Source organism: Phascolarctos cinereus, unplaced genomic scaffold (assembly GCF_003287225.1).
Source record: "Phascolarctos cinereus isolate Bilbo 61053 unplaced genomic scaffold, phaCin_HiC Scaffold_4;HRSCAF=312, whole genome shotgun sequence".
NCBI lineage: Eukaryota > Metazoa > Chordata > Mammalia > Diprotodontia > Phascolarctidae > Phascolarctos > Phascolarctos cinereus.
The window spans coordinates 268,784,698-269,003,038 of record NW_027555847.1 but is presented as its reverse complement, the minus strand read 5'-3'; the positions used below and the strand labels follow the sequence as shown (position 1 = coordinate 269,003,038).

General features: G+C 38.9%; 2 protein-coding genes and 1 pseudogene across 2 annotated transcripts; 2 read left to right on the top strand and 1 right to left on the bottom strand.

Annotated features, from left to right (window-relative positions):
• Positions 1-53,653: 53,653 nt before the first annotated feature.
• On the top strand, positions 53,654-201,289 carry TMEFF1 (transmembrane protein with EGF like and two follistatin like domains 1). Its single transcript, XM_021004617.2, has 10 exons — positions 53,654-54,631; positions 94,351-94,460; positions 118,160-118,289; positions 128,367-128,393; positions 149,122-149,218; positions 157,019-157,167; positions 168,802-168,867; positions 175,027-175,150; positions 182,934-183,092; positions 200,177-201,289. The coding sequence occupies exons 1-10, from the start codon at positions 54,361-54,363 to the stop codon at positions 200,259-200,261; spliced, it is 1,218 nt and encodes a 405-aa protein (XP_020860276.1). The 5' UTR covers positions 53,654-54,360; the 3' UTR covers positions 200,262-201,289.
• Positions 78,137-78,897, bottom strand: LOC110220513 (casein kinase II subunit beta-like; annotated as a pseudogene).
• An 83-nt stretch (positions 201,290-201,372) lies between the features above and the next one.
• On the top strand, positions 201,373-218,131 carry LOC110220570 (caveolae-associated protein 4). Its single transcript, XM_021004618.2, is given in 3 exon segments — positions 201,373-201,988; positions 201,991-202,292; positions 212,779-218,131. Coding segments are annotated over 3 exon segments (1,125 nt in total). The 5' UTR covers positions 201,373-201,885; the 3' UTR covers positions 213,499-218,131.
• The last annotated feature ends 210 nt before the right edge of the window (positions 218,132-218,341 follow it).

The following is a 218,341-nucleotide window of genomic DNA, read 5'->3' as shown; positions in this document are numbered from 1 at the left end:
CTGTCCGCAGAAGCCTGTACAAGGATGGTGGCCAGGAAATGAACCCTGCCTGCAAGGATAGGAGGTGACATTTTGGCAGAGGGATTTGGTATTCCCTGGAACACAGTGAGTAATCCCTGGATATACCCTTCCCAGGCCAGAAGGGAAATTCTATTCTGTACTGGTGCAGTCAAACTAGAATCATACAAACCTACATCTGGGATGTGGGATCTAGGGTCAGAGATTTAGAGGTGTAAGGGACCTGAAAGGACAGCTTATCCAACCTCATTTTCTAGGTGAAAAACATGCGATGGGGAGATCCTGTGATTTAGCTTTAGAGGTCACACAGGTATTAAATGATCCCAAGACTCAAACTACTTTACGCTTCTCCTCGCCTTCCCCCCACTCCAAATCTCTCTTCCTGATTAATACTCCATCATCACACTACAGGACTTTGGAGTTTTTCTAGTGGCCACCAATTTCCTGAATGGTCTTCTCCCCAAGACTGTTTTAGGGTTGTAATGAAACAGTAAATTTTTATTAAAAAGAAATCAGTCCCTGTATAAAAATATGCTTGCTCCATTGACAGTCCCTGGAGAGGCCCCTGTCTGTGGCCACTATTGCAAAGTTATCTAGGGCTTGACTTAGATTTATAGTTTACCACTCAAGGGGCTGGTTGAACTTCCACCAGAGAATTTCCCCTGTGCTTTAGGTCTGTTAATCTATAGTGGTTTGGGGGTGCCTGCCTACCTGGACTACAAGGCCACTAAGAGGCAGTAGAGGCATAGGAACTAGTTTCTGTTGAGTTCAAAATAGCATCTTGGATTTCCAAACCCTTGCTTTGAACATAAATATAACTTTATTAAGGAAATAGAGGTTAACTTTCTTTTAAATGTAATCAGATTTCCAACTTGGTGCATTTTGCATACATCTACGTGTGTGAAAAGACAATCTATCTGCATGAGGCACGATGTAGTGCCACAGCTGCTCAGGGAAGGAGAGAAGCTTGTGGCTTAAGAGATTCTTCAGGATAGATGCAGAGAGAGAGAGGAAAACAATTTTGTAAGCTGCGGACAAGTTGGGGGAACTGACTCCAATATGTCCTTGATTTCTAGCTTGCCTCTTAACTCAGAGAAAACTTCTCCTTGGGTGACATTAAGGCCTTCTTTTTTGGTTGGAGCTGAGGCCTTGTCTTGGCTCCCATCTAAAGAGCTTAATCACATGTGTATCTTTTTTCAGTATATTCTAATTTGTATGATTTCTGTGATTTCTGTTTTCTTGGATAAATGGGTTCGCTTGTCATTCCTCTATTTGTAGCAGTCGTTTATGGAACCAGCATTTGGTGGGAAGGGGCCAAGGTGAAGGATGTCAACTTAGAGCTTTCATCCTTATGAGTGACCAGGGGAGTGGCTTTTATTCCAAACCTGTTGTACCCATAGACCAGCAATATTTGGGGATGGGAGGGTGTGGGGAGAGTTCACTATCCCTCTTGGAGGTATGTTCCTTCTAGTCTCCTCAAGGTAGAAATCACAGCCTCCCTTGGGGACTGGTGGGCCACATTTCAGAGATATCAATTCATGCTACCCATGAGCTATACATCTATACATTTAGACAACCCATGTGGACATATATATCTTACATGGCCACAGCTGTCAAGCATTTAAAAAAGTTTGGTTTTTCTATCTTCATTTCTTAATATACCTTCTCCCTGCCCAGTGAGGTTTTCTTTATTAAAAAGATTTAGGGGCAGCTAGGTGGTGCAGTGGATAAAGCATCGGCCCTGGAGTCAGGAGGACCTGAGTTCAAATCCAGCCTCAGACACATAACACTAGCTGTGTGACTCCAGGCAAGTCCTTAACCCCAATTGCCTCACTTAAAAAAAAAAGATTTAAAAAGAAAGGGAAAAAAATGATCATGAGGCATGATCAATCCAACTCTGTCATTGTTCTTGGATGAGATGTGTCATTCTATTTCCCTGTGGTTCCATTCACCTTCCCTGTAACCTTCCGAATCAAAGTGTTCCTTCCTAGCCATTACTCCTTTTTGTTGTTTTGCCCATTAGGATGTAAAGGCAAAGGCAGGGGCCACGCCCCTGTAATCCCACCTACTGGGGAGGCCGAGAATGGACCAGATGGCTTTATAATCAAACATCTGAAGAGCATTTAATCCCTATACTGCATACATAGTTTACAAAGATAGAGAAGCAAATGTTAGAAATAGGCTTGACACCAAAAAGTTAGTATCAAGAAAATTTATTAAAGAAAGTCCAGAGGATTTAGACGTTTCTGGCCAGAAGCGGGCTTCACCCCTCTTCAGGAGGGGTGGGCCCTGAGTGCAAGGGCAAGTGTGCTTTTATGCAGTTGAATTTGGTATGAAACCTCCCAGGCCAGGATTGGTCCAACCCTTCCCAGGTTACACCTTTCCTTACATGTTTCCCCTTGATATGCTCAAGTATGTTCCCCCTCCCTTGGTTATACGTCCCATGACTTGTTAATGAGGCTCTAATTTTATGCGGGGTGTGTTAGATGATAGCAATGAAGTTCATTAAGCAGGCACACTAACATTTTTCAGGTGTCCTCAGGTTGACCCTAACTGGTCTGAGCTGGCTCGACCCCTATCTTGATTTTGGGGTCTTCTTGGAACAATCCACTTACTTCCTATTGGTCAAGCCCAGCCCACCTACAGTGTACCACCTCCTGGGACCTTTGTTCTTTAAATCTGTGCATTATTCTACCTGTGGAAACTTAAGCCCTTCTAATTCTAACACAAGGATTCTGTGGATCCACAAAACAGTAGAATACTTGTTTTCTAAAGCCCCTCCAACCTAAAAACTACAAAAACCAGAAAAAGGACCCTCAGAGCATAACTAAAGTTGAACCCACAAGATAAGGACAACCACACAAGGTGAAAGCTTCATGAAATAACATTAGAGGACTGAAATACCACGCACAGAATTTCAGTGAGAAAGGTTCTCAGAGGCTTATCTACTCTAACTTGAACAAGAATTCCTAATACAACATGCCCAAGTAGTTTGAAGACCTCCGATAAGGGAGCAATAAGGGAGCGCCTAGCCCATTCCACTTTTGGATGAACGTAATTGTTAGGAAAATTTCCTTAGATCAAACCTAATTCCAATTCTTTGCAACTGTCACCCATGGCTCCTAGTTTTGGCCTTTGAGGCAAATATTTCAATTCAATTCAACAAATAATTAGAATGCTGTTTGCCAGGCACTGTAGATACAAGGTCAAGTAGTCCCAGCTCTCAGGCCACATCTTAGTAAGTTCAAATTTGGCTTCAGAAACTTACTAGTTATGTGATCCTGGCCAAGTCACTTCACCCTGTTTGCCTCAGTTTCCTCCTCTGTAAAATGAACTGGAGAAGGAAATGGCAAACCCCTCCAGTATCTTTGTCAAGAAAACCCTGATTGGAATCACAAAGAGTCAGACAACTGAACAACAACAAAAATGAGCTAAGCCCCAGGGATACAAACAAGAAAAGACAATCCCTACCCTCAAGGAGCTTACAATCAATCCTACAGATTTAAATAACAGAAAAACATCAGTACAAATGATGCAGTTTAGGGGTTCAGGAGTCCTGGGGCCCCACAATCACAATAAGCAGGTCCTGTCCTAAAGAATTCGACACAAGCCTTCTTTCAGCCAAAGACAAGGTTTATTAGCACATCCATCATATTGGGCAGACTGTTAAGGAGTCTGAACATTAGTAAATTACTGGCTAGATTATAAGAATCTGACCAGTGTCTAGATTTTAAGAATCTAAGCATCTTAATGGAGACAAGATGGACCTTATATACAGAGTGGATCTGAATGGGAGTGGCCAGTAAGTTGGGGTGAACAGAACTCCTGGCACCTAGACAGTGGAGCCTAGATAGGACCAAGGGGTAGGAAGTGGCCTGAGGCCACAGGGAGGTAAAACAATGGAGGGGAGATTGGGTGTAGCTACAGTGAAAGGCCAGTTGAGGGGATTATAGCCTCAGGTGAAGGCCAGAGATTTGGCCACGTGGGAAAGTCCAGGGTTTTTCCTTTCTGGGGCCCAGATCTCAACCCCATCGCTTAAACAGCCCAACCATCAAAAAAGGAAAAGTTTGCAAAATTATACTAATGGTACTCGTGAGGCAACACTCACCAAAATAATTAATTAATTAATTAACTGTACATTTACAGCCCATTTAAAAACAAACAAATTTCTCTAGGATCTCACGGTCTGGTTTCTCAAAAATCAAAAATCTGGAGCAGAGAATCTCTAGTGAACCTGCAAAAGCAAACCGTTCCTCAAGGGCATCTTCATGTTAAAACTGAGCATGCCCAGAGAAGGCCAGGTTACATATATTTTATATTTACTTATTATGTACATATTGTTTTGATAGTGCTATTTGAACTCAGGAAGATCTGAGTTCAAATCCAGCACCAGGCACTTAACTATGTGACTCTGGGCAAGTCACTTAACCTCTGCCTGTTTCCTCGACTGTAAAATGGGGATGATAGCAGTACCTACCTCACAAGGTTATTGCAAGGATCAAATGAGAACACATTTGAGCATCCTGCCTGGCACATAGTAGACTTAATAAGTGCTTTTGCCCTCCTCTCCTGCCCTCTGTTCTTTTTTGTACTTAGATGGTGTGGACCCCTCCCCAAACTGGTTTGAACCCCCAAGACCTGAGAAAGGCCTAAAACCTGGATTGGCCAATCAGGAAAGGCACTTTGGCCCATTCTGAGCTTAGCTCCTTCCTGTGTCAGCAGCTACAAGGCCAGATGAAGCTGACCAGGAGCATTCTGTTTATGACCACCAAGGACAACATGCCTTGACCCAAACACTATCTTGAACAATGAGACTTTTCTTATCTTGGTATTCTATAGACATGTGTTATGTCATGTCATGTCATGTTATTTTGTGTCATGTCATGTCATGTTATGTTATGTCATGGATAGAAAAAGCACAGACATCCTGGATCTATAATTTCAATGACACTTTGACATTTTCCTATCTTGTTGTATTTACAATCTATCCAATTAAGAAATTCCATTCTCTAAGTCAAATTTATAAGAATACAAGTCATTTTCCCAATTGATAAATGGTCAAAGGATATAAACAGGCATTCTCAGATGAAGAAATTAAAGCCATCTATAGTCATATGAAAAAATGCTCTAAATCGTTATTGATTAGACAAATGCAAATCAAAACAACTCTGAGGTACCACATCACACCTATCAGATTGGCCAAGATGACAAAACAGGAAAATGATAAATATTGGACAAGATGTGGGAAAATTGGAACACTAATGCATTGTTGGTGGAGTTATGAAATGATCCAACCATTTTGGAGAGCAATTTGGAACTATGCCCAAAGGGCTATAAAAATGTGCGTACCCTTTGACCCAGCAATAGCACTTCTAGGGCTATATCCCAAAGAGATCATACAAATGGGAAAAGGACCCACATGTACAAAAATATTTGTAGCAGCTTTTTTTGTGGTGGCAAAGAAATGGAAATTGAGAGGATGCCCATCAATTGGGGAATGGCTGAGCAAGTTGTGGTATGTGAATGTAATGGAATGCTATTGTGCTATAAGAAATGATGAACAGGCTGACTTCAGAAAAACCTGGAAAGACTTGTATGGTCTAATGATGAGTGAAGTGAGCAGAACCAGGAGAACGTTGTATACAGTAACAGCCACATTGTGCAATGACTAACTTTTGATAGACTTAGCTCTTCTCAGCAATGCAAGGATCTGAGACATCTCCAAAGGCCTCGTAATGGAAAATGCTATCCACATCCAAAGAAAGAACTATGGAAGTTGAATTGCTATTTTTTTTCCTCTTCTATTGAGTTTTGTTTCCTCTTTCTGGTGGTTACTTCTATTGGTTCTAATTTTTACTTACAACATCGCTAATGTGAAAATATGTTTAATAGGAATGTATATGTATAGCCTATATCAGATTGTGTGCCGTCTTGGGGAGGGTGGTGGGGAAGAAGGGGGAGAAAAATTTTAAACTCAAAAGCATATAGAAGTGATTGTTGATAAATCAAAATAAATTAATAAAAAAAGAAATTCCATTTTCATATTATGGTTAATACATATGGAGACTATAGTTTTGACTGACATAGACATCCTGAGGCAGGAAGGGAGGGAGGGGTGAGAGGGAATTGCTCTGAAGATGTAAGGTCCCTTTGTCTGTCCATCCTTGAATTCACTATCTACAATGAACTCCCATGTGTATCTCTATATGCATGTTCCACAAGCTTTGAGAGAAATAAACATATACATACAGCCTAATTTTGTTGTCTTTCTAAGAATGAACTCAGTAATGGTTGACAACAGACTTAAACTGTTTTCCTTTTGTGAAAGCCAAATGTCCTACAACTGTGAGGTTTGTGCCTCAAATCTATAAGTAGTTTATATTCTTTGCTCCTTTTCTAACTGAGCCTACTTTTCTTCTTATTCTGGTATGTGAGTTTGTAATTCCATTTAGATTGCCCTGGCAGTGGCAAGGATTCATGGGGGACTGTCGGGTGGCTTAAAGGACCCAGAGGAAATTGCTTGGACTTTGGGGGATTGCCTATGTTAGAGGGACCCCAAGAGAATTTTAGTCTGCCCTGTGTAGAAAGAGACACTTTTAATCATCGGAAGAGTTTCCACCAAGGACAGTTTTCTTATTTGAGAAAGGAACAACGCCGCATTGACCTAGGTCTCAAATCTCTGTGGGGAGATATCATGTGACCTGGAAAGCTCAGTGTGCACCAGGTTTCTATTCCAGACAGAAGCCAATTTTCTTTGTCTTTGCTCTTTTTCTTGTAGATTGAGAAAAGTTCTAAAAGGCTAATGAAGCTAAGCAAGCAGAGATATTTGGCAAACTTTGTAAAATGCTTGTATTTTGTTGGCTTTTTTGGGGAACTTTGTGAAATGATCCTCATACTGTGAATCTACAAAACTTTGTATTTAGAGAGAATTGTGGTTTTTCATCCATAGTATTATGGGAGAAATATCTCTTCTCTGATTTCACATAGTGGGTAACTGCTGCCAAATACATATTTACCACAACACAAATTAGGGAGGTAAAAGTCCTAGGTTTTATTATTATGTTCAAGCATAAGTTCAGGCCTCAGAGAAAATCTGAACAATTTTGAGGATTGTGACCAGGCTTTTTATCAGCAAAGTTATGTTAAGAATAACAGAGAAATAATTCATTTACATATTGTAGTCTCATACATTCCTCTTGGGCCATAAAAGTTAATGAGAAGATAGATCCATAATTGCATACTTCCTTCAGTGTCATAAAAGTTGAACAAATTTAGTTAAGAGTCATAATCTCATACACCCCGTAAAGAAACAAACCTCATTAAGCAAACTCCATAGGTAAAGTAAGTCAGGTTACAGATTAAGCTACATTTAGAGGATTCATAATAGGCTGATTGAAGAGAAAGATTTACGTGTCTCTAAGGAGTGACAGACAACTGGGATTCTTTCTCTGGCTTCTAAGGAATATCCAAGTAAATGTTTACATCTCATTTGTTCAGGTGAGGTTAATATTAAGACAGATTTTGAGTTAACCGAAGATTGCAGGATGAATATTTCTGAGTCCCACATAAAGCAAAAAATTCCCCTAACAGTATACGTAGGATTGTATAATAATATAACTTTGGCTGTTGGGAGACATTACTGTGTGGCACTGAGGAAGCAAGTGAAAGGACATTGCTTATGCCTTCTCAGAGACCAGAGAGAACTCTTCTGAATTTGGGACTAGGACTGTGGAAAAAAGCCCCATGATAGCAAGTTTCAAACAGAAGTGTGTAACCTGGGATTCTGAGCATGCCCACTTCCTGTACCATGGAGACAAGCGGAGGGGCCTAGGCAACATGTCCTGTTTTCCTGGCATGGAACCTGCTGCATCCCCTACCTACACATGGATAGGGATAGCCTCCTTCAATAGGCTGCCTGTGGCTTTTAAAATGGCAAGACTGAGCCATTGCCCTCTTGTTCAGGTAGCTCTTCTGCTACCTTTTCCCGGCTGTGTTCTTTTCCATGACTCCTCTTTGCACCCAGTGTGGATGCCATGAATTGAACCAATGAGAAGGGAAGATGTGCTTTTCCTTGCACCCTGTCTTTTCCCCTGGCTCTGAGAAATGAATCTAGTGGTGTTTCTTTCTGTTGTGTTATTTATCCCAGTTTCAGGTCTTGGATCCTCACTGACAAGGGGGTTCAAATCGTGGTGACCTTGGAACAGGTGGGAAGGGACAGCCAGTCAGCCATGAAAGGAAGCCCTGAGGAGTCAGAGTGCCTAGAAGGTGGACCTAATCCCCTTCCCCTCTCCAGATACTGTGGGTGGCCCAGGAGAGAAAGGGGATTATGCCTCCCGCTGTTGGGGTGGTAAATATGTATAATTATGATTATACCTTAGGAAGTCAATATGCCTTTGTAACAGCTCCTGTGTGTGTGTGTGACATATATACTGAGTAATTTCAACATTGGGGGAGCACTAACAACTGGAAACATCATGAAAGACCTTACTTTGAGGTAAACTTGGAATCCAGGCAGCTGAGGATTCCAAAAGGGGAAGGCTGTTTTAGGAACCAGGAACTGCCTATGCAAAGACACGGAATTGAGGATGCATTGTGGCTCCCACTTGGTATCCCCACATATAACCCATTTTGAGTGCAGGCAGCATATGCTACCTCACAGGCTTGTGCTGTAAGGCCAAACTGTGGAGGTCCTTGCCTGATTCCACCCCATTTACCTTGCAAGAGGAAGCAGTCAATGATTCTGCCCAATTAGAACAGTAGAATAGGAGGCTGTGGATCAAAGGCAAGAATGCAGAGCCAGCTGGAGGAGAAAGAGCGACTGGTTTCACCTCCACAGAAGAACATGTCCCTCCCAGGTTAAGTTTATCACCTCTAATCTCATCACTGAACTGCTGACTCCAGCCTTGACAGCTACCTTCCTCATCCTCTCCCTTCTGGTTGGAGGCTAAAGGACCAAACTCCTCCCAATGCTTTCCTTTATAGAAGGTAGAAAGTGGACTTTTCAATTCACTCCACTGTGGCTTCAACTCCATTGAACAAGATGCCCCCAAGTACTAGCTGGATACCCCTGGTCTCTCCCCTCTCCCCCCTTTCCTGCCTCATTTTGTGTGTGGTCTCCCCACATTTGATTGTATGCTCCTTGAGGGCAGGGACTATCTTTTTATTAACTGTAACCCCAGCACTTAGTATAGTATCTGGCACATGGTAAGCATTTAATAAATGTTTTTTGGACATTGGACTAGAAGCCCAGCTTTGGTCAGTCCCACTCCCTGAGTTTACTCTGGGCAAAAGCTTGCTGGCCCTGAGCCTCTTCCCCTGTTTCTCTTCTCTCCTCCTCACCTCACCTCCTCTCTCCCCAAATCTGGGGAGTCTGGGCAATGGTGAAAAGGGGTGGGTCCAAAGAGTGAGGAGGGAAACCAGAGACAAGTTCCTGGGAGTGAGACAAAGTCTGAAAGATCAAAAGACCAAAAGAGAAAAGCTATATGGAAACCTAGCTCTAAAGGGCATAAACCAGAGGAACTCATAATGACAGAAAAATTTAGAATTCAAAGAAAAAGTGTCACTGATGAAGGAAAATGAGCCAAAATTCCTTGATGAAAAAGAATTATGTATAAATCATGAAAGAAGCAAGAAACTACACAATAGTTCAAAGGAGGAAAAAAAAGTTTTAAAAGAAGATTTTAGGAATGAAATTGAAATTCAAGATCTTAACAGTTATAAAGAAGAAAAACAACAAGATAGAAAAAAATAGAAAGCATGATGGAGAATCTATCTAAAGAAATAGTCTCTGAAAGAGAGTGACAGATCTGGATAACAAAAGCAGAAGAAAATTTGGCAGAAGAGAAGCAACAGGCTTCAACTCTTAAAAGAACAGAAATTCTTTTTTTAAATGCATTTTTATTGATATCTTTCATTTTTATATCACAAAATTTCTCTCATTATTTCTTCCCTTCCCATATAATAAAAAAGAAACAGAGGAAGAAGGGGAAAATGTCAAGACCAATCCATCAAAAAAGCCTAAAAATATATGCAATGTTTCATCTCCATAGATCTCCCACTTCTACAATGGAGTAGGCTGAGGGAGTCTTCTCCTATCTCTTCTTTGAAGCCATACTTGTTCTTTGTAATTTTGTCAAGTCTCTTTTTATTGTTTTGTTGGTATTATTTCCTGTATAGTTTTCTCATGTCTTCTGACTTCACTCTCTATTAGTTCATGTATAACTTTCCATGATTCTCTTCATTCACTGTAGTCATTGTTTCTTACAGCACAGTAATGTTCCATTACATTCATGAACCACCATTTGTTTAGCCATTTTTTTGTTCTTTTTTTCTTTTCTTTTCTTTTCTCTTCTTTTCTCTTCTTTTCTTTTCTTTTCTTTTCTTTTCTTTTCTTTTCTTTTCTCTTCTTTTCTTTTCTTTTCTTTTCTTTTCTCTTCTTTTCTTTTCTTTTCTTTTCTCTTCTTTTCTTTTCTTTTCTTTTCTTTTCTTTTCTTTTCTTTTCTTTTCTTTTCTTTTGTTTTCTTTGGCTAGGCAATGGGGTTAAGTGACTTGTCCAGGGTCACACAACTAGTAAGTGTTATGTGTCTGAGGCCACATTTGAACTCAGTTCCTCCTGAATCTAGGGCTGGTGCTCTATCCATTGCACCACCTACCTGCCCCTGTTTAGCTATTTCTTCATCAATAGGCATCTATTTTGTTACTAGTTCTTTGCTACTACAAAAATACTGCTCTAAATATTTTGGTTTATATGGGAACTTTCTTCTTATTTAATAACCAACTTTGGGGACTAAACCTAATAATAGACTTTGTAGAACAAAGAGAATAGGCATTTTAGGAACTTTGTTTGCATAATTCCAAAATGCTTTGAAAAAAGATTGTATTGATTCACAGCTTCACTGGCAAACTAGTAGTGTGCCTATCTTTTCACAGTCCTTCCAACATTGACTATTCTCACCTTTTTCATCTTTGCCCAATTTACTGGTTATGAGGTGAAACCTTAGGAGTGTTTTGATCTGCATTTCTTTTATTGTTAATGATTTGAAGCATTCTTTCATATAGTTGTTAATAGTTTGCAATTTTTTTTTTGAGAACTCACATCCTTTGACCACTTATCTACTGGGGAATGGCTTTTGGTTATATGTGTGTGTGTGTGTGTGTGTGTGTGTGTGTGTGTGTGTGTGTGTGTATACATGTATGTGTAGCTGATGTGCGTATGGTCTCTATATGTCTTGGATACTAAACCCTTATCCCACTTGACCAGTTCTCTTCTTATCCTCAATGTATTATTTTGATGTAGAAGCTTTTCTGTTTTATATTATCAAAGTTATTTGTTTTATCTTTCGTAATTGCCTATAGTCCTTGTTTGGTTAAGAATGTATCTATCTAATGCTATGAGAAGTATATGATCAGTTTCTGATCTTTAACATTATGATCATGTATCCATTTTGAATTTATGGTGGGATATGATATAAGATATTGATCTAAGCCTAATTTCTACCAGACTACTAACCAGTTTTCCCAGTAGTTTTTATTCAAATTGGAGATTCTTTTCTAAGTAATTTATGTTTTGAGGTTGATTGAATCCTGAGTAATTTAATTCCATTGTTTCTCATTCTCTCTTATCTAGTTGGTTCCATTGACCTACTTCTCTAATTTTTAACCGTTACCAATTAGTTTTGATAGCTGTTGCTCTATAATATAGGTTGAAGTCTAGGCAAATCATTAGATTTAAGTGCAACTAGGCAACTCTTTAAGACTATAAAGTTAAAGAGAAGGTGTTGACCAATGTAAGTATTGGAAGCTTGATATATATGACCACTAAAATCATAGGTCAAGTCCTTGTCCTTGTCCTTATCCATGAATGTTTGGTAGAATTCACTTGGAAATGCATCTACTCCTTTTTTTTTTCCCCCAAAAACCTTTGGGAGTTGCTTTCTGGTCTGTCCATTTTCTTGTTTTGATAACCTGTATATTTTACATATTCATACTTGTATATATGTCTCAACTCTTTCTGTGAGATAAACATGATTCAGATTTCTAAACCATGGAGGAAAAAAACTGAGAAAGATATCTATAGGCTAATATCAATAATTAATATTTATGCAAAAAATTAAAATACTAGCAAAGAAATTGCAACATCTTTAAAAATCAAACAAGAAATGAGAGATCATAAAAGACAAAGAGTTTTGATTATATAAAATTCAAAAGCTTTTTTCACAAATAAAATCAATATGAGATGAAAAACTGTTATGTGGTGGAAAAAATCTTCTCATCAAATTATTCCCAATAAAAGTCTGAATTTTAAGAGGTACAGGTAATCCTAAACTGAGTCATTTCCCAATAGATAAATAGTCAAGACATATGAATGTGCATATTTCAGAGAGAAAGGGCAAAAGATCAACAACCACACGAAAAAAACCAAGAGAAATGAAAATTAAAACAAGGTTTGGCTCCAAACCAGAGAAGGGGTAAAGATGACAAAAAACAAAACAAAATAATAAATGCTAGGGGGACTTCGAGAAGATGGACACATCAATATATTGTTGTCAGAGCTGTGAATTAATCTAACCATTACAGAAAACAATTTTAAATTGTGACAGAAAAGTCACTAACCTTGACTCTGTGATTCCAATGCTGAGTGTGTACCCCAGAAAGGTCAAAGCCAAAGTCAAAGATCAAAACCAAGGTGTTTGCTTCCCGCCATATACAGGGCACATACCAAAAGGTCATATGTATCTTCAGGTTACTTTTGTGGTAGCAAAGACAACCGGGGAGGGGGGGGAAGGTCTTATTAATTAGGAAATTACTGAACAAATTTTGCTATATGAATGTAATGAAATATTTTTGAACTGTAAGAAATGTTAAAAATGAGACATTCATGGGAAGATTTGTGAATGATTACAGAGCAATAAAAACAGAATCAAGAGAACAGTATACACAATGACCACACTAATGTAAATGACAACAGCGTGCAGAATTCAGTTGAAATGAAATGACCGATCCTGGCTCCCAATGACAAATGATTATTCACACTTCCCTCCTGTTGGAGTCGATAGGTGGTGGACAATAATTGCGCCATGTGGCATACACTGATATGTGTCTTTACTTAACTTTTTCTTTGTTATACAAAGGAGAATTCTATTGGGCCATATGCATGGTGGTATTATTGTGAAATGACAATGGGTGCATCAATAAAACCTTTTAAAATATGGTGTTTCAGTTATATTTCATTCAAATCTTCGGGGGGGGGGAGAGTGAGAAAAGGACCTGGACAGATGAATCATGCAGTGTACAGTGCTATAAAATGGGATCTGTCTATCTTATGGGGTTTCTCAGACAGCAGAAGAAGCATGTCTACACTTGAGCATTCAAAAAAAAAAAGCAACTGAAATAATTAGAGAAGCTTGAGGAAGGAGGCAGGGCAAACCCACAAGGTCAGATAAGAATAATTTGTTTCAGTCTAACATTAATGTCCTTCACGTTGGCAAGAAGCCCTCTTCATCTCATTTTCCCTGTCAATTGGGTGTATACTTTGAGTCGTTTTCCCAGGAGCAATGATGAATTTCCCTGGTCTGTCCATATTCTTTCACCCAGTACTTCATCTTGACCATATAACAAACATTTCTGAGATTCCTAAATGGATTTGGGAGCTCAGTCTGTGGCTGTGATAGGTTGGGGGTATGTAGGAAGATCACAGGTACATATGGTGATCTATACAACTAGCCTGACCTCTTTGGTTTTCTTGCTTTTCCAATATTTGGGGTGGAGGTAAGGGCAAAGGTCTGAAGCAAATAGCAACTGACATAATTTCTAAAACTTTCGTTCTGAATCGTGAACATTAACACACACACACACCCACTCATAGCTGACACACTTTTCCTAGGGACTGCCAATGGCTAAAGCAAAGTGGAGCCTTTTTTGTGTTTTTTAATGTAGTCTTCCTGGAAAAGTTCCCCTCTCCTTTATTCTTTCTGCTCTTTGTATTCTGACTCACCCTTCTGAACATTACTTCCAGTTTCTGAATGTTTCTTTTCTTTCTTCCTTAGCTGATCACATCCAAGAGGCTCATAGTGTACTGTGTGTTTATATTCCTAGCAGCTTTCACAAGCACTTGTGCTAATTCCCATTATCCCTTGCTGCAGTCTATTTGGCTAATTGGTCATTATCCCAAATCACACAGTTTCATTGGCATAATGAATTTATCCTTTTCTTTCTTCTGACACTACTGCAGTGCATAGCACACAGTAGGCATTTCATATATGTTTGTTGAATTGAATGGGATAATCCTGTCCATTTCTGTTAAAGCATAAATAAACACAGATGATTTGACATTGATTAGCTGAAGAGTAACTAGGATGATGAAGGGCCCTTAGATCTTGGCATATGGAAGAAAGGAAATAATAAGTAACATTTATCTAGGACTTACTATGTGCCAAGCAGTGTGCTAAGTGCTTTACAATTATCTCATTTGAGACAGATGCTATTATGATCCCCCTTTTTCATCTAAGGAAACTGAGGCAGACTGACATTAAAGAACTTTCCCAGGGTCATAAAGGGTTGAGGGCCGATCTTAAGAGTCTGATAAGGGTTTAAGATCCAAGGCACAGTTTGACCTCTGCTCAGGCTTTCACCCCAAAGGGCTCAAGGATTAAGTGGTATGGCTCCCCAAATTCCTTCCTGATAAAGAGGTCTCTGAGACATCCCTTCTCTCTCTTTGAACCTTAGGTTTACATATTTACTCCTCTATGCAGGTGGCGCCTAGGCACCTGGGAAAACCTTGGAATCTACAGCCCAATCTAGGAACCCTGATAAGGAGGAAATTCATGATTGCTACATCCTCAGCAGATGCTCTGGGGAGTATCTCACAGGGAGGACTCTTTGAAGTTAGGCTAGATCTTCCCTATATATTCTGTGCCCTCAGATGAATAAACTGAGTCAGTAATTCTACTCCGCCTGGCCCATGTCATAAGTTATTTCACGCCTCTCCGTTCGGTGTATAATCTGGTTGCGGGCAACAATAAAGCTGGTAAATGTCTGAGGTTAGATTTGAACTCAGGTCTTACTGACTCCAGGCCCAGCACTCTAACCACTAGACCACCAACCTGCCTCTTGGCAATGGGACTTAGTGGACTATCTCCCTCAGTTTGGAGAGAGGGAAAGAAGTCTGTCACTCTCCCATACCTATGGTGGTGAGCTGGCTGCTCCCTGGATGGTGATCTACCTGCAGAGGGAAAGGAATTTTGTATTCATGTAGCAAAGATGGAGTGGGCATGGACACCTTGTCCCCACCACCACCAAGTTGTACTCTGTATTCCTGTTACTTGAAGGGGATTGGCTGTGGAAAAGAGGATTCTCCAAACCTCTTCTGCTAAAGACAAAAGAAACACCTTTGTATGTGAGGTACTTTGAGCATTGGAGTGGTAGTTGTAGCACACTGGGGTCTTTTAGTCTAGGGCTGTTGACTTGTGCTGCTTCAGAAACCTCACAAGTCATACACTGGAAATAATGGAAATTATGGTCAGGGCTGGCCTAGGACCACCTAGCTGACCTATAGTGGCTGAACTGACCTCTCTAGTTTCCTATCCCTAAAGAAGGATACCTCAACATAGGCGCAGGGCATGATAAACCTATACAAAATTACCCTTTCTGCTCTTTCTCAGTTTGGGAGTTAATAGTAATGACCACATCTTATATTCTGGTACTAGGGAACTTATTTCAATATTTTAATGAATCTGTGATCTTACTTATATAGGCACTACCTCCAACAATGCAGCTCAGCACCCATCCATGCCCCTTTCTTCAATTTAGCTTGTATCCATGCCTTCCCACGAGTTCTCCACAGGAAGTCTACCAGTCATGTTAGGGGCCTTCCTCTAGGCTTCTTTACGTTATTACATAGTGCAGAATTCAAGAGCTGTTCATCAGTCATATTTCATTTTAACCCCAGGAATCATCTGTCTTCTGGTCCTCCATATCTCTGCTGATTTTTACGTCACTTCTCTTGTTTGATTCTCGGTCGATAATGAGTTGCAGCTTCCACACACCCACCATGTGCCTCTCCACTATCCTTTGGAAGATTTTCAACTTTAATTCTTTGGAGACTATGACTTTCTATGACTCACAGCAATAGAGCAGCTCTGGGAAAACATTGTTGTTAAAAAGATGAGCCTTTTGATGGGGAGAAAATTGGGAACTCAAATCTTAGGGAAGTGATTGTTGAAAACTAAAAATAAATAAATTTATTATTTAAAAAAAAAGGATGAGCCTTTGTTTCAGGGAGAAGCTTGGGGTCTTTAAAAAAAACATTGCAGTTTTCCAAAGGTAATTTAGCCCATTCTTTTTCTTTTGTTCAATTCAAGTCCATTGTCTGTGTCATTGTCACTGTTATTGTCCATTTACATCTGTTTAAGATGGCAGACTATTGGATCAACTCAATGAGTTATCCATTCAACTGAATATCCTAGGTAAGGGTAAGAATATTAATAATTGCTTTTGCCAATTGTACTTAATGCACCTCACAAACCTTACATGCATCTGCTGTTTACACAGACAACAAAAGAGCTTGGCTATTGGTAGTAGCCAATGCCATTGCTACCATCCTCACCTTTGAGAGGACTGGGAGTTGATAACCAGTTAGGGATTGTTATGGTGCGGACTTTTCTGATGGAGCCCATTAAGAAGAAGTGATTATCGCTGTGAAGGCTGGTTTAATTTCTAGGTAGGTTTCTGAATGAAGTCATCGGGTTAGGAACAATCTAGGGGCTATGATGTAGATTTGGAGGGGAGGTACTATCTCATTCAGATTTGTGCCAAAAGATGATTTTTCTACATATCCATCAGAAGCTATAAGAGGAGCTAATATCATTTTAAGTCTCATATTTGTTGCTATTTTTCCTTTATATATCACTTAAAAAATTTTTTATATATCACTTTCATTTTCAAATATAGATACCCTCCTTTACCCATCCAGAGAGCCAGCCTTTGCAACAAAGATTTTAAAGGAAAGGAAAAAAAAGTACATCTTCAAAACCAACCAACACATCAACTGTGTCTGGTAGTATATTCAATAGGTCATACCCATAGTCCCTCATCTCTGCAAAAAGGGAAGGGAGTTGCATTTTTTCCCACTCTTCTCTGGAACCAAACTTGGCCATTGTAATTATACAGCATAAGATTTCAATTTTCTTTTCCATTTCTGTTGTTATAGTCATTGTGTATATTGTTTCCTGGTGGTGCTTTCTTTACTCTGCATTCTTTCCTATGTCTTCATGCTTCTCTGAATTATTCATATTTATCATTTCTTGTGGCACAGCAATATTCCATCATTCATGTACTATGCATATAAATTGTACTTTATAAAGCCATTCCCCAATTGATGAGCGTCTACTTAATTTCCAATTTCTGCTGTCACAAAATGTGCTGCCATGAATATTTGGGTGTATATGTGACCTTCCTGTCTGTCTTTGACTTTCTCGGGGTCTCTATGCCTAGCACAGTGGAATCTCTGGGTCTCAAAGACTATGGATATTTAGTTACCTTATTTTTTTTTAGCATTGTTCCAAATTATCCTGCTTTTTTTTGGTCTGAATCTGTGATTTCCTTGATGTAGGTAACTCCTGGTGAGAGGATTCCCCCTACTAATTTTTAGTCTTAAAGAGATGCTTGAAACACTGACGGCTTAAGTGACCTGCCCAGCGTCTCACAGCCAGTATGTGTCAGAAATAGGACTTAAAAATGGGTCTTTTTGACCCTGAGGCCAGCTCCATACATTGCTATACTGCCTTGCAGCTAATATAGTTTGAAAAGCCAGTCAATTTTCATTTTCAGTGTTTTAAGGGGGGCAAAGCATATATACTGTGTCTGAAAAAAAAGAATTTTTGTTGTTTGCTCAAACAAAAACTTCTCCAATGATATTGTAGTCATCACTTGTTAGTCAACAAACATTTGTTAAACACAAACTATGTGCCAGGTAACGTGCTAAGCACTGGAGATACAAAGATGGGTAAGTGACAGTCCCTGCTCTCAAGGAGCTTACAGTCTAATTTGGACAATGTGCAAACAACTATGTATGAACAAGGTATATATGTACAGGATGTATGGGAAGTAATCAGCAGAGGGAAGATGTTAGCATTAAAGGGCATTAGGAAAGGCTTCCTCTAGGGGGTGGGATTTAGCTGGGACTTGGAAGAAGTTTGGGAACTTAAGAGGCAGAGATGAAGAAGGAGAGTATTTCCACTGGGGGGACAGCCAATGAAAATGTGCAGAGCCTGAAAGTGGAGTGTCTTGTGCAAGGAACAGAAAGGAGACTAGTGTCACTGGATTGCAGAGTACGTGGAGAAGGGGTATAAGGTGTAAGAAGACTGGAAAGGTAGAAGGGGCAGATTATGAAGGGCTTTAAATGCCAAGCAAAGGATTTTGTATTTGATCTTCAAGATAATTGGGAGCCACTGGAGTATATTAAGTGTGTATTGGAGGAGGGTGATCTGGTCAGACCAGCACCCTCTGAAATGTGATTAAAAGCCTACAACCCACAGCAATATGGCATTTTTAAAAATGATAGCAATAAACACCTGCCAAGAGAAAGATGTGCTTGCTTTTGTATCATATCATAATTGGTTAGATCCTAAGGAAGACAAGGACATCCACAACCTGAGTTCCTCATGGTCACAAAGACTTCTAGCTTTATTTGAGCATCCAGTTTTTTCAACATACCCTCTCCTACAGAGTGTTCACCACAAAATCTCACAACCCAAAGAAAAAGTTCAGTCCGTAGAGTATTTTCTAGGGGTAAGGCAAAACATCCTCAATAAACATAGAGCATGGTGATGAGGAAGATGCCGAAGAGATCTTTGGACTCTCTTGAAAGCAAATAAGAGCTTCATTGTCCGATCATCCAAGTCTTGAACATGTTGAAGTGATATATATTTCTCAGCTGAAGGAAATGTTTGCTCAGAATTCTGTCAAGTATTCTGGGTCTGGGGAGAAAAGAGCTGGTAGAGAGAGGGAATAGATGACTCAAGGAGAATGAGGAAAATCAAAAGTCACATGAGAAGATGCAAGAGAATCATGAGTTAGATAGCAATCACTGCTGGAGCTGCAGGGTCATTGATTACATCCTTCTGGAGTGTGACCACATGATCACCTACACAGTAGATGAGTACATGAATGAATGAATGAATGAATGAATGAATGAGTGAATGAGTGAATATACCATCTCCTGGCAATATGTGATCTGAACTGTGCACGTTTGAATCATAGATGGTCCCCTAACCTTCTAAGCAAACTTGACCCTTCAGTTCTATTTCATGCATTTCAAATAAGCAAAAAGGACCTGAAACCATTCATCAAAGGCAGGATTTAAAAAAAAAGTTCTCCATGAATTGTAGACAGAAAAATTCATTTTGCTCGGTTTGATATGAAAATACTTATGGAAATGGTGATATGAAACTGTCCTTGGAAAATCTTGAAGTTGGGAGCAGGGATAGTAGAAGATTCCCATGTCCTTCCCAGTGATGAAAGCCTCTTTCGTTTTTTTTTCCACATAGAAGAGTCTAAAATGTTAAAGAAGTCAAAACTGTTTACTCAGTAATCAGCCTATTACTCTCTTAAGAATATTCCTGCTGCTTCCTGTCATTGGCAGTGCATCATTTTTAACTTAGCTACTCAGATGTTTTATACCTGCTGTCTCCTTCAAATGAAATCAGTGACTGTAAGTAAATATCATTGTATATTCTAAGCAGGGGTCACAGAATAAATATTGACTCTCTTAGTCAAATATATTCAAAATGTTACTAATTGATTAATGTAAGAATCTACATTGTCACTCTTTGAGTGTTTAATTTCAATATAAATAGGGGCAGCTAAGTGAAACAGTGGGTAGAGCACCAGCCCTGGAATCAGGAGGACCTGAGTTCAAAGCTGAACTCAGACACTTACTAGCTGTGTGACCCAGGGCAAGTCACTTAACTTTGATTGCTTCACTCAAAATAAACAAATAAATATATTCCATGTAAATAGAAACAGAGTCTTTTAGAGCGGAGAGTTGGGAAGGCCAGGGTTCAAGTCCTTCCTCTGTCATATCCTGCCTATATGACCCTAAGCACGTCACTCAACCATTACGAAGTGTTCCAGGCAACTTTCTTTTTTAAAAAAATTAATTTATTTTGAATTATCAACAATCACTTCCATAAGCTTTTGAGTTTAAAATTTTTCTTGCTCTCCTTTCCTACCTCCCTCCCCAAGATGGCGTGCAATCTGATATAGGTTATACATATACATTCCTATTAAACATATTTTCACATTAGTGATGTTGTAAGTAAGAATTAGAACCAATAGGAGGAACCATCCAGGCAACTTTCTAAGACCATAAGTTAGTTGTAAGACAGTCAACAATTTTCATTTGCAGAGGGAGTTTCCTCACCAGATATTCCCTGTATCAATGGTGTCAAACTCAAATAGAAATGGGGACCACCAAACCTTACCCAAGGATCCTTGTGGGCTGTGTATTGACGTCGTTGTTGGTGTTCAGTCATTTTCAGTTGTGTCTGACTCTATGTTACCCTATTTGGGTTTTTCTTGGCAGAGATACTAGAGTGGCTTGCCATTTCCTTCTCCAGCTCATTTTACAGATGAGGAAACTGAGGCAAACAGGGTTAAGTGACTTGGCCAGGGTCACATAGCTAGTAAGTGTCTGAGGCTTTGAACTCAAGTCTTCCTGACTTCAGGTGGGAAGCTCTACCCAATGCACTGCCTAGCTGTCCCTCATGTTGACTTATGAAACTACATTAACATTTGTTGTTCAGATGTTTCAGTTGTGTCTAAATCTTTATGATCCCTTTTGGAGTTTTCTTGGCTAAGACACCGGAATGGTTTGCCATTTTCTTCTCCGGCTCACTTACAGATAAGGAAACTGGGGCAAACAGGGGTAAATGACTTGCCCAAGGTCATACAACTAGTAAACGTCTGAGGCCAGATTTGAACTCAGTAACATCCTGACTCCAGGCCCCACCCTCTATCCACTGCGCCACCTAACTGCCCCTACATTAATTATCTATGTTTTATTTATTTCTTTTCTTTATTTATTAAATTTTAAAATTTATTTTCTTAAATAAACTTACTTATTTTCTTTTATTTATTTCTTAAATATTTCCCAATTATATTTTAATCTGGTTTGGGCTTCCTTTGGGAATATTATGGACTAGGCTACTTCTTTTCCTCAAAAAGTATTGGTACTGCGCTTGTAATTCAATTGTCTTGGGCTGTTAACTTCCTTGTCACATGAGGTAAAAAAGCAATGAGGGACTCCAGCTGTTCTCTGAGGCTTTGGACTAATAGACCAGGAGCATGACCAGCGCTGCATGACCAACAGCAGGATGATAAATCCAATATAACCTTGATGAATATCCTTCCCCCCGATTTCAGTGTCCTTCCTCTGATACAGCTAAGTAAATGTCCTTTTGGTATCTGTGAGATAGATTGCCAAGAATCTCATTTTGTTCCAGTCTCAGAGCTGTACCACCAGACCAATCTAGTCATCTCTGGCCTTTGATAGCCTGTTACATAATTTTGCACTCTCGTATGGTGAAGGTATGTTTTGGTTTTTGTTTATTTATCATTCTCTCTGTGCTATCCTGTGAACTCATTTCAAGTTGAAGAATACGCTAGATGGTGCAGTGGCTAGAACTCTGGCCCTGGAGTCAGGAAGATCTGAATTCACACTGGTTGGCTGTATGTGTGTATTGTGCGTGTGTGTATGTGTGTAAGTAATGTTACTGAGGATTGACCACTGAGCCAAGAGAAGCTGTCCACTCAGACTTAAAAGGAGGAAACCCTCACTTTCTTTAACTCTCTTAAGAATCAGGCAACATCCCCTTCCCAACAGCAGCTAGGAAGATCACATAAATACGGCAGCAAGAACATATGCTCGTCTACCCAAGCCTGGACTAGGACCTCAAATCCTTGGCTACCTCTTTCACTTTGGTTTTGATGGGGTGTTTGGGTGCTTATGCTTGGGTGCTTGTGCTTTGACCCCAATTTCTCCCTAGCCTCAGAGACACTATCCCTGACAGTTTCTCCCCAGCCCTAGGACCCTGTGCCTAGCAATTACTCATGAGTGGGCCCCAGCAAGACCCTTATCTCTCTCCGTGGTGCAATTCCAAACAGCACCTGAAGGATTTATTAGTTTGAACTGGCTTTGCACTGGATCATAAAGACATTTTTACCCACTGGACTACCACCCTACCTCTTTATCTACATCCTGGACTCCTCATTAACTGTATTCTAGATTTAAGACATATGTATACTCCCTACATCTATCATGTCAAACAAGACATTGATTGGTGGCAGACTGGACAACTCTCAGTCACCCCTGAACTCTAGTTGACTTAGTGACATAGCAGGCCTAAAACCATACCTCCTTCGTGTGGCCCTCCTTGTGGGCTTTTCCCCAGTGAACTCTGAGTAAAATGCCTGCACAGTAGACACAACAAGTGCCTGTTTCTTTAAGAACTGACCACTCCTTAACCACTCCCTAATCCCGCCCTGAATCACCTAGTTAGCATATTTGACACAGGTCTTATCATATTTTATACTATATAAACTTTAGCTATACTCTTTTAAGATTGCAGATTCCTTAAGAATCCTTGCCCTTGAAAAGCGTAACAATAAACTTTTTGCAACTTGGCTTAAGATTGCTTGAGTTTGTGAATCTATTCCAGAGGACCCATTTTGTACTTTGGTTTTTTTGAGGGGTCCCAACCTCTCAAAACCTCAGTTTCTCTCCCTAAAGACAAATAACTGAGCTGTAGTCCTAGGATAGTTGTTCCTAGCCTTTGTGGCTACTTTGTGAGTTGGAAAAGTTGGTAGCTCCTGGGACCAGCTGCTATTGGCCAGTATAAGGTGATGTCTAACAATTTTTTGGACGGAATTTTGCCAGTGCCAGAAGGGTGGTGCAAATGAAAGGATTAAGAAAACCAAAGCCATACCCTGGTTTCCTGAGAGACCTGAATTTGGGATTTGTTCAGACAGATCTCGTCAGAGGGAAAAGTGAAAGAACTGTTCAACATTTGCACAAAGTGTTTTGTGTTTAATTACCAACATTCTGGGTCACTATAATAGGAGTGATGGATTACTGTTTGATATATTAAGTATCTGTCAATGTGTACTTACAAGTCTGTTGTATTTTTAAAATTTCTTTTGTGGTAGAGAAAATAAGTAACTCTCCTATACCCTATTTACTTTGTGCATTGATTATCTTTCTAGAAGCTTCCTCTGCTAATACCTTTTGGGAAGGCCCTAGACCTAAGCTTTAAGATAATTTCCCTGGAACTCTAGGCTGGGAGCATAATGAGTCTGTGAGGGCAAAAAAAAGTCTCATTCTTTCTCTTCAGGACCAGGTTCCCCCAGGACCAAAACCAGGGCAGATGAATTCACAGCAGGAACCCCCTTGCAGAGGAGCATCCCTTGGACTTTGGTTGAGCCATGGAAAACAACCCAACAATTTTATTACTGTTATTTGACTTACCTTCTAAGCCAGAAGATGTTTGTGAAATACTTGCATTCTTATCTTGATTGAAGGGGTATCATTATGAAGAGACAGAATTTTATCATCCAACCTATTGGGCTTTCTTCTTAAAGAAATCTCAATTAAAACATCATTTCCCCCTTATAACCATGACAGAGTTTTGCTTGGCAAAGATTATTTCATTCATAATATTGTTTGGATTCTGTGATAACATTTGTGACATGTTGCCAAATTATCAAGGGACCCCTTAATATCTCTTCTTGTTGTTCAGTCATTTCAATCATGTCCAACTCTCCCTGATCCTACTGGGATTTTCTTGGCAAAGGTACTGGAGTGGTTTGCCTTTTCCTTCTCCAGCTCATTTTACAGATGAGGAAACTGAGGCAAACATGGTTAAATGACTTGCCCAGGGTCATTCAGCTAATGTCTGAGGCCAAATTTGAACTCATGAAAGTGAGTCTTCCTAATTCTAAGTCTAGGATACTCTATATACTGCATCACCTAGCTGCCTCTTTAATATCTCTATCCCAACTCTTTTTTAATTAAATTTTTTTTTCTTGCTTTTTGGTGAGGCAGTCAAGGTTAAGTGACTTGCCCAGGGTCACACAGCTAGTAACTGTCAGGTGTCTGAGGCCGAATTTCAACCCATGTCCTCCTGAATCTAGGGCTGGTGCTCTATCCACTGTGCCACCTAGTTGCCCTTAAAACTTCATTTTCTAATTACTGTCAGTTTCACACCCCCTGCAATGTTGTTTTTCTTTTTTTTTCAATTTCTTAACTATATTAACATTCCCTATTTCCCATGACATTGGTGATAAAGGAGATAATTTTTGTACCACCAGTTCTTGCAATAATGAATGAATGAAAGAGCTTTTATTACTTGTTTACCTTGTGCCAGGAACTGTGCTAAAGTGTTGGGAATACAAATAAAAAAATAAAAGATGGTTCCTGCCCTCAGGGACTTATATCCTAAAGAAACACAACACTTGCAGGGTGATAGTGGCCAGGGAGGGTGTTGTGGTCAGAGAAATCACAGAGATTATAAATTGGGTCATAGGGCAATTGACTGAAAATAACTTCTGCAGGGCAAGGGCAGCAGCATGCGGTAGTGAAGAGGGCATTGGAACTGAAGTCAGAAGACTAAGTTTTGCATCCCCAGCTCTTCACCAACTTAGTGATTTTGAGCAAGTTATTTAACCTCACTGATGAGCATAATACTTGCTTTAATTAATTAATTAATTAAATTAAGTAATTGCTTAATTAATTTAATTACTTAAAATCAAAGAAAGAATCTTTGTTGACAGCAACGTTTTCCAAAAGTTATTCTTCTTAAGTGACACTGTAGTAATTGCATTGACTGACATCATTCCAGTGGGCTTCTTAATGAATTTTTTAATCATTCAAGGAAGATAATACTAACAATATTTAACATTTATATATCACTTACTATACGCTAAGCACTTACAATTATTATTTCATTTGATCGTCACAACAACCAGGAGAGATGGATGCTGTTATTATCCCCATCTTACAGATGGGGAAACAGGGGCAAAGTGACTTATCCAGGGTCACAAGCTAGCATCTGAGGTTATATTTGAACTCAGATCTTCCTGACTCTAGATCCAGCACTCTATCCACTGTGCTACCTGGTTCATTCATTTTTCAGTTCTGTCTGACTCTTTGTGACTCCATTTGGGGTTTTCTTGGCAAAGACACTGGAGTGGTTTGCCTTTTCCTTCTCCAGCTCATTTTACAGATGAGGAAACTGAGGCAAACAGGGTTAAGTGACTTGCCCAGGGTCATTCAGCTAGTAAGTGTCCGAGGCCATATTTAAACTCAGAAGATGAATCTTCCTGACTCCAGGCCTGGCACTCTATCCACTGCACCACCTAGGCGCCCAAATATCCGCATAGGAAAAGCACGTATTGTTTGGATTTTGACATGTTAGCTCAATGGGCAGTCCATGGACTTTATTTTTTTTTATAATTAATTTATTTATTTTTAGTTTTCAACATTCACTTCCATAAGATTTTGAGTTTAAAATTTTCCTCCTCTCCTACTCCTCTTCCCCTCCCCCCCCAAGATGGCCTGCAATCTGATATAGGCTCTACTTATACATTCATATTAAGCATATTTTTCCATTAGTCATGATGTAAAGAACAATTAGAACTAATGGGAGGAACCATGAGAATGAAGCAATACAACAAAACAACAAAGAAAAAGAAGAGCAAATAATATGCTCCCATCTGCATTCAGACTCCATAATTCTTTCTCTGGATGTGGATAGCAATTTCTATTGTGAGTCTTTTGGAGATGTCCTAGATCCTCGAATTGCTGAGAAGAGCCAAGTCTATCCAAGTCAGTCATTGCACAGTGTGGCTGTTACTGTGTACAGTGTTCTCCTGGTTCTGCTCATTTCATTCTGCATCAGTTCATGTAAGTCTTGCCAGGTTTTTTTGAAGTCTGCCTGCTCATCATTTTTTATAGCGCAATAGTATTCCATTACATTCATATACTGCAACTTGTTCAGCCATTCCCCAATTGATGGGCATCCCCTCAATAAAAAGAGCTGTTATAAATATTTTTGTACATGTGGGTCCTTTTCCCAGTTTTATGATTTCTTTGAGATACAGACCTAGAAATGGTATTGCTGGATCAAAGGGTATGTACAATTTTATAGTACTTTGGGCACAGTTCTAAATTGCTCTCCAGAATGGTTGGATCATTTCATAACTCCACCAACAATGCATTAGTGTTCCCATTTTCCCACATCTACTCCAACATTTATCATTGTCCTGTTTTGTCATGTTAGTCAATCTGATAGGTGTGTTGTGGTACCTCAGAGTTGTTTTGATTTGCATTTCTCTTATCAATAGTGATTTAGAACATTTTTTTTATATGACTATAGATAGCTTTAGTTTCTTCCTCTGAAAACTGCCTGTTCATATCTTCTGAGCATTTATCAATTGGGGAACGGCTTGTATTCTTATAAATTTGACTCAGTTCTCTATATATTTTAGAAATTTGGCCCTTATCAGAGACACTAGTCATAAAAATTCTTTCCCAGTTTTCTGCTTCCCTCCTAATCTTGGATGCATTGGATTTGTTTGTTCAAAAACCTTTCAATTTAGAGGCAACTAGGTGGTGCAGCGGATAGAGCACCAGCTCAGAAGAACCTGAGTTCAAATCCAGCCTCAGACACTTGAAACTTACTAGCTGTGTGACCCTGGGCAAGTCACTTAACCCCAGTTGCCTCCCCTCCTCCCCCTACAACTTTTCAATTTAATATAACCAAAATTATCCATTTTGTATTTCATAATCTTCTCTATCTCTTGTTTGGTCATAAATGTTTCCCTTCTCCATAGATCTGAAAGATAAACTATTCCTTGCTCTTCTAGTTTGCTTATAGTATCAGTCTTTATATCTAAATCCTGTATCTATTTTGACTTTTTCTTGGTATAGGGTGTAAGATGTTTTTGCCAGTTTCCGCCACATATTTTTTCTAATTTTCCCAGCAGTTTTTGTTAAAGTTATTTATTATCACGAAACTGGAGTCTTTGGATTTATCAAATAGTAGATTAGTATAGTCATTGACTACTGTGTAATCCCTGGACTTTATTAGCACCTCGGGAAAAGCACTTGTCCAGGAATTGTATAGGAGGAGAATGGGCTGGCTTGATCAAGAGCTCCTTGAGGTGAGGAGACACAAAGGGTCTGAGATCTCCTGATGGGAAGGAAGTACCTACACTGATTAAATCTTGGGACCATCACAGTTTAACTGTGAGGATCATGGTGTGATACTTTAGCTGCCAGGGATCTGTTGGACCCTAGAAGTGACTGGATAGATTTTGTCCCAGAATCCACCGGTTTGGTGATGTTTTTTTGAACTTGAAATTAAGACTTGGAAAGGTCAGAAGAGATTCCACCTTGTGCACCATGCCTGTGAAAAGTAGTGGGCAGGGTCAAGTACGTGTGTCTGATCTGGATTCTTGCTCCCCTGGCCTGCTTCTTTCAAGACTGTGGCAGGGCTTCCTGCTGTTGTAAGAAGGTGGCAATCAGAACTGATGGAAGGGAAGGAGATTATTGAAAGCCAATTGGCGTGTTGGTGAAATGCAACAACTGGGGCTGTCTGGGCGCCGGGCTTCTTCTTGCTGTCTGATAAGGGGGTTAACTCAAATCTCCTAATTCTGGGTGGAACCATGGGATGCTCACTACTTGCCCTATTCTGCTTCCACTCTATTCTGGGAGGTAGGAGCTCAGCTGAGAGAGAAGCACCTCTTTACCTAGGCTGCTAGTCAAAAAGCATCCATCAACAACATATGGTGATTTAAGGCTTGCAAGGTATTTTACATATTCTTTGATCCTCCCAACAACCCAAATTGGTAGGTGCTATTATTATCCCCATTTTACAGATGCAGAGACTGAGGCAAAGAGAGGTTAAGTCAATTGCCCAGGGTTACACAGCTCTCCAGGGGCAGGATTTGCCTCAGATCTTCCTGATTTCAGCTCAAACCCTTTATTCACTGTGCCTAGTAACTACTTGTAGTTTATTTCCTGATGGAATCCTTTTCATTCTTATGTATGTACTGTTGAGGTTGCGACATTATTTCTCTTACACTTAGAGCTGAGGTGCAGGGGATGAGGACAGGTAGGTGGCACAGTGGATAGAGTACCTGGCCCAGAGTCAGGAAGAATCATCTTTCTGAGTTCAAATCTGTCCTCAGACACTTACTAGCTGTGTGATGCTAGGCGAGTCACTTAACCCTGTTTTCCTCAATTTCTTCATCTGTAAAATGAGCTGGAGGAGAAAATGGTAAACCACTCCAGTATCTTTTCCAAGAAAACCCCAAATGGGATCACAAAGAGTCAGACGCGACTGAACAACCCTAAGCAGGGGGAGGGGTAGGAAAGAATTCTATTTAGATTTTCTCATAGCCAGAGAGGGTGTCACAATCATAGCCCCTAGGCTAACCTTACTGGTGAGAATAAGCCTCAGCCCTGGAGAAGCTGGGGAATTCTGGGACATTGGAACAGTTTTCCAGCATTGCCTCAAGTAATGTTGTTTCAGTCTGAACTAATTTGTCTGTAGTTTACCATAGCTGTGACTGATCAGTCAATCAATTATCAAGCACTTGAGATTTGCCAGGCTCTGTGTAAAACCTTGGGTCTTCAAAGAAAGGTAAAAGACAGTCCTTGTTCTTCAGGAGCTCATAGTGTAATGGTAGAGACAACATGTCAACAACTATGTACACTAAAGAAATATACAGGATAAATTGGAAATAATCAACAGAGGGAAGGCACTGGAATTAAGGGGGATTGGGAAAGGCTTCCTGCAGGAGGTGGGATTTTCGCTGGGACTTGAAGGAAGGCTGGGGTAGAGATGAAGAAGGAGCTGAGAATTTTCCCATCACCTGCAGGTGTCTAGCTCAGCTCTCTCTACGTAATTTTCAGCAGCTCTTTTGCTGTTGCAACAATCCCCAAACTTTATGTTGGCTCTTTTTTTTTCATGTTATAAGAGGGGAATTGGGCTGTAAGTGGGAATTCTTGATAATGCTATACACCCCATTCCCCTCCCCTCAACTAACCAACACATTTTACTTTCAATAGCATTACAGATTTAGAACTAGGAGGTACAAAATTATTGTTGTTTTTGTTATGACATCTATGTTCTGAGATTTGCCCTTCTGTAAAACTTTTAGCTTCTGCTAATTATTCCTTGGCCTCCAGATGGCACTGCTTCCTCTAATTATTTTTGCCTTATTTTTGCTTTATGTACTTAAATCTTAGAAGTTTGTCTTTCCTAAGGCTTGGGTGTTTGTTTGTTTTTTTCACTTGTGTCCTTATTTGATAATTTAGTACCACTCTCTGCTTCTCTGTGACTCCTGCTTCACTCAGGTTGAGGGTAGAATGTTTTAGGTAATCAATTTCAATTCTTTTGCATTTGTGGTGCTCCATGTTTTGGAGGTATATAGCATCACAGGAAGAATATTGGCATTTAAAAGATGGGTTTTTGTGGCAATGAGTAGTTTAGGATTCTTGAATTTCCCAAATGCAATCTGGTCTGATTTTCTCCTCCTATTTAATTTTGGGCACAACATCTGTCCAAATGTGAACTAATTAAATGGACTGCCTATCCAGCTGCATGCATGCCATAATCTGGGAAGTCTGCATTTTTAATCTCTTTTAAAAATTCATTTTATTTATCCAGCAAATTTCTATGGTTTTAATCAGGAAGTTTTGTAGTATTCTGTGGTTCAAAGCTGTTAGTTTAATGCTACTTGGGAATAATAGGAGCATTTGAAGAACCTTTCCATCAGTAGGGAATCTGGAGTCAGGAAGACTTGATTTCAAATCCAGTCTCAGACCCTTACTAGCTGTGTGACTCTGGGCAAGTCACTTAACCTTTGTTGACCTCAGTTTCCTCAACTGTACAATGGAGATGATAATAATTGCAGCTACCTCCCAGGGTTGTTGTGAGGATCAAATGGGATAATATCTATAAAGCGCTTAGCACAGTGCCTAACACATAGCAGACCCTCCTTTCTCCTTCCTCCATTCCTTCCCTCTCTTCCATCTATCCTTCCTTCCTTTTTTCCTTCCTTCCTTCTTCCCTTTCTTCCTTTCTTCCTTCTTTCCTTTTGTATCCTCCATTGAACATTGCAGGCAACACTAGGTTACCTCACCTGATGTCATTCATCAAAGGATTGAAATGAACAAAGCAATCTCCATGGTTGCATATGTCACAGAGTCATATAATTTTAGTAGATATGTGAGAGACATCTTCTTTGTAAGGAGAATATTAAGGGCTCCATTTTGTTCTACTGAGTGAAATGGACCCATTAGGATCATATATTCTCTATACTTCTCCATCCTGTGACTACAAATATGTCATCTGCTGTAGAACCACAGGATCTAGGTCTAGAAGGGATGTTGGGGGACATCAAGTCCATTTTTATAGATGAGAAAAGTAAGGCCTAGAGGGTCACAAATGCCTTGCCTAAGACCACACAGGTAGTAAGTGGCAGAACTGGGGTCCAAATCCAGGTCATCTAACCCCAAATCCAGGCCCCTTTCCAATGCTCCAAGCTGCCTAGCTAAAATTATCAGTGAAAGCCTGCCAATTCCCCTCTTGGGTTTTATGCCATGTACACATAGACCATGCTCATCAAGGTTTTCAAGAGCTGACAACATAGGCTGGTGGAGTTATTCTAGGAGATGCCTGCTGGGTATCAGCTTAAGTAACCCCTTCCTCTTGGTATTAAATTTACATTTGAAAATATTCTAGGAAGCTCACAGAATGGTTCAAACTGCAAAATGTATAGCTAGCCTTGACAATGACAACTGCATTTAGGTAGTCAGGCTTGGTTCCTGGGGAAGTAATGCAGACCTCTAAAAGACCCCTGCAGGAAACCCCCAAAGGTTCCCCAGGCTTGGTAAAAATAACTTTGCCCAAACTACTCTGATGGGGTCTTGATTACTTTCAGTGGTGTGCTGGTAAATGTTTGACAACTGCCTTCCAGTGAGATAAAAATATGCACTCGCTACACACTTTTAAGTCGAATGTACATTATTAACATTTTCTCCATTGGTTTTTAAAGTCTAGAGACGATCAACAAAATAATAAATCAAGCCTTGATTTTTAAGCTTTGCAAATTTCCAAATGTAAATGCTCACGCTGAATATTTAACAATTAGTTCTTGGGAGCTGGTTCAAGCTGGCTCCAGCACCTCCTCTGGGTAAGGATCCTTGTTGTAATGATGTATTCTTGCAGAAATCAGCTTTCTCATTAGCAAGAAAAAGTCATGTGTCTGCCTTGTTATTTCAGTATTCCGGAAAGAGCCCAGCAAAAGGCTTATGAGCCAATAGTTTTGCATTGTCCTCTTGCCTCCCACTTTTTAGAGTAAAACTACCATCTGTGACCTTTTTTATTCTTTTGGAATCTTCTTGCACTTTGAAATATCCAAAAAACTGATCCTTGACTACTTTCCAAATTGTTTGTTCCACTATGGCTTAATTTCAACAAATACTTTTTCTTCCTGGATAGTCTCTCCTTCCTGGGCTTTTGCGGCACTGCTCTCTTACCTGTCTTCTTTGCTGGCTCATCATCCATATCCTGCACAGGTATGGGTGTAGCTCAGGTCTCAGGTCCTCTTCTCTTACCTCGTTTGTGCTTGACATCTCTTGGTGATGTCATCAGCTGCCATTCAATGATCATCTCTACACAGATGACTCCAAATTAACATATCCAGTTTCCACCTTATGTACTCTAGTCCTACAATACCAACTACCTCCTAGACATCTCTATCTGTATATCCTGTATACCTCTCAAACTCAAGCTGACCAAAGCAGAACTCATTTTTTCCCTTAAGTCTATCCTTCTTTCTAACTTCTCTATTTCTGTTAAGGGAGCTATGATCCTTCCAGGTACCCAGATTTGTAATCTTTTTGTTATTCTCTACTCTTTACACTTTCTCACCTACCTGTCCAATTGGTAGCCAAATCCTGTCAATTAAACTTCCTCCTTATCACTTACATCCATTCCCTTCACTCAATTCAAATTTGTTGTTGTTCAGTCATTTTTCAGTCAAATGTGACCCCATTTGGAGTTTTCTTGGTAAAGACACTGGAGTGGTTTGCCATTTTCTTCTCCAGCTCATTTTATGGATAAGGAAACTGAGGCAAACAGGGTAAAGTGACTTGCCAGGGTCACACAGCTAGTAAGTGTCTGAGTCCAGATTTGAACTCAGGAAGAGGAGTCTTCCTGACTCCTGGCCTGGCACTCTATCCCCTGTGCCAGCTAGCTATGCCCCTCTCTACTCAAATAGCTCCTATCTTATTTTAGGCCCTCATTACATGGTGTCTGGGCCATTGTAATAGCATTCTAATTGTACTCACTGCTTCCAAATCTCTCCTCTCTAAAGTCTATCCTCCATTCAGCTACCAAACTGGTGTTCTTTTTTTCTAGTTATCACTTTGATTTATTTATTTAGTATTTTATTTTTCCCTAATTACATGTACAAACAATTTTAACATTTATTTTTAATTCCAAATTCTCTCCCTCCCTCCCCACCCCCATCATTGAGAAGGCAAGTAATTTAATACAAGTTATACATGTGTAGTCATGCAAAACATATTTCCATTAGTCATGTTGTAAAAGAAAACATAGACCAAAAAACCAAAAGAAAACACAACACCCCCAAACCCAAGAAAAATAATGTTTAAAAAAGTATGCTTCAATCAGCATTCAGATCTTTCTCTGGAGATGGATAGCATTTTTCATCTTAAGTCCTTAGGAGTTGTCTTGGATCACTGTATTGCTGAGAATAGCTAAATCATTCACAGTTGATCATCTTACAATATTGCTGTTACTGTGTACAATGTTTTCCCGGGTCAGCTCATTTCACTTTGCATCAGTTCACGTAAGTCTTTCCAGGTTTTTCTGAGAGCATCCTACTCATCATTTTTTATAGCACAATAGTTTTCTGTCACAATCATCTACCACAGCTTGTTCAGCCATTCCCCAATTGATGGGCATCCCCTCAATTTCTAATTCTTTGCCACCAGAAAAGAGGTGCTATAAATCTTTTTGTACCTGTAGGTCCTTTTCCTTTTTGCCAAACTGATATGCTTAAAACAAAGGACTTAACAAGTCTCTCTGTTGCTGCAGAAACTTTAGCGACTCCACATTTGAAACAAAGTCTTCTTTTCTGTTATTTGAAGCCCTCTATAATCTCTTACCAGTCTTTCCAGATTGATCTCAAATTACTTCTCCTATCCTTCCACCACTTTCTTTACCATATAGTCTACTCTCCATCTCCATTTCCTGGAATCCTTGGTTTCCCTCAAAAATCAGCTCAAATCCCTTCCCATCTCTGGCTCTTCTTTAAGGCTGACCTCAAGTCTAATCTCCTACAGGAAGCTTTTCTTTGTCTCCATAGGGTTTTTTTTTTAATTTTATTTTTCCCCCAATTACATGTAAAAATAATTTTTAACATTTTGTTTTTTTCTTAAGTTTTGATTTACAAGTTCTATCCTTCCCTCCCCCCTCTCTCCTTTCCCTGAGACAATAAGCAATCTGATGTAGGTTATTACTTGTGCAATCATGTAAGACATTTCCATGTTAGTCATTTTGTGGAAGAAAACATGAACCAAAAAAAAAAAAGAAAGAAGGAAAGAAAGTGAAAAATAATATGCTTTGTATGTCTGTAGTATGTTCTGTATTCAGACACCCTCAGTTCTTTCTCTGGAGGTGGATAACATTTTTCATCATGAGACTTTTGAGATTGTCTTGGATCACTGTAGCTAAGTCATTCACAGTATTCACAATATTGCTATTACTATGTACAGTGTTCTCTTGGTTCTGCTCATTTCGCTCTATACCAGCTCATGTAAGTCTTTTCAGTTTTTTCTGAAATCATTCTCCATATGTATTAGTGTTGTCCCAGCCTACCCTGGAATTACTTTGTCTACATATTACACTGATTGATGCATACTTGCGGTATCTCCACAGTAGTATAAAAGCTTCTAGAAGACAGAAACCATTCCATTTATCTTTGCCTATCTTATACCTAGCACAGTGCCTGGCACATAGTGGAAGTTTATTACATTCTTGTTATATTGAATTAAATGACTCAGAATGTACATTCTAATGGAAAGCTTGGTCTTTAAGCAGTAAAGATCACATGCATTTAATTTCAGTGAACACATAAGTGATCAGGTTCCAGAACGAAGTACAGTGCCTCAGTAAATGCTTAATAAGTGTTTGTTGAAATGAAACATTGAAAATTCTGCTTGTGGCATAAACCCCCTTCCTTCAGTTGTGAACAAAATGCCTGAAAACAAATTATAAAAATGGTGTAGAGTAATAGGAAAGGTACTGAACTGGAAAAAAGACCAAGGTTGTATAATGCCTCTTTTGCTTTATGATATTGAGCAATGTTGTTGTTTTTTTTTTTACATTAAGGCAAAATATACTTTCCCATAACTTCTACCCATGGTTCCTACTTCTGTCCTCTGAGGCCAGTTAGAATAAGACTACTCCCTCTTCCATATAACAACAGACATTGCCTCACCCTAAATTTTTTCTTTTCTAATCTCTTCAACTGTTCCCCAGATGACTTGGTTTTCAGTACACTCACCATCCTGGTCACCCTGCCCCACATAAGCTGCAGATCATCAAATTTACTCCTTAACTATGGCACCCAGAAGTGGACATAATAGCCCAGATACGGTTCTACCAGCTTTTGCACCAATGTTTCTGGGCATTATATTTATGTCAATTCAGCCTAAGTTTGCATTAGTGTTTCTGGCTGCCACACTACATTGTCTCCATCATGTGTTAACTAAGGATCATTACTGTTAAAATGACCAATGGAATTTAATTCTGTCAGACAAATTCCATTTATTTTCATTGAAGAATCCCAAATGATAACGGTGTCCTCAGATTTCAATCTCTTCTTTGACTCATCAAGATGAAATGTTTTGTCTGGAAGGAGATTTCCCTGAGAGGATGCCTTGAATAAACGTGCATGGGCACTGCTTACTCTTCTAATCTTCACAGGGTCCACTGAAGGCTTAGGAAAGGAAATAGAAGCTTCATCTTCTTTAGACAGGGATGCAAGAACTTTAGGTTTAAGCTCTAGTGGACTGAGACAAGTACCAGAAACTCCACAGAAACTCCTAGGTCCTTTTTGCTTGAACTGCTGATTCTATTTATCGTCCAGTCCACATCTTTCTACTCATACCACCTCATTCCATTAAGATCAAAGTGATAAGAGATGCAATTGAGTAGTAACAGAAAGATCAATCCATTTTTGTCAAATCCAACCATTACTACTCAATTCTGAGCTACCAGTCATATAGGGGCAAATGATACTGATGAAGAAATTTAGAAAGAATTGTTAGAGATTAAGAAATTCTGGACAAGAGAAAAAGGGCACAATGGGAGTGGAAAGTTGTCTATCACATCAGATCTCTTAGATGTGTTGGTTAGTACTGATGAACTGTTTTCATCCCCTTGATTTTTATTGTTTGTCATAAGGGATAGCTCTCGGGGAGAGGGAAGGGTGAGGTTATGTTGGGAAATGTAGGTGATATAAAAACAAAATACATTAATAAAATTAATTAGTTTTTTTAAAGATGTTCTGGGCAAGAAACTAAACACCTTAAGGAAGCAAGTAGTGTTTTCATCACTGTTATTGGTTGAAGGCAGGGGTAACAGAAGAGAAAAGGGGATTAAGAGAGTGAACAGATGGTTAAGAAGATGCTGTCTGAGAATGGGATTTGGTTTTTGCACTGATTTAAATTATAGAAATGATGGGCTTGTGGCCAGGAATAGTAAAAAAAAAATATGGTTGCTTGCAGTCCTGTGGATCTGTTCAAAAGAGCTTGAAATTGAAAAGGGGCGGGGGAAGGAGAAAATTGCCCACATAGATCTGCCAGACCAGATCCCACAGAGAGTAGCAGGTGCAATGTGGGAAGGATAATAGAAGAGCAATAATGTACAGGAGACAGATTGGATGCACAACTGTGTGAAGTATGAACAATAAACAAGGCGAACTAGACATCCTAATGCAAGGAGGCAAACTCAACCTCATAGGTATCATTCAGACAATGAGATAATAATAAAAGTAATAATAATACGTAACATTTATATAGTACCTTAAAGTTGGCAAAGCACTTTACAGATGCTATTCAATCTTATCCTCACAAAAACCCTGTAAGGTAGGTGCTATTATTATCCCTATTATACAGATGAGGAAACTGAAGCAGAAAGCACTTCAGTGACTTGCCTAGGGTCACACAGCTAGTAAGTGTCTGAGTTCATATTTGAACTTCGGTCTTCCTGATTCAAAGTCAAAATGATCTATGCACTGTGCTATCTAGCTATCCCTATTAATTAATAATATATATTAATGGTATGGAAGGGATGGAGAACTTTGGCTATTTGAATATCTCCTGGATAAAGCAAGGGAGCTAACATTCTTTAATTTCTTTCAGGGCTTTTTGGACTTTCAGTCTAAGTATGCCCATCTTCTTTCTAAAATTGTTCAAGGCTTCAGTATTTTTCTTTTTAATTACCTGCTTTATTAGATATAATTTATGAACTTTGCATCAAATGAAGATTTTTCAATGATGTGAGTCTTTAATTTTTCCCTCTTCAGATTTTGGTAGTTCCTTAACTGAATTCCTCATTTCCCTTAATCTAGGTTTAGGAATATAGTAATTTTTATAATTGTCCTACATTGGTAAACTATACATTGTTGTGCGACTCTAAAGTCAGGGTCTTATTGACAAAAAACAACATGAATCCTTTTCCTGTTATTTCTAATTTTGTTATTAGATTATTTCTGTTCTGGTCAGAAACTCTAAGGGTCCTCCCCATCTGGACTGATTCTTTTACGAAGACAAACTAGGCTATCTTTTGCTTCAATTCTTACCTAACCTTTAATTGCTGAATGACCATTGCCTCAGACAAAGTGAGACCTGGGAAAGACCTTAGCTTAAAAAGGCCAAGGCCTCCCACTGCATCCAGGGCCATTACCAATCATTGTGACTTCTCTCTTGCCACGGGACTCCGATGACTCAGGAGGAAAGAGTGAGGCTGACAACTTTGCACAGCCCTGCCTCACTTAAATCTGATTCACTTGCAAGTCAAGACATCACCCTCCTGACGTCATTGGTCCTCTTTGAGAACAAAGGATGAAGAACAATTAGTTTGTACTGGTGCATAATTAAAATACTCTAGTCTTCATTTCATTTTACATGCATTTCAATGGTCAGAGTTTGTGCTTTTTAGCGGTCAGGGTCGTATTTTCAACAGTTAGGGTATGACTTTTTCTGAGTTTTTTTTTTCAGGCACACCTTGCCATCTCATGGTACAAGAACATGAAAAGGCATCACTAATTCCACAATCTTCCATATCAAACTGATCATCATAAGGGTTTTGAGTAGGGCCAGCATGAACCCCTATGCTGACTCATCTATTTCAACCCTTTGTTTAGTCGACTCTTAAGAGGAATTGGTTGCTGTCCTTCATTCTTGTAGAGGACCAAAATGACATCATTATACTGGGGTCAAGGTACAGTGTGTCTGACTGTAGCTGATCAGTCCAATGCAAGCTTGGAAGTCTCTATCACAGGTCAAGCACAAATAGTCCATATGAACATTTGGAGTGGAGATGTCTCTGAATTTGTTCATCTCACATCTCTCTTGAGCTGCTTCAATTCTGCTTCTTTCAAAGAGCACAGCACCTTCTTTGATGTGGGCACGCCAGGCTGAGTGGTATTGTGCCAGTGTCTCCCATGTCTCATAATCGATTCCAACATCACATTGATTGTGGTGTTAGCAAATGCCGTCAGTGGTGTGACCACAGGCACATTTACTAGAGAACCTGTTATGCCTTCTTGGCTACCGTAGTGGTCTTCATTGCACGTGACCTTGGCTGGTTTCCCCTTGCTTTTCCATTGTCCTCCCCCTCATCGCACATAATCAAAGGATCATAGATCTAGAACTTAGAGTGATCTTAGAGGCCATTGAGTACAACTCCCTCATTTTACAGATGATGAAATAAACTGAGGCACAGAGAGGCTAAGTGACATGGATAATCGGTTGGACTTTGAGGGAGTTATTACTGTTGTGATTTCCTGGATGACCATGGCCAAACCATTTTATCTCTCTATATCTCAGTTTCCTCATGTGTAAAAAAAAAATGCTCTCTAAGGCCTTTTCCAAGCTCCTAAATCCTACCACCTCTGTGAAGTGAAATAAGTGCTGAGATTAATTAGATGAGGATTGAAAGATTTCTCTCCATTTTATCTTCCTCATGATTTTTGTCTATACTAGAAGCTGTTGTTCCTCAGTCCTTCTTTGTCATACTTTCCTGTGCCTTGCCTATGTTCTACTTCATTCTCTATTTCCTCTTTTTTTTTTTTGCGAGGCAATGGGTGTTAAGTGACTTGTCAAGTGTCTAGTCTGAAACCAGATTTGAACTTAGGTCCTCCTGATTCCAGGGCCAGTGCTCTATCCATTGCACCACCTAGCTGCCCTCCCCCCCTTTTTTTTTTTAATTTCCTCTTAATGGTTTTGTCAGTTCTGATGCCTAATGGACTGGGTATACTACAAAGGGGGAAGCTGAGTGTAGGAATCCAATGAACATATTCACACTTTCTGACCAGAAAATATCTTTCACTACCTCCACTACCACCACCACCACCACCGTTAATAACCCTTAAAGGCCAATACCCTAAAATGTGTCTAGGATTAGTTAGCAGCTAAGAATGTGCCATTAAAAAAAATAAGATCTTGAGTTGGAATGCCTTAAGTCTAGAAAAGATGAAAACTCCTTGAATACTGATGATCTCTATGGTAGGGCTGGTTTCAACATCCACTAAGAAAGAATATTTTAGAGCTTGCCTCCAAAACATTCGCTGTGGCAAGGAAGCAGTTTCTAGGAGCTACAGAGGAAGGAGCAGCAAAAGGATCTAAAATCCTTGAGGAGAAGGGGCCTGCCATTCCCATCAGGACCAACAGTGATCAGCTGCTGGTAACATGTAGATAAGCTCAAGAGCACCAAGATTAGAGACCCGTGGACCAACCACACTGCTTCCAGTCTGGTCCTGAAAGTCATTGTGGAAGGCAACAACCTATCTGGAGAAGGGACCTGGAATTCTTACCATCACCAACAGCAACTCTCAACCAACTATCACTGATAGGGCAGGCAAGCTATCCTAGCTGAAGTAGCAAGGCACTCTATGGGAGGAAACAGTGAGTCAAACCACTTCAACCACTACCTCTACCTCTACTCAGCCCAGGACCCTGAACTCAAGAATCCCAGGAACAGCAGTGTCTTCTATATCAATGGTCCTGCTTCCAGCTTGTCCTTTGAAGTCATCATTGAGGGGAGCAGCCATTGTGGAGGAGTCTTCCATCTCTGCCACCACCACCATTCATATCCAACCAGTTGCCACCAATGGGCAAGTAAGCCTGAAAGCTGTGGGAACGGCAGCACAGCCCCAAACACATCAACTCTGCATCTATCTTGGCCGCTGTAGTCATGATCTAAAGAAAGAAGCAATCCATCTGGAAATGCAATCTGGCAATGGCCTCTGCAGGTGCAACGGCTTCCAGCTCCTCAGCAGCCATACTTCCTGAAGACAAAATAAAATGATTGCCACCAAAGTCCTTGGCACCACCAAATGGTATCAGAAAGCAATATGATTTTTATTCATGGGAATACTGTAAAAGACAATGCACTACTAGTGTTTGCTTTGCTGCATTACCCTAAGGACCATGGCATCTTTCCATCTGACTTGCAGCTAAATCCTGGCTGTATTATCTTTCTCTATTGGAATGGGAGCTCCAAGAAAGCAGGAACTGTTTTGATTTTCTATTTGTATCTCAGGGCTTAACATAGCGTTTTTGCATACAACAAGTGCTTAATACATATATTTTTACATTAATTCATCCATCCATTCAAAAGGTATTGGCAGAGGGAGCCATCTGGGTCCAGGGATAGGCAATGGGGATCAGAACGAGGCATCTTGGGAGGATGTGAGCATTGAAGCTGGGTCAAGGACGCTACTAGCTCAGAAGCTCTTACTGACAAGGCCAAAGGGTTCCCTCACATCATCCTACTACAGAGCATAGAAAAGTGCTGATCTCAGCTCCTTGAGGCTTCCTCTCTGCTGATAGGGCATCATAATAGATATTGTACATCTCTTCCCCCAAGGGGTAGCTAGGTGGTAACAGTGAATAGAGTACAATGGCCTGGGGTCAGGAAAACTCATCTTCCTGAGTTCAAATCTAGCCTCAGATACTAGCTATGTGCTCTTGGCCAAGTCACTTAACCCTGCTTGCCTCAGTTTCCTCTTCTGTAAAATAAGCTGGAGAAGGAGATAGCAAACCACTCCAAAATCTTTGCCAAGAAAACCCCAAAATGGGGGCAGCTAGGTGGCAAAGTGGTAGAGCTCCAGCCTTGGAGTCAGGAGGACCTGAGTTCAAATTCGGTCTCAGGCCAGACATGACACTTACTAGCTGTGTGACCCTGGGCAAGTCACTTAACCCCTATTGCCTCACTAAAAAGCAAAAAAAAAAAAAAGCAGAAAAAAAAAGAAAACCCCAAAAGGGGTCATGAAGAGTCGGACTGAAAAATGACCAAACTAAAACAAACATATCTTTCCCCTCCTCCCATCCCCAAGCAGCAAGAAATCTAATCCTCAAACCTACGTTTTAAAAGGAATTTAGTTGAACAAAGGGGTTGGTTATGTATTTACAGGGGTGGGGAGACAGAGATCTGGAGACTTTGGGCCCTATTCTCTGAGACCTCTAGTCACTACAAGGCTGGGGTTGGGTGGTAGTAGGGAAGTGGAGGAAGTGGGTGGGGTAATCTGACCTAAGAAGGCACTCCAGTCAGGTTATAGGCTGGTGGAGCAGGGGGCTGGGAGGAAATCCATTTGGCAGCTTCCTTCTTTGATTAATTCTAACCATGCACTGTGTTTGGTCTTTTCTGAATAGCTGAAGGAGTGCCAGGCTCATCATCACCATCCTCGTTGGTCAGTGCTGGGGCTCAAGGATGCCTGAGGCAGAATTCATTCTACGATTCCACGATATTTCCGCCTGTCAGACCCTGGTGAAGGGTCCTTTAAATCCCAGGAGCTATTGCCAGGGACTTGCTATTTCAAAAACAGATGGATTAAGTGCAGACCTTGTCAAAGCAATTTGCCAAATTGCCTGGAGCCATCATCTCCCATTCTAAATCTAGCACACCAGCTTTCTGATCTCTCTATTTTGGATTCCACTAATGGACTGGCTGCCTCATTCTAACTTCTATTTTTCAGTTTGAATCAACTCAGCTACTCACTTTCCTTAGCTCTCCCTTTCTTGGCATTAGTCTTCCTGGTGTCTCTCATGATGTCTCCTTTTATTCTTCTACATCAGTGGTGTCAAGCTCAAATAGAAAAAGGGGCCACTTATTTGTGTATAAGGATGGTTGCTGGCAACATATTCACTTAGTTTTAAAATGTAAAGTTTTCTTTGTTTTATTGTATTTTTATTTTGTTAAATGTTTCCCAGTTGCACTTTAATCCAGTTCCTGGTTGCCCATCGGACAACTCTGTTCTATATTACGTCCTTGCTATCTTCTAGATTTATTGTAACTATCCCTGAAGTTTTTTCTTCACCAAGTGGGCTGATTTTAGTACTCCTAAAATGGTACCTGGTTTTGAACATCCTTATTACCAGCCTCTTGTATGTCCCAGGTTCTTGGCTGCCCTCTAGTGACCATTTGTAAAATACCACCCCAGAGGAGGCCCAGAGAGAAGACAGATAGACCATGAGAGCCCATGGTATTCCGGGCCCCTTTGCATAAGCTCTCCTACATTTCCTGGTTCTCCAGAATTCTGTCTGGCAAAATGGATGTTCAGAGATAAACATTCAACAAGATCTTTAACTTTGAACTGATGAAAAGAAAAATCAAAATTGACTTAGATCTTCTGTGTGACCTTAGACCGTAGGTTCTTAACTATTTTAGTGTCATGGACCCCTTTGGTAGTCTGGTAAAAACCTACGGACCTCTTTTCAGAATATATTTTAAAGTGCACAAGATAAAATATGTAGGATTATAAAGGAAACCAATTGTATTGAAAGGGTAGCTAGGTGGAGCAGTGCATAGAATGCCCCTGACAAGTCACTTAATCCTGTTTGCCTCAGTTTTTTCCTCTGTAAAATAAGCTGGAGAAGAGAATGGCAAACCACTCCAGCACCTTTGCCAAGAAAACCCCAAATGGGGTTATAAAGAGTAGGATACGACTGAAAAACGACTCAAGGATAACAAATTATATTTAAATACAATTATCAAAATATTTTTAAAAAATTTACAGACTCTCTAAAATCTAACCAGAGATCCCAACAGGTTCTATGGACCCTAGGTTAAGATCCTTACTTTCAACTAAGCCTTGGTTTTCATTTCTATACATTGAAGCTATAAATAGTATATTCCTATATAAGAAAGTAGCATAAGCACCTCACTTTTCTAAACCCTGGAATTCTTCCAGACATAGGATTCATCTGCATCTAGGAATTTTATGAAATGTGTTTAAATTCTTCTTTGAGCAGACAAAACAGATTAACATTACAGGTCCTACAGGACATGCTCACACTTTTCACAAGACATCAATGACACGGAGGTGACTAGGGATTTTGAAAAGCTATGTCAATAGAGTACAAGCTCTTTCAGTTTATACCATGTTGGAAAGGGTTCTGAGTATGGTTTTAGCAACAAAGTTGCTTGTAAGAAACAAATGAGATAAGAGGTGCCTTGAAAATCTTAAAGTACTACATAACTGTGAATGTAAACACAGTCTCAAAAGTACATTGGTATTGAACTCTCTCCTTACTGGTAGAGATCAATGCCCAAGGCCTGCTTGAGAGGCTGAGCAGAGTTGATGAGAGCAGGAGAGAAGAGAGCTCTTCAGTCATTCTGAGTCTCTTTAGGCACTGCAGGGCATTGATCTCCACTAATAAGGAGAGAGGCCCATACCAATGGAAATGGCACTGGGGTCACACTTGCTATTATTATTGTTTTTTAAAATAGATTTTCAGTGATATCTTTTGTCTCTACATCACCTAGATATCTCTCTCTATTCACTCCTGCCTCCTTACCCTGAGTCATCTCTGACATTAAAAGATTTTTCTTAAAAGGAGAAAAAGAGAAAATAAAGCAAAACCAATTAACACATCAAAAATCTGCTATCATTTTGATTATTCCACACTCACATACAGCCCTCCCCCACTTCTGCAAAGGGTTTGGGGGAGCTATCTTCTCATATATCCTCTGTAGGACTTGGCTTGTTCTTTGCCACATTCATTTTAGATTGTTGTGGGGTTGTTCTTTTCATGTACATTGTTGTTGTCATGATACCTATTGTTTCCTTGGTTCTGCTTACTTCATGTTACATCAATTTATCTAAGTCTTTCCCTGCTTCTCTACATTCATCATATTCTGAAGATGTACCTAGCTAAGTTGGCAAAATTTCATCATCAATAGGCTGGATACATAGCATTGGCAGCCCATACAACACAAAAAAAGACAAAGATAGTCCTTAGTTCCATCAGGCCCCCTTTCTGCTTCTACAGTGATGGTAGCAGAATGGTGAAAAAGCAGCCAGAATGTGCTAAGAATCACAGTTTTTGGCCATTTCTCAACTTTAATTTTTGCTGTTGTTCAGTTCTTCGAGTCACGTCCAACTCTTCCTGACCCCATTTGGGATTTTCTTGGCAAACGTGGTGCAGTGGTTTGCCATCTCCCTCTCCAGCTCATTTTACAGAAAAGGAACTGAGGCGAGCAGGGTTAAGTGATCTGCTCAAGGTCACTCAGCTACTAAGTGTCTGAGGCCAGATTTGAACTCAGGAAGATGAGTCTTCCTGACCAGATCTGGCACTCCATCCACCTCACTGCCCTGACTTTAATTAGACTGTTGCTATTCTAAACATGAGATCTTTGTCCGGTGACTAATGAGTGGACTTATTGCAGGAGGAGCTGAATCACATAATTATTGACAAGTTAGCAATGAATGAGAGATGACTGGTCACATGATGAAGGTGAGGCATGACAGGTGGGCAGCCAGTGTTCACAGGTGCCCTCATGATGCCAAGAGAAAGTGAGGAAGGTTTCTAACATGTTGAGTGAATTTTGTGTTGTGGCAAGCTTATAGAAAGACAGGGATAAGAACTGCATAGGACAAGTAGGAATAGATAGGTTATGATAATAATGACAGTGATAATACAAATAATAACAGCTAACATTTATATAGCACCCACTGCATGCCAAGCACTCCACTAAGTGCTTTGCAAATATCTCATTTGATCCTCACAATAACCCTGGGAAGTAGGTCCTATTATCTCCATTTTATAATTGAGGACACTGAGGCAGATAGAAGTTAAGTCACTTGCCTAGGTTCATACAGCAAGAGGCTGGATTTGAACTCAGCTTTTTTTTTTCTTTTTGGTAAGGCAATCAGGGTTAAGTGACTTGCCCAGGGTCACACAGCTAATAAATGTCAAGCATCTGAGGCTGGATTTAAACTCAGGTCCTCCTGACTCCAAGGTCAGAGATTCTATCCACTGCCCCACCTAGCTGCCCCTGAACTCAGCTCTTCTTGACTGTACGTGGGGAACTCTGTACTACCCAGCTGCCTCTATGATCTCTCTGTTTGTTGGTGGCAGCTGCCAAATGTCTGGTTCTTGGTAGTGTGTTTGACACCTCTGTTATACATTATGTCCCTGTTATTTTTTAGATTAATTCTAACTGCACCTGGACTTTTTCTTTCACCAAGTGGGCTAACTCTAGGACTTCTAAAACGTTCCTTGGCTCTGAACATCCTATTGCCTGCTTCCTGACTGTCCCAGGCTGTGGATTGCCTTGTAGTGGCTATTTGTAAAATACCACCCCAAAGAAGGCCCTAAAAGAAGAGGGATGTGTGAATATTGTTTTATCATTTTAAACTAGTCCTACCAATTGAATGGATGTAAAGTGCTGTTTTAGGATTCTTCTAATTTGCATCTCTGATTATGAGAGAGTTTGAACAGTTTTTCTTCCTTCAAGAATTGACTTCATGTCCTTTGGTCAATTGGGAAACTCATAAATTTCTATCAATTCCTTAAAGATTTTGGATGTTAGATTTTAATCAGAAATGTATATGGCAGAGATTTTCCCCAGGCTTTCTTTCCTTTTTGTTCTGGATGCATTGTTTTTCTTGTACAAAGGCAATTTATTTTTGTATGACCAAATCTATCATATAATTTATAATTTCTTCCATGTCAGGGAATCACCAAATTTTCTAGCTGGAATGAACATTACTGGCCATCTAGTTCAATCCATAAACAAAAGGAATGTCCACCATAACATTCCAGACAGCTTCATGAAGCAGCCCATCCCACTTTTGGATGCTTCTAATAGGGATGAAGTTTTTCCTGAGGCCAAGTCTAAATTTGCCTCTTTGTAACTCCCACCCATTGCTTTTGGTTTTGCCTTAAGATGCCAAACAAAACAAAGCTAATTTCTCTTCCACATGTTAGTATTTCAAATACTTGAAGGCAGCTATCACATCCTTCTCCAGTCTTATCTTCTCCGGGCTAAACATCTCTAAGTTCCTCCAAAGATCCTCAGATGACATTAACTCCAACTTTGTTGCCCTCCTCTGGACATTCTCTGTATTATTAATGCCCTTCCAGAACTATGGTGCTCAGATACAGTCTGAACAGGGTAGAACACAAAGAGACTTTGTTCCCCCTTACTCCAGGAAGCTATGCCTCTCACTGAATCCAAAGACCACTGTGACTTTTTTTTTCTTGGTTGCTACATAACACCACTAACACTTGCAGCCCACTAAAACTCCAAGCTACTTTTTTTTAAAAAATACGAACTTCTGTCTAATTATGCCTCCTTCATACTATATTTGTGAGGTTGATATGTTGAATCTGAGGATAAGAATAATTTTACCTTTATTGAATTCATCGTATTAGGTTCAGCCAAAGTTTAATTAAGATCTTTTTGGGATTTTGACTCCATCATCCTTTGGGTTAAGATCTCTCCCATTTGAAAGCTGTAATGAGCATGTCATCTCTACATTTGCTCAAGGCACTGATAATAATATTAAACAGCACAGGGCCGAGCATATTAGAGACACCCTGCCAAGTTGAATTGAACCATTAATACCTTGAGTCTTTTATTATCTTAGTTTGGCCATTCAACCAGTTTTAAAGCCATATAATTGCATTACCATTTAGTCTGAAACTCGCCATCATTTCCACTAGAATAGGATAAGATACTTAAATGCTTTACTAAAAATCTGGGTCAGTCAGGGGATCATAGACCCACAACTGGAAGGGACTTCAGAAGTCATCTAGCTCAACCTCTTATTTTTTAAGTTAAACTTTTTCTTTTTTCTTTTTTTTTTTAACTTTTTCTTTTTTCCCAATTAACAAAAATCTGGTTTTTTTCTTGCTCCCATTACCGCTCCTCCATTGATAAAGAAAAAAAGAAAAACAAAACTCTTATAACAAATATGCATAGTAAAGCAAAACTAATTCCTAAATTGGTCATATCCAAAAGATATGTCTCAGTCTGCACCATGAATTCATTATCTTTCTGTCACTGGAGCAAGTAGTATATTTTATGATAAGCCCTCTGGAACTATAGTTGATCATTGCATTGATCAGAGTTATTAAGTCTTTCAAAGTTGTTCTTTTTTACAATCTTATCATTGTGGTACAAGTTGTTCTGGCTCTGCTCACTTCATTCTGCATCAGTTCATACAAGTCTTCCCAGGTTTCTCTGAAACTCATAATTTGTTATATCATGATAGTATTCCATCACATTCATATATCATACTTTGTTTAGTCATTCCCCAGTTGATAGGCATCCCCTTAATTTCCAGTTCTTTGCCACCACAAAAAGATGTTATAAATATTTTTATGCATATGGGTCTTTTTCCTCTTTTTTTGATCCCTTTGGGGTGGGGTGGGGGGAACTTGTGGCCTTGAGGCCACATGGGGCCTCAAAACCCCAGATTGCCCACCCCTACTGGGTAGTGGCATCACTAGATCAAAGGGTCTGCATGTTTTAATGATTTTGGGGGCATAATTTCAAATTGCTTTAAAGAATGCCTGGACTAATTTATGGTTCCACCAACACAGCATTAATGTACCTCTTTCCCCACAGTCCCTCTAACATTTGTCATTTTTCTTTCTTTTCAACCTTGCCAGTCTGATGGGTATAAGGTAGAACTTTAAAACTATTTTAATTTTTCTCTATTTATAATTTTAAATATTTTTATATAACTATTAATAGCCTCAATTTTTACCTTTGAAAACTGTCTGTACACAGCCTTTAACTGTTTATCAATTGGCTTTTATTCTTATAAATTTGAACCCATTCCTTAAATAGCTTGGAAATAAGACCTTTATAAGAGAAATATACTGCAAAGATTCCCCCCCCTTTGTTATTTGTTTCCTTTTTAGTTTTAGCTGTATTGGTTTTGTTTGTGAAAAATTTTATTAATTTATGTAATGTACAAGGTCAATTTTATTTTCTGTGAGCCTCTTCATCTTTTATTTGGTTATGAACTCTTCCTTTATCCTTAGATCTGAAGGATAATTTTTTTCCCTTGCTTCTCTAACTTGTTTATTATGTCCCCCTTTCTATCTAAGCCATGTAATAATTTGGAGCTTATCCTTTTTTTTTTTTAAGGCAACTGGGGTTAAGTGACTTGCCCAGGGTCACACAGCTAGTGTCAAGTGTTTGGTCTGGGGTCACATTTGAACTCAAGTCCTCCTGACTTCAGGGCCAGTGCGGCTTGGAACTTATCTTGATAGATGGTGTGAGGTATTGATCTATACCTGTTTTTTAGCAGACTGCTTTCTAATTTTCCCAGTAGTTTCTGTTGAATAGTGAGGCTTTGCTCTAGTAATTTGAGTCTTTGAATTTGTCAAACATTGTTAATTTGCTTCTGTATGTTGTGTGCCTAATTATCTGTCCCATGTTGGATCTCTATTTCTTAACTAGTACCGAATTAGTTCGATGATTGTTTTTTAGCATCATTTGAGATTAGGTGTAATTCCTTCCATCTTTTGGAACTCACTGAGACCTGGCTCCCTCCTGATGACAAAGGATTCCTTTCCAGTACAGATGCATTTTTGCTGGCACCTCTAGTCATGGTGAGGGAGTTAGAATACTCCTTGCTCCAGTCAGGACCCTGTTACTAGGTTAAATGACTGGTTCCAGCCATAGGAAAATGACCTCACCAGTATATAACAACAGACATTCCTTCAATCAATACTTTCAATTCAATATACACTATGTACCTACTGTGTGCAAAGCACTGCATTTTTGGACTGTAATCAGATTGTGCTTCCATGCTATTAGCCTCCTGCTTGGATAAGCAATATGATTTTATCCCCTTCAGCTTTTGCAACTCATGCCCCCAGCCATCTGTCAGAGGAACTGGTAGCCACACAGAATGATTTTTCTAAAAGCAGAATCTGCTCACATTCTCTCTGGAAACATTTGCTTTCAAGTTGTCAAAATGCCTCTTCATGTAGCATAACCAGAGTCCATGATATTCTATCTGGTATGCCATCACAGATTCAGGGGAGAAGCTAAGGAGAAGACACAATAGGAGGTCTAGATTTTTTTTGAATCAGGTTTGGTGCCCGAGAATTCAGACTAGAAAAGAATGCATGGGCAGAAACAGTGTGTATACAGCCAGGCATCAGTGTGTGGAGACAGAGAATGGGTGGGAGGATGCGGAGTTTAGGTATAAGGACAGAATGAGTAGGAAAGTATAGAAGCTGAATGTACAATTGGGGGTTGGTTACATCCAGGACTCAAGCTGGTCATGAAGATAATAAGGAACAGAGTCCAGATTGGAAAGCCAGGAGCACTGTCTGAGGGTTCAGTACAGGCCAGCAACACCAGCAGAAACAAGGTATCGCTAGCGCTTCCAGGTCATGTCCTGTCTACTCTCCATACTGATTTTTGGACACCCTTCTTGAGGCTAATAAGGTATGGTGATGTGTGCTGGCCCTAGAGGGACGTAGGGTTTCACAAATGGTCGCAATTGATTGTAGCACAGGGGGATAGGGTCTTTTGGGAGTCCTTGTCATCCTAATAGAGGACTTGGAACCAAGAAATAGATTCAATCTCAGTTGTGACAAGCTCTGTATTGACAACTAGTTTACCAAGATGGTCCCATTCACTTGGGATGGAGGGGTCCTGATGAGTGAATGGCATCCCAATATTAACTTTTTTTTTTTTTGGCCAAGTGGGCCTGGTTTCCTCTAAAAGGCAAGTAAAATTGTGTTGGTATGGATGAGTGAGGTGTTGGTCTTATTTCTAGGGGCCAGGCTTTCAAACCATGACATTGGAAGCTTAAAGTTGACAATTCCACAAATTGTAAAACAATAACAAACATTTATTAAATATGTATTGTGTGCCAAGTACTGTGCAAGGCAACAGCGGAAAGAAACAAAATTCAGAATACAATTTTTCCCCTTAAGGACCTTAGTTTAGTAGGCAGATAAGACTCATATACAAGTAACTAGAGAGTTATAAAATTACATGCTCTATGAAATTTGAGGTGTAAGATTATTATTGAATGTAGGATCAGAGTAGTCTTAGAAGAGATGAAACTTGAGTCGGGCTTTAAAGGGTAAGTAAATAGGTAGAGAAAGAAGGTGTTTGGGGCATGAGCAGAGCCAGGCAGATGTGTGCAAGTTGAAGGCAGAGAGATGTCCAGTTTGGTTGGACATCTGGTCAGTCCTGTTTGGTGCACTCAGGAGAGTAACAGGAAATAATACTGGAAAACTAGGGTGGTACTTGATTGTGGAGGGCCTTAAATGCTAAGCAAAGAAGTTTGAATTGCAATTTGGCCCTCCTAATACAGGTAGGCAGTCCAGTAGATGGAGTTCCAGGTCTGGAGTCAAGAAGATTCATCTTCTTGAGTTCAAATCTGGCTTTAGACACTTACTAGCTGTGTGAACTGGATAAGTCACTTCACCCTATTTACCTCAGTTTCCTCATCTATAAAATGAACTGTAGAGGGAAATGGCAAACCATTCCAGTATCTTTGCCAAGAAAACCTCAAATGGGATCACAAAGAGTTGTACATGACTGAAAACAAATGGACAACAACACTGTTCTTACACATGACAGTTCCACTCTCACCTTCCTGTATTTGCAGAAACTGTTCCCTATGCCTGGGAATCACTCCCCCTTCATCTCAGCCTCTTAGCTTACCTAGTTTCTAGCTCAAGTGCCACCTTCACACACTGGAAATACCTGTTCCCCTATGACCTCTTTCTCTGATTGGATGGATAGCTCTTCCCAGAACTTCCATTTAAGAAGGGCAGCCAGGTTTCACTCCAGGTTTCCTCTACTATTTTCCCTTTCTTTTATCTCCCGCCTCCCACTTTTCAGCTTCCTTTTATGCGGTATCTTCCTCCATTAGAATGTAAGTTTCTTGAGGACAAGGACTATCTTTCTCTCTACTTTGATTTGTATTTCCAGTGCTGGCACATAGTAAGCACTTAATAAATGGTTGTTGTTTTTCACTTCTTCAGGAGGCTTTCCTAAACACCCTCCCCCCCCCCCACACTATTGCTGGTACCACCAAATTTCCCCGAGGGTAAGGATTATTTAATTATTATCTTTGTATCTCTAACATCCAGCACAGTGCCCACCACATAGAACGTGCTTACTAAATCTTTATTGATCTTGGAGGCAGTAAAAGACCACTGAAGATTTTTGAGTAGAAGAGTGATATAACTAGATCTATATATAAGAAAAAATTGTTCTGACAGAAGTATAAAAAATGATTTAGATAGGAAAGAGAATGAACATGTATGGATGCTATTACAATAGTCCAGCCATGTGGAATGAGGTCCTGAATTAGGATGTTGACAGTGCAACTGAAAAGAAGTGGACAGACACAAAATATATTGTAGAGATAGAACTAATAGGGCCTAGTAACTGATTAAATATGAGAGAAGATGGAGAGCTAAGAGTCAAAGATAATTCCAAGGTTATGAATTGAGTTGTGATGTAACAGTACAGTCAGAAAAGAAACAATTTGAGGGTAAGGAGAGTGAGACTGGTTTTGAAGATATAAAGCTAGAGATGCCCGTGGGGTATCCAGTTGTAGATGTCCTATTGGTAATTGGATATGTTGAACTGGAGCTCAGAAGAGAGGTCAGATTGAAGATACACATTATGGAAATCATGTGTAGAGAAGTAGTAGTTGAAGAAGAAATAAGAAGGGCTGGATGTGATGGTACATCCCTACAATCCCAGCTACCACAACGGCAGAAACTGGTGGATCTCTGGAGCTCAGAAGTTCTGAGTTGATCCAGCACATAAATTAAATTTAGAAAGAATATGGTGAACTTCTGAGAGGACCACCAGGCTGTCTAATGGAGAGGCAAACTAGTCAAGGTCATAAACAGAAACAAAAGGGGGAGGAAATGAGTTTGCCAAGAGTAAGTGAGGAAAGAGGGTAGAAAGAGAAAAGAGGATGAACCCTTGGGAAAAAACCCATCTTAAATGGTTAGGAAGAGAATGATTCACCAGCAGAGTTAGAAAAGCAATTATTCAGATAGGAGAGTTAAGAGAGAGTAGTATCTTTGAAACCATGTAAGTAAATGTTATACAGTACTTGGATGTGGTAAATAGTGGGGAAAGTTGCAGAAAACTCAAGGAGGATGAGGCTGAGGATGAAAAAAATTTAGTTTTAACATTTAGAATGCCATTGGTGTCCTTGGGGGGGGGGAGGTGTTTTCTATAAGGAACAGTAGCCCAGTTGTAAGGGGTTGAAGAGACAGTGATAGTAAGAAAGTAGAAGAATCACATATAGATAACTTGACAATGTACTTTGCTAAGGAGTTTAGTAGGGAAAGGGAGGTCAGTGACCTTGTTAGACAACTTATGCAGTATTGTACACAGATCTGGGAACCACATTTTAGAAAGGATATTGACAAAGTAAATCCCTTATAAATGATGAAGTTTGGTGAGAGGCTTGGAACACAGGACATTGAAGTAACTGACAATGTTAGTCTGGAGGAGAAAAAATAAGGATGTACTTGATGGTCATCTTCAAATATATATATATATATATACATACATACATACATATAAATCTGTAATATATATACATATACACACATTTTATATGGAAGAGGGATTAGACATTCTTTTTAAGCAGAACTGCGATCAGTAGATGGAAACTACAGGTAGCAGATTTTGGCTTTGTATAACTCTAACCCCAGCTTCAACAGCCCCTCTCACAGAAAGTATGGATACTGTTACCATATCTTTGGGAGGGAATATAACCTTTTACAATACCAATTTAATTGGTATCTTTGAGGAGTCTATGAGGATGTTGAGAATTTGTGGTTCTAGAAAATGTCTAGACTAGACTGTCAGAGCTAGAGAGAAATTGAGTGAAGTAAAGAGAAAGGACAAAGAGGACTTTCCAAAGAGATTGATTTTAACTCTTATCTTGAGAAGAAACCTAACGAATTGCATTACTGAGAGACTATCCTAAAAGAACTGAATAGTGGAGCCGTGTATCCAGAATTGTAAAGTCAGTAGTAACAGAGTCTCTGACTGTGATCTTACAGCTGAAACACTAAATAATTACCCATGCCTTCGTTTTATTGTTTGTCAAACTACTAATAAATTGTATAGCTAGTCACCTTGATGTTTCTTTATACCTAGGAGGCTGGAGGTTTGCTTGTGAAGAGATGAGCAAAAGCTTATGGGAAAAGTGGTTTCTCTGGTGTATTAAATAACTTAAATTTAATAAACTGGAATGAGGGTCCAGAGTTAATTGATTAATTAGAGAGATGTTGCAAGTTTAATAATTTATGAAGAAATATTAGACAATACCCTGTATTGTCTTCAGAATTCAGAATGAGAATGAATAGGGTAAGGAATCACATAGCAGGCTGAGGGGTGGGACTTTAGCTTGACTGTCAATCAACATCTACCTTAGTCCATATCTGAGAGGAATGGACCCTAAACCCTGTTACATCTTCCTATCATACCTTCTAAATTGATACATAAGAGGAAAAAAAATCTCTGCTTCCTAATAATTAGAGCTATCCTAAAGTGGAATGGGCCGCCTAAGGAGGTACTAGTGGTGGTGATAGAATCTCAAAGAGCAGGCTGGGTAGTAGTTAAATTAGATAATCTCTAAGGTCCCTTCCAGCTCAGATTCTATGATTCTGTGAACGTCTCAACGACAGAAACTTCTCCAGTCAACTTGGAAGCTAGAAGAGTTTTCTGGTGAAGACCTAGTCATAGCTAAAGAGTTTTTAAAAAATAATTTCCGCCATTATTCCGGTGCCGTTAGTGAGAATAGTGCAGCAATTAAAAAAGAAAATGGGAAATGTAAATCTACAATGAACTGTGATACTACTCAGTCTGCATCTCAGTCCTGGAAATCTGGCCAAATCTCTCACTCTCCACTAGTGCCACCGGCACCATAAAACTGTGTAAAAGAGTAGAGTATTAGGGCACCCGCTGTCTCATTTTAAAGCTTCTCTCGTCTGGGTGGTCCATTTAGCCGGATTGCCTCCACACATCCCACGGTCCACGCCTTGGGAAGAACAATAGCATCTCTGAAGTCGCTGTTCCGATGGTGGGATAGAGAAGACTCCGTACCCTGCTTATTAGGTTGGGGCGGCTTTAGGGGTCGCTGATACCCTCCTCCCAGAGCGCTAAGGTCCCAATCACGTGCCTCCTCCCTCCCCCTTTTCCGTCGCTGCCTTTGTGGCTTGTCTGTAGCTAAAGCGGCGGTGGACACAAAGGGGAGACACAGAGAGAGAGAGAGGGGTGGAGAGGAGAGAAGAGGAGAGGAACTGGTCCCCCCTCCGCCTCCCCGAACCCCCCTTCCCTCATTCCCTGTCCCTTATCCTCGAGCATACACACATACACACACACACTCCCTTGCACGCGCGCACACACACATACACACACACACACATACACACATACACGCGCGCATCCACCGAGCGGAGGCCTGGCGGCTCGTGGCTGGCAGTGCTGAGCCAAGGGTTGGGGGCGCGGCTGCTGCTGCGGGGCTCCCGTTGTACTACAGACTCTCGAACACCCAGGAGGGGATGCTGAAGCGCTGCCCCGGGGAGGAGCGGACAGGACGGGCGCGGCTGCTCGGCGGTGGAGGCAGCGGCCGCTCCTCCGGGGTGTGATTGATGCTGTGGGCCTGCAGCTCCCTGTGCTTAACGCCGTCCTCCTCGGGCAGTTAGTTATGGGGGCCGCGGGGGCCGCCAGCGCCGCGGGGACCACGCTCCGGCTGCCCGCGGCTCCCCCGCTCGCTTTCTGCTACACGTCGGTTTTTCTGCTTTTCGCTTTCTCTGTGCCTGGGAGCAGAGCGTCCAACCAGCTCCCGGGCGGCGGCGGCGGCGGCGGGGCAGGAGCGGGCGCTGGAGCAGCAGCCGGAGGAGGAGGGGGCGCAACCGGAGGAGGAGGAGGAGGAGACTGCCCTGGCACGGGCAAAGGGAAGAGCATCAACTGCTCAGGTAAGCCGCTCAGCCCGAGCACAGACACGACCCACCTCCCTGTCGTCTGTCCTCCAGCCAGCCCTCCCCGTCGCGGTCCCTCCGCCTGCGCCCACGCTTCCACTTCGTGGCGCGTGGATTCATTCCCCTGGGGCCGCTGCTGAGAGCACTTGAGGACCCCCCCCAACACCTCCCCTTGTCCCGATCGGTCCCGTGTGTACAAGCCTGTGTGTGTTTGTGGGTGAGAGGGTGTTTGTGTGTGTGTGTGTGTGTGTGTGCGCGCGTGGTGTGTGTTGGGTTGGAGAGAGGAGAGCAGAGTAGAGTGCGGAGGGGTAGGGGCCTGGGAAGTAGGGAGTTACCTATCCTCTCTCCCCAGGTCCCCACCCCCAGCTGCTGGAAACAAAGAGATTGCTGGGGTTGTAAGTGAGGATACATGAGGACTTCCACTCTGTAAAAGCTCCCTCCTCCTGACAAAAGGGGTCAGAAAGCAGGAGGAAAGCAGGCCCTAGGACAGAGCATCGAGGGGCATCGAGGCCACATTTCCCCCCCCCCTCCATTTCTATATTCAGAGGGGCCTGGGCAGCTTCAGCAGGTGCATGCCAATGACCTCTGGATCACTAAACCGCACCCTTTCTCCATCACTGCTAATTTAGCCTTCTCTCCATCCTCCACTTTCATGCTTCTCCCCTGGAGGGGGAAGCTGCCAGCGGAATCCTCGTGACTCTCAGCCATTATAACATGTATAAAAACGTAATTCCGTTGCTTCTAGTTGCTGTGAAGATATAGGTATTTGTTTGTATGTGGGGTTTTTTTTTGCTATTTTATTTGCCATAATGAAGATAATTTTATTTGAGCTACCCTGTGACAGCTAGACACCTCATGAAATCTTTTTAGGCAAATGAGATGTCTCTTTAACCCCCCCCCCATTTTTATGTTAGTTTTGAAGCTTGTTTTTTGGTTTTTGCTTTTTTTTGGTTGGAGAAATATTTCTTAAGTAATTCTAAGTAAGCAGTGGCACACCCCATCACAAGTGATTCTAACCATCTCCATAACTTTTATGTTATTTTTGTCAACGTATCCCTATCCCTATAGAAGTGTGTATAGCTTAATGCTTTTAGCGAGTGGTTATCATATGCATACTCTTCTTCAAAATAAACACAATAGTAGATTATGTTTATTAATAAACTCATATATTAGAGTTGAGAATGTTGTGAATGCTGCTGTGATTTTCTCAGTTGTAAAATAAGGGAGACTGAAATTTATTAATCTGTATAGTACCTTTCAACTCTCAAATTCTATTATTTAATAAATATATCAGGTTATGAGCAGAATACATTAATCAGCATAATATAACCTATATATATGTATATATATATGTATATATATATATATGTAAGCAGTATATCTAAAGCTGATCAAATAAAAGTTGCTTTTAGAACTGAACAACTCTATGGCTGGAAACAAGGGCTTGGATGAAAAAGAATTTTATAGGTCACTTTTTGACTTTTGTGTTTAAGATTAAGGCCTGGCATCAGTTTGTGTGAAAAAGATCTGGGAGTCTTAGTTGACCACAGACTAATATAAGCCTAAGAGTATGATGTGTGTGGCTGCCTTTAAAAAAAGTATAACTTTAGTTTGCAATAATTGATGATTAGCATCAAGGACATAAGAAGTAATAGTCTTATTATACTGCGTATTGCTCAGGTCACATCGGGAGTGTCAAGTTTAACTCTCAGTGTCACACATCTAATTGATTAACTAGAGTGTGGCCAGAGGATAGCCATCATAATGCACAAGGATTATGTGAAGAGCAACTGAAGGGACCGTTTAGCCTGGAAAAAGGAAGTTGAAGGGAGGCATGACGGTTCCCTTCAAATATTTGAAGGACTGTCATGTAGAATAAGAATAGACTTGTTCCAGAGGGCAGAAACAATGGATGAAACTACAAGGAGAGCACTTTTCTAAGAAAGCATTTCCTGAGAACCCAACAGTGGATTAGTCTGCCTCGTGAAACAGTAATGAAGTGACTTCCTACACTTAAAACAGATGACTTATCAGTATTTCTGGTCCTTTGATCCAACTCTTCATCTTCCAGTAAGTTTCCCACATCTACTTGTTGGCCTTGATCCCAGTGTTTAACTACTTAAGACTTCAGAGTTCCTTGTTCCTCTGACCTTTTGCTATTCTTGACCTAAGAATCTTCAAACATAGCTAACTCCCATTATCCAGTTTCTTGCTCTTGCTCCAAGACTGCTGCATATTGGTGGGGAAAATAGTGAAATCAAGTTGAATTAATGCTAAATTTCTGTAATGTAATAGCAGATTGGTCTAGCTTCCAATTTCACTGAAATGAATAAAGTCATCTGACATGAGTTCCCTTAATTTCTTTTCTCCATTGTTCAAAACTCCTTGGCATTGTTACCTAACTTTATCTTCTTCTTGCTTTTTGGTGAAGCAGTCAGGATTAAATGACTTGCCCAGGCTCACACAGCTAGTAAGTGTCAAGTGTCTGAGGGCAGATTTGAGCTCAGGTCCTCCTGACTCCAATGCTGGAGCTCTATCCACTGTGCCACCTAGCTGCCCCTTCTTTTCTTTTATCATAGAAGAAGAAGTATTCTTATTCTTCACTAACATGAGTCTGTCTTTGCTCTTATTAGCTCTTGCCTCTTCCAGGACCTTTCTCCAGAAATGATTTTCCTCATACACATTCTCATCCCATCTTTCACAGTTTCAGTTTCTCCCTTGTCACTGCCTCTCCCCTCTGAGTACAAATATTCCCCCAATTCCTCAGTATTAAACAAGCCTTCTCTTAACTGTATCATCCCACATAGTAACCACTACATCTCTTTTCCTTCATAGCAAAACTTTTTTAAAAAGTTGTGCATATTCAATGCCTATACTTCTTCACAACCCATCCTTATGTCAATACCCCTGTTTACTCTACTGAAATGTACCTCTTAAAACTCACCAGGGGAAGCTAGGTGGCACAGGGGATAGAGCAGTGGCCCTGAAGTCAGGAGGACCTGAGTTCAAATGCGGCCTCAGACACATAACACTCACTAGCTGTATGACTCTGGGCAAGTCACTTAACCCAGTTGCCTCACTAAAAAAACAAACAGACTCACCAGTTGTTTCCTAGTCATTTTCAGTCCTCATCTTCCTTGATATTAGAGATTTTCCCCTTCTTATCTCTTCCTCTTCCAGTGAATCCTTGATACCAGTTCCAGAATCTCCCTTATGTACAAATCTGTTCATGCCACTTTTCTGTTAAAAAAAAACCATCCTTGGTTCTTATCAACTGAATAAAGTTCATAATTCTTTGCTTGGCATTCAAAACCTGCTGTAAGTAGGTTTCACAGGTACCTCTCAGTACCTGTGAAGGCCTGGTTTTTATTATTCTTGTCCTGTATTTTTTGCTGTGGTATGGACTAGTAATGAAAAACTCAAATAGAAATAGATCTCTGTTGGCTGCATATTGACTTTGTTCAGTTGTTTTCACTCATGTCCAATTCTTTATGACCCCATCTGGGATTTCCTTGGCAAAGGTATTGGAGTGGTTTCCTTCTCCAGCTCATTTTACAGATGAGGAAACTGAGTCAAACAGGGTTAAGTAATTTGTCCAGGATCACACAGCTGGTAAGTGTCTAAGGCCAGATTTGAGCCCAGGTCTTCCTACCTAAAGACCCCTTACTCTATCCACTGTGCCACTAGCTGCCCTATGTGTTGGGGATACAAAGAAAAAAGTTGAAACAGTCCTTGCCCTCAAGGAGCTTACATTCTAATGGGACAGACAACATGTTGATAAAGAGGTACATGTAATATAGATACAGAGTAGGTGGATTATGGCATTTGAAGGGAAGGCATTTGTAGCTGGAGGGAACCAAGAAAGGTCCACATCAAATGTCAAGTAATCAATTCTTTAAGCCCCCCTATTGATTACTCTGCCTTCCAGTTATTCAGTCTCGTGGCCTTAAATGCAGGTGACATGCCTACAATACTTCTTTCTAATCTTTTCCCCCAATTCTAGTCATTCCTACTCTTATTATCTTGTTCACGTGTGACCATATATTCCAGTATCCTCACTGGAACTCTTACTATATTGTCAACAAACTGCCCTAATCCTTGAACTTCTTAAGCAATATTCCTTCTACCTCTTTGCTTTAATAAGAGCCCAACTTTCCTTCAGTACAATCTTCTCCATTGGCAGCCTCTCTTTACCAACCTCCCCCCTCAAACCCCACCAGACTTCTTTTATTAGAGTGTAAGCTCCTGGAGGCCAGGGAGTGTTTCACTTTTTCTTTGTATCCTAAGTGTCTAGTGCACATAGTAAGTTCTTAATATGCTGTCTTGCTTCTGGGACTCACAGAGTTAGGAAGAAGGATGGATAAAACTTCTTTTCACCCACTGCTCCTTCCAGACTATTCTTCTGCTACCATTCCCCAATGACCCCTCTATTTTTGAGGCCTTTGCAGTGTATACTAGCCTCACCCCTCGTCCATCTTCAATTCTGTTGTCACAAGGGTGATCAGGGGAACCCCTGGTTTGCTGGATAGGGGCACTTCCCACAGAGTTGGACATGAATTCTGGCCTCTTGTTGAGAGGCAGGTGTCTTATTGAGATGGCACACGCAACTCCTGATTGGTCCTTAGAGGGAGGAGAGTTGCAATGAAGATGATTAATCACCATTTCAGAGAGATAGACTCTTTTTGAGGAACATCTCCCATCTATAGCCTTTAACTAAAGCTGTAGAAAAGGCTCCAACCCTCTCTTTTTGGACCCATCCTCAAAGGGACTTTTCCCTAGCATCTTCTGTCTCTTATGCTTCCATAAGAGAAGGAGGAGGGGAGGGGAAGGGAGAGAAAGGAAATTTCAGCTCCATGGGAAGTGTACTGGCCCAATGAATCAGGTATTCCCTTCATTATCCCTGCTGTTATCTACCAACCTCCAGATCATCCCCTCTACTTTTTCAATGACCCTAGTGACTGACATGGTTTCCCTCTCAACTTTATACTCTGTTACCATTCAGAATTCATGTTGCCAGCCACTTGGTGTTGTGAAAACGTGATTCCTCCACTTTGTGCCCTTTAACAAGCTTCTCTATCTCCCTTCAGCCACACACTAGACCATGATATCTCTTGGAATCACAATACCTCCACTACGTGGAACTGTAAGATCTTGCTATCTGAGCACAGTCCCTGTTCTTCTTTCACTCACACTAAACCCACTCCTTACCTTTACCATGAATGAACTCCTTACCCATGCAGTCTTGATCTCATAGTTTGTCACTTTGTTTTATTAACTAACTACTGTACTCGAATCCATTGGTCCATTGATTTAGGAATAGTTTGTTTACCACTATTTGGTTTCTCTTTTCCTGTTCAAGAGGCCTTGAGTACCATGGGAAAAAGTCAAAAAGCCAAACTCATCTCAATTGCTGCAAATTCATGGTATGAAACCTTAGCTGCACCCTCTCAGCTGCTTGATAGTCCTAATCTATTCTTGTGGATTCTTTATTTCACTCTTACATGACAGCATGGTCTAATAGAAAGATGGCTGAATCTGGAGTCCAAGGACCTAGGTTTAAATTAGAGGTGTGCTGGAGCGCACTCCCTATCCTTCTTTTACAACCATTTTCATTGTGAGCATTTGCACCTCAGAAATCTCAATTGCTACAAATCAGGGCTTGGTTTTTTGTTTTGTTGATTGCCTAGACTTAACACTGTGTTAACTAGCCTTAAGACTGTGTTAATAATGCAGATTAAACTAGGGAGTGTGTGTGTGTGTGTGTGTGTGTGCGCGCACACACGCGCGTGCATTCCTCTCCAGCCCCACCCCCACTCCAACCCCAGCCTCTGTTGTTAAATATTTACCAGCACACCACTGTATTGCTCTATAAACACTGCTTGAGTTCAGCAGGAGTGCAATAGAAAGCTCAGGGAATGAAGGCATAACTAGGCTGGAAGCTTAGTGACTGTAGACTTATAATATTAATAATAATAGTAATAATAACTGCAATTTGTATAGTGCTTTAAGGTTTGCAAAGTGCTTTGCATCCATTGTCTCATCTGTACCTCACAACACCTCTGGTTTAAGTCTTGAAAAGGTCATGTGACCTTGGGTAAATCTAGGAATCTCTTATTTTCTCACCTGGAAAATAATAGGGTTGGACTAGATGACTCTAAATCTACCTCATGATATCCTTAGTGACTGTTCCAGGCTTTTTCTTCTCCTCACTACCAGCCATACTTTTGTTCCCATACTTAGAACAAATGATCTAGCCTCCTACTTCCGTTAACTCCTTATATCCTCCTCCATTTCTCAAAAATTTTCAACATCATCATTCACTCACTGCCTCTGCTCTCGATCCCATTCTCGGGAGCAAGTTAGGTTGGCATAGTGGCTACATCGCTGGGACTGGAGCCAGGAAGACTGGAATTCAAATCCAGCCTCAGACATTTACTGCGTGATCCTCAGCAAGTCACTTAACCCTGTTTGCCTCAGTTTCCCAATCTGTAAAATGAGCTGGAGAGGGAAGTGGCAAACACTTCAGTATCTTTGCCAAGAAAACCTCAGATGGGGTCACGAAGAGTCGCACATGTTGAACAACAACAAAAAGTAATTAATAAATCCTTCTTTCCTTCCTTCCCCTTCTCCCTTCCTCCCTTCCTCCCTTCCTTTCCCTTCCTTCCTTCCTTCCTTCCTTCCTTCCTTCCTTCCTTCCTTCCTTCCTTCCTTCCTTCCTTTCTTCCCCTTTCCCTCCCTCCTTCCTTCTATTCCCTCCTTTCTTTCTCCCTTCCTTCCTTTTCTTTTTCCTTCCTTTCTTCCTTCCCTCCCTCCCTGCCAGCACATCTTCCCTGATCCCCACCGCTCTATCGCTGCCCAATTAGTAACAACTTTCCCCCCCAACTTAACTTACATTCCCTATTGTTTTGTAACTATCTATTGCAATTATCATATAATGTTATGTGTCATATTTATATATATTAATATCTTATACCCCTGCTAGATAGATTGCAATCTAAATGTTGTACCTGACACTGATCACAGCACCCTACTTGGGGTAGACACTTAATTAACATTTTTTTGTTTTATATTGAGGCAAGAAAACCCAGTGCTTATTTAGCTTGATAGGATACATGTGCAGAGGTCACAAGCAAGAGCAAGAATAGTAGAAAAGAAGGCAGAACATTAGGTTGGGGATGGATTGAAGGCCTTGAATGCCATTCTAAGTAGTTTGAATTCTGCTAGGTAGTTGGGGAGCCTCTGTGTATAATAAATTGTTTTGAAATTTTTCTTATAAGGGTCAAGGTTTTCTGTTTGTTTTGACTAGACTGGTGATTTCCTGGGTGAATGGGAATTATTCCACCAGTACAGATTGGCACCTTTGTTGGGAAGAAGAGAGATACCTAGGATACTGAGGAGTTAAATGACTTGCCCAGGGTCACATAGCCAGTGTGTATCAGAGGTCAAATTTGAACCCAAGTCTTCCTGACTTCAAAACCAGCTCACCATCTTTAGTAAGTGTCAAGCTGACACTTGATTCTGCCTTTCCCCTCTTTTGAAAAATTTGACATTTACTCATCTCCATGTATCTGGTGCTCTTCTTAGCCATGATTTCTCTCTTTTTTTTAAAATAAGGAATTTAACTTAAAACAATAATGAAAGTAATCAAATTTATTTATAACGAAACTTTCAAAAATGACATATATAAATGTCTAGAGATCAAAGGTAAACTCTTTTAGGGCAGAATATATTAATTTTTCACTTATTTCTCTAATGCTGAGCATAGTACTTTGAACTTAGTGGGCACTTATTAAACGTTTATCAATTTTAATCCAATAATAACACCCTATAAATTACTCTCTTCTTCTGTATTCCTTTCCATTGTCTTTGTCCATTCACCCTATTTTGGAGACATTTTGAGACATATGCACACATACATATTTGGAGACATATACATACATGCAAACATATATACATATATGTACACACATATACATACAAACATATGTTCCTTCTATATAGAAAGTGTGTGCATAGTAGATAGAGCTGTATGTAGAGTAAAAATAAGCTGAATTCAAGCCCCACATCTGACATCTATTTGACAGCTAGATAGCACAGTATATAGAGTGCTGAGCTTGGAGTCAGGAAGACCTGAGTTCAAATCAGCTCGTGGCCATGGGCAAATCATCTGTCTGCCTTGGTTTCCTCAACTGTAAAATGGAGATAATAATACCTACCTCCCAGTGTTGTTGTGAAGATCAAGTAAGATACTATTTGTTAAACATTTAGCGGAGGGCCTGGCACAGAGCAGGCACTGTGATACATTCTAGCTATAATTAGTACTATTATTATAGCTGTCTGGCATTGGGCAAGTCATTTAAATCTCTCAGTGCTTCTAGGGAATTCTCTAAGACTTTAAGTTACAAAACAGTTGCTGTAGATCAGCAGGAATTTCCTCACTGGGAATTCCCTAGATCAATGAAATCACAGGTTTGGTCCTGTATAGCTATAGTCTCCATTCAAATTTTATCTTATCATGGTACAAAGGGAACTTGGGGCTTGTGTAGGTCCTACCAACCTGTAAATATTTCAAGAACAGGTCCTGTGCTGGACTCTGGATTTTGTTTGAGGACTAGCATGGCTAAGTTTGAAAAGGTTCACCACTTCATGGTTGGCCTCGCTGTGGTAAGTTTTTGGCCCTAGCCATTCGTTATCCATTCGTTCATTTAACATGCTTTTAAGTACATATTATATACAAGGAGCTATACAAGTTACTAGGAATATGAAGGAAAAAAATGAAACAATATCTGCCCCCAAGAATTTACATTGTCTTAGAGGAAAACAATAGGTGCACAAATACATAGATACAAATATATATGAATATAGTAGGATTTTAGAGTTGACACTGGTTCCTTCTGGAAGGCAGTAGCTTTTAAATGTGGGGGAGGTGTCTCCCCCAAGCATATGAAGACTTCCCGTGGTGGAATGGGGAGATAAGAACAATTTGTTCCAGCGACACAAAGAAGGCAGCGGAAGCAGGTGCTGTGGAGCAATTAGAAATGGAAGACACCAAGGTGTCACTGCATCCTAAGCAATCTCTAGTCATCCTGACTTTTGTCCTGCCACAGGACTTCAGTGACTGTGGAACAGAGTGAGGCCAACGACTTTGTGTAGCTCTGCCTCACCCAAGTCCAATTCACACACGTCAAGACATCACCCCTGATGTCATTGGTCCTCTTCAAAAATGAAGGACAAACAACAGCCTTTAAATATGTCACTGTCCTCAAAAAGTCTTCACTAAGCCCTACCATCCCCTTAAATTATTGCACTAAATCTTTCCCTTCCTGTCTTAGCCACACTCCTTGGAAAAACTGTCTATACTTGCTGCCTTTTCTTCTTTTCCTTTCACCTACTCTTCAGCCCTTTGCAATGTGGCTCCTGAATTCATCACTGAGTGGGATCTGCTCTCTGTAAAGTTACCAGTGATCCCTCAGTTGCCAAATTTTAAAGTCATTTCTCAGTCTTCATCCTTGTCAATCTGTCTGCTGCATGTGACACTATTGACCACCCTCTTCTAAATATTCTCTCCTTTTGGGGGCTTTTGTGATACACCTCTTTCTTGGTTCTCCTACCTGGCTGACTGTTCCTTCTGAGTTTCCTTTGCTATGTCATCAACCATACAGTAGCTCCTAACTGTGGATGTTCCCTAAGGCTCTGTCCTCAGTCCTCTTTTCTTCCTTCCCTACACTGTCAGTATTTTATCAGTTCCCATGGGTTTAATTATCATTTCCTTGCAGACATCTCCCAGATCTACATCTCCCAGTCTCTCTCTTGAGTTTTTATGTCACACCACCAATTGGCCATTTCAAACTGGATGTCATGGAGACATGTCAAACTCAACATGTCTAAAATAGAATCTTTATTTTCTAAAGTCACCCTTCTTCCAAACTTTCCTGGTTTTGTTGAAGGCATCAATTTTCTAATCTCCCAGGTCCTTAACTCTAGTGTCATCTTCAACTCCTCGTTCTCCCTTATACCACATATGAAATCAGCTGCCAGATCTTTCCGTTTCTATCTCTGCAACATCTCTTGCATCTGACCCCTTCTTTTTAACTCACATGGTCATCATCTTCACTCAGGTCCTCATCAACTCCTACATGGTATCATCCTCCTACATTGTAAATGTCAATGGTTCCTTATTGCCCTTAGTATCAAATATAAACTCCTCTGTTGTGCTTTTAAAGTCCTTGACAACCTTGTTCCAACCTATCTTTCCTGCCTCATTATACATGCCCTCCACTTGTAATCTCTAATCTGGCCAAACTGGAATTAGTAATGTTTCTTACACAAAACACTGTATCTCTGTGCCTCTTCATTGACCATCACCCATGCCTGGAATTCACTCACTCTTCATAGAATCTCACCTTCCTTTAAGATACAATTTAAGCACCACTTTTATCACAAAGCCTTTTCAGAATCTCTCCAGTTGTTATTGTCCTTCCTTCCTAATACTTTTATTTATTTTGCATTCATCTTGTAGGCATGCCTTAGGACTTTTGTATATGTGTCCCTTAGAGTACTGGGTCTGAAGTCAAGAAGAATACTCTTCCTGAGTTCAGATCTGGCTTCAGACACTTATTAGCTATGTGACCCTGGCCAAGTCACTTTACCCTGTTTACCTCAATTACTCATCTGCAAAATGAACTGGAGAAGGACATGGCAAACCACTCCAGTATCTTTGCCAAGAAAACCCCAAATGGGGTCACAAAGAGTCAGACGTGATTGAATAATAACAATAACATATAAACCCCAGTGCTTAGTACAGCACCTGGCACTTAGCTAATGCTTTTTGATTGATTAACTGATTTATACATTCCATGTGTAATTTACATGAAAATTGAGTGGATTAGGGGCAGCTAGGTGGCACAGTGGATAGAGCAGCAGCCCTGGTTTCAGGAGGACCTGAGTTTAAATCTGGCCGCAGACACATAACACTTACTAGCTGTGTGACCCTGGGCAAGTCGTTTAACCCCATTGCTTCCCCCCGCCCCTCGAAAAAGAAAGAAAAAAAAGAAAATTGAGTGGATTGGATGATGCACTACATTAATGTTACATACACAATGCTAAGCATGTGATAGTCTAAGTGTCTAAAATATATGCAGAACATAATAAATATGTGTAAACATTACAACAGCACATGAAAGGAGAAAAAACAATGACACTAACAATAATAGCGATTAACATTTTAACAATACATGTGTATACATACATATTGATATACAAAGCCACATTAGATGTAATTTATTAGGAAGTATATTTGGCTGCATTGATAAGCATTTTTCCTTTTTCTCCTGCAGTATTATCCTGGTCAGAGGCTGAATGGTTCTAGTTCTTTTGTGACCTACTAGACTTTCTTCAGGTATAACTGAACTTAGTAGAGACTGGGTATCATTATCTTACATAATTATTTCACATTATTCCATATAAGTATTGCTTATTGATTGTAATTTCCTTTTTAAATTGTATTATGATATTCCACTACTTCAGTATTCTATAGTTTATTAAGATATCTTTGTTGGATAGGGAGGTATTTTTAAAAAATTATAAATAATATTATATTTTTGAACAGAAAGTTCTTTTCTACTATTGCTAATATTCTTATGGTATATTTCCCACAATGGGTTATTGGCTTAAGAACATGATTAAAAAAAAAAACTCCTCTGGTATACTGCTAGATTGCTTTCCCAAATGATTGTATCACCTGTTTCTCCATAAGCCAGTTAGCATTAATTTTTATTTATGTTTGCCAATATGGTGGGTATAACACCGCAGAGTTTTTTGATTTGCAGTTCTTTGATTGTTAGGAAGTTTGAATATTTTTTCAAGTAATTGCTGTTATTTTTAATACCTTCCCTCTGCTGATTATCTCCAGTTTATCCTGTATATAATTTGTTTGTACATAATTATTTGCATATTGCCTCTGCCATTAGATTGTAAACTTCTCAAAAGCAGGGACTGTCTTTTGTCTTTCTATACTGAACACTGAGCACAGTGCCTGGCATGTAGTAGGCATTTAATATATGTTTATTGGGACAGGTAGGTGGCCCAGTGGATAGAGCACCAGCCTTGGAGTCATGATGGCCTGAGTTCAGATATGGCCTCAGACATGTAACACTCACTAGCTGTGTGACTCTGGGCAAGTCACTTAACCCCAATTACCTTACTAAAAAAAAATATGTTTATTAACTGATTGTAAGTTTTATGCCCTCCTTTGAAAATTGTTCATTTTCTTTAATCTTTTAGGGACTGGGTATCCATGATTTCTCAAAGATTAATGATAGTGTTACCCAGATCATAGCTATAAATTTTTCACCCCTTGAATCCTGAGATGTAATTCAGCTGGTCCTGGAGATTTGCATTAATTGAAATTCTTTTAATATTTCTTTACTAACTTTTTTCTTTTTTCCCTCAATCTCTTCTACCTTTTCAATCCTGATCCTTTTTGACCTATCTGGAATATTTGACAGTGTTGACACTCTCCTACTGCATATTCTTCCCTCCTTGGCTTTTTCTGATACTGCCTTTTCCTACTTCTCTCCATACCTGTCTGATCATACCTTCTTAGTTTCCTTTGATGATTCATCATTTTTACCATTGTGACTTATAGAAAGTATGAGAGACGTTGTTTCTGGGTAACTAATCGTGTTAGCAATAATTAATAAAAGGGGTCAATGATACTCTTGAATGTCAAAGACCCCTCATGGAACCCACTCAACACTTATATGTCCTTGGAAGAGTGGGTGTGCCTGAGGTTGGGAATCAACTCTGATTAGTTGACAAGTAATGAGAGAATGAATGTTATAATGAGAGATGGACCTATTCTAATGAGAAGCTGGAGGACTCTGTGATTATGTCACTCATGGACAAAGAGAGACTATCTCAGGCCAGAGCACCCTCCATTCAGGCAATCTACCCTGCCTGAGTGGAACACAATGGGACAGAATTCACCTTAGATTAAATTCTTTGTAAGGTTCTCTAGTTGGTTGAGACAACAACTGCCATTCAGGCTTTGAAAGGCATGTACCCTGGGGACTTGGACAATCTCATCCCTCAACAATGTCCTTCAGATGCTGATTAGGCCTAGTAGAGAATGAGGATCTAGGAAGGGAAAAAAAAACTGGATCTCCCTAATAATTGGTTATTTAATAATCATTTCTCTCACCATGCCTACTAACCATGGGAATCACCCAAGGCTCTGTCCTGTGCCCTCTTATCTTTTCTGTCCACACTCTCTGACTTGGTGACCTTATCAGCTCCCAGGGTTCAATTATCATCTTTATGCATATGATTCCCGATCAATATATACAGCTGAGCCTCAGTACTATTTCATAAATGGATTGTTGGATATTTCATAAACATTTTGTACTTAGCATGTCCCAAAAATGGAACTCATGAACTTTTCCCCAAAACTAATCTGAAATAAAAATAAAAAGTAATCATGTTATTGTTGAAGGTGCCATCATCCTTCCACTTACACAGTTTACAACTTTGGAGTTATCATTGACTTCTTACTTTTCCTCTGTCCACATAGTTAGTCAGTCATAAAATTTCATTATTTCTACCTCCAGAACATCTCCCAGATAATCTCTTTTTCTTCATTTACACTGTCACCATCCTGGTTCAGGACCTTATCACTTCTTTTCTGCATTAATAAGAATTAGCTTTCTATTTGGACTACCCACTTCAAGCCTCTCTGTGGTCCAATCTATCCTCCACGGGTGATGTCTTGACTTGCGTGTGAATTGGTTTTAAGTGAAGCAAAGTTGCACAGTGTCATCAGCCTCACTCCCTCACTCTATCTGAGTCATTGAAATCCAGTGGCAAGATAAAAGTCAAGATGACTAGTGATGGCCCAGGATGCAGTGGATGACCTTGGCATCTTTGATGTTTGATCATGCTCTGATCATTCCCCAGTGCCTGCTTCAGCTGCCTTCGTATCTGTTGGAACAAATTGTTCTTATGTGCCCATTCCACTGAGAGATGTCTTCACATGCTTGGGGATAGATATCCCCCTAACTCACTGATGGGTTTGGGGCTTGTCAGTTACCTCTCAACCTGGTTTAGTGTGCCTGTGATGGTTTACTGGGCTGTGGCTGCTGCACATGCTACAGCCTCTTAGAGCCACAGGTGAGAGTTGAGTGCCAGGTGGTCACCAAACATGGATGAGCAGCCCTGAAAAGGCCTCAGCAAACTCTAATACTAGAGGCGTTGGTCCCCCCTGTACACCTCATATTCAGGTAGCACTTTAATCCTAGTACAATCTCTGTCAACACTGCTTTATAGTCTTTTTGAATATATTATGTGCATCTGTGTGTGTGTGTATGTATATATATATGTGTATATATATATATATATATACTATATATGTGTATATATGTGTGTATGTATGTGTATATATATATGTGTGTGCACATGTATATGTATATGTTGTCTTCCCCACTAGAATGTAAACTTCTTCAGGGCAGGAGCTATTTCACTTTTGTCTTTCTCTAACACTTAGCACTGAGCCTTGGCATAGTGAGCTTAAGATAAATGTTTCTTGATTGATTGAGATTCAAGGTCCTCTTAACAATGTTTATTCTACTCTTTCAGTGTAGGAGACTATTGTTTTTGATGTAGAAGACAGAAACAAATTAAGAATAGAGTTGTTCTGCATTCTTTCTGCTGTAAACAATATTACACTGTCATCCTCAAGCAGTAAGACTGTTCTTTCTTTTTCATTTTCTTGTTCTAAACATAGTTGAGAAAACTCTGCTATTGCCACTAGCAGTTTTTGCAAAGCTTTGAATTTTTTTAGACTTTAACCTACCTCCCATCATTTTCATAGGTTTCTGCAACTCTTTGACATTTGTCTTTGGTTATATGCTTATTCTGTTATCTATATGTTCTTTTAAAATTTGAACTGTGCAGGCTGCATGTTGGGGTGATGCTATAGGAGACATACATAAAAAGATTGTTAATAATTCAAGGGAACATAAAATAGATGTTAAGGGAGTTATGTGCACACAGTGCTACTGGAGTTCAAAGGAAGGGGAGAGCATTGTGAGATAGAACAATCGGAAAGTTCTCATGGAGAGGAAATAGAACTGGAGATGGGCTTTGTAGTGGGAGAAGAGAAGAGAGAAAAGGAGAGGAGAGGAAAGGAGAGGGGAAGGAAGGGAAGTGGAGGAGGGGAGGGGAGAGGGAGAGGGAAGGAAAGGGAGGGAGAGGAGATTCCAAGCAAGAGAAAAATGAATGCAGAGTCTGGAATACAGATGTTATGTTCAGGGAACAATGAGTAGATCTAGTTTACTTGTCTGGTAGAGGATTAACATAGGGGAGTGATGACAGTTGAGGAGGTTTGGGGGACAGGTAATGGAGGGCCTTGGAGGTCAGGGTAAGGACTTGTACATTATCCTTTAGGCAGTGGGAAGACAGAATATTTTTTAGTGAGACAATAGTATGATCAGAGCTTTATCTGAAGAGGGTTCATAGGGAAGTGGTATGTATAAAATGATTTGGAAGATTGAGAGACCAGGAGCAGAGAGACCAGTTAGGTGATTATTATAATAGCCTAGACCAGGGGTGGGGAACCTGTGGCCTTAAGGCCACATGTGGCCCTTTAGGTCCTCAAGTGTAGTCCTTTGACTGAATCGAGACTTCACAGTACAAATCCCCTTCTGAGGCTGGATTTGATCTCAGTCTTCCTGACTCCAGGCCCAGCACTCTATCCACTGTGCTACCTAGCTGCCCCTACATAACTACTCATATGTACGCACACACATACATATATGTATACACACACACACACACACACACAAATACGTACATAGTGGATGGGTGGTATTGTGTTAGTGTGAGTGGAAAAGAGACATTGAGTCAAGAGACATTTTAAGAGTCTAAACTGGCTCTTATCAGCCGTATGACCTTGAACCAAGCTACTTTAAGTTCTGGGTTTCAGTTTCTTTATATGTAAAATGAGAGGGGGTGGGGAGGCTAATGATCTTGAAGGGCTCTTTGGCTTTAGCAATTCTCAAAATGTAGTAGATGATTAAAGGGCCAAGTCATACATGACTGCAAGATGGCCCAGCTGGGAAACTGAAGCGATAGTGGTATCTGAGGTAGAAAAGGGGCAAGCAGAGTAAATGGCTGGGAGCTAAAAATGACCATAACTCTGCCAGGTCATTTGTTGATTTGTAAGTTTTGGCCAGTTTCAGTCTTCGAAAAAGTGAATCTCTCCTTTGACTTTTGAGCCTGGTCACCAATTCCATGGTGTAGTAGAAAGCTGGCTGAACATGAAGTCATGGGACCTAAGTTCAGATCCTGACTGTCACCTACAATCTGTGTAACCTTAATCAATCAGCAGTCATTCAATAAGTGCCTGCTACATGCCACTCACTATGCTAGGTATCGTGGATACAAAGACAAAAATGAAGCAGTCCCTACCCTCAAAGAACTTAATTTTAAAAGGGGAGACAGTGTGTGTGTGTATGTGTGTGTGTGTATACACATATATATGTGTATATAGATATAGAGATCTATATCTCTGTTTCTATATATGAATATACAAAACAAAATTGTGTTGTAAAAATATAGGAAAATGGAAACATCTTTTACATCTGTGGATGGTGGGGGGGGGACATTTTGTAATTAGACGAAGGATAACCTCTCAGAATCTCAGTTTCCTCATCCATAAAAAGTTAAGGGGCTGGACAAGATGACATCTAAGGGCTCTTACAGCCCAAGATCTAGGATCTCATAATCTTTTCTTTGGGCAGTTCCTGTTTAGCAAGATTATTGCTTTCAGAAAAAAAAGAGTGTTCATTAATGGTAATACTACTGATTTCTTTTTTTTTAAATTTTTATTCATGTTGGACTTAAATACAAAAAGACAAAAAGGAGAACATTTCCATGTACATGGCACAATGTAAAAAGGGGATTCAGTGGAAAGCCATGGATTTCCATTTCAGTGTTTACCTTTAAAAGAAAAGCTATGTAATAAATACTACACATCATTTTCAAAGCTACCCTGCTTTTCTGTGCTTCCTTCTCAGTTGTCTTTTGTTCTCTGCTGTGCACTTTTAATTTTTTTTCTCCCTCCCTCCCTACCCCACTCTAGAGAAGGCTACTGTTAGACACAAACATGTATATATATGTGTATATGTATATGTATATATGTGTGTATATATGTACATATATACATGAAACCATACTATACATACTACTGTTTATCAATTCTTTCTCTCTATGATAGCATCTTCCTTCATAGGTCCTTTATAGTTGATTTGAGTATTTAGAATACTCAAAATGACTTAGTTGTTCAAAGTTGTTCTTAGAACAGTATTGCTTGTTACTGTATACAGTGTTCTCTTAGGAATACTCCTGATTTCCATAGCCTTGTCTGCATAGACATCAAAATCTTTCCATATCTATGTTATTGCTTCAAGTGATTTTTCCTTGTATATGTCTTGCTTGTGTCTAGTTGTACATGTGTTGTTTCTTCCATTAGACTGGGAGCTCCTTGACAGCAGAGAAACTCCTTTTTTTTTCCTTTCTGTAATCCCAGATCTTAGCACAATGCCTGGCACATAGTAGGTGCTTAATAAATGTTTGTTGACATTTCTGGGAATCCAGAGAAAGTTCTTTGCACGGATCTTTCTTTATGATAACTTCTGTTGTGTGTCTGGTGAGGAATTCCTCCCATTCATACCTATGAGCAATGTCTTTCATTTAAATATTTTATCCATTTGGGATTTATTATGGTACAGTTATCCTTTCCACACTGCAACTTTCCCCATCGTGGATTTGATATATTGCAGGTCAGCTTAAGAAATGAAATGGGAATTTTGTGGTAGCCATAGAGGACATGTGAAGGCCAGCAGACAAAACAGAGAGCCTGTGACCAAATACTTAGACCAAATTCTACAGTAAGGTACTGTAAACATCCCATGAAAGAAAAAGAAAAAAATTCACACTTCTTCACTGGTACAAAGGAAGGGCCAAAACTTTTTCCGTGTATTTTCCAGATAACAGAGTTGCTGTACCTCTAACCATGTGACATGGAAGGGATAACTGTATTATATGTAAAATGAAGCTCTAAAAGTTTTTTCCCTAGTTTTCCCAGTAATTCTTACCTAATAAGCAGTTCCTTTCCTTATAGTTTCTCTTTTTGATATCAAAAACTTTTCTGTCAAGCACATGTGTTTCTAGATCTTTCTTACCCAGACTATTCCACCGATTTACTTTTCAATATTTCTTCCAGTGCCAGATAGTTGTAATAATCACCCTCTTCACTCTTTTCTTGCTGCTTTCCTATGGATTCGTATCTTATATAGCTTCAAAAACCTTGAATTTGCCCCCATTTTGCCTACCAGCCACAGTGCTCTGTATTTCTGTCCATTCACAGCTGAGTTCCTTGATTATGAAGCTCTTTTCAGCTGTCTGCTTCCAGCATTCTACCTCTCTTTTCAGTCATCTTTAGGTAAGGTTCAATTATCCCTGATTATATGGACTCTGTGTAGAACAATGATTAATTTGTAAATTTTATTTATTTTATTCTGAACTTAAGAAATAAAATAGGCATTTTTATAACATAGTAGAATAGAAAAAAAGATGATTGTACATGAAACTGCAATTCTATTATATACAACTTTCTATTCTTTTTAAATATATAATAAAGTTATCATGTAAATTTATTTTTTCCCCCTTTTTTTCTTCCCTCCCTTCCTTCTTGCCCCACTCTGGAGATGGCTACCATTAGACACAAATATGTGTGTGTGTGTGTGTGTGTGTATGTATATATATATATATATATGTATGTATATATATGTGTATATATATATGTATGTATATATATATATACACACACCATTTTATACATACTTCCATTTATCAGTTCTTTCTCTGGATGCAGATAGCATCTTCCTTGATATATTCTTTGTAGTTAATTTGGGTATTAATAATAGTCAAAATGATTTAGTCACTCAAAGCTGCTGTTAAAACAGTATTGTTGTTACTACATATAATATTCTTTTGGTTCTGCTCATTTCATTCTTCATTGTTTTGTGCAAGTCTATCCATGTTTTTCTAAGATCATTGAGCTCATCATTTCTTATAGCACAATAGTATTCCATCACAATCATATACCACAACTTATTCAGCCATTCCCTAGTTGACAGGCATCCCCACAATTTCCAGTTCTTTGCCACTACAAAGAGAGCTGCTATAAATATTTTAGAACATGTAGGTTCTTTTCCTTTTTCCCAAATCATCTTCTTAAGTAAGGGTCCACAAATGTCCAAAGGGGCCTTTGGATAGATTTCGGGTGAATAGATTTCTGTGAACTTGGGTGGGAAAAAATACATCTTTATTTCAATATAATTGGTTTCCTTTGTAATATTTTGTATTCTATTTTATGCATTTAAAAACATTCTGAGGAGTCTATAGGCTTCAGCGGACCATCAAGGGGTCTACAACACAAAAAGGGTTAAGAACCTCTGATGTAGGCTCATTGAATATTTCCACGTAGTCAGTGTTACATCTTGACTTCTCTGTGACATTTGGTGCCTTCTCTTCCTTATTAATGTCTCTGCGCCTATCTTCAATTCAGTTAAATTAAATAAGTATTATTAAGTTTCCAATATGAGCAAAGTCAGTTCAGCGGATAGAGGTGTATGTAGTCTGGGAGTCAGAAGGACTGGGGTTCAGCCTGCTAGCCGGGTGACCACAGGCAAGACACTGAACATTCAGTGTGCCAGCTAATTCTCTAAGACCATTCGTTTGCTGAAAAGTTGGCATCAGTGAAAGGAGTTTCCTCATTATAATTCCTACACAAGTGGAATCACACCCTACCCACCCACCCCCTTCAGATTGTGCCAGACACTGTACGAGGTGTTGGAGAAATAAAGACAAAACTGAAAAAATAGTCCCTACCTTCAGACAGCCTATACGCTACTGGAGGGTTACAACATGCAAACAGAAAAATAAATACAGGATAATTTGAAAAGGCAGAAAGTGCGAACAACTAGGGTGATCAGGAAAGATTTCTCTATTTGTAGAGTGTGTGAAGGGAAATAATGTGAAAGAAATTTGGAAAGATAAGCTTGAGATAGGTTGTGATGAGTTTTATTCTGGAACTAATAGGGAGCTTCCTGTCAGGGCCAGGGGGACTATGGGTTTGGAATATTGTTAAATACTGTTGGATATGGGTGATGTGTTGATTGGTTTTTCTGAACTTTTTTTTACTTCCTTTTTTATTTATTCTTTGGTGCAAAGGATAGCTTTCTGGGCATAGGAGGATAAGGATAGATTCAGAAATGAAGGTGATGTAAAAATAAATGCTATCAAAATTAAAAAAAAATACTAGTGCTATATTCCTAAGGAAGATAATATTTGGGTAGAGAAACAATGAAATGAAAGATACATTTTTAAAAACCTTAAGGTTGGAAAAGCAAACTAGAGCCAGATTTTGAAGGGCTTTATTATAGGGGTAATAGGGAGCCACTGAAAATTTTTGAGCAGAATAATGATATGGTGAGATCTACACTTTGGAAAGAGAATTTTAGCAGCTATGTGGAGGATGGATTAAAGAGGGGATAGACTAGAAACTAGGAGACTTATTATAAGGCTATTGCAATAGTCCAGATGAGAGATGATGTGAGTTTGAATAGGGTGGCCTTCTCTCCACTTACATGGCCACCGCCTGAAATCTAACCTTATCATTTCTTATTCTAAAGCGCAGGTATGACTAGGTTACTCACGTGTCAAAAGGTCTTCATTAATCTTTCCATTGTCCCCTTTTTCTCCAATATATTTTATTTGCTGATCCTAGAATTACTTTTGGCTGTATCTATTTGAAGATAGGACTCTATATTGGCTTCCCAATGTTGTCACATATGTTTCAGTGGAGTTAAGTTGCTAACTTCAGGCTATAAACTATTCAAGGTAAGGACCGTTTCTTTTTAGCTTGAATGTTCCGCAGTGCCCAGTCTGCTCTTTCATGCAGTAATATTTTATACTCACCCACTCCAGCTTCCTATTGGCAGTGATGGCTGTGGCGGCCTTGGGGTCTAGCCAGAGGTCAACATCATTTTGGCATAAATGGTCTTTGTGCTTGAGTGGATTGGAGGTAGGGAGAGTAAGCTCAGAAGGCTACCCTCTGTTTTGGTTATGAGCCAGGACGTGCCATAGCTCTCCCACACATATTATGCAACACTTTTAGAGAACTCCCTAGTGAAAGCCACACAATCTCTTATACTACAAGTAACTTATGTTCAACTTTCCACAACCAGGTGTTATCTTAGTGATTTTTGACACACTGAGTTCTGGGTCAGGAAGGGACTTCCCCTCCCTGGATTCTCAGTTGGACAGTGGCCACATCAATTTCTCTTTCTGTTGGTTGCTGTGCTGAGGGCATGATGTCAGCTGTCCTCTAGTATCCTGTTCACAGTAAACATTGATATAATATTTTGCTTATATACCATTTGTGTAGATGGGAAATGTTGGATTTCTCTTGGTCCAAAAATAATCAATGAGCTGGCATTTCATTGGCTCAGACATTGTTCCTGAACCACAGATTGCTGATCACCTTTCAGTATTGCTGGGGAGAAGCCAGCTCCAGCTGGGAGGAAGGAAGTAAACAACTGGAGGCAGGAGAACCCAACATCATTTGAAAGAAATAGCACTAAACAATCTCCACAGGCAGGGCCAGAATTACACAGAATGTTGCCAGAGAACTAAAGGGAGATCTCTGAGGAAAGGATGCAAACTGCTCTTTTTGAAAGAGGAAAATGCAGTTCCATTCCAACTAAGCCCATATTCTCAACACAATAATTCTTAATAAGCATGTCTGCACCACAGGCTTATGCTAAAAACACACGCAGTTATATATAGGCACAGCAATATATGTTCCCTTTCTTTTTTTCCCTCTACTACAGATACTCACATATAGATAGAACACATGGACATGCAGAGACTTACAAATAAGTATACTGATTTACATAGCCAAGACTAAACCAATACATACACAAGAGAAATGAATACACAGATATAAAAATTACCAGAAAATTAATGATACAAATATATACACTTGGATAGAAATATATGTGTTCAGAAGAAAAAGAGGATTCATGAATGAGTTGATGGGAGAGTAGATGGATGGATAAGGAAGTGGTAGAAGGTAAGGACTGAATGAGAAAGTAGATTGATAGATGATAGAAATAATGTCTGGAAAGGAGGAAGATCAAGAGCCTTCCCTGATCCTCATATTGGTAAAGACTATCCCCCTCAGACTTCACATGGCACTTTGTTTCTTAACTACCCAATTTACTATACAATGAAATGTGTATTGTAGTCATTTCTGTTGGCCATCTTCCCCTACCAGATTGTAAGCTCCATGAGGATGGGAACTATGTTTTATCAAAACTATATATCTTTCCCTGCACCTAGCGTAGTGCTCTGCACATAAGCGAATGTCTTATATGTTGTATTGTCAACTAAAGTCCATTTTATGGGCTCTCCACTTGATTATTCATTACCACAGGAAAGAATAGTATGATAATACAAAATGGTGGATTCTCTTATTCATTATACCAGTGTCCAGTTCCTTGAAAAAAAAAAGAGAGAGAGAGAGAAAGAAGCAGATTATTTAGAGACCCTCTTGGAGAACAGCAAGGTCAGTTAGTTGGTGATGGTTTCATGTTTCTTCTTTCTGGATGCTCATTCTTGGCAATCCTTTTTTTTAGTTCCCTATCTTATACCAGCATGTAATAATGAGATTATTGGGAAGAAAAACATAATCTTAATTAAACGAGTAAGATGATCTGGCTGAATACTTAGCAGAAAATATGATCTTCTTTAATGTCTCCTACCTTTTCTAGGTTGATGCAGTCTTCAAAGAGAGTTGGAAAAATGCAATGGAAATCGCTCTCTCCCCCTCTTCCCTTACTATTCTTCATTCTTCTAGTTGTCTAATAGTTTTTATTAGGCCACTGCAATGGACAGGTAAATAAGGTCAGGGCAAAAGGTGGCAGCAATGGAAGGAAAATTCTGGAATTAAAAAAGTGCTGCAAACATCACTAGAAATGTGGTTATGATTTTTAATTGTGTATCTCCATCCATCCTACCATTTAGCCCCCAATCCTTCTTTCCAAAGAAGAGGAGGTTGTTGGGAGAAGAGGTGTACATTCAACACTAGGCGTCTATGTTTGATGCATTCTGCTTCCATTCACTACTGTCCTTTGCCCAGTCCCCAAAGGTATGTTCTTACTTTTTTCCCTCACATTCTACCATTCATGATCTACAGATGGAGTTTATTTTGCCTATAATTAATCCCTCTCTCTTAATCCTTCTATCCCTGTCCCTACCTCATTCCTTGATAAGTTTATTGTATTTCTTTTTTCCGCTTATCCTCCACTTTATTTCATACTCCTACCGTACCATAACAACAGTGACTTTTCTTAATTTAAACCAAGAACTATTGTGGATTCAGGAAGTGTGTATGCATTTGTGGGGGTATTGGTGCCACAGCATGAGGTGTTGAGGGAGAAGGAAGAAATAAGTCAAGAGGATTATCTTAACAGGGCTTTTGAAGTTATTGGCTATATAAAAGTTCAGTTGATATGCTATAGGGTGGACCTTGAAGCCATAAAACACAGACGTAAATCAGTTGGTAGACTGCTTGGGCCTGTACTCAGTATATACCATGAAGAGTGTGTGGGGAAAGATAGTGCCAAAGTAAGGACCATTTGTGTGATCATGCTTAGATGATCTGAATTAATAAAAATCCATACTTGGGGCAGAACAGCTTCAATATGGCATGATTTGGTATGTCTGACAGTTCAATGGATAGTGGAGGCTGTTTTCATAATATGCACAAGGGCAGTAGTCAAAGTCTTCCTACTGGTATTTTTCCAACATCTGGGCAGTGCCATGGTTGGTGAAGATAGAGTGGGCATGAATCAGTCCATATAGTATCTTGGCTGCTTGATCAATCAGGTCGCTGGTTAGAATGTCTTCCAGCTGTTCTCAGATTCCAAATCAGAGATCACATCTAGTGCCTGTTTATATTGGGACTTCTGTTCACTGAGCCCTGTGCAGTCGAACTTGCAAACCTAGGTCGATAAAATGAATTTAAATGTAGTTTTTCCTTGAATTGAAAAAACCATTTGTCCAGTGCTTTTTCTTTTTTAATCCTTGCTAGAGTAGTTGTGAGACCACTGGACTGTTCTACTCCCACTCACCGCCATCTTGAGGAGAGTTGCGTCTTTAAATGTATTTCTTGTGAAGTACAGATTATGTTTTATTTTCTTATCCGTTCTCTCATTGTCTTTTCTTTTTTTGGTGGGGTGGGGATATTATTCACTTCATTCACATTTAAAGTTATGATTGTTAGGCTTGTGTTTTTGTCCATTAAAAAAATTCCCTCGCTCTTTGACAAGTTATCTTTGGCATTATGTCCCTTATATTAGTTTAGAGGCACACCAGTCACTCAAAGAAGGTGGTCTGCGAATGCACAAGCTTCCCCAAGACTCATGAAATTTCTGTCTCACATCACAGGCACATACCTGCACTCCCATGGGAGTGCTTTTAGTAGAATACTTTCCTCCTGCTTAGGTTGTAGCCCCAAGACCCCTTCCAGTTCCCTAAACAGCCCCACCTCTTTCCCTCCCTCCCTTGCTGTTAGTATCACCGTCCCTTCATTGTTCACCCAAGGACCTGGTTGGAATACATTATCTGTTCTTTTTATTCCCTATCTCACTTTCCTTAATTTATACAAAGTTCCATTCTGTAACTCCATCCTCAAAGATACATCAATTCACCGGTAGGGAAGTCAGGTGGTTTAATCTATGGTCCTTGGGGTCAGCAATCGCACCTTTGATTTTTCTAATTCTTTAAGTTTTGCTCCAATCTTTATGTCTTTGTATAGTTGATAATCACTTTTTTTTAAACCTCTATAGGTTAATCTTTCTGGTTTTTTAAAGCAACCTCTAAACATGTGATCCTTGATGTCTTTATTTTTTCTCTGATAGTTTCACTTATTTACCTTTGCAAATTGAATATTCTAGTTACATCTTTTTCTTTTCTGCAGAAATGCCTGCAAATGCCTCTGTTTTGTTGAATGCCTTTTTTTCACTGATGATTTGGCTCAGACTTTCAGGATATAACATTTCAGTTTGTACCTCAGTGTTCTGTGCTTTTCAGAATATATGGTTTCTTTTTTTTTTTATTTCTTGTGCTGTTGAATAATCTTCTGTTACTCAAATTTCCTGTCCTTCATATTTGAAAATTTTCCTCCTGGCTATTTGTAAAATTTCTTTTCATTGAAATTGTTAAATTTAATCATTATGTATTTGGAATTTGAAATATTTTTCTGAGGCAGCTAAGTGGCGCAGTGAATAGAGCTCTGAGAACCTTGGAGTCAGGAGGACCTGAGTTCAAATTCAGCCTCAGACACTTAACACTTACTAGCTGTGTGATCCTGGGCAAGTCACTTAACCCCTATTGCCTCACCAAAAAAGCAAAACTTTTGAGCTAAGCTATACTTTTCTTGTATTATTTTCTCTTTAATATTTTTAGGTTTTGTTTTTATCATGCTTTTCTTGATCTTTTGGGAGTCCTGTGAGCCTTAAGGCGTATCTGTACATCACGTCTTCAAGGTCAACCACTTTGGCATGTGTAGGATTTATATATTCTTTTAATGTTATTTTGCTTCATTTTTGCCAGTTTTCCCCCTTCAATATTGGTGTTCCAGATTTGTTAAGCTCTCTTTCACTTCTTTAGAAAGTTATTCACCATGGATTCACTTTTTTTTTTCCTAATCTGCTAATCATATTTTAAAATTCTGTGTCAAGAGCTCTAATTTTTTAAAATCTAGGTTCACTTCCAGTTTCTTCTTTTTTGGGTTACATATCTCTTTTTTACCACTCTACTGTTCCATGTTCTCTGGGAAGTCCATGGGATTCTGACTTTCATCAATCATTGATTTACTTTCCTTCCTAAAGGAAAATGTGAAAGACTAGTTTCCGCTGTGTTATATATCTACATTGCTTTTACATCTCAACGAATGATTTCATTTCAATTGTTTTTCAGTCACATCCATCTCTTTGTGACCCCATTTGGGTTATTATTTTTTTTTTTTTGCAAAAATACCGCAGTGGTTCGCCATTTCCTTCTCCAGATCATTTTACAGATGAGGAAACTGAGGCAGAGTTAAGTGACTTGCCCAGGGTCACACAGCTAGAAAGTGTCTGAGGCCAGATTTGAGCTCAGGATGATTAGTTTTCCTGATTCCAGACCTGGCGCACCATCCACTGTGTCACCTAGCTGCCCTGTGTGGAGTGATATATAAGGTTATTGTCTATAACCTCCTAATATGGTTCCAGAGCACATTCTCATAGGAGAAAAGAGAAAATGATTCTTTGTTAGACTTGTCTATCTAGTGACCCTCCTCATAGCTGCCAAAGTAATTTTCCTAAAGTACAGGTCTGATCATGTCACTCCGCAATTCAATTAGCTCCAGTCACTCCCTAGTACCTCTAGAGTCAAATACCAGCTCATCTGCTTGGCATTTAAAGGTCTTTACAACCTGGATTCAGTCTACCTTTCCAGTCTTATTATCCTTTCCTTCATTTTGTACACTCATTGATCCAGCCAAACTGGCCTTTTTCTGGTTCTCACACATGATGCTCCATTGCTCATCTCTGCATTATTGCATAGGTTGTCCTTGATGCCAGGAATACGCTCATCCCTCACCTCTTCCTCTGAGAATCTCTAGTTTCTATCAGACTTCAGCTCAAGCACCACTTCCTACCTGAGTACTTTCCTGAACCCCCTGGCTGCTAGTGCTTGCCCCATCCCACCCCCTAAATTGGTTTTGACTAGGACTGTGATTTCATGATATGGGGAGCGTCTGGTGAGGGAAGTCCTTTTTTTTTTCCAATTTCATGCAGTGAAAATTATTTATTTTGTAATTACCTCTATCCTTTACTTTGTTTTTTTTTATTAATTAATTTATTTTTATTTGTCAACAATGACTTCCATATGCTTTTGAATTTAAAATTTTTCTCCCCCTTCCTCCCCCACCACCCTCTCTAAGATGGTGCACAATCTGATATAAGCTATACATATACATTCCTATTGAATATATTTTCACATTAGTGATGTTGTAAGTAAGAATTAGAACCAATAGGAGGAACCACCAGAAAGAGGAAACAGAACTCAACAGAAGAGGAAAAAAATAGCAAATAGTATGCTTTGATCTGCATTCAAATTCCATAGTTCTTTTTTTGGATGTGGGTATCATTTTCCATCACGAGGTCTTTGGAGATGGCTTAGATCCTTGTATTGCTGGGAAGGGTTAAGTTTATCAATATTAGTCATCTTATTGTACACAATGTTCTCTTGGCTCTGCTCACTTCACTCAGCATCAGTCCATACAAGTCTTTCCAGGTTTTTCTGAAGTCAGCCTCTTCATCTTTTCTTATAGCACAATAGTATTCCATTACATTCATATACCACAACTTGTTCAGCCATTCCCCAATGGATGGGCATCCTCTCAATGGGAAGTCCTTTTACTGAGGCAGACCAGCACCCACTCTCCAACTTAGTCTTGGAGAATTGCCCGGGGGCAAGAGGTTAAGGGACTGGCAGCAGATCACTCAGCTAGTATGGGTCAGTTTGGAGACGTGGACCAGGTCTTCCTTACTTGATGTCAACCTAGGCACAATTCCATGGTGCTTTTTCCATTCTTCCCTAAATTACCTTGTATTTATTTTGTAGCCTTCAATCCATTAGTCAGTGAAAGTTTCTAGGGACATTCAGGGTTCCCAAAATTCTCAAGGCAACTGAAGGGATTTTAACTAGAGGTCAAGGGAAAAGTGATATCTTGAATTTAGCATTGAGAAGTGTGGGAGCTGGAGAAAATCATAGATGGGGAGAATTCATCTTGTTGAATCATGTGGAAGGGCAGTACCATTTTGGGGTATTGGAGGAGCATGCCTTGGCATGGGACATCATTTCTTCACAACTCTAAAGCCCCTAAGTGCTGGGGGACTCTTGCAAATTTCTGCTGTAGATGATGGTGATAGGAAGCTGAGGGGCATTTCAATGCCTGCCCCCACCCCCACCCCCACCCCCAACCCTGGTCATGATCTTGATGGTAATGCTGAGTGAGACCATGGTAAGCTTGTAGGAGCTTTTGCTTTCTTCTTTCCCTCCCTCACCCCACCCTCCCAATATCTGCTTAGCTGAAAAGCAGGGCTTAGCTGAAGTCTCATATCCCTGCCAGACTACCTAAGTAGTCTTTTCTGGGTCCTCTTGTCCAGTATGGTGACAAAGAGTAAAGGAGGAAAAGCTTATTCAGTCTCTCCCAGGCTACCAGCAAATGCATCTATTACTCACGTTTTTGTTTCCCTGACTTTCAATTTCAGTGATTTTCCAATATTGTTTATATATCTCACACATAGTATGTATCATACACACATATGGTATATTGTATATATTGTAATTATTGTTGGAGATAGATGTATGTGTGTATACATACATATAATGTATGTATACACACATATATACATATGTACAATGTAATAATATACATATATTATACACGCACACACAGAAGCATATAAAGTTGGCAGAGGCCAAAATCTTGACTGATGTGATTTAATTATAATGGCTTGAGCTGAAGGTGAACTTGGAAAGAGAATTTTCCTTTGAAGCGGGGGTTCTTAATCAGGGAGCAGTGACTTTTTTTAAAAAAATGCATTTTTGTGACTTTATTTCAGTGTATTTGGTTTCCTTTGTAATCATATGTATTTTATTTTATGGATCAAAAGAGAAAGGGTCCATAGGCTTCAAGAGACAATCCAAGTGCTTGTGACACACAAAAAAGGTTAAGAACCTCTGTTTTAAAGGGGTGGGAGGCTCTGCAGCCAGGTCCTGATTAGCGCTAATAAGGAATCCCCTAAGTGGTTACACGTATTTGAATTCCCACTGTTCAAAGTTAGGGCTGCTAGGTGGTGCAGTGGATGGAGTGCTGGACATGGAGTCAGGAAGACTTATCTTTCTGAGTTCAAATCCAGCCTCAGACACATACCAGCTGTGTGATCCTGGGAAAGTTACTTCACCCTGTTTGCCTCAGTTTCTTCATTTGTGAAAATGAGTTGGAGAAGGAAATAGCAAACTACTTCAGTATCTTTTCCAAGAAAACCCCAAATAGGGGCAGTTAGGTGGTGCATTGGATAGAGCTCCAGCCCTAGAGTCAAGAGGACCTGACTTCAAATCAGGACTCAGACACTTGACATTTACTAGATCTCTGACCCTGGGCAAGTCACTTAACCCCATTGCCTCGCAAAAACAAACAAACAAAAGAAAACCTCAAATGGGGTCACTAGAAGTTGGACATGACTGAAAAGAATGACTAATACTATATTCAAAGTTATAATTATGTAAAATGTGGAAATTGGTTCCAGCCCAATGAACATATGCTGTGCAAATTCAAATATATCCAACCACCTGAGGGGATTCATAATTCACACTAATTAGGACCTAGCTGTATTCTTTTTTTATCATGGACTAAGGAGGAATTAGGACTAGGAGGCTCTTGGATTCCCATAAGAGAGAAAGAAAGCATGCAAACAACAATCTAGTTCTAGACTAGTGAAATAAACCACAGAAGTAAATATTATTATTATTATTATTATTATTATTATTATTATTATTATTATATTACCTGAGAGGCATCATAACATAATGGATAGAGAGCCAGCCTTCTGGCACCTAGTGGCTCTATCCTGGGAGTTCCTTATACCGATAAAATCACTGGTCCTCTTCCTTCCTGGAACCGCAGCAGAACACAAACAGAAGAAGGAAGCTCTTATCTCCATGTGTGGAGGCTCATATCTTGCATGGTAGATCTTTAAAAGTTACCAAGAGAATGTAGTTAAATCCTACAATTTATATTTCAAAAAAGTATTGGTAGCACACATATAATTATAATATAATAATATATTGTAATTTTATCATATAATATAATAATCTCACAAGTATGCTAAGAGGCATATTTATATATATGTATACATATGTGTGTGTGTGTGTGTGTATATATATATATACACACACACACACACACACACACACACACACACACACACACACACACACACACACATATAATGTAACTAATGGTTAGAGAGCCACCCTAAGTTCTAATCTCACATCTGACATATAGTAGGTGTGACTCTGGACAAGTCACCTAACATCTCAGTGTCAGAGCAGGTGCTGATCTGCATTAATAGAGACAGTTTCCTTGTTGGGAGTTCCTTATATCTGTGAGGACACAGTAAAGTCCAGTTCTCCTTCTGTCCTCTCCCCACTACCCCCCACCGGAAAAAAAATAGGCTAGAGTACTTTAGCTGTGAACAGAAATAAAAGGATTTCATATGATCATATGCAGTAAAAGAAGAATCTTGCCTAGGTTTTAATTTATTTTCTATTGAAGGCAATCCTATAATATTGCATTGTGAGATTTTTTTCTCTTAGGAAGATACTTATTTATAAATTTCAATTAATTAGATTTTACTTTATGCAATGATTGCAAATTATTTGTAGGCAGTATGGGCTTACTTCTTTGAATTGTGTGGGTTTTAAGTTTGTAATCTCAGATTTTCTTACCTTACTTATCCTTACAATATGCCTGTTAGGTACAAAAGGAAAAGTATTATATATGATATATGCCAATTTTATAGATGGAGACATAGGAGTTAAATAATTGGGCCAAGTTTTCAGAGTAAGTGAAAGGTAGCGCCAGTGTTTAAGCCCAATTTTCTTAATGGCCACTCTAGCATTCTGTCTCTGTTAACCCATATTGACTTTTTTGCTCATTCAGTTATTTTTTGAAAATTCAAACTATCAAAAGTTTTCTTTTTTTGTATGTGTGAGATAATGTTAAAAAAGGGTAAAAAGGAGAATTTGGAGCAAATGGATAAATGCATCTATTGTTCTTGGTCAGTTATTTTTCAGTTATGTCCTACTCTTGGTGACCCCATTTGGGATTTTCTGGGCAAAGATACTGGAGTGGTTTGCCATCTCCTCCAGCTCATTTTGTAGTTAAGGAAACTGAGGCAAACATGGTCAAATGACTTGCCTAGGGTCACACAGCTAGTTATCTGAGGCTGGATTTCAACTCAGGAAGATGAGTACTTAGAAGTAAAACGAGTCATGTAGTACAAAATACATTTTTACTATTCCATGAGGCTTTGGAAGTTCTAATCTGCATGGTGATAAGTTCTGTTCCAGTATATATGGATGCATTCATATGGACTGTTTGTGCCAGACCTGTGGTAGAGCCTTCTGAGCTCATATTGGCCTGATCAGCCACAGTCAGACACACTGTACCTTGATCTCAACATAATGATGTTATTTTGGTCCCCTTGAAGAACAAAGGACAACAGCAAATATGGATGCATACTATATGCTGGGTACTGCTAGAAACAAGTAGGGATACAAAAGCAGCATGGCCCCATGCTCTTCAAAATTCCAAATTCAAAAGTTTAGATAGTGTGTTCAGTAACTTTGTAGATGGCAGAGTTGGCATGTTGGAGGACAGAATCAGGATCCAGAAAGAGCTTCCTGATCTAGAATGATGGGCTGGCTCTAAAGAGATGAGATTTTCTGGACATAAAAGTAAAGTCCTACATTTGAAGTAAAAAATCCACTTCACAAGTTGAAGGAACAATGGAGAGAGAACAATTTTGTTTGAAAAAGTTCAGTTCAAGCTCAATAGTAGTGTGACATGGCAGTCATCTTTGGCTGAGATAGTCTGATTTTAGGCTGCATTTAGAAAAATGGTGTTCATAATGAGGTGGGTGATGACCCCATTGTACTCTTTCTTGATCACACAATACCTGGAGTATCATGTTTATTTGTTTAGAGCACCACATTTTTCATCACTATATTAAGCTGGAGAGTGAACAAAGGAGGGTTACCAGGATCTTTGTGGGCCTCAAGACCATGCCCTGTGAGGAGCTGTTAAAGAAATTAGATATGTTTAACCTTCAGAAGAGAAGACTTAGGGGGAGTATTATAGGAATGGGTGTTGTATTTTGTCAAAAGCCTTTTCTGCATCTATTGAGATAAACGTATGGCTTCTGTTAGTTTTATTGTTGATATGATCAATTATGCTGATAGTTTTCCTAATATTGAACCAGAGGGGGAATATTATAGCATGTTTTCAGCCAACCTATCACATAACATCATGAATGAAAGATATCTGTTAGTGTCATTTCCTCCTTTCATCTGTAGGTAGTTCAATGAAGGCAGGAACTGCCTCTTACCTAAATTTTGTATCTTTCTGGTATTGAATACAATGCTTTGTTTGCTTAAATACAGGGCTGCAATGAGGCTATCTTGCATTGACTTTCCCTGTGTGCTTTCGTAGGGGCAGAGACCTTCTCACCAACTAGTTACCTGGTTAGTCCCCAGTGGAGAACTGGATGGAAGAGAAGCCAGCCATGCTGCTCTTGACTCTTTTCTTCTTGCTTGTACTGGCAGACTGTGGCATCTTCTAGAACTGCCCTTTCCATACATTGTGATGTTTTAAGCATTTTATCAGTATGTCTGTAGCCATGCACTAAAACATGGATGGTCGTTCGGATCGGTGCCAGTTCTACTTGCTTGCAGTCAGAGTTGTTGCTGTTGTTCGTCCTTCATTCTTGCTGAGGACCATTGGCATCATCGGGGTGATGTATTGACTTGCCTGTGAATTGAATTTAAGCGAGACAGAGCTGCACAAAGTCATCAACTTCACTCTCGAAGTTAGAGCATCCCCTCAAGTTATCATTCTCTATTTCCCCCCCTTTTCTCAACCAAATTCCTAGAACAGAAATTCTTAACCTTTTTTGCATGTCATGGACCCCTGTGGCAGCTTGGTGAAGACTATAAATCTCTTCTTGGAATAATGTTTTTAACATCATTTAATTAATTTAGATAAATGTTTTTAAATGTTTTGAAAGTTTTAAACTAAAAGACATACATGTACAGGGGAATACAAGATAAACAGAAGGTAAATACAAAGTAGCTGGTGAGGTAGTACTAGCAGCTGGGGGGTTAGGAAAGGCATCATTTGGAAGGTAGTGCTTGCACTGTGTTTTGAAGGAAGTTTGAGATTCCCTGAGGCTGTGAGGAAGGAGGCATCCCAGACCTGGGGGCTGGCCAAAACAAAGACATGTATATATGAGATGCAGTGCCACTGGGTAAGAAACAGAAAGAAGGCCAGTTTAGCTGGATCATAGAGTATAGGAAGGGAAGCAATGGAGAGTGAGACCAGAGAGGTGGGTGGGGGTCAGATTGAGAAGGGTTTTTAAAGCCAAACAGAGGAGTTTCCATTTATCCTAGAGATAACAGAGAACCATTGGCCTTTACCAACTAGGGAAATGACATAGTTAGATTTACTTTTAAGAAAAATCCGTTTGGAAGCCGTGATGAAGATGGATTAGAGTGAGGAGAGGTTTGAGGTGGGGAAACCAAGCAGAAGCCCATTACACTAGTTTGGGAAAGAAGTCATGAAGACCTGAATTAATTAGTCGTGTTTATGTGAGTAGAAGGAAGAGGCCAAATGTGAGAGATGTAGAATAAGGGTAGAATAGGATTTGGCGACGAATTGCCTACGTGGGGTAAGGGAGAACGAAGAGTGAAGGGTAACATTAAAGTTATGAACCTAGGGGACTAGAAGAAAGGTGGTGTCTTCTATAGAAATAGGAGTGGGTTGTAGGGAGGGGATTTGACAGGTGGCCAGGTGGTGTGGGGGATGGAGTGGTATACTTAGAATTAGGAACATCCTACTTAGATTCCTATCTCAGATGTTTATACACTGTGTCACCTTAGGGAAGTCTCTTCATATCTCTTTCTCAAACTCAATTTCTTCCTGTGTAAAATTGAAATAATAATAGCAACTACTTCACCGGGTTGTTGTGAGGTCAAATGAGCTAACATGTGTAAAACACTTTCTAAATCTTAACGTACTATGTAAGTGCTATTATTATTATTTTCATTATTATTACTATTATTTTGCAAACTTCTGATTTATTCTCTCATGGTTACTGCTGCTATGCCATTTCCCCCAGGACCTGAGGCCCTGCTGATTACGCTTAATCATCAGGAGACATTCCGCAGTTCTTTTTTGGTTTTTTGTTAAATTAAGTTTTTATTTTTTTTGTTACATTTTAAGTTTTGAACTGTCTCCCTCCCTTCCCAGAGAAGGCCACCATTTCTCTCTCTTCTCTCTGTCTCTGTCTCTGTCTCTCTCTCTCTCTTGCTCTCTCACACACACATACAGCAAAAACATACTATATGCATACTTGTATTTATCAGTTCTTTCTCTGGAGGTGAATAGCATCTTTCTTCATAGGTCCTTTGTAGTTGATTTGAGTATTTGTAATACTCAAAATAACTTAGTCATTCACAATTGGTCGTTCCCATTCGACATCTATAGACTATTCCTCACAATTTAGCTGTCAGTCATATATTATGTATTGTTCGTTAATTGTTTCATGCTTGTCTTGCCAACTACAAGCTGCTTAAAGGGAGGGACTAGGACTTTTTCTGTATGCCCTATATCCCTCACACATGATCATCAGTAAATGCTCATTTGTTCACAACAGTACCTGTACATATAGAGAAAAAGACATTTATCATCCAGATAGGCATTATCCAAAACCTCTAATAACAGATAAAATTTGTGACAGCTTAGAAGAGATTTCAAAAGTCAAGGTAATCTACACCACCACATTGCACCTTCATGACAATTACAGACATCTTCACTTATTTTTGCCCAGATAGTTGGAGTGCTAGAATGTCACATAAACCTTTAAGGCAGACAGCTGTTATTTGGAAATGCTGTAAATTTTGTTCCCCAAGTTAAGCTGCTATCATTTTCATGGCGCATTAACTTGGCTAATGAAGAACTTATGTTTGACTTTCAGCTTATTTTAGCTCCCTCGGTCCACCTTGGGTAGGTTGGTCAGAAATACTTATTTTTCCCTTGAGGCTAAATGTGTAACTTTGAAAGTAACTGGGAACCATTCAGTGTATGTTCCTGCTAATCGGAGTATAGTTATCCCTTCTACACTACGGGCATTAGGAGCCCAGGACCACCACGATCTGGAAAACCTGCATGAAATTTTTTGGCTCTCCTTTCATACTAGAGAAGAAGTCTGAATTATTATGGTATTAAAAGATAGACTATATTGATGTTATATAATACTATATGTATATTTTATGCATTTTTGAGTTTCTAAACTTTTTCTGTGTCATCTGCTGGCCTTCTCATGTTGTCTGTGGCTTCCACAAAACTCCCCCCAAAATTCCCATTTAATTTCTTATGCCAACCCGTGTTATATGAAAACTTCAGTGGTGAAAATCACAATGTGGAAGGGGTAACTGTATATATAGACAGGGAAAAGGAGTGAGTGCAGGACTGTGTATGGGCAGAACCACAGAGAATAGATGAGAAGAGTTGGCAGTTAGGTGGTACAGTGGATTAGAGCACTGGGCCTGAAGTCAGGAAGACTCAAATCCAGAAGTTCAAATCTGGTCTAGACACTTTCTAGCTGAGTGATCTTGGGCAAGTCACTTAACCCTGTTTGCCTCAGTTTCCTCACCTGTAAAATGAGCTAGAGAAGGAAATGGTAAACCATTGCAGTATCTTTGCCAGGGCAATGTCAAATACGGTCATGGACAGTCAGATACATGACTGAAAAACAACTAAAAAAAAGTCAGTGAAGAAAGAGTGGTTTGTGGAGAACAAGGAGGTCCGACAGTGTACACTGTCCTTACATCTTAAGGGAATAGAAGAGAAAAGAGGAAAGAGAAAAAAGGAAGACTGTCAGTGGTGTCAAAGGCAGAAGCAAAAACCTCAATCATGAGAGGTACTAAACCAGGAGAAGAGGAAAGATGCAGTGTTTGTTTTCACTTGTTCTGTAGTATTTACTTGTGTCTTTTTTTGTTTGTTCTTCAGTAGTCTCTCACATTATAAAGAATACAGGGACTTTGACTCCAGCTTCCTCTATGACTCAGTCTTATTTACCCCAGTGTTTAGTACAGAGTACACACAACAGTCAGTGTTGTTTGCTGACTGGTCAGTTTCAAAATACCAGCTCCCTGGATTTACTCCTGGCAAGTCTCCAGGTGAAATACTTGGCTGCTTCTTCCTGGGAGTGTGAATGCAGATGATTGACTCCTTATGATACTCTGGAGCAATGAGGTGGCACAGTGGCTAGAATGTTGGGCCTGGAGTCAGGAAGTATGAGTTCAAAACCTGCTTCAGGCATTTACTAGAGCTGTGTGATCCTGGGCAAGTCACCTACATTCTTTCAGGTTCAAGTTCTTCATCCATAAAATCAGAGTTTTAGTCCCTACTTCACAGGCTTGTAGAAGAATCAGATGAATAACATATATAAAGTGCTTCGAAAACCTTAAAACTCTATATAAATGCTAGCTACTACTATTATTATCTTCCTAACACGGTAAGAGCAGATGTAAGTGTAGGAGGAAACAAAATGTAATCAGAACAGATGGAACAGAGTGGAATAGTGTTCTAGCTGACTCAGGAGTAAGAAACAGATGAGAAGGGCTAGTACTCTTTGGAGAAATTGGCACCTTGTTTCTTTTTTTAACTATCAAAGTCTAATAATAGAATTTTAGACACTGAAAGCACCTAAGAGACTATCTAGTAGTCTAATCCCTTCATTTTCTTTTTTAATTAAATTTTTTCAATTAACAAATATTTTCAAAATTTTCCACCCCATTTCCAATTCCATGTAACAAATACGCATAACAAATCAAAACAAATTCTTGCCTGTGCCACGTGCACATTGAATCCATCATATCTTTGATAGGAGGTGAATATCACGGATCATCCACCATCTGTCTTCTAGAATCATGCTTGGTAATTGCAATGATTAGAGTTTTGAAGTCTTTCAAAGTTGTTTGACTTTACAGTGTTACTGTTTTGTTTTGTTTTTTAGGCAATTGGGGGTAAGTGACTTGCCCAGGGTCACACAGCTAGTAAGTGTCAAGTGTTTGGTCTGAGACTGGATTTGAACTTAGGTACTCCTGACTTCAGGGTTGGTGCTCTATCCCCCGCGTCACCCAGCTGCCCCTTTACAATGTTACTGTTAATACATAAATTGATTTCTTGGTTCTGTTCACTCTGTACTGTATCAGCTCATGTGAGTCTTTGCAAATTTCTCAGAAATTGTCCCTTTTTTTTTTTATCATTTCTTAAGGCACAGTAGTATTCCATTACATTCATACACCATAATTTGTCCAGCAATTCCCCAATTGATGGGCACCCTTTTACTTTCCTGTTCTTTGACACTACAAAAAGAACTGTTACAAATATTTTTGTGCATATGGATTCTTTTTCCCTTTCTTGGATCTTTTTTGAATATAGAATCACTGTGTTAAAAGGGTATACACAGTTTAATGACTTATTTGGGTACCTTCATTTTCCAGATGTGGAAACTAAAACCCAGAGGGCATGGGTGATTTACCCAAGGTCAAGCACAGTCTACAGCACGTCACCTTTCTTGTTGTAGTTTGGATATTTGCAGCCACTTCACTACTTCTACTTTCCAATTACTGATTTCCTGTGAGAATAAGACTAAAGAGATTTTTAATTTTTAATTTCATCCCATAAAGTTGACAGTCTTGTTGAGTCTCAACCAGTCCAATTATTGTCATCTTCATAATGGTGTTTATTTCCTAGATGAAGTTTTACCTAAATGTCACTAAGACATTTAGTGGAAAGAGAGGAAGATTGATCAGCAGACTGTCTAATAGGATGCTCGAATTTTGATGGATTTTCTTCCCCTTGTTAGGTTTGAATTACATGAATCAACTTAAAAATTTACCTTCAAGTCATAACTGGGTTATGACTTGAAGGTTTTCCTTCGCTCTTCCCTTTCATCCTCTACATCCAAGTAGTTGTCAAGTCTTGGCAATTCTATCTCTGTAACATTTTTCACATAGTCTTAATTTCTGTACTTGTCACCTCTCTCCTGGATGGAGAGAATCCTAACTGGATTCCATTCTCTTCCCTCTTCTATGCATCCTCCATGTTGATGTCAAAACAGTCTTCCTAAGGTACAGATCTGATCATGTCACTCTCCTGCTCAAAAAATTTGAGTGGCTTCCAATTGTCTCTAGGATGAAACACAGATGTCTAAGCCTGGATTTTAAAACCCTCAGTAATTTGTCTCCAGCCTACTTTCCAGACATATTTCATATGAACCCCCTTTGCACACTGTACATTCCAGACAAACTGGCTGTTACTTAAACTTGACATTCCATCTTATCTATGGACCTTTGTGTAGACTCTTACCCCTAGGCTTTGAGTGGGCTCCCTCCTCTTGTGAACTTCTTAGAATCTTTAACTTCCTTCGAAGTGCAGCTCAGGTAACACCATTTATACAAAATTTTTCTGGATACCTCTAAGTATTAGTACTCTTTCCACCCTCAAATTACCTTATATCTATTTAGAAGATAACTGTATGTCTGTCCCCACAATAAAACATAATCTTGATGAAACAGGGACTTTTTTGTTTTTGTTTTCCCCAGTGCCTAACATGGTGTTTTTCACATAGTAGGTGCCTAATAAAACATAATAGGACTGAGTCCAAATTCAGGAGGCCTGGTAACTTAGTACTACTAACAATAATAGCTATGTGACCCTGGACAAATAATTTGACCTTTCTGAGCCCAAGTTTCATCATCTATAATTTACAAGCATTAAAGTAGATATTCTCTAAGGTTCTGGTTCTTTGATTCTATAAGTATGTCATCTCACCAAGCTACCATGAGAATTCTTAGCACATCTTTAGGAGAATCACTTAAGCTCCCAGCCCTCAGTTTCCTTATCTGTAAAATGAGAGAGTTGGATAAGATGGACTCTGAGTTCCCTTCCAGCTCTACATTATTATCCTATGAACTTAAAGGTCCCTTCTGGCTCTGAAATTTTATGAGTTAACTTCCTCACTGACAGAATCAATTATTCATTTTCTAATCAAATCTAAAGCACAGGGTAAAAATAGCAGGAAAAAAATCTTCAAAAATGTTGGCAGCTCAAAGTGCGAAAGCTCTAGAGATTTTTGTAATTTGGATCACAGGGTTTAGAATTGAAATAGAATTGTGTTAAGCAGCATAGTAGTGGCAATGGCTTGCTGGACCTCAAGAAGTTAGGAAGACTGCGTTCACATCCTACCTCTGAAACTTAGTAGCTTTGTGACTGTAGGCTAGTCACTGGGAATATTCCCACCCATAGAGCTTATCCTAAGGAATTGTGAAGTTCAAATGAAATAATGTATGTCAAGCATTTTTTAAACTTTAAAGTTCCTCATAAATAGCTGTTATTAAATCATAAGGTTTTGAACTTTGGCCTGATTAAGGCTATTTTGGTAATTTTTTTCTTGATTGTGAAATATTCTTTTGTGGGGACATTTGCAAATTATAAATTCTATAGAAGGCTTTGATTTGACACTCATTTTTTATTATGTTGTCTTTTCCCACTTTATAGGCATGAATGTGATCACAACATATTTCAGGACTGTTCATTTATAAAAGCCCTTTTAGACACAAATCTAAGAGGCAAAATCAAATAAGTTAATCAGTGTATGTAAAATGTTATTTTTTCCCCTCTGTTTCAGAATTAAATGTGAGGGAGTCTGATGTAAGAGTTTGTGATGAATCGACTTGTAAATATGGAGGACTCTGTAAAGAAGATGGAGAAGGCTTGAAATGTGCATGTCAATTTCAGGTGAGAGTATTAACCCTTTCACTTCTTCATTTATTTGTTATTTGCTATTTTTAGTCACTTAGCATTAAATTATAGATTTATTATAATGATTATATTATTTATTATAATATTATTGTTATAATGTTAATATTATTAAATTATGTAGAGTCTTGTTGAGATCTTTGTGCAATTTCAATCTCTTCTTCCTCTCAATAGTGTTTAGCACATGAGCAGTGATTTTGGCAAGTGCTTACTATGAACACTGCAATTCAGGGTGTCCAAAAGTCCCATGAAATGGTGATTCTTATTGCCTTTTGGATGAACAATAAAACCTCGCTCTGCTAGTTTATTTGTCTTTCCAAGGAAGGCCCATCGGCCCTCTTTCCATATACCTGCAACTTTCTTCTCCTCTTGTGTAGTTTCTCATTTATTCTCTCATTTGTAATAAGGATAGAGTTGAAAGGCTCGACACCTTTTTGACTCCACCTGGGAAATTGGGCATGTAGGTGACTCATTCTTCCTTTCATACCAGTTGCCCTACCTCTAGGTACAGAGCTGTTGTGAGAATAAAATAAACAATATATGTGAAATTGCTTTAAAAAAAGAAGAAAAAATTTCTATTAATACAAGCTGTCATCATCATCATCATCATCACCATTATTATCATCATTGTCTCGTTCTCGTTTTGTATGGGGTTCAGCTAGAAATGGTCCTAGGACAAGTTGCTCTTCAGCCATTGTTCATTTATGTTTAATGAGCTGCTGTATAGGGGGATAAAATAACTCTTTTTCTGTGGTAGAATCAAATTATTACGATGTAAACTTATCCTCTGGAGCCTGTCTAAAAGCATTTTCAATTTAGAACAGCAGAGATGATACTGCTGAAGAAATGACTGGGAGTCCTTTGCTAACTACAAGCAAGGCTGAGGACTATTGCGTTTATAGATAATGTGGGAGAAACTTGCTGCAGAAGCTCCAGGAATGTCTTTCAAAATGATTGAGCAAAGCCAAGCTTTTTATGATCTTAAGGAAGTAGAATCAAAGGATGGGATGAACAGGTTCAAATGGTGGGAAACAGATTACAGGGAAGGAGTATAGCTCAAGGCTGGCAAACTATGGCCAAATTTGGCCCACTGCCTGTTTTTTCTATGACCTACAAGCTAAGAATGGTTATATATTGTAAAATAGTTGTATTTCCATACGGTTTAAAAGTGATTGTATTTAAAAATATAAAAACCATTCTTAGTTCTCAGGCTGTGCAAAAACAAGTGGGGGGCCAGACTTGGCCTGTGGTCTCTAGTTTGCTGACACTTAGCTATAGATTGGGGGCAGGGCAAAGGAATAAGCATTTATATAGCACCTCCTATATGCCAGGCACTGTGCTACGTGCTTTTACAAATGATTCTTACAACAAAACTACAAGGTAAGTGCTGTTATTATCCCCCTTTTACAGCTGAGGAAACTGAGGCAAACAGAGGCTGAGTAACTTGCTCAGGGTTATGCAGCTAGTAAATGTCTGAGGCCAAATTTGAGTTTGGGTCATCCTGATTATAGACCCAGTGCTCTAACCATTGAGCTTCCCCATTTATTAGTTAAAATTAGTGAATCTATGTCATTGTTCATTGAATTAAAGAAATAAGATAAGAGGCTGTTTAGAGAACTGGCCTCAGGACCAGAAAGGTTTGAGTTCAAGTTCTGCTCCTGACACATACTGGCTATGTGATCTTGGGTAGGTCATTTAAACCTTTGGGTGCTCTAGGCGACAGTATTAGCAGGTGCAATATTAACAGATAATCATCTATTAATGGATCATCAAAATTCCAGCTTTTCATTCTCTGCCTAGAGTGGAGATTTTCTCAGAGACTTCCAGGGCTGCATTGCTTCCCTGCATCCCTTTCCATTCATGCTGATTCTAGAAGTACAACAAAAAAGCAGGCCTAGAATCTAGTGGTCTGGTCAGCCTGAACTCCTGAAACAGTAGACTGTCCAAGGCATCTAGGTGGTACAGTACATAGAGCATTGGACCTGGAGTCAGGAAGCCCTGAGTTCAAAGCCGGTCCCAGACACTTACTAGCTGTGTGACCCTGGGCAAGTCACTTAACCTCTGTTTGCCTCAGTTTCCTCATCTATAAAATGAGGATAACAACTAGCACCCACTTCCCAGTGTTGTGGTGAGGATCAAATGAAATATTTGTAAAGTGCTTAACACAGATCTTGGCAACATAATAGTTTTCTAATGAATTCTTGTTTCTTTTCTTCTTCCTCCCTCCCTCCCCTTCCTCCTTCCTCTCTTTCTTCCATCTTTCCTTCTCTCTCCTTCCTTTCTCCTTCCTTCCTTCCTTCCTTCCTTCCTTCCTTCCTTCCTTCCTTCCTTCCTTCCTTCCTTCCTTCCTTCCTCTTCCTTCCTTCCTTCTTTCCTTCCTTCCTTCCTTCCTTCCATCCATCTTGTGCTTCAATAATACAGAAGTCAAGAGGGAGGATGCCAGGAACATCCTTATAGTCAGTGAACACAGGGCAGCTAACACTTTCGGCCAAAGAAAAATGTTTCCGTTGCAGAGATCAAGAACCCTGAGGCAGATATTGTTCCAAGGGGCTGAGACGAAGGGCTGGCATCTGGAGGAAGGCCAGAGAACAGCAACAATAGCCTAGTACAAGGCCAGCAATAAGACTCTGAATCTACTTAGTGCTAATGAGAACCAACCCTAATTATGGCACATGCGCACACACACACACACACACACACACACACACCATGGAATTCTTTTTTTTCAACCTTTTAATTTTTATTTCTTAATTAATTTATTTTGATTTATCATCAATCACTTCCATATGCTTTTGAGTTTAAAATTTTTCTCCCCCTTCCTCCCCACCACCCTCCCCAAGATGGTACACAATCTGGTATAGGTTATACATATACATTCCTATTAAACATATTTTCACCTTAGTGATGTTGTAAGTAAGAATTAGAACCAATAGGAGGAACCACCAGAAAGAGGAAACAAAACTCAATAAAAGAGAAGAAAAAATAGCAAATAGTATGCTTCGATCCAACAGCAAGAGATAGAAAGAGAAATTCCATTTAAACTTACTGTGGACATTATAAAATATTTAGGAGTCTACATCCCAAAACAAACCCAGGAACTCTATGAACACAATTACAAAACACTTTTCACACAAATAAAGTCAGATCTAAATAATTGGAAAAACATCAGTTGCTTATGGGTAGGGCGAGCTAATATAATAAAAAATGAGAATTCTACCTAAGCTAATTTACTTATTCAGTGCCATACCAATCAGACTATAAAAAATTATTTTATAGAGTTAGAAAAAATGATAACAAGATTCATTTGGAAGAACAAAAGGTCCAGAATATCAAGGGAACTAATGAAAAGAAGTACAGGGGAAAGTTGCCTAGCAATTCCAGATCTTAAATTGTATTATAAAGCAGCAATCATCAAAACTGCTTGGTACTGGCTCTAAGAAATAGAGTGGTGGACCAGTGGAATAGGTTAAGTATGCAAGACACAGTAGTCAATGACTATAGTAATCTATTATATGATAGATCCAAAGATCCCAGCTTCTGGGATAAGAACCCACTGTTTGACAAAGACTGCTGGGAATACTGGAAAAGAGTATGGCAGAAACTAGGCATTGATCAAAATCTCACACCGCATACCAAAATAAAGTCAAAATGGGTTCATGATTTAGATATAAAGGCTGATACTGTAAGCAAACTGGGAGAGCAAGGAATAGTTTACCTATCAGATCTGTGGAGAACAGAAGAATTCATGACCAAACAGGAGATAGAGAATATTATGAAAAGCAAAATGGGTAACTTTGATTATATTAAATTGAAAAGTTTTTGCACAAAGCCAATGCAGCTAAGATTAGAAGGAAGGTAGAAAATTGGGAAAGATTTTTTACAACCAGTCTCTCTGATAAGGGCCTTATTTCTAAAATCTATAGAGAGTTAAGTCAAATTTATAAGAATACAAGTCATTAAATACAAGTCATTACCCAATTGATAAATGGTCAAAGGATATGAATAGGCAGTTTTCCAATGAAGAAATTAAAGCCATCTATAATCATATGAAAAAATGCTCTAAATCACTATTGATTAGAGAAATGCAAATTAAAACAACTCTGAGGTACCACTATCACACCTATCAGATTGGCCAAGATGACAAAACAAGAAAATGACAAATGTTGGAGAAGATGTGGGAAAATTGGAACGCTAACGTATTGTTGATGGAGTTGTAAAATGATCCAACCATTTTGGAGAGCAATTTGGAACTATGCCCAAAGGGCTATAAAAATGTGCATACCCTTTGACCCAGCAATAGCACTTCTAGGGCTGTATTCCAGAGAGATCATACAAATGAGAAAAGGACCCAAATGTACAAAAATATTCATAGCAGCTCTTTTTGTGGTGGCAAAGAATTGGAAATTGAGAGGATGCCCATCCATTGGGGAATGGCTGAGCAAGTTGTGGTATGTGAATGTAATGGAATACTATTGTGCTATAAGAAATGATGAACACGCCAACTTCAGAAAAACCTGGAAAGACTTGTATGGTCTGATGCTGAGTGAAATGAGCAGAACCAAGAGAACGTTGGACACAGTAACAGCCATGTTGTGCAATGACTAACATTGATAAACTTAACCCTTCTCAGCAATAAAAGGATCTAAGACATCTCCAAAGGCCCTGTGATAGAAAATGCTATCCACATCCAAAGAAGGAACTGTGGGATTTGAATGCAAATCGAAGCATACTATTTGCTATTTTTTTTTCTCTTCTGTTGAGTTTTGTTTCCTCTTTCTGGTGATTGATTGTCATTCTGCTCTATAAACGACGCTAACGATGAGCTTAACTGCCTGGGAGACAGCACCCTAACCAGGAAGGGCACCCACTCCATCTTCTGTCTTTAGAGCCCAGGATATAGTCTCAGCCGTGGCAGCTTCAGAAGAGCATTTCTTCAGTAGCCAAGGCTCGATGGCTTCAGGTGAAGTAGCAGTTGTGTTTAGGGCCTTATCAAGACACTAGACTGGATGACAATCCTGCCGTGGCAGTTCCTACCCCATAGCAGAGAAAAGCCACTCCAAAGAAATGTTCATCTCTTTAGATGTTAATGCTTCCCAGGGTGCATGATAGGAAAAATTGGGGATGGCAGCATAACATAGCCATAGGAATGGGTGCCATACCCCACCAGGAGGGAGGAGCTTATAGGGTACAAAGCAGTTGTGTCCTGGACACCCAGTCTGAAGCCTATCTGAGACCCCTTCTCAGAATAATCTTTTCTAATACATAACATAAAACAGAGAAGTACAAAGGAAACCCATTATGTTGAAATACAGTTATCAAATTTTTAAAAAGATCATGGACCTCAAATTAAGGACTCTTGCTCTGTACTGTCTAAACAATTCCCACCAATTCTCTTCTGATAAGGCAGGTCAGAGATTGGGTTTATCCTCCTGCCATTTTATCCTCCAATAGGGTCTGTCGTGGACATAGAGAAAGCAGCTCCCAAAAAGCAGCCAGCACCAGCAAAGGCATTGAGGTGGTCACTTCCCAAAGGTTCACCTCCAGTCCAATGTTAAGTTAACTATAATCAGACAGAAGCAACAGAAAACAGCAGAGGCAGCCAGAGACCCAGCACTGCACTATTAGTCCTCATCTTGCTAAAGCCACAAAGAAAATGGAGTGACTTTACGGCAATCCTCCCTTAAGCCAGTGGAGGAGAACTTTGACTTGACATTGGGAGAGGTGTTTAGGGATGAGAATGAGAAACTGCAAGATAGTAAAGAGCCTGAAGATCTGGGTGGATCATGTGGGTCACGCTGATAATAAACAAGGACTAATTATTCTTGGAAATCAGGGACAGTGACCTTCCTGAGGAAAATCAATAAGTCCACTGAAAGCCTTGAAATTAGGGAGTGTATGTGAAGTCCAGACAGGGATTGGCTAATTGTTGAACATAGGGAGAACAGTGTGCTATAGGTTCTCATATTTCAAAGGGATATTGGACCATGGTAAAATTGAAATGTAGTGGGGGCAATTGTAAGCAGGACCCCTCCCCATTTCTCCTCACTTGGAGAGCCATTTGGAGACATCAGGGATACTAATCAATCTGAAGCTCTGTGAAATTGGTTAAAGGTAAAGAGTGGACAGACAAGGGTTATTAGTTGGTCACAGATTGAGGTTGGATGCAGGGCATTTTCAGTCTTGCAGAAGGGTCATAAAAAGGAGTTTCCCTCCCTTATTGCCTGGGTAACATGGAGATGTTGTATTGGTTGATGGAAGAGGAGAGGGCAGGTGTGCTGGGCTCAGTATGAGGGGATTGCAGATAGGCTAGGGTGTGCAAAAGAGCTCAAGGGTAGAGGATGACCATATTCCCAATAAGAACCATTGAAAAGACCCAACAACATAGCTAACGAGGAACCTGGGGATCAGGTGGGGCCTTCCATCCTTGGGCAGAGGACATAGTGAGGGCTGGGGCATGCCCTTTACCAGTGGGCAGTCTGAGCTTGAATCCCAGTGAGCTACATGAGATTATCCAGAAGACTGAGGCAGGTCAACAGAGCCACTGTCAGGCTCAGAGGGACTAAGAGAACTTCAACTTCTCCCTCTCCAGTCAGAGAGCTCCCTCTGCTTTCGATCCAGGCAGATGGATCATATTCAGTCCTAGAGGAAGCCTGAGCACATTGTTGTTTTGCACTCATCCTTGAGTCTTTTGGGAGAATTAAAGTTTAGTTTTGGCTTACGTCTAGAGTTTCCTAAAAATAGGAGAGTAAAAAGGTACTCAATGTGAAATGTAGATCAGATAGCTATTTGCTTCCCCTACACAAAAGAAATGCTAAATGCAAAAGACTCACAAGTATACTTTGATGGAAAAAAAAAACCAAAAAAACTTAAGTAGCAGTAATAACATAACTACTGTTATGCTTTCCCAGGAAGTTAACATAAAACATCAAAATATAATGCAATTTGCAGGACTGTTGAAGAGTCATTTTATATTTCTTCTCAGCTTCATACTATCCAAAAAATTCCTTCCAGGTCCATCCATATCTTTTGGCAAAACAGGTCAGATCTCAGGCTTATTCTCCCATCATATTCTCCTCCAAGAGGCTCTGTAATGGAAACAGAGAAGATAGCTCCCAAAGCGCCATGAGTACCAACTAAGAAGTCATGGAAGCCACTCCCCAGAGGTTAATAAGGGTTCAGTGTTCAGTCAACTAAGATTAGGTGAAGAAACACAAAACAGAAGATGCAGCCAGAGACCCACCTGACTAAGCACTGCTCTTGCAGTCTGTATGCTACCAAAGTGGGAGCAACCCCTCAAGAGAATTACTTGCCACATATTCAGAAACTAGCTGTATGACCTTGGGGAAGTCATTTAACCTCTGTTTGCTTCAATTTCCTTATCTGTAAAATGGGGATAATAATAGCACCTATCTCCCAGGGTTGTTGTGGGGATCAAATAAAAATAATAATAATCATAGAGCGCTGCCTTATAAAATCTAGTTATGTTAAACCTCATTCCTTTACATTTTTTCATTATTTCCTTTGATATTCTTGACTTTTTGTTTTTCCAAATGAATTTTGTTATTATTTTTCTAATTAAGTAAAAAAATTTTTTTTGTAATTTAATTGGGATAGCATTGACTACATAAATTAGTTCGGGTAAAATTGTCATTTTTATTAGCCCTGCCTACTCATGAACAATTAATATTTCTCTGGTTATTTAAATCTGATTTTATTTGTGTAAAAAGTTTTTTTTTAAATAATTTTGCTTATATTGTTTCTGGGTTTGTTTTGGCAGGCATACTCCCAGGTATTTTATACTGTCTAGAGTATTTTAAATGGGGTATTTTTTTTTACTATCTCTTCTTGCACAGTTTTCTTTGTGACATATAGAGATGCTGATGATTTATGTGGATTTACTTTGTATACTGCTACTTTGCTAAAATTATTGTTTCAACTAACTTTTTAGTTGAGTCTTTGGGATTTTCCAAGTATATCATCATATCATCTGCACAAAGAGAGTTTTATTACCCCATTCCCTATTCTGATTCCTTCTATTTCTCTTCTCTATTATCATTACTAGAACTGATGGAGTCTGAGTGCAGATTGAAGCTTAATTTTTTTCACATGTAACTTCTAAACAGACTTCCTTTCTTACTGTTAGTGGATAAAGGGATTACAGAACATGGAATAAGGTCTCACTAAACCTTCTTGGCTAGAGTGACAGAGTTAGCCGTTAAGCTTCTTTCCACCTAATAAACATGCTAACAACCACTAAGAAATCTTTAAGTGAACAAATGTCTTTAGGTGTTTTCACAAAGTCACTTGATATCAACAGAGGGTCCTACATCTGGGGATGAGTAATACGCATTGCCTTTACAGGTTGTCTCAAATTGTCTGGTTCCCAAATAGGGAAGCTCCCACAGTACTGTTGGACTACAAGGGAAGAATTTGGAGAAAGCACTTAAATTTTTTTTTTCAATTAACCCCTGCCCTTTGCTTGCGTGTGCTTTGCCTTTGTGCATGGGAGAAAGGCCATGGGTGCCACTACATGTCATAAATGATACTCTGCTATTCTCTAAGTATCTTTTCCTATTTCTGCAGCCTGGTCTAGGGTATAGCAACATTACTGAATGCTTGTTTTATTTGATAAATTAAAAATAAAATTTAAAAAATAATTACCAAGAGACAGGTCCTTAGGGGAAGCTAGGTAGGGCAATGGATAGAACATTGGGTATGATGTCAGAAGACCTGAGTTCAAATGTGATCTTATGGTCTCAAACAACACTTGTATGACCCTGGGCTTGTTACTTATTTGCCTCAGTTTCCTCATCTGAAAATGGGGATAATAATACACCTCTCAGGGTTATTGTGAGGATCAAATGAGATAATATTTGTAAAGCACTTAGCACAGTGCCCGGCACATAATAGGTGCTATATAAACGTTAGCTAATATTACTACTACTACTACTACTACTACTAATAATAATAATAATAATAAACAAAACTGGCCTTTTGTACACGTTCTCTTCCTTATCAAAGGAAGATAATGAGATAAATTATAGTGGAAATGGTTAGGGATACTCTGTGTATATAAGAAAGGTGTCTTACTTCTGCACTCTCATCACTGTGGATTCAGAGATACATAGTCATATTAAACTTGGCCTTCGTTGGTCTGAGAATTTCACTGTAAGAAGGGAGGAGAGACATTGCCATAACAGCATTTAAGCTTCTATCGATCTGGATCTGAAAGTCACAGATCAAACTTTTTTAGATACATAGGGATAAGACTCCCCCAACTCTGTTTGATCTTGGGGAAAGGTCAGAAATACTTTTGAACAGCTAATTTATGCATCATGTTTGTTGACATTAAGTTCAATTTGCACTCCTAAGAGAATCTTCCTCACATAGTAAGTTCCAACATTTACAACAGGCAGGATGCAGTTATCTCTATAGTTAATATCAACGTCAGCAGATATTGGGACTTGTTTACAGCTGTTGCCTCATATGTGAGAGAAATTAGTGTTCATTTAGTAGCATTCAGATTCCCAGGGAACAAATCCCCACATTCATTATGTAAATAAAGTATGATCAGTCTGTATCACATTTTGATAATTATAAGAACTGGAATCACTGGACCTATGATTTCGTTGGTTTAGGGAACTCCCAGATGAAGAAACTCTACCTAAGCAGATCTTTTCTGGATCCTATAGTGTTAAGTAATTATTAGAAAATTACCTTGAACACTGAGACAAGTGACTTGCCTAGGGTCACACAGGCAATGTCAGAAGTAGGGGTTAGACCCAGACCTTATTGATTGCAAAGCCAGCTCTCTATCCACTATCTTATCTTGCCTCACGTTTTGCAGACATTGAATAAATTCCAAGATCTTGTAAACTGGACTGTTTTTTTAAGCTAGGCTTTTTGTGTTTTTAAAGTGTCACTGACTACCCAAAAGAAAAGGTACTTTACAGAATCATAGAATTAGAGCAGGAAGGGATCTTTGAGACTTGGTGGATAGAGTGCCTAGCCTGACACTCTATGAGTTTTTCTCAGGAAGACTCATCCTTCCGAGTTCAAATCCAGCTTCAGACACTTACTAACTGTTACCCTGGGCAAGTCACTTAACCCTGTTTGCTTCAGTTTCCTCATCTGTAAAATGAGCTGGAGAAGGAAATGGCAAACCACTCCAGTATCTTTGCCAAGAAAAGTCCAAATGGGGTCACAAAGAATTGGACATGCTTGAAACAACTGAACAACAATAATCCAATCCATTATTTTATAGATGAGGAAACTGAGGTTCTTCTTCAGAGTTACATGGCTAGTAAGTGTTGGAGGTAGGATTTGAATCGGTCTTCTAGATTCCAAGTTCAGAGCTCTATCTACCACATCACCTAACTGCTTTATAATAGAATGAATTCAGTATCAAACTTTCTTCTTTATCTTTTTTTGGTTTTGTAAAAATTATTTACTTTTAGCATTTATGTAAAAAATTTCAAGTTCCAAATTCTCTTCCTCCCTGCTATCTCTCCCCCACCCATTGTGAAGGCAAAAAATGTGATATCAATTATATGTGGTGAAATCATGTAAAACATATTTCCAGGTTAGTCATGTTGTACAAAAAAAGGAGAAATAAAATGAAAAAATATGCTTGAATCTGCATCCAGACTCCATCAGTTCTTTCTCTGGAGGTAGGTAGCATTTTTCATCATAAGTCCTTTGGAATTGTTTTGTATCATTGTATTGATCAAAATAGCTAAGTCATTCACAGTTGATCATCATACAATATTACTTGTACAATGATCTCTTGGTTCTGTTCACTTCCCTTTGCATCAGTTCATATAAATCTTCCCAGGTTTTCCTGAAAACAAACTCTAATAAATTGGTACAAATGCCATCTTCCCATGTGATGGAAAGGACTCGGATACCTGTAGGTATTTCATATGGACACAATATGATATGGTCTTTTTGTTATCTATGACCTGAAATTTTAAAATCCAAATCTAATTTTCTGCTTACTATGTTTGGGAGGATTTCCAAGTATCTCTTTTTCTATATATTTCAATTAATCTTTTAAAAAATTTAGTCAGTTTTGTTCTAGCTGTTGGAACCCATGGGTTTGGGATCAGGATCTCTTAAATATACTTGAAAAATTGTCAACTCCTTTACAGTTATTCTGTTGTTTTTCTAGTGTCCAGCAGTTGTTCAGATGTAACCCCCAGTTGGGATTTTCTTGGCAAAAATATTAGAATAGTTTGCAATTTCCTTCTCAAACTCATTTTACAGATGAGAAAACTGTGGCAAATAGGGTTGAATGACTTGCCTAGAGTCACAAACCTAATAAAGTGTCTGAGACTGGATTTGAACTCAGGAAGATGAATCTTCCTGACTTCAGGCCTGGCACTCAATCCACTGTGCCACTTGGATGCCCCTGTAATCCCAATTGTCAGGACAATATAGGCAACTAGGTGGTGGAGAGGATAGAGAGTACTAGGCCCAGAATCAGGAAGATCTCAGTTCAAATCCATCCTCAAACACTTACTAGTTGTGTGACCATGGATATGTCACTTAACCTCTGTTTGTCTCAGTTTCCTCATCTGTAAAATGGAGCTAATAATAATAGCCACCTCCCAGGGTTGTTGTGAAGATCAAATTAGATAAAAATTATAAAGTGCTTAGCATAATGCCTGGCACATAGTAAATACGATATAAGTGCTACTTATTATTATTATTATTAATTCTCTTTAAGCTGTTTACCAAACCAAATTTATCTGTTTGCCAAGACCAAATTCTTGATATACTAGCATATACCTATTTATATATTTGGACAATCATAAAGATCATCATATCCCTCAGAAAATGTGTTGACTATGAGAAGGTTCTTATTCTTATTCATGTGTATATATATATGTATATATATGTATACATGTATATGTATAATTGTACATATATGTATATATGCATACATATATGTACATATGTGTGTGTATATATCTATCTCTCCATCTACCTATTTATCTCACATTCTAGGTATCATTTCAGAATATTAGCTCTACCAGGATAATTCTACTATATGTAAAAGTAAGCTTGAAAATCATTAGAAACCTATTCCACTCCCTGGGGAGAAGAATTATTTTCAGACAGTTTCTGGTCTTAAACAGTTATATTGGTCCAGAGCAGGAAGGAACACTAAAGACCATTTAGTTCAACTTTCATATTTTTCAGATGTGGTTCCTGAGGTCACACAAAGAGTAAGCAGCAGAAATGGGATATTAACCTCTGAGTCAGTGCTCTTTCCAATGACTTCTTTCATTTTTCTGAATTTTCATTAGCTTGCTATTTTTTACAATTTAATTCTTTTCCAAGCATTTTTCCTGTGTATACTTATGATATGTCACATTTTTCCTATTTGTTAATATCTTAACTTTAAGCTTTCCTGCTTCCATGTTTGCTTTATCTTATTTCAATTGTAGACTTTTTTTTTTGTTTTACATTTCACACTAGTTCTGTCTTCAATTAAGTATACTTTCAAGTGTAGACTTTTTTTTTTGTTTTCTATTTCACACTATTTCTGTTTTCAATTAAGTACACTTTCTATGTAATGGACTAATTAGTTTTTCAAAACAAATTTTATTTTCTTTTACCTAATTTCATGTGGATGTTTAGATAAATACAATGAGCTCTGTACGTAGTCTTTTCAATTTGCCAAATAATTTAATTCAACTAAATCATTTTCTCAGATTGGCTCCAGTGGGCAATTAAAACTTTTTCACAAATCTTGATGACTAAAAAGTGAGTATTCCTCTAGCTCAGTTTTGTTTCTATTACAATTTACACGATCTCTTTCTCTCCCTTGATTGACCGATCAGGAGACGGAAGAAAAGATCTTTGCTTGAAGTATTAATATTTTTGTTTACATTTTGGGGGGGTGTGATGTTTAAAAAAGTCTTAGAGACATAGTTTCTGGGTAGTTTAATCATTTTATTAATAAAGCCAGCATGTTTATTAATAAAAGGACGGTCATTTTGCCATCACTTTTAGACCAAAGACTCCTCATGGTGGTGGGCTATACTCCATTGAGAGTCGTGGGGTATATGTCTTTGATCACCCAAATTTTGGTCAAAAAGACTTACCAATCACCTGTCTGATGAAAGGGAGAATCAACATTTTTCTAGACCTGACTGAGTAAACACAATGAGCAGGAATGCACCCATCAACCTAGATTTCCCACACTGGTTGATTTCTTTCTTTCCTTCCAGTTGGGGTTAAGTGATTCGCCCAGGGTCACACAGCTAGTAAGTGATATGTATCTGAGGCCGGATTTGAACTCAGGTCCTCCTGACTTAAGGCTGGTGCTCTATCCACTACGCCACCTAGCTGCCCCTCACACTGGTTGATTTGTGAATGAGGAAGTAGAAAAGGGGAAAAAACCTTGGTTCTGATTCAATAATTAGTTATGAATAAAAGAGAGAGATAATTATTTCTCGCAAGGAGTAAGCAGGTTGTCTAAATGTACAGATGTAGCTTGAAGGTGGGCATCAGGATGGTCCAGTGGAAGGAGTGCCAGGCCTAGAGTTAGGAAGACTTATCTTCCTGAGTTTAAATCTGGTCTCAGATACTTATTAGCTGTGTGACCCTAGGCAAGTCACTTAACCCTGTTGCCTCAGTTTCCTGATCTATAAAATGAGCTAGAGAAAAAATGGCAAACTAGTATCTCTGCCAAGAAGACCCCGAATGGGAGCATGAAGAGTCTGATACGACTGAAGAACCACAACAAAAGTTTGAAGGTGATATGGATAGATATTTCTGGAATCTAGCCTCCACCTCTCCAAGTAAGGCTGCAGTTTTCACTTGGAGAGGAGTAGGAGAAGGGTCATAACTAGATTCTTGATCCTTCCTTTGCCTCATTCTTAGAGGGATATTTAACTAGAATTTATATCTACCCCCCCTCAGATAGCTCTGATCTATACATCTGTTTCAGAGGGAAAGCCACTTTCTGGGTTGGTTTTTTGTTTTTGTTTTTGTTTTGCTTTTTTGCTTTTTGGTGAGGCAATTGGGGTTAAGTGACTTGCCCAGGGTTACACAGCTAGTAAGTGTTAAGTGTCTGAGGCTGGATTTGAACTGAGGTCCTCCTGACTCCAAGGCCAGAACTCTATTCACTGCGCCACCTAGCTGCCCCTTCTGGGTTGTTCTTAAAGGAGAAAGGGAGCACTTAGCTTATACTTGCCAGCTTAGCTCCTTCCCACCAAACACTGTTTTGACAAAAGAGCATCACAGATGTTAAGTGCCTCCATCCAAGCAAACAGCAAACAAAATTGGAGAAGTTACACAAATGAGAATATGCCAAAGAATATACAAGAGTGAATGAGCACTTCTGGGAGTGAGGTGGGACCTCATCCTAATGGAAGAGAGAGGACCTGCTATCACTCAAGGGATTCTATTTGGCATCTCTCAGGAAGCAACTGGAAATCAGTGATGTGCTGAGCAGCTGTCTTCCTCTACCTGCCTGTAGCTTTTCCTTCCATGGGCATTTCCCCTGAAGAGCATCTGGCGCCGTGCATGTTTCCCTTCCCAAAAGTTCTTTCACATCAACTCCATAAATCTTTTTTGAAGGTATACTGTATCTCTCTCAGCCTTCTCTCCACTGACAAAGAGTCACTGTCTCATTCTGCATACACAACCACACACAAAATGCTCTAAGCTTGATTGGAAACCCAGTTACATTGTTTTTTTCAAACTGAGTTTCATCTTTATACCTTATAAGAGTAAATCACGTTAATTTTTTTTTCTTTCTCACCTGGAAGAGAAAAACCAAAACTCTTGCCAGCATTCAAGCATTGACAATCAAGATAGACAGTATCTTTTCTTGGGATCCTTTCCAATTTTGCCCTGGCAAGCTCTCAGTGCCAGAATAATTGGACTTTTATACATTTTCCCATTCAGTTTCAAGCTCACTTTTTGCCTTTCATTTTTTTTCTTTCAAAATGTACTTATTTTATCTAGATTTAGAAAATTCCTAGAGTAATCTTGGATACAAAGATTTCTTTATTCCAAAACTGACAGGTCCTGCAACTATGTGGGAAGACAGACAATAAGCCAGCTTGCCTAATGGGAGGCAGGGGTACCTTAGAACCTCTCCCATTTTTTAGAACCAGATCACACTCATATAACATTTGAGCCAACGTATGTAGTCAAAATGGCAAGCAGTCATAGCTTGCCAATGTACAGTAGCTTAATTACGCAGAACAATATATACACAAAAGAGACTGCTGAATTCAGGAGGGACAGTAAGGGACACAGGCACACACAACCTGAGGGCGATAACCCTCAGGACCCCTGATCCATTTCTCACACCCATCCAGGGATTTACAAATTAAACAAATAGACACAGACAGAGAGACAGAACTGGCAACTAGTAAGTTGAAAGAAAAAAAGAACCAAACCCTTCAAAGCCCCCAGGATAGAAATCAACAGACAACAGAGCCTTGTCTAGGAGAAGCTTGTGACTTCCTGACAGACTAATGGAATGAGATCCATGGTGAATAGCGAAATCAGCATTAATCAGTACCAGAAGGAAGCTGCCCCAAACCCAGCAATAAAGATGGGATGGGAAAATCCGTTAGCTTAACCAGGATCATTTCAGAGATGTGAAGGTGAAGGTTTGATGAGGAGGAAGATTTCTATATGAAGGAACAATCTTCGTATCTGGGTAATATAATAATAATAGCTAGAATTTGTGTAGCATTTTGTAGTTTATAAAAGCTACATTTTAGATATGGTATCTTTTTGATTCCCACAGCACCCTTGTGAAATAGGTGATAATTATCGTCCCCACTTTACAACTGAGGAAACTGAGGCTGAGAGTGGTTAAGTAATTTGCCCAGTGTTACACATTAGAATTCAGGACTTCCTGTCCAAGTCCAGAGCTCTACCCACTGTGCCGTGTAACTTCCCCTTATGGTGTGGTTGCTACTAAGACTCCAAAACATCTCATATTGAGCAGCTCCTCTTTTTTTTTTTTGTATTCTTTTAAAAAATTTATTTTATTTTTAATTTATGGAAAATTTCCATAATATAGTATTATAAAAAAGATGATTGTACATGAAACTGTAAATCTATTATGTACAACTTGCTATTCATTTAAATCTATAATAAAGTTATCATGTAACTTTCTTTTTTTTTCTTTCTTTTCTTCTCTGCCCCCACCCTAGAGATGGAAACAATATCTGTCTATCTACATATATATGTAAAATTATTCTATACACACTTCTGTTTATCAGTTCTTTCTCTAGATGCAGATAGTGTCTTTCTTAATATGTTCTTTATACTTAATTTGGGTATTTATAATAGTCAAAATGACTTATTCACTCAAAGTTCTTAAAACAATATTGTTGTTACTACATGCAAGATTCTCTTGGTTCTGCTCATTTCACTCTTCATTTTTTCGTGCAAGTCTATCCATGTTTTTTCTAAGATCCTTGAGTTCATCATTTCTTATAGCATAGTGGTATTCCATCACAATCATATACTACAACTTGTTCAGCCATTACCCAATTGATGAGCATCCCTGCAATTTCTAGTTTTTTACTACCACAAAGAGAGCTGCTATAAACATTTTAGAACATATAGATTCTTTTCCTTCTTCCTTAATCATCTTCAAAAATATACCTGGTAGTGGTGTTATTAGGTCAAAGGGTAAAAGGTAGTTTAATAACTCTTTGAGCATAATTCTAGATTGCTCTCCAAAATGGTTGGATTGGTTCACAATTCCTCCAACAATGAATTAGTGTCCCAGTTTTTCCACATCTCCTCCAACATTTGCAACTCCTCATAAGAGAGAGGGGAAAAATACATCATTCACCTGTTTAGGGGGAAGCTCCTTATAAGAATATGTTTTGATCAAGTCATGCTGCTTGGTCCTGCCATGGGGACTGAGTGGGCAGCTACAGGCAGGTGAAGCCTCCATTGAGTATCCACATGATATCTCTGCAAGAGACCTAGAAGGAAGTTGGCGAGGGAAGATTCTCCAAGTTGGCATACCAGAGGCATACACAACAGCATCCATGTTCACAGCATCAGAGCTATCAAAAAATGACCACCAGCGCTGTTACTACAAGAGTAGGGCAAATGTATATGTCTTTTATTGACATTCTGGGGCCATGTGGGAGGTAAGACTCCTTGTGGAAACTCGAAGAGGATCTGAATAGCAAGAATCTCTCAAAGTGGTTTAGCAAAGCAAAGCTTTTTATATCCTTGGAGAAACAATCAAAAGATGGGAGGGGCAAGATAAAATAACGGGATGTGCAACATAGGGGAAGACAGAGCATAGATTATTCTGTAGATCTGATCATTAAATTAATATTCAAAGACAAACCTCTGTGGTCAAGCAAGCTTGGTGGGAGCCTCCAGACTGTTTAGAGAAAGGTAAAATATTAATAGGTAATTTAGGTATACAGGTAATACAATGTTTTCTCTATTCTGCCTAGAGGGCTTTCCCTGAGTTCTGCAGGAATGCAATGCCAAGGGACCCAGCAGCCTTTGAATTAATACTTGAGGCACAATGGCAAACTTAGCAGGGCTAGAATCAAATGGGCCCAGACTCTGCGTTCTACAATATGTACGCCATCCAAATCCGTATGATTTTTAATCTCATCTACTAGGTCACCATATTTTAAAAACTTTTTATTACACATAGCTCAAAAATTTTATATACATATATATATATGTGTGTGTGTGTGTGTGTGTGTGTGTGTACATATTTAATATGGTAACATATTAAAATGTTATTCTTTCATTTTTATGGATGGTTGCCATATCTGGATAACTGGGGATAGCGGTCTGATCTGTGATAATAGTCCAATCTCAGAACAGATTATTGGTTGTGTTTTCAAGGGTATTTTAAGTATGTATTGTTGTATAGAGGTTTGTCAACTGTCAGTTTTTGAAGGATAGCAAGCTTCTGTTACATGGCAGAATGGGTAGGGCCCTAGGCCTGAAGTCAGGAAGACCTGGGTTCAGATATGGCCTCAGACACAAGATGTATGCCACCAGGCAAGGCATTTAATTTTTGCCTGCCTCACTTTCCTCAACTGTAAAATGGGAGTAATAATACCACCTACCTCACAGGGTTGTTGTGAAGATCAAATGAGATAACATTTGTAAAGCTCTCAGCACAGTGCCTGTCACGTAGTAGGCACCTAATAAATGCGTGTTCCCTCCCCCCCATTCCCAAATAATTCTAATCACCAGATTATGTCTTGCTAAGTATTCAGCAGGTACTAAATTTTTGCAGCCATTAGTGATATGCTGGCACTGTTTCTGTTTCTTTGCATAATCTGCAGTAGTCACTAGATCTATGCTCCTTAAGGATAATCTTTTACTCATTTCAAGGGGGCAATAACTGAGTCATGAGCATCTTGAGAACGGGGCCTGTTTTTTTTAACTTTCTTTGTATCCACAGTTCCCCGTGCATTGTAGGATCTTAATAAATCCTTATTGACAGACTGAACTGTCATTGTAAACCCCTCCACTCCTACAAACAAGCCTGCTTGACTCAGCGTTTTTTGTTTTGATCAGCATGTAGTTGGTTGAGTTCATGTGGATGCCAGTCAGAAACCTTTGATTCAATTCTTGGATCATAGGCATTTAAGAAGGTGTTCCCGAAGTAAATCGCTCTTGTCTTACATTCACCAAGCCCAATGGTTCGTACGTATCTGCTTTGATCCTTTAATATTGCTTAGTAAATTGACATCTGTTCGTCCTAAAAGTATTTCTCTTAAGTTTTTGTTTTTTACCAGTTTCCCCAAATGCACTAAGAATTCCTATCAGTTCTCTTTCTCAGGGTCAGGTTGGATTTGAACTTAAGTCCTCCTGACTCTGGGGCGGGTGCTCTATCCACTGGGTCACCTAGCTGCCCCAGCTATTTATTTCTTTAAAAGTTTTGCATTTACAATGCCAGTAAATCTCTTTACTTATGTATTTTTTAGGCAGTTGGGGTTAAGTGACTTGCCCAGGGTCACACAGCTAGTGTCAGATGTTTAGTCTGAGGTGGGATTTGAACTCAGGTCCTTCTGACTTCAGGGCCAGTGCTTTATCCACTGTGCCACCTAGCTGCCCTGCTAGTAAATCTCTTAACACATTTAGCTACATCCTCGTCTTTGTGTATACTTTGGGTTTATACCATCTACTTGACTCATTATTTTCAGACTTTGTGTTCTTGTCTTTCCTGGTTCTTGTTCCTAGCGTGGGCTTCCCAGTACTCCTCTATCCATATCACATAGCTCAGGCAAGAGATTCCTGGGTTTTCTAGAGGCACCTTCCTGGATAAAACCAAATCATACAAGTAAACAGCCCCCCAAATTCAGATAATAGGGAGCAGAGGACCCCATGAAACAAGGACATGGATACGAATATTAGAAACCATCTAAGAACAGGCCAGATTAGATGTCAACAGCAGTACTAAAAGGTACACTTGAATATAAATTGAGCCCGTTCACAGGCTCAATTCCTTACTTAACTTTTTCTCTGAGTTCAAAGATAATTTAAAGTATATGTTCTGTGATCTAATTACAAATCACACACAAAAAGTCAGTCTCTACAAATAATGTGGAGACTGTCTTTCTCTAATTATTTGTTTTGGTTTTGTTTTGGTTTTGTTTTTTTTTTTTGCCTCCGTCCCAGAGTAGGATCTGGGAAATTGCCTATGGACTGGCTTCCTCCCTATGACTCAGTGTTGAACTGTGAACTTATGGACTTAGATAAATACCACTGTTAATGAATATATAATTTATTAGCAGTATCAAGTAGCATGGAAAGCACACATAAACATGAAAATAAGACTTTAAAGCCTACCATAGGACTGATGATGAAAGTTTCACCCTTCTCTCCCTCTTATCTCTATCAAGTCAGTCTGAATGGGTGAAGGGAATGAAATGACAGATATAGAATCTCTAGGTGGGAATTTTACCTTTGGGAGGGCAGGGATGGAAAAAGAAGCTGTGGACTAGATTTTGCTCTTACTAACCAAAGTAGGTGCCAGTGAATGGTGGCAAGGTTAAGGGTGTGACTGAATGGTTCTGTGTGGCTGACGTGGGGTAGGCGGTCATGGGAGTTTACTAGATTGAGGAAGTGGTTATCTCCATTATTGTTTTTTTCCGCACATGGTAGTCACTCTCCATGGCATCTAGACTGATAAATACACATGGGCAATTTTGTCTCTCCTTTTACTTTTCAGTTTAAAGCCCTTTAATTATATTTGCAAGTACCTACCTAAATATATATTTTAGGATCCCTAGTTAGGTACCATCCATCTTTGCCTGCCAGTCTTGTGATTTAAGCAGCAGTCTAGCAGCTCAGTCTATAAATATTATTTCCATCCCTCTTGCCTCCATTTTTTTTTACTTCCTTCACTATTCTTATTTCTGTGTTGAACCTGTTGGAATTCATAGGTTTGTAAGTTTATTTGTGCATTTTTCTGCCCCCCTAGCTTTAGTTTCAAGCCTTCTTGATCAAATCCTTGGGGCTCCTGCCAAATACGTTCTTAAAACTAACTCAAAACACTCAAACTTTCACTCGAAGTCCATTATTTCAACATGGTCCAGAGAATTAAATCTTTTTCTTCAAGACCGTTTATTATTTAGCTAGAAGACGGTCAGTTAACAAGTAACTATAGAAAACAGTCAGTAAGGATCAGGAACTCAGGTTAAGACTTGGGGGAGGTGGGAGAGGGTCGGGAGCCTAGGCCAAAGAGTAAACAAGATACTAGAATCTAAGCAAGGGGTGTAAATAACAGTCACAGGGCATAGGAACAAAACAAGGTGTATGAAAATGGGACTTCTTATAGAATTTCTGCCCCAATTCAGAAATAGTCTCTGAATGTTTATGGGCCTAACCCATAGGTGGAATAAAAAAAAAAACTGTTACTGGTTAAAGTTACAGTAATAAGGAGTAGAAGAACAAGGCGATTCCTAATATGACCCTGCTACTACTACACCATCCTGGTGCTACAAACATAGATAGGAGTAGAAGTAGCAGTCCTGTTAGTATGGTGATAGGCAGCAATGATACTTTAGTCACAACATAACTGTATATTTACAATAAAAGTACTATTAATAATTTCTCTGTTGATTCCTACAGCTGAGTTCCTCTACTGGGGAACACAAACTCAGGCCGATCCTATTAAGACAGTGACAGATCATGTGTCCATGGTGCTAGGACTAGACTAAATTCAGAGAGGTTCATCCCCCCAAGTTTGGCCACCAGCTGATGAAACTTTGGCTACAGCCATTAAAGCATAGAAGGAGTTGTGATGTACATTGGTGGAAGAAATATCTACACTGATGAAATGATGCCTTGATTGGCCTTAGGAGCTAAGGCATAAGCTGAATCTCCATAAGACGGTTTCTCTGGTGTCCTCTGGTTATATTAATATGACTTTACTGGTCACCTTAAGGCAAGAGTTTTTAACTTTTTTTCTGTTATGGATCCATTTGACAGTGTGGGGAAATCCATAGACCCCTTCTCAGAGTATTTTTAAATGTCTAAAATAAAATGCATAGAATGGCAAAGGAAACCAATTATATTGAAATTCAGTTATTAAAATACTTCAAAAACATGTTTAACCCCAGGTTGAAACCCTTTGCCTTATTAAGACATAAAAAGGCCAGCCCACATGGTTTCTTCAGATTAGGTGAAAGACCCAGGATTGAGTGAATTACTATACCCTGCTCTGCTGACCAGAGGCATTTCAGTATAAAGGAGATGAGGGCTGCCTACCCAAGCTAAATACTGCAACATCTTGTTGAATATCCTTTCTACGCTATGGCTAAGGAAACTTCTGTTATTGACTGTTGAATGTCCTACTAGTATGAACCTAACCTAACAGGAGATCAGCCTAAGTCATCACATCTGCTAAAAAGATCAGTAGCCATCTGGCTCTAACCTACCATTTTCATTCTTAATCCCATTGCCACCCTATTTGAGCCCTTCACTACAGTCAAAGGAATGGACTCACTTTCTTTTGACCAAATGTTTGCTTTGACTGTTTCCTTCACCAACATCTTGTTTCTTCTTCTACCTATTTGAATCTTACCAACTTTTCATATTTGGTTCAAGTCTTAGTTCCTCTGGGAAGCCTTCCCTGACTGATCCAGCCCCTCTGATTTCTCCTTCTTCTGTCCATACTGTTCTAGCACTATAGTCACCACCCATCTAGGATCTATCAAATACTTGGAGTGACCTTTAGATGTGTGTGTGTTGTGTCTCTTTAACCAGATTGAAAGCAAGGACCTATTATATCCACAACACTTAGAATAGTGCCAGGACAAAATATGTCCTAAATAAATGTTGGTTGATTGATGAATAATAATAATATACCATGTATGTATGTATGTATATATATGTGTGTGTGTGTATACATATATATATATATATATATATATATATGTTTTTCACTCTTTCCAGTTTAAAAATGAGATAAAAATATTATCTCATTTAATCTCCCCAAAATTCCTAGGAGGTAATTATTAATAATAATAATTTACATTTTACTTTAAGGTTTACAAAGGACTTTACAAATATTGTCTCATTTTATCCTAACAACAACCCCCAGAGGTAGTGCTATTATTATCCCCATTTTACTTTGAGGAAACTGAGACAGAGAACCATTAAGTGAATTGCCCACAGCAAGTAAGTATAAGATTTGAACTCACGTCTTTCTGATTCCAGTCTTGTATTCTATCCATTGCACTACCAAGCTCCCAGGAATTAGTATTGGATCATAAATAATTTCATTATGCTTATAGATATTTGTGTATGTTTGTGACATCTTCTGTATGACTGCTCCCTCCATAACAGAGATAATAGCCTATCTACACCCCATACTGTGTAATTCTCATCTATGTCTTTCTTTAAATCCTCCATTTAAGGTCTACCCAGTTCATTGAATGCTTTACTCTGGATCTTTTAATAGCTTAAGAACACCAGTGTGACATTTGAACAGTTCATCTATTGTCTCTCGTTACTGAGAAACCTACTTCCTGTTCTAGTAATACATGTATTTGGTAATATCCTTTACAGCTCTTCTTAGGTACAGGTTATCATTGGCAAGGTGATATGGTATGTTTTTACCAATTATGTGTCTTTTTATTGTCACTGAAGTCACCTGTAACTTTGAATGACCTCTTCTGAGTTCTTGGTGCTTTATGACTACTAGTGCTCCATCATCAGGAGAATAGTAGGATTTTAAAAAATGAGTTTTTCCAGCAACAGGCAACTTTGGATCATTGAAAATACTGAATGGTATCTTAAATGTGATCCAGTCCAATCTTTTCCTGCACAGTTCTTACTCCATTTCCTTTTGCTTTCTGTACTGCCTGTACAAGATACACACATACGCAAATACATAAAAACTAAAGGGGTTGTCCATCAATATATATTTTTCATCCACTTTGTTTTTTCATGTAGATGGCTACCCAGTTTCTTTTGAATAATGGATTTCACTGAAAAAGTTTATAGTGTTTTGGAGGCTTGATGCTATTAATTCAGTGTCATCTTTGAATAATGGAAATAGCATGTTTATTTTAACCATGGAAAATATCAATGGATTATCCAGTAGGAAGCTGTCATAACATTATATAAGCATGTTCTAAATAAATAGAATATTCATATTTAAGTTTGATAACTTATTTTTCTTTTTATAGTGTCATACAAATTACATTCCTGTCTGTGGCTCAAATGGAGACACTTACCAAAATGAATGCTTCCTCAGAAGAGCTTCTTGTAAACATCAGAAAGAGATAACAGTAGTGTCAAGAGGACCATGTTACTCTGGTATGTATTTTTACAACACAGTCATTCTAGGATGAACCTCTTCCCCTTCCCTTTAATTCCAGAACCTTTTCTTATAATATAGAATTATCAATCAGAACTGGCCAGTGTAGCAATCATGTCTGTCTTTGTCTTCCATTTTTTGGCCTTCATAATCCTTCCTTATCCCTACTGAGAGGAGAGAGGAGAGTTTCATTATTTGTCCTCTGGTAATTGTATTAAACCTGAATTTTATTTTTTTCTGTGTTGTTTTCATTTATTTGCTTATAGTTGTATATGTTGTTCTGGTTCTTCCTTTTTCACTCTGCATTAGTCCATGGAGATCTTCTCATGTTTCTCTGAATTCTTTACATTTATCATTTCTTATGGCATGATAACATTGTGTCACATTAGTATACTACAGTTTATTCAATCATTCCTCACTTTGGTTGTAATTTTTTACTGCCATAAAAACATGAATACCATCAATATTTTTGCATATGTGAGACCTTTCTTTTTGTTTTAATTTTCTTGACCTACATGTCCAAAAGTGGGATTTGTGGGTCAGTAGAGATGAATAGTTTAATCTTTTCTTTCATAACTCCAAATTATTTTTGAGAATAGTTTTTACCAGTCTTCGGCTTCAACAACAGGATGTTAGTGTGTCTGACTTCCCACAGCCCCTCCAACACTGACTGTTTCCATCTTATATTATCTTTGCCAATTTAATGGATATGAGACAAAACCTCAGAGTTGTTTTAATTTTATTTTCTCTGTTACTGATGATTTGGAGTGTTTTTCCAGATGGTTGTTAACAGTTCACATTTCTTGGTAGAGTTGTGAACTGATCCAACCATTCTGCAGAGCAATTTGGAACTTTGCCCAAAGGGTTATAAAACTGTGCATACCCTTTGACCCAGCAATACTACTAGGTCTGTATCCCAAAGAGATTTAAAAAAAAGAAAAAGACCTATGTGTACAAAAGTATTTATAGCTGCTCTTTTTGTGGAGGCAAAGAATTGGAAATTGAGGGGATGACCATCAATTGGAGGAATGGCTGAACAAGTTATAGTATATGATTGTGATGGAGTACCATTGTGCCATAAGAAATGATGAGCAGGATGCTTTCAGAAAAATCTGGAAAGACTTACATGAATTGATTCAAAATGAAGTGAGCAGAACCAGGAGAACATTGTACATAGCAACAGCAATATCGTATGATAATCAACTGTGAATAACTTAGCTATTCTCAGTAATATAATGATCCAAGACAATTCTAAAGAACTTATAATGAAAAATGTTATCTCTCTCCAGAGAAAGAACTGATAGAGTATGCATGCAGATCAAAGCATACTATTTTGTACTTTATTTTTTGAGGTTTTTGTCTGTGTTTTCTTTTACAACATGACTAATATGTAAATATTTTTAGCATGACTGCACATGTATAATCTATATTAGTCAATATTAATGAGAGGGGGTAGGAAGGAAGGAGAGATTTTGGAACTCACTTTAAAAAGATGAATGTGAAAAATTGTTTTTGCATATAATTATAAAAATATTAATTAAAAAACAGTTCACATTTCTCCTGTTGGAAATATTTCTCCATATCCTTATTGGAGTTTGAGGGAAAGAAGAGGAAAGCAGGAGATGATGCCAAGGGATTTTGAGATGAAGAGAAGGGTAGAAGAAGGAGCTGATATCAAATAGCTTCAATTTTCTCAATAATTTAAGAAATAGGGTCCTCAGCTAAGAGATTTTGGGGGAGAGAAAGATGTGTGAAGTTTAAGGAGAGGGGAACTGGAATAGTTTCAGAGGAGAGTGAAACTGGGAAACAATTAGAGAAGAGTAAAAAGATTGCCGTGCTTCACCGATGGCCTGGTGGGAGGACATAAATCTGTATATTCAGTAAATTCAGTAAACACAGCTGTGTGACTTCCTCCAGTTCTGTTCCACAGCATGTGAGTAGGAGTGGAGGAGATGTGTGATATGACTTATGCAGGGCTGCGATTTGGCAAGCGGTGAATAGTGATGGGAAAAAGGAGTGAAGAATTCAAGAATTGATTACTTTGTGGAATTCAATTAATTAGCTATCTGGTGCCGGATGGAAAAGGAGGAAGGTGAAGCCAGAGCAGTGGTAGTGGTCTGAGAAAACACTGAGGGATGGAGGAATGGGAGGTCATGATGAAAGCAAAGAATGGGTTGAGGAGGGTTGAGGAAGGGAAAGAGATAGAATGATAGGAGGTTATAGTCAGATAGAAGAATGTCAGATTTTTTTTTTAAGGAAGTAGGAAGTAGAATACTTGTGTATAAAAGATGTGACCATACCTGTGTGTGCCTGAGGTGAAGTCGAATAGGTTGTGGGTTTTTAAAAGCCTGAGAAACTGGGAGATTGTGTAGAAGTCAGTGGGTGTATAGAAATGGGGTAAGTGGGCAGTGCTGGTAAGATGGTCCAAAAGTCAAAGCCAGAACCAGATCTAGAAGGCTCAGTTGGAAAACCTGCTCTGAATTCAGAAGCAGTGAATCCAAAGTCAAGAGGAGTCTGCATAGAGCAGATTTAGGAGAACTACGCAGTGGGAAGAACGTGATGTTGTTGCCAAGTCATTTTCAGTCATGGCCAACTCTTCATGATCCCATTTGGGGTTTTCTTGGCAAAAATACTGCAGTGGTTTGCCATTTCCTTCTCCAGTTCATTTTACAGATGAGGAAACTGAGGCAAACAGGATGAAGTGACTTGCCCAGGGTCACACTGCTAGTAAGTATCTGAGACTGGATTTGAATTCAGGAAGATGAGTCTTCCTGACCCCATATCCGGCATTCTATCCACTGCGTCAACTAGCTGCCCCAAAGAATGTGATACCTTAAACTATAATAATTTGGTTCATACAAAGTCTGCCCTTGATGTTTCTGCACTTTCTCTGTCCTCTGCACACTCAAGCTCTGCTCTCATTATATCCTCTGACAAACACCAGGGACTGGTTTCTAACCATGGCTACTCCACTGACTCCTGCTCTAAGGAGACCATCCTGATACTCTCTTAAAGACAGAGGGATGGGGGCAGCTAGGAGGCACAGTGGATAGAGCACTGGTTTTGGAGTCAGGAGGACCTGATACAGCTCGGACACATATCTGTGTGACCTTGGGCAAGTCACTTAACCCTGATTGCCTCACCAAAAAAAAACTGCAAACAAGACAGAGGGATGTCTTCATTCTGGTCATCTGTGAACCCTCTAGGCCTCATTGCACAGCTACCACTTACTTATTTCAGGTCTATCCTTTCTATTGTATTTTACCATTAGTTACCTGTCAAAAGGGTGATGATAAGCCACAGAGAAATGAATTTTTCCTTGTAGAGCTTTGTAATGTGTGGTCCAGGGATTAGAAATTGAGAAATTTTATTTCAGAAAAAGTGGAACAGTAGACTATAAAACTGAAAAATATTCTGTAGAAACAAGCAGGTCATCTCAGTGGTAATGGTGAGTTTCTTACAGGCAAACAAATAAGTCATCTTAGTACCTCCACAACTGTCAAGATAGTGTCTTGTTCTTGGAATGGAGGCAGATCAATGACAAAGTTTGAGACACTGATCACCAGAAGCTCTAGGGATTTGAAAGGGAGGTAGTAGTCCTGAAGATTTTCCTATCAGGTCCTTGACCTTACATGTCTAGCTGACTTTACATAAAATGTGTGGCCCCTAAAAGCCATGTTTTTAACAACTCTACATGCTTTGTAGCTGATCTATCTTGGTACAGTCATAGTATTTTTTCATCTGGGCTTCTCCAAGTGGCATATATAGGTGGGAGTATGGATACAGGAAACTGTCAGAGATGGAGCCCCCTTCCGAGTAGGAGTACCCCATAATTATGGTAGTTACAGTCTTGTTTTTACTACTGTCCACAGGATCAAAGGATCATAGATTTAAAGCTGGAAGTGGCCTTACAGGTCACGGCCATCCTTCTCTTCCTTCCCCTTGGTCCCAATTTGTGGATAAATAAACTGAAGCTTTAAGAGGTTAGTGATTCGACCAGGATCATGCCGTTAGCGTCTGAGGCAAGATTTTAACTCAGGTCTTCCTGACTCCAAGTCCAGCGCTCTGTCTCCTGTTCACTATGTCTAGACAAGTTTGCGTAACAGCCAAGTTTTCTGTCCGCAGGTGTACTTGGGAAGTCAGATTTTCAGCTCTCACTCTGTATTCTAGAATCTCCTCATTGCTTGTAGCCTCTGGGGTTATAAGCTTTCCTAAAATTGAAACAATCAGAGAACAGTGTGCTATTTCATATTGGGTGCTATTTCAGTTTGAACACTTAACTGCAAGTGCTTCAGATTTCTGTGAGTGGTTTCCAGGAGGATTTGGGATAGGACTTCCTCTAGGTCAAGGTTGCTTTACCTGGGGTCCATGCACCCCGAAACAAACAGGGCATCCATAACCTTGGATAGGAGCATGCTGCATCTTTATTTCAATATAATTGGTTTCCTCTATAATCTTATATTTTATATTTTTTTCCGTTATTATTCTGAGGAGAATCTTGTTGGCTTTGCCAGACTGTCCAAGTTTTGGGCCTGGGATGACACACAAAAACGTTAAGAACCTCTGTTCAAGGTGCTGCTCCCAGACCTCAAATACTGCTTTACAGAGAGACGTTCTTTCCCACATCATATTATTCTGTTTTACTCAGAGCAATTTCTAGTGTTATGCATGTGTCCAGGATACGGCATATTAAGGGTCAGATTGAAAAATATGGCTCTTTTGATATACTCTGGAAAGGTCAGCTTCTATGATAAATGGTAGATAAGATTTGGGGGTATTCCAGAATGGAGCCTTTCTTGGAATTCATAAAAAATATTTTCTACCACATTGAACCACAGAAAAGCTTTCAAGTTTTTCAGTAGAGTGATGAGGTATACAATCAGGGAAGGAGGGAAGGGAATAATTATTTATATAGCACTTACTAGCCACCGTGCTAAAGGCTTTATTGTCTCATTTGATGCTCACAACAGTGCTGGGAGGTAGGTGCTATTATTATTATTCCCATTTTACAGATGAGGAAACTGAGGCAAACAGCAGTGAAGTGATTTGGCCAGGGCCAGTAAGTGTTTTAGGTGGGACTTGAACTCAAGTCTTCCTGACTTCAGGCCCAGTGCTCTATCCACTGCTCTACCAGCTCCCTCTTTATCAAGATGGAGAACCTAGGGGCAGCTAGGTGGTGCAGTGGATAGAGCACTGGCCCTGAAGTCAGGAGGACCTGAGTTCAAATCCGGCTTCAGACCAAACACTTGACATTTAACTAGCTGTGTGACTCTGGGCAAGTCACTTACCCCCAATTGCCAAAAAAAAAAAAAAAAAAAGATGGAGAACCTGAAGATGACCCAGAAGTGGTAACCTGTGAAGCCCAGGAACTACTAAAAGTCATTTGTTTGGCGTGAGTTTCTTATTTCAATATAGAAGCTACCTTATGTGGAAGATCCTTACCCCTTTCCAGGCTATATGTGCCCTATAAACTCTGTCTCTTTCCTGTTAAACTACATTGGTTTCCCAGAAGGCCACTGTTCATGGCTGTGGACTAGTACTGTCAAGAATGACTGATGGTTCTATATTTGGTCCCAGTGGTAAACCAGCATGTCATTCAAGTAGACTCTCTCACTCCCCACCCCCAGGGGAGTAGGTCTTTTGGAAGATGACATTTATAAGCCTCTGGAAGCTTGCCAGAGCTTTTACATTGTTTGAAGGGCATGGCAATATTCTTAAACTGGTCATCCCAGGCCCAAAACGCAATTTTTCTCCTCATCATCCTCCCTTATGTGAATTATATTGTAGGTCCAGTTTTGAGCACACAGTTGTTTAGTCTAAACTAATTTAACAGGTTTGAGATTATTGGTAGGAATAGTTCAGTAGTCATGAGGAAAGCAAAAATCCAAGGAAAATAGATCTAGTTTGATTGTCAATGTCAGAGAAGGCTCTATGGAAAAGGTGGCATTTGATCTGGGTCTTGAATGGTAGGTAGGATTTCAATAGATGGAAATGGTAGAGAAAGTTACTCCAGATAAACCAAATATTCTTCTTTTTAAAAAATTGTTTATTTTTAACATTCATTTGTTAAAAATCTGATTTCCAAATTCTCTCCTTCCTTCTAGCCCCCCCCATTAAGAAGGCAAACAATATAATACCTGTTATACATATGAAATCATGGAAAACATATTTCCATATTAGCTATTTTGCATCTGAAAAAGAAAGAAAAATAAGAACATGAAAGAAAGTATGTTTTAGTCTGTACTCAGAGTTCTTCTGTTCTCTCTCTAGAGATGAATAGCATTTTTCATCATGGGTTCTTTGGGATTGCCTTAGATCATTGTCTTGATCAGAATAGCTAAATCTTTCACAATTATCATCATTACAATATTGCTGTTACTGTGTACAATGATCTCCTGGTTCTGGTCACTTTGCTAAGACACCTAGGTCTTCCCAAGTTTTTCTGAAACCATCCTGCTCATCATTTCCTGCAACACAATATCATTCCATTCCATATACTACAACTTATACAGCCATGTAAAGGGAATGTTATGAGCAAAGAAATGGAGGCATGAAAACACAGGGCACATACAGGGGATGAGAAGTAGTTCATTTGGGGGTAGAAATGTCGATTAGCAGGCATGGAGTCATTTGAGATAAGGCTGAAAAGGTAGAATGGTAGCAGATTATGGAAAATTTTGAACGCCAAGACTCAAGGGTTGAGACTTTATTCAGGAGGCAATCAAAAGATGTTGAACCAAAGAGTGACATGACCAGATCATGCATGAAGAAGATTAATCTGGCATCAGTCCAGCTTTGGTTCTGGGGAGAAGCCTTACTAGGCATTTTTTTATTTACACATGCTGTAATTAATTGGTAGAGCTCTGTTATGATTCATTATGCCTGACTGACGGCCATGGAGCTGACACAGTTGCTCCCTCCAGCAGCAGCAGAAGGGGCTCATTTGTTGTGGGACACAGCTGGGGTGCCTGTGAGTGACTGCCCACACCCCGCTGCTCCAGGCCCTCCCGATCAGCGGTAGCAGTCCTGCCATTGTTATGAAACCCAGCACTTGACTTGACTCAGCTTTCCTGGGGAGTCATTTCCACAGCAGTATCTTGGAAGAAGACGCCACCAACAAGCTTGTGTTTGATTCACTCTGCTAGGGAATGGCTCTCTGTGGTCAGACCTGTCCTCTCCCCGTGTTGTGCATGTGTGTTCCTTTCCAGGCTGGTGCTCTTGCATTTGCTCACATGTCTAGTTTGTTGTGTCCCTGGGAGAGTATTGATCCCTAGTTGCAACCTTCTAGCCTATGTATGCCTGAATGGAGGTAGGAAAGATTCACGACAGGAATCAGACTTGCCCACACTATTGGGCTCAGTGATCTCTGATGCCCACTGGGTTTAGGCTAGTCTGGGTGGCTGGATGACTGAGAAGGTGGTCCTAATGCCCCATCTGCACATCTAACAGTAGCAGGGAAGAGATGGTACCTTCACACTGAATCTCTTCCTGATTGTAGAGTCATTGTAGCAAGATGCTGGTAAAGTCTACTCCTGACTGTCTCAAGGCTTTCAGGGTAAATGAAGCCTTACCCAGTCCTCCTGAATCTTGGTGCTTTCCCTCTGAAGCTCCACCCAATTTATCCTGTCCATATTTTGTATGCACATAGTTGTTTACATCAACAGTCAGTTAATAAGCATTTATTAAGCACCTAGTGGGTGCCAGGCACTGTGCTAGGCACTGGGGAGACAAAAAGAGGCAAAAGACAATTTTTGACCTCAAGGAGCTTGCAGTCTAATGGAGGAGACAGCATACAAACAAATATGTACAAAGCAAGCTAAATACAGGATAAGTGGAAGATAATTCAGAGAGAGGGAAGGCACTAAAATTAAGAAGTCTTCCTGTAGAAGGTAGGATTTTAGTTGGAACTTAAAGGAAGCCAGTGGTCAGAACAGAGAAAGAAGAGCTTTGCAGGCATGAGGGATGTCAGAGAAAATGCCTTACAGGGTCAAGAGATGTACTCAGAGTGAGACTGTGAGGTATTTTTTACCTTTCATTGCATCCCCAGTTCCTGGTACATAGTAGGTGCTTAGTAAATGCTAGTTGACTGAATAAAAATGTCTTTTAATGCATAAACCCTTTGACATTGTACAATTTTGGATGCTTCCATGCTGCCCTGGCTGCACATGGCCAGAATGCGACACGTGTATATATGTACATGTGTATGTGCACATATTTGTGTGTCAACCCTATAGCTAAAGTTTGCCTGGTGGCCACCACCGCTATACACTGATTGTACATTTCTCAGGTGCTATAAAGGAGCCAGGTTATAAAGAGCTTTAAATGACAGAGGACTTTATACGTGATCCTGAGGTAGCAAGGGCCCACTGGATTTTATGGAATGTGTATATGTATTGTGTGTTGGGGGTGGGAGGAGGGGGAAGCAGTGTGATGTGATCAGACCTGTGCTTTGGGAAAATCACTGTGGCAGTGGAGTGAAAGATGGCTTGGAATAGAGAAACACTTAAAGCAGGGAAACCGGTTAAAAGGCTTTTGTAATAGTTCAGGTAAGAGGTGATGAAAGGTAGCTAGGTGTCTCAGTGGCTAGAGTGCTAGGTCTGGAGTCAAGAAGACCTGAACTGAAATCTAGCCTCAGATAGTTACTGGTTGTATGACCCTGGGCAAATCACATAGCCTCTATCTGTCTCAGTTGCATCATCTATAAAGTGGGGATAAGAATAGCACCTACTTCCCAGGGCTATGATGAGAATCAAATGAGATAGTATTTGTAAAAGCACTTGGCAAAGTTCCTGGCACATAGTAGGCACTTACTCTCTTCCTGGTGGCTAGGTTTACTTGGGAAACAAAATTACTGAACAAAGCCTTGCTTAACCGGTAAAATAAGAGTTAAGTAAGTTGGATATGGTTCATGGGTATTTTTACCAGTTTACTAGGTTTCCTAATCAACTTCCTTTGTCCACTTTAGGGATGTTACTACTTAATAAACTGGCAAATATACTGGGCAGTACTACGTAAACACTAACATGTTATTTACTATCCCCTCTTTGATTTTTTTTTAAGATTTCATGCTTATCACCTTCTGGTTGCATATATCACAATGTCCATTTTCTTCATTTCCTTGTATTTTTTGCTGTTTTGTAATTGCCAAGTTTTTAGCAAATTATGTAATATATATGACATTATATAATTATGTATTATATAGAATTTTATGTTAGCTTCTTACATGTGATACATAGGGAGATACTTTAACCTGATTGATAGCAAATCAATTATGAGTTACGCATCCTTTTGAGAATGATTTTTTGAAGGCTGCTTATTCATCACATGTAGATTTTAGTCACAGAGCATAATATTTTCTGGCCTAAGTGACTTGTCCTTTTCCTCAAACATCACTTTTCCTAGACTTGGGGCTCGTCTATATTTGGACCTGCAGCCTTCTGTCACTGACTCTTTTGATAAGAGGTATATGGAAGAGGGGGCAGCTATGTGGTGTAGCAGAGAGGGTCAGGCCTGGAGTCAGGAAGACTCATCTTTCTGAGTTTAAATCTGACCCTCAGACTCTTGCTATAGATGTGTGGCCCCGAGCAAGTCACTTAACTGTCTTTGCTTTGGTTTTTTCATCTGTAAAATGAACTGGAGAAGGAAATGGCAAATCACTCCAGTATCTTTGCCTCAAGAAAACCCCAAATGGAGTCACAAAGTCAGATGTGACCCAAAAAATGACTGACCAGCAACAAAGGAGCTGGACACATTTTCTTTTCCTCCTCTATGCCTAGGAAAACATGTTAATTGTACTTTTCTAAGCTTCGAGAGGAGATGAATCTAAGCTTCTTCAAATGAATTGTTTTTTATAATTATAATTTATCTTTGTTTAAGAAAAGTTTAAAAAGGGAAACTTTTCTGTGCTACTGAGGAATATCCTAATTTAGTTTAGTAGGTAAAGAAGTAAATGTGAGACTGGAAATCATATTTTGTTTTTTGATAGCATCAGATCATCTCCATAGATGAAAAACTTAGGAAGAAAGAGCAGTATTTCCAGGTACAATGTTAATATTTGTGTGGTTTCTTTTTTCCAGATAATGGCTCTGGCTCTGGAGAAGGAGGTAAGTAACAATTACATCTGTTTTATTTTAATAAAAGTATACTTGTATGATTATTTTTTAATCTAAGAAATGTTAATAAGCCAAAAGTCGTCCTTTGTAATCCTATTAAAATGAACAGTCTTCAATGGAATCTTCCCAACAATCAATTAGAACTGAATGCCTTACCTGGGTAGGTAATGAATTCCCTTTCATCGTAGGTTTTGAATTGGAGGGAGAATGATTATTTATTGGAAATGCTATGCAAAGACCTCAGGATATACACAACTTGCACTGGACATAAGCTAGCAGACCTAAAATAGAGTTTCTGATGCTTCTGAACAATATGAGGAAGTCAGTCTTTCGGGGCCTCAGTTTCTTCATCAGTAAAGTGGGTGCTTATACTACTTACCTCACAGGGTCAGTATAAGAAAAGCACTTTGTAAATTTTTAAGATTTTATAAATGTAAGTTATTATTATTGAGGAGGGGAAAATTCATGTTTCATGTAGGAATAAGACTGTAGATGACACCTGAAGTCACCTTCAGCGCCAAGATTCCATAATCTTAGGTACTCTCCACACATGAGAGATTCGAATGTTTCTCGCATTGGCAGAAATTGAAATTATAAAGTTTGTTGCTTGGGCAATAGTTAGAAAAAACTACACAGAGAAAAAAACCACAGAGTTAAAGAGTTCTGAAAGTGGGAGAAGAAGAATTAAGGAAGAATGTACTGATAGGTAATATATAAGACATAGAATTAGGAGAACTCTGGTGTTAACTGGGCATAAAAAAGAGGATTTAAAATCAACTCTAGAGGAATCTTGATTTTAATTAGAGTACTCAAGCAGATGACTCACAGATATTTTAACAAGCAAGCAAGTGAACTGATTTTTTTCAGTGATTGAGGAAGCCAAATGTTTCCCAGAAAAGCTCCATGATAGAGGAATGGGCAGGTTTCTATAGCATTAACAAAATTGAAAACTATAACCTTAGGCTAAGCGTAATCAGTCAACAGCCAGCATATTTGTTGGGCATCCATTGTGTGCAAAGTGCTTATTGGTTATTGGATGAAGCACAGAAGTCTATGCCTGAAGAAAATTCACTTCAGGGAATCATACTTGGGAGAAGTAATAATAAATTATGGTAATGATCCTTTCAACAATATTATAAATACAACTCTCCTGAGAGAAAAGTCATATTCTTGCCATAAAGAACTTGAAAGGAATCCTGAGAGTCTGTTGGAGGCGGCTAACAGTTCTAACAAATCAAGTGAAATGGCAGATGTAAAATACTTTGAAAAGTTGGAAGGGCTTAACAAATTTAAGGTATTTTTAAAAATAATTAATATATGTCACACATACAAACCCACTTGGGAAGAACAGCTAAAAGTATAAAATTCAAAAGAGAAATAAATGAGCTCTGAGGATTCTTGGGTTCAGAATTCAGTGAGAATCTAATCTAATATCATCAAAAGAGAGTGAAACATTTGCCATCAAAATACATAATGAAAGCCAGAAGCAATGGCAGTCAGACTTGGTTCCATATGCTTCTCCAGTCTCTCACAGATGTGTATCCCTGATTTTATAGCAGAGGCCCACGTAAATAAGGAAGGTTTTACCAGGTCAGAAGATCAACACCTACTTCCCCAAACACTGCTTTTATCCCCCAGGTACTGGGTTCCCCATCATCATGTGAGGATTCATTCAGGCTATTGTAAAAAAAAAAAAGTCTATTTGACTTGGGCCTACATGGCTCTGGGTTTTCTTCCTCTTCTGCTCTACAACCTTGTATCTTCCTGCTTCTAATGAGGTGGGGTTTTTTTTGTTTTCCATATAGTTAAATATCTTTTGCCTTTGAGGGTGTTTCCTTATTAAGTCTGAATTTAGGGTGGGTCATAGAGGGCCTGGCCAAAACCGTTATAGGAATGAACTTATCTAAACTTAATGTTCTCCCACTGATGCTCTATAGCTGTGAATTATGGAACACCATGATCTCAGAAGAGTGAAAATTATAAATAACCCTCAAAGTGAAGGAAAAATGCAGGGTCAACATAATTAGACCTGTAGTATATTAGTGAAGATGGCTTTGGGAGAGCAGGGGCATAGAACACACCATTGAGGATGTGTATAATTAGAAAAGGAGGTAGACCAGTAAACAGAATGAAACACAGAACACCAACAACTCCAGTGCAGCATTGGTACTGCCAAGGAGAAGCATGGTACAGTGAGGGAAAACCAAACCAAACCAAACCACTGGATTTAGAATGTGAAGATCTGGGTTCAAAACTTGGTGGATGCTACCTGGGACATTTTGTGTAAGTCATTTAATTTCGATAAGACTGTTATCTGTAGGAGATAAGGGTCAAACTAGGTGATCCTGGGTGTCAGTCCTGCACTCTGACAAGACAGTTCAGTCTCAGTGACATCTTATTGGTTATCTTGTAGGTTATGTCCCCACTCAGAATCTTTCCTGAGAAACTCATCTCTCAAAGGGGCCTCAGCTGCCCTGGAAGCACGTAGTCTAGCAAAGGGGTTGAATGTATATGTATAACCATTACCATTTTGTTTAAAAGAATAAGGTGTACATAAAGGACTCATCTGAGCATTTAAAGCAATTCAGAAAGCCTTTCCCATTGAGCTGTGTTACCTTTATCAGGTGACAGCTAGATAGCACAGTGGATAAAGTGCTGCTCCTAGAGTCAGGAAGACTCATTTTCCTGAGTTCAAATCTGGCCTCAGACACTTATTAGCTATGTGGCCCTGGGCAAGTCACTTAAATATGTTTGCCTCAATTTCCTCATCTGTAAAATGAGCTGGAGAAGGAAATGGGAAACTACTGCAGTATCTCTACCAAGAAAACCCTAAATGGGGTCACAAGGGGTTGGACACAACTAAAAACAACTAAACAACAAAACCTTTACTAGGGTTTTAGCAAATTGTCCCCACAAACTCAGAGCATTAAAAAGAGAATAGCAACCCATATGGCACCTCTTCTCAGCCTCTGCTTGGCACGTGTGGTGCAGTATAAGGCCTCATCCCTAGTCTAAGTTAACTTATAATTCAAAGAGGAAAACACGACAAGTACATTAAAATGTATACATAAGAATACCTAAATATGTATAGCATAGCTCTGCCTGTATAATTATGCAATATTAATTGTAGCTAGATTGTACATAATTACTAAGGCAATGCTAGCATGGATGGAGCTATCAACACCATAGAATCTTCTAGCTGGGGAGGATCTCAGGAGGTCATCTGGTCTACTTTCCAGCCTTCGGGCAGGTAATATACTTATGAGGGGATAGTTAGTGTGATAGTTAGGCTTAATGGAAGAGGCAAGTTTTGATTAGAGTTATTAAAAGAAGGGACGGCAGTGTTGTGGTAGAGAAGGGGTGAGCATTACAGACTGGCAGGCTGGCATGAATGCAGGTTCAGGACAGGGCAGAAGAGGGAGCAAGAAGGTCACATGTAGGAGGGGTTGGCAAGGGTGGGTTTGTTTGGAGTAAGCAGAGAATCCAAACCAGGGAGTGACATCAGGTGAGGGCATTTTGATAATATAGGACAGAGATTCTTAACCTTTCTTAACCCCTTCGATTGTCTGGTGGAGCCTCTAGGTCCATTCTCAGAATGTCTGTTGCTTACATTAGTAAGCAAAGTTCATGCTAACCTCATTTAGAGGTCAGTGGAAATAAAGATGCAATTTTTCCCCCCATCCAAGTTCATTGTTGGTCAGTTATTTCAGTCATGTTCAACTCTTCATGACCCCATTGGGGGTTTTCTTGACAAAGATACTGGAGTAGTTTGCCATTTCCTTCTCTGGCTCATTTTACAGATGAGGAAACTGAGGCAAAGAAGGTTAAATGGCTTGCCCAGGGTCACACACTAGTAACTCTCTGAGGTTGGATTTGAATTCAAGACTTCCTGACTCCAGGCCCAGTGCTCTATTCACTGCTCCAGCTCGCTGCCCTCCAAGTTCATGGACCCTGAAATCTTTCAATAGGGACTTTACAGGGAGGGTCTATAGAACCCTGGTTAAGAATTCTTGGTATAGGCCAGTTGATGAAGGACACAGACATATGTTCCTGCATCATTTAAATATAGAGTTTTTCATTCAAAAGCCTTTGGGACTTTTTTTTTGTCACTTCATTCAGCCAACAAATATTTCTTGAGGGTATTAAGTATAAAGTACCGTGTTAAGCTGCTATTTTGAGGAGCAGAGATGTGTGAGTAAATAGTAAACAAACAAGCTTCCTGAAAAAAAGTATACACCTATTTTTAGGTTTAATCTGCATCATAATACTTTCTTAATCCTCTATATATTTTAGAAATGAGGCCTTTATCAGAAAGACTGGTTGTAAAAATTCTTTCCCAATTTTCTACCTTCCTTCTAATCTTAGTTGCATTGGCTTTGTTTGTGCAAGAACTTTTCAGTTTAATGTATTATTACTTCATTGTCTGTGGTGCCTTTTAGCAGGATGTAGTTTCCTTCCTTATCTCTTTTGATTAGATCTATTTTTGCTTTTGCTTTATCTGAGATCAGGATTGCTACCCCTGCTTTTTTACTTCAGCTGATGCATAATATATTCTGCTCCAGCCTTTTACCTTTACCCTGTATGTGTCACTCTTTTTCAAATGTGTTTCCTGTAAACAACATATTGTAGGATTATGGTTTTTAATCCATTCTGCAATCCATTTCCGTTTTATGGGAGAGTTCATCCCATTCACATTCACAGTTATGATTACTATCTGTGTCTTTTTCTCCATCCTTTTCCCCCCATTTATGCTTTTCTTTCTCCTTTTTCCTTTCTCCCCTTCACTAGTGTTTTGCTTTTGACCACCGCCTCCTTCAGTCCCTTCCCCCTTTTATTATCCCTTTCCCTTTTCTTCCCCTTTAGTCTTACTGCTGCTTCCCTCCCTTCTTTCCCCCCCTTTTCTTTCCCCCTCCCTTTTCTTTCCCCTTTTCCCTCCTACTGCCTATAGGGCAAGTTAGATTTCTATACCTAACTGATTATATTATGCCCTTCTTGAGCCTAATCTGATGAGAGTAAGGTTCAAACAATGCTCCCCCCCCTTTCCCTCTGCTGTAATAGGATTTTGTGTCTTTTCCTGTAATGTAATTTACCCTTGTCTGCCTCCTCCTTTCTCAGTACCTTTTCTAAGATTAGATTGATCCACTTATTTGGATCCATTTAACCCACTTGATTAGATTTTTTTTTATCATTACATCAAAGTCAACTAATATCCACCCTCTTTATGTATACTCCTTTAACAAGGTGTAATAACAATACAGTTCTCAAGGGTTGCAAGTCTCATATTCCCTTGTAGGGGTTTAAACACCCCCCCCCTTATTAACAACATATTGTATCCTTCTGTCCCATTTACCTTTTTAAGTCCTTCTTGAGTCCTGTACTTGAAGATCAAATTTTTTGTTGAGCTCTGGTCTTTTTATCAGGAAAGTTTGGAAGTCTCCTATTTCGTTGAATATCCACCTCCTCCCTTGAAAAATGATGCTCATTTTTGCTGGGTAATTGATCCTTGGCTGCATTCCAAGCTCCTTTGCCTTAGGAATATCATGTTCCATGCCCTGCGGTCTTTTAATGTAGAAGCTGTCCTGTGTAATCCTGACTGTGGTTCCATGATATTTAAATTCTTTCTTTCTGGCTGCTTGCAGCACCTTCTCTTTCATCTGGTAATTTTGGAATTTTGCTATTATATTTCTTGGCGTTGTCAATTTGGGATCTCTTTCAGGTGGTGATTGTGGATTCTTTCTATGGTTATTTTCCCTTCTGGTTCTAGGACTTCTGGGCAGTTTTCCTTTATGATTTCCTGAAAGATACTGTCCAGGCTCTTTTTTTCATCATGATTTTCAGGTAGTCCAATAATTTTTAAATTGTCTCTCCTGAGTCGATTTTCCAGGTCGGTTGTTTTACTGATGAGGTATTTTACATTTTCATCGATTTTTTCATTTTTTTGTTTCTGTTTGACTGATTCTTGCTCTCTCATAGAGACATTAGTTTCCATTTGTCCAATTCTAGTTTTTAACAGATTGTTTTCTTCTGTTAGTTTTTGTACTTCCTTCTTCAACTGGCCAATTGTGTTTTTTAGGGACTTGTTTCCTTCAGCATACTCTTCTGTTAGATTTTGTACTTCCTTCTTCAACTGGCCAATTGTGTTTTTTAGGGACTTGTTTTTTCAGTGTACTCTTCTGTTAGTTTTTGTCCTTCCTTCTTCAATTGGCCAATTGTGTTTTTTAGGGACTTGTTTTCTTCAGTGTATTTTTTTCCAATGGCCAATTGTATTTTTGAAGGACTCTTTACCTCTCTCATTTGACTATTAAAATCCTTCTTGAGCTCTTCTAAGAAGGCTTTTTGGGCTTCAGACCAGTTCATATTCCCTTTTGTTGTTGCAGATGTGGGTTTGTTGACAATGTTGTCCTCTTCAGAATTTCTGTCTTGATCTTCACTCTTCTCATAATATGAATCTATGGGATGTTTCTTTTTACTCATGGTGTTTCTTTATTCCCTGGCCTTTAAAGAGATTGAGCTCTCCTGCTGGGGAACAGAGGGTACTGACCCAATCTTCTTGTGTTGGGCGCCTAGGTCTTGGTCACTGGCTTTGTGTGTGGGGCCTCTTATGCTAGCAATTGGAGGCTGTAGGGTTTTGGCAGCTTACCTCGTGTTGGGCTGGAATCAGCAAGGCTGGAACTTTCAGGCAATTCTAGGTTGCCTGCTTTTCCTTTCCTTTAGCTTTCTTCAGCTCCTTTTAGATGGGTGCTGCAGGATGTTTATCTGCCTGGGGCCCCTGCAGTGTTGTCTCCCTCTTTCTGCTAATGCACCGGAGATTCCTTTGCAGTGGATGCCGAGACTCCTGGTGGTTTTCTGAGCTGGTTTCCACCGGTTCCTCCGCCCTCACTGAGGCACTTGGAGGTCCAGGTGTTGGTGTTTGCCTGCTCTACCACCTGGGGTTCAGGATCTATTCACAATTGGGGGCTTCAGGGCTCCTACAGCTCACCTGGTGTTGGGTTGGAATCAGCAAGGTCGGGGCTTTAGGTTGCTTTCTTCACCTCCTTTCTGATGAATGCCGCGGGATACTTTATCCGCCTGGGGCCCCTTGTTTTTGCTGAGGCACTGGGAGACCCGTTTGCTGGGCTACTGCACTGCTGCTGCTTGTCTTTCTTCTAGTTCAGGTGTTCCAGGGTTTGTTTGTTTTTCTGGGGTGATATTTTCTGGGTTTTCAGAGGTTGATAGGGGAGAGTGAGAGCGACTACCTTTTCACTCCGCCATCTTGGCTCCATAATACTTTCTTAATTCTAGACTCAACAAAACAATAGATCAAACCGTGGCTAGTAATGACTGCTGATTTCTGAATTTAACAATCGATTCTTGCAAGCTTGTTTGTTAGAGGTGGGTCCAACACACTCCTGGGAAGTAGGGGAAAGCTTATAAATACAAGTAAGACATAAAGATAAGTAATCCCCATCCTCAAGGAGTTTTCATTCTGTTGGAAGTGAAAGATAGATCCCAACTAGTCATGCTCCAAGGCAACATGTGATAGATAAATGCCTTATAAATGAGTAGTTCAAATAAGATACTTGTTCAGAGGAGAAAGAGATCGATTCTGACTGCGGGGATGAGGAAAAGGTTCAGGGAGGAAGTGGCTTTTGATCTGGGCTTTGAATGATAGAGAGGATTTCAATAGGCAGAGATGGGATGGAGGGAGTTCCTGTAGGAGGGAAAAACACCGGCATGGAAAATTTTCCTGTGGGAAAGTGTAAGCCTATTTCTGTTTGTACTGTGAACTTGGATAGCCTCAGTAAAAATAGCTGGCATTTAGGTAGCACTTTGCCAAATGCTTTCCTCACAACAGGTAGTGTGACTGTACCCAGAATCAAAGCATTTTAGAATGGGAAGGGATTTCACTGGCCATCTTAGCCCAGAACACACCTCAAAGGGAAGCTGCAATGTGGCATAATTGATAAATGTGCATGCGGCCTGTGCTTGAAGATTTTTCAGTGAGGGGAAGGGAACCTAGCCTCTCCATAGGTAGCCCAGTCCACTATGAACAACTTCAATTCTTAAGAAGTTTTTCTGTACATCGAGCTTAAATTTACTTCTTTGCAACTTCTGCTCATTGCTCCTTGTTCTGCCTTTTGCTTAATCTCTTTTCCACATGAAAGCCCCTTAACATACTTGAAGATAGTGATTATATCTTCTCTGAGATTTCTTTTCCAGACTAAACATCCCTAGTTCTTTCAACAGATCCTTATAAGGCATGAATTCAACCATTAAATAATAGGAACTTCGCAATAATAATGATAATTTTGTCATTGTCCTCATTTTACAGTCAAAGAAACTGAGGTTGAGAGAAATTAAATGACTTACTTAAAGTTATACAGTGGTCCAGATGTGGCTTAAACCCTAGACTTTTTATTAGGAACATTTCCACTAAACCTTACTGCCTTTCAAATTCCACTTCTGTTCACAGTGGTCATTGTTACCAATCCAGGCTTTTTTTTTTCTTTTTGAAGTGATCTGAGAGGGATGGTATATTAGGAATGAGAGCTAGAAAGACAGCAATGAAAAGGACTCAGTGTTCAATGCAATGACCAACCATAATTCTGAAGAACCAGTGATGAAGCATGCTACCTCCTGACTGGGAGGTGAAAATCTTAGGGTGCAGAATGAGGCATAAACTTTTTTGAACATGGCTTGACTATGTGTATGTATCACAAGGTTTTTATTTTTCTTTTTCCTCCCTTGGGATTAGGGGGAAGTGAGAGAGAGAGAAAATGAATTTTTGGTAAATTTTTAAAAATTAATTAAAAAAAGAAAAGGGGCACTTATCTTTATCTTCAAGAGATGGGAGACTTTGAAGGAAAGGAAATACTCTATTAACTGAGAAAGAAAATGAAAACGATCTTCCTCTCTACAAATGACATACTTTTTATAACTGGATTAATAAATTTAAATGTGTGGCCCTTATAGGAAAAAATCAGAAATAGTTTGGTAGCATTTGTAAATTTTAAAATAGACAATTGTCCAGTGGACATGGGGACCCCTAAGAGGATCCTACCTTAGAGTAGGCTCGAAACCCAGCCTCCATCAACCTCCGGTCTCCCTTTGTATCCTAATTGGTATCTACTTATGTTAATAGCCAGCAGTCCTTTACAGATATTCCCATTGTGCTCAACATTTTTAAAAAATGGTCCTAAATACCATTGTCACTAAAAGAAAGAAATGAGTCAAAATGCTAACAAGGGCATTTTTTTTTTTTTTTTGCTAAATACCAGGTTGGTTCAGATTATAACTAATGTTTCATGTGATATGGTGGAAAGAGGGCTTGATTTGGAGAGAGAGGATTTGGGCTTGAATCCTGTCTCTAACACTTACTGGTTGTGTGACCCTGGGCAAATCACTAAGCTCTCTGGGCCTCAGTTTCCTCCTCTGTAAAATGTGAGGCTTGGACTAGAGGCCTCTGAAGTCTTTTAAATTCTGAATCTCTCAGCCTATATTGATCTTGATCTATATTGATCTGACCCTACATAACCTGATCTCATCTTTACTCACTGAGTCTAGAAATAGCTTAATTACATGGTGTACTTAAACCATTTAAAATATTTCATTTTGGAAAATGTGAGCACAGAAAGCATGAGATAGCAATAATGAAGTAAGGTATCAGAGAAATGTGGATGTTATCGTATATATCCATGTTTCTTCCTTATAAATAGCCAGCACTGCATGCCATATAAGCCAAATATTTGACCCATTTAGCCACACCACAGAACAGACAGATAATGCCTTTTTAAAAAGATTCAACCAATATTTCTCATTCACAAATTGCTCCTAAATAATCTCTGATAGTATTTATGGGACAAGGTCCTTTAACTTCATTCCACCTCAGTACTTCCCAGTGAATATTAACCAATGCTCCAAGCTACGACCTCTGGTTAATACGTCTCAACCCCAAATAGGGCACAGCATGTTGTTTGCTCCATCCTAAACAAGTAATGATCAGGACAAAACCACTTACCCTTTCTTCTCTCTGTTTGGGTATACTGGGATAGATTCTGGGATAGATTCAATACCTTTCTGTTGTGGCACTACAGACAGAGGAAGCTGTTCTGTGCAATAAAACCACCATGGTTAGGTCATAGAGTTATCTTGTGAATTACATTAACAAGATGAGGTGGAACATCCCTCTTACGTAAGGACGTATTTTGAGAACAGGTCATTAGATAGATGATTTATGAGCACTTAGAAAGGGAAGTGGCAATCACTAGGAACCAACATGGGTTAATTACAAATAAGGAATGCCAGACTAACCTAATTTTTCCCTCTTTGGTGGGGTTAGGAGACTAGTAAGTTGGCATAATGCCATAGACATCATTTTGTGGACTTTAGCAAGCCCGGGGCATTGATGATCTGGAGTTCATCCAAAGGAATATCACCAGGATGGATAAAGAAATCAAAATTATGTCTTACAAAGTTGGGTTGTTGAAATGTGGGATGTTTACTTGGAGATGAAAAAAATCTGGATGACCACGATCATTATCTTCAAACATCTGAAGCATGTCACTAGGAAAAAGAAACAGACTTGACTACATGAATACAATGGGGAGATTTCAGCTCAGTATAAAGAGCTTCCCAACAATTCAATAAGAGAATTTGCCTTCTTCATTAAGAAGTGGTACTGGAAAATATAGCATTAATTTAATCCATTTTATAAAATCCAAGATCTTTATCAAAATGAAATTGTTTTCTGAGTAAAAAAAAAAGAAATAAAACCAACGTTCTTCCAGCTTAGTGGAAGCATATCCAACTTGAGAATATCGGCCTGGAAAAGCAGGTGGCCATGATGAAAACTGAAAAACTTTCATCTCACCCACAGGTAGAATACATTCCATAAGCTTTGCCTATTTCAGCAAATCCTTTGGGGAAATTTTCTTTTTTCTGATTATGAACAAACATCAACAAATATGAACATTTCTTTATATAAAGAACAGAAAAAAAAGGATTGTACATGAAATCATGAATATTTATAACATATACTTTGTTGATTCTTTTTACATGTTACATTTTATTATTTATACAAGAAATACAGTGAATTCAGCCTACTGTGAATGCTGGCTGAAGCTCTTAAGGCCTGAGTGGATGAACTGGATTTAAAAAGCAAATGGGGCCCAGCAATTCTTGGGCAAAGAAACAACATCTCTGTTGCTGCTGATTTTTCTCTTCTGGGTCCCATCAGTGGGCAACAATGAGAAAAACACAACAGTTATTTCTATGGTATTCAGTTTCTTGCTGACACTTCATAGTCATTGGAGATAATTTTAGGCTCCTTCTGTGTCCATTTTGATGACCAAAAGTGAGTAGTTGTCATCTGTTTTGACGAGTTTAGGGGAGGTTCTCTGTTAAATCTTGTACACATGCAGAAGCATGCTAGGTGACTTAGTGGATTGAGTTCTGGGCCTGGAATCAAAAAGACCTGAGTTCCAGTGTGGCCTCAGATACTTATTAACTGTGTGACCTTGAACAAGCCACTTAACTTCTGTTTGCCTCAGTTTCCAATTGTAAAATGGAGGTAATTTTAGTACCAACCTCCCAGGGTTGATGTGAGGAACAAATGAAAGGGTGTGAATAAAAGGCTAAAAGCCAGTGATCCAGATCTGGACTGGTTGAAGAGAGGAGGGGTAGAGGCATGGAACAGACCATTCCAATCATAACATTACTATATGGATCCCATTCCATTTCTTTCTCCAAATTCACTTTTTCTTTGCAAAGAAGGAGAGGCAACAAAGAGAAGAAAAGTAAAAGAGGCTATGATAGAGGAAAAAGCCTGATTAACAATCACGAATGTGAATGGAAGGGACTCATCCATAGAATGGAGAAAGGTAACAGATTGAGTTAGAAAGATGTTGTTTGTAAGAAGCCCACTTAAAACATGAAGATTCACGTGCAATTAAAATGAGAGGTTAAAGTAGAATTTATTGTTTCTCAGGTGAATCTAAAAAAGTGGGAATAGCAATCTTGATTTCAGAAAAGGCAATAGTAAAAATAGACCTGGTTAAAAAATAAAAAAGGAAGCTACATTGTGCTTAAAAGAACCATAGTGCATTCTCATCACTTAATATGTATGCAAAGAATGGCACACAATTTAAGTAATCAAAGGAAAAAACTGAACTACAGGGAATAATAGACAGCGAAAGCATTAATAGCTAGGAGCCTCTGTGTGCTCCTTTCACACCTAGACAAAAATAGCAAAAAAAAAAAAATAGAGATCAAGGACCTAAATGTAATTTGAGAAACATTAGAGATGAGAGCTCTCTTGATAATTAAATGGGATTTTAAAAAAAAACTTATATTTCTTAGCTTTGCTTAATTCCTTTACAAAAATCAACCATGTACTAGGGCATTAAAAAAACACACACATATACACACACATGCACAGAGAAAAGGAGAACTGTAAAACATATCACTTATTGACCACAACTCAATAAAAATTATAATCAACAAAGAGTATTTGAAGAAAGGAGTCAAACTTAAATGGAGGCAAAATCATAACATTCTAATTGTATAGATCAAAGAGCACATCAGAAAAATGAGGCTACATACCAAAACTTTTGGGAGGCAGCCAAAGCAGTCATTAAGGGAACATTTATATCTCTAAGAACTTTTTCAACAAAAAGAGAAAGAACAAATTAAAGACTTGGGCATGCAACTAAAAAAAACCCAAGAGCGTAAAAAACAAATTTAGACATATATAAATTCCAAAAAATCAAAGAGATAAAAATGAAAACAAAAATAAATTCACTGAATTGATAAATTAAACTAGAGACCTATTAAAAAAATAAACAAGTTATTTATTTGACAAAAAAGAGAAGAAAACCTAATTAACCAAATGAGAAAAAAGAGTATCCAGAAGTTATGAAGAAATAGAATTGTTAGAATTATTTTACCCAAATACACTAACAAAATGATCAGTAAAATGGATAATTACTTATAAAAATATAAATTAAAAGAACAAGAAATAGATCCTCAAACTCAGGGAAATTGAATAAGCTATAAGTGAGCTATTAAAGAAAAAAAGCTTAAGCCTAGATGAATTTATAAGTGAATTCTATCAGACATTGAAAGAACAGTTTCTTCGAGTATACTCTTTTTGTTTTGCAAAAATAGGAAAAGAAGGCATACTGTGAAACTCCTATGAGACAAGTATGGTACTAATGCCAAAATACTTGGGGAAAGATTTAGCATAGAATAAAAATTATAAATGAATATTCATTCGCTAATAAATATTAGTACAAAAATAGTAAAATAATAGCAAAGAGGCTATAGCAACACATCACAAAGATGTAACCAGGTTGGATTTATACTAGGAATGAAGCAGAGTTGGTTTGACATTGAGAATATTATAAACACAATAGGTTATATCAATAACGAAACAAAAGTCACATTAATATATTAATAGATGCAGAAGAAGCTTTTGACCAAATATATACCCCTTTATTTTTTACAAAAGCCCAAAAAGCATAAGAATAAATGAGTTGTCCTTAATATCATTAACAGTCTCTGAATAAAACCAAGACCTAGCATTGCTTGAGATGGAAAAAAACTAGAAACCTTTCCATTAAGATCAGTGGTAAAGCAAGATATCCATTGTTACTGATATTATTTGGTTGGTTGTTGACCTGTGTTCTTGAAGAGGACCAAAATGACATCACTATGTTTGGGTCAAGTTACAATGCATCTGACTGTGGCTGATCAAACCAATAGGACCTCAGAATGTTCTACTGCAGGTTAGGCACAAATAGTCTATGTGAACATTTGGGGTATATTCTCTAAACTTGTGCATCTCATGTTTCTTTTGAGCTATTTCAATTCTGCTTTGCTCATAGCCCCTTCTCTGATGAGAGCACGCCATGCTGGGTGGTCCTGTGCCAGTGTCTCCCCTGTCACACAATCAGTTCCAAAGTTCTTAAGAGAGACCTTGAGAGTGTCCTTGTATCGCTTCTTCTGACTATCATGTGAGTGCTTGCCCCATGTGAGTGCTCCATAAAATAGTCTTTTAGGCAAATGTACCTTAGGCATTTGAACAATGTGGCCAGCCCATTGTAGTTGTACTCTCATAAGGTATTATTTGATATAGGTTTGGTCATACAAGCTATTATAATAAGACAAGATAAAGGCATTTGGATGAAAAGTGTAGGCAAAGAAGAAACAAGATTATCACTATTAGCAAATGATGTGATGCTTCACTAAGAACCATAGATTCAACTAAGCTTAAGTGAAATAAAAACTTCAGTAAAGTAGCAAGATATAAAATAACCACCCAAAGATCATCAGCTAAAAAAAACCCAACAAGAACAGATTTTTAAAATTACATTCAAAATAGGGAATACATAAATACCTGGGATTCCACTGACCAAGACATACTCATGACTTGTAATAATAATAAAAATAACACATATATATGTATATATTGGAGGCTGCTAGGTAGCTCAGTGGATAGAGCTGGGCCAGGAGTCAGGAAGACCTGAGTTCAAATCCAGTCTCAGACATTTACTAGCTGTGTGACCCTAGACAAGTCAGTTAACCTCTATTTACCTTAATCCAATGGAGAAGGAAATGCTCCAGTATCCACTCCAGTATCTTTGCTAAAAAAAACCCTAGATGAGATCACAAGGAAATGTACATAACTGAAAATGACTGAACAACCAAATACTTATTTATTACAAAGGAATGACTCTAGGGTTGGAGATGGGAATTTGTGGTGTAGTGATAATATCCATACAGAGAAGAGGACAGCAAGAAGCTCGACAAGCAGGGAAATTTTGTTACTATTGTGGTAAATTTAAGATAATTTAAAGAACACGTACTTGGAGATTCAGAGCTTCATATATAATCCTTTCTTCTGATTTACTTGTATGTTGAAATGTTTGTTTGCTGACATTTTAAAAATTCATAACAAAAAGAAACTTTTTTAAAAAGAAAGCACACTGAACTTGCAGTTACAGAACTTGATCTCACATCCAACCTGTTACTTACCAGTGAAACTTTAACCTCTCTCATCCTCAGTTTCTTCATCCATAAAATGGATGCTTTAGATTAGATGACCTCTGAGATCTCTTCCAGCTTTAGGCCAGATACTAGATCTGTGTGTGTGTGTGTGTGTGTGTGTGTGTATGTGTGTAGATGTGTATGTGAAACATACATACACAATTCTGACAAAGTACCAGGTACTAAAGTACAAAACCAACCAGGGTTGGTTGGTGATTCTTCCTCTGATGCCTCTCTTTAGTGCTTTCCCTCCATCATCCTTTTAGGTGAACTTTCTTGGCCAGACTGGTTTATCCTCAACACATTCCTCTTTATAAAAAGATAAAAGAAATAGAGCAAAGGAATATAGGAAAAAGGAAGCCATTACAATTTTTAAAAATGAAATAATTTTAACAGCCCTATTATTTTTTAAAAAGAGTTAGTTTCTCAGAGTAATAAAATTGATAACTAATTTTTTAAAATGAGAAAAAAATCAATTACTAAAATTAATTAAGAGAAAGGAAAGTAAGACTGAAATAGAAGAATAAAGCCATCAGTCAGGTGGTCCTTGCTGTAAAAATAAGGCTGTTTTTCATGCATGGAATGGTAGTGGTGGCTAGGAGCTGTCTGTAGCTGAAGTTTGCTAGATCAACAGAGAAACTGAAGTTAGCACTGTGTGTCGTGGCTCTATCACTCATCACAGTTAGCAGATCCAGTTGTTTATCATTCTCTTTGTGCAACCTCATACCTGTTGGGATACCCAATTTATTAAAGTCTTGCCTAACCTCAGACCCTTGGATACCTTCACCACCACATTGCTGACCTGTTCTGGCATCTTAGGTGTACTTCCCTCCTCCTAGTTTTTGCTTAGTACCTCATAGTAACTGACTCTTACTCCAAGTGACCCACCTCTTGCTTATGCTTCCTCATTAACTGAAAGGCTACCATTGCAGACTGTCTCACACAGACCAGTCTGCTCTACTGGAATTGCTGCCCATAGCATGGTCAAATTGCTTCTTAATTATGCAAAATAAATTTTTTAATCTACTTGGCCCCCTAAAACACTCACAGAGGAATATACTCATAACTTAGAGAACCTAAATGAAATAAATATAAAATGAAAAAATGAATATAAAAAATGAAATAATATAAAATACTCAAACCACTTCAGCAGGAAATAGGCAACTTGGATAGAATGAGTTTTAGAGGAAGAATTAACAGTAACCCATATCTGAATAGTGAAACAGGTAGTGAAGGTACTAGTCACTTCACAAGTGCAGGTAGGTGCATTGTACAAGTAAAGAAAGTGAGGTTCCAAGAGATTAAGTGATCTGCCCATGATCAAATAAATATGTGAGCCAGGTTTGATACTGAGGTCTCCCTACATCCAGGTGCAGCACTCTATGCATTATGGCGTGCTGTAAAATTACTGCTCCTCTCTCCCCACATTATCTCGGCTAGATGAGTTCACAGGAAAAATGTGTAAATGTTCTTGGGATAAATAGTTCCTTTATTATACAGTGTTTCTAAACATAGGAAATGATGGCATTCTGTGCAATTCTTTTTACATGACAAATGTAATAATTATTCCAAAACCAGACAAAGACAACATTTAAATAGGAAATTACAGGCTTATAAATATAGATGCAAAAAATCATAAATAAAACTTTAGCAAACAGAATACAGCAATAGTAGCTGACATATGGTATTTTGAATACATTAACACATTTGATCCCTGCAAAACCGTGTTCAATCAATACTATCCTTACTTTAAAAATGGAAAACCTGAGGCCCAGAGAGCTTGAATAATAATAATAATAATAATAATAATAATAATAATAATAATACCTAGCATTTGTATAGTGCTTATTATGTGCCAGAGATAGTAAGCCAGACATGTAAACTTTACAATTACTGTCTCAGTTGATTGTCATGATAATTCTGGGAGGTAGAAGCTATTATCATTTCCATTTTACAGATGAGGAAGCGCAGGTAAACAGAAGTTAAGTGACTTGCCCATGGTCACACAGCTAGAAAATGTCTGAGGCCAGATTTGAACTCAACGTCTTCCTTATTCTAGGCCCAGTACTCTATTCACCATGCGACTTAACTGGTTAATGAATGACTTGCCCAAGGTCATACAGAGTCAAATTTGTTCCATGATTTCTCTTGACTCCCGGTAGTATTCTTTCTACCATACCATACTGTCTTAACACTGACCAATTAAGATGTGGCCAGAAATCCAAGAATAATTTAATATTAGTTAGTAAAAGGATTAATGTAACTCATTTTATCAGTAAAATAACAAAAATAATATGATCTTATCAATAAATGCAGAAAAGCACTTAATAAAAATTTATGATTTTTAGAAAAAAGTACCTTAAAAACAATAGAATTAGAGAGATTCTTTCTAAAGGTGACAAGAAACAAGAGCCAAACCAAGACCCAACATTAATTGCAATGGAGGAATATTAGAAGCATTCCAATTAAAGTCAATCGATTGATCAATCAATATTTATTAAGCATCTATCAATATTTATTAAGCATCTAGTATGTGCCAGGCACTGTGCTAAGCACTGGGGATACAAAAAGGAGGAAAAGACAGTCCCTGCCTTCAAATCAAGACAAAACAAAGATGACCACAGTTAACCGATTTTGTTTGACATCGTATTAGAAATTTCAAGAATAACAGCAAGTTGTGAAAAAAATATATCTTAGAAAGAAAAGCATTGACAAGGAAGAAATTAAGTACGTAAGAGATAGTATTGCAGTGTAGTATCATAGAGAGAATGCACTGTCCTCAGTCAGGAAGACCTGGGCTCAGGTCACATCTCTAACACATACTCATCAGGTGACCCTAGGAAGTCACTTAACCTCTGAGTGCTCCAAAGAATTAAGACTTTAAGTTGTAGGGTGGTTGCAGATCTCCATTTTACAAGAAATTTTATTCCCAGGAGTGCCCTGTACATGTCTTCACTGAAAGACATGAGTGCATACTTTGACAATCCAAGGAAATCAACAAAAACGAAGAGAGAATAAAGTAAATACACAAAAACCAATCATATTCTATATGCCAATTTTAAGAAACTGCTAGAAGAAATCATGGGGGTAAAAGAGTCCTTTTGTACAAATGCCAGTGAAATGAATCATTTGGGTATTTATCTATTAAAAGTCCCACAAGATATTTATAAAGAAACTATAAAACCTCCATGGCAAAAGTATAGATCACCTGAACAATTGGAGGAGGATTTCTGGCTCACAACTAGGAAGGTTTAATATAGTAAAGTTGTCATGACAGTAAAAGGCAATGGGTGTATGCGATAGATAAAGTGATAGCCTTAGAGTCAGTAAGACATGGGTTAAAATCCTTCCTCTCACATATACTGGACTTCCATGCTCCTGTAATGTAAGGAGAAAGAGAGGAAGGCCTTTGTCACATAGAGTGAACATGGTGGTCAGCTTATAGGAGGGCTTGGCCAAGAGTATCACTGGAGGATCAGGGAGATATGGGTTGTGAATTGAATTGCTGGTGAGGACTTCTAATGGATGAGATCAAAGATCCATTAAGGATTGAGTTTTTCAGTGACCATTTGCACATCAATTAGGCCCTCAGTGTTTCAAGCAATTCTGAGACTATTGGAGGCCAGCTGCCAATTTACATCAGTGGGAATGGGGGTGGAGAGAGTTTCCACATCCTAGTGAAATAATGTCTGAAATGAAAAAAAAAAAAACCAGGTGGTATATGTGGAAAGGTAATAGTTCTGTTTTGTCCAAATTGAGTTGGAGATCATTATCCAGGTAAAAATGCCCATTAGGCAGTTAGTCATCTGGGACTGTTCTAACTCAAGAGAGGAAGTAGGACTGGCTATAGAGATCTTCTGTAATAATAATATTGTAGAATACCACAGCCTCTGAAGAATTAAGGGTGAGGGTAAACCAAAGGACAGTGGAGAGGAACAGAGCTAACAAGATGAAAATTTTAAAATTTTGCATTTGCTTTTAAAAAAAAATCAACTGCACAGTTATAACATAGGGAGTCCCTTACTTAACCATAGTTCATGTGGAAAAAGACCTAAGAGTTTCAGTTAATTGCAAGATTAATATGAGCCCAGTGGTATGATATGGTTGCCAAAAATAAAAACAAAACAAAACCAAAAAACCCAGCATTAACTGACATGTAATGTCCAGGACAAGGGAAGTAATAATCTCTGATGTGCTCTGTACTGTTATTGTCAGACCATGTTTACATTCAGTTCCAATTGTTACATTTTCAGTGGAATTGTGATCAGATTGGCGAAGGGGTTGGAAACCATGCTACATGAGGATAAGTTGAAGGAGGTAGGGACATCTAGACTGAAAAAGAGAGGATTTGCTTGTTTGGGGGGAGAAGGTTGGAAGAAGGGATTGTTTTCTTCAAATATTTGAAGAATTGACAGAAAAAACAGCAATATGTAGCCTGTGTTGTGCCAAGGAGTGAAACTAAAACCAATGAACAAAAACTATAAGGAAGCATATTTTGGCTTAATATAAGGAAGATCTTTCTAAGAATTAAATCTGTTCAAAAAAGGACCTGAAAGTGTTCAGATGACTGCCCATCGGGGTTTTATCGGTGGGATTCCTGTACATCTAAGCTTCCTTCCAACTGCAAAATTCAAAGATTTTGTCATTTAACCATTAGTTAATGCCATTGCCACATTGCTAGTCTAGGCTAGTAATAATAATAATAATTCAATAACTCACATTTATTCAGGTTTACAAAACACTTTCTTCAAAGCAAATCCATGTGGGAGGTAGTATGAGTATTGTTATTCCTTTTTATAGGAGAGGAAACAGAGACACAGAGAAATTAAGTGCTTTGTCTAAGGTCACATATCTAGTATGTGTCAGAGAAAATACTTGAATTCAGGCTTTTTCCTGCTTATTCAGTGTTCTTTACATTATACAAAATACACTTCCCTCTAGAACTCTTCTGTGTAGCCCAAAATCTTTGAAGAGATTGGGGGTTCTTAGAACATCCAGAGATAACCCTTAAAACTATTTTCAGAGCAACCTAATTGGCCTCACTTTGGCCCAGACCTAAAGCCCTTCAGTTGCCTAGATTATGCAGTGGGGGGAAGGAGAGGAGAGAAGGCTATATAGTAGTTCTATGGTGCTAATTACAGTCCTGTTGAGTCCTTTCAGTCACGTCCAACTCTTCATGATCCCCATTTGGGGTTTTCTTGGCAAAGGTACTGGAGTGGTCTGCCATTTCCTTCTCCAGCTCATTTTATAGAGGAGGAAACTGAGGCAAACAAGGTTAAGTGACTTGTCCAGGGTCACACAGCTAGTAAATCTCTGAGGCCAGATTTGAACCCAGGAAAATGAGTCTTGCAGATTCCCAACCCATTGCTCAATCTACTGCACCACCTACCTACTCTGGGCAATAAATGTTCATGAATTTCCTTGCAAATATTGTCATGCTCCAGTCTGTGTCTGCCTAAGGGATTAGCCTGGTGGTGTCAGTTCATTTAGACCTCTCCAGGAATGCACTGTACAGAGTACTGACATTTGTTGAATTGAAAACGAGGTGAGGGGAAGGAGGGAGGAAGAGGAAGGTGTTTTGTCGAATTCTTATACGTAGATTTTGGAGACACTGAGCACTGAAAAGAGCTGATATAAAGCGTAATATGAAAGAGGGAGATTTTTGTTTGACGATGCAATTTTTCTTTTTAACCAGAGGAAGAAGGGTCAGGGGCAGAAGTTCACAGGAAACATTCCAAGTGTGGACCTTGCAAATATAAAGCTGAGTGTGACGAAGACGCAGAAAATGTCGGGTGAGTTGACTTAGAGAGATGGATTATCTTGCTTTTAAGACGAAGACAAAGAAAATTTTTTTAAAAACAACCTTTATTAGGTTTTTGCGACATATCACTCACTGCCTGGTTGTGAATATTTTATAGGTACTTTCTGTATTTATTGTATATCACTATTTTGCTTACATTTCTTCTAATTTCATTTTTTTAAATAAGCTAGAATTCACAGCTTATTTAAATTTCATTGTTAGATTAATGCACAATTAGCCTTCAATTAATAAAACATGGGGAACAATCATGATGGCGGTAGGACGGGTTTCACTTAATACCCTTCCCACCTTGGCTGTTGCATCAGAACACAGGTAACTAACTCTCTCTCCTGCCTCAGCAAGAATAATAACAAATCCAGAGAGTTTGGTCTATGCCATTCACATTGAACTTAGAAGCACTTAAAATTCATAGACTTGTGGATTTTCCACTTTTAAAAAATTTGATGTTTGGAATATAATGTTGTTTCATAGGCCAAGAAATCTACAGAAGTGTTTCCTGGTGTGGTCATAACTATAAATGGATAGACAAAAGTGCTGTTTGCCATGGTTCTCTCTCATTTCATTCTCTACTCTGTAGCAAAGTACTACTCATTTAATTGAAAAGCAGTCCTGGTGGGTATGTTTCAAAGCTTAGCACCCTACATTTGGGAATTTTAGAACATTTTGGGGAATTAGATTTGCTTTCCAGCCTTAAAAATTAGGATAAAATCAGGAGAAAAGGAAGAAAATGGGAGGGGTGGGGAGCAGAGGAAATCAGTTTCAATTGACGAACACTATAATAATTTATCTGTGTTTACGTATTCTTTAGATATAGAGGCAGTGTGTCCTAGTATGTTGGGTTCTGGGGTTGGAGTCCAGAAAACTTCAATACAGAATCCATCTCTAACAGTTACTAGCTGTGTGATCCTGGACAAGTCATTTAACCTCTGTGCACCTCTGGCAGCTCCCTAAGATTTATCTACCGAGTCCTAGAGGCGTTGCAATCTGTGTTGGCAGAAGGAATTCCCAGATCAGTGGCCCCCTGTGCTGATAAAAATCACTGATCCATCACCAATTATTTAGATGCTGAGAATTCATAGACATACTTAGATGGTTTTTGTAGATGTGTTTTGTATCGCATCAAGAAAGAGCTTTACTTACCAGGGTCATTGCTTTTAGAGCATCCTACAATTGTCCATAAACATAACCAGGAACAGAGATTTTAAAAAATAAATTTAAATAATAATTAAATTAAAAAATAAATTTAAAAAATAAAATAACTTTGTTATCCTTAACTTCAAAATAATGAATTTTTCATGTAGTATCCTCTTTAGAACACCGGAAGAAAAATATTAATTAGTTTTTCTTTCCTGGATTCCTGCAATACTAGGGTATCCATGAAAGAAAATGTTAGATAAGAAAATCCCTTCACTTAGTAGTGAAATGCACAGGCCACGCAAATATAATCTGGACAAAGACCCCACGGTAGAGCTGGACTACATCCCTAACATAGCATTCACAGATTTGCAGGTTAGGACTTCAGGGCAAAACCACTTGCAGGTTCTAGGGTGTTCTGTGGGCCCACACTCCTAATACTCATAAGTGCTCATGAGCACACCCATCAGTGTGATTACCTTTAACAGTCAGCCAGGACACACAATTAGCTCAAAGCAAAGGAATTTACTAAGATGACATACGAATGATAGTAGCTACAAAAGATTTCCTCTGTAATCCTGGACATGTTCTCCCACAAATACATACAACATTGGTGAGAAAAATGTGAAGTGTACCAGCAGGGAGAACACACGCTCAGGCACTCACATGTCTGGTGTTATAGGACTTCATTGTCCTTTCTCTTCTCCTGGGGTTCTGCTGTTTCCCATTCCTTGTGGCATCTTAATAGCTCATTACCTTTGTTATCTTCCCCTTATTTTCTGTGATTAGATCAACTGGGCTAGGGAGGGAGGAGGGAACCAATTTTCTCTTTCCCACATTAATAAATTAATTTTGAATGATTATAAATAATACTTATTATTTATGTATACATAATTATTATGAATGATTATAACAGGAGATAACAATCTTCTCAATTTTATATGCCAATTTAATACAGATGAAGAATTTACAAGGAATCCTGGTTCATGTAAAGTCACATAGCTATTTTAAATGTTTCCTCAATCATAGTATCAGAGATGTAGAGGGGAAAGAAACCTCCAAGATCTAGCCTCTTCATTTTATAGACCAGAAAAAGGAAACATTCAGAAGTTAAGTGAATTGCCCAGGGTTACAGGGTCACTAATAATTTGTCTGAGGCAGGATTTGAACTCTGGTCTTCTTGACATCAAGCCCATTAATATATACAGAGATACAAATATACTCAGAGAATAAAATCACAAATGAGGCACAAATGAGGTATTAATCCATTTATTCCTAAAAGGTGTTTTCATTGAGTGTTTTTGTTTTTATTTGTGTGTGTGTGTGTGTGTTTGTATGTGTACAGCTATGTATCTATCTACTATACCATCTATTTGCCTCAACGCTGAGTTTTTAAAATAAGTTTTTTTAAAAAAAATATTTGAATAATATCCTTTTATTGCTGTTTCTGTAATGCTTTGTATTCAACAGCTCCAGGGTGAAAAATAAAAATATTGGCAAGTCATTTTTACATCAATAATAGATATAGCTGAGAATCCATGAAGATTTTTGCGGCAGAGCAGGGTCCTGTTTTGAAGGTATACTAGTCTGTGAAGAGCTCAAGTCCCATGTAACTTTATTTAAATTGAAGATGTCCCCTTAGTCTGTTAGAATTACAAAAGGAGTTTGTTGATATAAAAACATCTAAAATAGAATTTCTAAATAAGGCATGGTTTAGGTAGGATAATAGGATTAAGATATAATTTAGAACTTTTAAAAACAAATTATGTGGAGAGAAATACTATATTTACAGAAAGTTTTCTACATCTGTATGTACCTAGAGTCACTCATTAATCCTTCTCTAAGAAAGAATTCTGTTTCCCATAAAAATTCCCAGCATACTCATTAACATGGTAGCAAGGGGCTCTTCTTCCCTTCCTCCCATTAATGTCATTAAATGCTCCACATCTGGTTGTTTAGTCCTATTTTTGCATTATTCCTCAATTTTAATGGGTTATTTGCTTTCTTCACATTTTTCCTGTCAACAGTAATACCAGTCTGCCTCACCTTCCTTTTCCTTTTTAATAAAATTTTGAAACATAATTTGCATTAGTATAGATATTTGGCAGTACATTCTTCTGTATGTCTTTCAAATTCACTTTTTATTTCTGCTGCTAAGTGGCTATTTCTGTGTCAGACCTAGTGGGATATTAACATAGTTCAATCTGAATGATTGGAGTGAGACTTCTGCATCAAAATTATTTCAATTTCTGAGTTATAACATGAAAATATTTGCCGAGATATCATTTAATAAAATAAACATCTCAAATGAACTAGGCAGAGGCAACAATGCCAGTTAGCCAAAACCAAATAACTTTAATTATTACATTAATTTTAAAATGACATTTGGTGAAAATCCTAGTGCCAAACACTTTCTGAACTAGAAATTTCACTTTAGTAAATAGGTCCTGGCTTATGAGGGTAGGCTGAAATGGGATAGAATCCCAAATTGCATCTTTTAGGTTCACTGAGGAGATAATGTGACTGTTAGCCCAGGAAGATAGACCCAGAAAGAATAAGAAAAAATAAATCATGCAAGACTACTATGCTGTCTATTCTTTTTCTTGTGAATTAGGTGTATTGGGTCATAGGATTTAGAGCTAGAAGGTATTAGAAAGGCAACCTGCTCATTTTACAAATGAGAAAATGGAGGCCCAAAGAGATGAAGGGATTTGTCCAAGGTCATATGGGTATCTGGATTTGAACTCGAGTCCTCTAACTAAAAATCTAGTATTCTTTTATAGATATGGAGATCCATAAATAAATAATAAACTTAATTCTACAATTTTTTCCATTTTCCTAAGTGCGTTCTAGTGCTGATGAGATCAGTTTCTACATGCTCATTACTGAAATCTCACCTTTTAATTGACTGGAATTTAGGATTTGCTCTGTTTTTCACGTCTTCCTTTGAATTCATTGTGTCACGTGGTGCTGATAACTATTTCTCGACAATAAAGATGTGTGTTTCTTGTTGTTATGATTTAGCAGGTCTTACTTTTTAAGAGCCTGGCCCACACGATTAGAAATAGAATATATATACATTTCAGCCTCAAGTACATCTCTGAATGAGATCAATAGCTTCATGAAAAAAGCTGCAGAGGCAGCTGAGGTGTGTAGAAATTAAGTGACTTGTCCAAGGTCATGCAGTTAGCAAACAGCAGAGCCAATAGTCACACATATTTCTTGACTCCATATTTAGTCATTTTCCCACTATATTTTACTGCCTCTGCTTGTAAAGTACAGTTAGTAAAGAGGTGATATCCAAGCATAGTTGTCAGCTAGATGCAACACATTTAACTCAAGGTATCTATAGTTTCAAATATTAGACATCAATGGTGCAAAATTATTGCTGCTATTGTTTTTCATTTTCTAGGCTCTAGTGTGGTTAAATATATACAGAGACACAAATAGACTCAGAGAGCAAAATCTTAGGCACGAATGAGATGTTGACCCATTTATTCCTAAAAGGTGTTTTCACTGAGGGTTTTTTTGGGGGGGGGTTGTGGGGGGATGTGTGTGTGCGTGCATGCATGTGTGCGTGTGTAGTGTGTAGGGATGATGGATTGGGGAGATGATTCAGAATCACATTAACTTTAAGGACTTTTCCAAATTTAAGATTTTTCTTCTATTATTATATCTTTTTTACTTTTCTCATGCTGTTCTCCTGCCTTAATACCATTTCCCCTCTGCCAAATCGTGTCCTTACCCTCCTTCATAATTCATCTTCATTTTGAAGCCTTCATACCTTTCCCCCTCCCCATATCTACCAACTCTCTTTTTTTCCTAAATTAAGTTCTATTGATGTCTTTTCTTCTTATATCACAGTCATTTTTGGATATCCCTCACATTCATCCTTCCATGGTCAATAAGCTTTTCCTTACAATAAAGAAAAAAAAAAGAGAAAGCAAAACTGATTGACACAATGATCACTTCTGACAGTTCATGCAACATTCCACTCCTCTCGTCCCCCACATCTCTACTGAAAAGAAGGAGGTGTTTCGTTATCTCTTCTCCAGGACTCTAGGCATGGTCATTATGATTACTCAGCATTTGGCAACATTACTCAGCATTTTCCTTCACATTATCATAGTCTTTGACACACAGACTTTCTCTGATCACTCCATTGCTTCAAGTTCCTCTGGGACCTTGAAATGTGTTTGTTTTGCACCTGTGTAGGGGTTGCTCTGCAAGTGTCTATTTTTATTTATTATTATTATTTTTTTTTTTAGGCAGTTGGGGTTAGGTGACTTGCCCAGAGTCACACAGCTAGTAAGTGTCAAGTGTTTGGTCTGAGGGTGGATTTGAACTCAGGTCCTCCTGACTTCAGGGCCGGTACTCTATCCATTTCGCCACCTAGCGGCCCCTAAATGTCTATTTTTTTAAACATACATTTTTGGTATCTTTTAAAATTGCCTAGATTTCCTCCTGTAGCCTTTTTCCCCTTCCAAATAACCATCCCTTATAAAAGAATTTTTTAAGAAAAAGAGAGGGAAAAATCAGCAAAATTGATCAACACATCAAAAAAATTTGACATTATATGCAATGTTCCACTCCCATGGACCCCACACCTTTGCAAAGGAATGGAAGGAGATGTCTTCTCATATCTCTTCTTTAGAACCAAGCTTGTTCTCTATAATTTTGCAAATTCATTTTTGATGGTTTTATGATTATTCTTTTCATTTCATTGTGCATATTTGGTTTTTTTGGTTCTGCTTTAGTTCATGTAAATCCTAATGTGCTTCTCTGTCATTTTTTATCTCAGTAATATTCTGTTACATTCATGTACTTCATTTTGTTTAGCCATTCTTAATCAATGGGCATCTGCTTTATTTCTAGTTCTTTGCTACCACAAAATAATGCTACTATAAATGTTTTGGTGTACATGGAACCTTTCTTTTTGTTAACGACCTTCTTGGGGTATTTGCCTGGCAATGGACTCTCTGGACATGGATATGGACATTTTAACCCCTTTATTTAACATAGTTCCAAATTGATTTCTAGAAGTGTTATACTAATTTATAGCTATACCAATATATTAATGCGTCCATCTTTCCATACAAATATTCTTTGAAGTATTTTATCAAGGTTTATATTCCCGACTAGAGTATAAGTATTTCACTAGGTGATGTTTCATATTTCTTTTTTATTCTTATCATAGTAGCCAGTAAAAGACAAGATAAAAGAGCTTTTCAACAAATGGTGTTGAATGATTCATGAAATTATTTAATTACTTTGATTGGCTGTGGACCTCGGGAAATTCCAGAGGAGATAACTGGTATAATTTTACCTGTACATGAAAGAAAGTTAGCAGCATATTCTCACCAGTAAGAAATTCTTCATAAGGCTTTCTTGTTTCTCAGTACTTTTCCCAGTGACATTGCCGATTCAATTCAACAAATATGTCTTAAGTGCCTCTTTTGGGCAATGTACTTGTTAGGCAGGAGGGAGCTACAAAAATCAATAGCACATAATCCATACCCTTATAGAATTATATTTGTAATCTAGTAAAAGGGATGAAAGAGATTCACAAATAATTATAATATATGACAATGCCTTGTATGTGGTAGGCACTTGAGAATATTTTTTATTGAATTGTTGAATAGAAAAGGCACAAACTACATTGGCACAGATGCAAGATTGTAGGAAGCATCATTTCTGAATGAAGAGAATTAGAGAAGATTTCATAGAAGGGATAGTATTGGAGCTGGGTCTTGGGTTTCAATAAATAGAGGTGATGGCTTGGGGGATGGGGTGGGAGAAGTGGAAGTAGGACGGGGCACTTCAGGTTTAGGAAATGGTATAAACCAAAGGCAAAATCAGGAAAGCCCAGGGCAAGGAATGGAAGGCTTTCAATTCGACTGGAACAGAGAGTACATGGTAAATAATGATGTGAAATAAGGCCACAAAGATAGGGTAGCATCAAATTGTATATGTCTTTGAATATTCAGTTAAGGAATTTGGGCTTTATTTGGTAAACAATATGGCTATTGAAGGGTTTGGAGTGGAAAAAAATGAAGTGACTAAATCAGTGCATTAGGAAGATCAAATCTATTAGCAGTGTCAGGAATAGACAGGGGAGATGGGGTGGCAAGAGACAGAAAGAAAACTTAGAAGGCTATTACAGTAGTCTAGCAGAGATATAAGTGGGCCCAGATGTAATAGCAATAATGAGAAGGAAGTGTGATGTAATAGAAAGAATACTAGATATAGAATCAGAGGTCCAAGGTTCAAATCCCAGTGATTTTTGGGCACGTTGTTTAGCCTCTCTAAGCCCCCAGTTCCTTCATCTGTAAAATGATGGATCAGATGATGTTTAAGATTCCTCTCTTTTCTAAATCGTGTGAATAGAAATGTGAGGCAAGACATTACAGAGATAGAAATGAGAGGACTTGGCAACAAATTAAATGTGGGAAGTAAGGCGGTGGGAGATATGAAACAATATTTTGATTATATCACCAGAAGTAACTATATATTTATATATGTGTGTGCGTGTGTATATGTATGTATGTATATGTGTGTGTATGTATGTTTCCAAATATCTTCTAATTTTATGGTTTCTTGTTTTAAGGATGAGCTAAGTTTGTATGTTTTTCATTAGGTGTGTGTGTAACATAGACTGCAGTGGGTACAGTTTTAATCCTGTCTGTGCTTCTGATGGGAGTTCCTACAACAACCCATGCTTTGTTCGAGAAGCATCATGTGTGAAACAGGAACAGATTGATATAAGACATCTTGGACATTGCACAGGTAAATTTTTATTTTATTTTTCTACCAAAATTCCTAAATAGTAACACATCTTTAATTCTATGCGCAACGTTGGATAATTTCCAAGAAAGAAAACGGAAACTTTTAATTCGTGTACCACTTCCTTATAGGAGCCAGGATTTTAGTTCATGGACATTTCTTTGTATTCTTATGGCTTTGTTATACTTTATGGATTTTATTCACTTACTTGTCAAGAGATAAGCTATTGCTTCTTGCTCATTTATTTATTGAGTAGGCTCTAATTGTTAGAAAATTCAGAGTTCTGAAAAACCCTAGCTCTGCCTTCTTTCATGGTTCAACTCAGGTGTCACATTCTCTGTAGAGGCTTCCCTGATCCCTGCTGCAGAAGGTTTCCTCTCCTTCCGCTAGTTTTCCTATGGTACTTTGTTTGGATCTCTGCTTTGCCTCCATCACACTTTGCCTTTTATTACTTTTATTCCCACTCCCTAACCGTCTTATAGATTGTAAATTCCTTTAAAAGAGCGGCTTAATTTTTAACCTTTATAATTCCTAGTCTAGTCAAATCTGTCAAGTTAGTTACACAGCATTTTCGTGTTTTGTATTTTTGTCATAGAATCATAGAGCTGGAGGGTACCTTAGAAATCATCCAGGGTAACTCCCTCATTTTACAGATTAAGAAACTGAGGGCCTGGGAGGAGTGACTGCTCAAGGGTGTCATTATTCCTGTTGTTTTATTATATTATTGTCACAGATGTTGTTATGAATCCAGAGTTTGGAATGTATTATTAAAAAAAAAACAGGGGCAGTTAGGTGGTGCAGTGGATAAGCTCCAGCCTTGGAGTCAGGAGGACCTGAGTTCAAATCCAGCCTCAGACCCTTAACACTTATTAGCTGTGTGACCCTGGGCAAGTCACTTAACCCCACTGCCTAGCCAAAAAGAAAAAAAACCATATTGGTTTGAGTTTAAAATGTAAAGGAATCTGTTTCTCCTTTTGAAAATCAATTTCTTTTAAAAACCTCCTTGTATTTTGTCTTTGTCTATATGCCCTAAGTCTTTACAAGAACACATTCATTTTTCCTTTGCCACATGAATAAGTTGTTTTGAAATATTCCATGCTGGCTAGAAGTTCCTGTAATTACTTAAACCTATGACCCTAAACATAGAGCTTTTCAAGAAACTAGTTAGAAGAGTCTCAGCTGGATGGAGTTCAGTCCTGAATTGAGATCCATAGATGTTTGAGGATTCCGTTTAGCTTGGAACCCCAAGTAGAAAAACTGTTTGACTTTGTTTTGTGGAGGGGGCAGGTTGTGAGGGAGAAGCCTTCCTCAGGTGATATGGGATGGAATGCAGTGCACAGGTGAAGAGGGTGGTTAAAGAGAGAGGAAGAGGAAGTGTTTGTTCTCTGCACAATTTGATAGACAAGTAATGAGCGCTCTCTCTGTTTTTTTCTAAGTGTAAGCAAACAACAATTCTGTTTGAGCAACAAACTTAAAGCTAATCGTACTTAAACATAGTTTAGTGCTGCAATCAAATAAAACTCACGAGTTAATCATGTACATTTAATGACAAGATTAATTGTTATTGTGCTGCATGGTAATTAGGGAGAAACCACAAAATTTTGGAGTTGGAAAGTAACTCCAAGGTCATCTCATCCAACCTGTACCCAAGTAAAGAACCTACTCCATAAGCAACTCCCTTCCCAGCTAGCCTTTCTATGTTTGTCCAGATTTAATTGTGAACAGAGTTTCCCTTCTATACCTTCTAAATCTGCCTCTCTGCCTGTGTTCCAGCCATCAATTGCAGGCCTGCTGTCTTGTGCCAGAGAGTACAAGCCTAGTCCCTCTTCTACTTAACAGCCTTAAATTCAGCCATCATGTCTTTCCTTACACACAAACTCCAAACTCTTTTTTTTTCCAGCCAAAATATCCCTATTTTGGCTATTATAAATACCCAAATTAACTATAAAGGACATATGAAGAAAGATGCTGTCTACATCCAGAGAAGGAACTGATAATTTTACATATGTATATATGAACACATACATATATGTATACACACACACACCTATTTGTGTCTAATGATGTAATGATAGCCATCTCTAGGACTGGGGTGGGATAGAGAAGAAAAAAAGGGAAAAAAAAGAAATTTACATGATAATTTTGTTGTATATTTAAAAGGAATAGCAAGTTGTGCATAGCAGATTTGCAATGTCATGTGCAATCATCTTTTTTTATTATACTTTGATATGGAAATGCTTGTTTTATTCCATAAATTAAAAATAAAGTAAATTTTTAACAAATTTATTTGGGAAGTAGTTAACAAAAATCAATAATAATGCAATAAAACAAAGATGAGGTTTAAAAAAAGCCTGATACTCATTTGGGCGAGATCTTGAGGATCTTCCTCATGCTGGTCCCCCACCTCTGGACATTCTCCAGTTTATTAATGTCTTTCTCCAAATGTAGCATCTACAGAACTGATCACAGTATTCTTTCTACGTGTGGCCTCACCAGGAAAGATAGAAGAATACAGCAAGATGCCACTTCCTTGCTTCTAGTCGCTCTGTAATTCGCAATGCAATCCAAAATTGCTTTACTTTTTTGGATACCATCTCGTCATATTGATGCTTCAGCTTGTAATCTGTCACGGATCTTTTTTTTTCTCCAGACTGTTATCCAGCCACATCTTCCCTATCTTGTGTGATTGTTTTTGTATCTATTTATAGAAATCTTGATAAACTAGTTATACAGCAAAAGACCAAAACAGATCCCTAGAACACTCCCACTCGAGACCTCCTTCCAAGTGGACATTCAGCCGTTAATGACTACTTTTAGGACCTAGCCATTCAACCAGATCCTAATTCACCTGATTCTACTATTAGCTACCCCAAAATCTGTCTATCTTGTCTATCAGTCAGTCTGCCAATCAGTAAGCATTCATTAAGTACCTACGATGTGCCATAGACAGCTGGGTTGGTGCAGTGGATAAGCCTACTGGGCTTGGTGTCAAGAAGACTCATCTTCTTGAGTTCAAATCTGGCCTCAGATACTTACTAGCTATGTGACCCTGGCAAAGTCATTTCACCCTATTTGCCTCAAATTTCTCATCTGTAAAATGAGATGGAGAAGGAAATCTCAAACCACTCCAGTATCTTTGCCCAGAAAACTCGAAATGGGGTCACAAAGAATTGGACATGACTGAAACAACTAGACTGCCACCACCGTAACAACAACCACAAAATGTATGTGCCAAGGCACTATGCAAAGCACTGGGAACAAAAATGCAAAGAATAAAAATTATTCCTATTATCTAGGAACCTCTATTCTGAAGGGAATATAAGTATACATATAAATATATACTTTCTATAGATCTATAGATGTATATATGTATATAGCTTATATAAAGTATATCCATAAAGTATATATGGGTATATATATATACTTTACATATATAAATATATGTGTGTATATATTGCACATATAAAGTATGCATACAAAGTATATCTGTGTATTTGTAAAGCATATATACATATATAAAGTATATATATACATGCACATGGATATATTTGTAAACACACATATATTCATAACACATGTATACATCTATAGATATGCACATATACATATATGTATATATACATACACAGATATAATACACACACACACACACACATACACATATATACACAAAGAGGACACATGCAAATAAATACCAGGGAGTTAAATTCAAGGTTGTCAAGTGTAAGGTAATTAGGGAGGAAGGCCACTAGTGGTTGAGGAGAAGGCTTTATGGAGAAAATGGGACTTGAACTGTCTTGAGGTAAGGAGGGAGTGTATTCCAGAAATGAGGATGACCAGTACAAAGTGCCAGAGAGGGAAGACCAGAATGCTGTGTGTGAGAAACAAAGACGAGACAGTTTTTCTGGATCTCATAATTGGGGGGAAGGGAGGGGTGTGGAGTACATAACATATAATGAGGCTGCAAGGGTAGGTTGGGGCCAGGTTGTGAAAGGCTTTAAAAGCTAAACAAAAGAGTTTATATTTTATCCTGAGGAAAATTGAGAACCACTGGAATCTATTGATTAAGAGGTGAAATGGTTAGATCTTTGGCAGCTGTGTGGAGACTAAAAATGTAGTGGGGAGAAACTTGAGGCAAAGCCACTGCAGAGATCTAGTTGTGAGGAAATAGGGCCTCAAAGTGCTATATAAATAAATGCTAGTTATTTCCTAGGAGCAAGACTGTGTAGTTCTTAGCATCCTTAGCTCCCATTAGAGAAAAAACCTCTGAAGGCATGGTAAGTGAGGTTGAGGAATAAATAAGTTGTATTAAATTAAATCTAAATTACCTCCACTATGACCCAATAGATATATACAATAATTTTATTTTGGAGGAAAATGCAGAGACCAGTAAAGCTAATGAGATTTTCCAAGGGAAAAGGTGTGTGTTAGGGTGGAGGTAAGGCATTTGGAGGGGAAAAAACAAAAACAAAACAGCACAGAGAACCTGAATCCAACTCCAGAGCTGGGATTGTTTTTCTAATCTAAATTTATAGATAAATATACTGTAGTACTGGCCTGGCTAATTCAGTAACAGGAATAAAACAAAAACCTTTGGATTCCCAGTCTAGCATTGCATTTACTGAACCACATAATCACGTTTTATGGTCATCAGTGAAGTTCTCCCAGCATGCCAGAGTATCAGTTAGGCCTCACTATTTACTGTGTGTTGAAAGGGTCCCTAATGATTAGAAGGACTAATCATCAGGGACACTAATAAGCATGTAAATGTAATAAGATAGTTTGTATTCCTCAGAGCCAAAGTGTTGTCACCTGTAGTGCTGTTCAGCCCACTAATAACGAGCCAGGGAATCGCCATGAGGATCAGACCCGGCTAAGATTTTAAGAGTTTTTTATTCCTGTAGGAAAGGTGGAGGGAAATCATTGCAGGTAGCAGCAAAAGTTCAACATATTCCCTCATCTACACTTTTCATGCTTCCCGCCCCCCCAATACATTTCAAATGTTCTATATCAATGAATTTCGCCTGAATCAGGAAAGCTATCAGGCAAAGGCTGTGGAAATAGAATAGCTAGACAGGAATCTGTCCTAGTAAAATGTAAGGTTCTTGAGGGCAGAGATTGTATGAGACTGATTTCTAATTTTGTGTCCCAAAGGCTAGTGTGATACTTAGGAGCTTCATACGTTTAATTGTCTGTTAAATTGGATTGATTTCAGCAAGGGACTTGATAGTCTTTTATGATATCTTTGTGGACAAGTGGAGAGATGGCCAATGGATGATAATATAGTTAGGTGGATTTAGAACTGACTGATTTTTACAAAGATGTGTGTGTGTATGTGTGTGTGTGTGTGTGTGTGTGTGTGTGTGTGTGTGTACATACACACACATGTATGAAGCCAGATGGCGCAATGGATAGAGCATTGGGCTTAGAATCAGGAAGACTCATCTTCCTGAGTTCAAATCTGGCCTCAGACACTTACTATCTATGTGACCCTGGGCAAATCACTAGCCCTGTTTGCCTCGGTTTCCTCATATGTAAAATGAGCTGGAGCAGGAAATGGCAAACCACTTTAGTATCTTTGCCAAGAAAACCCCAAATGGGGTCATGAAGTGTTGGACATGACTTTACCATATACAAATATACATTCGTACACATATTTATTTTTCAAATTTGTGGAGATCAATGGCTTGAAAAAATTAAAATTCAGAGGGCCTGGGTTCAAATCTGTGCTTAGTTTCTATCTGTGTGACTACAGCAAGTCATTTCGATTATCTATGCCTCAGCGTCTACATTTGTAAAATAAGGGAGATAACTTAGATGATCTTTAAGCTCTAATATCCTTGTGATCCTAATTCAATTTAACAAATAGTTATTGAGTGTCTATTATGTGCAAGACACTGTGCCAGATAAGCCAGAATTATCTGATCCCTCAGATGACCATGTCTAATCAGATGTGTTTAGACTTAGGTGGCACACTTTAAGGTGATTATACAGAAAAGATCAACCAGGGTGGTGAAAGGCCTTGAGATTATACCATGTGAATACTGATAATGAAATGCAGTGGGAAAAGTGCTAGATTTTGGGTCAGAGGACCTGGGTTCAAATCCTGACTCTGTTATTTACAACTTGTATTACCCTAGAGCTTAAAAAAAAAGGATTATAAAAAGGACTCAAAGGCCCCTTCCAGCTCCAAATTCATGATTCTGTGATCCTAGGGGCAACCTGAACCTCTGACACTGGAGGGCCAATGATGTCTTCTAATGTCATTATGTTATACCCATGGGCCCGTTCCCTTCTGCTCTCAGTCTCCACCTAATGTTACTCAAGTGGATTCTATTCAGATGGGCAGTGCTCTGCGGGATGGTGCTTGGCTGTTCTCACTGTCTGGCTCAGCTGAAATCTTTGGTCAGTGTTATCTCTTCCTCAGGAGAAGAGAAGGCACTGCCATTCCCTTTTAACTTAAAGTCCACAGCCTTTTACAGCTCTTATAGAAAGAGGTTGAAATCCTTGCCTGGGACTAGCAAAAGGCTTAATTTACCTCGATGTGGCTGCAAAGCTTCTCCTCTCCCTAGCAAAATATTCTCAGCTTCATGTACCAAGCCCTTTGGAATAAATATCAGGGCCCTCCTGTCTAGCTGTGCCTTTAGATTTAATGTTTTCTTTGAGTTAAACTTTCTGATCACTAGGATAGGGGGCTTCATAGACAAGCGTGCCAGCTCATGGCAAGCATTCCACATACCTCCCATTTTAATTTCTGAAGGTTAGACTATAACTCAGGTAAGTTATTTGCTTAATAACTACCCAATCAACTCTGAGATTGAGTTTCTCATATTTTGAACCCTGTGTCTCTCCCGTGTATATATGAGTGGGAGATCCCAAGAGACAAGGTTCACCTGCTCAGCCACATTCCTGTCCCTTTTATATGCAGATAAAGTAGGGGATTTTGATAACACCTTGTATGTGTGCTTTATTAATTAGGAGCAGAATGAATAAAAGACAGGAGTATAGCTGTATACATTAAGAAGATATATTCATATGCAGAAATCCAGAAGTTAGAGGGAGGAAAAATTTGGAGGAAGATTAGTGCAAGGAGAGACCAAAGTGACATTATCATGGCAGTATATTACAGACTGCCTGGCCAGAAGGAGGTATTAGATGAAGAGTTTGGGAAACGGATCATAAAACTGGGAGGGTGAAAGCATGTAATAATGATGGAAGATTTCTTATCTGAACATTTCTGGAATTCTCCCTGTCAAAAACAGAACAGCTGATGATAAATTCTAAATTTGGTTTAATGAAAATTTAATCTCCCAAATGGTAGAGGAGTCAATAAGGAGAAATCTTATTCTAGGACTGATTCTCATCAATAAGGGGAACTGGTAGATAAAGTGTACATGATGGGAACCTTGGGGAAAAGTGACCTCTCCACCCTAAGAGTTTGAGATAGAGGAGAGAAAAACCAGGTAGTCTGAAAACTGTCCTAGATTTAAAAATACCATATTTAGAAGAGTTCGGAGAAAGAATAGGTAAGAACCAGTGGCTTAACATTGTACAAGAGAATGTGGGCCAAGATAGATGAGAAGCTCTCCAGAATGACATTCTGAAAACACAATTCCAAACAATTCTTATGCAGAAGAAATGGGAGCTATTTAGGAGACTTGGATTTGCATGCACTGATCGAATTGGATTTTTAAAGGATGCATAGATGGGAAATGAAAACAAGAGCAGATAATAGAAAATGACTAGAAAAGAGTTGCTGGACCCTGTCAGAATAGTGTTAACAATGCTAAGGCTCAGACTGTGCAGAGATGGTTTATGAATGCTAAAAACAACACAAAGGGCCTTTATTTAACTATATTGAGATCAAAGAAGGGATAGGACTGCTGCTTAGGGTGGGAAGGATGATAGTAGTGGACAATAAACAAAAACAACTCTTATTTTGTTGTTGTTTTTCTGTGAGAAGAATGACTAGGAAGAATAGAATCTAAATGGTCATTCTGACGTCTAAACTGTAGATAAGTGTGGTGATGGCAAGACAGCACCTAGCCTCCTAATTGGCCTCCCCTGAATCCAGTCTGTCCCCTCTCCAATATGTCTTCCACACCATTGCACATGAAAGCACAGGCCTGAACATGTCACTCCTCTGCTTACATGCTCCTATGGCTACTCAAGATACATCTACTCTGTTTGGCATTTAAAACCCTTTACATTTAATTTTTTAAATTAAATTAAATTTTTTCCATTATAAGTAAACTATAAATTTTTAACATTCATTTAAAAAAATTTGAGTTCCAAATTCTCTTCCTCCCTTCCTCTCATCCCAATATTCCTTGTGAAGGTAAGCAATTTGATATAGATTATACATGTGCAATCATGCAAAACGTTTTCATATAAAACCCTTTACTACCTGGCCCCGGCTCATTAATCCAAACTGATTTTATATTACTCTCCCTCATGTCAAACTGGTCTGCTTTCTGTCCCCTATATAGGACATTCCATGTCTTCCCTTTATATAGGCTATTCCCCCATGCCCTCGATGCTCTCCCGGTGACTTCTTCCTCTTAGATACTCTAGCTCCTTTCAACATTCACTTCAGGTTCTGTTTGCTTCAGAAGGTCTTTCCTGACTGCCCCAGATGTTAGTGCCACCACCAAGTCACTGTGCATTTATTTTTCATATAATCTGTACTTATCAGTGAGCCTCCCACTCCACCCCGTCCCCCAGAACAATGTAAGCTCCTTGAAGCCTGGAACTGTGTCTCTGTTTTATATTTGTATCACCTGTACCCAGCACAGTGTCTAGTAGTACATATTACATGATTGTTGGCCAATTATTGAATGATAAAGTAGAGAGTAAACTCCTTGAGGGCAGGAACCTTTCTTTGTATCACCAGTGTTTAATACAGTACCTAACAAATAGCAAATGGTTAATAAATGCTTATTGATTTATTGAAGATGACCAGGATTGTGATGGGCCTAAAGATTATGCTATATGAAGATTAATTGAACAAATATTGTTCAGTACTGTCCAAGTCTATGTGACCCCATTTGGGGTTTTCTTGGCAAAGATACTTCTCCAGCTTATTTTATAGATGAGGAAACTGAGGCAAACAGGGTTAAGTGACTTACCTAGGGTCACACAGACAATAATTGTCTGAGGCAGGATTTGAGCTCGGAAGATAAATCTTTTTGTTTTCGTTTTTGTTGTTTTTGGTTAGGCAATGGGGGTTAAGTGACTTGCCCACGGTCACGCAGATAGTAAGTGTTATGTGTCTGAGGCTGGGATTTGAACTCAGGTCCTCCTGAATCCAGGGCTGGTTCACTGTCCACTGCGCCACCTAGCTGCCCTCTAAGATGAATCTTTTTGACTTGAGGCCCAGTTCTTTATCCACTGCACCACTTAGCTACCCACTGAACAAATGGAGACTTTATCCTGGAGAAAGAAGACTCAGAAGTTGCCATGTAGAAAAGTAATTAGACTTGTTCTATGGGACAGAAGGAGGAAATTGGAGTAGGAATTTCAGAGAGGCAAATTTAGCCTAAAGGTAAGAAAAATAACTTCCTAATGATTAGACCTGTTCAGAAGTAGAATGGACTGCCTCTGGAGACAAGAGATTTTCTTTTACTTTTTTTTTTTTTGGAGGCAATTGAAGTTAAGTGTCACACAGCTAGGAAGTGTCTGAGGCCAGATTTGAACTGAGCTCTTTCTGACTCCAGGTCCAGTGCTCTATCCAGTGTGCCACCTACCTGCCCCTTTTTCTTTTCTTTTTCTCTTTTTTTTTCATTTTGGCGGGGTAGGTTTAAGGAAATTTTCGAGTAAAGTCTAGTGACCATTTCTTAGGGATGTTATAGAGGGGATTTCTGTTGAGTGCTGGAAAGACCTTGGTTCAGTTCCCACCATGGGCCCCGGGGCAAATCACTGACCTTAGCCTCATTTTCCTCATCTGCAAAATGGCTTCATTGGGTTGTTGTAAGGACTGAAAAAGATAAACTTTAAAAAATACTATTTAAATGTGAACTATTTATTACTGTTGCTACCCAGGCTTTTTTCCCACAAACTTTATGCTCAAGCCATACCAGCTTCCCTGCAGTTTCTCGAACATGACACTTCCTTTCTGTGCCTCTGCACTGGCTGTCTCCCATGCCTGGAACAAATGCTCTGCCCTCATACCTTTTCCTTTTGGTTTCCTTGGCTTCCTTCAAGACTCACCTCAAATGCCACCTTCTGCAGGAGACCTTTCTTGGTCCCACCAACTGCTCATGTCTTCCTCTTTAAGATTACCCATTAAGAAATGTTAAGGGGTCCCCTGAACTTGTCTTTTTGAGTTGCCATATTTTCCAGAAACACTGGACCCAGAGCATGTAGGAAGCCTTACGATGCCAAGTACAAAGCCTCCCTCCCCCAGCTAACATAATTTGTTGTTTGTACCCCAGACTGGACTCCCTATATGTCCTTGGGAGTCAAGACAGGTGTCAGTCATGTCTGCACCAGACTGAGAAACTGTTTGTGCAGCGGGGACCTGTATAGATAAGCAGACCATCCTATCTTCATGGTCTAGCAGTTCCCAAGGTAAAAAGAATGCTACTTTTACCATCATAATTATTCATGATTTCTCCTTCCTTGACACTCCCAATTAGGTGGAGATTCCTTTTTCTCCTCCTCTTTTTGTCACAATTTCATAAATATGCAAACTTCTGTTTGGATTGTGAACTCTGCCTCAGTTTAGGATTCCACATGTATGTTCGTTTCTCTTGTAATAAACCTAGTTTTCACATAGGTTTCATGAATTTGTGATTGCCTGTCGACAGATCTTACTCTGATAAATCTTTTATATACCTAGTTAATTACCTTATACACTTACATTATATACCCAGTTAATATACCTAGTTAATTGTCTCCCCCATTAGAATCTACACTCCTTGAAGCAGACCTCTTCTTCCTTCCTTCCTTCCTTTCTTTTTCTTTCTTTCTTTCTTTCTTTCTTTCTTTCTTTCTTTCTTTCTTTCTTCTTTCTTTCTTTCTTTCTCTCTCTCTCTCTCTGTTTTTTCTTTCTCTCTGTTTTTTCTTTCTTTCTTTCTTTCTTTCTTTCTTTCTTTCTTTCTTTCTTTCTTTCTTTCTTTCTTTCTTTCTTTCTTTCTTTCTTTCTTTCTTTCTTTCTTTTGCTTTCTTTCTTTGTATCGCAAGAGCTTATCACTGTGCCTGGCATATAGTGAATAGGAAGTGGCTACTGTTATTTGTTATTTTTTTATTTGTTGCCATTCATGTATAGGGTTAAGTAACTAGCTTCTGAATTTGCTTCCCCTGAAATTATGTGGTGGATAAGGTTTGGCTTAACCAAAATTAATTTAAATCAAACATACACTTAAAATGCACTGAGCTACAGGAATAGCAAAGCTATTGGGTCAAATTCTGTTAAACTTTGTGGGTGGTCAAAGAAATAGAAAATGACAATGCAGAGAGGAATAAGTAAAGAGGTAGGTAATGAGAAAAAGATGAGAACCTTGAGAATAATTGAGCTTTGGCCATAAATGCAAAAGCTTTTATTGTGTCAAGATAATTCCTCAAATGTCAATACTTTGTAAAAATGATTTGAAAATCTTACAGACATTGATTTTTAAAAATTATTTTATCTTACAGACACAGATGATACTAGTTTGTTGGGAAAGAAAGACGATGGATTACAATATCGACCAGATATGAAAGGTACCTTTGCATTGTTTTTCATTTCTTGAAATATAAGACACTAGTTGTGGCTTACTTGGTTTGCTCTGTTTCCTGGCCTCACTACTAGGGCCATTTTTGCTTTCTGACACCTTCTGTTACAATTTGATCTTCAGTCTGCTTTTTAGGTGATATTAATGGGCTTCTGTCTGCTTAGAGCCCTCCTATTCCCCCACATGCACACACTTTAAGTGATAAGGAGATTTTCCAGGCTTATTAGCCCTGGGGAGATGCTAAAAAAAAATCAATTCTCTTTGTTCATGTACTCTACCACAACCACTAACTAGAAATAAACTTTCTTTTCTTATCTTCCAAAGAGACCTAATAGATCTGTCTTATTTTTCTCTATAAGAAGAAAGGTCTTGGTAACCAAAGAGAAGCCCGAGTCTAAGACCGATTAGTAGACCGATTGGGTAAAACAGGCACAAAAATAATACTGATTTGGCCCAAATTACTTGATAAAATTAAATCTCAAAGCCTCTGGATCACTTCTGAGATACTAGAAAATCTTCATACCCAGCACAGCCCTTCCCTCAAAGTTTCCAAGTGTAAACATTAGGAATCACACACAGTGTCTTTTTTTTAAAAAAAGTACACTGTTTACATGTGTGTTTATTTACATCCTAACCCTCTTGATGAGGCCTCCAACTCACAATTTTGGGGCAGGTAGGTGGTAGTGTGGATAGAGTGCTGGGCCTGGAGTCAGGCTTCCTCAGTTCAAATCTGGCCTCGGGCACTTATTAGGTGTGTGACCCTGTGCAAGTCACTTAACCATGTCTGCCTCAGTTTCTTCATCTGTAAAAATGAACTGGAGAAGGAAATAGCAAACCACTTTAGTATCTCTGCCAAAAAACACCCCAAATGGAGTCACAAGAGGTTATACACAACTGAAACAATTGAACAACAACAACAACAGCCCTTTTGCAGACAGATAGACACTAGGGTGTTTTAAGTGAGAAGTGTTAAGAGCAAAAACTCAACAAATGGGTTAAACAGTTATTTGAATGTTTGGAGCCATTAGGGAATACAGGGGAAGAGGGAAGGGCACGAGCATTTAGTAAGCATCTACTGTGTGCCAGGAACTGTGCTACCAAGCACTATAGAAATATCTCATTTGATGTATGTATTTAAAAAAGACAAAAACAAAAAACCCCAGCATAAGCAGTTAGTTATGGCTTGAAGGAATTTAAAATCTCATTAAAATCTCATTAACTTACCCATGAGAAGTTAAATAACAACAAGAGGAAATGTGTGGATAAATGGCAAATCAGACTGGTTTTCTATCCTGGCTCTGGTATTTACTACCAATGTGAACTCCAGCAAGTCACTGTTGTAAAATACAGAGTTGGGCTAGGTGATCTCTAAAGACCCTTCCAGCTCTAAATGCTCTGATGCTGTTATAATCTTTGATAGATGATTTAATTTATGAGACAATTACTAGCTTTGTGGCTCTGAGCAAATCACTTAACCTATGTCTGCCTCAATTTCCTGTTTCGCAAAATGGGGATAATAATAGCACCTTTCTCTCAGGGCTGTTGTGAGAACAAAATGAGATAATATTTGTAAAGTGCTTTGCAAACCTTAGAGCATTATATAGATGCTATTACTATTATTATTATTTCTGAACATCACATATTCAGTATGTTTGAAAATGCTGGTGATGGTAAATAAAAATGACAGTTATATAGTTCTTTATGTATAATATCCCACCTGAGCTTCACAATAGCCCCATGGAGGAGTTACTACTGATACTCTTATCCCCATTTTAAAGATCAGGAATCTGAGTCTGAGAGAGCTAAAATAATGTATTCATGATCATATAGATAGCGCGTATTACAGACAGGATGTGAATTTAGATTTTCTAACTCCATATCCTGACTTCAGATTTTCTAAATCTGACTCCATGTCCATTATCTTTTAACTATATGCTGCCTTTGTGTGCTAAAAAAGACTGGATGGTCATCTGTCTTCACCTTCTAATTTAATACTGGCAAAGATTGTTCTGAGATCTGAGGGGGCTGCTCAGAATGTGTCATTGTTTACCCCTCTGCCTTAGGCTTAAAATCTACTGAGAGTGTTTGCTCAAGCAGAGCCACTCTCTGCCTGTTCTTGGCTAAACACAGTATAGAGTAACTAGAACATTTAACGCTTACCTCAGTACTACATTTCTTTGAAATAAATACGTCATGCCTAGACCAAGAAATATTCCCCTCCTTTTTCCAGCAATGATGTGCCACAAATTATGAGGATATATTGATGGAGGAAGACAGAGTGTTCCTGGTGGCTTATTTATTCTATCACCAAATATTCCTTAAATGTCTCGGGTATGCTGAGTATTGACAGCCTAATAAATTAAAATGGATTTAATAAGGTCAAATTTGATAGTGATAGATGTAAAGTTTTACCCTTATTTTCAAGAAGTTGACTAAATAAGTTCAAGATGGGAGAGGCATGACTAGACAGCAGTTCATCTGAAAAAAGATTTGGAGGTCCTAGTGAACTGTGTCAACAGGGTGCTAATGCATACTTAGGCTACATTGAGATGTGCAGCTTCCAGGAATAAGGAGGTAATAATAGTGGTGTACCTTGCTCTGGTCAGACCATATTTTCAGGTGACATAAATCTGAGATTGATAGTTATTTTTAAATTGTATGTGTTGGGGCAGCTAGGTGGTGCAGTAGATAGAGCACTGGCGCTGGAGTCAGGAGGACCTGAGTTCAAATTCGGCCTCAGACACATAACACTCACTATCTGTGTGACCCTGGGCCCCTGATTGCCTTGCAAAATAAATAACTAAATTATATGTGTGTATTTATATATTTGTGTCTTTATATGGGTGTATATACACACACACCCATATAAACATATGTATGTATATTTAATCAACAAAAATCCACCTTGTTTCCTACCTTCCCCAAATCCCTCTCCCAATTGAGAATGAAAGAAAAACAAAACCTCTGTTACAAACATATATAGTCTTGAGTTCAAATCCAGCCTTAGACACTTCCTAGCTGGGTGATCTTGGGCAAGTTACTTAACTTTTGTGTTTGTCTTAATCCGCTGGAGAAGTAAATGGCAAACTATTTCAGTATCTTTGCAAAGAAAACCCCATGGACAGTATGGTCCACAGGATCATGAAGGGTCAGACATTATTGAATGCCTAACAACAGCAAAAACAAATGAAAACAACAATAATAAAACTAATAAACTTTAAAAAAAAAGAAAGAAAAACAAAACCTCTGTTACAGATGTGTGTGTGTGTGTGTGTAGAGAGAATCAGAAATGTCTGTGTTGGCCGTGTTTAATCAGAGACGAGTCACTCTGCACTCTGTGTCCTTCACCTCTCTTTCAGGAGGTGGGTAACATGTTTCATCCTTAGTCCTCTGCAATCATCACAATGATCAGAGTTCCTAATTCCTTTAAAGTATAAATTATTCTCCTTGTTCTATTCATTTCACTTAGCATCAGGTCATACAAGTCTTCCCTGGTTTCTCTGAAACCATACCCTTCATAATTTCTTAGCACACAATAATATTCCATCACTGTTCTAGACCATAACTTGTTCTACCATTTGGGATTATGAGCGTGGTTTGTTCAAAAGCAACAGTATGAACAGACTCAGAGCTGGAAGGGACCCTTTGAGCCATCTAGTCCACCCCCATATTTTACAAGTAAGAAAACAGAGGGCTAGAGAAGTTAAGTGGACTTATTCTGTGCAGCTCTTTAACAAAGAATTAGGACCCATGTATAGAAATTATAGGTAGGAAGATTTTGACTCAACCTGAGGAATGATTTTCTAACAGTTAAAGCTTCCCCAAAATGAAATGGGTGGTTTAACACTATTAAACTTTATCTTATTTGATTTACTCCACTGTTCTACCTTATCAAGATCTCTTTAGTGTCTGATTCTGTTGTTCTCTAGGACATTCTACTACCTAGCTTTAGATATGCTAATCATGCTATTTATGTATTCATCCAAATAATTTATGAAAATGTTGAACCAAGAATGACTGGAGACAGAATCCTACAACAGACCTCTAGAGATTTCTCTCTATGTTGACACCAGTCAATTAATCAGCACTTTGAATTCAGTTATTCACTCCTTTCGGAATCCACCTAAATGTCATATCATCTGGCATAAAGTGTCAGCTCTATTTATTTGATCTTACAAAATTCAGAGAAAGTGTTTGGGAGCCATAGTCTGTTTGTATGAAAAATGAAAGGGTTGGACAAGATGATCTCTTAAGGCATCTTCCAACACTGATATTCTATGGATCTGTGAGTTCTGGGTCTCAAACACAACATATTCATTTCTAACACTCTGAAATATCTGGGATTTATTAGCCAATAATAATCGCCCCATTGTTAACAAATAGAGGTAATGAAGCTCCCTGTCCTATCATCTGATGACTTGGTGCTTTTTGAAAGAGGAATCAAAAGCCAAGCGAGAAACATATTGAAGCTACTTCAAAGTTCAAAGAAAAATCTTATTCTCACTAGCCAAGAAACTAGCGGCTGATTAGTAGCTACCCCCATGCCAATTGATGGTAGCTGACTGTCATATATATTGCCTTGCTGATGAGAAAAATGATCATTACCCATGCTGCCATGAGTAAAACAGCAGGAATAGGAAATGATTGTAGCAGCTGTGTGTGTGTGTGTGTGTGTACAGGATAGAGAGGAGGAGGGAAGAGAGAGTCTGATAAAAAAAAAAAAAGACTGCAGACCATCCAGGTGTACAGTGGACAAGTCCTAATCAAAGGATTTGGCAGGGGTGGTTGAGAAAGACCAGATGGAAATTCATGATGCCATATAAACAACAGCATGATTTGGCAGCTGGCCAGAGGAGCGATAAAGAAGCATAAAAGGTCTGAGTCCATGGTAAGCAGTGGGGAGGATTTAAGAGGAAAGCAAAGGTTATTTTGTTTTGATTTTTTCATCCACATTATCAAGTTAGAGGTGGTAGGAAAAGTCCTTATTGATCTAAGGATTCCCTACTACTGGGCACACATACCAAGTAGGTCAAAGAGAGAAGTGAATGGCGCCATATATGCTAAAATATTCACAGCAGCACATTTTGTGGTAGCAAAACACTGGAAACAAAATGGATACTCATTGATCGGGGAATGGCTTAACAAAATGTGGTCTATGAGATCATTGATCTGTAACTGGAAGGGAACTGAGAGGCCACTGAATCCAACCCCCTCATTTTGTATTTGAAAAAACAGAGAGCTGGGCAGTGGAAAGGGTCGTGCCTATATCATACAAATATTGAGTGTCAGAGGCAGGATTTGAACCCAAGTCCTCCCTTTCCACTGTCATGCTGCTTCCCTAAGAAATGACAACTCTGAGTAATATAGAGAAACATAGAAAGTCTTGTGTTGTTTAAAGCAGAATGACTTAAGCAGAACTAGAAGAGCAATATCCACAAAGTCCAGAAAAACATAAATGGAAAAGAATACCGGAAGGTAGCTAACATCTGATTAACTGTAATGACTAATCTTGGTCCCATAAAATTGATAATGACGTGTACCTCCCTCCTCTTGGAGGAAAGGTGGGGGACTATAGGTGCAAAATGTGGCATTTGCTGTCAGGCCCACTTATTTTATCTTTTGGTTTGGCTTTATTGTTTTTCTTTTTTACAAGGAAAGTTTCAGTAGGAGCTAGAGTAAGCAGAAAAAGCAAATGGATCAGGAAATTAGTGGCATAAAAACAAAAGGCATGAATAACGCTTTCCTTTATTAAAATAAAGCTTTGATTTTAATGGCTTAGGAAATCTTCGAATTTACTTCATATCAGTTTTTTAGCCTTGATGTAATGACTAGACAGATAAAAGATTAGAATTAGACAGTTTGCTCAAAAGTCATTACCTCCTATTCCATCTATCAATTGCAGAGGTACACCTTCTAATCGAAAACTGTGCTTTATTTGTGTGGTAGAGGAATTTGACTTTCTTTAGTGCCTGGTTTTCAGAGAACAGTAGCTTATGTTGTAGAGTTTTCAAAATAATTTGAACCCAAAGCTACCCAATTACCTTATTCTTTCCTGTTATCATCACAAATCCTTTTGGGAGGAAAATCCTTTTTTTTTTTCCTATTTGCACTTTGATATTCGGTGTATGTGTTTACATGGTTCTTTCAGATGCCAGTGATCAAAGAGAAGATATTTATATTGGAAACCACATACCTTGCCCTGAAAACTTCAATGGTTACTGCATACATGGAAAATGTGAATTCATTTATTCTACTCAAAAGGCTTCTTGCCGGTAAGTCAATAAAGAGACAAATAGTACAGTCTCTAGGTCAAGATTAGATAAGCTTTTTTTTTTTTAACCAAGGTCACTTATTCACAGAAGGAAGTCAATTATGGGTTACATATAAGTTAAAAGCTAATGTTTTGATTAGTTACTTAGAAAAATAAGCATGTAGCACTGAAAGATTGTTTCTTTATCTTCAAACAGAACTGTAATAATAATGAGTGGCTATATAAGAACATAAAATTACTAAGAGAAAACAAAACATTATTCAGTAAATGCAAGAAATAATTATATGTTTTAGTTCTATTATAGCCAGTTAAGGAGGGGTGAGGAGAGTAATAAAAAAGAAAGGAAATAAAAGGGGACAGAGATGGGGCTGTGAGAGACTTCGAGAGAATAAAGGATGAGAGTAAAAAGAGATGAGAGGGAAAGATTCAGATATCCCCTTTCCCAGCACCCCAGTCTCAGCCACTTGACTCACCCCAGACAAAAGTCTCCCCCTCCCTGTTCTCAGATCTAGTGACTCTAAATCTAATCCTCTGCCCTTCATCTATTGATGTAGAGTTCATCTGCGATGCCACACTAACAAAATAAAAACTCCTTGACTTGATATTTAAAACCTTCTACCATCTGACTTTCTCCTGCTTTTCCAGACTTATTTTGCATTTCTCCCCTTCTCTACCCAAACTGATGATCCCAGAACTGGACATTGTATCATCCATCTCCAAGCCTTGGCATAGGTTTTTCCTCATGTGTAGAATGTACTCCCAAATCACCTCTCCCTTTTAGAATCCCTAGATCTCATCCAGATTTCCAGATTCCCCAAGGGAAACCATTCCTCAGTTCTCCATTAGAAGGCACTGCTGTATAACTCCGCCCTTCCCGCCCCCCCCCCTTTTAAAATTTGTAGTTTCCTTCCAGATTTCCTTAGATGCTACCCAGGGAGGAACCATTCCTGAGCTCTCCATTTGCTAATGCTCTCTTTCCCCTCAAATGGTCTCCTGTTTATTTATTTGCATGTTATATCCTCCCAGGAAAATATAATTTAATGTAATGAATTTACTCATTTACTCATTTACTTATGGTATCCTCCCAGGAGAATATAATCTTCTTGAAGGTAGGGGCTATTTCCTTTTTTTTGTCTTTCTATCCCCAATGCCTAACCCAATAACCTTATGTATGGTAGGTACTTACAGATGTTTGTTGAATTGAATCCCCTCTTCAACCTAAGAATTGTCCACAGCAACCAACCATCTAGGCTGCTTAGGTCAGAGATCACTTGCTCTTATATATACTAGGAATTATTTTACTGATATGCTCAACACATTATTTGGTATGAATGATTTCTCAATTGTTTTTTAAGAAAGATGTGGTGCTTTATTGACTAGGATACAGTAAGCATTTCTGATTCAACCCAAACATCTCCTTCTGATAACCAAAGAAATCAGCCAATCCTCAACCCTGACCCTAACTTTATCATCACATTTTGAAAGAAACCTCTTAAATGTACAGGTATAGTCAATCTTGATGACTTCCAAGAAGAGGAAAAAATGTAAACTTCCTTTAAAACTTCACACAAGTAGGAGAAGAAGGCATAAATCTGATAAATGTGTAGGAAATCACAGGCATTTCAAAAATAAAGTTTGATTTGAAATGTAGGATGCTATAGATGGTGCTAACAACAATGGGAAATTAGAAAGTACTCATTAATCAGACTTTGAAAAGCATAGGTTGAAATACAAATCTTAGTTACTTAGCTGACATGATAAACCTAAATGCTTAATGAGATTTTTTTTTACTCTCAACATAAAAACTGTATGGATTAAAAATACAGAAAAAAAAATCTAAAAGTTCTTGGGAAATGGCAGGTAAATGCATTTTTAGTATTTGCTTATTTTCCCTTCCCTCTTTTCTCCCATTGCCCATAAATTAAAAATGTAAATTTAAAAAACTCTAGCCCCCAAAGGCCCAAATATCTTGCAAAATATATGTTCCTGGGCCATCTTCAGTCATTCTGGCTTTTGTCTTGCCGCTGGACTTGAATAACTCAGGAGGAGAGAGTGAGGCTGATGACTTTGCACAGCTCTGCCTCACTTAAATCTAATTCATGCATCAAGTCAAGTCATCGCCCTTGTGATGTCATTGTCTTCTTCAAGACTGAAGAGCGAACGACAACAACAATAACTTGGCTACTTTCTTTAACCCTTAGTTCAACAATCCAGTGGAAACTTCAGATCTGTATGTCTATCACCAACCCTTGAAAGCCTGACTGAATTTTCTAAGCAGTACTCTTCTTCTTCCCCGATTGCCCTCTTTCCCTGCTCCCCCTGCCCCCCAATCCCCTTGACAACCAAGTGACCAAGCTTTACAGTATTTGTGTTAGGGTAGAGTACTGGTCCTGACGTCAGGAAGGCTGATCTTCCAGGGTTCAAATCCAGCTTCAGATACTAAATAGCTGGGTGACCCTGGACAAGTCATTTCACCCTATTTGCCTCAGTTTCCTCACCTGTAAAATGAGCTGGAGAAGGAAATGGCAAGCCACTCAAATATATTTGCCAAGAAAACCCCAAATGGGGTCACAAAGAGACAGACACGACTGAACAAAAACAGTAACATGTAAGACTGACCAATTAGAAGAATCTGGCCTATGGGCCATAACTTCCCCACCCCCTACCTCTTACCTCCACATCAAGTACTCTAAATCTGGTACCTTTCTTCTTTCCTCTATGATACACTGCTCTATTCACCACTCCCAGGGAGCTGCTTTAATTAGGTAAGCAGTGCTATCATCATTTTTCTTATCAGCAAATCAGCCCACCAGATAGGGGGCTAATGACCATCCATTTACATGCTGGTAGCTATTGATCCACTAGGAGTTTAATTTAGAATAAAACCTTTTATCTGTCAGTCCATCAATCAGAATCCCCTATCATCTGGCACAGGAACACTGCTTTAATGGCGGCCTGAGGCGAATGCAAGCTCCTAACTGGTCTTTGGAGTCATCAGAGCAAGATTAAATGAAGCTCAGCCTAGTTAGTGTAGGGTAGATTTTAGGAATTCTGATTTGAAATTTGATCATACTCCAGCCTGTGGCTATAATAGAGAAGTACATTTGACCTCTCTGAGACAAAGCTCTGAGGTCCTAACAGCTCACAATTAGAGAGCACTTCAGAGTTCTCCTAGTATTTTACTCACAGAAACTCTGTGAGCAAAGCAGTGCCCCCATTTTACAGATGAAGAAACTGAAGTTCAGAAGAGTTAAATGACTAGGCCATGGTCACACAGCCAGTGAAACCAAGATTCAACCCAAGTCTTCTGGTTCCAAGTCTATGGCCATTATTCTCTTTGAAATAATAGGGGCAGGGGAAGGAACCAGTCATTTATTAAATACCTACTATGTGCCAGGTATTGTGCTCCTAACAGCCCAGTGAGGAAGGTGCTACTATTATCCCCATTTTACAGTTGAAAAAACTGAAGCAGAGGTTAAATGACTTGCTCTGGGTCATATAGCTAGTGTGTGAGGTCAAATTTGAACCCAAGTCTTCCTGACTCCTGGCTCAGTACTCTGTTCCCTGTACCATCTAGGACATATGCAAAGACAACAGTCAGTCTTTCCCAGACCCTCAGAAAGTCATACTACACTGGGTACTCTTCATCCTCACAAACAGAAGAGAAGATGAAAACATCCCCTCCAGCCTAGGCAGCTAGGTTGCTCAATGGATAGCTATCTAGCCCTGGAGTCAGAAAGACCTAAGTTCAAATCCAACTTCAGACACTTACTAGCTGTGTGATCTTGGGCAAATCTCTTAACCCTGTTTGCCTCAGTTTCCTCACCTATAAAAGGAGCTGCAAAAGGAAATGGCAAACCACTCCAGTATCTTTGCCAAGAAAATCCCAAATGGGGACATGAAGAGTCAGAAATAACTGAACAACAACAAAAGTACATATTTGTTGTCTCCCCCATTAGTTTTTTTCTTTTTTTGGTGAGGCAATCAAGGTTAAGTGACTTGCCCAGGGTCACACAGCTAGTAAGTGTTATGTGTCTAAGGCCAGATTTGAACTCAGGTCCTCCTGACTTCAGGACTGGTGCTCTACCCACTGCACCACCTAGATGCCCCTCTCCCCCCATTAGTTTGTGAGCTCCCTGAGGGCAAGGATGTCTTTTGCCTCTCTTTGTATACCCAGTACTTGGCTCAGTGCCTGGTATGTAATAGGTGCTTAATAGTGTTTATCGATTAACTGAATGAAAGTTCGAGGAAAATCCTATCCAGAACTGCACTAGGTCTAAGGGACAGCAGTTAAAAGTTGGTACTGTTTCTCTCAGGAGGGCAAAAGAAACTCTACCCTTTTTTCAAATAAATCCGTAAGCAGATTCCAGGCACCTTTTTAATCTATTGTTTATAAGCGAGTTAAGCTCACAGGGATTGGTAGAATTCCTTTGGTGTCAGGGTCTGTACTCATGGATTCATCAGTCACTCTGGCTTTTTTCTATCAACCTGTCTTCTCTCTTCCTCCTTGGGTCAGTCTTGCCAGGAAGAAGAGATAAAATTCACCCTGAGGAAGCAGAATGAGTGTCTGGAAACATTTTTTATTATTTTCCTGCCCTACCCTTTACCCCCATTGGATCAGTCTGAGGATGTTGTTCATTCTTTGATTCATTCATTTGCTTATTCAGTATGTTTTACTGAACCCTTTGTTCAAGCCACTGGGTTAGGTGCTATATTCAGTCAGTCAATAAATACTTACTAAGCACCTACCATGTGCCAGGCACTGTGCCAAGTTCTGAAGATAACAAAGAAAGGCAAAAGACTATCCTCAGGGAGCTCACAGTCTAATGGGAGAGACAACATGCAAATGATTATCTACAAACTATATACAGAATAAACTGGAAATAATCCACAGAGGAAAGTCACTAGAATTAAGAGGGATTGGGAAAGGCTTCCTGTAAAATTTTAGGTGGGACTCAAAAGAAGCCAGGAAGTGGAGATGAGAAGAGGGAGAATTCTGGGTGTAGGGGACACCCACAGAAAATGCTAAGAGCTGGGAGATGGAGTGTCTTATTTATGGAACAGCCAGGAGGCCAATGTCATTGGACTGAAGAGAATGTGGTGGGAAATAAGATGTCAGAAGATTAGAAGGGGCTGAGAGGGGAGGAGGGAGTTGGACACCAAACAGGACTTTATATTTGATCTTGAAGGTAATAAGGAACCCCACTGGAATTTATTAAATATGGGAATGACATGGTCAAACATAATAAGAAGACAAAATTTTCTTAAATAAAGAATTTTGTGAGAAAGATAGTCTACCATGCAAGTACTTTTTAGAACTTTCAAAATTGTTATAACCTTAGAGATGCTATTCTTGGTGTTTTCTGTAATTCCATTCAAAGCCAGGCCCTTTAAGGAGAGCTTGTAGAAAATTGTGGCTTGATGTCATGTTTGTAGACATGTTCTATTCTTGAGATTATAATGAAGAGTTTCTTAGAATATCAGAGCTGGAAGGGACTCCTGAGGTCACCTTGTTTGATCCAGTTCTGAACAAAAATCAATACCCTCAACTAGTGGTCACTTAGTCTCTGCTTAGAAAAAAAGATGAAGTAAACAGGGACTCACCACCCAAGATACCATATAGCCATTCTTATCTCATTTACTGCCAAGGAATGAAAGGGTGAAAGGAAAGACATATGGCTTTTGACTCAGTTGTACTTCCTGCCTCCTGAGTCTTCAGTCCTTCTGGTTCTTTGGCCAATAAGAAGACTCCTTGTCACTGCTCAGCACTCCTATCCCCATAATCCCCATAGTTACTCATGGTTGGGAGTAAGCTCACCCAGCTTCTGCATAGTGGATTAGCACCATGCAGGGGATATCTAGTGTGCTTTATAGTCACACTAATCCAAGCATGCTTTTAGGAGTGGGCTTTCCTTGGTCAGTCTCTCCCTTACATAGAAAGAAAGGGTCATATTTGGGATGGTACTGACAAGTCAAAAAACACTGGTCGAAGCAATGAAGAAAGAGATTTTTCTGCAGGGCAAGAAAACTGATTAGGAAAAGATTAATTAGTCTCTGATTCGGTAATTAATCTTGTGGAAAGCCAACTACATTGCGCCATGCAGGCGGTCAAAGAATTGCACATGCTTCATTGCCATCTCCGTGAAAAAGATTACCCCAGAGCAGAATAACAAGGTAGGTCATGATTTAGTCAGAGATGTCCTGGCCCCTCTCACTAAGGATGAGGCACAGAAAGTGGTACTAGTAAAGGTAGTCTGGAGCTGCTGGAATATTCCCTCAGTGGGGTTGGGGTAGAGGGCAGGGAAGTGTTGGCCACTCAGACAAGGGGCAGATCTTTCCAGAGGCCACTTAATGCTTAGAAATCTGGCTGGAAGAAGACCAGCGGCCTAGGTCGTGATGTTTAATAAAGGAAATCCAGGGAACAAGAACTGAAACAATAGCTGAGGAATTAGACATGGCAGCATCAGTTGTAGTATCCCTCAGGATAGGAGCCCCAGTACTGCTGGTGGCTCAGTTTTCATGCAGTGTGTTTCATGGTCTCTAGCCTATTCTCATGTGCAAATTCTGCCCTCACCCACCAAGAGACTTCTGCTGATTTACCCTGCATGCTGCTAGTGGGACTGAAACACCCACCCTTTAGCTTTCACTCTAGTCCAGGAATAACAAGGACACATACAGTAAAACAAATATGAAAAGTACTATATGAGAAATGTTTTAAATTGCTATGGGAATTTTAATATGAACTACCCTTTTTAATTATCAAAATATATTAAATTATTGAAATTAATTAGTATCTTATTAAATTTTAAAATATTTTTAAATTTTTAAAAATACTTTTTGATTTTTTAAGTTAGAAAGTCTATAAAATGAGCCTTTATAAAGTAAGGGATGTGTGTATCTATAATTCAGTGGACCCATCATTTTCACTGTAACATATTTTGGTTGATTTTTAAGGATTTCCCTTTATTGTGTTAATATTTTCACCCAGTTCTCAAATCTCTTCTGTTTCTCCTTTTTTAAAATTGTGTTTTAAACGTAAATACATTTCCCATAGCTTGTTCTGCTCACTTATGTTCCTAAGGCCTGTATCCTGGTACTTTTAAATCTTGGGTGAATATTTTTCTAGTTTCTCCTGCTTTTATTGTTTCAGTTAGGCCTCTTTGTTTATTAAATCTAAGAGGAAGTTATCCAATTTATATATCTCTTTCTCTCCAACTGAAAAAAATACATAAATTGATGATTAAATGCCCTATATATACTCCTTTGTTGTCTGCTGTTACACTGCCATGAAATTCTCTTGCTATTTCTTGACTACCTGAGAATTAAAAGTAATTTATCTTTATTTCTATCATTTCTATTATGGTGCAGTGGTCTCAAACTCAGATACAAATGGGGACCACTGATTTGTAGGTAAGGATCCCTGCAGGCCACATATTGACTTAGTTTTAAAATGTAATATTATCTATATTTTATTGTATTTTTATTTATTTTGTTAAATATTTTTCAATTACATTTTCATCTGGAGGGGGAGGGTCATTCAGGAATATTGTGGGCTGAATATAGCCTCTAGGCAGAGAGTTCACCGCCCCTCATTTAGTGAATTTCTGGGATCTTGATCCATTATATTGATTTTTGGCTTCTGTCTTACAGTTTCATTGCTTTGATTTTGTGCTTAATTTTCCCCCAACAGCTCAAAGACTAATAGACAGAGTTCATAAAAAAGGGCTTAAATATCAAAATATTAGTTGTTTGTATTTCTTGAAAAATCATTTTTCCTCTTTCAGGTGTGAATCTGGTTATACTGGACAGCACTGTGAAAAGACAGACTTTAGTATTCTGTATGTGGTTCCAAGTAGACAAAAACTTACCCATGTCCTTATCGCAGCCATCATTGGAGCTGTACAGATTGCCATTATCGTTGCAATTGTCATGTGTATAACAAGGTAGGTAATCATGCCAGCAATGTTAACTTGACCTTAGGGGCCAGTGACAGAGTGGGCAGAATTTATTTCCTTCCTCCTTCATTTTTGCCCATACTACCTTTCAGTTCAATCCATTTGTTAAACCTCCTCAATCCCTGTCTCATGCCAGTCATAGAATCTGGCCAGCAAAATTGGCCAAACCAAGTATAGGCAGGCTTGAAGTGAACCTAAAGTTCTTTTTCAAAAAAAAATATTTATCCTCCCCCTCAATTACATGTAAAAACAATTTTTAACATTTGGATTTTTTGGTTTTTTTAGTTTTGAGTTCCAAATTCTATCTCTCTCTCTCCTTTATCTCCCCTTTATCTAAGTCATGCATGTGCAATCATGTAAAACATATTTCCATATTAATCATTTTGTGGAAATAAAAAAAGAAAGAAAGTGAAAATAGTATGTTTCAGTCTGCATTCAGACTCCATCAATCCTTTCTCTGGAGGTGGATAAGCATTTTCATCATGAATCCTTTGGGATTGTCTTGGATCATTATAGTGAGAATAGCTAAGTCATTCACTGTTGTTCATTGTACAATATTGCTGTTACTGAGTACCATGTTCTGATTCTGTTCACTTCACTCTACGCCAGTTCATGTTTTTTTTCCAGGTTTTTCTGAGAGCATCCTGCTCATCATTTCTTTTTTTTTTAAAATTTTTTCTCCAGTTTTATTAATTTATTGATTTATCAACAATCACTTCCACATGCTTTTGAGTTGAAACTTTTTCTCCCTCTTCCCCCCCCCGCCAAGACGGTGCACAATCTGATACGGGCTTTACATTTACATTCCTATTAAACATATTTTCACATTAGTGAAGTTGTAAGTAAAAATTAAAACCAATAGGAGGACCATCAGAAAGATGAAACAAAACTCAACAGAAGGTAAAAATAAGTGATAGCGATTCAACTTCCATAGTTCTTTCTTTGGATGTGGACAGCATTTTCCATCCCGAGGCCTCTGGAGATGTCTTAGATCCTTGTAATGCTGAGAAGGGTTCAGTTTAACAATATTAGTCATCGCATAACATGGCTGTTATTGTGTACAAAGTTCTCTTGGTTCTGCTCACTTCACTCAGCATCAGACCATATAGGTCTTTCCAGGTTTTTCTGAAGTCAGCCTGTTCATCATTTCTTATAGCACAATAGTATTCCATTACATTCATATACCACAACTTGCTCAGCCATTCCCCAATTAATGGGCATCCTCTCAATTTCCAATTCTTTGCCACCACAAAAAGAGCTGCTATGAATACTGCTCATCATTTCTTACAGCACAATAGTAGTCCATCACAGTCATATACAACTTGTTCAGCTATACCCCAATTGATGGGCATTCCCTCAATTTCCAATTCTTTGCTACCACAAAAGGAGCTGCTATAAATATTTTTGTACAAATAAGTACTTTTCCCTTTAAAAAAAAAACTCTTTGGGATACAGACCTAGTAGTGGTATTGTGGATCAAAGGATATGCACAGCTTTATAGCCCTTTGAGCATAGTTCCAGATTGCTCTTCGGAATGTGAACCTGAGGTTCTTGAATAACAAGAATGTCAGGTCCAGGTTGGGTTTATATACCTGTCTTTCCACCAGGATGTGTAGGAAGGTTCTCAGGTCAAATTCCCTAAGTTTGTATCATGAGTTTATAGTATAAATTGTAACCTTGTAGAATCAGAGCTGGGAAAGATCTTGGAGACCATTGAGCCCAACATCCTCATTCAATACACGGAGAAAGTGAGGCTTAGAGAGAGTAAGCGACTTGCCCAGGATAACATAGCTAATTAGCATCTGAGGGCAGTACATAACCCTTTACCCTCTTCCTCCCTACACAGTCCCATTAGAGTACAGTCAAAAACTCATTGCAGGACTATAGATGTCTCTGTCCTGCAGACCAGAGTGCTCATGTTCAGTGGTGTACAGAAAGCTGGGAACCGTAGAATAGGGCACCACCTTTCACTGCTGTGTCAAGGGGCAAGACTGGAGAATGGTAGACCTGCAGAAGAATGACCTGTAAGGCAGTAGCCTTACAGCCGCCTTATAGATTTTTTTTTAGCCCTTTCTAAATGAATCGTATCCTATGCCCTAAGATAATGGGGGTAATAATAAATGGGCGTAATAATAGCACCTACCTCCCAGAGTTGAGATAGTATTTGTAAAGTGCTTCACAAACCTCAAAAAAAGCGCTAGCTATTACTGCTGTTATTATTATTGCTACTTTAGAAAGGACGTGGAAAATCTAGAGTATGTCCAGAGGAGGGAGACCAAGTCATGAGAGAATCTGTTGAAAGACCTGAGGAGAAAATTTAGTAGGGACGTAAGGTCTGTCTTCAAATATTTGAAGGTCTCTTTTGTTTGATTCCAGAAGGCAGGGCTTGATAGAAATCACAGAGAGGCAGATTTGAGTTCATGATCACGAAAAACTTCCTACGAATTAGAGCTGATCGGAAGTGGATAGGAGATAGTGGGTGGACTCTGAGTGGAGGCTGCATGTCAAAAAGGAGATTTGTGCTTCAGATACAGATTAAGGGATCGCTAGGTCTCTTAGCTCCAGCATTCTATGATTTTTATCTTTTATCTAACGAGGGAAGGAAGACACATGAGGAGCAAGGGAGGAAGGGAATAAACATTTATATAGTACCTACTATGTGTCAGGCACTGTGCTAAGTGCCTTTTTTCCCAAATGTTATTATCATGTGTTCCTCACAGTAACCCTACCAGGTAGGTGCTATTATCATTCCTATGTTACAGATGGGGAAACTGAGGCAAACAGAGGTTAAGGGTCACACAGCTAGTAAGCATTTAAGTCTAGATTTGAACTTAGGTCTTCTTGCTCTATGCTCAGTGCTGTATCCACCACACCACTAGTTACCGCTGTCATATGGGGTGAACTAAATATATTTGGTATTAATGGCATAGCTCGTCTCGCCTCTGGGCATCAGAATCTCATACTGTAAGTAAATGAAAGTACTTGTTTTGGACCAGAACTTATTTGAAGCTGAACTCAGGATAATGGAAAAGTGTCAGCTTCCACATAGTATTGAACCTGAAAAGAGTCAAGGCAAATCCAGTTTAAATTGGCTCTAGTTTTTCCTAACATAGACTATTTCTCTCCTTCCTCCCTTACTTTTCCCCTCATATTTTTGGTTTCATTTCATTTGTTAAACACCTCCTAACTCAAGTGATCGGAATTTAGCCAACAGAATAGGAAGGCCAAGTAAATGGAGGCAGGCTTTGATTGCAGATGATAAATTCAGCCACCCCCAACTTCTTCCTGTGTGTTTATCCCGTCTTCATGAGAACAAATGCTTCACTTTTTTTTTAAATTTCAGTCAATCAAGAAACATTTATTAAGTACCTACTATCTGCCAGGCACTATGCTAAGCTCTGGGGACACAAAAAGAGGCAAAAGACAGTCCCTGCCCTTCTTGATAAAGCTTGAGAAACATTTCCATCAAAAATGTTTTTAAATAAAAATGTTTTACTGCCTTCTTTTGATGGAGCCACATTTTTTTAAATTAATAAATCATTGCCTACACTCAAGAAAATAAGCTGATTTATCACTAAATTAGAATGTTTTTATCATCTAAACTAGTGGGGAATACACACACACACACACACACACACTCTCACACCCACCCACATCCACACCCAGACATACACACATATTTCCAGGATAAGGAATACAGGGAATATTTGGTTAAGCACCCCCCAAAAAAACTCTATTGAGATCACTCTCTTTGTTTTATTTCTTATGTACATATACATGGTAAAATCTAGAATTTATTTCTTTTCATATTGAACAGTGGGTATAGGAAAGGGGGCAAACAGAATAAGCATTTTTATAGCTCCTATGTGTCTGGCACTGTGCTAAGCTCTCTGTGCAAATATTATCTCATTAGAGCCTCAAAATAACTGTGTGAGGTAGGTGCTATTATCATCCCCATTTTATAGTTGAGGAAACTGAGAGTAAGTGATTTGCTCAGGGTCACACAGTGTCTTAGGTTGGATTTGAATTCAGGTTTTCTGATTCTAGGCTCAGCACACATGCATGGTGACCTCTAGAATTTATCTCCTTTCATATTGAATAGGAGATAGTGGAAGATTTACTGAAAGCCAAGGAGTATGAAACCAAAAAAGGCTGTGACCCCCAATCTAAAAATTAATTCTCATTGCCGTCCTCATTATTCTCACACTGTGCATTTGTATAACTTGCCACAGTTCACAAACTTCCGTCACAGTAGGAGGCAACCTGGAGCTCAGGTTTTCTCTGTGGCCACATGACCTCAACAAATCATTTCACCCCTCTCAGAGTTTCAGTTATCTTTTTTTCTTTTCTTTTTGGTGGGTCATTCGAGGTTAAGTGACCTGCCCAGAGTCACATAGCTAGGAAGTGTCAAGTGTCTGAGGTCACATTTGAACTCAGGTCCTCCTGACTCCAAGGCCAGAGCTCTAACCGCTGCACCACCTAGCTGCCCCTCAGTTATCTCTTCTGGGGGAAAAAAAAAAGAAGAGGACTGAACCAATTATCTCTTAGGTCCTTTTTTGGCTCTGACATTCCTAGGATTCCATTCCTCTTATTTGATTCCCACAAGAACACTGTAAAGTAGGTAGGACAGGTATTGGTACCTTATTTGTACAGAGGAGGAAACTGAGACTCCATTATGTACCAGTGGCAGGGCCAGTATTGACACTCAAGTCTTTTGACTCCAAGTTCAGGGCTATTTCTACTTTCAACATTGCCTCAAAAAAAATGAGATAGAAACAGGGCAGCAACATTCCTCTTATCTAGAAATAAGCCCTCCTAGTAACCTTCAACATCTAAGAGAACCAGGAGTAAGCAAAATATAAACTTAGAAGTAAATTAGGGTTTCTTTACTCCTTAGAAGAGGCAGGCACCCCCACCCAAACGAGTGTGTGTAAAATAAGATAGTGAGATTATAATCTGGAACACAGTGCTAAATCAAGAAGTGACACCTGCTAGCAGGGGGACAAAGATGGAGGAAAAAAATGCTCTTCTTTAAGCATAGCAACATGAGAGCATAAGTGTGCAAGGGACATGGGCTGTGCTAGAGCACGCTGTACCCTATGCATGCCTAAGAATGTGAATGTAATGACGTTTCCAGTTTACATGACAATACCAAAGGTGTCACTGTACTGCAGTATAGCACAATAATAGTTATTTCTAATTAATTAATTAGTTTTTAACCTTTATTTAAAAATGGTTTTTTTGAGTTCCAATTCTCTCTCTCCTTCCAGCCCTTTCCCAACTCATTGAGAAGGCAAGCAATGTGATACCCAAATAATGGATATTTATAAGGAACATCTGATTATATGAGCTTAACAATCATCTGGGCCAACACTCATTTTACAGGAAAAAGGACTGGGGTCCACAGAGGTTAAGTGACTTGCTCAAGGTCATATAGAGAATAAGTGTCAGAGATGACTTTGAACCTCAGTTCTCTAAATCAAATACTCTTTCTACTTTACCATGCTTCCTTCCATGGAGGCATTTTAAAAAAGGCTAAATTATGTCCAGTATAGTCTATTTAAGGAAATAGGGAAGGAAGTAATATAGTTGAAAATGATTTCTGTCCAAAAAAGGGAGTTCACAACAGTCAAACAATTTGAATCTTTGAGGAGGCTTCAACAATAACTGATATTAATATAGTGCTTTAAGGTTTGAGCCTCACAATAACCCTGTGATATAGTTAATATAGTTGTTATTGGCCCCATGTTACAGATGGTAAAACTGAGGCTCAGATAGGTTAAGAGATTTTCCCAAGTCACATAACTTGTAAATGTCAGAGGAAAGATTCAATTCAAGGCTGTTCCCAATTCCAAGCCTAGCACTCTTTTGACTGCATTGCATTGCCTCCTAGAAGAAACCAGTAATTGAATTTCAAGCCAAAAATGTACAGCAACTGTACGATGAAGCTTTTTATATTTTCATGACTAACTTACAAAAGACTATACAAAGGCTAGCAATGTGGGGATTTGTTTGGTTTGACTGTTTACTTATTGCAAGAGTTTTGTTTTTCCTTTTTTTTTTAAATTGTAGAAGCAGTACAAGGGTGAGAAAATATTGTTAATTTTAGAAAAAATAAAATTTTAATAAGCATTTAAGCAGCTAAGCTTTAGTAATCTGGAAAATTCACTTAAAATACCTCATTTCCAACTGATGGTGGATATTTGAAGTATTTTTTATTCTGGGTTTTCTTGTTATCTGCCTATGGAATGGAATCACAGGATTTTTTTTTTGGAATTTTTTTTAAAATTTATTTTTAGTATTCAACATTCACTTTTATAAGATTTTGAGTTCCAAATTTCCCCCCCTCCCCAACACAGCATTCCATCTGACATAGACTCTACATGTACAATCATATTAAACGTATTTCAACATTAGTCATATTGTGAATGAAGAATTAGAACAAAAGGGGAAAACCACAAGAAAGAGAAAGAAAAAAAAAGAGAGAGAAAATAGTATGCTTTGATCGGCATTCAGACTCCATAGTTCTTTCTCTGGAGGAATCATAGAATCTTAATACTGGGAGGTACCTTATAGATCTAGTCCAACTGAGGAAACTGAGGCATGGAAAGAGGAAGTGACTAAGCTTGGGTCACATAAGTACTAACTGGGTGAACCAGCATCAGAATTTAGGTCTTCTGAATCCAATTCCAGTGGTCTTTCCATTAAGCCATGCCATCTGCATCACCTTAAATTTCTCTAAATCTGCATCTTTAGGAAGCAAAGGTGATATTCATCAGTCCTATAATTTGAACCTCTGAAGAGGTTTCGCCAACAATTATAAGTGATGTTAATATAGTGCTTTAAGGTTTAAGCTTCATAATAACCCTGTGAAATAGTTAGCATATGTATATTGGCCCCATGTTACAGATGGTAAAATTGAGCCTCAGATAGGTTGAAGGACTCTTCCCAAATCACAGAATTAGTATGTGTCAGAGGAAGGATTCAGCTCAAGGGTACTCCTAAATCTAAGCCTGGTACTCTTCTGACTTCACTACATTGCCTCCCAGAAGAAAGCTGTAGTATAATTTCAAGCCAATTATATACAGCAACTGTAGAGTGAAGCTCTTCATAGTTTAATAACCAGCTCATGGAAGGCTATACCAGGGACACAACTGCTAAGAGCACAATGTCAGAGAAAGGTATCACATTGTGACTTCAGCCTCCTTAAACATCCAGAGGTAAACTTAGAGGGATTCTGGGCTGGAAATTGACTGTTGGCCTCAGACAGGGGTATGGTAGTAAATGTTTAACTATCAGGTGGGGGGGTAGAATATGCCCATGATACTTTTAAGTTTAATCTCCATTATTAACATTTTCTCTATCACTTTCTTAAGTCTAGAAAATTTAAAAAAAACCCTTAAACTTGGATTTGTGGTGGTGTGTTTTTTTTTTCAGAGATATGAATGCTCACATTGAAAATTTAACATTTGTTTCTCACAAACAGGTATTATAAATTGGCTCCAGCACATATATGTCTGCTTTGTAGGTGTGTAAGATTTCTGCTTCTTCTCTAAGGAAGGCATCGTTTACTTTGAGAAATAGAGTGGCTCAAGGACCTTTGGAGCAGTGCCCCACCCCACTTCAGATTGCTTCCTCCAAAGCTATTCCTCTCAATACGGCTGGATAAGTGGGGAGTTAGCTAAAGGGACCTGGCCTGGTAGAATAAAGGTTAGCACAGAGTCACCAAATTTCAGTGTCTGAAGGAACCTCAGCATCTGTCCAGTCCAATCTGAATGTGAAACAAATCACCCCATTAGACTGTAAGCTTCTTGAAGACAGGGGCTGTCTTTTATTTCTCTTTATATCCCCAGTGCTTAGCACAGTGCCCGGCACATAGTAAACACTTAATAAATATTACTTGAATGAATGGTTGATCTCTTCAACATCTCCAACAGGATTTCATCCACGCTTTGATTAAAGACTTCTAGAGAGGAGAGCCCACTCTCTCTCAAGCAGTATTTTTGATTACATCTAATTTTCAGGACATTTTCCTTACATCAGAGGTCCTTAACCTTCTTTTGTGTCTTGGACCCCTTTGGCGGTCTGGTGAAACCTGTGGACCCTTTCTCAGAAAAATGTTTTTAAATGATTGCAAAATAACATACATAGGGTTATGAAGGAAACCAATTACCCTGAAATTATTAGCAAATGTTAATTAAAAAAAAGTTCACAGATACCAGATTAAGAATCCTTGCCTTATGAAGAGCTGAAATCTGCCTTCCTGTGGCTTCTAGTCACTGCTCCTAGCTCTGCCTTTTAGAGCCAGTCAAAACAGACTGAATCCCTCTCACACCTGACAGTTCTTCAAATACATGAAGACAGCAGGGATAGATAGATAGATACATAGATACATAGGTACATAGGTACATAGATACATAGATAGATAGTAAATAGATAGATAGATCTCTCTCCCCTAAGTCTTCTCTGGATAAAATATCCCAAATTCCTTCAACTCAGTTCTCATATAGCACAGTCTTGAGACCTCTAGCATCCTGGTCCTCTTCCTATGGATGCCCTTCAGCTGATTAGTGCCCTACCTAAAATGGGACCAGATCTGACCATGTTTCTCTAGATCTGGTCAGAGGATTGAATCAGAGTGTGAAAAAAAGAACTGGAGGGGGCAGCTAGGTGGTGCAGTGGAGAGAGCGCCAGCCTTGAAGTTAGGAGGACCTGGGTTCATATCCAGCCTCAGACCAAACACTTGACACTTACTAGCTGTGTGACCCTGGGCAAGTCACTTAAGCCCAATTGCCTAAAAAAAAAAAAAGAGTACTGGATTTGTCCACAGAGGACTCTAACCTGGAAGTTTATTTCACCCCTGGACCTCCCAAGTTGGAAGTGCCCTCTGGGGCCTGTGGCCATCTCCCTCTTCTTGGTTACTTTCCTTCCAGAGGATGGCCAGGTCAGCCTTTTCTTCCTTCGTCTTCAGGCTATACTCCTGCTGCCTCTCTCTACTATGCCCATAGTCATTGCTTCATAAATCCTTGTTGACTTGTTTAAATTCTGACTCTCCTATGTACAACTTGTGCAAATTTGGACAATTTACTCGACCTTCTGGGCCTTAATTTCTTCTGCTGTAAAATAAGAGGATTGCACCAGAGATTTTTAACCTATGGGGCTGTGAATTTTTTGATAACTTCGTTGCAGTATAATTGGCTTCCTTTGTAATCCTGATTTTATGCATTTTAAAGCACTGTTTTGAAACCCTCACCATCACAGTGATATTCTTCAATTTGTTCTTTAGCCCTTTCTAGAATGGGGCCATAGCTGACCACAGTACTCCAGACCTGGTCTGAAACTTAAAAAAACCAAACGAACAAAAAATTCTAAAGTGAAAAGAAATTAAAGTTTTACGGGGAAAACAAAAAGTAAGTCATTATTCTGAGAAGGGGTCTGTAGGCTTCCCCAGATATGACACAATAAAGGTGAAGAACCCCTTTGCTAGATAACCTTTAAGGTCCCTTCCAGCTCTAAATTTTATAACTATGAAAGCTGCTGGAATCCAGAAAAGGGGCATGGGAGGGTACAGAATTTGCTCTCCTTTTGTGTGTGAGGAAGGAGAAAGCATGGAAATTGTTTTGGCATGCTCAGCATGGAGGTTGAGAGACCAGAAATGCAATCCTACTTACAGGCCTAGACATGCTAACAAGTGGAAAACTCCTGGCCTTCCAAGAGACTGAGATGAGACAAGTTCCAGGAAAAGGGAGGAGACAGACAGCGAGGGAACTCGGGCTGTCAGAGGGTGTCAGTCAGGGCTAGTAATGTGCAGCATCTTGTCCCCTACAGTGAAAGTATTGCTATCCCCCTGGAACCTGGGAACTGCTTTTTAGTTTCTGAGATGCTGCTGTTTTCTCCATGTGAAGGTGAAACCAGAAATGATTATCTCAATCTTCACAAGTCACCTCACCTCACTTGTATGGGCAGCCCTCATCTACTCACCTACATATTACTTTTTTAAAAATAATATTTCATTTCCCCCCCCAGTTACATGTAAAGACAATTTTTAATACTCATTTTAAAAATTATTCTCACTTCCCCCTACCCTGAGACAGTAAGCAATTTGATACAGGTTATGCATGTTCAATCATGCAAAACATATTAGCATATTTGTCACCATATATTACTTTTAATGACCCTTGGTGAGTAAATCAGATCTACACAGCTATTAGAAAGCTTGACCCCAGTTTGTCAAATTTGTCAAATCTCTTGTTTGTCAAATTTTCCTGGAGTCCTTTGTTTGGATCTCTGATTTGCTCCCATCAAGCTTCTCTACCTTGTAGTATAATCTTCCATGAATATGAGAAGCAGCCTGGAGTTACGGTTAAAGAACTAACCTTGGAATCAGGATAATCTGGGTTTAAGGTCTGCCTCTGACACACGCTGGCTGTTTGACCTTGGCTAGTCACTTCCCACTGCCCCCAGGTAGCTCTTTAAAAGGATTGTACATGGCAGAACATTTATTACTCTTCATTAGTAGATGGCGTTTCCCCACCAGGAGATCCCTATACCAATTCATTGTTGGTGGAATTGTAAAATGATCCAACCATTTTGGAGAACAATTCTGGAATTATGCCCAAAGAGTTATTAAACTACCTAAACCCTTTGACCCGGCAATGTCACTACTTGGTCTATTTCTGAAGATGATTAGGGAAAAAGGAAAAGAACCTCTATGTTCTAAAATGTTTGGTAGCAGCTCTTTGTGGTGGCAAAGAACTGGAAATTGCAGGAATGCCCAACAATTGGGGAATGGCTAAACAAGCTGTGTATAAAATTGTGATGGAATATTACTGGGCTATAAAAAATGATGAGCTCAGTGATCTTCGAAAAATGTGGAAAGATCTGCACAAAATAATGAAGAGCAAAATGAGCAGAACCAAGAGAATATTGTATATAGTAACAGCAATATAGTTTTAAGAAAAATTTAGAGCGAATGAGTTATTTTGTCTATTATAAATACCCAAATTAGCTATAAAGGATATATGAAGAAAGATGTTGTCTGGATCCAGAGAAAGAAATGATAAGCAGAAGTATGTATAGAATACTTTTACATATACATATACATATATATATATATATATATATATATATATATTTTGTGTGGTGTGTGAGTGGTGTGTGTGTGTGTGTGTGTGTGTGTGTCTAATGATAGCCATCTCTAGGGCGGGGCAGAGGAGAAGAAAAAAAAAGTTACATACTAATTTGTTATATATTTGAAAAGAATAGCAAGTTGTGAATGTTAGATTTGCAGTTTCATGTACAATCATCTTTTATGGAAATGCTCATTTTATTCCATAAATTAAAAATAGAGTTTTTAAAAAATGAAATCTCAAGTCTGAACAAAAAAACTCCTTCCTTAGCCATATTTTGGTCTCATCCCACCATGCTTCCTTGCACCAAGACACCTATTGCACCTTGTTTGTTCCCACCATTTGTACATTTGTATATAGACGTTTTGGGCAATGGGTTTAGTGCCAGTTCCTTTCTTACAATTCATATCCTGTGAAAATCTGGGCTTCTCTATCAACTCTATTGTGGCATCTCTCCATGGTAGCAAACTTGGTGGATATTCAGTCACTGTTCTCCCTTCTTTTTAATTTTTGATTAAATTTGCAAGACTCCAGATTTACATTCTTAACCTGCTCTTGCTAAGTAGATACCATCTGTGGCAAACAACCTATCATTTTTTTTTGAGCTACAGTCAAGAAACAACAACAATAACATTTATATAGTGCTTTAAGGTTTACAAAACACTTCACATACGTTATCTCACTTTACTCTCACAGTGACCCTGGGTGATAGGTGCTATTATTATCTCCATTTCACAGTTGAAGAAACTGAGGCATCAGAGGTTAAGTGACTTGTCCAGAGTCACACAACTAGTAAGTGCTTGAGGTAGAATTTTAACTCAGTCTTCCTGACTACAAGCCCAGCACTCTATCTGCTGTGTCACCTACCAAATCCTATTTTCAGACACTATCTTTGTAAGCAGCTTTTCACTTATCAATTCTGCCTTTCTGTCTTCTTAAGCTTTGCCTTTGGTTGGTTTCAGTGATAAAAAATACCACCTGTGCCCCTAAGGCCTTCATTTCCCTGATCAAGACTTAAGAGTATTTAGCAATACTGGCAGTATGATTTATGTTACCAGAAGTGAATAATAGGCATCCAGTTTGGCAGGTCTGGGAAAGTTCCCTGGCATCTCCTAGATACATGCCTCACACAAAAAACAGCAGACCTCTCTGTTATCATCAAACAAATAGCTGTGTCAGTAACCCTGGGCAGGAACTCACCAATCATCACTCTTACTCTTTTAACCCTTAATGGATTATGTTTTACCTGATAGTACCTGAAGGTCAATACCATCACTCCTAGGAGTACAATCAGCAAAGGTTTCAGCTCCCTCTAATGAGGAACCTCATCTCTGTTACTTTGCTATTAACTGTTCATTGGTCCTTCTTCCCTTTTTCCTCTGTTACATTCTTTAGCCCTCCAATGTTCTGACTCAGGTCAGAATTTACCTCTGCTTCTCCAGATCTGTTTTTCTTCTTTGTTTTCAAGTAGAAGCCTCCTTTAGTTAAAGGCATCCCCTCAATCTCCTTGATAACCTATATAATGGATGGACCGTTGTCCAGGCCCTTCATTTTCTCTTCTATGATAGAGACCAGCCTGGATTCTGAGCATAGATAACAATCACTTTGGCCCTGGCAGAAACACAAACCTTGCAAGCTTCATGGTCTTTACTGTCTATTTTACTGAAAGTATGTGTAGTTCAGTGCTTACCATTCTTTTGGGATTTTTTAATTAACTTTTTTCAAAGAACTGAAATACATTTTCTCTCCTTCTAACCTTACCCACCCACTAAAAACAAAAGAAAAACAAATATGCATAGTTGAGCAAAACAAATTCCCAGGGTGCTTAGCATTCTTGCTAGTAGCTTCCTTAAAGAACTAGTGTGGCAAAGTGCTCTTCTTCACTTATTTTGTGTAATCATAGATCTCAGTGAGGAAGTCTTTTCATATTGTGGCTTTGGTGCAATGAACAAAATCTCATCCATACATAGGAGCTTCGGGAGGACCTCACCATCTATAGGGCATCCTTCTTCTGTTTGGTCCTTCCCAAGGGCATCCTCCATGATCATAGGAAGCACCTTTGTTGAGCATATAACATTTTGTTTTATGTCTTACTTTTCCTTAATGATCAGAAGATCCTTCAACAGAATTATCCCGTGGTTGCATTTATCAAAAAAAAATCTTGGAGCAGCTAGGTGGTGCAGTGGATAGAGCACTGGCCCTGGATAGAGGAGGACCTGAGTTCAAATGTGGCCTTAGACACATAACACTTACTAGCAGTGTGACCCTGGGCAAGTTACTTAACCCCCACTGCCCAACCAAAAAAAAACCAAAACGAAACTCCTCCAACAAAGAGTCCTTTATACATATATGCTGAGGGTTTGTTGGTTTGTTTGTTTGGTTTTTTTTGGTTAGGTAACAGGGTTAAGTGACTTGCCCAGGGTCACACGGCTGGTACATGTTATGTGTCTGAGGCTGGATTTGAACTCGGGTCCTCCTGAATCCAGGGCAGGCGCTGTATCCACTCCACCACCTAGCTGCCCCCTAGGAGGAGTTTTTAAAGCCGCAATTTGCTCTGAGTTGAATGCTTCTTTTAATTTAAATTTCATTTTTATTTTCAGTTCCATATTCTCTCCCTCCCACATACCCCCATCTATTAGGAAATCAAGAAATACAATACCCATTATAAAGTCATGTAAAACATATTTCCACATTAGTCATTTTCCCCCAAAAAAAGTAAGAAAAATAAAGAAAAGAAAAAAAATGTGCTTCAATCTATACTCAAATTCCATCAGTTCTCTTTCCGGAGGTGCATAACATTAAATACTTTTCTGTAATCAGCATCCCTTTCAGTCAGCTATGCAACCCCAAAGATGTGGTCAGATGCAGAGAATCATTAGTAAAACCTATTTGTTTTTCTTCCTCATATTTTCATTTTGAAGGTACTTAGCACTGTCAGATAGATTTTATAAATATGCAAAGTAGGCATGTGGGTCTGTATTTAAATGTCATTCTCTTTTTTGAGCATTAATACTACCTGGGTTTTTCCTGTTCTTTTGGTAGTTTTCCCTCCTTGAAATATTTTGAAAAAATCCCTCAAGGCTTTCAAGATTTGAGCATGAAATGATCACTTCTTCAGAATCACCAACAGGAAGTCATCAGGCTTTGATTAAAGCCCCATAATGAGGGGAACCCACCTCTTAAGACAGCATTTCCCACTTTTGAATATCTCAAATTAATAAAAATAATTCTTAACTGCTCTCATTTCATGGGTCCCTTTGGCAGTCTGGTGAAACCTATGGATACCTTGTCAGAATAATGTTTTTAAATGCATGAAATAAAATACATAGGATTATAAAGGAAACCAACTACACTAAAATACAGTTTTAAAATATTAACAGAGCAAAAGACTTCCTTGGTGTCTATTTGATCTGGTTTGGCTGCTCTTCCCCCAAATGTAAAGTAGCTCTATATAAGGATATATTGCAGATAAAATAGAAACATGATTTAGAGATCAGGAAACATCGGATATAAAAAAGCACTTAGAAATTTGAATGATATAAAAGGATTTGGAAAAAACAAAGTTAGACAATGACCTGAGCTAAACTCCACTGTGTCTGAAGGATTCACGACAGTGGGTTTCATTTCTGAGCTGGAGCGGTCTGATGACATGAATGCAGTCTACTGAGTAGGATATGCTGGAAACATAGCCACACTTATCTCTAGATCTAGGCTGCCAGTCCCTTTTGTATGGATTTCCTATCATCTGCAACCTGAGTATGGATTGTAGCACCAGCATTTCCTGCTCAGCAAATTGTGTTCCACAGTATCTTAGCTCAGCTTTCCAGTCATAGCAGCTCAGAAATACCCCAGGGTTTTTCTTTCCATGGCAGTTCTCTAGAATGGCTTCCATCTTTTTTCCAAGGGGAGGGGGGTGTCTTCCTTTCCCAGCTTTGGGTCTTTTGAGACAATCGTTGTATCTTAAGATCCCATAGAATTCTGACATCCTGGGGCTTTCTTCCAATGAAGAAGCAGCCTCTCACCTCACTATGTTGGCTACTTGAAGTCTTGCTGGGGAGATCCCATTAAGGACTGACTTGTGTCTATTAGTATCCCAGTGAACATAGGTCAAACTTATACAGTTATCCATTCCACATCATGATAGGGGTTAGGGTTGTGGTACCCCCGAGATCTGGAAAATTCATATAAAAATTTTTGGCCCTCTCTTCATACCAGAGAAGTCTGACTTATTATGGTATTAAAAAGTAAAATGTATTGATATTATATAATACTATACACATATTTTATGCATTTCTGAGTTTCTAAACTTTTTCTGTGTCATATGCTGGCCTTCACATGTCATCTGCAACTTCCACAAAATTCCCCCCAAGTTCGCATTTAATTTCTTATGCTAACCTGTGATATATCAAAACTGCAATAGGGAAAAGTCACAATGTGGAAATGTTAACTGTGTGTTCTTGAATTTTAACTTACTTACGTTATATAGCACATTGACCTGCATTTTCAGTGTGCAGATATATAGATGTTCTTGTTTATTTCTGGTTTTGGCCATCCTGTATGGATTTTTTTCTCTTTCTCTGTTCTTGCCTCTCACTCATAAGTCCGTTATTTATAATTCTCTTAATTGTTAATTAATTCAGAAGATTTTATAGTGTATCATTCCCCTGTAGCCCTGCCCCCAATACAAATAATCTTGTGCATATACTCAAATGGTCTTGCTAAGCTTAAATCCTGGGGCTGGCAATTCAAACTCTGTGACTTAACTCCAACTTTATTGCCATTGGAATTCACTTCTGAGATTAGAGATCTCCCAGGACGGCTGGAAGGGTCCTGATATAGGAGTGTTTAATTTTATTAAGAACACTGATAGAACCATAAAATATCGTGGCTGGAAAGGACCCTTTGAGATCATCTAGTTCAACCCTTTCATTTTACAGACTAGGAAACTAAGACTCCTAGAAATCAAGGGACTTACCAAAAACAAAACAAAACAAAACACCAGTTACTAGTCTTTTCTGAGCATTCCGGTTCAAAGAGTTCTCACTGTTATGGCAGGCCAGTCATTTCATCCAAAGACAGTGTGGTGTGATTGAGAGCATTCTGCAGTGCTAATCAAAATAACTTTATTCTTGTCCTTCCTCTCAGCTCCTTGTCAGCTGTGTGACCTTCGGCAAGTTGCTTAACCTCTCTTACCCTCAGGTTCCTCATCTGAAAAATAGTAATATTTGTCTTGCATAACAAATGTATTTGCTGTATTTGAAAACCTCATAAAGATGCAAGACATTGTGAAGAAAGTACCTTAGAAACCTTAAAGTACTGCTGGGAGTAAGCAGAATTCAAGCAGTGATTTATTTTTGCCTTTTTTTTTTTACATCAAGTTAATTTCTCAATTCAGGTTGTCCTGAAAGTCTTAGGTCAGTTTTAAACCCTTCTACCCTACCCTTGCTAGGTGGTACAGTGGATAGAGTTGCTGGGCCTGAAGTCAGGAAGACTTATCTTCGTGAGTTCAAATCCAGCCTTAAACACTAGCTGTGGGACCAGGCAAGTCATTTAACACTGTTTGCCTCAGTTTCCTCATCTGTAAAATGAGCTGGAGAAGGAACTGGCAAATCACTCCGGTATCTCTGCCAAGAAAACCCCAAGTGGCATCACAGAGTGTCAGACAAGACTGAAACAACTGAACAACCAAAACCCAAGCATTCTACATTACTGTGGGTTTTTCCTGCTAAAGAAAAAATGTGCCCCACCCCTCTGCTCCCAACTCTGCAGAATGAATGGAATCCAGAGCCACACTGATACCCTCCCTTACCCTGAACAGCACATCATCCCCTCCCCCCCACTATGATATATAGCTTTCTTTGTGTGTGAAATTAGGTTATCTTGCAAAACTTTTATAATATCCTAAGTACAATAATTACTTTCTTTTTCTTTTTTAAAAAACAGAAAATGCCCTAAGAACAACAGAGGACGTCGGCAGAAGCAAAACCTAGGCCATTTTACATCGGACACGTCATCCAGAATGGTTTAACTCGATGACTTTTATATGTACACCAACCATGTGATAAACATTTTATTATGTCTTTTTTTAAAGAATAGAAATATTTATTTCAGAGGCCTTATTTTTGGACATTTTTAGTGGAACACTGTCGGCTTGTATTTAGAAAAGCATCAACTCTGACAATGACGGAGTTTCTGTTTTGTGTTTTTAAATACTGAATTTCATTTTCTGTATCTGTAACACATGGTTATATAAGACTTGTACTTTACCCATGGAATGTAATATTTTTGCAAACCCAGATCATTTAGCAAATGATTATAGAGTCACACACACACACACACACACACACACACACACACACACACACAGAGCCACAAGAATCGAGCATGAACTAAAGGTAAAAGATGTTTACAGATTACTTTTCATACAAAAAAACCCTAGAAGACACTGTGTTTAAATAGATATTTAAATGTTTTTGAGATTTAGTACATGATTTTTTTAGGCACTGCTTACCGCATGAATTGTGAAGCTGTATATGTGTGTAGCTGTAAAATATTTATAAAATGTTTGGACCATAAATTGAGCGCTACTTTCCTTGAGAAACGCTTCTAAGATTTGGAAAAGGATCCTAAGGTGCTGATGGAACAGATCCGTAAAAAGTGGGCCTTGGTAGATTTAATTATTGTGATCATTGACTTTAAGAGGCAACAGATTGGAATCAAGCCTACTTTTTTCATTAAGACCATTTTAATACTCAGTCACTTTTTGAAGAAAATATTTAACACAAAAAATAAATTGATTGTATTAGTGTTTGTCATTAAAATGCAAAAAAAAATCATTAACAAGCAGTGTTCTTGAAGAGAATATGCCAAGAGCTTAAAAAAAAAACCGCTTTTTCCAAATTAGACTTCTGGTTATAGTTATATTAATAGATTGTTGATGTTTGGAAGATCTGAAATGTGAGTAGGATGTATTCAACTGTTTAACATGTAGTTTAGACTTTCAGAAGTATGCATGTAGAATTTAATAATTTGTTGAAAATAAACAATTGATTTTAACATTTGGTTTGGAAAGCATGTTAAAATACAATGTTTTCACTATATATGGCCTCTGTTTTAGTGTGTCTGTTACATGCTTTAATATTGTTTAGTTTGTAGGTTTTAAAAGCATCAGAAGTTTCAGGTTATCAATACTGATTTGCTTTTTTAAAAAAATTGCCTGAAATCATCCAAAGGAAAAAGAGTCAATGAGATGGGAGTAATAATACTGCGATGAAAAATGTCCAGGTTGCTTTTTTTTTTCTCATGTGATAAATGAAAGTCCTGGAGTTCTAGTGGCCCTCTTTCATGTTTTCCTCTTCCATCACTGCCATCTTTGAGTCACTTGGTCTGTCAACGGACAATTTTAGAATACCCACTGCATGTAGGTCCGGTGCCAGACTCGTTGAAGGGTTTCATATTGCAGAACAATTGCATATGGATATTTCTAGTTATAAATACTTGACCAGCCTCCAGGGGTGGAGTTTCCTACCCTTTAAACCTCTTTGTGGCCAGCTGTCAAGCTAACTTTTTGCTTTAAGTGCCAGAATTAATTGTAGGGATAGTTACATTTCAGCCACTGTATAGATAAGTCTGAAGGGAAAAAAAGAAGCAAAATGGATCACAACAAGTCAACTGCCAATGCTGACAGAATCCATCAGAATCGACTGTCAGGCGTTTCAGTAGATGAAGACCAAGATGCAGCGTTAACAATTGTGACCGTCTGGACAAAGTGGCTACCATAATAGACAGCGTCCAGCAAAGTCAGAAGAGAATAGAAGAGAGACATCGAACGATGGAAAATACGATCAAATCTGTCCAGATTGACATGCTGAAGCTTTCCCAGGCACACAGCAACACAGGCTATGTAGTGAACAAGCTGTTTGAGAAAACCCGGAAAGTCAGCGCTCACGTAAAAGAAATAAAAGCACGCGTGGAGAAGCATAGCCTAAATGTGAAGAAGGTGGAGACCAAACAAGAGGAGGTGTTAAGAAAAAACAAATTTCGAGTGGTCATATTCCAGGTAAGCTTGTGCTCAGATTTATTTTTGTTACCCAGAGTTTCTTCCAGGCTTTCATTACAAATAATTTTTAAAGGGAAGTGGTCACTCTTTGTATTATAGAGCTTGATAATAACATGGGATAGAGGAGGCAGCTCGGGATAGGGAAGAGAGTGTTATATACTTGGAATAAGAGAACCAGGACTCAAAGTCTGGCCCTGCCACTTGCTACTTACCAAATGACCTTGGGCAAATTACTTAATGGGCATCAGTTTCTCTTCTGTAAAATGAGGGGTCAAAATAAATGACCTCTAAAGTCCCTTATAGCTCTAAAATCTATGACACTGTAAAATGGATCCTGGTTTCCAAAGGGGTTTCAGTACAAAATCCTCCTGACGGGAACCAACATGCTATTATTAGTACCCCAGGCTTCTCAACCATTAAGTGTAAAATGAACTGTGGATCAAGTCAAAGCTATTTCTTGCTTGTGAAATGCAATATGAGGCAGGCTTTCTCAGTCCATTAGCCACACATGACAATCATCTCTGCTGCTTTTTGCTTTTTACCTCATTAGGGATAGGCCAAAATAATAAAAATTCTATTTATGTAACCTTCAGGTATAGGATTTCTACCAATGTTGAAAAAATACAGGCCATAGCAGGAAGAAGAGACATCAGTATCGCTGGGTTGGGAAATTGAAAGGAAGCAGGGGTGTAGTTGATACAGTGCTGTATTTTAAGTCAAGAAGTAATAGGTTGAATCCTGATCCAGGTAGTTAATAGCTGTGTGATCCTGGGCAAGTCACTTAACCTCTCTCAGCCTCAGTTTCCTCATGTGTAAAAGGATGGGTTTAGACCTGATTGGCTGTAAGGTCCCTTTTGGCTCTGAATATATGATCCTATGACTCTGTCCCACTTTCTGAGCTACGTTGTCTATGGAGGCAAGTGGGAGGCAGAATTATATAATTGATAGAGAGCTGGCCTTGAATTCAGGAAGACCTGGATGCAAATCCTACTTCAGAAACCTACTACCTCTCTGACCATGGGCAAATCGGTTTAACTCTTAGCTCTAAAATTCTGTTGCAGAATTGCTGATCTGTGTCAGTGTAGGGAGTTTCCATACAGGGAAGTTCCCCATAGAGAAGAAGCTAGAGCTCTGGATCTCCCTCCCCACCATCCCACCAAATAAGAGAAGTATTTGAACTACTTTGTGCTTCACATTCTTGATCTTTAAAATGGGCAGCAGAGTTGGACTGTGTAGATACGTGAATTGTTGGGCATCTGCCAGGTGGTCTAGGTGGCTATACTGGAGGCAGGAGAGTATGGGCCACAAGCAAAGCCACCAGACCCAACAACTACCTCCCAGAACTGTATTTTTAAATAGCAACCTTTGGCAGGACTTTCTAATAATGATGCAACCACTGATGGGCAACATGCCATCAGCACCAGTACTGTTTATAAACCCTGAATGAAGCAGGGATGGGGCATCAAAGCTCCTGCTGAGGCTGGTTTTTCTTGTAGGCATCTTTGACTCTCCTCTGAATTGATTAGTCATTGCTGTCAAGTAAGTAGCTGGATAATTGCAATAAGCATCTCATGGGCATCCCTGCTCCAATCTATCTTTCACTTTGTTGTCAGAGTGATCTTTCTAGAGTATAGTTCTGGCCATGTCACACAGACCCCTGCTCATTAAATTCCAATACCTCCTTATTACTTTTTGGACCAAATATAAAGTCCTCTCCTTAGTACTGAAAGCTCATCACAATCTTACCTCTTTCTGCCTTTCCAGCTTCTTATATTTTATTTCCTTCCACATGCTCTACATTTCAACCATACTGGCTTGATTGCTGTTCCTTGCACATAATGTTCCATCTCCCCGTCCATGTCTTTTCTCTGGGAAGGATGACAGGAGGAAAGAAGAAAGGAAAGAAAGAGGCAGGTTCAAAAGGAAGGAAAGAGGAAGGAAGGAAAGAACAGAGGAGGGAAGGAAGGAAAAAAGGGAGGAAGGAAGGAAGGGAGGAACAAAGAAGGAAGGAAGGGAGAAACGAAGAAGGAAGGAACTCCCTTCTCAAGGAAATACAATAAAGTATCACCAAATCCACAGTCTTCAAATTCAATTAAACAACCTACTATGTGCAATATACTATACTACTGTATAGTATACTGTGCCTACTATGTGCAGTATATTATACTAAGCATTGGAGATACAAATATTTAATAATAATATTAGGTGACTGTAGAGAATGATTTGCCATACACGGTTTTTTGATTCTCACACCAGCCTTGATAAAGAGTTGTTCCATGGTTAGGCATTTTTTTAAAAAAATTATTTTATTTTTAATTTATGGAATAAAACAAGCACTTCTATGATATAGTATAATAAAAAAGGTGATTGCACATGAAACTACAAGTCTATTATGAACAATTTAATGGTTAGACCTTTCACAGGTAAGAAGACTGAGGAACAGGAGATGTAATCCAACTTTCCCAAGTACACATGTGTGTACATAGCAAATTCAGGATTCAAGTCCCCATCCCCAGATTCCAAATCTAATGGTTTTTTTCTATTACACTATGCTGCCTCTTCAAATTAAACCTAGCTACTGCTCTCAAGAAATATATGTGTGTATATATGCATGTACATAAATATATGCATGTGTTTATACAAGGTATATACATGTATACATATGTATTATATAAATTATGCATGTCTGCATGTGTGTGTGTGTGCCCTATTTTCCTCCTTCCCTCTCCCTTTCTTTCCTTCCTCCCTTCACTCCAAGAATGGTGATTCCATCACTGTGTGTCTTCCCTCTGCTGATACAGACTACAGCTTCTCCATACCTTAGGAGACCATATCATGAGTTGCTATGGCCCAAAACTTTTTATTGCTTTCCTTACCAGTCTTCTCGTGGTGGGCGTCTTTGATCTTGTTTAGGCTGATATTCAGACTATAGACCCAGTCTATGGCCAGGCCTGTAGCTTTTCCTGCCTTGGTAGAGGATGGCCTCTGAGAACAAAGGGTCAGCTGGGTAAGGTTTTGGAACTTGAGCGTCTTTTTTCCTGCTGAGTTGTAAGATAATAAATAGCAGGGACCTTGTCCTGGTTTTTCTCCCTAATTCCCCATTGTGTTCTACACTAATTGCTCAGCCCATCACTGATTTTTTTTCTCAGTTTTATATCTCCTTTAGTGGCCAACACTTGATACACATTTTTGAATTGAGTCTATGAATGTCATAGTACATTATAGTATTTAAGTGTATAGGTCCTCTCATCTTACGCATAAAAAAACTAAGGTCCCCAGAAGTAAAGTGATTTGCCCAAGGTCACATACTAACAGCAGTGCCAGGATTAGAACGCAGGTTCTCTTAATTCCAAATCCAGCGTTCCTTCCATTATACCATACTGCCTACTCAATGTTAAGTTAAACACTAGAAGAGGATAGACGTCTTATGGAAGTGATATTGTATTTTCCCCTTTAGCCCATAGAAACATATAAAATCAAACCTGGATCCTATGAGTCAGAAGGGAGCATGGCAATCCTAAGCCTGCCTACACTGGCATGTCAGTGCAGGCGGGGAAAGGGATGGGTCGGGAACACCAACAACTTCCCTAAAAGGACTGAGGCTTTGGGGAGACAGGTGGATCTAGATAAATGATTAGCTCTTCCAAATTCCTTGAATTTTATAGACTTCCTGGCCTGAATCCCTGTTCCAGCAACTGGTTTTCCCATTCCTCTTAGCATGAGACATGCCTCAGGAAAGATATGACACTTTGAACATTAAATGTTATTTTCCCATATATTATATGTGTGTACACACATACATACATATGTGTCAGGCATGGTGATATATGATATAATTCCATTATACTGTCATGTCAGGCATGTGATATCTAATTTGGCTTAGACCAGCAGATTCATTTTTAAAAAATGCAACAGACACTATGAACCATAAAATCCAATTAAAAACTACTTTTGGGGGGCAGCTAGGTAGCACAGTGGATAGAGCTCTGGCCTTGGAGTCAGGAGGACCTGAGTTCAAATATGGCCTCAGACATTTGATACTTACTAGCTGTGTGACCCTGGGCAAGTCACTTAACCACAATTGCCTCACCAAAAAAGCAAAAAAAAAAACCCCAACCCCCCCTTACTTTTGATGTAATGAGGTGGGGCAATGTCTAAAGCACTGAATCTGGAGTCAGGCCTATGTTCAAATCTAGCCTCAGATACTTACTAACTGTGTGACCCTGGGCAAGTCACCTCTGTCTCCCTTCATTTGCTCATCTGTAAAATGGACATAATAATGGCTACCCGCCCCCCCCAGGGTAGTTGTGAAGATAAACTGAGATAATATTTGTCAAGTACCTTGCAGACCTCAAAGGGGCATATAAATGCTAGCTTTAATTACTATTTAATATTTTTAATTTAAAGTGCAGAATCTATGAATAAAAAAATATAAAATACAATTCTCCTTTATTCAGTCATCAGATCAGAAATTCAAGAAAATGACTATGTGGTTGGAGTTTAGGAAAAGACCTCTGACAAATCCAGGCCCACCAGTCTATAGTTCAGACCACAGGGTGGGTAAAACCCTAGGCAGGGCTGAGCTAAAGGACAGGGAGGAAGGACCACTGCGGCCTAAGAGCCTGCCCAAGCTTCTACCCCACATTCCCTCAAAGAATTTTTGTTCTAAAGGGAAAACCAAATGTATGCACATAAATAGGTGATACATACACACACCTAGTAAACACAATGTTATTTCAATAGAGGAAGCACTAGCAGCTGGGAGGATTAGGAGAGGCTTCCTATAGGAGGTAATGTTTAAGCTGAGCTTTGAAGGAGCCTAAGAGGCAGAGGAAGGGTGAGGAGAGTGTTCACAGGTATGGGACAGAGACTGAAAATGGAATGTTTTGGGTGAGAAACAGCAAGCAAGTCTGGCTGTATAGTAGAGACAGAAGTCCCAGTTCGGATATTAGATAGTTGGACCTCGGAAGGTCATTTCATCTTTCTCAGCCTCGGTTTCCTCACCTGAAACATGGATATAATAATACTTGGACTATTTGCTCCCATGAAGTTGTCATGAGGAAAGCTATGTAAAGCTGAGAATGAGAGGTCTCATAAATGGGAGTTGTCAGTTTTATGTCAAAACCTTGGGGGAATATAACTCTGGTTTGTTTAGCTGAAGTAAAAAATGTGACCATCATCTATTACATAATTTGAATTTTTTAATGAAAAAATTCAGCGTTTGTTTGTATAGAACTCTCATTATTGCCAGCTAGAGTAAGATAAAGGATAAACAAAAAAAAAAGTAGAGGGAAGTCTGAATTTAATCCTCCTTGGCCTTCCCTATTCTGGGCTCTTCCTGAAAACTCCCTTTCTAGCTTCTATGTCAGCCTAGTTCATTTCTCTTTTAAGACTCATTTGTTACTTTTTTCTGCTTAAATTTTATTTTATTTATTTCTTCCTCATTCCTTGATGTTGCCTCACAGGTAGGATATCTATACATACTCCTTCAGCAGCTCTCATATAGTTCCCCACTAGTTCTTGGACAAGGCCAAACACACACACACACACACACACACACACACACACACACACACACCTCTTCAGACTTTGATGTATCTCGTGAAGCAAAATGGTAGAATGAAAAAAGCATTGTTTCTGGAGTAAGAGGACCAGGGATCAAACCCTGCTTCTGACACCCATATGACCTTGGACAATTCACATCCCCTTGGACTTCAGTTTTGTCATTTGTAACGCTAGGGGGTTATACTAAATTGGGCCTGCTGGGGAGAGAGAGAGACAAAGACAGAGACAGAGAGACAGAGAGAGACAGAGAGTGATAGAGAGAGACAGAGAGGGACAGAGAGAGACAGAAAGAGAGCACATAGAGACATTGGCAGAAAAAGAAATACAAAGAGAAACACACTGAGAGAAACAGAGACGAGGAGAGCTGGTGAGAAATGGAGAGATGGGCCAAGGGGAATACCCACCATACTAGGAGGGCATGAATGTCTTTGGAGTACAAATGGAGTATTCATCCTGTCCATTTGTCATTTCTCATAACTGCATAACCATCCCACCTTCTTTCCAGAGCATACACTGCTTCAATGATGTCTTTATCCCCCTTCTCCCATGCAAGCCATTGCTGATAGCATGCCATGACCTATTTATAGCTGCCATTTGTCTTTCCATTGCCACACACTTTCATGCACATATTTGAGCTGATGGGTAAATAAAGGAAAGTGAGTCTGTGGCTTGATGAATGAGAGAGAGAGAGACAGAGAAATAGAGACAGAGAAGGGAAGAAGAGCAACAGGAGAGAGAGAGAGAGTAGGAAAGAGGGAGAGAGAGAGAGAAGGAAAGGGAGTGGGGAGAGACAAGGGGTGATTAAGGAAAATTGAACAAAGCAAACAAAAGATGCTAATTAATACATGTTAAATCCAATTATGAGGAATGGGGTTTGAAAAGAGGATTCTGTATTAAGAAGCTGTTTCTACTTTGCATAGTAACAATGTTTGTCAATCTCTTTTTACAATGAATTCTCCACAATTAACAATCCTCCCCTGAAGTCCTCCCTGCTTCCTCATCATGGCATGTAGTCTATGCTTTAAGATCTGACAGGTCCTTCCAAGCCACTTGATGACAAAAAAAAATATGTCTGTCATCTGAGGACCAGCTTATATAAATTCAGGAGGGCTCATCACCAGATAGGCAGCACTGGTGAATTTTTTTTCTTTCACAGCACCTTGCAAAGACCAACCTCAAAGAGGGATTTGGATATAGATCTGTATCTGTCCACAGTTGAAGTCATGGATCCTTGCAGTTCTGAAGTGTTGGGCCTGACTTCTCTAACTCTCACTCAAAAGTTGGGTCCCCCAGGAATCAGAGGTACTCTAATTAGGATCAAGGTAATCTGTGAGTCCACACTCCTAGGCTATAGCCCCCAAGCTTCACTGACACATTTGTCTTCAGTAGTCAGCTAGAGGACAACTGGTTTAAAGCAGCGTATTTATTTATTTACCAAGATAGCATTGTAAGAATAGTAGATATAAAATATTTCACCCATAAACCTGGAACATGTTTGGTCACTTCAGTCACATCTGATAATTTGTGACACCATTTGAGGTTTTCTTGGCAAAGATACTGGAGTGGTTTGCCGATTCCTTGTCCAACTCATTTTACAGATGAGGAAACTGAGTTAAGTGACTTGCCCAGAGTCACAAAGCTAATTAGTATCTGAGATCAGATTTGAACTCAGGAAGATGAGTCTTCCTGACTTTAGACCCAGCACTCTATCCATTGAGCCACCTAGCTGCCCACAAAGCACTATTACTGATAGGCAAAGGAGGGGAAGAGAAAGAAACCTCCTTCCACTGCTACACTCAGGAAGAGGTGCAAGGGGAAAGACCAAGGTACAAGTGGGCTCTTCCTCTATGGTCAGTTCTCTTCTCAAATGCTGACATAGCCCTGATTTCAGATCTTTCTTGTTTTATCAAAGCCACCAGGAAATGGCTAATTTCTGAGCCAGTGGCTAACTGACCCTATAATTCCAATAAGTTGATTGAGGAACTTCTTCACACTTCCTAAAAGAGTAAAGAAATATATACACATTTTTTACATACTTCCTTTATACTGGCTAATCAGAATCTGAGAGGGATATCCCTTCTATAAGGTGCAAGTGGTCAATTTCAAAGTCTTTTTTCATTTCTGTTTCTGTCACCTATCCTTTTTATCTTCCAACCTCATCAAGTGGGCTGAAAGAGAGAGAGGGAGAGAGAGAGACAGAGAGAGAGAGAAAGAGACAGGAGAGAGGAAAGAGGGAGATGCACAGAGACAGAGACAGAGAGACACAGAGAGGGACAGAGAGAGGTTCCCTGCTCAACCCCCTGCTAAAAAGAATAGTCCTGTGTAACCAAAGCTTCTCTGGGTACTGTCTGTCCATTTAACAGTCATTTGGTCACCTTCTGTTTTTGCAGAAAGAAAAGAAAAGCTAAACTCTTCAGGTTGGGATTTTTGGGGTTTTGTGGCCATCAGTTATTAGTTTTTAACTCTTCTCTTCACTGGTGGACTCAGGGTGCAGATTGAAAGCATTTTTTCCCTTCCTTTATTTTCTTGCTTCCCCCTCACCCCTGAACATGATTAATGTGGGAATGTGTTTTGTATGACTTCATATGTATAATGGATAGCATATTTCTTGCCTTCTCAGTGGGTGGGGGAGGAGGTGGAGGAAGGCAGAATTTGGAACCTGAGAATAAAAATAAATCTTTTTAAAAGGAGGCAAAAAAACACCAACCTTTTCTTCCCCCCTCAATTTCATACTTTTCAGTCAGACCTTCCTACTGATAGTGCAGCCTGTGGCTACAGCAGGTGTTAGGAGCGAGGAGGAGTTGTAAGGTATTTCGATCCCTCCCACCACCACTGATTCATCAGAGCAACAGGGTTCCTACACATATTTCTTTTTACATCTATCATCCCTGTGCCCAGTGCCAGGGAATTTTAAGTAACAAAAGACAACAAAGATGCTAACAAATCAAGCAGCGCAGAAGAGAAGGCTTAATTAACTTGCTACTGCTCTCCCTGCAGCCTTTGGAAAGTGGTTGGTGTGTGTTTGTTTTGCTCAACTATATTCTTTTTCTGCAAGAGAGACCTTCTATTTGGGGTGAGAGACAGTTGGCAGGTAGCTATAATGAAAAAAAAAGAAGGAATGAATGTCAATGAGACATTTTAAATACACAAAAGTGAGCAGAATGAAGTTCAGAGGGGGACACTGATAAGCAGGGCAGTTTTGTTGCTACCGTGTTAAATTTAACACAGGTGCACCTCTGAGATATTGCATGTTTGGTTCCAGACCACCACAATAAAGTGAGTCACATGACTTTTTTGGTTTCCCAGTGTATATAAAAGTTATGTTTACACTATACTGTAGTTTATTAAGTTGGCAATAGTATTATATTTAAAAACAGTATACATACCTTAATTAAAAAGCACTTTATTGCTAAATAAAATGCTATCCATCATTTGAACCTTCAATGAATTGTATTTTTTTTTTGCTGGTGGAAGGTCTTGCCTCGATGTCAATGGCTGCTGATTGATCAGGTTGCTGAAGGTTAGGATGGCTGTGGCACTTTCTTAAAATAGGACAACAATGAGTTTTTCTGCATAGACTGACTTTTTCTTTCACTTGAACACTTAGAGGCCATTGTAGGGTTATTAATTGGCCTAATTTTAATATTATTGTATCTCAAGAACAGGGAGGCTTAGGAGAGGGAGAGAAACAGGCAACAGCCCCATGGATGGAGCAGTCAGAGCACACACAATATTTATTAAGTTCACCATCTTATATGGGCATGGTTTGTGGAGCCCCAAAACAATTACAATAGTAACATCAAAGATCACTGATCACAGATCACCGTAACAGATATAATAATAATGAAAAAGTTGGAAATATTGCTAGAATTACCAAAATGTGACACAGAGACGTGATGTAAGTACATGCTGTTGGAAAAATGGCGCTGATAGACTTGTTTGATGCAGAATTGCCACAAAGCTTCAACTAATAAAAAATGCACTCTCTGAAATACAATAAAGCAAAGCACAATAAAATGAGGCATGCCTGTACACACTTAAAAAAACTAGCTATAAATTCATAGTTGCATGTACCATTGTCCTTTCTGTTTTTCTTTAATATTGAAATGCTCTTGTTTGTTTGTATTTGTTAAATTCATAAGGAAAAGAAAATTCATATAAAAAAAGAAATTGGTTGGCTTATTGGGCAAGTTTTTTTTTTCCCTTAAATCTTTCTTTGGTTTTAATTTGTTACACTGATTTAATATGTACTTGAGATAGGATTATAGAGTTTCTTTTAAGAATTGTTACTTATCACTCAGTTCTAGATCCTAGACTTTTCAAAGTTTGGTATGATTTAAAAATACCCATTATTTAGTACGAGGTCTTGGATGAATCTCTTTAACACTTGCTTGCTTTTCATTATTTGAGGTGGTCTTTTGTGTAACTAACATTTGGTGGGAAGGAGTCGGGACAATAGATGTAAGCTTGGGTTACCCTCCCCCTTTAAGGGGTGGTGTCTTGGAAAGTGGCTTGAACCTAAAATAATTGTGCCTCTAGGCCATCAATGGGGGGGCATACATATATAATTCTAGTCTGACACCCCTCTTTTTGGAGGGGAGCCTTGTGGTTCTAGTTGCCTTTGTAGTTCTTTTTCCTGCACCCCTCAGGGCAGGAATCAAAGTCTGCCTTGGAGAAGGGTGGTAAGATTCCAGAGATATCTATCCATGACTCCCCTCAACCGACCTGCCTATACATTTAGACATCACTGGTTGTGTGACCTGGGGCAAGTCACTTCACCCTCTTGAGTCTCAGTTTCCTCATCTGTATAATGGGCCTAGTATCACTGGCTCTACCTACCTCACAGGGATGTTGTGAACCTTTAAATGATATAGAAATGGAGACTATTATAATTTCCCTTCTTTCCTCTCCCCCCACCCAGGAGGAGGTCCAATGTCCTACATCTCTTTCTGTCGTTAAGGAAAAAAGCCTGCTTGAGAATACACAAGAAGATGAGTTCTGCCTCCCCGATGATCTCTCTTCCGATGAAGAATATGAAATCGAAGAAAGCAGAGCTACCCAGTTTAAAAAGTCAGGAAAGAAGCAAATCGATAACATCAAAAAGGCCTTCTCTAAAGAAAACATGCAGAAGACAAGACAGAATTTTGACAAGAAAGTAGACAGAATTCGGACTAGAATTGTGACTCCTGAGAGGAGAGAAAGGATCAGGCAGTCGGGAGAGAGACTGAGGCAGTCAGGAGAGAGACTGAGGCAGTCAGGAGAGAAACTGAGGCAGTCGTCAGGAGAGAGATTGAAGCAGTCTGGTGAAAGATTTAAGAAAACAATTTCTAAAGCCACGCCGACAAAAGAAACCTTCAAGATGCATCTCCATAAGAAAGGCAAAGAAAGAACAACCGCGGAAGGCCAAGAAGGCATGCAGGATGTGGGCATGGATGTCTTGAGCAGCAGCGGGGCTGACGAGCCCCTACACGAGCTCTACACGGAAATGACAGCTGCGGCCGAGAGTGCGCAAGGCAGGGAAGTCTGTCCTTCCCAAGCAGGAGAGGACACCCAGGTTCCTACGGAAAATGTAGTCCTGCAACCCCAAATAAAGGGAAGGAATGACGAATCCCTTTTGCTGGATTTAAAACAATCAGCATAAAAGCGAACCAAACAGCCTTTGATTGTGCGTCTGCTTCATCAAACAATTGTAACTAGAAAAGAGTGAGTTTTATTTTTAACATCATATAAAGATAGATAAATGCTATTATTTCATTTAGTGTATTCTAGGCTGTCAATTATGTTTTAATAAGCCAGGCAATATAAAAATCTCATTTTATCAGCATTTTCCCCCCTTCATTGAGGAATAAAACTCCAATGAGTGATGAAGCTTTTTTTGGTTGCTGTTATTCAGGTTATTGGATTTTGCTTTTTCCTTTACAAGTGTGGAAATAATCTCGGATCCCTTTTCTCTCTGGTTAGGGGGGAGGGAAGGGTTTCAAAGTCTGGAACATTTGGTTATCTAAAAGAAACAATAGATTTTTTAATTGATGTGCTTATATGCAAATGAACTCTTGACTTTTACCCCATTAGTAACAGCCGGAAAGTTATTATAGCAGTATCAGATGTAACAACATTTATATAAATTTTGCTCTAAAATATATCTGTTTACACACTCAAAATTCAACCATTGAAAATACTTGCATCAGTTACATGTATAATACTTTTGCTGCTGAACTGGAGCAACCTGGTAGCCCACAGGACATTGTTTCTCCTAACGCTATGGCGGTACAGCTTAGATTCAGGTTCCCCACCTCTGGTTAGAGCTTGGAGCAGACGCTGCTGTCACCACGTGATGTTCAAATCTTGCTTTTCCGCCTCACTTCCTATTACAACTTTATAAAAAGTACCACTTAGAAGCCTCACCTTTCCCTCCTCTTGCTCTCCAAATTCTGAGTTCCTTCCTAGAGGTATGGAATATTCCAGTAATAATTCTTAACTTGCTGAGCTTGTGCCCCAACCCCCTTAGGTTGTACCCCAATCTTTTCTTCTCTTCTCAGCATGGCCTCAAAGGTTTAACTCAGTTGGCACACAGGCTGAAATACATTTACTACAGTGAAAGTGAGTATAAAGTATAAAAGTAAGGTCTAAAGCTGTTGAACATGCTCACTTTTGGTAAGGTTCAATTTTCAATTTCCTGAATGCTCTTCTTCATCATGCCCCTTTGTTCTTGAAAGGAAGATGGAGACAGAGGCTGTTTATCAACAGGCCTGTGAAGAAGTGCTATCAACTGTGAACTGATCCAACCATTCTGGAGAGCAATTTAGAACTATGCCCAAAGGGCTATAAAATTGTGCATACCCTTTTTGATCCAGCAATACCACTACTAGGTCTGTATCCCAAAAAGATCATAGAAAAGGGGAAAGGACCCACATGTACAAAAATATTCATAGCAGCTCTTTTTGTGGTGGCAAAGAATTGGAAATTGAGGGAATACCCATCAATTGGGGAATGGCTGAACAAGTTGTGGTATATGAATGTAATGGAATATTATTGTTCTATAAGAAATGATAAGCGGGTGGATTTCAGAAAAACCTGGGAAGACTTACATGAACATCTGATAGTGAAGTGAGCAGAACTAGGAGAACATTGAACACTGTAACAGCAACACTGTGCAATGACCCACTTTGACAGACTTATCTCTTCTCAGCAATACAATAATCTAAGACAGTTCCAAAAGATTCATGATGGAAAATGCTATCCACCTCCAGAGAAAGAGCTATGAAGTCTGAATCGGATCGAAGTGTGCTATTTTCTCTCTCTTTTTTTCTTTCTTCCGGTTTTTTTCCCTTTTGTTCTGATTCTTCTTTCACAACATGACTAATGTGGAAATACGTTTAATATGATTGTACATGTATAGCCTATATCAGATTGCATGCTGTCTTGGGGAGGGGAAGGGGAAGGAGGGAGAAAAAATTTGGAACTCAAAATCTTATAAAAGTGAATGTTGAAAACTAAAAAAAAAAAGTGCCATCAAGCATTCCTGGTCTAAAGTTAGGATAGAGGAAATTATCTTACCACATACTCTAGCTTATCCAGTGTTTCACTACTCTCTTAGAAACTGCATTCAACTCCTAGCCATCTGCCAATGAATATACTGCTCTGCTAGGTACCTGAACAGGCTGTCAGATACTTTGGAAGCCAGGAGTAACTCAACAAGCCAACCTAGCATCACCAACTAAGGCAAGTTTCCTTATCTGCATCTCTTCCTTACGTGTAACCAATATGACCAGCAACCCAAGGACAAATCAATATATTTGGTACTTGATGGGCTAGCCTGCTGTCCTCCCCTACACCCTGATGATACACACATGATCAGATAACTGAATATTCTCCTGATGTTACATGCCAGGCGTACCAGCCAGCCACAAAGCCAAATGCCAGCAAAGTGAATATCAGCAAGTCCCCAGAGATGTAAAGCACTGTCTGCCCTTTCAAAATCTCTCTAGAGCCTCAACCTAGCTTGACTTCTACAATGATCGTAATGGTAGCCCTTAGCTTATTCTATTCTGCACTGCATCTCTTTTTTTATGCCTAAAGATTTGGAAAAATGCACAGGAAATAGGTACCTGGTTCGCAAATATAAATATTTAAGGTGAAGGTACTTGGGTATTTGATTTAGCACCAATTCCTCCTCTTTTTCCCTGGATAGACACACCTTGACATTTCATAATATTTGTGAAAAGCAGTCTGTTGAAAACTAAAATGTGTCCAGAGTGAACAATACTTTGAAAAGAACACATTTTAAATCGTTCTGCATTCAAAGGACTTTTACAAACATGTCTCTAAGAGACATGATTAATATTTACAAAAATTATTACACATTATCACAAACAGTTTGATCTCTCTAATTTTAAATATGCATTTTAGTAATCAACATTAAACATGATAAATACTAAAATACATGTGTGATGTTGTAACTATTCCAATAGTAAGTTTTCTATCACTAGTTTCAGAATAATTCTGTGGGAACATAGAGCAATTGTAGAGAGCAAATTTTAGGGGTTTTCTGCCCCATGCAAGAATTCACTTTATCAAAAAGATATATTGCAGCTAAGACATCTATGGGACAATTTTGTAAAGTGAATTTTCCCTTTGCCTTCTATTTTGTTAATCCACCAGAGACCTGTACTTTTGTTAGCTGAGGAACTTTCTTCACTTAGTAAATAAATCCTAGGTAGTTACTAAAGGCACATAGAGATTCAGTAACTTCACCCAGGGTCATTCAGTTAGTTGGCAAGTATAAGAAGTAGTGTATGAACAGATGTCTCCCATGGTCTATCTTCTGCTAGCGTTTCTCTCTATTTTCTACCCCAGTGCCTGGCACATGTAGGAGCATAATAAATGTTTATTGACTGTCTGGTTCTCAGAGAGTGGTCAGGTGACTCCTAGGAGTCCCTGAGACTCTTTTAGGGGTTTTCAGGGTCAATAATATTTCTACAATACCAAGATTTTATTTGTAATATGGTAAATATCAATAGATATAACCCATATAGACAAAAGCTTTTGTGGGAGAGAGCATCCTCAATAATTTTTAAGAGCGTAAAGGGGTTCTGACACCAAAACCACCATTCCACTCCAAGCTTCCTCGATGGTCAGAAATGTTTCTTAATGGGAAGGAGGGAAGGAGAGAGGGAATATGCATTATGTAATACCTCCTGTGTACCAGACACTGTGCTAAGTGCTTTGGGGTGGAGGTGGGGAGTAAAAAAAAACTGATAAGGAAGGAATTAAGATTGTAGTTAGGCCCTTGACATACATTATTACCTGCAGGTTTTAAAAGCCCCTTGGGATTGATCAGTCTCCATCATCCCAGCCCCAAAGTCCCCCAAAGCAGAGTCAGGAGATGCCACAGTAAACCTAATGCTCTTTCTACCTTTGCTATCCCAATCAGAAGCTTGGTGTGGGGCCTGTCCTTTCATCCATCACTCCTAACCAAGGTGAGAAGTCTCAAAGCTTAGAGTTATTTATTAATACATTGGGACTTCAACCACTATTCCACAAATAATCTCCCTACCCCACCCCATGCTTTATTAAGAAAACTTCATAAAATAAGGAAGCACTCTTGGAGAGGGTGCCTATAAACCCTCTGTTATTTCTCAAGGAAAGATGAACTTTCAGATTTGTCCTTCTTCCTATCAACCTAGAAAGCATAAGGGCCTCCCCCCGCCCCCAAGTCAAAGGTATTTGTGAGCATTCAGAAAGTTTTTCCTAACCCTTCTCAGCATAACGAGGATCTAAGACATCTACATAGGCCTCGGGATGGAAAATGCTGTCCACATCCAAAGAAAGAACTATGGAAGTCGAATCGCTCTCACTTATTTTTACCTTCAGTTCAGCTTTGTTTCATCTTTCTGATGGTTCCTCCTATTGGTTTTAATTTTTACTTACAACTTCACTAATGTGAAAATATGTTTAATGGGTATGTAAATGTAAAGCCTATGTCAGATTGTGCGCCGTCTTGGGGAGGGTTGGGGGGGGGAGAAAAAGAGAGAAAAAATTTTCAACTCAAAAGCATATGGAAAAAAAAAATTTAAAAAAATAAAAATTACAAAATGGGGGAAAAAAAGAGATGAGAATGTTGTGGGAAAGATTTGTATTCATTTTGAATATTGTGAGCAAATGTATTAGAGCTAAGAGAGAGAGTAATAACATGTTTAGTGATAAGCTGGTAATCCAATTTGGCTAAAACTAGGCCATAATATGAAATAAAGATGGAATAGGTAAAAAAAAAAGTTTTTCCTTCGACAGTTTTCTTTTAACACAGTATTGACCTCAGTTAAACACAAACAGCATAACATTCTATAATATCATATCACATTATATGTCCTACCTCTGACTCACAGTGTGACTATAACCCTGGGCTAGTCATTTTACCTCTACGTACTAAGTAGCTAAACTTAGAAAAGGTGTCAACCTGAATTGGTGGAGCGAGTTTCCTCCTT

Bases quoted from the DNA above. Each gene is read 5' to 3' on its own strand.
- TMEFF1 (XM_021004617.2), top strand. From the start codon at position 54,361: ATGGGGGCCGCGGGGGCCGCCAGCGCCGCGGGGACCACGCTCCGGCTG. The intron at 149,219-157,018 runs GTGAGTTGACTT...GTTTTTCATTAG, and splicing joins GAAGACGCAGAAAATGTCGG to GTGTGTGTGTAACATAGACT. The intron at 183,093-200,176 runs GTAGGTAATCAT...TTTAAAAAACAG, and splicing joins ATTGTCATGTGTATAACAAG to AAAATGCCCTAAGAACAACA.